This window comes from Microcaecilia unicolor, chromosome 10 (genome assembly GCF_901765095.1).
Source record: "Microcaecilia unicolor chromosome 10, aMicUni1.1, whole genome shotgun sequence".
Taxonomy (NCBI): domain Eukaryota; kingdom Metazoa; phylum Chordata; class Amphibia; order Gymnophiona; family Siphonopidae; genus Microcaecilia; species Microcaecilia unicolor.
The window spans coordinates 157,538,967-157,827,324 of record NC_044040.1 but is presented as its reverse complement, the minus strand read 5'-3'; the positions used below and the strand labels follow the sequence as shown (position 1 = coordinate 157,827,324).

The 288,358-nt window shown below is 43.0% G+C and overlaps 2 protein-coding genes across 2 annotated transcripts; one reads left to right on the top strand and one right to left on the bottom strand.

The window, feature by feature from the left end:
• The first annotated feature begins 56,065 nt into the window (after positions 1-56,065).
• COPB2 (coatomer protein complex subunit beta 2) lies at positions 56,066-145,036 on the top strand. Its single transcript, XM_030216370.1, has 22 exons — positions 56,066-56,167; positions 64,572-64,709; positions 66,618-66,704; positions 80,316-80,442; positions 85,266-85,414; positions 86,148-86,294; positions 95,453-95,552; positions 99,826-99,968; positions 100,786-100,985; positions 107,878-107,988; positions 112,194-112,282; positions 112,376-112,482; positions 115,147-115,290; positions 117,158-117,288; positions 135,293-135,500; positions 135,615-135,725; positions 137,679-137,893; positions 142,491-142,583; positions 142,683-142,863; positions 143,121-143,189; positions 143,290-143,406; positions 144,618-145,036. The coding sequence occupies exons 1-22, from the start codon at positions 56,165-56,167 to the stop codon at positions 144,711-144,713; spliced, it is 2,766 nt and encodes a 921-aa protein (XP_030072230.1). The 5' UTR covers positions 56,066-56,164; the 3' UTR covers positions 144,714-145,036.
• Positions 145,037-153,971: 8,935 nt separating this feature from the next.
• On the bottom strand, positions 153,972-196,428 carry MRPS22 (mitochondrial ribosomal protein S22). The gene is made up of 8 exons (XM_030216865.1): positions 196,290-196,428; positions 195,614-195,777; positions 190,331-190,495; positions 181,978-182,121; positions 169,839-169,922; positions 160,410-160,555; positions 156,231-156,339; positions 153,972-154,927 (listed from the first exon to the last, which is right to left on the bottom strand). The coding sequence occupies exons 1-8, from the start codon at positions 196,405-196,407 to the stop codon at positions 154,835-154,837; spliced, it is 1,023 nt and encodes a 340-aa protein (XP_030072725.1). The 5' UTR covers positions 196,408-196,428; the 3' UTR covers positions 153,972-154,834.
• Positions 196,429-288,358: the final 91,930 nt, after the last annotated feature.

The following is a 288,358-nucleotide window of genomic DNA, read 5'->3' as shown; positions in this document are numbered from 1 at the left end:
GAGCAGGTAGTTGGCCTGTGTGGTGGTGTCGACATGTCGGAGGAGGCCATTGGTGATATGGAGGGTGAGTTTGTTTTGCATATTGCAGACAATGGGGTAGGGGTAAGAACTGTGGTGAGGGGTGGGTTTGGATCAAACTTGTTTGTGTTTGTCTTTGTAGGTGAACATCTGGAAGATGACACCATATTGCCAGGTGCGACCCCAGGTTCCACAACTGAGGACAGAGAAGGTGGTGAGTAATGTGATGTGCTATGGGGTGCTGGAAGGGATCAGTAGTAGTGGGCGCAGCAGCCGGGTTTTAATTGGCTGGCCTTTTTTTTTTTTGGTAGGTGGCCATCCGGTTGTGGGCACTTCCACAAGGGTGTCAGAGCCTGCAGCACCATGTTGCAGCCAAGATGAACAAGAAGCACGTGAGTACTGAGGTGGCATTGTGTGTTGCATGAAGTTACAATAGGACATTGGCGGTGTATATGTGTGTGTGTGTATAATTTGTACCCTTTCTATTTTAAGGGCTACGGTTACTAACGTCTACACAGGGAGGAGAGGATAGGGAGCCAGAAGAAACCGTGACCCTTCAGCTGAGGCTATGTACGGCATTGAATATCCAGGATAGCTACCAACCTGGAAATTATATGAGAGCTAGTTGATTTTTAGTGCTGGCACCTGCATAGCTAAACAGGCAAAGATAAGATTGCCTTTTGTGTGATCCTTTCTGCATAGTTAGCTAGAAAAATATCTCTGTGTCATTGTGGACAATATGCTGAAATCTTCTGCTCAGTGTGTGGTGACAGCCACAAAAGCAAACAGAATGCTAGGAATAATTAAGAAAGAGATATAAACTAAAACATAGAATGCTATAATCCCTCTGTATCACTCCATGGTGCAGCCTGACCTTGAGTACCCTGTGCAATTCTAGTCGCTGTGTCTTAAAAAGATATAGCAGAATTAGAAAAGTTTCAAAGAACAGCAATCAAAATGATCAAGGGGATGGAACTCCTCTCATATGTGCAAAGGCTGCCGGCACTGATATGGCAGGTGCTTGCATAATTGCTGGATCCTCCCCAACTCTTCCCATTGACCACCAAGACAGTCAAAGGGGACATTAAAGTGACACCATGTGGTTAAGTGCCAGTGAACATTTAGGGACAGCCTGCTGAGCAGGGTTTAAGCAGGCAGGAGCCCGTTAAATATTTCTAGATTTATACCTCAGACAAATCATCTGTAAATCTCACTCTTTGGAATTGTTTGCCCTTGGCATCTCTGGTTTTTATTTGAGACAATGGAAAGAGAAAAGTACTTGCTTAGCTTTTCTGCTTTAATTACTAGGCTTGGCCACTCCACTCTAAGCATGTTTTTGCACAGTCCCCATGCTCACTTGGTTCTCAGTTCACTGTTTTAATCACTAGGCCACTCCACTTAAAGCATATGCTTGCACAGTCCCCATGCTCACTCACAACTTGTTACTGCTGCTACACTCAAAATCAGGCCCTGCAGTTTTCTAGAGAAGTGAAGTGAGGAGGCCTGCAGGGAAGACATGAACAAATATCTTGGGAGAGGGGTACATGATAGGAAAATAATTAATATGACTGTGAAAAGAAACAAAAAAATGGGAAAAACTGACTGCAGATCAAGACTATACAGTACCAGGCTGCCCATCCACACTAACTAAGCTCTACAATACTCAGGAAGTATGGCAGGGATAGGGGATATATAACAGAGATATTTAAATTCCTCCAAGGTATAGGAGGTGGGTCTTTATCAATAGAAAACAAGCTTTGAAATGAGGAGTTATAGGATGAGCGTGAAAGGAAGTAGACTTAGAAATAAGGAAGTATATCTTTACCAGAAGGGTAGTAGATGCATTGAACAGCTTCCCAGGGAAGGTGGCAGAAATGAAGACAATACTTGAACTTAAGAAAGCATGGGAAATCACAGAGGATCTCTGAAGGAGAGGAAGAGATTATAGAACTGAGTAGCTTGTGTAAATGTGCAAACTGTTGTCATTTTTAATGTTTTTATTTAAGCATATTTTGACTATAAGTTCTGCAAAAAGATAGATCATAAGTGGTTCACAAACTTTTTCCCAGTAATGCACCCTCTAGAGGTATGTGCCACCATCTTGACCACTTTCTCCCATGTCATTCTGTGCCCCCCCCCCCCCCCCCACAACAAATTTAAAAAATGTATACATTGGCTAGTGGAGATCACCAAGCCCTATGAGCTGAAGACTTGAAGACATCCTTAGCCCAAATTCTGTAGAGTTTAGCAGCTGCACTCCTAGCCGCCAATAATGGCACCCCATGCATGCTCGGTTCTCGTGCAATAGCCACATTGTCCACATAGAGCAGAGTGCATGCCATATATGTACCATTTGTCCATCCCATCTCATACTCAGTGAACCCCAAAATCCTAGCTTACTGTGCCCATAATTCTGGATGTGCTGCTTTAGGTGTGCTAGGACATGCACACAGCCTCAACTGGCAATCTAAAGCTGGAGTTACAAGTGATGTAGGTTTATTAGGGCTACATTGCAATGCAATGCATTGGTACATATCTTCTCCATAATATCACCCATAATTGAGTCCTGTATGCCCCATGGTGACTGGGACCAGACTGGAATAGCCCCTAAGGCAGTAGGTTGTGGTATCATTTGAAAAAAAGCAAAGAATAAACTTAACTTGTCTAAAGAGAAGCCACCTCTTCAGAGGACCTGACAGACTATCACTTAACACCTCTAGCAGAGCAGTGGGGGTTCACTATCTGGCCGGAGGGGGAAAAAGAATATGTACAGAATGCTGAAGATATCATAAGAACACATTAGATCTGCATGTATGGTTGGAGTCTGTTCTGGGAATAAGGAAAGGTCACAGTCCATGTAAAGGTTTTTTGATAGCTAGGCAGTGGTACAGCTAAATAAGGAGGGATTTAAATGAACACAGAAGAGTGAGAGGCAGGGGCATTACAGCAGAGGTGTGTAATCCATGCTTACAGACTGTCTCTTTAGGGCATGATGTGTCCAGCTGGCTCACCCTCTGCAAAGTGACCTCACCTAGTGCCTCTGTCAGTGTCCACCTGACAAGGCTGGGACTGCCACCACCCTTACCCTTCATGTTTCACTTCACCAGTTGCAATGGCTATGGTAAAGGAAATTTTCTATAACTTCATCATCGCACTCACTGAGGCACTAGATTCCTTCCAGGTGGTCAGTTTGAGGGCATGTGCTTAACTGATGGCTCTGTAGACAGGGAAGTTAGGGTTTGCAGATCATTGGGGAGGAATGGTGAGCCCTGTCCAGCATGCATTTGCATGCTGGCAGGCCCCCATTCCCCTCAACAGCAAACCTGCCAGCGACAGGGGGCTGGAGGTCCAGCAGACCTCCGGTCCCCCCGATGATCCCACCCCACCCCCCCAGGTTCAGGGAGGGCTGGAGATCTGGTGGGTCTCCAGCCCCCCTAACTCCCCCAGCAAAAGGTCCCTGGTGGCCTAGTGGGCGACCAAACAACCCCCCCCCCCCCCCAGCGACAGGGGGGCTGGAGGTCCGCTGGACCTCCGGTCCCCCCCGACGATCCCTCCCCCAGGTTCAGGGAGAGCTGGAGATCCAGAGGAGTGGCCTAGTGGTTAAATCACTGGTCTTGAAATCCAGAGGTGGCTGGTTCTAATCCCATTGCTGCTCCTTGTGATCTTGGGCAAGCCACTTAACCCTCCATTGCCTCAGGTACAAACTTAGATTTTGAGCTCTCCTGGGACAGAGAAATATCCAGTGTACCTGAATGTGACTCACCTTGAGCTACTACTGAAAAAGGTATGAGCAAAATCTAAATAAATAAATAAACTTGGCCGAGTTGGAATGCACTCCCACAGGAAGTTGTGAAGACAGAAATGGTGACTGGAATGGACTCCTGTGGGAGGTTGTGAAGACAGAAATGGTGATGGAATTTAAGAATGCATGGGATAAATACAGAAAAACACTATTTAGAAGCAAGATGGAATCCAATTAAAGCAAAACTTAAATGCCCTCATAACTAGAGTGAGCTTTTGAAAGCAGTAAGACCAATGCTGGGCAGATTTCTACAGTCTGGATCCAGTAAATCAAATCAGGATTGAGGTAGGAGTGCACTTCAATAGCAAATCCAGTAGTTGGGTAGTAGGACCAGTGTCAGGCAGACTTCTACAATCTCTGCCCATAATTGGCAGGGAGAGACAGAGATAAACAGCCTTATTTTCGAAAGTGTTGGGCGCCCATATTTCGACCCAAATCGGGAGATGGGCGCCCATCTCATAAAGGCGCCCAAATCGGTATAATCGAACGCCAATTTTGGGCATCTTCAACTGCAATCTGTCGCGGAAACAGGCAAAGTTGATGGGGAGTGTCGGAGGCATGGTGAAGGCGGGACTGGGGCGTGTTTATCAGCCAAGGAGAGCTGGGCGCCTTTGGCTGATAATCGAAAAAAGAAAGGCGTTTTTAGCGTGAATTTGGGTCACAAACAAGTCCCAAAAAAGTGCCCTAAATGACCAGATGACCACCGGAGGGAATCGGGGATTACCACCCCTGACTCCCCCAGTGGTCACTAACCCCCTCCCACCAAAAAAAAAGAACTTTAAAAACTTTTTTTCCCAGCCTGTATGCCAGCCTCAAATGTCATACCCAGCTCCATCACAGCAGTATGCAGGTCCCTGGAGCAGTTGTTATTGGGTGCAGTGGACTTCAGGCAGGTGGACCCAGGCCCATCCCCCCCTACCTGTTACAGTTGTGGTGGTAAATGTGAGCCCTCCAAACCGCCCCCAAAACCCACCTACCCACATCTATGTGCCCCCCTTCAGCCATAAGTGCTATGGTAATGGTATAGAGTTGTGGGCAGTGGGTTTTGGGGGGGGGGGGGATTTGAGGGGCTCAGCACCCAAGGGATGGGAACTACGGACTTGGGAGGTATTTAATTTTTTTTTTAATTGTTACAAGTGCCCCCTTGGGTGCCTGGTTGGTGTCCTGGCATGTGAGGGGGACCAGTGCACTACGAATCCTGGCCCCTCCCATGACCCAATGCCTTGGATTTGTTCGTTTTTGAGCTGGGCGCCTTCGGTTTCCATTATCGCTGAAAAACAAACTGCCCAGCTCAAATCCACACAAATCCGATGCATTTGCGGGGCACAAACCATATTATCGAAAAAATAGATGGGCGCCCATTTTTTTCGAAAATACGGTCTGTCCCGCCCCTTCACATACCCATTCTCAGACATAGACGCCCATGGAGATGGGTGTTCGCGTTCGAATATGCCCCTCAAAGTATACCAGTATTTAATCATGAAGAAGAAGAACCTGTGCCGAGTGCCTAATTCAACTCTGGCCGCCTTGAAGGGCAGATTGGATGGACCGTAAAGGTCTTTATCTACTGACATTTTCTATGTTACTGTGGGGATCATTTTCAAAAGAGAAAAACATCTAAAAAGTGGCATAAAGCACCATTTGGATGTTTTTCTTTTCAAAACGTACAAATCAGTATTTTTGAAACCTTTTTGCAGACATTTTTCTATGCAATTCGTCTGCAGTGTGTCCAAACCACAAGGGGGCATGTCAGGGGTGTTTCAAAGGTGGGATTAGGGCGTGCCTAACACTTGGACATTTTACAGCAATAAAAGAACAAAAAAAAACCTTCCAAGACTAAAACTAATATGTTTTTAGAATGAGTGGAGCGGAATGGGTAGACGTGAATCATTTGTTTTCTCTTTCCAAAAATACTAGGACTAGGGGGCATGCGATGAAGCTACAAAGTAGTAAATTTAATACGAATTGGAGAAAATGTTTTTTCACTCAACATGTAATTAAACTCTGGAATTCGTTGACAGAGAATGTGGTAAAGGTGGTTAGCATAGCGGGAATTTAAAAAGGTTTGGACGGCTTCCTAAAGAAAAGGTCCATAGACCATTATTAAATTGACTTGGGAAAATCCACTGCTTATTTATGGGACAAGCATCATAAAACGTATTGAGCTTTTCTGGGATTTTGCCAGGTATTTGTGACCTGGATTGGCCATTGTTGAAAAAAGGATACTGGGCTTGATGGACCTTTGGTCTGTCCCAATGTGGCAATACTTATGTACATATGTAATAAGGCACTAAAAGGTGACCTAAATGACCACTGGAGGGAATAAGGGGTAAGCCCCCAATACCCCACCCCCCAGTGGTTACTGACCCCCTCCCATCCCCCCAAAAATGTGCATAAAAATATGACTTGCCAGCCTCTATGACAGCCTCAGATGTTAAATTCCGGTCTATTGGAGGAGCATACAGGTCACTGGAATAATGTAGTGTCAATGCAGTACACTATGGAGTGGGGAACTCAGGTCCCTATCTCCCTCTAACTCCCATACTTGTGGTGGAAACTGTGACCCCTCCCAAAGTCACCAAAACCCTACTGTACCCATACATATGTGCCCTCATCACCCATAAGGGCTACTGTAGTGTGGTGTCCAGTGGGGACAGTGTGTTTTGGGTGGGTTTTGGAGGAGGGGAGACAAGATAAGGGAGCAAAGGTGAGATGTGTACCTGGGAGCATTGTTATGAAGTGCACAAAAGTGCCCTCTAGGGTGCCTCATTGCTCTCCTGGGATGTCTGGAGGATCAGTCTATTAATAACACTGGCTCCTCCTACATCCCAATGGCATGAATCTCTACATTTTGCATTTCTTCTTTTTTTTTTTTTTTTTTTTTGGAAAAAGGACCAAAGCATAAAACCTTGTTCGAAACAGTATTTAAAAAAAATATATAGACATTTTTATTTTTCAAAAATGACCTTCTTTCCTATTTGGATTTTTGACGTTTTGTGCAAAACGTTCAAATTCGGACTTAGACGTCATATCGAAAATTCCCCTCCACATTATGTAATTCACTCAGCTGGTCGGATTCTAGATATTATTCTTAGAACTGCACTTACTAATATCATACATGTTTCTAACACACCTGTTCCTTGTCAGACCACCACTTCCTGAACTTCTATTATCAATTGAATAGTTCTGGCCTTATTTTAATTCAATTAAAAAACTAAAATATCTCATTCATTATCATTTTATTTCTTGTGACCCTTTGCCTGAGGAATTTTCTACTTTCCCATTAGATGAGCAAGTATGTGTTTGGAATTCATCTTGTGCTCTAGATAAAGCTGCTCCTATTGAAACAGTAAAGGTGCAGTCTTGGTATCATCATGGACTCAGGTTGTTGAAGCATCAGCTTTGCCACTTAGAGTGCCAATGGCATAAATCTTGTCTCCAATCCCATCTATCTCTCTATAAGAATGCTGCCTCTCACTATAAACAAGCACTCTGGCAAAAAAATAAATATTTTTCTTCTATACTTCATAGGAATACAAACTCTTCTCATCTTTTTAAAATCTTACATCAAGAGGCCCTTTTACTAAGCCACGTAAGCGTCTACATATGCCCAACACGCACCAAAATGGAGTTACCGCACGGCTACTGTGCGCCTCTTGTGGTAATTTTGTTACAAGAAATGATTTATTTTGGGGAAAATAGCTCTAGAGCAACTCGCCTCTCTTTATAATTTAAGAGCAGGTGCTGTATTTATAAGTTTTAGGATATTAATTTCTCCACCAATCACCAAAGGTGATAATTGCAATAAATTAAATAAATTAAATATATATAGCTTCAATATACTCAGAACACAAAGAGACCGTATTTTTAGCTTCAAAAAGGTTGATTTAATATACAATTGCACACGAGAGGTAGGTTTTAAGAGATCTTTACAGGTAATCTGTGCATAAAATAGAACAAAGTAGCAGGTAGGTTAACTTACAAGTCCTTGTTACAAGCATGCTGTGGTCCAGCTGATTGATGAGCACATGTTTCAGGAGCAAGGCATCAGCAGACCCCAAAGAGAGCAGCAGGTCCCAAGAGGAGGCAGGTCCCGAGAGGAGGCAGGTCCCAAGAGAGCGAGCTGGGCAGTTTCCAGGCCTTTTATAATGTTAGCAGAGAAGCATGGTGTGTACATGTCTTGGATATTTTGCAAGGCATTATGGTTAATGTAGTCTGTTCACATGACCACATTATAAGTCCTTCCTTTCTGCACATGTCTGAAAGCTGATGGGAGGGGCAGGTATCCTGTTTATGGTTTCCCCTCTGAAGTCTTTGTCTTCAATGGGCTCTTCACACCTTTCCCACCTGTCTGTCTCCTTGCATCCTCTGGTTAGGTCCAATCTTTGTTGTGTTGATCAGAGGAATAGAGTCAATTTAAAACTTTAAAGCAGTCTTAAGTCTTTTGTTTAAGGAATGAGAAAAGGCAAGGTGAGGTCCCTGCCACTGCAGCAGTACCTTTGTCTTGTAAATATTCCCCAAAGGGAGAGGGAAGAGGGCTTTTGGAATGAAAGCCAGTTCTGCTAAAAGCTGCACAAATATATATATATGTATCTGATCCAACACAACATCATGCTACACATTTAATTCTGATGATTGGCTTATACCATAACAATTTCATTTTTGGCACGCGTCCGATACGCGCATCTGAAAAATATTTTGCATTTTTGGAAGCGCAGAATGGATGCGTGCCAAGTGGCATTTGGCGCGCGTAGGTCATTACTGCTTGGTTACCACATGAGTCTTTATCACTAGGTCAATGGTTGGCGGTAAAGTCTCAGACCCAAAATAGATGCGCAGCAATTTTCATTTTGCTGCACGTCCATTTTCAGCAACATTTTTTAAAAGGCCTTTTTTACAGGCGTGCTGAAAAATGGATCGGCACAAGCCCAAAACCCGCGCCTACACTACTGCAAGCCATCTTTCAGCACGCCTTTGTAAAAGGATGCCCAAGTGACCAATTCATCACAGAACCAACAAACTCCTTTAAGTCTTTCTTCTGATGATTTTACGTGTGCCTTTCCGAAGAAGATTTCTGATGTTAAATCATCTATTCCTCCAGTGTCCTCATCAGTTCAAGACAGTCTTTGTTTTCAACCTACTTCAGTACCATATACTTCCTTTTCTCTCTTTCAAATAGCATCTGAAACTGACATTCTTAAATTAGAGCGCCTTTCACTAAGGTGTGCTAATAGATTTAGCATGCACTAAATGCTAAGACGCCCATAGGAATACATTGGGTTGCATGGCACTTAACATATATTAATTTGTTAGCATACACTAAATCCATTAGTAAAATGAGCCCTAAGTCACTGGCTCTAACTTATCCTCTTCTCCCAGTGATCTTATCCCTAATTATTTCCTTGAGCAGATTTCCAGTTCATTCATTGTCTGTCCTTGTAGCATTATCTCTGTAAGTTTCAAATCTGGTCTCTTTTCATTGATATGGAAGTTAGCTACTGTATATTCCTATGTTAAATATACTAAAGGTAACCTGGCAGATCTATTAAACTACTGCCCAGTTTCTCAGCTTGCATGTGTATCAAACATTGTTGAGAGGGCAGTTGCAAATCAACTGGAGTTATTTCTAGAGAAGATGATTGCTTTAACATCCTTCTCAAACTGGGTTTTGTCAGAGGTTCTCAACCAAATATGATTTATTAAGGATTGCTGATTTTGACCACCATATGCTAGACAGAGGTAGGGAAGTGTTGCCCATTCCTTTAGATCTCAGTGTCACATTTGACTTAGTGGATCAGGATATTCTTATTAATTATCTGAAACATCTGGGCACTTGTGGCACTCCACTGAAATGGTTTCAATCTGATCTCCAACAGAGATAATTTTGAGTCAACTGGTCTACCTCTTTTTCTAAAACCTATGGTCTTACATGTGGTGTACCCCAAAGCTCTGTCCTGGGATCCATTCTTTTAAATATTTTTCTTTCACCCTTGGCACTCCTCCTACAGGCTTCAGAAGTTAAAATTTTCATGTATGCTGACCTGGGCCATCCTTTTCTTTCAATTTCTTTTCCCTGTTTTCTTTTTGTGCTATTTTATTTTAACTGAAGTAGTGTGGTAACCGGGTTAGTCCACTTTTAAAGGTAATAAATACAAATAAAACAAAGCAAAGAAAAGAAAAGAAAATAAGACGATACCTTTTTTATTGGACTAACTTAATAAAGTATTGTCTTCAAAAGATAATCATAAAAATATATTGTTTGTCCACTAAAAATTATATCGTCTTATATTCTTTGCTTTATGTCTATTTATTACTTTATTTTAACTGTAAACTGCTTAGCTGTCATGATTTTGTAGTATATTAAATCTGAACTGGGAAATGGGAGCAGAGGTAATCTGAGAGGGTCCTTTATTCCTACTCTTTGAATTGTGTTTTGTTTTTTATCTGTGGGGGGTGTGTGTGTAAGTTTTATTCCAGTCAAGCCACTGCCCTCTTAGAAAGAAGCATTCGCTCTTGTTTTCTCTGAGCCTCCCTCCCTTCATTTTCATATCTTTAGCCCCTTGTCCTTGAATTGCATTTTCCATAGCAAAATGTTACTATTTTAGAAGTTATCATGAAGCCTACTACATATATGAATGTTTTTATCTTACATTTTTCCCCCCAGAAAGCATATTTTGCATTCTTAAAGCCTTGTTGTTTAGAGCTTTTATTGCAGGTTTACTATCTGCTTGGTAGCTGCCCTCTGTACTTGTTCTGTAAATAGCAGAAACCAGGTTTTATGCATAAATCCTACCCATAGATCAACTATTTGTCTGAGTAATAAATGCATGCAGTACAGAAACATTTTGAGATGGGCACAAGATGGCCTCTTTTGGTTGGTAGATTGAGACTGAGACAGGCTTGAATGATTTCCTAAAGGGAAAACATTAATTCTCAAAAAACACAGATTGCAATTTGCTGCTAATGGATTCCCTGAGCGGCATTACAGCAAATTGGCTTTTTGATGACCTGAATACACAGAGAACATAAACACTTTGTTAAAATATTTGTAAACCAAAGGATACGCCAGTAATGTGACCACAGACTGTATTTTCCTGACAAGTGCTGTTTCCTTAGCATCCCAATGAGTATACCTTGATCAAAGTGAGCTTGATTCATTATTCTGATACCTTAAAGCATCATATGATTGCCATTCAGTCTTGCAAACAACACAATGTACCATGAAGGAAGTTATATTTCTTTTCTTTTAGACATTTTTATTTAGACAATGTTTAAGAATTTGAATTGTGCTCTCTTCTGTTTCGATGACTTTTTATATACAATTCTTGTAACTTTCTTAAGCCTGCAGGTTAAAGTATGAGAATAATGTAGATAGCTGGGTAGTTGGAGAATGTGAGAATCAAGTCCAAAGGGGAAACTGGAAAGTAACCTCTATGAAAGTCCAAAAAAACCAGAGAGGTAGAGGATAAAGCACTGAGTTTCATACAAGCAGTGTCATAAAAAATGTTCTTTATTAAGGAACCAGGACAGACCCAACACGGGGCCGTGTTTCGGCGGAAACATCCGCCTGCTTCAGGGGTCAAATACAACAGTATTTAAAGCTGGAAGGTGTTACAAACAGTGCCTTGATAAAATGGCTCTAAGTGTCAGCAAAGTTAAGGATGAATGCAGCTGTGTTCAAACAGACGCTGTGGTGCCAAAATTGTCACTGCAACAGTTAAAAAAAAATGTGAGGATTACCTGTCTGATGCAAAGGTGGCAGACCTCACGTGTCACCTAGATAGGATTTTAGATAGTGCTGGGAAGGAGCCATGTACATGTGGGTATAAATGACATAAGAAAATGTGGGAGGAAGGTTTTGGAATCCAAATTTAGGCTCTTAGGAAGAAAGCTGAAATCCAGAGCCTCCAGGGTAGCATTTTCGGAAATATTCCCCATTCCACACACAGCACCCAAAAGGCAGCCAGAGCTCTGAAGTCTCAATGCATGGTTCAGATGGAACAGGGATAAGGGATTTAGATTTGTTAGGAACTGGGCAACATTCTGGGAAAGGGGTAGCTTATTCTAAAAGGATGGACTCCACCTAAACCGGGATGGAATCAGGCTATTGGCACGGGGGCGGAGGATGGCGGGAGGCGGAGCAGTGGTGGGAGAAGGAGAAGAGAGAGACAGGAAAGGAGGGGGGCCGGGCGCTGCAAAAGTTTGATTTTTATTTTGAGTTTTTATTTCATACAGGGAGAAGCGGGGAGCAGCGGTGACCTCGGGTGGGGGGGGGGGGGGGCAAGGCCGTCCATACAGGACGCTCCTGATGAGCGCCTTTGCCCCCTCCCGATCCTTTTTTTTCTTTGTTTATATTTTATGCAGGAGAAAGCGGAGAGCCACGTGTTTTTTTTTTTTTTTTTTTGGTTTTGACGTTTGTGGCATGCGCAGAGCATCCAGCATAACGCTTGGCTGCTCTGCACATGCTTTAGGGGCAGATTACCGACGGGGATTACACCAATTTAACGTATCTTTAATGCATGGTACTTTACAATACCGTACTGAGCATTAAAGACTTGTTTTTTTGGTGCATTCTTCGTTCTTTAAAATTTCTCCTGCAATCATTGCTTCTCCTCAGACAAGCAGCGGACAAACACTATAACAAGAGTATTGTGATGGTTCTGTTGTCCGCTGGATGATTTTCTAGGTAGCAGAATGGATGCCAGTATTGTCAGTTTCCAAAAATAACTTTTATTTGTGGACTTTCTTTTCAAGGGCTTTCCTGTAGAGCCTCTGAATTTATAAGAAACATTGAAAACAGCAGGATCTCAACTGTCAAAACAAAATGAAGTTTACATAACCTCTAGCTACTACCATGGTCTTCTTGTTTTAGAGTTCAAAACCTGACTGTTTTCTTCCTACAGGCAAGAAACTCTCACCCTTTGGGATCCTTTCTTAGTTTGCCAGATCTTCAGAACACTTCCAGCTTTTAGCTGCAGCATTTCTTTTCCAATATCTTAGGAACTAGATCTCATTTGTTTTTGGCCCTTCCCACTTGTAGTACTGCCAACAATTATAATCATCCGAATATGTCTGGTTTGCAATGCTGCCCCTTTCTCTAGCAGGGACTCTCCCCAGGGAGCTCTTTATTGTTTTATCACTTAGTGCAATGTTACGTCCCTCACCTGAATCCTGGTCCGCGTGGCCGGTTCGCCACCGAGTCTCGGTCCCACAGCGATGGACGTCCACGCGGGCTGGCGGCAGTAGTCATGCATAGATTGGCTCCGTTGGCTGGATATGCCGAGTAGGCTGCGGAAGCGGTTCATCGGATGACTTAGCCGTCCATCCGGCGGTGGTCGGCCACATGGTCTGTCAGCATTCCGGAAGCTTGCTGACTTCCGGTGCAGGTGGACCATTCTGGAAGTTCCTACAGCTGCCCGCAGTTACCACTGATGCGGGGACTACTTAAGGCCAGCAGTTCCCCGCACTCGTTGCTTCGGCTTCTTGTGCTAAGAGGTCGTGGTGCTCTGCTGTGTTACTTAGCCGTCTTTCCTGTTCTCCTGTGTTTGACCATTGGACTGTTTCTTGACTTTCCGCTGTGTTGTTGCCTGCCTCGACCCAGGACTGTATCCTGACTATCCTGCTGTTTCTAGCCCTGGTGTTTCCTGCTCTTCTGCCTGCCTGGCCAGTGGCTGCTCAACTCCGCCGGTTCCGGAAGTCCTGGTGGCCGCCTGCACCTGGGGGCTCAACTCCTAGGGAACGGCGGTCATTGCCCAGGTGAAGCTAGGGGTTGTCCGGCTGCCTGACCAAACACGGTCTCACTCCATCTTCGCTGTGCTCAGTTGGGGCACAAGGGCTCACAACTCCAGTCCTAACATGCAAAGAATTCTGCTCAATCTACTTTCCATATACTTACTTTGTTTCTTTTAATTTGCCCTTGTTTTCAGGAAAATAGGATGCCTAATGGCCTTTGGCTAATGTTTCTGCTAATTAGGATTTTGCCACAGTAGATACAAGGCAACATAACATGATTAAATCATTATTTTGTGCAATAGAATACAATAGGCAAATGCCAACCCCAGCTCCTTGTTACACGTGGAGGGGCATAATCGAACGTGAACGCCTATCTCCATGGGCATCTATGTCCGAAAACGGGTACGTGAAGAGGCGGGACAGACCGTATTTTCGAAAAAATGGACATGCCAGAACACCAACTGGCCACCCTAGAGGTCAGTGCGGTGGACTTCAGACAACGCTCCCACATGCATAGCTCCCTTACCACGGGTGCTGAGCCCCCAACCCCCCTCCCCCAAAACCCACTACCAACAAATGTACAACACTACCATAGCTCTTAGGGGTGAAGGGGGCACCTATATGTGGGTACAGTGGGTTTTGCAGGCCTCCCATTTACCAGCACAAGTGTTACAGGTGAAGGGGGGTGGGATGGGCCTGGGTCCGCCTGGCTGAAGTGCACTGCAGTACCCACTAAAAGTGCTCCAGGGACCTGCATACACGCAGGCCTCTAGGACTGGTTGCTGCTATATAACATTGGCACACCAGTTGACACCTGAAGACTAATCTCTCTGAAAACGTCCTTTATTGGAATAAGCACGCTTACTCACAGTTAACTGCAGATCAGAGGTTGTGCCCCACTGGCAACGAGTCTCCCTGGTGCTGAGATGAGCAGTAGGTCAGAGCTGGCAGAATGCTGTGCAATGCCCTCTTTCAGCCACATTCAAGGGAAGAACTAAGTTCTGTAACGTGGCTAACACGTGAAAGGGATCTAAAACTGGCTTACAAAAATGGCCACTACCTCATGGACTACCAGAAACAAAACAGGGCACACTCTGACCCAGTAAGCAGGGGGAAAAGCACCATGGGAGTAGAGCCTATCAACTACCAACATCGTGAGCATTTGCCACAAGCTACTGGAATCACGGAGCCCAATACCCTACACCCACCACAATGCATTGCTGATGTGACTCTGCAGTGCGCATAACAGAAAAGGTGTCACACTCACCCGAGAACCACATCAGTACCAGGGAAAGGCTGTCACAGGATAGAACACATTCTGCTGTCATAGAGGTGGGTAGGGCATTTGAGGCTGGCATAGAGGCTGGAAAAAAAGTTTGTAAAGTGGGTTTTTTTTGGTGGGAGGGGGTTAGTGACCACTGGGGGAGTCCGGGGAGGTCATCCCCAATTCCCTCCAGTGGTCATCTGGTCAGTTGGGGCACTTTTTTGGGACCTGCTCATGAAAAAAAAGGGTAAAAAAAAAAGTGACCCAAAATCGCGGTAAAAACGCCTTTTTTCTCGATTATCAGCTAAAGACGCCCGTCTCTCCTCGCCCGATAACCACGCCCCAGTTCTGCCTTAACCATGCCTCCAACATGCCCCCATCAACTTTACCCGTTTCCGTGACGGATTGCAGTTGGAAACGCCCAAAATCGGCTTTCGATTATACCGATTTGGGTGCCCACGGGAGAAAGACGCCCATCTCCCGATTTGGGTCGCAATATAGGCGTTTTTCTCTTTCGATTATAAGCTGGATAGAAAACTAGGATGATTTTCTTAATAAGGGAGAAGGACAAACTTAATCTCCAAGACCCTTCAGGAAATTGTAGTGTCTTTAACCCCTCTTTTGTACAGTCATGACACTGCATACAAAATGAGTGGCTCCCCGAAACAGTCTTTTTTACTTGACTAAAATTGGCAAACAAAAATATTTACACAACAGCAGTTTCTTTACATTTCTTTTCATTGAGCTTAAAAGAAAGATTTCAATATTAGAAAATTTAATTTGGAAAGAACATCATTCCTTTTCTTCAAGCTAGATAGTTCTCACACAAAGGACTTCTGAAGATATTACTGATATAATAAAACTCATAGCTTACATCTCTTCTTCTTTCATTTCAGTTTTAGATGAGTTATACAAATTGAGGGGGCTTTTTTACTAACTGGCAGTAAGGGGTCCTTTTACCAAGCTGCAGTAAGAAGGGCCCTGCAGTAGCGGTGGGGGCCCTTTTTCTCATAGCGGGTAAAAAGCCCCTTAAAAATTGGCCATGTGGTAAGATTACTCTGACTGTAGAGTTATGCAGCAGGGTCACTTACCACCACCCATTGAGGTGGTGGTAAGGGCTCCCACAGTAACCTGGCAGTAACTGGGCAGGGTACGGTGCTGCTCGATTACTGCTGGGTTAGCGCCGTGGTAGAAATTACAAAAATATTTTTCATTGTACGTGCTTGATGTGGAACTAAAACTGGAGGCTGTGTTGGGCTGGCGGTAGTTCTTCAATAAAGGTTTTGAAATCGACACGTCTCCCTTGGTTTTGGATAAAGCCAACTTGCCCTACCCTCTTCTCCTTTATTGGTAGCTCTGGGTTGCCATGTGGCAACCCTTTAGTAAAAGGGTCCCTAAAAGTTTTAGTTACCATGGCTTAACAGGATTTTACTATGCAGTAGCTGCATCTTTTAATGCGGCACCTATTGTTTTCTATTGCAGATCATGCGTTAACTTTCAATTAATGAACAGTACCTGCTCTCAGATAATGCGGAAGCAAATACCCCCAGAATCTATATAGGTTGCCCAAAGTGGGGCACGGACCCCAGATGCACGCGTAAACTAGTTAATTAGGCACTAACCATCAATTACTGGAGCTAATTGACACTTGGTAATAATTAGGAGTTATGTACATAGCTGTCCTACACCCTATTCTATAACATGCGAGCCTAAATTTCATAGTGCACAACTCAAAAGGGGTGTGTCAATGGGAGGGGCTTGGGCAGATCAGGGGCAGTCCCAGAAATTAGGCGCAATGTTATAGAATACTTGGATTTATGCTCTCAACTGCCACCAGTTGGGCTCAAGGATTTACACTAGGTTTCAGGAGGTCTAAGTCCTCATGTCCAAAGTTGGGCATGGGACTCCGCACTAAACGCTATTCTGTAAAGATTGCTTAGCACTATGTGACTTTCATAGAACAGGTGCTTAGTGTTGATCTTAATAGCACCTAACTTTGGGTGTCATTTACTGAATCCAGCCCTTAGTGCCTCCACTAAGTGGTCCCACATTAATTCCACATAAGGCAGCATGCAGTAAGCACAGAGTATTAACTGAAAAGCACCTTCCACGCCAACTTTCCACCCATGCCATGCCCTCTGAAACAGAAAACACTTAACACACAGTTTGCCACATGCTAACCACAGAAATACCGCAAAGTCCCTTAACATGGCTCTGTGCTAGTGGTTGCCATGAGGTAATCAGTCCCCAAACTGGACACAGATCTTCTTTTCTTCACTGGATAAAGTCAAGGGCTGAACTTTCCTGAACTAGGACAAGCAAGAGCTTCTTACCAGATTCTAAGTGCTTCTATTTAAAGAGCACATATAGATTTACTTATGAAGTACTTTCTTTCTAAATCAGGAAATCCCAGACTCGGACCTCCTCTCTCCACTGCCTCAGAGGAATTTTACTTTTCCTTAGTAAGAGTCTCTTCCTATATAATAATTCTCACCTCCAACAGGATGTGCTTGGGACCCTGCCTGCCGGAAGTGGCCTGCTAGGCAGGCACGCACTGACCTCAGTGACATCAGTGACAGACAATTTGGCAAAGCAAAACAATCTGACTGCTGGCCATTAGGACACAGGGTTGATAGGAGAGTTTTAAAAGACTAAAGGAACCAAAAGTGTTAAATGGGGGGAGGGGGAAGTTCTGAAAGACTGAAAGACATGAACATTTGGGAAAAGAAAACAATCTGAATGCTGGCCATTAGGACACAGGGTACATAGGACAGTTTTAAAAGACTGAAGGAAAGAAAAAGGGTTAAACTGGAGAAGGGGGGGGGGGGGGGGAGTTGTGAATGACTGAAAGACATGCAAATTTGGGACAGGAAAATAATCTCAATGCTGGCCATTAGCACACAGGGTACATAGGACAGTTTTAAAAGACTGAAGGAATCAAAAGTGTTCAGGGTGGGGGGGCAAGTTCTGAATGAATGAAAGAAATGAAAATTTACGAGACGAACACAATCTGAATGCCGGGCATTTGTACACAGGGTAGATAGAACACTTTTTTTTAAAAAAATGAAGGACGTGAAAGTATTACATCTTGGGGGAGGGGTGAGGAGGAAAGCGGTGGGGTATCCGGATACTGGGCGTTAGGGCCATGGGGGTACACAGACTTTTGAAAGCCTTAAGGAACCCAAAGTGTGGGAAGGAGGAGGAAAAGGAGGGGAGGGAACGGGGTGAGGGGCATTAGGAACAGGGGAGGGGGCCCTGTCACACACTCTCATTCTCACACACACACCCGCACATTCACTCTGGCTCTCTCTCTCAAACATACACACTCCCAGGAAAACCTTGCTAGCGCCCTTTTCATTCATTCCAGAAACGGGCCTTTTTAACTAGTTTATAGATAAACAGCAATCCCATCTTCACTTCTAGAAGACTACCTTCCACTCTTTCTCTCACATTAGAGCTCTACTACAACTGCTTCCTTCCTCTAAAAGGTACAGCTCATAACTCAGTTCCTTTGGCCAAATTTTAGGGATGTTTTTTGTTCATTTGATTCCATTACATCATGCATGCAAAAGGTGTTTATTTTCAAAGCACATAGACTTACAAAGTTGCATAGTAAAGTCTACGTGCTTTGAAAATGAGCCTCGTCATGTTTTTACATGCATATAATCATGTTTATACATAGAAAATTAACCTTACAAAATATATTTGCATGTGTAGAGTAATAAAACATGAATGAAATTTTAAAAATTACAAAAATGAAAAATAAAATGACATTAGGAACAAACATTTTTCACTGGCACACCCTCTACTGTCTGTCTTCCCTCCACTGGCAGAAACACATTATTGTATACAAAAAAGAGAGACGTACGAATTAGAACATTCTCTGTACTAGGAGTTTACTTGCTTTTTACCAAGGTCATTTACTGTGCACTAGGGTCAAAGGTCCCCATGAAAGAAAAGAAGGCCATTGGCGGGACCAGCAAATCTCCAATAGTCAGAAGGTACAAAAGACAGTCTTGCATCCATGTTGGTCAGGGCCCAAGGCAATACAGGGAAAAGTACACACAAACACTTACATTTACTGTTCTGCAGCTTCCTTTTCCAACTGCATCAATGAGTATAGTTTAGGAATATAAATTCTTGTGTGTTGTTGCAATTCACACCTCTGTGAATGCTTTTGCTCAATGCAGATAAAATATGTATAATATGTAACAATGCATGTGCTTTTACCCACAGGGAGAGTGGACAATATTCAAATAGCTCATTTACCCAGGTAATTGAATTTTGGAAATTGCCTTCTGAAGGTACACACCAGCCGATATTCAGCCAGTGGTGGTCGGACTTTTTTAAATCGCTTACTGTTGCCATCTGAACTAGCCACCAATATTCAGTGCAGGGCCATATCCAGGATAGTACTTAATATTGGGGGTTAAATGTGGGTGGCCGGTTACCAGAGCTTACATGGACCTGGCCAATATTCAGCTGGTGCCCGTATAAGACAGTTACACAGGTCCTGGATGAATATCGGGCCAGTACCCTCATAATATTTTTTAATAAATTTGAGCCCCCAGAGCCCCATACCATCTTCAACAACAAAGCCCCCTCCGTCCCTCCCCCTCCCCAGCATGCAGCCAGAAAATCCCCCTCTCTCTGGAATGCCCCCCACCCCAACCCCCAGCCATCCAGGTAGACTCCCCCATGGGCCTACCTCTATTTCTGGTGGTCTAGTGGGAGTCATTGGGGGCAAGAGTAGTAGTACCGTGAGCTTCCATGAGAGGTCACGGCAGCCAATTTGCAAGGCAGTTGCAAGGAGCAAGGGTGAGGGGGCTGCACTCCTGCCCCAATGACACTCACTGGATTGCCAGGAATAGAGGTAGGCATGGGGGGCCTACCTGGACAGTTGGGGGGGGTCCTTCACGAGGAGGGGGAACGCTTTCTGGTTGGCGGTGGGAAGGAGGTGGCTTTGTCATGGAAGGTAGGAGGGGCTCAGGGGCTCAAATTTGTTTAAAAAAGTTATGTAGGTGCCGGCACTGAATACTACCAGCACCCATATAACCCTGGGTTCCTCCCTAATGCCACCCCCTGTACTGCCCCTGACCTGCCCACATTTTATGTGAGCAATCAGAGGCAACATTCTGCAGCACTGCCCACTTTAGTGCCACTGAATATCGAGGGTTAGGTGGCCCCAGGGGATTTAAGCGGGCAGGAGCCTCTCCTGCCCACTTAAATTGCTTTAAATATCAGGGGGGGGGGGGGGTGGATTGTACCTAAATTCCAGGGAAACACATCCTCTCTATTTACCTGAGCAACTATAACTAGAATGTTAACAAAATCTTTTCTTCATTCTTTATATAGAAAATACATGGTCTTTCATGGATATGATAAAGTTGCTGCTTTTGAACATATGGGTGCAGTATTTTCAGTCAGCTGATACACAAGTGGATATACCCAGAACAAGTCTTTACCCAGCATATGGTTTTAACAAATAACGCCAATAAAAGTCACTCAACAGTATGTTTTAAGTATCTTATCATCCTGAGTTTCCCAACTTTTGACTACCTCTTTAACATACGCCCTGTGCTTTTTTTTTTTCTAGAAACAAAGGATGGAGTGTACTGAGGACGCAGTGTCACTGAAATCAAATTAACCATCCAGTGCCCTGTACCCCACAGTAGCTCCACCTCTGCATCTTATTGCAATGCCATCCTTCTCCCTTCTCAGCCTCTCTCCTGCTGGCAGAAGCCACATCCTTTTGGTACCTCTGCACTCCAAGATTCGACTTGACATAAGGATGCAAAATTTGAACAGTGAAGAAGCAAGACAGGAAGAAAATTAATGCCTTTGAATTGTGGTGCTGAAGAATACTGTGCATACCATGGACTGTCTGAAGAAGAAATCAATCGGTATTGGAGGATATGAAACCTAAGCTTTCCTTTTGAAGCTCAAATAGCAAGGGTTTGACTTTAATACTTTGGACATATCATGCAAAGCGAAAGATCACCAGAGAAAGACACCATGCTTGGCAAGGCTGAAGATCAACGCAAAAAAGGCAATGGAATGAATTGATACAATAATAGCAGCTATGGATGCCACTCTTGAAGAATTAGCTACCTAACTGATTACTGAACACATTAAGGGCAACTATCTAGAGGGTCAGCATGAATTGACACTGACTTGATGGCACTTAACAACAACCTCTTCCACCACTGTCATGATATGGGAAAAACAACAAGTCAGGGGGAGGTTGAGAAAGAGAGGGGGCACCATTGGGCCTTTCTATCTCTCTGCCATCCCTCCTCTACTGATTCTATCCTTTCTCATCTCCCTCTTGTCCTAGTGGTTTTCTCAGATTCAAGAAACTGTTTTTGGCATAACAGAATTTGTATCTGCATTGCCTGAGTAATACGTAAAATGGTTACAAGAAAAAATATATAATAATAGTGCTAAGCATAGTAATTAAAATTACAGAGGAGAGAATGGCTAATAGCTTGTTCAGAGGGCATTCAAGGTTGGTGCCCCAGCTTCATTAGCCTATTCCATCTAGTCCCCCCCACCAGTAGCCTATAGAGATTAGGGAGGTGGGGAGAGGAGAATAGAAAAGTCAGAATAGAACAGCCTCTAACGGGCCCCTCCTTTCCTGTTATTTCCCAGAAACTGAGGCAGAGAGAAAATACATGTATTGGTACTTACTATGTTCAAGTACCTGCAGAAAAAAATGTCCATTTTAACAGTCAGTACTTTTATTGGAGTTCAGGACCCTGACCTTTGGTATTCAGAGTGTTTAAAGTACTGTAACTAAGATCATCTCTTACATTATGTTATTTAATCTATGCCTCTGCTCTTTCACTTTTATAAACCTGCCTCTTGCTCATTGTTTCTTATATGCTAAACCATCTCCTGGATTCTATATATGGCACTTTTAAGTTGTGTATGGAAATTTGGATGCACATCCAATTTGTGTGTGCAACTTAATTGATTAATGAGCCAATCAAGGTTGTTGAGCAATAATAAGCAATTACTGACACTAATTGGCAATAATTAGAATGTACGCTTGCATTTTAGGCAAATTCTATAAAGAGGTGCGCATACATTTTCGTGCATGGATCTGAAAAGAGGAATGGTTATGGGAGTGGCATGGGTGGGTCAGGACGTTACTAAAATTTATATGCGCATTGTTATAGAATTAACGGGATCCACGCCTAATTTACGTGTGGAGATTTACACCAGGTTTTCATTGGTGTAAATGTTTGTGCCTAAAAGTGGTTGCAGTTCCCGGCGCTATTCTGTATACCATGCCTAACTTTAAGCGTGGTTTATAGAATAGTGCTAAGCACTATTTTTGACGGGGTTGATGTTTTTTAGGTGCCTTTTATAGAATCTAATCCTATATGCTTAAATTTAACAAAATATTTTGAACAAAAAAAAAAAACCCCAACATCCTGTTTGATGATCACTGGACCTGACATGGCCACCCATCAGAATATTAGAAATATTTTCACCATTTTGAAGTACCAGGTCAAGGATCAGCCGCTATTCTTTTGTGGTTTCCGTTAACATTGGTCTGAGGATTTCCACAGGTGGGATACTCCAGTCACCAATGATCCCAAGATATCAATATCAATATATTGTTTATATACCGCTGTATCCCCAGAAAGGGATCACCATGATTTACAGTAAATCGGTAGGCAATTTTCATAGAGTTAGATCAGCATGCCAGTATATGATATACATGAGACTGTGACCACTTTACAAACTGTTTACAGAAGATCAGTAAATCAGTAAGCAATTTCCTAGGAGTTACAACAGCAATATGTGAACTGAGGAATTATGACCAGTTTACAAACGCCATCAATCATTAGCATCAGGGAGGTTATACCAAGTTTACCTAGGGTATCAATTGTCATATAAGAAAGTTTTCAGTTTCTTTCTAAGAGAGATAGGAGAGTTTGAGGCATATTAGAGTAGGTAAAGAATTCCAGAATGGAATGACTATAAAAGAAAATAGGACATTAAAGAATTTGAAAAAGCGGACATTCTTGATGCTTGGGGAGCCTTTTGTAATTCTGTTACCCAGAAATGGCAACCGCCATTACGGCAAATGTAAGCCACATTGAGCCTGCAAATCGGTGGGAAAATGTGGGATACAAATAAATAAATAAAATCAGAGAGTGATGCAGCCATGCAGAGTGTCCAAATAAAAAATCTTTAAAGATGTTGATCAGCATTTCCGAGGTTAGTACTCCATATAGAACTTGGAATAGTACACAAGCAGCTTTATACAGAATTCTCTTCTGAATAGGGAGCCAGTGTAGCAGTTTCAAGCAAGTCAAGACTCTATCATATTTCTTATGACTAAAAATCAGGAGAGCAGATGTAATTTGGATGATTTGGAGCTTGCACATTAATTTAGCTGAGAAACCCAGCTAAAGAGCATTGCAATAGCCAGTGTGATAGAGAACAAGCGTTTGAACGAGTAAAGCGAAGGATGACTGATCGAAGCAGGATCTGGTTAGTCTTAGCTGTTTAAGTTTGTAGAATGTTTTTTTTGCCACAGTTGATTGACTTGTGATTCAAAAGACATAGAGAAGTCTAGGATCACTCCTAGTACCTTTGATTTTTTCTTCCACCGGTATAGATAAATCAGGGTGCTGTATTTGGGGGCAGAATCATTTGGAGTGTGAAACCATAAGAGTTTGATTTTGCTTGTCTTTAGATTTAGCATGCTCTCAGTGGCCCAATTTTAAATACCATCTATGAATGTAGATATCCTGGAAATGGTTTCTGATAGGTTGGTGAAAACTAGTATTAGCATGAAGATGCCATCTATGTACGAAAGTAAAAATTCATCTTTTAGCAGATTAATGTTCCCAAGAGACAACATGAATACATTGTTGAAAAGCAGCGGTGAGAGAGGGGAGCCCTGTGACATGCCGCAAGATGGTTTCCAAAATTATGACATCTTTATTCATACAGACACAATAGCTTCTGTTAACCAAGAAATCGTGGAACCAGTTAAGCACTGATCGCGACATCCCGATCTCGCTCAACGTTTCCTGTAGATCGTGATCTACTGCATCAAAAGCAGCAGAGATGTCAAATAGTAGTAATATTGTTTGCTTGCCTAGTGATAATTGTGATTTCACATAGGAGGTCAGAACCAGCTATGGGCTTTCCTGAGTACAAATTGAATAGGGAGTAAGCAGGAGTGGTCGTAAAGGTATTTCAAGAGTTGTTGACTGACATATGTCTCAATTAGCTTAGTGAAGATCGATATACTTGCAACCGGGTGCTAACTGGCAGGTATCGTTAGATCAAGGCCTCCTGCCTTTGGAATGGGAGCCAGAGTTATTTGGCCCATCTCTGTGGGTAGCATGCCCTTGTTTAACAAATCATATCTGTTATCCAGTAGGTAATAGGGGGAGAGATTGAATAGAAAAGGTGAGAGGGGCATGTATCCAGTGTGCAGTGGGAGCAGGCCAGTTATTTTTAGTAAGGAGTTAACTTCTTCCCAATAGATGGGTGTAAAAGTACTCCAGTGTTGGTCAGCTATGACATTGTTTTGTGTCCAGGGAGCATTTGTCTTTGATGATTTAGCTTGGAGGACTTTGGCCTGACCACCAAGTTCTGATTAGATTTGAATGAGTTTATTTGTGAAAAAGTCAGCTAGTGTTTGTGGTGTTGGGTTTGATGTTCAGTTTATAGATTCAGGTGCTGGGGAAGAAGTCAGGCCCTTGACTATGCCAAATAGTCTTTTGGTATTCAAACAGTTATTGTTTTTAAGTTTGGAGTAGAAAGTTCTCCTGGCATCAGTAGTTTTCTCTTTATATATTTTGAACTGAAGTTTCCAAGCTTGTTTATCAGCAGGTTCCTTGCTTCTCCTGCAAAGTTTTTCTAGATGACGGCATTTAGTTTTCAGTGTAGACAGCTCAGGTGTATACCAGGGAGTGAGTTTCCTCATAAGAAGATTCCTGTTCTGTTTAGTGCAATTCAATAGTCTATGCCCCCTTCCCATTATACACTGCTTGGTTACTGACCATTGCTTGTTAGTACTTTTCTAACAGTAAATTTTGGTATATAGCAGAATGATATAAAAAGTCTTTGTTTGTACTTATCTAATAATGTTCTTATATACCATTTATTTAATGAGTATAGCTCATGTAAAGAAAATCAGATTTCTATGCCTTTGCCCCCCCTCCCTTCTCCTTCCATTCACCCTTTACTACTGACAGCAATGAACTCTGCCTACACAGCTAATTGCAGTATTCTAAAAAGATGTAATTGTTAATTGCCAGTGCATGACATTAATGTCATTTGGAATTCATGACAGTTATTAGTAATCATACCCTATTGAAAGTAATTAAGGGTTATAGGACTATTCATGTTTTGTAGCTATCAAAAACCATGAGATCACCTGGCACTTGTATCGCTAGAGCAGAACCTTGGAAATCGAGTTCAATAGCTCATATAAACCTTTTTGTATTCAGGAATTTGCTTATGTGATCACTTTCATTAATAATAATTTCTTAAAGCCCTTAACAATTTTTTCTATAGACAGAAAACAAGATTTTGACATTAAAACCAATACTTTTATACTCAGGCATTTCTTTCTGCGTGAGCTTTGGGTCGATCAGCTTGTTGGCGGTGCTGCCTGTACCAAACTTTATATTGTGGTTTGTAGTCTCAGCCTTGTAATTCTACCCCTTCGTCTTGTAATTCTACCCCTTCCTCTTGCATCTTCCCTACTTCTTTAATATGTTGATACAAGCAACAAAGCCCATTTCGTGAAAAATGAAATGGGCCATAGGAAGGCTCTCGCCTAAGCGATTTCTCCTCTCTCCCCTGCCCTCCCCTCCATGTCCAGCGATTCTCCCCTCCCATCCAATCCATGTCCAGCGATTCTCCTCTGCCCTGCCCTCCCATCGGTGTCCTGCGAATCTCCCCTCCCATCGCATCCAATCCATGTCCAGCGATTCTCCTCTGCCCTGTCCTCCCCTCCCATCCATGTCCAGCGATTCTCCTCTGCCCTGCCCTCCGTGTTCTGTGATTCTCCCCTTCCCTCCCCTCCATGTCCAGTGATTCTCCTCTGCCCTGCCCTCCCATCACATCCTTGTCCAGCGACTCTCCCCTCCCCTCCATGTCCAGCGATTCTCCCCTGCCCTCTTCTGCTTCCTGCCGCCCTGCCTTTAAGCCATTCATGTTACCTCAGGTCGCAGCGGCGGCAGGCTTGGCTCGCGTTGCCTCCAGCCTTCCCTCTCAGTGTCCCGCCCTCCTCTGATGTTATTTCATCTTTTTGTGAGGGCGGGACACTGAGAGGGAAGGGAACGCTGGAGGCGAGCTGACGTTAGCTCATTTGCATGATGTTATGAACACAGCCAGCCAGCCATCCAGGGAGGCAGAGTGACCAATTATTATAAAGATGCTTTTAATGTTTAACACTGAATTGCCATTTTATCCTTTTGTAACCATTGTGGTGTTTGTCTATTTTTACTACTTTAAATATGTTAACCAGCTTAGATATTATTTTCATTGAGCGGTATATCAAACAAAGTTGTTGATGATGATGATGATGATGATGATGAAGTAATGAACTACTGTTGATTTAGGAAAATGTTTATTGTATATGACATTATTTTTAAATCATGAACTTTCATTTCAAATTTCTTTGTAGAAATATAGGGGCCCTTTTACTAAGGTGCGCTGAAAAATGACCTGCAGTAGTGTAGACGTGTTTTGGGCGCGCACAGAATTATTTTTCAGCGCACCTGTAAAAAATGCCTTTTAAAATGTTTGACGAGAATTGACGTGCGGCAAAATGAAAATTGCTGTGCATTCATTTTGGATCCGAGACCGTACTGCCAGCCATTGACCCTGTGGTAAAGTCTCACATGGTAACCAGGCGGTAATGATCTACGTGGGTAAAATTCTGATTACCACCCACGCACCAGAAAATAAAAATATTTTCTGGGGCACATATTGGACGTGTGTCAAAAATTAAATTACTAGAAGGGCCACGTGGTAGCTGAACGGTAACTCAAAATTGACGCGCATTGGGCACAAGTAGATGCCCACACAGCTTAGTAAAAGGGCCCTATAATCTTGGTAATGATAAGAAAAATTGGCAGATGAAATGCTAAAAATGACCAGTCGCATTTAAAGTAGAGACAAAATGAGTATATGCAACAAAAACAAGCTCTACCTTCTAGACAGCAAATGTCAACTGTTTCCTGCAGAGTTTTCTTCTTTGCCTCTAGAGCTAAAATTAGCTCTTTGGAATTTTGAACTGGGGGAGATGGTAGGGGCTAAAGAAGCTGCCTCTATTGAAAGAATATGGGGGGAAGTTATCAAGATGTGTTAGGGCTTTAAGTTATTTGCCCCTTAATGAAACTTAAAGGGCAGTGTCATACTACCTTCCAGTCACTGATTGCTCACCCAGGGCATTCCAGCATAGCTAGGACATTCTCATGACCATAGCCAGACAACCCTCTCAGGGGACAAACAGCCCTATCATTGCCTCCAGGGTCCATGCTATGTCATCTTATTGGTGCCACACCTTAGACATGTTCCCCAGGCAACAACTGCCCCCATTTGTGCCTGTCCCTATCTCCTGATAGCCAGCTGCACCACTATGCAAGCCATGTAGGATGTATTGATTTCAACTGCAAACCTTTTACACACACAGGGCACCCTCCATCTGTCAACCAGGCTGCCCCAGATTAGCTTGCTCTGGACCTGCCCATCCAGGATCAGGCCACCCCAGACCATCCTGCCCAGATTCAGGCCACCACGGACCAGCCTGCCTGCCCAGGACCTGCTTGCCTAGGACTTGCCCACCCAGAATCAGGCTGCCCTGGACCAGCCCACCCCTGGCACCCCCACGGTGCTACAAGAGAGCAAAGGATGAAGTGCTCATGGACCCTAGAATGTGCTAATCATACCACAGCATGCCCATACTCTGCAACCTCTGGAGGCTGAGAAGGTGAGAGGACCCCTGGAGGGACTTCCTTGGAGGGGGAAGAAGGGGCACTGGAAAAGTCCCCCGAAGGGTATAGCAGCAGAGGGCTGCCCTGAAATGGCTGCCATGCCTGCTGGTGGGCTCACCCAAAGAAACACCCTAGTCCAGCTCCTGCTGCAAGTCTAAGCTATGCACAGAGACTTGTAGCAGGAGCTAGTGGCTCAACAACACATACAGGGCCAGATTTTGGCAGAACTCAGGATGCTACACGAGGAGCATTGGCAGACTCAATGAGGCCAGTGGCCCAGCAACACTGTCAATAGTTTATAGTCAGATTATAATTACAAACACAGTGTTTACTGTTTTTGGCATACAAAGATCTATGTCTCCATTCTGTGAAAAAGTGTTGATTTTCTGATATGCAAGGCTGACAGGTGCTGTGGTACCAACATTACTAGCCAAGCCCTGGGAAAGGCAGAATGCAGAACCAGGAAGGGGAGGGGTGAAATATGGGAGAGAAGCATCCAAAGGGCCCTCATTTTCCACAATTAGAGCAGCTTCTCCAGAATGTCAAGTGCTCTACTGAGGGTTGCGTTAATACAGAGAGATCTAATGGATCCTTCAGCAGAAGAAGGCCCTGTGGGACTCGAGCCTGGACCCTTACCAGTCTTCCATCTTGCTTCTCTCCCTCCCTCTCTCAATTATCCATCATCTATCATACAACTCTGCAATCTCAGTCTTTCCCTTCATTATCCCATCCCATCCCCATCTCTCCTTTCTCTCCAGTTTTTCCTATCCTCAAATCCCAACTCTCTTTATTATTCTCCCAGCTCTTTTTTTTTCATACCTTGCTCTTCCCATTCTCCTTCTACCACTAACTCATGCTTCTCTCCTACCTCCCCGTTTCCCCTTATGATTGCATGAGCAAGTGTTGGGACTTTGAGCCTTTAACCACAGTTTGCAGGCAGCAAAGCAAATCCTTTGTGTTGTTAGGTTCAACACACACTATATGTAGTTTATTTGCTAATCTGTTACTCTCAGACACTCATCATACTACTTCATTATTGTTGAAATTCGAACTCTGCATTTTTAATCTAAATTGTAAGCCACATTGAACTCAAGCTTGTTTTCAGGATAATATAGGATATAAATGTCATAACTTACTAACTAAATAAATAAATGCTCGGCAATATGGGAATCTGCAGAGCAGTGGCAATATGGTTCTATGGGTTCCTAAGGACCAGATCTTACATTGTAAAAATGAATAACCAGCTACCAGCATCCTGGACCTCAAAATATGGGGTAACACAGGGCTCGCCATTATCACCTATACTGTTCAATATAATAATGGCCCTACTCAGAAAAAAACTAGAACAAATGGGTTTCAACCCATTCATTATACAGGCCTAGACCTTATGGAAAACTGGGCCACACCCTTCACACTCAAACTGAACAGTGACAAAACTATATTCCTGGTGCTATCCAGCCTGCACAACCCCACATCATATCAAAAATTTACAATCAACCACCAAACCCAAATCGAAACACAACTAAAAATACTGGGAATCATCCTTGATAAGCATCTATCTCTGGACAGCCAAGTATCAGCAGTTACATCAAATTACTTCAAAACATTATGGAAACTGAGAAGGATCAGAGACTATTCCCCAAGACAATCATTCTGGCTAATAGTACAATCGATGATATTGTCAAAACTAGACTACTGTAACTCAGCATATGCAGGATACAAAGAAAGCATACTAAAGTTGTTGCAAACTGTCCAAAACACAGCAGCAAGGCTGATAATTTAAAAAATCAAAATACGAAAGAGCAATCCCACTACTTGAAATATTACACTGGTTACCAATCAAGGCAAGACTATTCTTCAAAATAAGCACTCTCATTTACAAAACACTATTTGGAATGTCTCCAGAATATATGCTAGACCTGATCGAACTATCCCTGAGAAATGCAAGCCCAGAAACCAGAGTCTACCTACTTCTCCACTTACCAAACTGCAGAAATATAATCTACAAAACCATCTACATTGCCGGATTTAGCTACCTAGGTTCCAAATAGTGGAACTTAATACCCAAGGCCATAAGAAGCATCAATAATTATCTGCAGTTCAGAAAAGAACTGAAAACCTACGTTTTCAAAAAATTCTACTACTAACTACATAAACTAGAAATACTCTGAAACACCTTGTAATAGAATAACACTACTTTAACTCAATCTAACTGTAAAACTGTAATCCACTTTGAACTGAAACTGGTCTTCGGAAACTGGTGGGATACAAGAATGTATAAATAAATAAATAAAAACCTGACTTCCTTCTTGGGCTGGCAGTTTGGAGGGCTGGTCCATAATAGACCTACCAGTTCATTCTCAAAAGATTTTCCATCATATACATAAGCATGTTCAACCTTGCAGGCTGTAATGCTTCAAACTTCTTAGCAGTCCATCACCTATTACTATCAGGGTTTGACGGCTTCTCTCAGCTATCACTAGCAGAGTCTTAGCATCTTTCTTCAGCTACTCCCTGGGCCTCTCTGACTTTCCCTTACTAAGAAATTGTATCCTTCCTGATCTGGGCCACACCCTCCTACCTAAGCTTCCTAGTCTTAGCTCTGTAAGGTGACCTGGGGAGGATTTGCCCTAAAGGAAATTAAGATTCCTCACTCCCTTCCTTATGACCCACTAACTCTCCCCCTACAACTCCCACATCTCACTTTCCTTCTCAGCCCTTTCTCCTCTCTATAGCTGCAACAACTCAGGATTGTATGGACCGCATGGCGTGGTATTTGCCTCTGGTTCTGTCTTCACAGTGCACAGGTACTGCAGAAACTAAAGGAGAAAGCAACTGCCACCGAGATAAGACATGATGAATTTTTACAGTCCCCTCAGTGACTATCTCTCACTGCTATTCCTGCACACCTTATCTGTAGGTCTAATGAAAAGAGGCAAAATAGCTTACAAGGTGAACCAAAATGGGTCCTGGGCCAGAGAAACCAGGAGGAGAATTGGTACAAAAATCAAAGTCCCAGTATGGTAAAAAAATGTTTTATTTAGATAATGTAAACACCAGTGACTTGATGCAGCCACCTGATGCAATCACCTGCATCAGGAGTATGGTATAGACGTGAGTGGTGCCAGATTGAACCAAAAACTGGAAATAAAGTGCTTCAACTGAATTTCATAATGAAAGCTGAAATATGCAAACTGCTTAGTCTGCCAGTAGCTTCAAGCACTGTTCAAGTCTTCGGACCAGGACCCTTTGTTGGCTTACCTCATCTGTGGAGCTGAAGGCTCTTCAATTGTTTCCTAGCTGCTACAGGACTAGGAGAACAGGCCAAGGAAATGGGAACTGGTGAGATGGTAACCAGCTAGACAACGAAGAGGGAAGGTAAAAGAATTTAAAAAATATTTAATCTAGATAGTGCATGCGTGGCACACTTTTAAAGCCCTATGAATGGTGGTACACAGCATATGCTGTTTTTCCCTTGTTGGGACAATGATCTTGCAGTGACATTGGAATACTGCCAATGCAGTGCTGTTGGACTCAGAAGTACTACATTAAAAATAGATGCTGCTTCCAAAATCAATAACGAAACAAATGCATAGCTGTCCCTCTTTGAGATGGAGAGTGCAAGGTTAACTGGCTATGAGACCTGGGAATCAAGAAAACAATGGAACAAAAATAGATGGACACAGGACAGAAAAGGAGCAGAAAAGAGTCAAAGTAATTAAAAGACAGAGCTTTCAGTCCCTTTAGGACTGTAAACAGGTCTGGTTTCAGAAGAGCCAGAATATGCAAATGAACCTGGTGTTCAGATCAGGTGTGTTCAAATCCATTTCACAAATATTCATGATGGATATCCTGAAACCTACATCAGCTTGTCATCCTTGAGCGCTGGAGTTAAACATCATGGATTTCATGATGTTTTTCCTTCTGCATCTTGGAATAAAACACTTGGTAGAGAAGGCTCATTAGCATTTGAGATCTGACTGGCTAGTGAATAAATTGTCCATTTTATATACTGAAATAGTGAAAAAGGGTGTTTCTCAGCCCATCTTCAACACAATGAATATGCAGGAGATTTATTTGCAGAATATGCACATTTAATTCATGAACATTTACTGTGGACAATCTAGAAAAATAGACTGGCTGGTGGGATGGGGGGTGGGGGACCAGGCTGAAAACCAAAAACCACTAGTATAAGACAAAAATGCAAGCTGAAATTTAGAACAACTTCCAATTTTCTTTGGGGAGAAATCCTACAAAATTATTTTAATTCTGTTTTCCTTGCCTTTGTATAAAATTGCAATGGGTTTAGGCCTTGGGTCCTGGGATAAGTGGGGTGTTCAGAGAAAGTGAAATGATCACTGCTGCAGGGGCAATGTCTCTGGTTGCATGAACAGCACTGACAGGTTCAGTTTAAGAGGCAATTTCTCTTCCAGTCCTCAGCCTACAAGAAGATGCCCCAGGCAATCATCCTCAGAGGAGAGAGCCTGAAAAAACTGCAAGGGAAAAGAAGATGACAAAGAAAATCAAGGATATTATGATAAATTCTCGAGCCTAGAAGCAGGGCTTCTTCAACTTGTCCTGGGTACCGCAAAGCCAGGAGGATTTTCAGGATATACACAATAAATATGTATAAGATAAATTTGCTTATGGTGGGTCTTCAGTATACACAGATTTGTCTCATGGGTATCCACTTTGGATATCCTGAAAAACAGACTGGCTGTGTGGTCCCAGAGATTTTGGAGAGAAGTCTTTTTTTAAAACAAATTATTCTAAAGGAAAGGTTAAAGCATTTGTGCAAATACAACTCTGTAGCTTGTGATACCCTTTGTTGGATCAACATAAAAATTATCCAAAGTTGATGGTGCATACATGAGCTTTTGAAATTGAGATCTCCGTTAGAGGTATCAATATTTGAAATTATACTACACCCTGAAAAAGGGATCCTTGTGATCTTGAGATTTAATGTATGCTGTCATATTTATCTTGCCTTATTTCAGGGCTATGGAACTCGTTCGAAAAACAAAAGAAGAAAGAATGTAACTCTTCAGCTTAGCAGCAAGCAAGCAAGAAGTTGAGACTGCCAACCTTTATTAAGCTTCTTGGTTGCTTCCCATGGAACTCACTCCCAGAAATCTTCACTTAACTGCAAATAATGGGTTATTTTTTTGCTGCCTATCAAAGCCATAGCTTTTTACTAAAACATTTAACTGTTAGTCTTATTTTACTCCCCTTTGGATTCTTAGCTGCACTTGTTTTATGAATTTATTTTGATGTGTCTTTCAAGTAGTCATTTTTTAATGCTTTACTGAATTATTCTAATTGTTTGTCCTATGCATTTTGTTTTCTTATGTATTGATTTTGTGTTTGGTCTGTATTCTGCGTTGTGCATTGTATTGAAAAGGAGTGTCATAAACAATTATGTTTTATCATATTTAGATCATTCTTATACTAGTACAAAAATATATCATAATCAGCTGAAAATCCAGGTTTCTGCAGGAGGATCAACACAGCTAATACAACTCTGCACTGTGGTTACAGCTGAACTTTATTTGAAGCAGGGAGAACTAAAATTGGAGTAGTCAATCATGTAAGCAGTTAAGCACCACTGAAGTACAGAACAAATGATGGCATTAGCTATACTTAGACAGGCTGAAAAATTGGCAAAAAAGTGTTAAACTTTCCACTAAAAGTCAGATAGCAAGAGTTCAAGAAATACTCTGAAATATATTACACAGCCCTAGATTTTTCTTGAGCACATAGAATTAAGGTGCCCTCTAGTGTCCATCTATATGAATAACATGCCAGACATGTTTACCAGAGAGCTTCCAGTTTCTTACATGGAAGAATTGGAAGCACAAAGAGAAATATAGGCGGATACTTTCAAGCTCATTTTCAAAGCACTTAGCCTCCCAAAGTTCCATAGAAACCTATGGAACTTAGCCTCCCAAAGTGCTTTGAAAATATGCCTCTTTGTGGCCTTTTTACTAAAGCTTAGTGCATGCTAACGGATGTTAATGTGCACTAAGTGCCACATGGCTCATAGGTATAAAATAGGACATGCAGCATTCAGAGCTGCCAAGGGATCCCAATTTTTGAGAGGGAGATTTTAATACATGCCCCCCCCAGCCCCGCCCCACTCTGCCTTGCTCCACCTACTCCGCATGGCTCCACCCCCTGAAACACTTCAATCCCATGGCCATTTCAGAAAAGTTTATTTAATAGCCTAATACCCTTTTCAATTAGCTATCAGAGGCCAAAACCTGCTGCCTCAGGTCAGGTCAGGACAGTATAGCGCTGTTACGGTATCCTCTCTTGACCTGAGGAAGGAAGTGCTGGTCTCTGAAGGCTAATCAAAATGTTTTAAAAATCAGTGACGGCATCACCTTATTTTGTGTTTTATTTGCATTTATTAACCTTCATTAACACAGCTACCACATTACTTTATCCTAAATTAAAAATAAAATTATTTTCTATACATTTGTTGTCTGGCCATTTACTTTTTCTAATTCTGTTGGTCCCAGTCTCTTGATTCTGCTTTCCTCTGTCTTCTCATAACTCTCTTGACAGGGTTTTCTGTCCATTTGTAATTTTTCTCTCCTTTTTCTGTTTTCTTCAATTTATTTTTCTGCCTCTCTCTCTGCCCAGATTTAATTCATTCTTACTATTCATTCTTTAATTTCCCTCTTTTTACTTCATCTACCTATGGCTTTTCATCTTTTCCTCACTTTTGTTCTCCCCATGCCCCTTCCTCTTATTCTCCAGTCTTTCACCAACTCTATCCTCTCCCCCTTTCCATCCAGCATTTCTCCTCTCTCTCCCCATTTTCCAGTGTCTCCCCTCTTTCTCTCTGCATCTTTCCATCTAGCAACTCCTCTTTCTCTCCCTATCCTTCTATCCAGTGTCATCCCTCTTTCTCTCCCCATCCTTCTACCCATTACCCTCTCCCAATCCTTCCATCCATAGTCTCCCTCTATCTCCCTTTCCTTCTAGCCAGTTCTCTCTCTCTCTACCCTTTTCCATTCAGCATGTCCTCTCTCTCTCCCCATCCTTCCAGTGTCTTTCCTCTTTCTCTCCCTACCTGTCCATCTGGTGTCTTCCCTCTTTCTGCCCCCTCCTTCTAGCATTTTCCTTCTCTCTCCTTCTGACCAGCTAGGGTCTCCCCCAGTTTCTCCCCAGCAGCTTCTCTCTCTCTCCTGCCCTTTTCCATGTCCCCTCTTTCTTTCCCCATCTTTCTACTCATCTCTCTCTCTCTGTACCCCTCTTCCATCCAGTGTCTTCCCTCTTTCTGCCCCCTCCTTCTAGCATTTTTCCTCTTTCTCTCCCTCCTTTCATCTAGGATTTCTCCTTTTAATCTCTCCATCTGACCAGCCAGAATATCCCCCTTTCTCCCATTCCTTCTCCCTAGCAGCCTGTCTCTCCCCTGCCCTTTTCCATGTCCCCTCTTTCTCTCCTCATCTCTCTCTCTGTACCCTCCAGCATCCTCACTCTTTTTTCTCTCTCTCCCCTCTGCTCTCTCCATCTATTCCTGCCTCCCTATGGACACCCTTTCCCCCTTCCTTTACCCTTTCCAGCCTCTCCCTTTGGCCCTATGTTACAGCAGCAGCAGCACTGGCAAAAGAAGAAAAAGAAGCGCAGGGCCACAGCAGCCTTCAGGCATGCATTGTCGGCTCTGCCCCCGCTGATGTCAATTTCCCTTTCCGGGAGCAGAGGACCAGCAGAGCCGACAGTGCATGCCTAAAGGCTGCTGTGGCCCCGTGCTTCTTTTTCTTCTTTTGCTACGGCTGCTCAAGAAAGAAGCAGTGGTGGCAGCAGCAGATCATTTCAGCAGGAGACTTTCCTGCTTTGTCGGGAGTGGGGGAGATAACCCGGCAAAGTGGGAGTCTCCCGCTGAATGCGGGACACTTGGCAGGTATGAGCATTAGTCAAGTAGCAAGGCATCAAAGGCTCTTGAAAAGGGCAATAAGCAGTACTGAAAGGAAATTCTGTAAGGAATGTGTTAGGCTTCATTAAAACTTAATCTGGAATTTGTGTAGCATTTTGGTTGTCTCAGTACCAGGGCTGGTTTTCGATATACTAAAGCCCATTATTGGGACTGGATCCCTTCCTGAGTCTTCTTCCCAGCTCTTCTCCTTACCACTTTCTCTCCCTTCCCTGCTCCACTCCCTCCCTCCCCCATATTCCTGTCTTTCATTACTCTCTTCCAAAAACACGAGGGAGTCAAAGATATGTCATACACAGATTTTATTCTTGGAATACACCTTGTAGACTCGACACCGAGCTGTGTTTTTGCGCTAACCACACTTGTCTCAGAAGTCTGGGTTGGTGAAAGTGGTAGAAATGCTGTGTATGAAGACAAAGTAAGCAACATTCCAAAAAGCAGTGCAGTCTCTTTGTGGTTCCTCTCCATCCTACTGTAACCCCTAAGGGGTTAAGAAAAAAAAAGTTAAAAAGTACCTTGTAGGTGCGGGACTGAGCAGCGATTTCGGTGGGGGCGGCGAGTTTCAGCCACATCTGTTGCAGCAGCATGTTTTTTTAGTGCTGCAGGGGTGCCTCAAGGAGGGAGAGACAGCTGACAGCACGAGCCAGATGTTAGTTCGTGGCAGAGCCGTGCAGCGGGCACGTGCTGGAAAGAAAACTGAAACACTTCAGAGGATTAAAAGGTATGGAAAATATGTTTAAATATTATTTAAATGCTGGGTAATGCTAGAATGTTATAATTTATTGTAAAATTTGTGTTTTGGAGCTGTTTAGTGGATTTTGTGGTAGTGCAGGGGCTCGTGGGTGAGCTTGAAGCAGCTGTGACACGGTTAGGGTTCTAAATGTTCGTTTTAGTCAGTTGGGAGGTGAGTGAGTTACTGAACGGACCTATGTTACTGGTCTCTGTTCAGGAAAGTTAAAAAAAATCTGTTTAGAACAGATTAAAGTGTTGATTAATTTTAAGTAAGAGTGAAAGAGTGTTTGGGCTTAGATAAAAAAATTAAAGAAGCCTCGCGTGTTAATTTTGGCTTCTAGTGGAGAGTTTGAGAATTTTTGTGAGACTCTTGAATTAAATGATATTAAAATTATTTTAAATTAAATCAAGCAAAGTACCTCATTGCTTAAGAAGATATATATTTAAACAGCTGATTAATTTGACAGCTTAGCATTGTTTGTTACAGAAGCTGTCAGAGAGAGTAAAAAACCTCTAATATACTGCCAATATACTTCTTACAGATAATAGCTGTGAGGGAGTTTCTTTTGAAATAATAATTTACCCCTAAAAAAAATAAAAATAAAAATTCCTTGAGAGAAGTCATTTAATTAATATTGGGGTATAGAACAGCTATAACCTGGCTACCTTTAGAGGATTTTAGCTTCTTTGAATTAATAAAGCCCTAATATTTTATTTGAAAATAAACACTCTGAATTGGAAACTTCCCCTTCAATTTTTTCATGTGGGTGGATTAAAGCATAGGGAGTCCTAATTATCCGTTTATTTATCTGGGATAGTTAGTTTAAAAATACATATATAAATAAATTATAAATTTATAAACAGGGAATATGTTTTTTTTCATTTAAGTTAGTGTAGTAGGTACCCCGGAGCTAGTTCCTGATTCCTGTCTTCATTTCGTCTATGGTACCCAACGTGAAAGAAAAGAGAAGAGCTGAAGAAAGTCAAGAAAGCTTGAAAATCAGCTAAGTTCAACCAAAAATAAGAAAAAGAACTGAGAAATTAAAAGAAATAGAGTGCAGAAAATTAGATCAATACTTACCTCTGTAGTAGTGATGAACCTGAAATAGAAAGAAAAATACACACAAAGCATCAATTTCTTTTAAAATTTTATTACTCTGGATTAACCTAAATATATTAAATTGTAATGGTATCAGTTTATTATTGAAATATGTAGCATGATATTTGCTGGATCATATATAGCAATACAAAAATACAGCTTTAAGATGCAACTGGCTTTCATTCCAAAGCCCTCTTCCCCCTCCCTTTGGGGAACATTTAAAAGACATTTAAAAGACAAAGGTACTGCTGACCTCACCTCCCCCTTTTAACAAAAGACTTCTCAAGTAAGAGACTGCCTCAAGGTTAAATTGACTCTCTTCCTCTGATCAGCACAACAAATAAGGCTGATCAACACAACAAACATCAAAGGTAACCAGTAGAGGCAAGGAGACAGGCAGGTGGGAAAGGTGTGAAATACAGCTACTAAAAACAAAGGACACCTGCTGGACGCCCCAGACAAATCTTATCACAGAAATTCAAGCAGGGAAAACCCTGCACTACAATAAACCATTTGTCAGCAAAATCCAGACAGCAAGTCTTGTGATGTCATAAGATATGAGACCAAGATACCACAATGCTTTGCAAATGCCCAAGGGTCGTATGCAAACCAGGAAACCAAGACAGAGATTCACATGGCATATCCTCCTGCAGCTTGCAAGATATAAAAGCAAAAGCTGTTTCCCCAAGAAGCAGATTCTCTCTTCAGCTGCAAGCAACTCAGATCCACTCACTGCAGAAGCCCTGCTCCTGTCCTGACCATGTGCTCATCAATCAGCTGGACCACAGCATGCTTGTAACAAGGACTGTAAGTTAACCTACCTGTTACTTTGTTCTATTTTATGCACAAATTCTCTGATCTAAGATCCTTTTAAAAGCTCTCTCTCATTTGCAATATTATTTGTATATTAAATGAACCCTTTTGAAGCTAAATATATAGTCTCTTTGTGTTCTTGTATATGGTATCTGTTAAGGTTAATCTTGCAGTACAGAATACTGCATTTCAACAGAGATAATATTTAATTTATTGCAATTATCACCTTTGGTGATTGGTGGAGAAATTAATATCCTAAAACTTATAAATACAGCGCCTGCTCTTAAATTATAAACAGTAGCGAGTGCTCTAGAGCTCTTTCCCCCAAGTAAATCATTTCTTGTAACAAAATATGTTCTATAACAAACTTTTGTCATATATAAAAAAAATTATACTTATCTGATAGAGACTGCAGCAGAAATCTCTTGATTTGATTGGGTAGTAAACTGTTAAACAAGAATACAAAATATTGATTAATATATTTAGAAGTAAATGTTATAATTAAAAAAATAAATTTATTAGATTTCATTATCATAACTCACTTGTGTTCCTGAGTTACTTATTTTTTTTTAGATTTTATTTCCCCTTCTATTTTAGAAATAGAAAGGTGAGGCTAGTTTCAATAATTGTACTTCACCTCCGTTTTGATGAGGGTTTGCCTGAGGTATTCAACCGGGTATTGCAAGGTAAACAATCATTCTTGAAGGTGAGGTCACACTATCCTCCCATGACTGCTTCCTTCTATTCTTTGATGTGGTCCCTATGACTCTCCACACCATGGCCCCTAACAAGCTGTTCTTCCTTCTCCCCTCCTCTCCCACCATGCTCCTCCCCTGTTCCTTCCCCATATCCAACATATCTCTTTCCCAGTTTCTCTTTCCTGTTTCCCCTATCACAATTTATACCCAGCTTTCCTGCAGCCCTTCACTACACTTCATTTGATTGGCTGGTTCCAGGCCAGCAGAGATTTTCATGGTGCTCTAATGGAAAGTCAATACAGGGCCTGTGAGCTACAGGAAATTTCAAACATTTCTGCAGACCTTGTATACTGTCGGACGCTGCTGCCTAGAAACGAACATCGCGCGCACCAACCTCCACCCTCCCTCCCATCCCCACCGCTCCCGCCCTCCTCCGTATCGGGCCCCCTGCACTGACCTGACAGCGCCTCTCACCTCCATGTGGAAGCGCTGCAGGCAACAGCAGAGCAATCTGCTGCTGCCTGCAGCGCTTTCACACGGAGGTGAGAGGCGCTGTCAGGTCAGTGCAGGGGGCCCGGCACGACGAGGGGAGGGGAGTGAGTGGTGGCGAGGAGGGTAGCTGGAAATCTCACCCGTTTTAACGGGCTTAACGGCTAGTATATATATAGCCTATCTGAAGTCATTACACCTGCTTTTGTATGGGTAAAATGTCAGTTGATATTTACATGCATCAATTAGCAATCCAATCTATATACGTTTCTTTTTCATTTTCTCCAAACACACCCAAAGAAATGCTTCACCTAAATGTGGCTAAAACTGTACTTCTAGCTGATTTTAAGGGGGAGAAGAAAATTTTCGGACAGCCAGTTTACTCAGGTAAATCACTTTTTTACAGAGCTCTTACCAGCTTCTGCTCCACTTTGAGAAACACTCTTTTTTTTTTTTATTTCTAACCTAAAGGAAGTTGGAAAGAATTATACAAAGGGGTTGAGAATGCCTTTCTGTCTGTCTATCTGGGAGCAAAATAACTCTCCACAAATTTAAAAGAATAGGATCAAACTTGGCATCAAAAACCAGTAAAAAGACACAATCCAGCCAATACTTAGCCTGTGGTGGCTAGTGTTTTTTTGAAACGCTGACCACCACAAGCAGAATTAGCCCCATATATTCAGTGCTGATCGCACATGCATTGGCTGCCGGGCCTTATGCGGGTTCCAGCTAATATTCAGCTGGGATCTGCTTAAGACAAATACAAACGAGGAATTTGACTATTCATTAGCATTATGACCTTTGACACACGTATTCTACGTTTTAGTCCGACATAGTAGGTAGCCTACGAACCACTACAGTGTCATGAAGATGTATGACGTTTCTTTGTTTGTAAATTTTAGTACCTTTCTTTTTATTGATTGCGACCCTTTGCACATCCCCCTTTTTTGCACTCCTTTTTGTAAGATTGGATCTCTTTTGCTAGACAGTGTATTATCCAATGACGGATGTTCTTCGTTTATATATATTAGGGCATACGTAATGTTTTAAATTTATTTTCCTTGTTTTTATATATCTTTATACATTTGTTTCCCTTGTATAAAGTTTGCAGATATCGTTGATTGATGTATTGCATAATCACCATTTTAACAGTTTTTTGGATTACCTTGGAGCGCGTTTGGGTCTTTTATATGCACACAGAACGTCTTTTTACTCTTTGCTGAGTTATGAAGATATACAATGGTGTCGATATAGACATTGAGATCTACTCCCTTCATTCGTAGTAAGTCTATGATTATAGTATATATGTAGTGAGGCTTGTGTTACTTGTTATGAATAATAAATAGATGTAGGAGTTTCTTAGTCGTGTCGGTTATTCTTTTCTGTTTGTTAGTTACTTTTTCAGTTTGAGTGGACTGATACCTTTATGATTGGCTGTGGAAAGCTGAACTTCATGCATCAGTGTAGCTGAAAAGCAGTGGACTTCAAATTAGTAGCTGTTGCTCTTTTTATGAACCAAGATCCCCGTAATCTGTTTGCTGAGATGGGTCCGAAAAACTGAAATACAGGGAGCAAGACCGGTGTTTGACCATTCCAGACTAATGGGTTACGTCTATCCACCAGCAGAAGGAGACAAGACTAAAGGAAAAAAAATTTATCACGTGTTAGATGACTATCAAGAAGTATAATGAAGTGTGTACCACAGGCAGCTGTAGAGTTAGACCCCTGAAGCAGGCGCTGTTTAGCGCCGAAACACGGCCCGTGTCGGGTTATTAATAAAGAACTTTATTTGTCCCAGTCTTGAAGGCCCAGTGTTACTTTTTTGTCTGTATACAGTCTTCTTTATTAAGGTCATCAACCGCTAGAATCATTTAGCTTGTGCTGTTTTTTTACCTTATGTTTGAGAAGATATTAATTTTCATTGTCCTGTACATGTGAGTTCATCTTCTTATATATATATATTTTTTTTTACATATTTTATTTTATTTTTATTCACTTATATATTTGTTCTTTTCAATCATATTTTTACTGGTACACATAATCATAGACATGGACAATAAGGAGCATTGAGTAGGTGGGTGTCCTATCTGTTACTATTTCAAATTTACATGTTTTTATAACATATGCTTGTTTTTGAGACTTTAATTACATTTTGTATGACAATATATCAGTTATATATTTGGTATGCTTTTGCTATACAAATTCTGTGTATATGTCATTTATTATTATAATTTCCTTTATATATTTTATATTCTTTAATATCTTCTATATAAATATTTTTGTGTGGTTATTATTCATTATAATCAAATTATAATAATTCTATATGTGGATGTTATATATTTTTTATTTGGGTGTTTTATTTGCTACAATTTAAAGACAATTTTAACATGAAAAATTATTTTGAAATTTTTGATATAGGTATGTTTTTATATTTATTAAAAAAATTTTATATAAATTTTTTTATATTAGCCAAAGCCATGGTGTATTATGTTTCAAGCCGAGTTTTGATACATGTTATTTATGTTTATGTTTTTGATGTATATATATCTGTTATTTGTTTGATTTAGTTATGTTTCTAGTATACTGATACTTATTTATATATTCATTCATTTGTTGTTTTATTTATTCTCTATAGCCCCTGACGCAGCCCTGCTGGGCGAAACACGGCCTGTGTCAGGCTTAGTCTTAATTAAAGATGTTTATCTAATAAAGTTTATGTTTAATTTCCACTGATCTGCTTCATTGTTTTCCATACAGATCATCCTATACAAAATAGAAGCATGGCACATTTTCCACTTACACCTGCCAAAAGCTGGTGTAAATATTCACACTCAACTGATGGCAGTTGGGCACGTAAATCCAAGTATTCTATAACATTGCGCCTAATTTCTGGAAACGCCCCTGACCCACCCATGGCCATGCCCCCTTTTGAGTTGTGCGCTATGAAATTTAGGTACGCATGTTACACAATAGGGCATAGGCAAGATGCACACATAACTCCTAATTACTGCCAAATAATGCCATTGAGTGTTAGAGTCTAACTGACTAATTAGTTTACACACGTACATCTGTGATCCATGGCCATATCTACCTATACAAATGCTTTGAAACTTTTTCACCTATCTGGCCCTATATTTTGTCATGTAGATAATGAAAAAAGCTTAAATGTTTGAAATGTTTGACTGCAAAAGTATTTGTTGAAAACGAGTGCAAACGGAGACATACTGTGCATTGTGAGAGATTTCTCTCTCCATTTCTCTTAGTGATAAGAAGGAATGGTTCAATATGCTATAAAACAGCACCCCTCTAGCTCTATTGCTTCATAAAAGGGATTAGGCTACCATAGGTGCCCTGGGAAAGAGCAGGATAGCTATTCTGAAGGTGAGTTGAGCATGACTGAGAATGTAAAACAAAACAGGGTATACAGAAAATACCACAAAGATTTATTTGAAAAGCTACATAAAGTCTACTGTACAAATAGAAAAAATAAATTCTTCTATTAATAACTTTGGGCCCGTTATTAAAAGGGGTTTAACCAGGCAGGAGTGGTCACTGCCCAGTTAAACACCACTGAGCTGGCTGGTCAACAATATTCAGCAGCATATAAGTGGGTAGTGCCTCTGAATATCAGTTCTAATCAGCCATTTGCAAAACAGCTAACCAAGGGGTTGTGGGCAGAGTCCATGAGCAGAGTTTGGGCGGAACCACTACTTAACCCAGTTAGTGGTGATATTTATCCTAATGACTTTATACCACTCATCTTGTCCTATATATGTCAACTGCACTTGCCTTTTCGGCTGCCTATTAAGATATTTCATTGTATTGTACAAACAGCATTGGCATCATATCTAGATTATTTGAATGTTCTAATACATTGCCTATTAAGGTGATCCGTTTGTATTGTGTACAGACATAATGAGTATCATATCTGTGTTACATGAATAATCTTCCATGCTGCCTACTATGGTATCTTTCATTTTCTGCTGACATCATATTTCTGTAATATGATTGTTTTACATTGCTGTTAAATGTTTATATTTCAGATACTGTAACAGTCCTATTACTAGGTTTCAATTTGTCATGTCCAGGCTTACCTCATTGATTATATTTATGCTGTTCTGGTTATTTTACCTTTTTTATACTGCTAACAAAATTGTAGGTTTTATGTAACGGTTTACCTACTGTATATCACCTTGGGTGAATCTCTTCATAAAGGTAAACCCCAATAAATAAATATCTACTGTACTGAAAAGTGTAATTTATTGTAAGACCACCAGACTATATCGATCTGCTCCTTTCAATGTCAGATCAGTGCAGGTACATTTTCTCATAGATCTTTCACTGAGGAGATGCTACTCACAGCCTATGTCAAGCTATAACAAGACAAAAAAAACCAAACGAACAAAAAAACCCAACCCTCTCCATATTAAATAAAGTTCTGTTTTCTGATTGCTGAATCCTTTTATAACCTTGCATTCCTTGGTCCTTTATCTGGTCACTAGATGCCACCCTCACACAATGACCAACATTTTCTTCACCCCCAAGGGCTTTTGAATGGACTGATTCAGTGATCGAAAAGGGGATCTAAGGACTACCACTGAGCTGTTCCTAATCAAAACTCTTAAATTAGAATAGACTAACCTTGTTGGTACAGTTATATAAGGCTAGATTCTATATATGCTGCCTAAAAAATCTGCACTGAAAAAAAATATGTCTAGGCGTATTCAAAAATGTAGGCCTAAATTTAGGTGTACTTTAAAAAATAAGCCTAAATTTCTGTGCAGATTATAGAATATGTTGAGCACTCATCTGTGTTACTAAATTTAGTCACGGGCAGTTACACCAAGTAAAACTTGGTGTAAATCTCGACACCTAAATTAGGCACAGACCGGGTGTATTCTATAACAACACACATAGATTTGAGAAACGCCCATGACTTGACCATGGTCACTCCCCCTTTTCAACTATGCAATTTAGAATTTACATGCATCATGCTGCAGAATACACTTAGAACCCTGTTTACTAAGCCGTGCTATACGCGCACTAGCATTTTTAGCGTATACTAACGCAAGAGATGTCCATAGGAATATATGGGTGTCTCTAGTGTTTAGCGCATGCTAATTTTAGCATGCTTTAAAAAAATGCAAGAGCACCTTACTAAACAGGGCCCTTAGACAGTTGTGCGCATAAATTCTAATTAACACCAATTAGTGTCAATAATTGCTTGTTAAGTGGCAATTATTGGCGTTGACTGGCTTGTTAAGTTGCACCCGCAAATCCAAAATATGACCAGATTTGCACACGTAACTTAAGTCACACTATATAGAATCCGGGGGATAATACCTAATAATACTTCTTATAAAAAATAAAGATAAATTGTAGAATTCATTATAAAGACATTATTTTGTTTATTGGCTAATGTAATCCCTATATTAAAAAATAATCTCCTTCATGTCATGCTAACTTGTGTTTAGCCCTCTGCATTTTATGCAAGCCTTTTCATTAATTGCACATTTAATATTTAGGTGGGACTTTAACCTTTTATTATTGAACTTTTACCATAATGGCTGAGGTGGTATATAAATATCAGTATGTTTTATTTTACATTACTAGGATTAGATCTAAGAGACAGCAATACAGTTGGCTTGAAAGAGGGGAGGGAGGAAAGGGTGGAATCAGATTTGAGGGAGACAGAGTGATGGAGATGGGTTGAAGGGTAGAGGTAGGGGAGACAGAAAAAGTGTGGAGAGTGTGATGTGGATGTACTGGAGGGTCCACAAAATATTTGGAAGATGAATTTGTTAATTAGACTGGAAATGTTTTGTTCGTCTCTGTTAGTCTTGTAATATTCATTTAATTGTATGTTACGCTGCAAACTATTCTGTTCTTCTAGCATCAGATTTTCCAGAATATCTTAATTAGAAAGCTACGAATAAAGCACTCAAAACATCCAGCAGCTCTGTACAATTTCCAGCTGTTTAAATAACAGTATGTGGCTATAATACCACACAAATACACAGCTCCAAACTGTGATGAATAAGAAGTGTTTTCTTTTAATATTTTTTAAGCAAATGTTAATAAGCTATTAGGCTTTCTGAATGCAGTCGAGAAATTCATACAAAATACCATTGCTGAGAGATCCACTTATCACCTTGATAATTTGTGCCAACATCAATGTTTAATGGAAGTCCTGTCTAGTGATCATTCACCATGGTTAATAGTCACATTTGGAGTTTCTGACTGTCCCGCCTTCTGACACACTGTGCAGTCAGATTTAACATGGGTCTTTGGCATATGAACATTTCAAGCACCCAGCTTGATCAAATTGTCAACGAAACAAACACCATCGAGTTGCACACAAAAGAACCTTCTGCTCTAAGGACTGCCTCACATTTTCTCCCATGCTGTGGGCAATGGCTTCATGTCACCCAAATGCTGAAAAGTTATCAAAAAACAATAATTCTCCAGGTGGGCGGAAGGTGGAAGACTGTCAATAAAATAATGCACTTGCCAATCAACTTCAGACAGCTCAAATTAAACAGAATTTAAAGAAGTCAGAACTGAAATAACCCTCCTAAGATTTCATAAAACATATGGAAGCCGCTATTTAAATACACTTATGCAGTTGACAGCAGGTGCCAACTATATAAATGGGTTTTTGAAAAATTTGCAGGCTGCTGGATGGATAAATTTTGGCTGTATAAACTACTATACTCTCAAAAGTTATTCAGATAGAGATAGAAGGGACTAAGAGCCCTGTTTACTAAGGTGCGTCAGTGTTTTTAGTGTGCCTACACTTAGCGCACAAGCTAACCATGTAGGTGCCTATAGGGATATTGTAGGCACATACACGGTTAATGCGCATACATGGTTAATGCATGTTAAAAACGTTAACACGCCTATAACGCTGCTTAGTAAACAGGGCCCTAAGGATGTTGTGTAGTAGAGCTGTAAGTTATATGGAGAGTGGCAAAATTTAGCTAAGTGGATGGTAAGGAAAAATTATGTTCTTACCTGATAATTTTCTTTCCTTTAATCATACCAGACCAGTCCAGACTAATGGGTTGTGTCCATCTACCAGCGGAAGGAGACAGAGAAAATAGTTCCAAGTAAACCGCCCCTTAAGGGTATCATGCAGCCTGGAATGTTCAGTATTTCAAATAGCCAAGCAATGGTGCTCTGAAGCCTAGAAGAAAACACAGTTAATACCAAACAGGCAAACTCTTGGAGCCAATATGCAGAACCTCACTGTTCCTGCTTGGCCAAAGGCAACTGCAACCTCCCCTCGCAGTAAAGTAAGCGGGAGGGAATGGTCCATACTGAGCTTGCCCAAGCACATAGAGATCTACCCCTGAATCCGGGGAAAGAATTCCGTGATCCCAAGTAACAGGAGTCATACAGAGCTGGCACAACAAGTGGCAGGAGATTGAATAGAGAAGATGAAGTAGGCAGTGCTGTAGGACATCCCATCATATTGAAGAGTCGTGGAACAGCCAGGGATACCTAAAAGAAACAACACTCTGACAGACTTTAGCCAGGGAGGGCATCTGGACTGGTCTGGTATGATTAAAGGAAAGAAAATTATCAGGTAAGAACATAATTTTTCCTTCCTTGTCATCTATACCAGACCAGTCCAGACTAATGGGATGTGGCAAAGCAGTTTCCCAAAGATGGGGGGGAGGGGGGGCAGAAAAGAAGAATGCAGAAGGTTGAAAAATCAACAAAGCTATACACACAGCAAAAAACTGATCAGCAGAAAAGGATTTGAATATCCGAACCACCAGGCTACCAAAATGGAACAGAGTTAGACACTAGAAAAGGAACTGAAGCCGTAGGACGTAAAACAAACATCCTGAGCAAAAGACAAATTACGTACCCCTGTCTCAAGAGTAGCAAAAGAAGCAGCAAAAGATACTCATGCCAAAGGACCCCCCCCCCCCCCCCCTTGGAAGGAAGGCAACAGTCATATCCGAGCAACAAGGAGAAGAACTGTCTCTCCTAGACCAGGATCCACTTCTCCGAACCCTAGAAGGACAAAAACTAACTCCCAAACCTGCCGGTCTGCCTTAAGTCCAAGATGGTCGGATGAAGTGGCCCTAACAAGTACTAGGAGTACGCAACCCCAAACAGTGTGCCACATTTCATAGAAGTAAGGAAGCAAGGCCCAGGTACCACTCAGACTCGCGCTTAGTGAGAGAATTAAACTCCACAGAACAAGAAGAGACTCTAGATTCGCGAGAACCAACTAACTGCAGCACTAGTCTCTCCATGAGAACCATGAAGAAAAGGGCAGCAGCATACCAGGGTACAACCGTAGAAAGAGAGTATTCCTCAACCAGCTCTCTCTGGACTTAGGGATGAAAGAACAGAGCCAAGAGAACAAAAGGAGACAAAAAGAAAGAGAGTCGAGAGCCACACTGTGGGGAAAAGACCCCCAAGGTGCCAAGTAGCCACAAAAGGAGCAGAGACGAATTCAAACTCCAGCGATGGAGAAGCTTCTCGCTAGCCACCAAGAGGCTACGGCAAAAAAAGGTGCCACAGAAATGGTAGCTAAAAGGAGACAAGACAACCTTGTCTAGAAATCTAAACTGCGGTATGCCACAGCTGCCGAGAAGTTACTGTATCCAACCCATAGAAAAGAGCTGGGGTTGACTGAGAAGGTGAAACAGTGCCCAACAGGCAAAGGAGAAAATACGCTCCACAGTCAGAGACTGAACTGTGCTCAAGGGACAGAAACGAAGCTGTGCTCATCAGAGTAGGATCCATGCTCAACAATAACAAACGGATTTGCACTCAAAGCACACAAACTGAGCCACGCACCATGGGCAGAGAAAGAATTGCACACCTCTGGCAAAGATAGAAATGCACTGAACAAGCAGAGAAGAAGCTGAGTAACAGACAGAGGATGAGCAGTGCCCCACTGCTGGATGTTAGAGATACCTGCAGAACTGAAGCTGCAGTAGCGATGGAACTGTGTATAAAATGCAGACAAGATGCTGCTTTCCACATGCAAACAAGGAGCTGAGCTCCGGATGCCGGCAAGGAGCTGTGCTCCAGACGCCGGCAAGGAACTGCACTCCAGATGCCGGCAAGGAGCTATGCTTCCTATGCAGACATGAAGCTGTGTAGCACCTGCAGTCACAGAGCTGTGCTCCACATACCACCCTGGAACGTCACCCAATTTGCAGAGAAGAGTTGTGCTAAACACACAGAGATAGAGTTACATTCAACAGGCTGTGGAGTTGCGCTCTGCACGCAAACAGGGAGCTGCGTGCCATACACAGACAAGGAGCTGCATTCCACAGGCAGACACAGAGCCGTGCTCTACATGCATGCACAGGACTGCGCCCTACACTGAGATCTGCAGAGAAAGAACTACACTCAACATGTGACAATGGAGCTGCGTTCAACATGCAGAGATGAAAGGTTGCAGAATAAGCAGCGAAGGAACTTCACTCAACATGCCATGACAGAGCTGTCCTCAACATACAGCGATGGAGCTAAAGCCAACCTGGAACTGTGGAACCGTGCCCAACATGCAGCGATGGAGCCGTGCCCAACATGGAATGGTGGAACTGCATGGAATAATGAAGCTGTGCTCAACATGCAACGATGGAGCCGCGCTCAACATGCAGCGATGGAGCCGCGCTCAACATGCGGCGATTGAGCCGTGCTCAACATGCGGCGATGGAGCTGTGCTCAACATGCGGCGATGGAACTGTGTTCAACATGCGGCGATGAAACTGTGTTCAACATACAGCGATGAAGCTGTGCTCAACATGCAGCAATGGAGCTGTGCCCAACAAGCAAAATGCATAGATGGAGCCCCGAGGAACAGCCAGAGAAGAAAGTGCTGCCAGGAGGCCAACAGGAAAGGAGCACAACTTGTGAAAATGCAGACCTGGCGCTGCACTCCCCTGGCCCAGAGGGACTAAAACTACAAGAAGAGAAAGCCCCGTGCTCCAAGAGACACTCTCAGACCTCAAGTGGTCTTTGAGCCACAATGACCGCCCTCCTAGGCAACCGATATGGAGCAGCAGTCAACGTAGAGAAAGAACTCCCGCCAAGAGGAAGGTAAGCATCACAGATCTGGAATCCTCAGACCACAGGGAGCAAAATGCAGCCGTAAGGCAATGAGAAAGAAACAACTCTCGCCAGGCCAGGAACAAAGAGGAAGCTGGCCACTAACACCAAACTGAGGAAAAACCAGCTAAGAGAGAGTCAAACTCCAGATCTAGAACACAGCCACTTCCCTGCAGAAAAGTAGAGAAAAGCGCAGAGCTAAGAGGCAATAATCCAGATGCACAGCAATAGATCTACTCAGCAGGAAAGAATTGCGCCCCTTACAGAAAAAGGAAGGAGTGCCAAATGTGCCAGGAGAGAGGCACCTGAAACTAGAAAAGGCAAAATCCGCCTGTGCCGGGCTAAAACTCCCGCCCGAAAGCAAGGGAAGCAAGGAAGAGCTGTGGCAAACTAGTCCTAAAAAGGCATTGATATCAGCACTTAAGCAATAATGAGCACTAATTGACACTGATTAGAATTTAAGCGCACAACTCGCTAAGCATATTCAATAAAGATGTGTGCCAAACTTCTAATGTGCGCAGGCAAAAAGCGGCATGATTATGGGCAGGGGAAATGGGCGTTCCAAAATGTACATGTCTAGTTATAGAATATGGTCTAGTGCGTCTAAATCTATGAACTAAAATTTACACCAAGTTTTCATTAGTGTAAATGGATGCGCGCAGATTTAGGTGCTGAAATATCATCTAAGCATATTCTATAATCGGCACCTAAATCTAGGTGCCGATTACAGAATACACTTAGTCGGCACTGATTTCAGCGCCGATTTTTTAAAATCTCCTCCAAAGTGTCCAAAGTCTGACTTAGATGTCATATCAAAAATGCCCCTCCACGCCTAGATTTTGGTGCTAGGAAAGTGCTTATTTGAAGCCTGTTCTATAAAGAAAAGTAGCCACTTTTCTTTATAGAGTACTAGTGTAAGCCACCTTACATGTACCTGCATTACAAGCATGGACATTTGTACAGCCTAGATTGCAAAAGACTGAACATAGATTATAACACTTTATAATTCTAAACATTGGCCATGTGAACACCCACTTGCAAAGTATGCACTATTGCATCTTGGCACTTATTTACAGAATACCACGTAACCAGAAAATGGTTCTTTATGTGTATATGTGCCCACATATGTACATTAATGTCTAGAATACTGGCATATATATGCATTCTTGCTGCCTAAAATTAGGTGGCTCCTTATAGAAGTTATCTGTATAACTTGTACATTTAACTCTTGCCACAATAACAGCAGATATTTTAAGTGCATTTCACTCAGAAGAATGGATCTTCTTCAATATCATGAGGACAATATTAAGCTGGCTACAAAACACAGAACGTTACACAGATGTGCATATCAGTTGGCTGTCTTAAACTTCTAAGCCAGTTGAATATAAAATATCACTCTATACGGATAACATTTGCCCACCAGATTCCATAAATGGTGCACAAATTTCCACACACCAAATTGCATATGATCCTGAAATGCGCGCACAACTAAATTGGCTAATAAGCCAATTAGCACCAATACTTGGGTGATATCAATTATTGGCACTAATTTGCAACAATTTGGATTTGCATACATATCTTGCAATATACTGTTCTGTAAAGATCTACGTGCAAATGTTTTAGCATGCAACTCAAAAGGGGGCATGGCCAAGGGAGGGGCACGGGTGAGTCAAGAGCATTCATTACAGATGTGTGCAGTACAACAGAATATCATGGATCCGTGCCTAACTTATGCGCCAGGATTTTCACCATATTTTCAGTTGGTGTAAATCCTTACTCCCAAACTGTGGCGTGGAAATCAGCTCCAAGCGCTATTCAATAAATAGTGTGCAACTTGGAGCGCCGTTTATAGAATAGTGCTCCATGAGGATTTTTTTCGGTGTCCAAATTTGGGCGCCATTTTCTGAATCTAATCCTTTGTGACCGGCTGAATATTGCCCCATGATATTCAAGGGGCTCCTAGCTGAAATGTATTTAAATTAAATTAAATTTTGCATAGAGAAAAAAAGAGGATTAATGGATCATTTTTAGAAATGACAAGGATGGCTGACTGGCTGCACTTGGAAAGACAGTTAACTGTTGTCATTTTCTATACAAACAAGGACATTATAAATGAGAATCACTTTGTCCCAGTGTTGCTTTTACTGGTGTTGCCATAGAGCTAAAGAGATATAAAACAAATAAATGGAGGAAACATGTAGCCTCTACAGGAAAAGTATGTTACAAGGGAGTAGGTGTTTGGAGTGGAGAAGTAGCCTAATGGTTAGTGCAGTGGCTTGCAACCCTGAGGGGAACTGGGTTCAATTCCTACTGAAGCTCCTTGTGATCCTGGACAAATCTTTTAGGGGTCCTTTTACTATGCTGTGTTAGGCACCAACACATAGAAACAGGCAAAAGTGGGATGTCTTGACCAAGGAAATACAAATCCTGGAAACAATGTCTTAAAAACCTCTTTATTGATGAAAAGACTCGACACAACTGTTGTGTTTCGGCCCACAGGCCTGCATCAGGAGTCTATAAAAACATACATAATCAAATAAATCATTCAGACAAATAAAAGAAAAAATGTAGAATAAAATGTCAACATATGTTACAATACAATGAGAAAAATACTAATAAAAAATGATAAACATAAAATCTTTTGAAACACGTAGTGTGCATATATGCAATGTTGTAATATCACAATAACATTACATGGAAATCATTTAAAAGAAGGCTAAAACATTCAAAAACGTAGAAGTAAATCATTCTATCTTAAAATTACATGCATATATAAAGGACGATAAATAAATAAAAACCATTGGGCATTATATAAAAACGGTATTGTGCTGAGATGTATGAAAACCCAAAGAATAAATAATAAAACCAACATATGTTTTTTTGAAAAAAAGAGCATTTAAAAGTAAATAACGCGATCTTGAAATAACATGCACATATAAAGGACAATCATTGAGGGTTCATGAGACATTACATGAAACCGTTTATAAACTCAATATATATATATATATATATTATATATAAATATAAAACCAACATCATACAGACCATATGTAAAAAAGGATCAGCTAGAGTACTATACTCAACTTATATATGAAAAAATTATTATGAAAATGTTAATGAAAAAATATATAATCAAAAAGATAAAAATTATAATCAAAAATAAACAATAAAAATTATGAAGGAACAAATAATATGATATGCACAAACAGGAGGAACGTGGTGTCATCTGATGTGTATATATAAAACTGTAGTGGTGCCTATGTCTATGCGTGCCATACATAGCTATTTTAAAAAAATATATACTCTTACAATGGCTATTTAAGAGCCTAGGATATAAGTAGATACTTAGAAAAAATATGCGGAAGATTATATATATGAAAATAAATGAATGAAGAGAAAAAAATTCGATGTATGTATATAAACCAAAAAAATTGGAAAAAAAATATGAAAAAAAGATGAAGAAACAATGAAAAAAGGAAAAAAGAAAAAAGTAAAAAAATTAATTAAGAAGTAAAAAATAAAATAAAAAAGAGGGAGGAGAAGGAATAGGAGCAGGAAGAGAGAAAAAGAAGGAAAGAAAGGAGAAAAGGAGAAAAAAGAAAGAAAAGGAAAGCGAGGTAAAGAAACAAGGGGGAGAAAAGGGAGGGGGAAGAGAGGGAATGAAAAAGAGAACAGAGTGAAAAGGAAAAGATGGAATGGGCTAAGAATAAAACAACAGCGCTTACACAAAATATGTACAATATACTCATGAAATACCTTAAACCAGTGATGAAGCAAGGGTAGCGTAAGATATTTAAAATAGAAAAAGCAAGTGCCAACATGCCTCATGGCATAACATAGTGTGGTAAGGACATGAAGAATTATATATAGATAAAGCATTAAGCAGCAAAGCTTACTCATATTGTACATTACGGCTGTGATGGGGCAAAGATTGCATAAAATATTTTAAATTGAGTACCATCCTGCCACTGTGGCGTAACGTGTAGAACTCTGTAAAAACGACACCCCCCCCCCCCCAAAAAAAAAAAATATATAAGAAGGTATAGAACAGAACGCAGTATGAGAACCAACACATGCCTAATGAAGCTAAAAATGGAGTACCATGCTCACTCAGGCATCCTGCAGTAACTTCCAAATGTGTGCATGCTAAAAATGTTTTGAGGGATCATGTTAGGGGTGGAGCGTGGGCACTCATGAGCTAACTAGTTAGTACATCTACATTACTGTGCACTAACTGGTTTGCACAGGGATACCGCATGAGCCCTTGCTACCTACAAAATGAGTGGCAGTAAGTGCTCATGTGCTAATTTTTTTAAATTGCCATGGGTTACTGATAACATTAGTGCATTGAAATTAATACAAACATAAATAATAGACCAGTTTGCAGCTCTGGTAAAAATGGCCTTAGTACACAGGAAAGACCCGCGTAAGGGCATGCTAAGGACGCTTTTTGTTGCAGCTTAGTAAAAGGACCCCTTAACCCTCCATTGCCCCACTAGTGACAGAAACAGCACCTGTATATAATATATAAACTGCTTTGGCTGTAATACAGAAAGGTGGTATATCAAATGCATTACCTTTACTAAAAAGGTAGTATTTCTAACCAGAAAAGGTAAGAAACAGGTTACAGTACCGCAACTTTTCTAATAATATGCATGTAACCTTTAAATACATGAACTTATGCCAGAAAGCAAACGTCAGCCTTTCTGCAAGGCTATGAATTAAAATGCAATGTGTTGAACAAGTTTGCCAGGGTAGTCTGTAAGAATTTTCAATAGCACTAACCCCCGGATTCTATATATGGCGCCCAGATTTACACGCCCCAATTTGTGCAAGTGCCCAAGATGTGCACACAATTTAATTGAGTAGCAAGCCCTTACCCATTAAAAATTGGGTGCTAACAACCAATTATTGAAGTTAATTGGCACTCATTAATCTTTGCGCGTGCATCTGGCTGCATGCTATTCCATAAAGCATAGTGTGTAACTCAAAAGGGGGCATGGCCATGGGAGTATCAGGGTCCAAAAATTTGCACACATAATATTGAATATGGCTTCAGTGTGCCTAACTTAGGTGCCAGCATTTACACCAGGTCTGGCGACTAAAGTTAGGCACAGGAATCAGCACTAACTGTGATTCTATAAAGGGTGTGCACCATTTATAGAATTGCACTTAGTGCTGATTTTTTTTCAGCGTCCAATTCTGCTGCTGTACCAGTCCAGGTCTGTACCATCTGCTGGAGGCAGAGAATACTTGAGCTTTGAGGACTGCACCAGTGCTCATACAGTAGTGGTGAAGTCACTGAAAGTCTGTGTTCTACGTCTCCATCTGCAAGGTGGAACACACAATCCACTGGTCTGAACTTGCCTTGCAGGAGACTAAGGAAACACTAATACCACAACCTGTATACTTACCATTTCCTAAACAGACTGAAATGTCAACCCATTCCATAGCACCGCCCCTGTCCACCCCCACCTACATCCCGTCCAATTCCCCTAGTTACAGGATGCCCAAAACCAAATAATACAAATTGTTCTAAATCCATTCTTAAACAGTCCTATATAGGTGTGCACTGAGGGGTGTGCCCTTTGGCAAGTCCTTTCAGCCAGATGCCTCCAGGCTTTGGTGTTTCTTATGGGTTCTGCTGGTGACATCATTCACCAAGGTGGAGCCAGCCTAGTAATCTTCAACTACTGCATGATCTAAAAAGAGTTTCAATAAAATGCTTGATTGCCAAGTAGCAATAAGCAGACTGTTAGGTATGTCAGTAGACCTTGCTTCTTAACACCTCCAGGCTTTGGCTTTTCAAATGAACCCTTGCTGATGACATCATTCACCATCATTATGCACCAGGCCACCTACTATCAAATTTTAAATTATGCACTTATTAATATAATCCACTCAAAATAATGTCACTGTACAACTTTAATCAATGTAACCATTCACAAACTTTAGTTTAACGGACCACAGAGGTTATCTTCCACTAGGGGCGGACGAATCAGTCATCAGTCCAATCTTCTTTTTCGGTAAGAATATATAACTTTTATAATTCTGAAATTTAAATTACTTATCTTGAAGGAACTGTGCGTGCACTCGGGGCGGACCGGTCCTCCCGCCTGCCCGCCCCTTTTCCTTTTTCCTATGGTAGTGGTAAAAATGCGCGCCGAGGGGGGGGGGAGGTGCGCAGCGGCGACCCGCCCCGGGTGTCAGCCGCCCTCACTATGGCACTGACTGCTCTCGTATAGCTGTTCTCTTTGGCGGTCGAGGAAAACGCTTTATAAACTACTTACCAACCACAACATGTCCGCCGCTGTGACGTTGCCTGATCATAGAAATCCATTTCCCTGTAGCAAGCGCGCCTCTTCGCGTAACTCTCGCAACTCGAAAGAACTCTCGCGAGTCGTCACTCACCCGGAAGCTCCACGTCAGTAGAGTCCAACTGAGAAGAGGCCACTGCTGTAGAGATCCTTCTGAAGAGCCGGCAGGACTGGAGAACGCCAGAACGGGACAGCGAAATGGTCTGTACTTGTGCGGGTTGGGCCTTCTTCCTTAGGGCTGCATTGCAGCTTGTTTTGTGGATATAATAGGAGCTCCAGATTCGGTGAAATGAAGTGGATGGGTGCATGCAGCTTTTCCACGTAGACTTTTGGTGCCTCAGAGAGACTGATGCGGCCTTCCACATAGATACAGTCAGGCCATGTTTCTTCCAGGGTGATAAGCCTCCCTTGCAGGCAGGCTACCGGTGTTTGACTATGTTAAGAGGTTCTTCATGGAACACTGCAGTTTATTTACTGCATAGAATCTATTTGCGAGTCAGGCGTGTCAGAGGGTACCTGCCTTATTTTTTCTTTATATTGGACAGACGAGTTTTATGATCTGACATTAATGTTGCATGGTTCTATCAATGGATGATGTGTTCTTTTTTTTTTTTTTTCAGGCACTCTAGAAAATATTTTTAAACCCAGTAGTTTAACTTTGAAAACAAGCTGTAGGATTTCTGACTTGAGTATTCTGGTTTATGGAGCTATCATGAAGTGCGGTCAGGTTTCTTTTCCTCTCATCTGATGATTACCTGAACTTGATTTTTATTGTGCTTGGTGTCATACCAGTGGCGTAGCCAAGGTTGGGCCTAGGCCCACCCACTTTGGGTTCAGGCCCACCCAGTAGCAGCAAACCTATGATGTGGCTGGCAAGGATCCCCAAGCCCCACCAGCTGAAAACTCCCAACATCTGATCCTCCTGCATACATTGTAAACAGCAGATCTTTGCCTGCAGCGAGCAGCGGCTCATACATACTGTCTGCACCGGCCCCACAGCCTTCCCTCTGATGTATTCCCGTCTATGCGCAAACAGGATGTTGAATCAGAGGGCAGGCTGTGGGGCCAACATGAGCAGTGTATATTAGTTGCTGCTCGCTGCCGGTGAAAATCTGCTATTTAAAAGGTATGCAGGGGAGAGGGGGAAGTTCGACAGACCACATGGCATGCAGGCGAGAGAGGGAGGGAGAGATGAAATCACTTGTGGGACAGGGCGGAGTTCTTCTGCCCACCTATCTTGTCTGGCTACACCTCTGTGTCATACTTGTCTCCAATTCCATTCCCAAGATCACAATAGCTTGAAGGTGGCAGACATTCGTGGCCCAATATTCAGGTCAGTTAGTTGCCATACAAAGTTATGCACAAGCCCTGGTGGAGTGGAGAAGCAGCCTAATGGTTAGGCGGTAGTTCCGGAATGGCGAGCAGTAAACCCGCGTTGGGCTTACCGCTGCTTAGTAAAAGGGCCCCTGAATGCGGTTATGCTAGGACTAGGTGAGTGGATGTTTTCATATGCAGATGATATCTTTATGCTGCTATAAATGTGAACTTTAATTTGTTAATGGGAAATCTGATGTTTGATATTGATAACATTAAACGCAGGTCTGTACAATATCATTTAAAATTGAATGCTGGTAAAACTAAGTTCCTGTTCTTTGCTATTAATCAGTTGTATACTAGATCAGGTTATATTGTTGGATGGATCGTGTCTTTCAGTGGTTAAGAACTCCAGGGTCTTGGGTGTGCTTTTAGACTCATCTTTAATGAATGAACCGCAAATATATGCTGTAGTTAAAATTTAAATCAGTTACGTTTAATTCAATCTTTATCTTTTCCTCAGAGTACTGGTTGAGGTTGTTATTTTGTCATCTCTGGACTATTGTAATTCACTGTATTTAGGTATTTCACAGAAATTAATGAAGAAGCTAAGGTTGGTTCAGAACACAACTGCTAGGCTAATTTGTAGGAAAAGGTAGGTTTGATCATTTGTGACTCCATTATTTCTTAGTCTTCATTGGCTCCCCATAGAAACACAAATTGTTCTTAAACTTGTTTTAAAACATTATGAGGCATATTTTCAAAGCACTTAGCCTCCCAAAGTTCCATAGAAACCTATGGAACTTAGCCTCCCAAAGTGCTTTGAAAATATGCCTCTATGTGGTGATGATCCGGATGATTATCTTTTTTTTTTTTTTTTTTTTTGACAGGTACTTCTTTTAAGGGTTGAAGTGTGGATTGACTTATTTTGTAGCTACCATCTTTGAAAGGTGTAAAATATAGATAGCTAAATGGTCAGTCTTTAGTTTTCCATTCTATTAGAATTGGGAGCTTTCCTCCACATGCTATTCATTCTTCTCTTATCTGTTTCGGAGAAAACTGAAAACATATCTTTTTGCGAAGTATATTTTGTGAATTTAGGAGGTTTATTCGTATAGTTATACATACGTTATACTTTTTCCTTTTGTACTTATATGATTATTGTGCTTGGGTCTTTTTGTTTCCCGCCTTGCACTCTCTTTTTTTTTTTTTTTTAAGGAATTTAAATTTTGAATTTGAATTTTATTACTTCTAGTCTGCCCTTATCCACGGTGGGGTACAGAAAAAACACACATAATAAAAGAAATAAAACTTAGACATAAAGTACAATAAAATTACATTTGGCAGGATACAAGCCTCTAGTACATAAGTATTGCCATACTGGGACAGAGCAAAGGTCCATCAATTCCAGCATCCTTTTTCCAACAGTGGCCAATCCAGGTCACAAATAACCTGGCAAGATCCCAAAAAGTACAAAACATTTCAGGCTACTTATCCCAGAAATAATGGTCTATAGACTTTTCCTTTAGGAAGCAGCCAAACCTTTTTAAAACTCTGCTAAGCTAACTGCCTTTACCACATTATCTGCAACGAATTCCAGAGTTTAATTACAGGTTGAGTGAAGAAAAACTTTCTCTGATTCGTTTTAAATTTACTACTTTGTAGCTTCATTGCATGCTCCCTAGTCCTAGTATTTTTGGAAAGAGTAAACAGATGCTTCACGTCTGCCCGTTCTACTCCACTCATCTATCTATATAATTCACAACCCAACGTTCTAAATGAAGCCACCACCGGAAGTTGAGGCGTCGAGATAGCCGCTTTCCCCATCAGTGTGTGCCCCGCCCTCGCGTCACTACGTAATGACGATGAGAGCGGAGCACTGACACTGGATGAAACGGAGCGCCAGCAGCAATGAAGACATAACCGCTCACTTACACTGCAGCACCGGCAACACGAACAGCGCTGACAGAAGAAATCCATTTGTATGGCCATGCTCCTGCTCTCCATATGCGAGTGCCCCCTCCCCCCCCCCAAAACAAGCTAGCGCCCATTTCATTGCTCTGAGAAACGGGCCTTCTTTACTAGTTATTCTGTAAACCTCTATCATATCTCCCCTCAGCAGTCTTTTCTCCAAGCTGAAGAGCCCTAGCCGCTTTAGCCTTTCCTCATATGGAAGTCGTCCCATCTCCTTTATCATTTGGTGAGCCTGTTCTATAAGTACACTTTCTTCAGCATATATAATTGAAATATAATTGCAAACATTTATGACAGCTCTTTGGCTCGCATAAATGATTGTTCCTAAATATGACTTTTACACATGTAACTAAGAGAATGATTAGACATGATGCTCATATTTACTTGCATAAGTGTACACTTACCTGTGTGGCCGTATTCTATAAATTTACATGTGCAAGTGGTGCATAAATTTAAGCAGTCGGCTATGGAATGAGGAATTAGTAGTTGAATATTGCATCTAAATGAATAGGGGTAGAAATTCAGGCTACAGTGGTAACTGGCATGTAGCTGCTCACAGCTGCAGTCTGAGTTAGCCCTGGATAGTCAGTGCTGGCACATGTCCAGCCTCCAGCATTGACTACTCATGTTAGCGTGGCAATCCAGCTAATTTCGTACCGGTCTCTATTCAGGTCGGTGCATGGTTAGCTTGTCAGAGAGGTAGGACATCCTTTCAGCTGTTCTAACTTTATTTGCTCACTTAGCCCAGTTACCATTAGTATATAAGTATTTCCATACTGGGACAGACCGACGGTCCATCAAGCCCAGCATCCTGTTTCCAACAGTGACCAATCCAGGTTACAAGTACCTGTCAAGATCCCAAAACAGTACAATACATTTTACGTTGCTTATACTAGAAATAAGCAGTGGATTTTCCCTAGGTCCATTTTAATAATGGTCTATGGACTTTTCCTTTAAGAAGCCATCCAAAACTTTTTAAAACCCCACTAAACTAACTCATGCATCCAGCTTTTCCTACATAAGCACACAACTATGGAATGCATTACCAAAAGCCGTGAAAACAACGTATAACCACCTAAACTTCCGGAAATCACTAAAAACTTACCTGTTCAAAAAGGCATACCCTACCGACCCAACTTAAATGCCTGAACCCTGCAACACTACAAAACCAAAGCACGTAATGGACATAATGTAACTCTTCCTCTATACGATTCCCTAATATGTCTGTTCCACATGAACCTCATTCTACCACAACATCACTGTGTAACTGTTTATACCGGAATTGGCGAACGCCTTTACGGTACTATGTAAGCCACATTGAGCCTGCAAATAGGTGAGAAAATGTGGGATACAAATGTAACAAATAAATAAACTGCTTTTACTACATTCTATATAGCATGTCAAATGTGCATAAATCTAGGCGTATTCTAAAACTACACACTTAGATTAATTGTTTTTGTTTTAACAAGCTGTTACGAGTTGTTGGCTCTTAACAAGCAATAACGAGCACTAATTGGCAAAAATTAAAATTTACACGTGTACATTGCTAAGCGTATTTTCCCCTCCATCCTTTTACCATTTCCCTTCCAATCTCCTTCCCTTTCACCTATCCTATCCTTGTCTACCTTCCCTATTCCAACTCATACATTCCTGGGCACTGTTGCCAATGTGTTTTTCTCAGCTCAAAATATTCTTTTCGCATGTCCTTTGTAATACTTTTCATAATGTAAGTAGTTATGATCATCACAGCTTATAATACTCTTCCTACATTTTCTTGTTTTGCTTTATTTTCTACCATGGAAGATGCTTTCTTTTACTACCGTGTTTCCCTGAAAATAAGACACTGTCTTATATTAATTTTTGCCCCCCAAAATGTGCTAGGTCTTATTTTCAGGGGCTGTCTTATTTTTCGAGGAAACATCGGGGTTGGATCGGGGTTGGCCCGCCTGCCCTCCCTCTGTCGCTCCCGGAACTAACCTTAAACGTCTCCTTTCATCTTTGCAGCAGCAGGGCAGGCCACTCCTTCCTTCCGTGTCCCGCCCTTGCCTGACGTAATGTCCGCGAGGGCGGGACACGGAAGGAAGGAGAGGTCTGCCCTGCTTGCTGCGAAGGTGAAAGGAGCTGTTTAAGGTTAGTTCCGGGAGCGACGGAGGGTGGGTGGAGGGGGGCCCGGTGACCTCGGGTGGGGGGGGGGGGCGGCCTTGTCTGGCTCTCGGCAGCCCTGCTTTCAAACAAAAATTTGCTAGGTCTTACTTTCGGGGGAGGCCTTATATCTACCAATTCAGGAAAACCTCTACTAGGTCTTATTTTGGTGGGGATGTCTTACTAGGTCTTATTTTGGTGGGGATGTCTTACTTTCGGGGAAACAGGGTATGTAAGCTGCACTGAACCTGCTGTATGTGGGAAAGAGCGGGGTACAAATATATAATAAATAAATATAGTGCACCTAAATTCTAATGCATGCAGGCAAAAAGAGACGTGCATAGGGGTGTGTAAATGGGCGTTTTGTGAGCATTCCAAAATCTGCGCTCAGGAATTTACAGCAGCGTTTCGTTGGTGGAAATGGGTGTGCGTAGATTTAGCTGCATGAACTACACCTAAGCATATTCTAAATAGCGCACATAGATTTACGCACGGTATTTAGAATAACATAAAAGTTCATACTGGACATAACCTAACTTTTCCTCCTTATGACCCCCAATGTGTTTATCACACTTGATCATTACTTTACCATAACCCCACTTTGTATTTGTTCATACCGGTATTGACAATCGCCTCTACTGTACTATGTGAGCCACATTGAGCCTGCAAATAGGTGGGGAAATGTGCGATACAAATGTAACAAATAAATAAATACACTTAGGTGTAATTGCCTAACACACTTTACATTTTAGGCGCCATATATAAAATTGGGAGCTTAACAGACTGAACTTCGCCGCTATCCAGTTACGTGCTGGCTGTGCTCCCAGACCACCCCTAACCTAACCAGTTAGTGCTTTGGAGGTTAGAGGGGATATTCAGTAGCTTTGTGCAGTTACATGCAGCTGAATTTCCAGAAATGGTCAGTTGTGGGGTTTAACAGAGAAAGAGTCTCCTGCCCATTAAACCCTTTTGAATGTTGATCCCATAGTTTCCAGCACCACCTCTGCCCTTCCCTTAACCTGGCCCCTTCTTATGCGGGTATTGTTTAGTCATTAAGGGTCCTTTTATTAAGCTGCGGTATTAAAGCAGCCTTAGCGGGCACTTATGCGGATTTTCCCCGTGTGCTAAAGCCATTTTTATCTCAGCCTGAAAATGGCCAATTTTCCATCTTCCCTATTAATTGCCATGCACTAATATGGCTATTAGTATGCGACCATTTAAAAAAAATTAGCTTGTGAGTGCTTACTGATACCTATGTTTGCTACCTGTTATGTGTTTACTGGTGAAAAAACATAACTTGCTGTGAATACTTAAATGCCTTTGTTGTGTTTGGTGTTTTTTTTTTGTTGTTCCTTAATAGCACTTGTGGGGACGTGTAAAAAGTTTTGCTGATTGATGTGGTAAATATTCAATATTTAGGAATACATTTTAGAAGCTGTAGGTGCAGTTTGTATGTTTAAGTAGTACTGTGTTAACATAATAGATGAGTGAAGATATATATATATATATATATATATATACACATACACACACACACACACACACACATATAACTATATATCATTTTAGCAAAGGCTTTACTTATATGTATAGACTAGGGGTGGGCAAAGTATGGCCCACAGACAGAACTGGTACAAAATGTTCATTCCATGAAGCCCTTCCTCATTCAGATTGGTCTCGGAGACGTTTGCTTTAATGACATGTGAAAATCCTGTATGGATACATGCAATGGTAGTTTTATACTGATAGACTTAGATGTCCTTTACGTCATCTAGTGACCCTTTACTGTTTTTTTTTCTGTATTATACAGATTATAGGCTTTAAAATGCACTTTTACAGTGTTTGTGAACTTCTTGTGAAAACATGATTGCTAAAGCATGATTGTTAAAGCTGGACAAATTTCGGTTTCTTCATAGTGCATAGAATATGCCCTTATTTTTCTGTCTTGTAGTGGCTGTACTGCAGACACTGTGAACAAGAGGGTAATTAGCAGAACCCATCTTAATTTTACATTTCTGGGACAACTTTGCCATCCTGATACTTTTGATGGGGTGCCTGGCAATTTCCCCTCCCAACTCACCTAGCCCAGTCAGCACAGCAAAAGTTGTGGCCATAGGCCATGCACCAGGGCTCCTTTTGGAACCCTTCAATTATAGGCCTCAAATCTGGCCTCTAGATATCAGTGTTATATGATTGATTCCTTTCCCTTCCCAACTCCCAGGACCTGTGACAGTGCCTCTGTAGCTTCCCTAGTTCTGACTGACACATGGAGTTATTCTAGAATTCAACTGGCTCATTTGATATAGGAGTTAAACATTAGAAAAGTGGGTGAAGACTGAAACAAAAAGTTTACTTTACTTTCATCAAATTCTTGAGGCACATAGTGTGTGGAGGTATTCATTGCTTGAAATTTCTCATGATAATCACATTATTATTATTATATTTGATGCTAGTGCACAAAAATGGGCCGCCTAATAAAAATACTTTCAGTAGCTATGGTGTGTATATACTCGCCACAGCCCTGTCTTGTAGTTGAGAATTTGAGTGATTCTGCCAAACTCTGGGATAAATTCTTAGCAGTGAGGACAGGAATAACTGGACAGAATGACTGACTGGGTCGTCTGCTTTGTTACAATAGTATTAATGTCAAGAGATGCTATGCATTCTGTTTCCCAACTTATTTAATTTGTGTGCTGTATATGATTTTCAATATGCTCTGTAATTTTGTTCTTTATAATAGTGTCTACCATTTTGCTGTGCACCAACATCAGGCTCATCAGTCTACTGTTTCTCAAATTGTTTAGAGTGGACAGTAGCCATGCTTTTTTATTAATAAATTTTATTTTGTAGCCAGAAAACTGAATTCATAATTTGTACATTAACTTATATTTAGATTGTAAGCTCCTTGAGCAGGGACTGTCCTTCCATGTTAAATTGTACAGCGCTGCGTAACCCTAGTAGCGCTTTAGAAATGTTAAGTAGTAGTAGTTCATTTGTATATGTTACCTGTATTTAGTATATTTTACTAACAGCAACAGTAATGCAGCTAAAACAGATATTGATAAAATTAGTGGTTTGTGTTCTAAATGAGTAAATAAAAATATGGAATTATTGATGGCAATAAGTTGATATTTCTGATTTCTTTCTTCCTCCCCCCCCCCCCCCCCCCCCCCAGCCTCTGCGACTTGACATCAAGCGAAAACTGACCGCTCGGTCTGACCGAGTGAAGAGTGTAGATCTGCACCCAACTGAACCATGGATGTTGGCTAGTCTTTACAATGGTAGTGTTTGTGTCTGGAATCATGAGACACAGGTGAGGTATTTCAAAGAAGTAATAGGAAGTGTCAAATACAGGCCTGATGTATTTAAGTTTGTCTTGTGTGTCTGTGTGCAGGTTTCAATTTTACTTCTGTTTGGGACAACAGTTCTTCCATATACCTTCTACAGCAAGAGTGGGTAACTATGGCCCTCGAGGGCCACAACCCAGTTGGATTTTCAAGATTTCCGCAATGAATATGCATGAGATCTCTTTGCTGGTCACCTTTGATGTTATCCAATAAAGTCTTTTATCATCCATACGTCTCCTTCTCTGATTGGAAAGAGCCTACCTTCCCTACTCCCTTTCTGCTCTACATTGAACTGTTGTCTGTAGGGATCCAGTGCACCTCCACCTCTGTGTGGCTCTTCCCATATATCTCTTTGCTGGACTTCAGGTGGTGTCACGTCTCTGGGACTTACAGGGAGCATCATCGTCCTCTTTGTTTAGAGTTTAAGCCCCCGATACAGCCCTTAAGAGGGCAAAACATGGCCATGTTGGGTAGTTAGAGGAGGTTGTTTGTAGTTTTATTTCATCTGTGTTGAATAAATATTGTTTTACTTCATCACGTTGGTCTGTTCTTCTTTTTTGCTACAGTGGAAGTAGTACATTCAAATCATTCTTGTGCATATTCATTATGAAAACTTAGAAAACCCAAGTGGGTTGTGGCCCTCCCTTGTTAACGTCATCCTGTGACCTTGCACCAGTGGCAGAGCTGGAACTACCCAGAAATAACCCCCAAAGTGCATGTATATGTATTTGACATAAATTGAGTCCAATTAGCATAGGTTTAAAACTTGGGAGCAGTCTTGCCAGCCTTTAAGGCTTTAACCAAAAGCAACTCAGAATCTTATATTTTCTGTCATAATTGTGACAGCTAACCTTACAGTTGTGCTTCCTAAAGGTTTTAGACTGTAACGCCACTGTGGTTAATTATTTCTTCTTATCCTGTCCCTAACAACCTGGGATGTAATAGAAAATAATTATCTGTACTCATGAACAACTTTTCACAAATTAAGTCAGATATATGGAAAAAAGAATATGTGAAAATATTTTTACACAGAGAAATGTGTGCATGCATTAGACATATTCCTCGAAATTCTATAAATGGTGCTAAATATTGCACTCACCCAATTTGCGTGTGCATTTAATTGATTAATGAGCCAGTTAGCACTGATTGAGTGCTAATAATTGGCTCTAATTGGCCTTAATTGAAATATGCATGTGCATTTTTAGTCACACGGATCCACACATAGATTTTATGTGCTGCTCCAAAAAGGGGGCACAACCATGGGATGGTAATGGGTAGATCAGGGGCGTTCCTAGAATTTAAGTGCACTGTTATAAAATAAGGGGGATCCGCACCTAATTTAGATGCGAGGATTTACACCAGCGTTTACTTGATATAAATCCTCACATCTAAAGTTAGGTGTAATATGTATTCTATAAACGACGCCTAACTTTCAATGCTGTGTAAGAATAGCTTTTCAGCGCCATTTATAAAATTTGGTCCATAGTGACAGAGAAGATAAATTAACACAAGCTTACAACTTGCGAGTAGTACCTCTTGATTGGAACTACAGCTCGGCTTCAAACTTGTGCTAATTTATCCTCTTTTTTTGTGTCTATTTAAAAGTACACATTGGATTATGATTGGGTCAGAAATATCTAAAATATATTAGGCTGTTGTCCATCTGTGTACAAAATTGAATCCTCAAGCAATGGGGATGGGTGCATGGAATCCTCAGAGCATTATGCTGGGGGTGCCCCTACATTTCCTTTGCTTATTATTTAATAGCAAATGCACTCCATTCAGTATAATGTAGCCAAATAAGCTGCATGACGAGATCTCAAAGGTTTGTTGAGGGAAGAGTGTCTTGGTAATGTGATTGTTCTTGTTTATAGACACTCGTGAAGACCTTTGAAGTCTGTGACTTGCCAGTCAGAGCTGCAAAGTTTGTGGCAAGAAAAAATTGGGTAGTTACTGGAGCCGTAAGTATCCATTCTACTGCTTCTCGCTCAGAACCTTGCATCTTGCCCATCCTTCTGCATTCTTTCTTTGAATTTATGTGGTGTTCTTCCTGCTCGTGTTTTTCAGTTGTCCGTGCTCTGTCCCAACATTGCCTGTGTATGTTCTGCTTATTTTATTGCTTTATAAGTTTGGGTGTACCTGTGTTGCACTCAGTGTAGAGATTAGCCCAGCATTTGCATGAGCAGCGTAAGGGAAAGTTTTAAGAAAATGAAAATGCCATTGCAACCTTCTTTGAAGAAGCCAGCCATGGCAAAAAGTACAGTCTATATTAGTTATTAATCAATCAAGATTTTGGGGCATTAGCTGCATAAGGAAAGTGTAGTGGCTTCCGTTTATTTTACTGGAGAGGCTGGTGTGTTAATGCAGTGCTTCAAAAGCTGTCCCCTAGTTAGTCTAGTTTTCAGGATAGTTGCAATTAATATGGTGGCAACAGGCTTGCATATACTGCTTCTGTTATGTGGATACTTTATCTTGTACTTATACATTGTGATTATTTTGAGAACTACACTTGGCAGGGTGGAATTCCAAGACTAGTAGAAAACTGCATTAATGGATATTGAGAATTGTGAACTGCAGGTGTTTTGTGGGATATCACTTGAAAATGGGAAACTTGTATAAGCACGCCATGGGATAGAGGAATTTTGGTGACATTTGAGTGGAAAATAAAAATCTGTAATTAAAATGATAGCAAATTGACTTTGAATTATTATAGCTAACAAAAAACATTTGACATAGGGCTTCTTTGCATTCAGCGCACGCTGATCGGTAGGGCCACCTTGTAAAAGAAGCCCATGGTGAGTAAGGCAGCAGAATGAGAACCAGAGAGCTTAGGGTACAAATTCTGATGGCGGTACTTATGATCTTGAGCAAGTCGCTACACCTTCCATTGCCTCGGGTACAAACGTAGGAGTCCTTTTACTAAGCTACAGTAAGTTTTAGTGCATGCTTACTACAGCTTAAAGGGCTTACTATGGGGTACAGTCGGGTGTGCTGCAGTAATTTCCTGATCTGCACATACAAACCATTTCTGCTCTAATCAGCGCATCACATGCTAAATGATTATAACACAGGATTACCGCGGGAACATTAAGTGCCCTGCAGTAACTCTTTTTTTAATGGCCCTGCACTAATGGCAAAAATAGAAAATTGGCCTTTTTCTGACTGGTAAAAATGGCATTAGCGTTCAGGAAAAACTCGCCTAAAGGCGTACTAAGGTCAACTTTTACTGCAGCTTAATAAAAGGGCCCTTTAGATTGTAAGTCCTTTGGGGACAGGAAAGTACCATTGTCCCTGAATGTAAATCACCTTGAGCTATCAGTGAAATAGTGTGAGCTAAACTTGAACAATACATTCTTAATTTTTTTTCTTAAAGCAGTGAAATTGGGCAAGTAATGGTTATGCAATAATTCATATCCCGTATACGTTTCACATTAAAAATATTTTGCTTTGATGCACCTGCTTTTTCCATTTTTTTGTCACTTCTGCTGTTATTGTATTAGATTCCTAGTCCCAAATTTATTCACCCCCCCACCCCCCTCAGGTTTTGGTCAAGAAAGTCTCACGTCATTCTTGTCCAAACACATAATCTTGTGGTACCAGTATCTTGTCTCACTGCAGAATAGTTTGAAATCAGCAGGAAATTACAATAGTGTGACTAGATTGTGATTTTTCTGTGAATTTAGTTTGTGCATTGTTTTATCTTTTTGTCATGCACAGCCAAACCATTTTTCCCTGTAGCTTCCTCTGTTCCTTAACTGTAAGAAAAATGAGACTACTGGGAGGATTTAATAAGACCTTATGTGGGGGGATTTTTCTGGTGTTTACTGTTTTTGAAGGTCCTTGGCTGGCTCATTCTTTAACCAGAGTTTGCGTATTTAAGCCTTTGAAGAATGTGATGCCTCAATCAGGGCAGACTGTGTAGCATTAAAGGGAGAATTTCTTTGGCGTACATAGTTCATTTGAAAAGATAAGTCTGTTATCTGAATACAGTGAGTTCATTTTTGTTTTGGGGCCTATGGGCCCTTTGTGCTCTTTTGGGCTTACAGGTCAGTCAGAACCCCATGATCTGGTTTAATGAACCTTCATTTACTGCTATTGTGGATTTTTCTTCTGGAATAGAGGAGTAGCCTAATGGTTAGTGCAGTGAGCTGAAATCCTGGGTAACTGAATTTGATTCCCACTGCAACTCCTTGTGACCATGGACATGGACAAGTCACTTAACCTTCCATTGTCCCAGGTCCAAAAAGCACCTTAGATTGTGAGCCCACTAGGGACAGAGAAAGTAACTGCTATAATGTGTACAGCTCTGTGTATGTCTAGTAGTGTTATAGAAATGATTAATAGTAGTTATTTATACCAGCTTCCAACTTAACCAGCCTAGTCATTGCAGCGCATAGACTGAATGCTGTAAGGCTTAGTGGGTTATTTTTCTCCCCTTTCACTGCTGGAGACTTACAGTACAGTGCAGAATTAATGTTTCATGCAGAACTTGAGCTGTAGTTTCTCTGCTTGTGGGCAACATTGATAGCTGCTGCTGCTTGTCTGCTCGCTTTGCGCTGTTTATTTTTTTTCCTCCGGCAGCAGTCCATATGTGCTGTTCTTGTTGTGCTAGAATGGGTCTCCAGCAGCAGTCCAGGAGGGCACTACCAGCTCCTGGAGCTGGGACTCTTGGTGGTAGAGCTGGCAAAAGTACCATGGTCCCAGGAGTACTTCCAGGTCTGTGGACTGCTCCAGTTAAAACTGCTGGAGCCAGTGAAGGGCCACAGCTGTAAGCTGTTGTCCAATCCAATATTTAAATGTATATGTGAAGAAAGAAGTATATATTGGGCTTGGCAAGTGGAAGTACTCTTATAGAGATTGTTTATTAGCTGTACAAGTAAATATAAAGTATATATGTACATTCCTTGTCATCAAGCAGATGAAGCCATTACGTATGGGTTGTGTCCATTAACCAGCAGGGGGAGATAGAGAGCACTCAACGTTTCTCAGTGCCTCATGGCCAGCTAGCTCCACTGCCTCTTCAGTATTCTCTATCTCCCCAAGCAGGGTGGCTGCAGCTTCTTTGAGCTCCATCACAAATCTGCCTGGGGGTGGCTCCTGGCTTGCCAGTTGTTAGCCGGGGTGTTAGAGGCTATAGCAGCTTCACTTTGAAGGCACATAGGTCAGCCCTTTCCCCGCCTTACCCATGCCCCCGTGGATGTGGACATATTAGCTTGCTTTTCCCTGTCCTTTCCCACTCAGTGGATGCAGGCACATTGGTTCGCCTTTCCCTGCCTTTCCCACTTATCTGATTCTCCGGAGTGTTTTTATTTACCTCTTTTGCCTCTGCTTTCCTCACAGCGTTAAAATAAATAAATAAAGTCGCGTCGCGCTTTAGCGCAACGATCTTGGAAAAGAGGTTTTTTTCTTGAGATTCTTCTGCAGGACCGGAGCTGTGATACTCGGTGCAGTGAGGTAAGAGTGTTTTCTGACTCCTCCGGGGTGTGCCCGTGATCGGGAAGTGTTTGGCGTAAACTGTCATTTTTGAATTTTACCGCCGTTTTCGGCGATGGCCGCGGAGACTGTAAAGCGTTGTTCTAAATGTGGCAAGCGCAAATCAGCAGCGGGGCTCTGTAATTCGTGCTGTACAGACGGTAGAGCCGGCCCGAGTATGGCGAGCGGCGATCTTTCGTGCTCTGAGCTGGCAGCGGACGCCATTTTGGATTTTACACATGGTGCGGCCTCCGTTGCGTCGGAGAGCCCTGAATCCGGGGGGGGGGGGGGGTCCTCTGAGTGAGGCTAATAATAGAGCTGATAGCCCTGGGCAGGATCCGGCCGGTCAGGGAGCGGTTCTCTCCCCTGATTTTGTTTTAATGCTGCATAGGGCATACATGCTTAAAAGAGCTCTTCCACAGGGATCTTCGGACCCTCTGCCTGCCCCCCCCCCCCCCCCCCCCCCCCCCCCCCCCCGGTGGATCCTGGCCTTTTGGAGTTGGATTTGCCTGTTTCTTATCCTCCTGATAAACGCAGAAGGGCTAATTCCCCTTCTGGGTGTGGCGCACCCCCCTTTTCCCCCCAGTGGTCGGGCTATGAGGATTCTGAGGGGTCTGGCAGAACTTCTTGGGCTGAGGAGCCAGAGTCGGGTGCAGAATTGCCACAGGAGCTTGATGATCCGTCTGCGGTGAGGATTTTCCACCGCGAGGAGCTGCCAGGGCTTATTTCAGATGCCTTACAAGCCCTCTTGATTGAAGATCCTGGGAGTGGCTAGTACCAGAAAGCCTGCTCGAGCCTTTCCTTTGCATGACTCCATCCAAGAGCTTATTTCGGCTCAATGGGCTGACCCCGAGGGACCTTTGAAGGTTGCCAGGGCTATGGGGCAATTATACCCTCTGAGTGAGGAACATTTGGCTCGCTTTGCAATGCCTAAAGTGGATGCTCTGGTCACGGCTGTGACAAAGAGAACTACCCTCCCTGTTGAAGGAGGTGTTGCCCTGAAGGATATTCAAGACCGCAGGCTTGATTCAGCTCTGAAGCGGTCCTTTGATTTGGCAGGTCTCACTGTTCGGGCATCTGCATGCAGTTGTTATGCTGCTAGATCCTGCCTGGCTTGGTTACAGCAGGCAGTGGAATAGCCCGGTGATGGAGCGGAGACCTTGTCTGAAGTGGCTCCGCGGATGGAGTCTGTCTTGTCCTTTTTGGCTGACGCCCTTTATGATATGGTCAGAGCTTCGGCTAAGCAAATGGCTATAGCAGTGGCGGTTTGCTGCACTCTTTGGCTACGACATTGGGCGGCGGACATGGCCTCTAAGCAAAGGTTGGTGAAGTTGCCCTTTCAAGGCCTTCTCCTGTTTGGTGAGGAGCTGGAAAACATTGTTAAAGGCCTGGGGGATTCCAAACCTCAGCGCTTGGCCAAAGATAGGCCAAAGCCTTCCTCTAAGGGTCAGGCGGTCCGCTCCTCTTACAGACCTCGCTTCCGTGAAGCTAGAAGGTACCACCCGGGGCGTGCTGCTGGGTTCACTTCGCGTGTCCGCTTTCAGCAGAGAAACTCCTTTCGCTCGGACAAACGTTCCGCAGCTGCCGGTTCAAGGCCTGGAGTTCAGGGGCGACCCTCTCAATGATGGTGCGCCTGCCCCCTCCTCGTTTCCTGTCATCGGAGGAAGACTTTCCCTCTTTTTCGAGGAGTGGGCCAAAATCTCCGCAGATCAGTGGGTCTTGGACCTGATCAGAGATGGATACTGAAAAGAATTCGATGCCCCGGTGAGAGACGTGTTTCTGGAGTCACGATGCGGTTCAGTCGCCAAACGGGCGGCGGTGGAGGAGACTCTGCACAGTCTGTGCCAGATAGGGGCTGTGACTCCGGTGCCTCCCGCCGAACAAGGTCTAGGCTGCTACTCCATTTACTTTGTGGTGCCACGAAAAGGTGGGTCTTTTCGCCCGATCCTGGACTTAAAAGAGCTAAACAAGTCCTTAAGAGTGCGGCATTTTCACATGGAAACCCTGCGCTCCGTCATTGCGGCGGTACAGCCAGGAGAGTTTCTCACGTCTCTGGACCTGAAAGAAACTTACTTGCACATACCAATTTGGCCCCTGCACCAGAAGTTTCTGCGGTTTGCGGTGTTGGGAAAACATTTCCAGTTTTGGGCCTTGCCTTTTGGCCTCGTCACAGCTCCCCGAACCTTCTCCAAGGTAATGGTGGTAGTAGCTGCCTTTCTCAGGCGAGAGGGTATCCGGGTTCACTCGTACCTAGACGACTGGCTCATCAGAGCAGACTCAGAAAAAGAGAGTCATCTAGCTACAGCCAGAGTGGTTTCAGTCCTTCAATCTCTAGGCTGGGTCGTCAATATGGCCAAAAGTTACCTGACCCCCTTGCAATCTCTAGAATATTTGGGGGCCAGGTTCGACACAGCCTCGGGCTATGTGTTTCTTCCCAAGCAAAGGCGGTGCAAGCTTCAGAATCAGGTCCATCTGCTCCTGAGGATGCCCCGCCCGTGAGCTTGGGACATTGTCCAGCTGTTGGGATCGATGACGGCCACCTTGGAAGTGGTGCCATGGGCGAGAGCGCACCTGAGACCTCTACAGTATTCTCTACTTCAACGATGGTCTCCAGTATCTCAGGATTATCAGTGCAGACTTTCTTGGCTCCCTGCAGCCCGCCTCAGTATGGAGTGGTGGCTCTCGGACAGCATGTTGCGGCGGGGAATGCCGCTGGCGCTCTCCGATTGGTGCCTAGTGGTGACAGATGCCAGCCTGAAGGGCTGGGGCGCACATTGCCAGGGGAAGCATGCCCAGGGTCTGTGGACGCCCGACGAGTCAGAGTGGTCTATCAACCGCCTGGAGTTGAAAGCGGTGTTTCTGGCTCTTCTGGCCTTTCAAGTGACCCTGGAAGGATTGGCTGTCCGAGTGATGTCGGACAACACGACAGCAGTGGCCTACATAAATCAACAAGGCGGCACTCAGTGCAGAGCTATAGCCGTGCAGGCCGAACAAATTTGCCACTGGGCCGAGCTGCATCTACAGTCCCTGTCAGCAGCTCACATTGCAGGTCAGAACAACGTGCAAGCCGACTATCTAAGCAGGCATCAGATCGATCCAGCGGAGTGGGAACTAGCAGACGATGTATTCCTGCAGATATGTGCCAAATGGGGCAAGCCAGTGATGGATCTTATGGCGAGCAGTTCCAATGCCAAAGTCCCGTGCTTCTTCAGCAGACAGAGGGATCCTCGCTCTGCCGGGTTGGATGCCTTGGCTCAACCCTGGCCCCAGGGCTTGCCTTATGTCTTCCTTCTGTGGCTCTTGATAGGGCGAGTGCTCCTGCGGATTCGGCTGCATCCAGGAGAAGTGGTGCTCATCGCCCTGGATTGGCCCAGGAGGCCTTGGTATGCGGACCTCCGACAGATGCTGTTGGAGGCTCCCTTTCCGTTACCTCTGGTTCCGCACCTGTTGTCACAGAGTCCGGTGGCCATGGAGGACGCCTGCCGCTTTGGTCTTATGGCATGGCGATTGAGAGGGCGCAATTGAGAGATAAAGGCTGCTCAAATAAGGTAATTTCCACTCTCCTGCAGGCCCGTAAGCGCTCCACTTCCGTGGCTTATGCCGGGATTTGGCGCCAGTTTGAAGTCTGGTGTGTTTCAAGAGCGCTTTAGCCGTTGCGGGCTCCTGTCTCGCCAATTCTGGACTTTTTGCAGGATGGTGTACACAAAGGCTTGGCCTATAATTCCCTGCGGGTGCAAGTGGCAGCATTGGCCTCCCTGCGTGGCAAGGTTGAAGGCGTGTCCTTAGCTGCTCATCCAGATGTGGCACAGTTTCTTAGAGGGGTGCTTCGGCTCCGTCCTCCCGTGCGGGCACCTTGTCCAGCTTGGAACCTGGGGTTATTATTGAAGGCCCTTCAGGGGGCTCCCTTTGAACCGCTTCGGCGTGCTTCAGAGAAAGATGTGACACTGAAGGCCGTCTTTTTAGTGGCTATTACCTCGGCGAGACGGGTGTCAGAGCTCCAGGCGCTGTCCTGTAGAGACCCTTTTCTGCAATTCTCAGAGTCAGGGGTCACGGTTCGGACCGTGCCTTCCTTCATGCCTAAAGTGGTTTCAGCGTTTCACCTAAACCAGTCCGTTTTTCTTTCCTCCTTTGTTGAGGAGGAGTTTCCAGGTTCATTTGGGCAGTTGCACCTTTTGGATGTGCGCAGGACTGTGTTGCAGTATCTGCGAATTACAAATTCTTTCAGGACCTCTGATCATCTTTTTGTGCTGTTTGCAGGTCCTCGCAGAGGGTCTTCAGCGTCTAAAGCCACTATTGCCCGTTGGCTCAAAGAAGCTATCTTTTCAGCATATCTGCTGTCTGGCCGGGCTCCGCCTGAAGCCTTTAAGGCACATTCCACAAGAGCGATTTCCTCTTCCTGGGCGGAAACTGGAGCACTATCTCTTCATGAGATTTGCAGTGCTGCAACATGGGCTTCTAAGCTCTCTTTCACCTGACATTACAGGCTGGATGTGGCTGCCAGGAGGGATGCGCGTTTTGGAGCACAGGTGCAAGCACTGGTCCCACCCTATTTAGGGATTGCTTTGTTACATCCCATACGTAATGGCTTCATCTGCTTGATGACAAGGAAGGGAAAATTAGGTTCTTACCATGATAATTTTCTTTCCTTTAGTCATAGCAGATGAAGCCATAAGCCCTTCCTGTATGATTGTCTGTATTGCAGTGATTCTGATTTTAGGTGCTGTTCTTGTTTCCTGAAGTTATATTCCTTCCTTGGGGAGTCGGAAAACAGTCTTCAGGATTCTTGTTACAGTTATAGGAGGATGAGTTCATTCCCTCCAGTTCATGTTTTGGGAGGATGAGTTTATTCCCTCCAGGAGGATGCAAGTATTTCCTCCGTTTATACAAAGTGGAGGACAAATTTATTCCCTCCAGGAGGATGAGTTCATTCCCTCCTTTTTTGAGTTTATGCCCTTGTTAAGGGGCCATCGTTCGCTGTGAGGAAAGTTCATGTTATTCCCATTGCGGTTTGCTATACTGCTTTGGAAGCTTCAAATACTGAAGAGGCAGTGGAGCTAGCTGGCCATGAGGCACTGAGAAAAGTTGAGTGCTCTCTATCTCCCCCTGCTGGTTGATGGACACAACCCATATGTAATGGCTTCATCTGCTAAGACTAAAGGAAAGAAAATTATCATGGTAAGAACCTAATTTTCCCTTTTTACCATAAATGTATAATCCAGAAACGGGGCTTATGTCCAAAACTAGGTTATAAAAATGAGGGAATGATCACATCAGCATTATTCTGTTGAGATGCTTTGCAGCAATAGAGACGGGGAAGGAGGTTGGTGAAGATAATGGGAAAGATGGATGGCACAAAGTACTTGCATATCTTGGAGGAAAATCTATTCTAGTTTGCTATAGAATTGGGACTGGGGAGAAGGTCATGTTTTCAGTATGTGGTGATCCTAAGAACAAAGCAAAAACGATGGGCTCAGAAGAAAGAAGGTGGATGTATTCAGGTGGCCCAGTCAAAGTCCAAACGTGAATACACTAGAAACTTATGACTGGAGTCATGGAGTCTTGAAACAGACGATCTTCACCAGTTTGAAAGAGCTTGTATTATTCTACCAAGAAGAATAGGCAAAAACTGGTCAGCAGTTATTGTAAATCAGTCATGGCTGTTGTTGGTTGTGAGTGTGTGTAGACTTTTTCCAGTTGAGTGTTTCTTATTAATTACTGTTCTTTTTTGTATATTTTGACAGTGTAGAATCTGTAGTTTCGGGGAAACAAACTCCTACTTTGTTGTATGTTTAGTCAGCAGAATATGAAAAAATATACAAGGTTATGAATACTATTACAAGGCATTATAAGAGACCAGTGCTGCTTCATGGAGATTACATTCTAGTCAAGAAACCCTGACAAAATAAAGAAGAGAAGCTTAATTTATTATAGAAGTGGTTAAATCTGAAGGCCATGAGTGAGGAGAGTCGGGGATTAAGTTTTAAAAGCTGACTGAATAAAAGTGTTTTTTTAGATGAACTTTGAAAGTGGTAATCATAGTGCACTTGCACAGAAAAGGTATTCTAGACATCTGGAGCAGTGAGGTGGAAAGCTTAAAACTGAGCTTTATCAGTTGAAGAAAGAAAAGCTTTTTTTTCTGATGCTAGAGGAGGAAGTATGTTAAACAAGAGAATAATCTAAATCCAAGTTGAAGCCAATGAAAGCTTGAAAATCCACTTTTCTTAACATATCATAAAGGTTTGCAGCATGTGATGCCAATGGAGGTTGGAGATGGTACAAAACATCACAAGCAGAAATCACTAGTCATGTGGGAGGGGTGGCCAATTTCATAATAGGGTACCTATGTGAAATGACTAAAAGCGCCACATAATAGAAATACTTATAAAGTAGGGTCAACCATGACCCCTAGTAGTGCACAAACGTACGCCAACTCTAAGGAAGGTGTAAATGTAGATGCAGAGTATATCACAGCGCTGACCCTGCTCTGCCCAGGCTTTCTCCAGGAACGCCTATATGAAAAACATTTAAAATTCAGCAGTGTGCCTACGTTGTATACAGGTATACCCTGATGCACCTTTTACATGTGAAAAAAGCTTAATAAATGCCATTACATGCTTACTTTCAAATGTATTATGACAGTGTGCATTGAGTATGAACGAAGGAATAACTTGTCCTAAACTACTACTACTACTATTTAGCATTTCTATAGTGCTACAAGGCGTATGCAGCGCTGCACAAACATAGAAGAAAGACAGTCCCTGCTCAAAGAGCTTACAATCTAATAGACAAAAAATAAAGTAATCAAATCAATTAATGTGTACAGGAAGGAGGAGAGGAGGGTAGGTGGAGGCGAGTGGTTACAAGTGGTTACGAGTCAAAAGCAATGTTAAAGAGGTGGACTTTCAGTCTAGATTTAAAGGTGGCCAAGGATGGGGCAAGACGTAGGGGCTCAGGAAGTTTATTCCAGGGGTAGGGTGCAGCGAGACAGAAGGCGCGAAGTCTGGAGTTGGCAGTAGTGGAGAAGGGAACAGATAAGAAGGATTTATTCATGGAGCGGAGTGCACGGGAAGGGGTGTAGGGAAGGACGAGTGTGGAGAGATACTGGGGAGCAGCAGAGTGAGTACATTTATAGGTTAGTAGAAGAAGTTTGAACAGGATGCGAAAACGGATAGGGAGCCAGTGGAGCGACTTGAGGAGAGGGGTAGTATGAGCAAAGAGACCCTGGCGGAAGACAAGACGGGCAGCAGAGTTTTGAACCGATTGGAGAGGGGAAGAGGTGACTAAGTGGGAGGCCAGCAAGAAGCAGATTGCAGTAGTCTAAACGAGAGGTGACAAGGGTATGGATGAGGGTTTTGGTAGAGTGCTCGGAAAGAAAGGGGCGGATTTTACGGATGTTGTAAAGAAAGAGATGACAGGTCTTGGCGATCTGCTGGATATGAGCAGAGAAGGAGAGAGAAGAGTCAAAGATGACCCCAAGGTTTCGAGCTGAGAAGACAGGAAGAATGAGAGAGCCATCAACAGAAATAGAAAATGGGGGGAGTGGGGAGGTGGGTTTGGGGGGAAAAATGAGAAGCTCGGTTTTGGTCATGTTTAATTTCAGGTGGCGTTGAGACATCCAGACAGCAATGTCAGACAAGCACGCTGAAACTTTGGTTTGGATGCAAGGTGAGATATCAGGGGTAGAAAGGTAGATTTGGGAGTCATCAGCATAGAGATGGTAGGAAAGGCCATGGGATGAGATTTAATGAACCAAGGGAAGAAGTGTAGATAGAAATGAGGAGGGGACCAAGAACAGAACCTTGAGGTACGCTGACAGGCAGAGGGATAGAAGTAGAAGAGGATCCACCAGAGTGAACACTGAAGGTGCGGAGGGAGAGGTAGGAAGAGAACCAGGAAAGGACAGAGCCCTGAAATCCAAGTGAGGACAGGGTATCGAGGAGTATGCTGTGATCGACAGTGTCAAAAGCGGCGGAAAGATCAAGAAGAATGAGGATGGAATAGAGACCTCTGGATTTAGCCAGTAATAGGTCATTGGAGACTTTAGTAAGCGCAGTTTCGGTTGAGTGGAGAGGGCGAAAACCAGATTGTAGTGGGTCAAGAATAGCATGTGAGGAGAGAAAATCAAGGCAGCGGTGGTGAACAGCACGCTCAAGTAATTTGGAGAGAAAAGGGAGGAGGGAGATGGGTCGGTAATTAGAGGGACAAGTAGAGTCGAGTGAAGGCTTCTTAAGGAGAGGTGTGACCACAGCATGTTTAAATGCAGTAGGGACAGTTGCAGTGGAAAGTGAGAGGTTGAGAATGTGACAGATAAAAGGAATAAGAGCAGGTGAGATGGCATTAAGAAGGTGGGTGGGAATGGGATCAGAGGAACAGGTGGTACATTTTGAGGAAGAAAGGAGAAGTGTAGTTTCCTCTATAGTAACTTCAGGAAAGGAGGAAAAGGAATGAGGTGAAGGAGAGAGAGGGGAACGGACTAGTGGAAGGAGAGGTGGTGAGGTAGAGAATTCAAGGTTTATCTTTTGAACCTTGTCATGAAAGAATTCAGCAAGGGTCTGAGGAGATAATGAAGGGGGAGTTGGGGGAGGGGGCACCTTGAGGAGAGAGTTCAATGTGGTGAAGAGAAGTCGAGGATTAGAGCCAAGTGATTCGGTCAGTTGGATATAATAATCCTGTTTGGCACGTAAAAGAGCAGATTGGAAGGAGGTCAGCATGAACTTAAAGTGTAAGAAATCAGCAAGGGCCCGAGATTTCCGCCAGAGGCGTTCGGCGGAGCGGGTACAGGAATGTAGGTAGTGGATATTAGAAGTCAGCCAAGGTTGGGGTTTTGTACGCCTTATAGGGCGGGTCATCAAAGGTGCAAGAGTGTCTAAGGCAGAGGATAGAGTATTGTTGTAAGAAGAAACAGCCTCGTTGACAGACGTGGATGGTGCCACAGTAGAGAGGAGGTTTGAAACATGGGAGGATAGAGATGAAGGGTCAATATCGTGAAGATTCCTAGATAAATTAGATAAGATAGGACGAGACTGGGAGGGAGGAGATTTAAGTGTGAAAGTTATAAGATGGTGATCAGAGAGGGGAAGAAGACTTTTCTGCAGCAGAACGGTCGGAGAGGACGTCGGCTGGCGGGGAGTGGGGTCTTCCGCCAGCAAAACCGAAGGTAGGCGGGGCGGGTTTGCCGGGAGGGGGGTCCCAACTGAAACCTACGGGGGCCCAGGCCCCCTCAGGCCCCACGTAGCTACGCCACTGCTCCAGACTAGTCTGCCTGTAGTAGCGTCACATCCTACCCCTCCATTGACCTTAGTCGCCATGTAGCAGGCTGATGGCTTTTACTGACTGCTAGTCATTTACTGTGTTACAGCTGCCTATTCCCACTGCTTGCAAGTCCTCCAGGTGGCTCTGACCAGCTTCCTTCTGTGGTGCTCTGCTGTCTGCCCTTACATACATGCAATTTTATTGAATTATGTGTGCGCTTATTAAATATTTATAAAATTTTGCACACTCTTAATCTTTTCTTTCCCTGGGATGTAATCATGGCCTTGCTGCGTTAAGTTAGTGTTTTACTTGTTTTCAGTCTTGTATTTTCAACTGAAGGAGAGCTCTGGAACGAGGGGGCTAGGCTTAGGAGTAATCTAAGAAAGTATTATTTCACAGAAAGGGTGGAGGGTGGCATGGAATGGCCTCCCAGTGGAGGTTGTGGAGTCAAAGACTGTGTTAGATTTTAAAAAGGCATGGGATAAGCATGTGTGATCACTTAGGGAAGAGAGAGTTAGGGGTTACAGACTGGATGGGCCATATGGCCTTTATCTGCCATCATGTTTCTTTGTTTGTATGTCTTTCTTGACTAGATCATAAACTCCAAGAAGCTGTCCATAAAGTGTCCTGGAGCAGTCATGTTAAAATGTTATGTATGTTTGCACTATGTTTAGTTTGTAGAGGAGAATCTGCAAAGCTTATATGACTCAGTTTTTTGCAAAGCCTCTGCCTTAGAAACACTTCATGCTGTTCTTTATGCTTTAATGGGTTTTTTTTTAACGTGATTTGATATTCAGAACTTTAGAATGATGCAAGATTTTGTATCATTGTTCTTTTTTTGTCTGTAGGATGATATGCAAATCAGAGTTTTCAATTACAACACTTTGGAAAGAGTTAACATGTTTGAAGCACACTCGGATTATATTCGCTGTATTGCTGTACATCCAACACAACCTTTCATTCTCACTAGTAGTGGTAAGAAACTTTTCTAAACATCAACTGCGGCACTATTGGATCATAGATCTATTGCATTGTTTTTTTTTAAATAGCAAGTACCCTCAAATTCCTGATAATTTGTCAAAGTACCCCCAATAGGAAGGGTGATACCAGTACTATATGATTTTGTTTGTTCCTGTCCACACTATTCCTTTCTGTCTATCACCCCTCTACCAATAAGCTTAACCACGTGATATTCTCCCTTTTACTTTTTGGCCGTCTTGAATCTTTTGCTTACCATGCTTGCACACCTGTCCTTCCACCACCACCCTTCTTTCTGCCCTTCCTCTCTTCTTCCTCTTCCTTACACCCCTTCCTTATGTCTATTCTCTTTTTATTCTCCCTTCTCATTTCTTTCCCTATCCTCTGTTAATCTCATCCATGATTTCTCCTCATCCCTCTCTCTCTCTTCTCCCTTGTCATTCCCACTTCCCTTTTCTCAATTCTCTTATACATCTTTTCAGGTCATGGGGTCTCTGAGCATTCACAGTACTGCCAATCCTCCTCGCTTTGTGTGCTTCAACTTTAAAACATGACATTTGACAATAGAGGGAGGAAATGGCCATGGTGACAAGCACCACTGTGCGTGCTCTGAGTCCTTGAGGCCCTTGCTGTTGACTGGAAGAACTGGAAAGGAACGAGCACTACATGTCTGTTAGTGATGCAGCAGATGCTCCCAGGGGAGGGGAAGTGGCTGTGGTCTTTTAGGCACAACATACTCCCTAGCACTAATTCAACTAACACTGTCCATCCCATTCGCAAACAACAACACCATTACCATCCTGCTAACATACTCCCTATCACGGCGCCACCTAACACTATTTACCCCATTCGCAGACAACAACACCACATCCACCCTACAAAACCACAAAACGATGATCAGGCAATCCACACCCCACCAAACAAACAATCACCAAATCCAAAGAAAAAACACCTACATACAGACAGCATCTTCAACACAGAAGGAAGAACCACAACAAACAGACACTAATTAAGGAACGACAACTAACAGAAATTCACACATCACCAAATGTAATAACCCCATACCAAAACATTCAAGTGGGCTACATCAACGCCAGATCCGCAGTTAATAAGACAACAACAATTACAGACTGGATCACGTCAGAAAACCTCGATCTTACTTTCATTCACGAAACCTGGATCCACAATCAAAAAGATCCCATAATCCTAGATTTATGCCCCCCAGGATACAAAATCACTCACCGTACCAGGAAGGGAAAGAGAGGTGGAGGTTTAGCACTAATCTATTGCTCCCACTTCACCACCGAAATCACAGCCGAATCTATAACAACCCAACTTGAAATAGCCTCAGTCAGAATCTCCAATAAATCCCTGTTTGATCACTTGAACTGCATCCTGTTCTACTGACCACCCGGTAACTGGAACGAATGCCAATCTCACTTTATGGACTTCATCTCAAACTCTTGCGTAACCAGCACAAACATACTAATACTAGGGGACATAAACTTGCACCTAGAAGACCCAAATTCTACCAACGCACGAGAATGTAAAGAATTCTTCCACTCTTGGGATCTCATATGACAACACATGCATGCTACCCACATCAAAGGACATACATTAGACCTGTTCTCACACAAACTGTCCGCAGACCACAACATACTAGTAACAGACATCAAATGGTCAGCAACACCTTGGACCGATCACTACAAACTAAACCTATCGCTAACTTGGCGGAAGAAGGAACCATACCGCACCCAAAAACCCACAACTTACAGCACAAGAGGCCAAATAGACCCAGCAGCATTCTGGCAAAAAATATACGAAAATGAATGGACAGCACGAACGAACTCCACACACTACCTCCCTGACTGGGAAGAAAAATGCAGAAGTGTACTAGACGATATAGCGCCCTTAAGAACAAGAACGACAAAAAGACAAAACTTGATCCCATGGTTCAATGACGAACTAAAAGAGCTTAAAACACAAACTAGAAGACTCGAAAGAGCATGGAGGAAAGTGAAAGATGAATACACACTCAACGCATGGAAACTAATACAGAGAAAATACAAATACACAATAACACAAACCAAAAGATCATACTATAAAACCAAAATAGGGCCAGACTACAAAGACGCGCATAAACTTTTTCAACTCATGAATAAACTACTAGACACCATACCAGTCACCACAACTAACACAGACAGTCCATCAGCAGAAAACCTTGCTAAATACTTCAATGAAAAAATTATAAAGCTCCTAACCACACTACCAACCAATACCACTGACCATGAAAATTTCATTGATTGTCTGGACCCAATCTCTGATGAATATCCAGTAGACCAAACCTGGACAAACTTCATGCTACTCACGGATGAAACCATCACCCAAGCGATCAACAGGTTCACCAAATCCCACTGCAAACTGGACATATGCCCTACCACCCTAATAAAATCTGCCCCCAACGCTTCATAACAGACCTCACAATGCACCTAAACTTTATGCTTCAACGTGGACTCTTCCCTAAAGATAAAGGAAATATACTACTCACCCCAATACCCAAGGATTCAAAGAAAAAAACAGATGACATAACCAACTACCGCCTGGTAGCATCGATTCCCCTAGCAACCAAACTAATGGAAAGCTTGGTAACCAAGCAACTCACCGACTACCAAAACAAATTCTCTGTACTACACGAATCACAATCAGGATTCTGTTCCAACCACAGCACCGAAACCATACTAATCACCCTCCTAGTCAAATTCAAACAAGCAATAGCAACCAGCAACAATGTACTCCTCCTACAATTCGACATGTCGAGCGTGTTCGATATGGTTAACCATAAAATACTATTAAACATCCTAGAATACTTCGGGATTGGAGGAAATGTACTTAACTGGTTCAAAAGCTTCCTGACCACAAGAACATACCAAGTAATATCCAAGTTGAACATATCTTCACCATGGAAACCAGAATGTGGAGTACCCCAAGGATCACCGCTCTCACCAACCTTGTTCAACCTAATGATGACACCTCTAGCCAAATCACTATCCAACCAAGGCCTAAATCCTTACATCTACGCAGATGATGTTACGATCTACATCCCATTCAAACATGATCTAACAGAAATCACAGAGGAAATCAACCACAGTTTCCAAATTATGAATTCATGGGCAGATGCATTTAAATTAAAACTCAACGGAGAAAAAAAACACAATGTCTCATCCTCTCATCACAATATAACATGAACAAACCCACCACTATAAACACCTCAGACTTCTCCCTTCCTGTCTCAGACAACCTGAAAATTCTCGGAGTAACAATTGACCGAAATCTCACACTAGAAAACCATGTGAAAAATACAACAAAGAAAATGTTCCACTCAATGTGGAAACTCAAAAGAATAAAACCTTTCTTCCCAAGAGAAGTATTCCACAGCTTGGTACAATCTATGGTGTTAAGCCACCTAGACTACTGCAACGCAATATATGCCAGATGCAAAGAGCAAATCATCAAAAAACTCCAGACTGCCCAAAACACAACAGCCAGACTCATATTCGCAAAAACAAAATTCGAAGGCGCCAAACCCCTAAGAGAGAAATTACACTGGCTCCCACTCAGGGAACGTATTGCATTTAAGATATGTACTATAGTTCACAAGATTATTCACGGCGAGGCCCCGGCCTACATGTCTGACCTCATAGACTTACCACCCAGGAATACAAAAAACTCATCATGCACATTCCTGAATCTCCACTACCCCAGCTGCAAAGGACTAAAATATAAATCAACAAATGCGTCAAGCTTCTCATACATATGTACACAACTATGGAATGTGCTACCATTTGCCACAAAAACAATGCATAACTTAACTAACTTCTGAAAATTACTAAAAATCAACCTGTTCAATAAGGCATACCACAATGACTTATCCTAAATTCCAGTCAACGAAACCTATACCAGAATGGGACATAACCTAACTTCCTACACCTGATTGCCTTAACAATGGTTACGAATGAACTTTAATGCTACAGCACTATATCTCTGATCCCTTGTAACGAACTGTTTATAATCTGCTTTCCTCTTACGGAATAATGTAAGCCACATTGAGCCCTCAAATAGGTGGAAAAATGTGGGATACAAATGCAATAAATAATTTTACCCGTTGTGGGCTAGATTCTATATACAGCGCCTGAAGATTCTGTTCGGAAAAAAATATTCCTAGGCTTCTGTATTCTGTAAAGTACACCTAAATTTTATAAAATAGGTTTAAATTTCCCCACATGGTATATAGAACAATGCCGAGTGCCTGTCCACGTGACCAAATGTAGTTGTGGCCATTTATGCTATGTTTTACGTGGCGTAAATACTGACACCTAAATTAGACGCAGAGTGAATGTGTTCTATAACCATGTGCATAGATTTTAGAAATCTCCATGCCCCGCCCGTGGCCATGCCCCCTTTTCAACTATGTGACTTAGAATTTAGGCGCACCACGTTACAGAATGCGCTTAGTGAGTTATTTGTGTAAATCTTAATGCCAATTAGTGCTGATAATTTCTTGTTAACATCCAATGAACAGCTCTGATTAGCTAGTTAACCAATTAAAGTTACGCACATTGTTATAGAAATTAAGGCACCATATATAGAATCCCGGGGGTGTATTTCCAACTGCTTTTTTTATTCCATGACACAGGTTTTTATTGTAGATTAAGATTTATTTATCATGCTGGAAGGGCATGTTTAACTGCATTAAAATAAATATAAATATCAAGGAAAGCAGGATAATATAATCAACTTTAAAATAATTGTCAATTTTTCAGATGACATGCTTATCAAGCTGTGGGACTGGGATAAGAAGTGGGCTTGTTCTCAGGTGTTTGAGGGACACACCCATTATGTTATGCAGATTGTCATAAACCCCAAGGATAACAACCAGTTCGCCAGTGCATCTCTGGACAGGACTATCAAGGTAGTGTACAAAACTTGACTTTTATTAGATATCAGTGGCATTTCAATTCATAGAATTTATTCTGTTATACTCCTTGAATATCTACAAGATCATGTCTATACATTTGCTGTTATGTTATTTTTTTAAGTCCCCCCCCCCCCAATATGGATAAAGGTTCACATCCAAGATGTGACATTTTCATCTTTTGGTGTTGGTGAGGGGGGGGGAGGGGAGAAGAGGAGTGTTGTATGAGCAATAATCTCAATACATCATCTGGATCCTTCTTCAAGCCCTCATCTATGTGTGGAAATCTCCTGGATATAGCCTCTGATCTGATTACCCAGCAGGTAGAATAAAAGCATTTTCTCATGTGCTTTCACAAAAGGTAGAATGCATTCAAGATGTTTGGGGAAAACTGGAAGCTTTTTTAGTACTTACACCTGTACTGTCTGTCTGTCTGTCAGTTACGTATGTACAGGGTGTAATTAGTGCTCTGTAGTGAAAATTTATAGTTTTGCAATGATTTGGCACTTTCAGGTCTTTGCCTCACAGGGTAAGATAATTACTGCTAGACTTTTTTATATTGAGCCCAAAAAATACATTGTTTTTAAGCATCCTAGGACTAAAACAGTATCCCTGGTATTGCAAATGTGTTTAAATCCAGTGGGAAATTGCAGAGTAAATACTGTTGTCAGTTTGCATACAAGATCAAGGTACTATATATATTTACAATTGAATGTGGATCCTCTTTCAGGTGTGGCAGCTTGGATCTTCTTCCCCCAACTTCACCTTAGAAGGCCATGAAAAAGGAGTGAACTGCATTGATTACTATAGTGGAGGTGACAAACCTTACCTCATTTCTGGAGCAGATGATCGCCTGGTTAAAATATGGGACTATCAGGTACAATCTGAACTCATTATATTCCTTGGAAGAAGTAGTTTGGCTGCATCTGCCTGAATAGTCTTTCCCAAAGAACCTGTAAATTAATTACTCATTTTTTCCAAATCCAAGCTCAAGCTGAGTTACAATCTCACAATCTCTTGTATTTATTTATTAATTAGGATTTATTTACCGCCTTGTTGAAGGAATTCACTTAAGGCGGTGTACAGTAAGAATAGATCAAACATGAGCAATAGGCAATTACAGCAATAAAAATATTCAAGTAACAATACAAAATATGGCATGGTATACTACTTGCAATGACAACACAATACGTAATAGAACATTATAATTGGTAGTGAAGGGTAAGGCAAAGTTGTAACATATAGAGGAGTAAGAAAATAGGAAGAATTTGACAGTAAAGTGACTTTTGTCTTCTCCCTTCTTTTTAGCTCTCAACCTGCAACATTTCCTTCCTTTCATTCAACTATCTCCATTCTGTCTGAGTACATCTCGCTGTCATCATGCCTCTCCTACTCTTCTCTGTACTCTCTTGCTCTTTCTCCTGCGCTCTGCTGGAGATATCAATCCCAATCCTGGTCCTCCACATCATCTCTCATCCTATTCATGCAGGTCACGCTGTGATCAATTTAATTTCTGTTCCTCTCCTCTCCCCTTCTTCTCTGCCTTTCTCATGTTCTCTGTGGCATGCCGACTCTGTTTTCACAACCTCTTTATCTCTCGTACTCTCCGTCTGCTTACCCTAACTGAGACTTGGCTTTGCCATGAAGACTTTGCTTCAGCTGCTGCCCTATGTCATGGAGGTTACCTTTCTCCCATACTCCTTGCCTGGTTGGCCGCGGAGGTGGTATTGGACCACTATTCTCAACCTTTTGTAGATTTCAACCTCTTCATCCACCTCAGTCTCACTGCTTTTCTTCCTTTGAAGTCCACTCCATTAGTTTATTCACTCCTTTACCTCTCTGAGTAGCCATCATTTATTGATCCCCTGATAAGTCCCTTTCTCACTGACTTTGACACTTTCTTGAACCTTCATCTCCTTCCCTCATTCATGGGGTTTTTAACATTAATGCTAATGATCCCTCTGACTCTTATGCTTCCCAGTTTCTCAATTTAACATCCTCTTTCAATCTTCAACAGTGCTCCACTACCCCTACTCACCAGAATGGCCACTGTCTTGATTTTATCTTCTTCTCCAACTGCTCACTCTCCTAGTATTGTGCCTCAGCTCTTTCCCTCTCTGACCATCATCTGATAACTTTCACATTTAAACATCCTCCTCCCCTGCCCCATCCAATCTCCACCAATACATTTAGGAATCTTCAGGCTATTGGCTCTTCTACTCTGCCCTCCAGTGTTTCAAACCTCTTCCCAACCACTACGTTATCCAAATCTGTCAATTAGGCTGTCTGTCCCTATAATACTATTCTCTCCTCTGCTCTGGATACTCTCGCTCCTCCCATTCCTCGTTTAGTAAGGCGTACCAAACTCCAGCCTTGGATGGCCTCTAGAACCCGCTACTTACGTTCCTGTGCTTGATCTGCCAAACGCCTTTGGCTGAAATCCAAGTCATGCGGACTTCATACATTTCAAATTCTTGCTGGCCTCCTTCCAGTCTGCTGTTTCACTTGCCAAACAGGACTTCTACATCCAGTTGTCAAACTCTCTTGGGTCAAACCCTCAGCGTCTCTTTGCCACACTGAACTCTCTCCTCAAAGTGCCTTCCTCTCCAACACCCTCTTCACTTTCTCCCCAGACTCTGGCTGAGTACTTTTATGATAAGGCTCACAAGATTAACCTTGAATTCTCAGCCAAGTCACCTCCACCTCTCCTTCCCTCACTCCATTCTCTTATTCCTCCTTAAAACGCCGTCCTCCTTTTCTTCCTTTTCTGAAATCACTAATGAAGAAACTGCACATTTTCTTTCCTACTCGAAACTAACCACCTGTTCCTTTTATTCTATTCCCACCCATCTACTTAGCACTATCTCTTCTACTGTCATCCCTTCTATCTGTCATATCCTCAGTCTTTCACTTTCCACTGCGACTGTTCCTGATGCCTTTAAACATGCCGTAGTTACACCACTCCTCAAAACACCTTCACTGGACCCAACCTTTCCTTCCAACTATCACCCCATCTCCCTCTTCAAATCCTATCCAAGATAATTGAACGAGCTGTTCACCGCCGTTGTCTGTACTTTCTTTCATCTCAAGCTATTCTTGATCCACTTCAATCTGGCTTTCCCTCTTTTCATTCAATTGAAACAATGCTAACTAAAGCCTATTCCTGGCCAGATCCGAAGGTCTCTATTCTATCCTCATTCTTCTCGATCTATCTGCTGCTTTTGACACTGTTGATCACCACCTGCTCCTTGATACGCTGTCCTCACTTGCAATTCAGGGATCTGTTCTTTCCTGGTTTTCTTCTTATCTCTCTCATCACACTTTTTAGTGTATACTCTGGTGTATCCTCCTCCACTTCTATTCCATTATCGGTTGGTGTACCTCATGGCTCTGACTTTGGACCTCTTCTCCATCTATACTTCTTTCCTTGGTGCTCCTCTCCACACCAGAACTTTTAGCAGGAATCCAGGCCCAAATATCAACCTGCCTGTCTGACATTGCTGCCTGGATGTCTCACCACCACCTGAAACTAAACATGACCACAACTGAGTTTCTTATCTTCCCCCTAAACCAACCTCTCCTCTTCCCCCATTCTGTATCTCCCTGTCTCATTAGCTCGTAACCTTGGGGTCATCTTTGAGTCCTCTCTCTTTCTCTGCACATATTCAACAGACTGCTAAAGCCTGTAGTTTCTTTCTCTATATTATCACCATAATTCGTCATTTTCTTTCTGAGCATACTACCAAAGCCCTTATCCACACACTTATCACCTCTCACTTAGACTACTGCAACTAGCTTCTCACAGGTCTCCCACTTAACTATCTCTCTCCCCTTCAATCTGTTCAAAATTCTGCTGCACAGCTTATGTTCCGCCAGTATCGCTATGCTCATATTAACCCTCTCTTCAAGTCACTTAATTGGCTCCCTATCCGTTTCCGCATACAATTCAAACTCCTCTTACTGACTTACAAGTTCATTCACTGTGCAGCTCCTCGGTTCCTCTCCATCCTTATCGCTCCCTACACTCCTCTCCAGGAACTCCGTTCTTTTGGGTAAATCTCTCTTATCTGTACCCTTCTCCACTACCAACTCCAGACTCCGTTCCTTTTATTTTGCTGGAATATGCCTAGAATAGACTTCCTGAGCTAGTACGTCAAGCTCCATCTCTGGCTGTCTTCATATCTAAGCTAAAAACCCACCTTTTTGATGCTGCTTTGAACTCCTAACCCCTATTCACTTGTTCAGTACCCATGTCTGTTTTATCTTTCCCACCTTAGTATTTCCCTTATCTCTTATTTGTCCAGTTTGTTTGTTCTGATTAGATTGTAAGCTCTGTCGAGCAGGGATTGTCTCTTCATATTCAAGCTTACAGCTGGTAGCACTATAAAAATGATGATTAGTAGTAGTTACAAGTAGGCACACAACTTATTTCTCATTCTATGGGCTTAAGTCTAAGTTGTACTTAAAGCAGTGTAAAGTAAAAATCATACTTGTATAGAAGCTTAAATGGAGCAAGTATCTTGAGTTATATTTTTGGTGTCATAAGGGTGTAGTTATTAATGCAGACTACCGTTAAAAAATGCTATTTTACTGTTAACCCTTATTATTAGTAAGTAGATCTTGTTGCGTAAAATAGCACGAGTTGGTGATAAAATAATGTGCCTTAATAGTAGCACTTGTTAATAACTATGCCCTTTAGTGGTCTCCAAGAGGATGTATGTTACTTTCCCAGCAATACTGTTCAGATTGCATATTTCCAAAAAGGTTCCTTAATAGACCCCACAAGTGTTAGAGGGCATTTAAGCTTGGGACACTTAGATGCATGCCTCAAGATGTAGGCAAATGATTTAGATTATATGAAAAACATCATTGAATTATTGAGAGAGAAATTGTGAAATTACAATGTGTAGGCTTAATGGGGGGTCCAGAAACTAAGGTTTTGAAATAATTTTTAGAGCACTACTTTTGCCTTACTATTTTATGACTATAGGACATTAAAATACTTTAAATATATTCCCAGGGCAGCTTGGATTGAGATTCTCACGTAATGGAGTTTTTTTTTTTACATTGTGGCTTTTTGCCTGAAATTTAGAAGGTGCTGATAGAAATATTTTATGATGCTGAACATTATTTCCTGCCTTACTTTAAACTCGAATGAAGCTCTTCAACTAGAATACAATAAGTGTGTGTGGTTTTTTTTTTTTTGTGTGTGTGTGGGTTTTTTTTTTTAACATTTACTGCTCTCTTAACAGCAAACTAACTTGTGTTAAGTACAAAGGCTGTGTAGTATGGGGGTGTGCTGAGAATGTCCTCTTCCATTACCTAGCTTCCCACTATTCCAGAACCTACGGGATAGTTGTGTCCATCAACCAGCAGGTGGAGATAGAGAACTAACAACTGAGCTGTAACTTATCTCTCTTGGCATCCAGTCCAGCTCCTCTGTATTTTCTATCTACAGCAGGTGGATGGACACACTTTTTTAGCCTCTGGTTTTGAGTGCCTTACTACTAGACCAGTTGGTGAACAGGCTTGAGTCTGCAGAGTCACATCTGGAGGTCTTAAGATCATCCTGACTCACTGCTTGGGACACATTGTGCTGTGCTTGTGACAGGATGAATAACTACTCCCATAGAGGTGATTAAGCAGTGTGCCCGTTGTGGGGCCTGCCGGCTGGTGTCTGGGCATTGCAGTGCGTGCAACCAGGAATCCTGTGGGACATGGAGGAAATGGTTGATGGCAGCATATCTTCAGATTTGAGGCAGTACATCTTCATATTCAAGGCAGTATCTGAATATGCCATAGTCATTGGGCTCTGCAGGAGGGCCGGTGCACAGTTCGATGCAGGTGTTGTGAGTGCAGACTTTCTCCCTTCTCTGCTTAGATCTCGCACATCCTAGTGTTTCTCCAGGCAGAAAGGATTGGCATTGTGTTTTCTGAAAGTTCAGGTTGCGGCTTTGGCCTGTTTCAGGAGCTGACTTCAGAAGACGTCTCTTGTAGCTCACCCAGATATCGTTTGGTTCTTGTGGGCGTGGGCCACTTGTAGCCTCCCTTTTCTTACGCCATGTCCAGAGTAAAACCTTAATTAGTCCTTGGGGCTCCTCAGAAGCCTCCCTTTGAGCCACTCCGAAAGGCTTCGTTGAAAGATCTTACGCTAAAGACAGCGTTTTTGGAGACTGTTTGAGCATGTAGGGTTTCAGAGCTTCAGGCTCTCTTGCTGGGATCCCTTTCTTTGCATTTCGGAGGCAGGGGTCTCCCTGTGCACTGTTCCTTCCTTTCTTCTGAAAGTGGTTTTAGCATTTTATTGCAGCCAATTTGTAGAACTTCTGTCCTTTTCGCAGAGAGGACAAAGAGTCTCTGTATTCTTCTTTAAAACTTCTCGATGTGCATAGAGTCCTCATTAGATATCTGGAAGTCATGAATAAGTTCTGCAAATCAGACAGACTGCTTTTGTTTTTTTGGTAAACAAAGGCTTTGCCTCATGGCTTCCAAGCCTACTGTTGCTAAATGGCTGAAGGAGACTATTATGTCAACTTATTTGCTTGCAGGGAAGCAGGCTTCTCAGGGCTTGCGGGCTTATTCTACAAGTCGTACAGCGCCATCCTGGGTGGAGACTACTGTACTGTCTCTGGCAGATATTTGCAAATCGATACTGCATACCCTTGCCAAGCACGACAGGGTAGACATTGCGGCACACTCAGAAGCCAGTTATGGAGCTTTGGCCCTTAGGGTGGCAGCATCAGGATCTCGCCCACTCTAGGGATTGGAATAGTGGGAAGCTATGAAATGGAAGGAGAAATTAGGTCTTGCCTAATAATTTTCTTTCCATTAGTCTTTATCACTATTCCAGCGGGCCCACCTGAGGTTTCTGAGATTTTTAGCCGGTGCGAAGTATTGGGTCAAATAATGACCGTCACCTTGCATAGTGCTTCCTACATATCTCTTGTTCTCTACAAGTTGTCTAGAGATGAGAGAGGTCCACACATGTTTGCTCATCTGGTTAGTTTTAGGTTTATTTATTTATTTATAGCATTTATATCCCACATTTTCCCACCCGCGGGCAGGCCCAATGTGGCTTACAACAGTAAAGGGCTGAAAAGGCATACATTAATTTGGCATAAACAATCAAGTGCATGGAAGTAGGAGTGATCAGTAAGTAGTTACAGAGAAGGGGAAGGGGTAAGAAAGTGGAGGATGTCATTAAGATAGATACAGTTCAACAGTTAGGGATGCAACGGCGGGACTTTAGCGTAAGCTATTCTAAATAAGGTGGTCTTGAGTGCTTTTCTGAAGGTCAGATGATCGGGAGTAGTTTTTACAGATTTAGGTAATCCATTCCACAAATGAGCACCAACATAGGGGAAGGTGGATGCATAACTGGCTTTATACTTGAGGACAGAACACGTAGGGTAATGGAGAGTTAAGTACGAATGAGATGATCTGTCAGAGTTCCTAGGTGGTAAGTTGATAAGGTTATCCATATAAGCTGGAGCTTCTCCGTAGAGGATTTTATGTACCAGGGTGCAAACTTTAAAAGTGACCTGGTCTTTAACGGGTAGCCAATGTAGGCTAGCAGGTTGTTTAAGGTTGTTGTGTTTATTTTGAATTTCTCTTTACTGCTTGTCTACATAAATGCTGAGGAGCTGACCGGATGTCAAGAGAGGTATATAACAGCTCAGTTTTCTATCTCCACCTGCTGGTTGATGGACGCAATTATCCCACAGGTTCTGGAATAGTGGGAAAGACTAATGGAAAGAAAATTATCAGGTAAGACCTAATTTCTCTTGATGTTACCCAGGACTGTCCCGAATGCTGTGCGAGCAGTGCGGCCACACAGGACGTAAGGGAGACAGGGTGTAAAAATTGTTGCCTGTCCATTGTCTCTCATGCAGTGAGCAAAGTGGGGGCTGTAGGGGGCATCTCACAAGGTGCAGTGCTGGCTTGAGACACTTCTGCAATTACAGCATAAAAGTTCTTTACTTAGCATTATGATTATTCTCAATCAGCACAGATGCACTTACTGTCTCCTTTTGCTAACTGTATATGTGGCAGTTTGCAGTAAATAACTTGCTGAGTTCCCACCCCAAAGATATCATGTAGTTAACACAGGAATTAGAGTGCACTGTCAAGCCAGTATGGTAACAGCTAATCATTTTTGTGTGCTAATTTGCACATTAATTGCGTGGCACACTTTTTAGTAGAAGGGCCCATGAAACCTTTGTTGTTTCTGCTTACTTTCATTTCCTCCAGAACACTTTTTAAATCAGTTTTAACTTACCAGACTCTGAAAGTTTTAACATTGATTTCAATATGAAGAAAAACTAGGAAACTATAGATTCGTAGTATTATATAAAACATGTTAGAAATAAATCTTATATAATAATTTGCACCTCCGTCTGGATGTCTGGGTTTGTAACACACTTCCCATTGGTTCGCCCTGGCGATGACGTCAGAGGGCGGATCAGTGAAAGGGAAGCCAGCACCAGCCAGCCACAGAACGTTGGAGGTGAGTAGAGAATCGCCCCCCTCCCTCCTCCCCTGTCCTCCCTCTGAGTTCCATGTCCCCCTACCTCTCTCCCTCTCCTTCCCTTCGAGTTGCAGGACGTCCCCCTCCCCTTCGAGTTGCAGGCCCCCCTCCTTCCCTCTCCTCCCCTCCAAGTTACATGCCCCCGTGCCTCCCTAACCTCTCTCTCCCCTCCGAGTGCAAGCACGACCTGTCCTCCGCCTGGCCCTCACCTTCCTACGTGCCGGCTGTAATTTAAAAATTCTTACCTCGTGGTCCGGCGTCAGCAGTGAAAGCGAGCGGCGCTTCAGCCTGCCTTCCCATCTGTCTCAGCTCTGCCTCTGGTCCTGCCCTCATTTCCTGTTTCTGGAAGGGCGGGACCAGAGGCAGAGCTGAGACAGATGGTAAGGCAGGCTGAAGCGCCGCTCGCCTTCACTACTGACACCGGATCCCGAGGTAAGAATTTTTAAATTACAGCCGACACTTAGGAAGGCGAGGGCCAGGCGGAGGAGAGGTTGTGCTTGCACTCGGAGAGGTGAGAGAGAGAGGGAGGAAGGCGCGGGGTCTGGAACTCGCAGGAGAGGGGGGGCATGGAACTCGGAGGGGAGGAGAAGGAGGGAGGGGGCCGGTCCTGGAATTTGAAAGGGAGGGGGTCGGTCCTGGAACTCGAAGGGAAGAGTGAGGGAGGGGGCCGGTCCTGGAACTCGAAGGGGAGGGGGGGGCGGTCCTGGAACTCAAAGGGGAGGGAGGGAGGGGGCTGGAACTCGGAAGAGAGGGAGGGAGGGGGGTGTGGAACCTTCCTAGCACCTGTTCATTTGTCAGAATCGGGCCTCTTTTACTAGTTACATATAATACTAAATTACAGTGTATTGGAAAATATGCTAATCTATATCAGGTTGAACATTTCTGGGTGCAAATCGCCCAAATGTTTAAAAATTGGTGCCTGTTGCAGGTCTAGGTTCGAACTAGAAGAGAAATGCATTTTTTAGCCCTTGTTCCTAAACATGTTTGACTACTGCCTACGTTTTCTAAATATTTTTCCACCTCTATATATCATGACCAGATCCCTTTGTCTTCAAAATATAGTTTGCTGAGATGGGTAAAATTTTGCATTCCTTTAGCGTCTCCTCTGTTTGTTTAGAATCCAAATATGGTTTAATCCGTAGTTTTAAGCAAGGAATCGTCACCTACTAAAGAAATGAAATATTGCTGAAGACTTTCTAGGGCTTGTTATTTCAAATTGTGTTCATATTGATTTTTGTGGCACAATAAGGTCAAATGCCTAGTTGAATTTCATGTGAAATATGATTATATGGTGGGGAAAAAAACAGTATAGCAATGTGTCTTCTCCATGACGCCTTGAGATAGCTAGGTTTTTGACATTAGATACGTTTTGCCACAGGTCAGGTACCTGAGCATGTGTAGTCATTGGGATGTGTGATGCTGCATCAATACAACTTATTTCTGATTTTTATCATCCGTTTTTAATTTTTGTGTGAAAGGGTTATTTGTAAAAGCAGTTCCTTTCTTTTCAGAATAAAACTTGTGTTCAGACCCTGGAAGGACATGCACAGAATGTATCCTGTGTCAGTTTCCATCCCGAGTTGCCTATCATTATTACAGGCTCTGAAGATGGTAATGTTCCTTTCTTATGCATAATGTATTATGTGGGAGGCAGCCAGTATGTGGAGTTAGTCTTTCACACTAGAATCAACCAGAACAGTATATTGTATTTATTATTGCATCCATAGCAATTTTAGAGTACAAGCATACGTTTCCCCTCTTTTCGCTAACATCATTGCAACATAGGAGGGCCAGAAAGCAAGTAGGTTGATATTCTGAGGTATCCAGCTGGCACAGCTGCATCATTGTTCAACTATAAATAGAGTTACACATTGCAGACTAATTACAAAATTAGTAAGGGACCCTTTTTCTAAAGTACCATAAACTTTGCAGTTACCACATTGTAACTGCTCAAAGTACCACACGATAACTGCAGAGCCTCTGCATTAACTGTTAGGGGTAGGCCCAGCATCTTCTCATGCAGTTAAAACAGAGAAAATATATTTAGGGGGCAGTTCTATAACTGAGTGCCACAATTTAGACACCTGGATGCCACATGCTGAGTGCTAATTCTATAACAGCAGCTGAGCACCAAGATTCCATTGTAGAATAAATCCGCATCAATACTTCTACATTTAGGCGGACCCATTTATATCTTGTCAGTAGCTTGTAAATTTTGACACCGACCATGCTGCTCCCTGTGAAGACCCCCCCCCCCCCCCCCTCCGCGTTTACTTGCTAAGTGAATTTTGTTAGTCATTTATAGAGTAGCCGTCAGGAATCACTTAAGTGCATAAGTGTACATTTAAGTGTATAAGTGCTAGTATTCTATAAATTTATGCATGCAATTGGCACTAGAGAGCTGCTTGTGAATGGGAATTATGGGAATGTATGGAAGAAGTTGCCACAGGGTTCCTGCAGGGATAGAAGAAGTTGCCATGGGATTCCAGTCAAAATGTCTTGGGACTCCAGAATGAGGCAGTTGGAGCTCTAGAATGCGGCTTGGAATGCTAAGAGAGGCAGCTGGAACACCAGACTGAGGCTTGGAACACCCATTGGTTAACTACATAACATAGTAACATAGTAGATGACGGCAGAAAAAGACCTGCTACTACTATTACTACTACTACTTAACATTTCTAGAGCGCTACTAGGGTTACGCAGCGCTGTACAATTTAACAAAGAGAGACAGTCCCTGCTCAAAGAGCTTACAATCTAATAGACAAGTGAACGGTCGGTCCGATAGGGGCAGTCAAATTGGGGCAGTCTGGATTCACTGAACGGTAAGGGTTAGGTGCCGAACGCAGCATTGAAGAGGTGGGCTTTAAGCAAAGACTTGAAGACGGGCAGGGAGGGGGCTTGGCGTAAGGCTTCAGGAAGGTTGTTCCAAGCATAGGGTGAGGCGAGGCAGAATGAGCGGAGCCTGGAGTTGGCGGTGGTGGAGAAGGGTACTGAGAGGAGGGATTTATCCTGTGAACGGAGGTTACGGGCGGGAACGTAAGGGGAAATGAGGGTAGAGAGGTAGTGAGGGGCAGCAGACTGAGTGCATTTGTAGGTAAGAAGGAGAAGCTTGAATTGAATGCGGTATCCGATCGGAAGCCAGTGAAGTGACCGAGGAGAGGGGTGATATGAGTATATCGGTTCTGGCGGAATATGAGACGTGCAGCAGAGTTCTGAACAGACTGAAGGGGGGATAGATGGCTAAGTGGGAGGCCGGTGAGGAGTAAGTTGCAGTAGTCCAGGCGAGAGGTAATGAGAGCGTGGACGAGAGTTCGGGTGGTGTGTTCAGAGAGGAAAGGGCGAATTTTGCTGATGTTAAAGAGGAAGAAGCGACAGGTCTTGGCTATCTGCTGGATATGCGCAGAGAAGGAGAGAGAGGAGTCAAAGATGACTCCGAGGTTGCGGGCAGATGAGACGGGGAGGATGAGGGTGTTATCAACTGAGATAGAAAGTGGAGGAAGAGGAGAATACTGTCCAAAAAACAATGAGAGGCTGTTGGGGTTCGGAAGAAACAGAGGGCTGCGAATGAGCAAATAATGCTGTTGACTCGTGCAGATATGGATTGGGATGGAGAAAATTAATTGTGGGGATGGAATGGATCTTAGCGGATGCAGGTGGGTATGGCTTACATTCCACTGGGGATGGGTAAAAATTTCTGTCCCCATGCAACTCTCTAATCATGTAAATGTATGTACCATATTATAGAATGAGGGGGTTTGGGGGCAATTCTATAACAGGGTGCCTACTGTCACTTTGAGATAAGTGGCAGCAAAACACCTAAATGCTATTCCATAAGGGCGTACATAAGTGGCATAGAACGTATATTCCAAAGTGAGGCATATACATGGGTGGGTCCATGGGAGGGGCATGGGCAGGGCTGCCACTTATGTACTTGCTACTTTCAGAATACTGTAGGTTACGTGTACCCTTGCTGTATTTGTGTGTCCACAGCTGCATCGTCTATGGCTAGCTTAACTTATGAGTGCCTAAATGTAAGGTGCATCAATACCAGAATATGCTAGTATTCTGTAACGGCATCTGGGTACCCAGTTACCGTTATAAAATAGGCTCTCACCATGCGGCATCGGGGCACCTATAACGAGGCGTCCACTTATAGAATTGCCCCATCAGCACACATTACATGCATCATTAATAACATGGATACACTTGTTGCCCCCCTGTGAAGTGGCATTAAGTGATAACCATTATCTGCTGTGGTAACAGTATGCTACAATTTACTATGCAAGGTGCAGTTCCTGCTCATTCCACATTATGCAGTTAACATAGAAATTAGAACACACTAAGCGTCAAGGCACTGTGGTAACTGTGACATGCTAATTTTATTTATTAGTCTGTTAGCTGCTTCTCCCAATAACGCTTCAAAGTGGTTCACAGCTTGTGATGGGGGTGCTTAGCTATGTTTTTCAAAATTTGGCGGCACTATGTTGTTATTGCTCAGCTTGCTCTATACTTGTTCTGATGGTTTAATAAACAAAATTTAAAAAACAAATTGTGGTTTAATAAACAAGTAAAATTTAAAAAACAAATTGTGGTTCACAGCACCATTTAAAAACATGAAATTAAAATAACAGGTAACAATATGAGCAATCAGTATATAAGTACCGTAAACTGGACTTACAAAGCTTTCAGAAAGGAAGTAGCATCTCAGACAGCTTGATTTTTCAAAGGAAGACTATTCCAAACATTAAGGCCTATTCAAGAAAACTCGTTATGAGATTGCTGTCAGCCTCACACTACTAGGAACTACCAAACAGTCTTGCTGTGCAGGGCCTAATGCCCTACTAGGGACATACTGACATACCAGTCAGCAAGATATAACAGTACCCTATCCTGGATAATCTTATAAATTCAGTTTCCAAATATAGTCCTAGGTAATGAATATTCCATAAATATTTAAAGAAGCTTGTGCAGGTCAAGGAAAGGAGACCAACCAGACTCCCCAACTCTTTGGCTTAGCGCATAGTTTGGAAATAATTTTATTTCCTTGTTTGTCAGGTTTATGCATTAATAGTCGTTGTCTTCTTTTTTTTTTTTTTTTTAATTACCCTATATACTCTAATATAAGCGTACACGAATATAAGCTGATATAACATCTTTCCCCTAAAAAAAGAAGGAAACGTGTTAATTCAGATATAGGGGTGTATATTAAAGTATTCCTCTCCCATAGTGAAAGCATTTCTGTCCCTCTTCCCTGTCCCCCCTCCTCCTCCCATAGTGACTGGCATTTCTCTCCCTCTTCTAGTTTCTTCCCTCCCGCATTGACTGATCTATTTTCCTTCCCCCATGGCCCCCACGCATTTCTTTTACTTGAAGTAAGCTTGGATTCTGACCACTGACATGGAAGTAACTGCAAACAGGGCTGGTCCGGGAACTTGAGCACCTGCACATGCTCAAGGCTCCTTACCGGCTCTGCTTGCAGTTAACTTCCATGTCAGCATCAGTGTCGGCATCAGCAGTCTGGGTCTAGGCTTACTGGTAAGAGCAAATGCTGGTCACCACATGTTTGGGGGGGGGGGGGGGGAGTGAGAGACGTTCCGACTCGACTGTAAGCCAAGACCCCAATTTTTGGTCGTCTTTTTTTTTTTTGGGGGGGGGGGGGGGGTCAAAATCTCAGCTTATGGTCGAGTATATACGGTAGTCTCTTGCATCTTTTTACTATTCAAATTTATGGCTTCATTACTATTAAATCATTTTTTGGGTCATTTGCTAACAGCACAAGCTAATGCTTTATGGACCATATCTTGTTGATAAACAATTCATTCCAGTATTTAAAGGTTTATAACATTTGAATGTCAGTGTGATCATAAGGACATTTTATTTTCAGGTACTGTCCGTATTTGGCATTCCAGTACGTATCGACTGGAAAGTACACTGAATTACGGCATGGAACGAGTATGGTGTGTGGCCAGTTTGAGGGGATCCAATAATGTGGCTCTGGGATATGATGAAGGCAGCATCATTGTTAAGGTGTGTAGTTCTTTTCTCAAACCTGTTATCAGATGGGCAGGTGCTCTGCAGACCAATTTTTCAAGGACATGATTTTCTGTCCTAGTCCCTAAAGGTTTAGGTACCTAAAGTTCAGCGACATTTCAGCCTAAATAAGATGCCTGAGTTAGTGTGAAAATGTGTCTTAACTTTTGTGTCTAATTTTAGACCTGCTACTGGGTGTGCTGAGTGCCTAGCTTTCCCTTACGTGCCCCTGACACCTTTATCTGCCCAGGTGCTCAGCAGAGAAAAAGTATTCATTTTATGCTGATCATTGTATTTAGGCACCTAGATCTTTTGAACATCGACAATTAGAGTTGCTGGGACCTGACTGTGATCCTTAGGCAGTAAGTCACAGCTCTATGGGAAGAGGGAGAAAGGAAAATGGTGTAGGATTATGAATTGAAATATGCCCTTGGAGTTTTAATTTACATCTAGGTACATAAAGAGACAATATGGGAAACTTTGTCATGTGGATGAGGACAGGGTTAGTTTATTGAGACAGAAATCTAGCATGCAGTATTTACTATTGGACATGGAGCATTCTATGTATGTAAAAAAAAATTCCGAAGGAGAATTTATTTTGATTTACTCGTCCAATCTTGTGTCTTCCTGAATAAAATGGTAGGGAACAAATTAAAACATCATCTTTCATAGAAGTGGTGTGATCTTGCTTCGCAGTTTTAATATTAATTGACAAGGTAGATGGTGGTTATTCAGGATTCTTCTATGTAATGTAATGCATTAGTTTTCTGACCTTTTGTTCTGCAGCTGACAGATTTATGTGTCTGTTTCATAGCTTGGTCGAGAAGAACCTGCTATGTCCATGGATAGTAATGGAAAGATAATTTGGGCTAAACATTCTGAAGTTCAGCAGGCAAACCTAAAAGCAATGGGAGATGCCGAAATCAAGGATGGAGAAAGACTGCCTTTGGCTGTGAAGGATATGGGAAGCTGTGAGATATATCCTCAGACCATTCAGCACAACCCAAATGGACGGTAATAAGATGTTAGAAAATCCAAGTTGTACTTGGACAGTTACTGTCATATAATTTCTAGATATAGTGAACTGTGAGAAAAGGACACTAATGATAAAAAATTTGTTGGCTAAGAGTTTGTCCAAATTAACAGTAATTGCTGCATGCATATAATAGTGTGGAAATCCTATATCGCAGTAGTAAATTCATTATTATTCACTGTTATATTGTGGTTTGCCTTTTCCCCAAAGGCTACAAAGGGAAGAATTATAAATAGATAAATAATTACAAAATGTTTAAAACTTAAATAACGATCATCATAAAAATTCTCTAAAGGTGACATCAGACAGCCATTCTTTACCTTGTTTCCCAAATGTGGTGATGTTTGTGGTCTGCGATCAGTTGGGCCTTGTCTTATGTCCGAACTCCTCTGTCTTTGATTCTGGATATACCTACTATCGTTGCTTGCATGCTTTTCATCTTTGGAACATTTTGCTATCCAGATATGAAACCTGAAATCCATAGATCCATATTCCTATTTTTACTGTGAAATGTTTAAAAAAAAAAAAAAGATACATAAGTACCCTGAGAATATCAGCTAATTTTTCTCTCTAAGTTGTTGAAGCTCTGTTTCTAGAGATAGAAGCTAAAAGAAATTCAGTAACAGTAACTTTTTGATTTAGGGGTGTAGTTGTCATTGTGGGCTACCATTAGAGAATGACACGGGGACAAAGTTTTTATCCCTGTCCCCACCCCATCTCCATGGACTGTTTCCTTATTTGCAGAAGCCTCAAACACATGATTTTATATTTACATCTTTTTATTAAAGTATGAAAAGGAACAATATGCTGTTGTTTAGAAATCACAAATAGAAAACAATGAGAAACTATAATAACACCCCCCCCCTCTCTCTCTACCCTTCCAACCCCAACAATACAACTACTACCCCAAGGAATCCTGATCCATCCTGTTAAAATGTACAAGGGTAGCAAATACAACCTGTTCTGTATGCCCTAGTGGGGGAGAAATATGCCATATGAAGCACTGTTATGATTTTTAAATCTGTGAATGAATAAGTTATCAACAATCTCAAGATTCAGTCTAGCTCTCCTGTCTTCCACAGTCCTTCCTGCAATAGATGTCTTCTTAGAAAATGTACTGTTAGCAGGAATGTACAGGACCCCCCTCCCCCGTGCAGATTTTGCTAGTTATGGCCAGCATTTTTGCTTGTTTTTCCAATAAATCAAAATATTGTCATCTGCATCACTCAAATATTTATGTCCAGTTTATTAACAGGCTTCAAAGTAGAAAATGATACAGGGGCAAAGTTTGTTCTCGTCCCTGTGGTTATCGCGGGTCCTTGTCCATGTGTCAATCTCTAGCTACCATTAAGATGTGTTATTTTTACAACTAACTTGTGCTATTTTAGCACAGGTCCTATTTTATGACACCTAGTTACTAATAACTGGAGTTTACAATAACATAATGAGGAGCATTTTCAAAAAAAGTCCAGTCCAAAAGAAGTCATGCTCGTAACGTCCCAAAAAAAAAAAAAACCCTACTACTAATCATTTCTATAGTGCTGCTAGACATACGCAGCGCTGTATAGTTGATCACGAAGAGATAATCCCCGCTCAACAGAGCTTACAATCTAATTAGGACAGACAAAACAGGACAAATAAGGGATAAGAGAATTACTAAAGTGGGAATGATAAAACATGGATACTAAACAAGTGAATAGGAGTTAAAAGCAACCTCAAGAAGTTGGGCTATTAGCCTAGATTTGAAGACAGCCAGAGATGAAGCTTGACATACTACCTCAGGAAGTCTTTCCAGGCATATTCCAGCAAGATAAAAGGAACGGAGTCTGGAATTAGCAGTGGAAGAGAAGGGTACAGATAAGAGAGATTTACACAATGAACAGAGTTCCCGGGGAGGAGTGCAGGGAGAAATAAGAGTGGAGAGGTACTGAGGAGCTGCAGAGTTAATGCACTCGTGAGTCAGTAAGAGAAGTTTGAACTGTATGCAGAAACTGATAGGGAGCCAATTAAGTGACTTGAGGAGAGGGCTAATATGAGCATAGTGACACTGGTTGAATATAAGTTGTGCAGCAGAATTTTGAACAGATGAAGGGAAAGCGATTGTTTAGTGGGTGACCTGTGAGAAGCTAGTTGCAGTAGTCTAAGTGAGAGGTGATAATAGTGTGGATAATGGTTTTGGTAGTGTGCTCAGAAAGGAAAGGACACATTTTGGTGATAATAATAGAGAAACAACAGGTTTTAGCAGTATGTTGAATATGTGCAGAGAAAGAGAGAGGAGTCAAAGATGACCCCAAGGTTACAAGCTGATGAGAAAGGGAGGAATAGAGTGTTACCTACAGAGATAGACAATGGGGGAAGAGGAGAGGTTGATTTAGGGGAAAAGATAAGAAACTCCGTTTTGGTCATGTTTAGTTTCAGGTGGTGTTAAAGGAGGACTGAGAGAATGGAGTGAGGGAAGGAGAGGTGGAGGTGACTTGGCTGAGAATTCAAGGTTAATCTTGTGAGCCTTATCATAAAAGTACTCAGCTAGAGTCTGGGGAGATAGTGAAGAGGGCGTTGGAGAGGAAGGCACTTTGAGGAGAGAGTTCAGTGTGGCAAAGAGACATTGAGGGTTTGACCCAAGAGAGTTTGTCAAATGGATGTAGTATTCCTGTTTGGCAAGTGAAACAGCAGATTGGAAGGAAGTTAGGAAGAATTTGAAATGTATGAAGTCGGCATGAGCACAGGATTTCAGCCAAAGGCGTTTGGCAGAATCGGGCACAGGAATGTAAGTAGCAGACTGTAGAGGTCAGCCAAGGCTAGGGTTTGGTATGTCTTACAGAACGAGGAATGGAAGGAGCGAGAGTATTCAGAGCAGAGGAGAGAATATTGTTATAGGAGGAGACAGCCTCATTGACAGACTTTGATAACATAGTGGTTGAGAAGAGGTTTGAAACCCTGGAGGACAGAGTAGAAGATTCTCTAGCCTGAAGATTCTTATGTATTGGTGGAGATTGGATGGGACTAGGGGGAGGGGTTTTTTAAGTGTGAAAGTTTTATCAGATGATGGTCAGAGAAGGGAAGAGCTGAGGCAGAGAAACTAGAGAGTGAGCAATTGGAGACGAAGATGAGGGTCAAGATTGTGGCCATTCTGGTGAGTAGGGGTATTGGAGCACAGTTGAAGATTGAAAGAGGATGTTAAATTGAGAAACTGGGAAGCATAAGAGTCAGAGGGATCATTGGCATGAATGTTAAAATCCCCAAGAATGGGGGAATGAGATGAAGGTTCAAGAAAGAAGGAAAGCCATGAGTCAAAGTCAGTGAAAAAGGAAGAAAGGGACTTATCAGGGGGTCAATAAATGATGGCTACTCGGAGAGGTAAAGGAGTGAATAGATGGATAGAATGGACTTCGAAGTAAAAAAAAGCAGCAAGACTGAGGTGGAAGAAGAGGTTGAAATCTACAAGAGGGTGAGAGTAGTAGCCTGACACCACCTCTGCGGCCAACCAGGCGAGGAGTATGGGAGAATAAGTAACCTCCGTGACACAGGGCTGCAGCTGAAGCAGAGTCTTCATGGCAAAGCCAAGTCTCAGGGCAAACAGGTGGAGAGTACAAGAGAGAAAGTGTTTGTGAATGTAGGAAAGTTTGTTGCAGACAAAGTGGGCATTCCACAGAGCACATGAGAAAGGCAGAGAAGGAGAGAGGAGGAGAGGAACAGAAATTAGATTGGAGATATCATGGTGTGACCTGCATTAATAGGATGAGAGTTGATGTAAACGGACAAGGATTGGGATTGATATCCCCAGTGGAGAGCAGGAGAAAGGAGCAAGAGGCAATGGAGAAGAATAGAAGAGGCATTGAGACAGCGACACAGGTGAGATGTAATCAGACAGAATGGAGATGGTTGAATGAAAGGAAGGGAATGAAAGCCAGCAGATCAATATCACAACAAAAAGATTTTATTGAAGATACCGTGTATGAACAAATCAGGGCTGCGTCGGGTTAATTTGAAACCTTCGTAAAGGGACAAATATGGTGCATAAAAGTCAAGAAATTAGATTTGAGATATCATGGTGTGGCCTGCATTAATAGGATGAGAGTTGATGTAAATGGACAAGGATTGGGATTGATATCCCCAGTGGAGAGCAGGAGAAGGAGCAAGAGACAATGGAGAAGAATAGAAGAGGCATTGAGACAGCGACACAGGTGAGATGTAATCAGACAGAAAGGAGATGGTTGAATGAAAGGAAGGAAATGTTGAAGGTTAACAGCTGAGAAAAAGGGAGAAGACAAAAGGGATGGTGAGATGATGGAAGCAGAAGGAGGGCAATATGTTCCCTCGGTATACATGGTTTCAGATTGAGAAAGTGATTGGGAAGGCACAGTGCCAAGAAGAGAAACTGTACAGGAGCCATAATAAATAGGAGAGAAAATGCAAAGTGTATACATGCAATGTTTTTCGGCACCTGGAGCTAAGGACCTGAGTGGATTGGGGTGGACCTGGGAGTCACCCTGGAGAAGGCTGTGAGGATATGCAGATGGGCTGCCAGTCCTCCATAGCACCTGGAAGGCAGCTGGTGGTAGCGTTAGGCACCTGGAGCGAAGGACCTGAGTGGATCGAGGTGGACCTGGGAGTCACCCCGGAGAAGACTGTAAGGATATGCAGCCATATGAAGTCCTCCACAGTACCTGGAAGGTAACTGGTGGTAGCACTGGGCACCTGGAGCGAAGGCCCTGAGTGGATCAGGGTGGACCTGGGAGTCACCTCGGAGAAGGCTGTGAGGATATGCAGATGGGCTGCAAGTCCTCCACAGCACAGGGCCATCTTATAGCCATAATCAAAAGGAAAAACACCTCTAGATTCATGTTTGATTATGGCTTAGATGGACGTTTTTGCACTGAAAATGTCCAAAATGAATAGCCATTTTCCAAACTGAAACGTCCAACTTTTGAATGACACAAGCCAGGTACATGAATATCTTTCAGGTACCGTTTTCAAAAATATGGCCACAGGCATCTCTGCAGAACAGAGGAGTATCCTACTGGTTAGTTCTGGTTGTCTTGTGCCTTATTGACAAAGTAGAAAAAGACATTTAAAAAAATTGTCTCATTTAGGAGCCAGGGATGAATACAAGATGGAGATTCTAGCCTATTGAGCCCTTTTTTTTTTTAAAACATAGATTAGTGTGACCAAGAAAATAAGTACCTTTGTTGGAACATGGTTCTAGAGCAATTGGGAACAGGGCAATTTGGCACGGACATTTCGGAGCAAGCAATTAGTGGTGGACAAATTGGTGCAGACATTTTAGTGTGAATTGTAAGAGAAACAGTGATTAAATGAAACTTTGTAAAGGCTTTATTAAGAAAACACACAATAAAAATCAGTCTTACAAATCGATTGTTGACAAGCAAATATTTTTTTAAAAAGCCAATGTTGATGTTCTCTAAAGGATGGACTATCGCTATAGAATCAATTAAAGCAAATTTGTTTTCAAAAAGATGTGTGAAGGATTCAGCAATGTAATCATTCAAGTTAATGTTGTAGCTGCATTCAGGCAAATAATTCGTAGTTGAACGATTAGCGTAATCCGTCAACTATCGAGATTCTGGTATTTCTTCTTCTGCAAAGAAAGCTGTTCTCCAGCAGCGAGATGTTTCATAGGCGGTTCAAAAAACATGATTTCACCTCTTAGTAGAGTGATTAATGAGACATCAAAAGCTACTAATTGTTCTGTGCCGAATTAGCCGCTATTTTCCATCAACATAGCCGCTCCAAATTATCCTATGATGAATTGTACACACCAAGTTATCCACTCTAATTGCTCAGCACCAAATTTACCAGTTACGTTTCACATCCAGAAGATGTAGGAAGGCGTAGTCCTCACCATAATCTTCCTTCTGAAAGGACGCAAGGAAAATTTTCTTATTGAGGTGAAATGACAAAACCTCTTTTGGAAGGAACCGTGCGCATAGACACACCTGTCTTCGAAAACTGCAGAAAGGGGGTCCCTGCAAGACCATGCCTGTAACTCAGAAACCCTTCTAGCGGAAGAAACAGCCACCAGGAAAGAGTTTGCTCCCAATTGCCCTGACACCTCAATGCTCCGGTACCAATTTGTCCGGCACCAATTGCCTGCTCCAAAATGTCCACTCCCAGTTGTCCTGCCACCTGGGAACATATTTCTAATGGCATATTCCTTGTTTGCTTTTGGAGGCTTTTTTAAGCAATCTGATTTAGAAAAGGAGACAATTTAGCAGGACTTCACAAGCCTTCCAAAGTATATATATGATGGTACAGTATGTGAGAAGACCATTATTATATCATACATGTTAAAGCACCAGTACCTACTAAAGATGTTTCCAAAAGAAATTGCTAGTGCTTTTCCTTTTTCATTTGACTTATTTTTCCTTTTCAATAGTGAGCAGTTTCCTTTTCCTGATCAGCTCCTTTAAGGTGTAGAACTGTTGTGCTTCTTTCTCTCTTCCAGATTGCAAATCCTGCAATATTCCTCCTCATTTCTCCTTTTTCTCACCTTTTTAGCCTAAGCCAAAAAAATAGCCATATCTCCATAATACACAAAGAAAGTGCTTGCCCACAGTGAAGTAACTGGACATGCTCTGGCAGACATATTTTAAAATGGTATTTCTAATAATTCTGGAAAACCTAGCAGTGGAAGATTTAGCTGGAGGATTTCTGTTTGCCTCGGCTGGTTTCTTTTACAGTTGTGTTGCATGCTTCCTGTTACTTTAAGGAACCTGTAGATTACAGAGAGAGTGCATTGAAGGTTTCTTTTGTTCCGTTTTATGTATTTTTGTTTTTGATTTTCTGTTGTACGTATTTGATCCTGTATGTATTTTTGTTTTTGATTTGTATTGAGGTTTTTTTTCCCCTTAGATTTGTCGTGGTGTGTGGAGATGGAGAATACATTATCTACACAGCTATGGCTTTGAGAAACAAGAGCTTCGGTTCTGCGCAGGAGTTTGTGTGGGCCCATGATTCATCAGAGTAAGTGCTGCAGAATATCTAAGTGGTGGGTTTTGCCAGCTGCTTTCTTCACTGTTGATCTTCGTAGCTAGATTCAGACTTTAATTTCTATATATTAAGTCTTTGGCCTCTTTGCTTAGAATAAGCTCAGTAATGCCTGCATGCAGTTTTAAACAGAATGATAGTGTTGTACATGACTAATCTGTGTAAGTGTTACTTATTTCTGGTAAGTGTTTTGTGTACTGTACTTATGTACTTAGGGCCTCTTTTACCAACCTGCAGCAAAAGGGGACCTGCACTGGCATCGGCGTTTGTTTTTGACGCTCACCGAGGCCCCCTTTTACCGCATTGGGTAGAAGGTAAGTATTGCTTTTCTGCATTGGGGGGGGGGGGGGGAGGCCTTACCGCCACACATTGAGGTGGCAGTAAGGTCTTCCGCACTATCCCGGCGGTACCTGTTCAATGGCTGGTGAGGTAGCTCAAGCCCCACCAGCCGAAGAAATCATCTGCCTGAGTCACTCCCTTCCTCCTCATACTGCCTCGGGAATGAGGAAGTCAGCGAGGTGCCTCCTGCCACCAACGCTTGCACTCCCCAAGCATGCCAATTTTGTGCATGTGACTTTATTGCTCCTGAGGCAGCACAAGGAGGAAGGGGACTGCTTTGACAGTGAATTTCTTCGACTGGTGGGGCTTTGGCATTCTCACCAGCAAAGGTATGATATCCAGTGAGGTAGAGGGGGAGAAAATGTGTGCCCCCCCCCAAGTCCTTTCTTCCCCCCCCCCCCCCCCCCCAATGGACTGCTGTCTATGCCCTGCTTTTAATCACACGATTAATTGCGATTAAAATTTTTATTAAGCTTCAGCCCTAGTTCTTACCGCCTCTTGTCGACAAGCAATGCAGACATGGACTTGGGCAGCTTCTTGAAACATCTCTATAAGAGCTGTTTATCTAACTAGCAAACATGCCTGTGGCACGTCAAATATTCCAGCAGTAGTGGACCCCAGTAATAGACCTGTTTGCTTTGCCTCAGAACAAGCAGCTTCCCTGCTTTTGTTCCAGAATCTGCTCCCAACTGCATAGGCTCTGATGTCTTCCTGCTCCATTGGGGAACAGATCTTTTATATGTCTTGACCCCAGTGTCTATACGCCTTTTCCCCACTGCTTCTCTTTGGAGAAAATTCTTCTCAAACTATGTTGAGACCAAGGGATCATGATCCTAATTGCTCCCTACTGGCCACATCAAATTTGGTTCCCTCTTCTTCTAGAGTTATCGTTCAGGGAACCATTGAAGTTAGATCCTTTTCCAACCCTAACAATAGAGAACATGGGGTCCCTCCTCCATCCAGACCCTTGCTCTCTGTCCCTGATGTCTTGGTTTGTGACCACATAGACGTAAATTCTTTAAACCTTCCAGATGGAGTCTCTAGAATACTCTTAGTATCTAGGAAACCTAAACAGAAATGTTATCATTTCAAGTGGAGAAGTCTTTCCCTCTGACGTACAGCCAGAGCACTCAACCCTGCTCAGTGTTCTCTCCCTACCCTTGTGGAGTACCTCCTCCATCTTTCAGATTCAGGACTCAAAACTAACTTGGTCACATTAGTGCTTTTCACTCTAGGGTCAATAATAAGCCAGTTTCCATTGATCCCTTGATAAGTCATGAGAACATAAGAATAGCCGTACTGGTCAGAGCAAAGGTCAATCTAGCCCAGTAGCCTGCATCTAACAGTGGCCAGTCCAGGTCCACAAGCACCTGGCAGAAACCCAAATAGTAGCAACATTCCATGCTACCAATCCCGGGGCAAGCAGTGGCTGCCCCCATATCCATCTCAATAACAGACTATGGACTTTTCCTCCAGGATCATGTCCAAACCTTTTTTAAATCTGGATACACTAACCACTGTTACCACATCTTCTGGCAGCGAGTTCCAGAGCTCAGTATTGTTTGAGTGAAAAAAATATTTCCTCCTATTAGTTTTAAAAGTATTTCCATGGAATTTCATTGAGTGTCCCCTTGTCTTTGTATTTTTTGAAAGAGTGAAAAATAGATTCACTTTTACCCGTTTTACACCATTCAGGATTTTATAGACTTCAATCATATCCCTCCTCAGCCGTCTCTGTTCCAAGCTGAAGAGCCATAACCTCTTTAGCCTTTCCTCTGATGGGGAGGAGTTTCATCCCTTTTATCATTTGGTTGCTCTTTTTTTAACCTTTTCCAATTCCTCTACTACTACTACTACTATTTAGCATCTATTCTTGATCTTATTTTGCATTCCTTTCTTTAAAATGCCTAGCATCCTGTTTGCTTTTTTGGCTGCTGCTGCTGCACACTGGACAGATAATTCAGCATATTGTCTACAATGACACCTAGATCTTTTTCTTGAGTGCTGACTCCTAAGGTGGACCCCAGCATTAGGTAACAATGATTCGGATTATTCTTTCCAGTGTGCATCACTTTGCAATTGTCCACATTAAATTTCATCTACCAGATTCATGAAAGGTATATTTCATACCAGACTTCCTATCAAGCCACCTCCAGTGACATGGAATCTCAATGTCATCCTCACAGCTCTCGTGAAACCTCCAATTGAACCTCTCCATTCCTGTTCGCTAAAGTTCCTCACGTATAAGGTATTGTTTTTAATAGCACTTCTGCCAGACGATTAAGCAAATTTCAAACCCTTGTGGCAGACCCACCTTACATCAGGTTCTACCACGACAGGGTTGTTCTCCAAGCCCACCTCAAATTCTTCCCTAAAGTGGTATCTTAGTTCCACCTCAATCAGTCCATTATACTTCCTGTCTTTTTCCCTAAGCCACATTCTCATACTGGAGAAGTAGTACTGCATACCTTAGACTGCAAGCGTGCTCTAGCTTATTATCTGGATAGTACAAAACCTCATAAGTCCTCCCAGCTTTTTTGTTTTTCGAACCGAACAGATTAGGGATTCCCGTCATCAAATGTACTATCTCGTCTTGGCTGGCTGGTTGTCTGTATCTTATACACATATGCTCAGGCTGGGCTGACTCTTCATGGTTGTGTCACTGCTCACAATGCAAGGGCCATGGCAACTTCAGTAGCCCATATCTGCTCTGCCTCCATTGATTGCTGCCTTGCAAATTTCAATGTGGCCTTCATCCACACCTTTACTGCTCAGTACTGACTGGAGCAGCATTCTAGGCGGGATAGCTGGTTTGGACGAACAGTCCCATAAAATCTTTGCCTCAACTCCACCCCCCTGCCCTTTTTTTCCCAGCAGGCTCACTTTCTCCTTAGTTCTCAAGATTATTATTATGTTTGTGAGCCTAGCAGCTTAAACTGGCTTACTATACTACAAGAAAGGCAGTATATAAAATTAAATAAGTCATAGTGAGTCCCGCATGTGAGAATATCATGCCTGCTTGTCCTCTGAGAAAGCAAAGTTATTTACCTATAGCGGGTGTTCTCCGAGGACAGCAGGCATATATTCTCACATCTCTCCCGCCTCCCCTTAGAATTATCTTAGCTTTAGTATTATACTACTGGCCCCATGCTCAAGCATAGGGCAGGAAGGCACCCTGCGCGTGTATGTTGGGGTCACTACCTCAAAGTTTTAAAGTGACAGTGTATTATGGCAGTGTCTGCACCAGGCTCAGTGGATGACACCACCCACAAACTTGTGGGAATATATGCCTGCTGTCCTCAGAGAACACCTGCTACTGTTAAGTAACTTTGTTGTCCCACTCACAATACACCCCCTTACAAACTGCATAGTAAGAGACTGTGTGTAAATAGTACATTTCTAAAATAGCTGTGTTCACATCATGGTCATTTACATATGTAAATGCTTCATATGTCTTTTACAATTTGTCTCCACTGTCTGCGAAGAGGGATTCAAAATGGTGATAAATGAGGAGAAGACAAAAATAAGTGTTAAGAATGAAATATACAAGCTGTATTTATAACAGGATTCTCTGAGGATAAGCAGGCATGATATTTTCACAATTGGGTGATGTCACCTGATGGAGCCCAGTGCGGACACTGGCAAAATGTATTGCCACTAAGGCAGTGCCCCAACCGCGGATGACAGCCATTTGTGAGAATATATGCCTGCTGTCCTTGGAGAACATCTGCTACAAGTGACTAACTTAACTTTGTCAGGAGATCTCTAAAAATACAGCACAGCGTAGGTGGCTTCTTGTTAAGACAACTTAGGAATAATACTCGTATATCTCTGTCCCTTAGGTATGCAATCAGAGAGAGCAACAGCGCTGTCAAGATATTTAAGAACTTTAAGGAAAAGAAGTCTTTTAAACCTGATTTTGGAGCTGAGAGTAAGACAAGGTTTTTTCGGACTTCTTGTTGTTTTAGTTTTATTTTCCATTTTCAGGCAGGGAGTTGACCTTCTCCTTTGACATGTTTTGCAGGTATTTATGGTGGTTTCCTGCTTGGTGTTAGATCTGTAAATGGCCTGGCTTTTTACGATTGGGAGAACACAGAGCTGATACGCAGAATTGAAATTCAGCCAAAGCATGTAAGTTTTCTGCTTATTTCAAATGATATTACTGGATATCAGGACTCGGGAGAAGTGTTGTAAAAATTTCTTCACAACAACAGTGGTAAATGCATAGAATAGCCGCCCAGTAAAGGTACTCAAGGCAAAAAAAAAAACTCTAGCAGACGGTCACGAAATGTCTAGCGGTTTCCCTGCAGCAACTTAGAGTCTATCCCCAGCACAGTTCAGGTCTGCCTTCATCTGCTGCTTGTGCTCTACACTAGCACCTTCCTCCCACTGTCTGGGTCACAAACGCCTCTGGGTGAGTCTCCTGCTCTCAAATTATCCCCAGTGCTCCCACAGTTCCCAGAAAGCACCCACAGACCCAACACACAAACCACCAGGATTCTTTTATCAGTCCAGACAGGTAGAGGCAATAAACTGAAAAGGAATGTCTATTGTCTTTAAAAATTGAACAATGAACCAAAAGAAGTGCAATCAGCAAACAACAACAGGTAACTGAAATATAGATCAATTATAACACTAAACATTTGTTTACTTCCTGCAATGTATCTGGGGAGATCAGGGCATATATCTGCTCACCAGTTACTACTACTACTATTTAGTATTTCTCTAGCACTACAAGGCGTACGCAGCGCTGCACAAACATATCAAATGTAACTGTTTTACAGGGTTTCAGCAAAGAGCTTTCACACGCTCTTCTCCCGGGCTGAAATTGAAACAACAGCCAGCCATTGCTGGGTAATTTCAAAACTCCAGGCCAATCAGAGCCCAGATCAGTCAAGTTTCAAATAAAAACTGGTTACATCACTGCAAGGCACTTCCTATTATCTGTGTTAACTAAGGAAAAAAATCATTCAATTATCTATAACAGCTTTAAACATAAACATGCACCACCTGCTGGCCAAACTAGAGAAATACACTTCAGAACTAATTTAGGCAGGAAAATATCCAATACATTTTGTTGCCTTAAAACACACTGTTTCTTCACACAGACCAAGAAAGTATAGCATAAGCATAGAGGATCCTTAATTACTAAGAAAAGCCAGAAATCCATTGTAATAGGAAAGAGTAACTGTTTGCATATTCTATCTTTCAGTAACTTTTTGTAGTTTTTCACTTTTCAGCTTTTGAAGAAGGTATTGATTGGCACTGTTTACGGCATGGTTCTTAGATAGTTCTAAGTTTGGATAAAAAGTTATCAGCTTTGTACTGATAATGATGAGAGACATTTGAAGCGCAGGAACTTTATGAAAGAAGAATGGATAGGTATGTGAACATAGGCATCTGTGAGATCCACAGTGACCTACCAGTCATTTTGGCGAAGGACAGGAAGAATTGTAGACATGGTGTTCATTTTTAAATTTTCTTTTAGAATGTAACAGTTTACTTCTCTGAGATCTAAGATAGGGACATAGTCCTCCTTTTTTCTTGGGAATGAGAAAATAATTTGAATAGAACCCTCAACCTTTCTGGCTTGGGAGAACTTCCTCGATACATTTAGCTTGAAGAAGGGAGTTGACTTTGTTTTGTAGAGTAATTAATGGAAGAGGTGGTGGCTGGAAAGATGGAGGGCTTGATGGTGAAGACTGGTTAGCTGAAGTCCCTATCCATTGCACTTGATTGAAAGAACCCATGTGTCCATAATGATCTTTGCCCACTGATGGTAAAAAAGCAGTCAATCTCCCTGCCATTGATTGATTGGGATGGTGTGGGATTGAAGGAAATGGACAGTCAAAAGCTAGGCAAAGGTTTTTGCTGTGTTTGAGGAGTTGGTTTTTTTTTAGGTTTACACTCTCTAGTACATTGCCTAGGTATTTGATTAGAGAATTGCTTGTAATGAGACTTGCTGTAAGGAGTAATACAAGAAAATATTTCTTTGCTCAAATGGTGGTAAATCATGGAACAGCCTCTCTACTATTAAATTGATTCAAGACAAGTATTGCTGTTGCTGTTGAGAATTTTTGAAATATTGCCTGGGACACAGAAGGTGGATGTTTTAAGTATCCAACAGAGCAAGTAACCAGCTGTTATCCTGTTTGAGAAGGTTCTGCTTTGACTGCCATTTCGGGATAATTCCTCTCATTGTTAAGCAAGATAGCACCACTTAATTGGCTTGGTTCCCAAGAACGGCCTTGAAGAAAACATTCAATGAAAAAGTACAAGATAGCATCTTCTGAGTAATGTACAAAGCTCCTCAGTTACAATTCAGATTTAGAAGAATTTTGTTTTGGGGGGCGGGGGTGGCAGGGTGCAAGTGGAGATGGAGGGAGGCCTGGATGGTAAGGATGCAATTGATAGAAAACATGCAGCCCATCTTAAATGAGCCCATGTTTATTTTTATTTTTTTTATTTATTTTTGTTACATTTGTACCCTGCGCTTTCCCACTCATGGCAGGCTCAATGCGGCTTACATATTATATACATGTACTTATTTGTACCTGGGGCAATGGAGGGTTAAGTGACTTGCCCAGAGTCACAAGGAGCTGCCTGTGCCTGAAGTGGGAATCGAACTCAGTTCCCTAGAACCAAAGACCACCACCCTAACCACTAGGCCACTCCTGATTATAGTTGGTCCTCCATCTTGATTATAATCTGTAGCTTCAGCTAACATAATCTGTTTCTTTCACATTTCCTGAAATTAAAGTATTATTTGCTAAAATGTGTCTTGCTTTGTTTTAGATTTTCTGGTCAGACTCTGGTGAGCTTGTTTGTATTGCCACAGAGGAATCATTCTTCATTCTAAAGTATCTGTCTGAGAAAGTGGCAACTGCACAGGAAACACACGAAGGAATGAATGAGGATGGCATTGAGGATGCATTTGAGGTAAGACAGATCAATAATCCAGAAATGATAGAGTGACTGAAGAATACCAAACAAGAACAGGGCTGTCACATTTGCCAGTCAAGACATGCACTTAAAGTGTCTGTGGAAAATGCTTGCATAAATCTACCCAGCTTTCTTCTACCTATCCCTTGCTAGATATTCAAGCATTCTGTTATAACATTCAAAAACATCTAAAGACCCAATGGAGCATGAAATCTAAATTATGAATTATAATGAATATCTTGTATATTTTCTTCCAAATGTTTTAAACTTTTTTTTTTCCTCAAATGTAGCAACTGCAGTGGAATGATCTCATTGTTAGATAATGACAAGAATTTCTAGTTCCTGCTATAAAATGCTAAGCATGTGCCATTTTTGTCCATTCTTTTATCATTCTTTCATGGACTCCTAGCCTCCCTTCTGGTTAGGCCCTGTAAATAACATGACTGTGTGAGATCCTTCAATTCTCCTTACTCATTCACTTAATTATTATCACTGTTTTACATTTATATACTCACTGAAAATATTTAGAACCTTGTTTTGCACAGAATGTAGAGATTTCAATTGAGACGTCTGAGTTGGGACTTTTTCTCAGTTCAGGTGGTATTTTAGATGCAAAGCTTTTTCTAAAATACTTGCAAGAGTGCACGTGTATTTGCTGGCAGTTGGAGTAGCCATTGTACAAATATACCTGTTGAAAAAGTGAATGGCATGAACACAGTGCCTTCCAAATGCAGGTGTCTGCACTTAACACAAGAAAGTAGCACCACCTCCACATGTAATTGCCCCATTTACAAACCTACCCATGGGTAAGTGCTGACCAAATGAACTCTAACAGGCTATTTACAAAATATACATCACTAAAGGAAGAACACTGAAAGGATCATCAAAAAGAACTTCCAAGCACACCTGGATAAGTTACCTATACATGTTACATCTTATGAACTCTAGAAAGAATCTCTCTGGCACAATGTGAGTGTTGGCAGTAGTAAATTTTAGAGACTGAGATCATGGACACTGGATTAGGAATGAGGTTCATTCCTGTCATGGTATGTGCAAAACTAACCCATTTAATGCCCCCCCCCCCAAAGGAATATCAAGTAATGCTGAGAGAAACAAAAGGAGAAATCGGAACGGCAGAAGTAAAAAAAAGCCAAAGATGTAAAATGAGGTGACAAGACTCTTTAGGTATATCCAAGAAAAGGAGACAGACCATGGTGGAATTCTAAAACTGAAGGATGCTGAAGACAGATATATGGACTAGATGGACCATGCAGGTCTTTTTCTGCCGTCATCTACTATGTTACTATGTATGTGGGCATTAGGTGAGAGGAGAGAGATGTGGTATTTTAGTGACCGTGTGTGGGCATGAGTGCAGTACATTATATGGGTTGTGTGTTGAAATGTTTGTGGATGTGTGACTTTGGAATCGTGGGGGAGGAGGCTTTAAAAGGACATTTTGGAATCATCCACTGCCAGCTGCCCTACCTGGCTACTCATGGTGTGTTTGGCAAAGTGCTGGAAGGGTTGGGTGGAGGAAGGACTTTTGGATTCAAGCATCAGTCAGTATTGTAACAAATCTAACAGCTTCTATCAGTTTCCTGTAGAAAACTATAGGAATTTATTTTCTTTATTATTGTTATTTGTAAGGTTTAGTTGTCTGAAAATATAACCTAATATTTCTGGTTTTCCAATTGATTTGAGATTCAGATTTTCCTCCCGCATACCAGATTTGGTAAATTTTTCTATTCTTTAGAAGTTTACTGTATATACCAATGAGTGGACAGACAGGTATTGATATCTTTTTATGTAATTCTTTCTAATCTTCTGTATGTTGAAAAGTGCAAAAATCTCATTTTTTTTGCAGGTTCTTGGTGAAATTCAAGAGATTGTAAAGACAGGATTGTGGGTAGGCGACTGCTTTATCTACACCAGTTCTGTGAACAGATTGAACTACTATGTTGGAGGAGAAATAGTCACTATTGCACACTTGGACAGGTAACAGGTTCAAATAATATTTCCTTGGTATAGTAAACTTTAAGCAAATTTGGCGAAGTATAGTTCCTATTGGAATAGAGTAAAGGTCCAAATGCATTCTTTGTGGGCACTTTGAGAGTAATTCTATAAACAGACACCTATGCTATAAAGGAAAGTTGGTGCCTACTTTCCTTATATAGAATATTAGCATAGCCAGGTACAGATGCATGATTGTGTTCAGTCATAGAGCTGATGTGAATGATCATGCCTAGATGCTGGAAATATAACAATAATTTATAGAATATTATGCACACAAGTGTGAGCCTGCTCAGACTTCTCCCATGTGTACACCCACCTGTCAAATATGTGCTATGTATATATTTACAGAATAGCGCATAAATGGATTTTCAGCATTTATGTGCATATGTATCGATTTTTATTCTAGTCATTTATGCACATATTTCTCACATATCCCTTGAATGTCTTCTTTTCGAACCTAGACCTAGCCTTTTCTGGTTCCTTTTCACATATTGAACAGAAGTCGGGGCCACTTTGGATCCAAAAGAGCTGAAGGAGAGCCTCCAAATATCTCCTCACGTGGGGCTGCAACACTGTTGACCAGTGTGTGTCAATGACATCCATCCGTACCAGTCCACCTTCAAACTTTGCAATCCCTTTGACTATTGAGAATTGTCCTGCCTTCAACCATGTACTTTTTTCCCCCATCCACTTCTTCTAACTGTCTGGAGCTTACTTAGGCAGATATATCAGAACCACACCAAAAAAAAAAAAATCCCAGAAAGATGATGGGGGCCACTCCAGAGGTCTCCAGGTGCCGCCGTTGTTCCCCAGGCCTTGCATTGAAAAGCACTGCCCTTTAGGACCAGCCTGTGTTCATTTCTCAGAGGAAGCAGAAAACACAAGCTGTCAGCTGAGAAGGATGTTGTGGAGACACTGTTCACAGCTCCAGGAGGGGAGTTAGTCATAGTTGTAGTGTAATGGAAACACATAGGGCAAGATGCTCAAATGTTGCCGTTAAATACTGCTTGCATCTATATCTGCAGTTGGTGCTCAAAGACATTTGCATGCAAATGAGATGCTTGGAAATTCTGTAAGCAGCTCGGTAGGGATAGTGCCTAGCACATGTTTAGAACCATCTTGAGGTAAGTGCCCGGGGGAAAAAAGTCGACAATCGTATCATGGGCATGCGTCCTAGGTATACATACTACTACTACTACTAAACATTTCTAGAGCGCTACTAGGGTTACGCAGCGCTGTACAGATTAAGAAAAAGGACAGTCCCTGCTCCAAGGAGCTTACAATCTGATGGGTGAAGTGTCAAGTAGGGGCAGTCCAGATTTCCTGAATAGAGGTATGGTGGTTAGGTGCCGAAGGCGACATTGAAGAGGTGGGCTTTTAGCAAGGTTTTGAAGATGGGCAGGGAGGGGGCCTGGCGTATGGGCTCAGGGAGTTTGTTCCAGGCATGGGTGAGGCGAGGCAGAAAGGGCGGAGCCTGGAGTTGGCGGTGGTGGAGAAGGGTACCGACAGGAGGGATTTATCTTGAGAACGGAGGTTACGGGTAGGAATGTAAGGGGAGATGAGGGTAGAGAGGTAGGGAGGGGCTGTAGATTGAGTACATTTGTAGGTTAAAAGGAGAAGCTTAAACTGTATGCGGTACGTGATCGGAAGCCAGTGAAGTGACTTGAGGAGAGGGGTGATATGAGTGTACCAGTTCAGGCGGAAGATAAGACGTGCAGCAGAGTTTTGAACGGACTGAAGTGGGGATAGATGGCAAAGTGGGAGGCCAGTGAGGAGTAGGTTGCAGTAGTCAAGGCGAGAGATAATGAGAGATTGGATGAAAGTTCGGGTGGTGTGCTCAGACAGGAAGGGGCGAATTTTGCTAATGTTATAGAGGAAGAAGCGACAGGTCTTGGCTATCTCCATTGTAACAGTGCTGTGGGACATACACATATGTAATACATGCACACAGTACATTTCACACATAAGTGCAGATGTTAGCACATGTTCCACAACAACATTTTAATCTACTGTTACACATGGAATACACACATTATATAGTGGAGGAGTGGCCTAATGGTTAGAGCAACGGTCTTGAAATCCAGAGGTGGCCGGTTCAAATCCCATGGCTGCTCCTTGTGATCTTGGGCAAGTCACTTAACCCTCCATTGCCTCAGGTACAAACTTAGATTGTGAGCCCTCCTGGGACAGAGAAATATCCAGTGTACCTGAATGTAACGCATCTTGAGCTACTACTGAAAAAGGTGTGAGCAAAAATCCAAATAAATAAAATAAATAAATATGCACATTACATATTTAACACACATGTGCAGATGCTATTAAAAAATGCAAGCAGACTGCTCCACCAAGAAGTCACCCTCATGCAACACCAACTCCAGACTGCCAGAACAGTTCGAACATTAAAGGTAGGCACTCCTTTCTGTGCATCATACGGAATGCTCATTTTAATACTAATGAGCTCGTGATACATTTTCGTTGGACTATTGGTAACTGCTACCGTGAACGGTAAAAGCGACGCAGAACCCCTTTGTGCATTTAGATGCTAAATAATGTTTGCACTAGTTCAGCTACTACCAGCCTAAATCAAGCGTTGCAAGCACACTAAGCTTTGAAAATTCCAAGGACATGAAATGGAGGAAAATTACAAGGTAATTATAAATGAAAGCTTATTACACCAGACCACAGCCCTGATTCTGATTGAACTGGAAGCCCAGGAAGCGTGAATTAATTGTCAACACCAAAGAAAGGACAGAGTACTATAACAGCTCAGTGAATCAAGGGAATATTAATTATGAAGAACAGGCATATACAGTCATTGAATTGCTTCAGACACCATTATGGCCATTGCTGTAAGAAACCTTACCTAACCCTGTACAGATTAGTTTTGATGATTCTGTATAAATGTATATGTGCCAGAGGTGTAAAATTTGAGATGTGGAACCCTGTGCAATTTTTTAAATAGATTAACTACAACATTTGTATCAATTTAACTTGTTTTTACAATATTTTACCTTAATTGGAAGTTTAGTAGTAATAGACTTAATTGTGCAAAATACGTGCTAAGCATTATTCTGTAAACAGTGCTCCAAATTTATAGAATAGTGCTTACTGCCGGGATTTGGGCATGAGGATTTATACCAACTGAACCCTGGTGTAAATTCCCACACCGAAATTATGCACGGATCCCACAAATTGTATAACACTGTTTTGAAATCCTAGAAACGTACTTCATTCGCCTGTGCCCCTCTCATGGCCATGCCCCCTTTTCAGGTCCGCACAGAAAAATTTATGTACACATCTTTTTAAAATAGCAACTAAAGATATGCATGTAAATTCAAATTACCACCAGTTAACACCAAAAATGGTTAGTAATCAATTATCAGCGCTAATTAGCTTATTAAGCAATTAAATTGTGTACAATTTTGATATCGGGGTAGGCTATCCACCTAAGTGGATGAAAACAAAATCCCATGAGGTAAAGATACAGATTTAAAAAAGTGGGAAGTGCACCAATGACTCCAGGACGCTGAAACTGTGGTGGTATATAAAGGAGCAAACTTTATTGTAGACTCGACACAGTACTGTGTTTCGGCCACAGGCCTGCCTCCGCTATACTTCAGTTTTTAAATCGCAAAGGTCTTTGACAAGACCAGCCTGTATTGGGAACATTTTTTCACATTACTCAAGACTCCTGGAGCAGGCCTGTGGCCGAAACACAGTACTGTGTCGAGTGTACAATAAAGTTTGCTCCTTCATATACCATCACAGTCTCAGCATCCTGGATTCATTGGTCCACTTCCCACTCCAATTTTTTATCTGTACAAGTTTGATTAAAATACAGATAGACACACACACACACACACACACACACAGGGCCGGTGCTAGGGTTTCTGGCGCCCTCCTGCAGCCTATTAGTCGGTGCCCCTACCCATCCAGGGGCGTGATCACTATGGCTCCACCCCTGCAGTAGCCACACCCCTTTTACCAGCCATAGCACATATAAACAGGCATCATTGAAAATATTACACCATTATAGGATTCTGCTGCTCTCTATCTGCCCTCTTAACTTCTTTTCCAGGGCTTCCTTTCCATTTATATCTTTACTTTCCTCCTTTCTTCTTCATTTCTTGCCCTGCATCCATAAGTAAAAGCTGGGTCCTCCGCAGACTTGACTGGAGGAGGTATAGAGTGGATCCTGCTTCTGCCTATTTTCTCCATTCATGCGCAGTTCTTCTCCTCTCTTCCTTTTCCCTCATCTCATCTTCTTCCTCTCTCTTCCCTCCCCCTCCTCCATGTCCAGTATTTTTCCTCTCCCCCCCATCTATGTCCAGCATTTTTCCTCTCCCCCATCTATGTCCAGCATTTCTCCTCTCTCCCCTCCCCTCCATCCATGTCCAGCATTTCTCCTCTGTCTTCCCTCCCTTCCATACATGTGCATCTCCTTCCTCTGTCTTCCCTCCCCTCCATCCATGTCCAGAATTTCTTCTCTCTCCCCTCCATCCATGTGCATCTCCTCTGTCTTCCCTCCCCTCCATCCATGTGCATCTACTTCCTGTCTTCTTTACCCTCCATCCATGTCCAGCATTTCTTCTCTCTCCCTTCCCCTCCATCCGTGTGCATCTCCTTCCTCTCTTTCCTTCCCTCCATTCCTGTCCAGCATTTCTTCTCTCTTCTCTGTCTTCCACTCCATCCATGTCCAGCATTTCTCCTTTCTCCCCTCCCCTCCATGTGCATCTCTTTCCTGACTTCCCTCCATCCATGTCCAGAATTTCTCCTGCCCTCCCCTCCATCCATGTCCAGCAACTCTCCTCTCTCCCCTGTTCTTCCCTACATCCATGTCCAGCAACTCTCCTCTCTCCCCTGTTCTTCCCTACATCCATGTCCAGCAACTCTCCTCTCTCCCCTGTTCTTCCCTATATCCATGTCCAGCAACTCTCCTCTCTCCCCTGTTCTTCCCTACATCCATGTCCAGCAATTCTCCTTTGCCCCCTATCCTCACCATCCATATCCAGTGACTCGCCCCAGCCCCCACCTGCCCTCCCTCTTCTCCCCTAACATCCCCCTTTTTGTTCCTGCCGCCCTGCGGGGTTTAAATCTTTTATTTTACTTCAGTCGTATCGGCAGCGTCCGCATCAGTGAAAACAGCGGGCTTGTCTCTAGCTTTCCCTTCCTTCTCAGTGTCCCGCCCTCGCGGAAAGAGAAAATTACTTCAGAAGAAGGCGGGATACTGAGAGGTAAGGGAAGGCTAAAGACGAGCTTGCTGCTTTCACTGATGCAGCCGCCGCCGCTGCAACTGAGGTAAAATAAAACATTTAAACCCCCAGGGCGGCAGGAATGAAAGGACTACTACTACTACTATTTAGCATTTCTATAGCGCTACAAGGCGTACGCAGCGCTGCACAAACATAGAAGAAAGACAGTCCCTGCTCAAAGAGCTTACAATCTAATAGACAAAAAATAAAGTAATCAAATCAATTAATGTGTACAGGAAGGAGGAGAGGAGGGTAGGTGGAGGCGAGTGGTTACGAGTCAAAAGCAATGTTAAAGAGGTGGGCTTTCAGTCTAGATTTAAAGGTGGCCAAGGATGGGGCAAGACGTAGGGGCTCAGGAAGTTTATTCCAGGCGTAGGGTGCAGCGAGACAGAAGGCGCGAAGTCTGGAGTTGGCAGTAGTGGAGAAGGGAACAGATAAGAAGGATTTATCCATGGAGCGGAGTGCACGGGAAGGGGTGTAGGGAAGGACGAGTGTGGAGAGATACTGGGGAGCAGCAGAGTGAGTACATTTATAGGTTAGTAGAAGAAGTTTGAACAGGATACGAAGGAGGGCTGTCGGGGGAGCTGAGGGCAGATGGACTGGTAGGATTTGAGAGCTGCCTGCTGGTGAGCGCCTGGGCGGCGGTAAGTATGGCTTGTGGCACCCTCCAGAGGTTGGCGCCCCCCTGCCATGCTTACATATCTTACTGGGTTCCGCCAGCCCTGTATATATTAGGGCAGTTTATTTAACATGATTAATCGAGATAACATTTTTAACTTTCACTAATAATTTTACCTCGATTAATCTCATCATGCTGATCTCTCCTATAAGGAGGAAGAAAAATGGCAGAAAGTTGAATGTGATAGATGTTGTTATGGGGAAGAAGTGTAGGAGAGAACAGTGGCGTAGCCAGACAGCCAATTTTGGGTGGGCCTGAACCCAAATTGGGCAGGCACAAAATTTTCTCTCTAACCCCCTCCCCCAGCATTTCCCAACTCAAAAGATAAATACTTTAGCTGATGAAGATCCCCAAGCTCTGTCACCTGAAAACTTCCACCAAAGATGGCCAGAATTTACTTTTACCAAGCTTGGTCGGAAGCAACAACTCCTTGAGCCACCGATAGCGGCACCCCATGCATGCTTAGTTGTCAGTGGCTCAAGGATGCTGCCCCCATCTGCCAAGCTCAGCAGAAGGGATTTCTGCCCACCTTCAGTGGAAGTCCTCAGCTAGCAGGACTTGGGGATCCCCACCAGCTACAGCAAGGGTAAGGGCTGCTGTTAGCCATGCTGTGGCCCAGGGCAGAAAATAAAGAAGCCTTCTCCTCTTTAATCTCCCCATCTGCCATTACAGTCTCATACTGACAGATCATCACCAAATACAGAACAAGGGTAACAAATTAGAAATAAAAATATGTAGACAAAAATTGAACTGAGAACCTCAACATTTAGTGCAACACTGGAGAAATAAAAACAAAAATGCATTTCCTTTTCTACTGAACACAACAAAAATGAACATATTCCATTTAAAACATTCAAAATAAAATTATTTTTCTCCCTTCTGTCCCTGGATCCAATATCTCCCTCTTCCCCCTCTCTTGTGCAGCATCTCTCCTTCCCTTTGCTCCACCTCTATGTCCAACATCTCTCCCATATTGTCCACTATCTTTCTTTCTTTCTTTCTTTCTTTCTTTCTTTCTTTCTCTCTCTCTCTCTCTCTCTCTCTCTCTGCCTTGAGCCCATGGTATAACATCTTTTTCTCTCCCCTCCAGCCATGTTCAATATTTCCCTCTCTCACTCCCTTCCCTCCACTGTTATGTCCAACACTTTTTTCCTCTATCGTCTGCAGCTTTTCCCTTCCTCTCCCCACCACACCCATATCAAACAATTCTCCCTCTTTTCCTCCTGCATCTCTCCCCCCCCCCCCATGTCAAACAATTATTTCTCTACCCCACCGTCTCACTCACTCTCTCCACCCCACCCTCTCTCATGGGGCAGGCCCAGGGCAAGGACACTGATGCCCAACCACTAGTTTCTTCTCCTGGCCACTGATCTAGTGTGGCGGCCTTGAGGAATTGCTGTAAGGCAGGTTTCATGCCCTTCCCTGCCTCTCTCTCCACCCCTGCGTCCCACCGCACCTGCAACGAAAATGCTTGTCCTCCCCGCCGGCGCTGCCTCGGTCCCTGCACGCTACCCTGCCTCTGTCCCTGCCTGCATTCTTTTTTTCGATCGTCGCGTCGCCAGCAGCGCTGCCATTCACTCAGGCAGCTCCGCTCCCCTCTGCCGCGTCCATCTGGCCTTACGTAAACAGGAAGTGCGTCAGAAAGAGCCGGATGGACATGGCAGAGGGGAGCAGAGCTGCCTGAGTGAATGGCAGTGCTGCTGGCGATGCGACGATCGAAGAAAAGAATGCAGGCAGGGACAGAGGCAGGGTAGCGTGCAGGGACCGAGGCAGCGCCGGCGGGGAGGACAAGCATTTCGTTACAGGTAAAGCTGTTGATGGCCGGAGAAAAGGCAGCGCGCGACATGCGAGGGATGTTGGGTGGGCCTGGAGGGAAAGTGGGTGGGCCTGGGCCCGTCCAGGCCCACCCCGTGGCTACGCCCCTGGGAGAGAAAAGAAATAGGAGACAGAAGACCCTGAAAATAGAGTTCAGAGCACAGACAGAGGAAAAGAACCAGAGACAGGGAATAAGATGATTAGAAAAATAAAATCACCGGACAACAAAGGTAAGGAAAATTATTTTATTTTATTTTTAGTAACTGAAGTACAGTATGTCAGTTTTGAGAATTGACATCTGCAGTCTATATTTTGAACTAATTGATATTCACACTGATGGTGTGCATGAGCTCCACATTGTATGACATTCGGAGGATGCCAAGCTCCGCATTGTATGACATTCGGAGGAATATATCATAGACAACTTTTGAAAACATCAGACGTTTGAATTTTGTGTGTAGAAACCTCTCTTGTCATTGGTGTGACCCCCTGACGCAGGTGCGGTAGCACCGAAACACGACCTGTGTCGGGTCTTTCTTCAATCAAAGTTCATTATTAAAGGATTTTAAAATAGAGTGACCTCCCAACTCAACGAATTCACTCAAAAATTCTCTATTTTACATGAATCACAATTGAGTTTCCGACCTGCACACATCACAGAAACAGTACTGTTCACCCTGATATCCAGGTTCAAACAGGAAATTTCAATTGGCAACAAAATACTTCTTCTGCATTTCGACTTATCTAGTGCATTCGACATGGTAGACCATACTATTCTCACAAAATTACTGGACAAACTAGGGATTGGCGGAAACATCATTAAGTGGATAAAATGTTTTATCACTACCAGATCATATCAGGTCAAATCAACCTCATCAATATCGCCTGCGTGGTCATTAAAATGCGGAGTCCCCCAAGGCTCACCTCTATCCCCGATCCTCTTCAACCTTATGATGATTCCTCTGGCCAAATCCCTATCCAAATCAGACCTTAATCCTTTCATCTACGTTGATGACGTCACAATATTCATCCCTTTCCAATCCAACCTTACTGAAATTTCGGAGAAAATAACCTCTACCATGAACATCCTATCATCCTGGGCCAACGCTTTCAAGATGAAAATGAACAAAGAAAAGACCCAATGCCTGATCCTCTCATCACAACACGCTACTCTGCTCCCAACCACCCTGAACACCCCAGACATTACAATCCCAATATCTAACAATCTAAAAATCCTAGGAGTAACACTAGACAGCCACCTAACCTTGGAAACTCATGTAAAAGCCACGACAAAGAAGATGTTCAACATGATGTGGGTATTGAAAGGAGTAAAACCATTCCTCCCACAGAAAACTTTCCGCAGTCTAGTACAATCCACAGTACTCACCCATGCCGACTACTGCAACAGTATCTTCATCGGCTGCAAAGCCCAAATCCTGAAAAAACTCCAAACCACCCAAAACACAGCAGCCAGACTCATCTTTGGCAAACCACGATTTGAAAGTGCACCACCACTTCGTGCAAAACTTCACTGGCTCCCTATCAAGGAACACATAAACTTCAAAGCCCACACAGTGATCCACAAGATCCTCCATGGCGAATCTCCAAGCTACATGAACAACTTGATCGATCTTCCAGCCAGGAACGGGTCCAAATCTTCTCGTACCTACCTTAATCTCCATCTTCCCAATTGCAAAAACCTCAAATACAAAACCTACTATGCATCCAACTTCTCTGTTATAGACAGCCAACTCTGGAATGCAATATTTCGACACATCCGAACAACTAGTGAACACCTACCCTTCCGAAAGCTGCTGAAAACTTACCTCTTCAGACAAGCTTACCCAAATCACCCAACTTAATTCTCGAACTTAACCATGCTACCCATACTCCAGTCCTGTCCCCCACATCTCTCCCAATTGTCCTACTCCTTACAACTGGATCATCTCTGTTATACTTCGTACCATACTCTGTGTACCTTGTACCTTACTTTGTGTTATCTCTATGATACTCTGTACCATATCCTGTAAGCCGCACTGAGCCTGCTATCGAGCGGGAAAGAGCGGGGTATAAATGCCATAAATAAATAAAAGAACTGTGTTCCCTTCGTTTTTAAAGGCCCTTTGCGCTGTTTTTTTCTGCTTGGACTCTTTTTGTACTTAGTTCCCTCTCTTTGTTACACTATACTACACAAGTGAAAATGTGAAGGGGCCACTTGTATGGGACCAAGGACACGATTAAAAAATGTAATTGCGACCGTCCGTGCGGTTAAACCCTTTCATCAATAAACAGCCCTAAAATAAAAATGTAATTGCGACCGTCCGTGCGGTTAAACCCTTTCATCAATAAACAGCCCTAAAATAAAAATGTAATTGCGACCGTCCATGCGGTTAAACCCTTTCATCGATAAACTGCCCTAAAATAAATATATATATAATGTGTGTAAAATAGCCTATAGGTTTAAATCTAATATGAGAATGTTAATCCTACCCCACTGAGGTGGGAGGCTTATAAATTTCATCCCTTCGCTTAAGTCAATTTTCTTGTGTGAAATTCTAATTTAAATACACTCTGTTTTAAAGACTTTTCATGCCTTCCATCTGGGCTAATGAACTTCATACCAGTAATGATAGATAAATAGCATATGGCATCGCTTTACTTCAGTAGCGGATAATATGTTTGTTCTAGTATGAGTTATTTGTATTGCCCTATTGTATAGAATGATTTTATTGTTTTTATTTGTTTTCATGAGTTTTCTCATTTTTAACTTTCTTTTTAAATTTTTGTTTACACTGTTTATCTTGATCTGTTATCCACCTAGACTAATAGTGCGGAATATAAATTCTGATAAAATAATTCTACTACTAAATGCTTCTTTAACATTACTAGACATACACAACTGCCTGATCATTTCTGCTTCATAGTCTTCTCTGGTGAGGACCACAACCGCTGCCCCCCTTATCGGCCTTCTTAATAATAATAGAAGTATCCAATTTTATTTATTTATTGGGAACAGCTACCTCAATTTCAGGAAGAAGCTAAAAACCTTTGTCTTCCCAAAGACTGCTTCATAATAATCCATCATGACTTCTACTGCCTAGTATCATCCATTATCCTTTCCTTTAAAGTTTTTAGTCTCGTGCAAACTGACTGTCTGCTTTTGTCTCACCTAGGGGTCCTTTTACTAAGGTGTGATGAAAAATGTCCAGCGGTAGTGTAGATGCGTGTTTTGGGCGTGCACAGAATTATTTTTCAGCGCACATACAAAAAATGCCTTTTTTTTTGTTGTTGCCGAAAATGGTCGTGCGGCAGAATCAAAATTGCCGCGCGTTCATTTTGGGTCTGAGACCTTACCGCCAACCATTACCTAGCTGTAAAGAATCCAGGCGGTAATGACCTACGCGTGCGAAATGCCACTTGGTGCATGTCTGTTAACACTTGCCTGAAAATAAAAAAATATTTTTCAGATGTGCGTATCAGACGCGCGCCAAAAATGAAATTACCGCAAGAGCCACACAGTAGTCAGGTGCTAACTCTAATTTGGCTCACATTGAGCGTACGTAGATGCTTAGTAAAAGGGCCCCCTAGAATGTAAACTGCACTGAACCCTGGAAAGGAGATATTAGCAGTATACAAGAATTGAATTGAATTTATTTATTTTTTTTTTTATATTTCAAGAAGTCTTTATTGAATGTTAAATTCAACACAAAAAGCAACACAGCCTTCCATCCTAACAAAATGTTTTCAATAAGAATAAAATAATACAGTTCCTTTCTGCATTATACATGATACTATCATTTTGCATACAACAATATTGAACAGTTGAACTTCAACATTTTTAAAGTTTTAGAGGTATTAATTCCCCTTGCCTCCCCCCCTCCCATCCCTCCCCCCACCCCCTGCATGAGTATGGCTCAATGTTCTCCTGTCCACAGGATCTAGATATCCTTCTCCTTCCATTATGGATATTGTTCCAAGAAGGTACCCCAAACAGCTTGCCATTGATTCAGCTTGCGTTTTCGTTCTGCTAGTAACCTTTCCATTTCACAAACATATTTTAACTTTGAAATCCATCTCTCAATGGAGGGTACACCCTTCTGCTTCCAATATGCAGCCAAGACCTGTCTAGCTACTCCGGTCGCCAGTCTCACCAGAATCTGTTGGCTATGTGTTAACCCTCCTACTTTAACAGAGAACAGAAAAATTTCTGGAGTCCACCTAAAGGTATTTCCTACCCATCTCTGCAGTCTACCATGTACTGTTTTCCAATACGCTTTAATTTTGCCACATGTCCACCACATATGTCCCATTGTTCCTTTTTGACCACATCCTCTCCAACACATTCCTGAGCCTGCTGGATATATTCTTTGGAGGCGTGCCGGAGTGAGGTACCAGCGGAACAATACTTTTATTGCATTCTCTTTTAACGGTACATGTACCGACACGCCTCCTGCCCCCTTTTCAATCCTTTCCCAGTCCTTTTCCCCCAGGGCCATTCCCAGCTCGCTATTCCAGCTCTTTCTATGGAGGCAATATCGAGGAACCTGTGCACTAATGCATTTATATAATCGGCTGATCAATCCACCAGAGGACTCAGTCCCCTCACAGATATCCTCCAGACTAGACCTTTCCCGTTTTATGACCTCTCTCACTGCCTTTGTTTTGAGAAAGTGGGTCAGCTGGAGGTATGCGTAAGTGTCTTCCTCCAATTCTGGATATTGTGATTGCAAACTTTGGAATGAGAGTATTTGCTCTGCTTCAAACATTTGGCCCCACTTCCTTAGACCTATGGCATACCATCGAGTAAATATCCCCGGTGTAGTTCCAGGCATAAAAAGTGGATTATATGCTATTGGAGATAAACTAGTGAGAATGCATTTCTTCTGAGGGAAGAGACTATCCCAATAGTAGAGGGTTACCCCAATGGAAGGACATTCACCCACCCCCAATACCCTAAAAGGTTTAGGGGTCCACATTAACGCTCCCAGAGGTGTATGTCCCAAAGAGTATTGCTCCAGTTGGACCCATTGCCTGTCTGGGTATTCTTGGTACCACTCAATCGCTACTTTCCCTTGGGCCGCCCTATAGTACCACATGAGGTTAGGGACCCCCAGCCCCCCCTTTCATTTATCTTGATATAGTAAAGTACGCGATAAGCATGGTCGCTTTCCTGCCCAGACGAACCGCATTATTTTATCCTGCAGCGTTGTTAAATATCGTCTGGGCATTAATACAGGCAGCGCTTGAAAGAGGTAGAGCAAACGAGGCAACACGTTCATTTTAACTATTGCTACCCGTCCAAACCATGAAAACACCATGTCCCCCCAGCGTTCTAGGTCTGCCACAATGTCCCGTCCTAGTCTTTTGTAGTTAGCTTGAAAAAGTTCCGATGTTTCTGAGGTCAAATTAACCCCCAGGTATCGTATATACTTAGAAGCCCACCGAAATGGAAAAGAAGTCTTTAAAGATTCCAAGTCCAGAGCCGGCAGTGTAATGTTAAGGGCTTCCGATTTGTTCATATTGACCTTAAACCCAGACACCGCTGAATATTCTTCAATAGTGCGCAGAAGGTTAGGAAACGATGTCAGTGGTCGTGTAATGAACAGCAAAACGTCGTCCGCAAACAGCGCCAACTTGTGTGCCCTACCTTCTATGGCCAACCCAAATATACCCGGTTCTGACCGTATCCGAGATGCAAGAGGCTCCATTACCATTGCGAATAATAAGGGAGACAAAGGGCAGCCCTGCCGAGTTCCTCTGTGAAGAGCAAATAGCCCCGAATTGCCCCCATTGACTCTCACACATGCCCTTGGAGATTCATAAAATGCTTGTATCCAGCCTCTGAACCGATTCCCAAACCCCAACACCTCTAGTGTCTTATACATAAATGGCCAATGTACCCTATCAAAAGCCTTTTCGGCATCTAAACTGAGAAGACATAATGGCCGCTGGCTTCGCTTAGCCAAATAGATACGGTCTAATACTCTTCTAATATTATCCATAGCCTTACGGTGCGCAACAAAGCCCACCTGATCAGGGTGAATTAGTACTGGAAGCACCGGGGCCAACCTATTGGCCAAAACTTTGGCCAAAATTTTGACATCAGAGTTCAATACTGAAATAGGCCTGTAGGAGCCACATTCAGAGTGGTCTTTGTCCGGCTTAGGCAAGACCGCTATCCATGCCTCTTTCATAGATTGAGGCAGTATCTCCCCCCTTCCTACCAGATTGAATAAGTCTGCTAATAGTGGTGCCAATTCTTTAGCAAACATCTTGTAGAATTCATTTGGGAGCCCATCCAAACCTGGGGACTTACAAGATGGCAAGCCATGAATAGCTTCCTGTATTTCTAAGGGTGTAACAGGACTGTCTAGTTGGGCCTGCTGTTGGAAAGTCAATGGTGAGAGGTCACTGTCCGCCAGGTACTCCTCCACAGAGTCCTCGGCAGGGTGTATCTCCTGATCATACAAAGCTTGGTAAAAATCCCTAAAACGTTTACGAATTTCCTCTGAAGTACGTATCAGGCCTCCCTCCCCATCGCATATCTGTGTGATTGTACGATCTACCTTCTGCCTTCGTAGCTTTATGGCCAGAAGGCGACCAGCCTTATTTGTGTGTTCATAGGACCCCAACCGCTGTCTATTGTGCAAGTGGCTCAGCTGTTCCGAGTAAATGGAATCCAGCAACATTCTCTGATCTTTCAGTTCTTGTAAGATCTGTCGGGAACCATTTGCTTTGTGTTGTGCCTCCAGATTGTGTATACGGCCCATACACCCCCTAATCTGAGCTTTGCACATTCTAGATCTCTTACTAGCTAATTTCAAAGAATATCCCCTAGTGACAGCTTTCATCGCGTCCCATACCACATTGAGATCAGGCCCAGATTCCTTATTAAACTCCAAGTATTCGTGTAATACCGCTCTATACCCCTCTGCCACCTCCCCTTCCTGTAACAAACTGGTATTAAGTGTCCATCTCTTATCCTTATATTCTACCTTTATTTTCGGAAGTACCACCCAGACTGGAGCATGATCAGATAGAGTTTTACTGCCTATTGCTGCTGTAGGGCCCCACTCCACTAGAGTTGTGTCTAAGAAAATGTAGTCAATACGTGAATACGTTCCATGTGGTGATGAATAGAATGTATAGTCTCTATCCTTCATGTGTGTCAGTCTCCAAATGTCCAGAGTGCCCAGGGAGTATGTGAAAGAACCCAACGCCTGTGAATCTTTAATACCCTCTAACTTATGTTGCCCTGAACGATCGAGACTAGGGTTCATCACTGTGTTGAAATCCCCCCCCCCACAATCAATGTGCCCCTAGTAAATGCTGCCAATGCCAGTTTCAGCTTCGCAAAAAACTCCACCTGTCCAACATTTGGGGCATATATCGATGCCAAAGTTAGGTCCACCTGGTCTATTTTGATATGTAAAAATATATATCTCCCCCCCTGGATCTTTTTTTACCTCTAGAACCTGTATAGCCAGGGATGAATGCATCAGTATTGCAACCCCCCCTGCCCTTGAGCCCTCGGAGGATGCACAGTGGACCACTGGAAACACCGGATGAGTGAGAAGTCTCTCATGTTTTCGTCTTAAATGTGTTTCTTGCAGGAGGACTATATGGGGACTATGGTGTTGTAGCTCCTTAAATAGTTTCTGTCTCTTCTGTGGCATATTCAGACCTTTAACATTATAGGATAGTATCTTTAGGTCTGTGGTCATGTCTTAATCATACAGTTATAAACATAGCATTCCAACCTTACAGGCTTAGTTGCATACACTTTCCATATGGACTCCCTTCCTTTCAAGCCATTCCCTCCGCCCACCCCCCTCCCACCTCCCTTTGTTCTCCCCCCCCCTGCCCACATTATATCACCCCTTCCCCTTATTTGTTACACCACCCAGAGACTAATTCCTCCAAGTGGGATTAGAAAGAAATGACCCACCTCCCGGTTAAGTCCCCCGCCCGCCCCTCCCCCCATGGTGTCCTAAGCAGCTCTAAATCTTCGCTTACATTTAGAGTTCCTGCACAAATCATACTTTCTTACACCTCCTACCCCAAACCTTCAAACATGTCCCTAGTAGACAATACACATACTTTCTTAAGTCATGTCCTTACAGTCCGTGGACTCGCTAGACCAGTCCGGTGAAATAAGGACCAGTCCCTTGCACTATTCCTAGTGCAGCACAGATATTTCGTTACCAGATCGTATCTCGAATGCCCCTTCAGCGCTTAGAGGCTGCGCGCTTAGTGGGTTCTGGCACTCTCTTCCATTTTTGCAGCTTGGCTCTGGTTACTGGTGCTACTGTCCCAGGTGGTATCTGCTGCGTCACCAGTCCCCCTTTGAATAACGCTTCCCATGCTTCTGCCAGATTTAACGCTCTGCACTTTATGCCCTGTAGCTCAAAATTCAAAGAGAAGGGGAATCCCCATCTATACTGCCTTTGATTTTTAATCAATATGTCCAGGGCGGGTTTCATCAGCCGTCTCTGCTGGAGAGTGTACTGAGAAAGATCCTGATAAACAGAAACCTTAGCCCCTCCATATTCCAGGTCTTTTGAGTTCCTTGCTCGGGCCAATATTCTTTCTTTAGCTTCATATTTCTGGAAGCGAACTATTATGTCTCTGGTTTGCTGTGCTTTCCGTGGGCCCAAGGCGCGATGCGCCCGTTCTAATTCTTCCGGTGCCGCACCGGCTTCAGCTCCCATCAGCATACTGCATATGGATTGGATAATCCGGGGCACATCTTCAGTCTCGCCTCCTTCAGGTATTCCACGAAAGCGTAAATTATTCCTGCGGCCTCTATTTTCTAAGTCATCCAATTTATATTCGAGGTCTGCATTGCGTGTTTCTAGCCCCTGAATCAGTTCTGCATGCCTGTTCAGATGTTCCGCGTGCTCGTCCAACTTAACCTCGGCCTCCTCCACCCTGCCCCCCAGCTCCTTCAGTTCTGAGCTCAAGGTATCCATCCGCTCCAATATCTCATCTTTTGAGTTCTTAATCTCATGTTGTATATTAGACAAACAATTGCGGAGCTCGCCGGAGATACCTTTTTTTGATGGTGGAGAGCGGGTTTCTGCCATAGATAGGGCCGAATCTGAATCAGATGGTGAGGCCCGTTCAGGAGATTCATGGCGGTGTGCGCTTTTTCCACCCACGCTTTTCTCCCGCTTTTCAAGGTCCTTTTTACGGGTGGAAGCCGCTTTGCTCATGACGATTTCGCTGCTTGGGGTGCAGGAGTCACTGAACTCCCCTTTTTTTTTTTTGATTCGGAGCTGCTTAAGATCGCTTTTGATCGCTGCAAACGGACTTTGGGAGACAGAGCAACGTGGCTAAGCGACCATCCCGGACGATGACGTCACTTCCTCTCTGAATTGAATTTATTAAACTTTAAAAAAAATGTTTCCTTTGTCAAGTTTGAATGAAAATCGGCATTTTGTTAAGAGATTACTATAATGTTTAAGTGATGACTAAGAATTATTTGTCTTGTCTCTGTGTCTCAACTAGCTCCATGGAATAGGTACTCTTTTTTTTTTTTTTTTTTTTTTTTTTTTTATGTGTCTATATGTACACTGCTTTCAACAAATTAGAGGTTTATTAGTAAAATGGGATTGTGTACGGCACTGTGTAGGTCTAGTAATGTTAAAGAAATATTTAGTAATAGTATTATTTTATCAGAATTTATATTCCACACTATCAGTCTAGTCAAATAACAGATGGACATACACAGTGCAACCGAAAACAAAAAGGTTAAAAATTAGAAAACTACATGAAAACATAAATAAAAGCAATAAAATCATTCCATACAATAGGACAATACAAATCATTCATAGTAGAACAAACATATCAGATCTACAATCATTGTCCATCACTGGAATAAAGTGATGCCACATGTTATTAATCTATCATTACTTTCACAAAGTCCTGTAGTCCAGATGGAAGGCATATTGAAACAGGAAAGTCTTTAAAACAGTAGTAAAAGTAGAAAACACTGAGGGCTCTGTTTACAAAGTCGTGCTAGCATTTTTAGCACAAGCTAAAAATTAGCACGCACTAGTTGTGTAGATGCCCATAATATTCCTATGGGCGTCTGCACAGTTAGTGCGTGCTAATTTCTAGCGTGCACTAAAAATGGTAGCGTGCCTTTGTAAACAGGGCCCTGAGCTTGATATTACTGAAGTACCAATATTGTGTTCTGTTTCTTTGTGAATTAAGTGTTGTTTCTCTTTTGTTTCAGGACGATGTATTTATTAGGGTATATTCCTAAGGACAACCGTCTTTATCTGGGTGACAAGGAATTGAACATAGTGAGTTATTCCTTGTTGGTCTCTGTGCTAGAATACCAGACAGCAGTGATGCGGAGAGACTTCAGTATGGCTGACAAAGTCCTTCCCACCATCCCCAAGGAGCAGAGAACCAGGGTGGCACATTTTCTTGAGAAACAGGCAAGATAAATTCCTTCACACTTTTCAGCAAGTTCATTCTTTGTGACAAAAAGTGTACTTATGAACATTCTACAAGATAACTTGAATTTTTTGCACTGTCTTTTTTAAATATAGGGTTTCAAACAACAAGCACTTGCAGTTTCTACAGACTCTGAACATCGTTTCGAGTTGGCTCTTCAACTTGGAGAGCTGAAGATTGCATACCAGCTGGCCGTGGAAGCAGAGGTGAGCCATAAGAAAAATGCTGACTGAAAATGTTTGTATATATGACCAATATGCACATTAAATTAACATTTACATTGGCAAGCAGCCTAGAAGCAACTTTCCAAAATTGTTCAGGGCTTGAAGTGAATTGTTGATGCTGTGTACTAACTTTTATAGGCTGTCCTTCTTGAGCATTTTTAAATCAGGAACACATGATACACTATAATCAAATCTTCACTAATTTACCACTAAGTAGTAAATGGTCTAGGTTTAATTCAGGAAGGTAGCCTACCTTTTTATTCCAAACAAAATTGTTTGGAGAGTTATGATTGTGTGCATAATGGACATAGGAATGGAGGAAAGGAGAAACAGGTGATATGATACAGACATTCAACTATTTGAAAGGTATTAATCCGCAAACGAACCTTTTCCGTAGATGGGAAGGCGGTAGAACTAAAGGACATGAAATGAGGTTGAAGGGGGGCAGACTCAAGAAAAATGTCAGGAAGTATGTTTTCACGGAGAGAGTGGTGGATGCTTGGAATGCCCTCCCGCGGGAGGTGGTGGAGATGAAAACGGTAACGGAATTCAAAAATGCGTGGGATAAACATTAAGGAATCCTGTTCAGAAGGAATGGATCCTCAGAAGCTTAGCGGAGATTGGGTGGCAGAGCCAGTGGTGGGGGGCGGGGCTGTCGGTTAGGGGGCAGGGCTAATGCTGGGCAGACTTCTAAGGTCTGTGCCCTGAAATGGCAGATACAAATCAAGGCCAGGTATACACATAAAGTAGCACATATGAGTTTATCTTGTTGGGCAGACTGGATGGACCATGCCGGTCTTTCTCTGCCGTCATCTACTATACTACTACTACTTAACGTTTCTAGAGCGCTACTAGGGTTACGCAGCGCTATGTTACTATGTATGTGGTGGAAAGCAAATGAGTGAAGGTATGGTAGAGGAGTGAGGATATATGGGAAGCTGAAGTGGTTGTGTGAATGCAGGCGCAGGTAAAAATGTGGATGATGTATTTAGGTGGGGAGAGGGGTAACGGAGCATGAAAACTCTTCCCACTTCCATGGGGGGTTTCTTCCAGTCTACCTCTTTCTTTACTTTGAGGAGTGCATTTTTGCATAGGTTTGTTAAGGATTAATAACGATTCATCAGGTGTGACCAATCATGAGCATTATCAGCACAGTGCAAGATAGGATGTTTCCCATATTAACAAAAGAACTCAAACTACAGCCACCTAGAGCTACCCTATCGCCGCAGTTACTTGCTCAAGTTTTGACTAAGCTTTGGCAAATCTTCCGACTTCTCATCTGCTAGTGCTGAAACTTCCTTCTAAACCATGTGGCCAAGACAGCTCCACATTCCTTACAGTCTCAGGGATGCCACCAGATGCTATATTTTGGAGCGAAGTGCATTCTGTCTGTATAGTTGCCTAGTACTATAGCTAATACTGACTTCTACGGTCTGTGCCCTGAAAATGACAGATACAAATCAAGGTAAGGTATACACAAGAAGTAGCACATATGAGTTTATCTTGTTGGGCAGACTAGATGGACCGTGCAGGTCTTTTTCTGCCGTCATCTACTATGTTACTATGTTGAATTTTGTAATTTTTATATATTTTACAATTTGTACATTGCTCCTATTTGTAGCAATCAACTTATTTTATTTGATTTACAATATATTCCTTGTAGCACAGGAAAGAGCAAACCAACTTAACCCACTGCTGTTGCAATACATGTTTTGGATGTACTTTTTGCAATCAGTAAAGCTGAACAACTCATTTTGCTCCAGTGATGTAATAGAGTTTCTTTCTGAAACATGAAAGAGATGGGATCTGTTTCTTCTTCCATCTCATTGTTCATGGTTCAGAAAATATAGAGTTGTCACATGAGAAAGGGTCAGCACTGTGTGGTGTATTCTGTGTTTTTACTTTATATAAATGTGGAATATATGTCTCTTCCAGTCAGAACAGAAGTGGAAGCAGCTTGCTGAACTCGCTATCAGTAAATGCCAGTTTGGATTAGCCCAGGAGTGTCTTCACCATGCACAAGACTATGGAGGCTTGTTACTTTTGGCTACTGCCTCAGGAAATTCTACCATGGTCAATAAATTGGCAGAGGGAGCAGAAAAAGATGGCAAGAATAATGTGGCATTTCTAAGCTACTTCTTACAGGGAAAGTAAGTAAGGACTTCCATAAAGTTTGTTTTATTTTATTTAACTCACATTCCCCCCGGATTCTATGTAGTGCAAATTGAGTAGTGCGCTCAAATCCGGTTGTATTCTGGATATGCAAACGCAATTTAATTATCTTAACAAGCCAATCAGCGCTGGTAATTGAACTTAAGTAATTATTGACACTAATTGGCATTAATTAGAATTTACACGCACAAATGTCTAAGTGTATTCTATAAAATGATGCGTGTAAATTCTTAGATGCGGATCTGAAAGGGGGCATTCCTAGAATTTACGTGCACTGTTATAAATTATGCCCATTCTGAGTATAATTTAGGCATCGACATTTACACCAAATTTTCATTGGCGTAAATAGCCGTGATTAAATATAGTCACAGAAAACAGGTGTTGGGCATATTCTATAACTACTATACATTTAGGCACAATTTATAGAATATGCCTAAGTGTATTTTTTTTTTCCATTTTTTTCAGGCATGATATATAGAATCTAGCCCTTCGTGCTTTATTTCATATTTATGAGGTTTGATTATAGGGCTAGGCCTGGTGGCACCATTGATATTAACAGCTGGGTAAAAATACTAAGACACACTCAAGGCTGACTAGAGGGGTGTAGGCTCCCTTAACATTTTATATAATTTTATAAAGAAGTTCATGTAATTAGAAATAACTCGGCCATCATCTCTTTTCAAGTGTCTCCTTATGTTTCTCTTCCCCCTCCCCCAGCTTGTACATAGTTCTATGCACGTTCCTTAGTACACTTCATCTGCTTTCTGCTCTGCCAGCTCTCATCTGAATATGCAGTTATCAGCAGGTTCTGCATATACAGACTTCAGAAGTGCCGCTCTCCTGGTAAGAAGGTGGAAGGTTTAAACAGAGGGTCCAGGAGTTGGGGTGGGGGCAACCGAACAGAGGAATAGGAAGATCAAGCTTGGGTTGCCATTAATATGGCATAGCAAGGACTTCACCACAGGCAGTACACTAGTTGAGAAGCGCTGGGTTAGTGGGGACCATAGCTGCTGTAGTTTTGTATCACATCCCTCTTCACAAAACAACTATGGGGCCCAAAACAGTTGTCCTCATTTTTATGCTTACAGTATTTTTTTTAGATTTTTTATTTTATTTTATTTTTTTACTGCCAACCAGCCTCTTTAACAGGGTCATGTGGGAAGGAAACATTCTTGTATTTATTTTGTTTACATGTCAACTCATTACTGAGTGATTAAAAATATACTTATATTTTGAATGAGTAAATGTTGATCTGCCTTCCATTGTACTACTTCTGCTGATACTTATCATTTCTATAGTGGTACTAGACATATGCAGTGCTGTACACCTGAACATGAAGAGACAGCCACTACTTGACAGAGCTTACAATCTAATCAGGACAGACAAGCAGGACAAATAAGGGACTTACTTAAGCTGGGAATGATAAAACAGAAATGGGTACTGATCAAGTGAATAGGGGTCAGGAGTTAAAAACAGCCTCAAAAAAGGTGGGCTTTTAGCCTAAATTTGAAGACATCCAGAGATGGAGCTTGACATAATGATCACACCATACTGCTCCCTTCCGGTCTCACAAAACTTGAAAATTCTTGGAGTCACCATTGATCGTAACTTCACTCTTGACACCCACGTGAAAAACACGACGAAAAAGATGTTCTACACCATGTGGAAACTTAAGAGTAAAACCTTTCTTCCCGAGATACATCTTCCGTACCCTGGTACAGTCGATGGTAATAAGTCATCTGGACTACTGCAATGCACTATACGCCGGGTACAAAGAACAGACAATCAAAAAACTCCAAACTGCCCAGAATACGGCCGCCAGACTCATATTTGGAAAAACTAAATTTTTTTTTGTTACATTTGTACCCCGCGCTTTCCCACTCATGGCAGGCTCAATGCAAAAAAATATGAAAAAGTGCAAAACCACTAAGAGCGAAACTTCACTGGCTCCCACTTAAGGAACACATTGCGTTCAAGATCTGCACAATTGTACACAAAATCATTCATGCAGACACCCCAATCTGCATGCTAAACCTCGTGGACCTACCTCCCAGAAACGCCACAAGATCATCCCGCAAATTTCTCAACCTGCACTACCCCAGCTGCAAAGGACTTAAATACAAACTGATGCACACCACCACCACCTTCTCTTACATGAGCACGCAGTTATGGAATGCATTACCCACAGACTTGAAAGCAATCAATGAAACAACCATCTTTCGAAAATCTCTGAAAACATTCTTCTTCAACAAGGCCTACAATGAGAACATATAACCTCACTGAGTCACATCACCAGCCCAATCAATTATGAAAGCCCACCTGCTATAACCACTCTCTTCTTTCTTCCCTTCCTTGATCGCCACACATTACCATCTATATCTGTTATCCTGATATGATAATGTTAACAAATCTATGTAAGCCACATTGAGCCTGCAAATAGGTGGGGGAATGTGGGATACAAATGCAATAAATAAATTCCAGTCATATGGTGCAGCAACATAAAAGGAATGGAGTCTGGAGTTGGCAGTGGAGGAAAAGGATACAGATAAGAGATTTACCCAAAGAACAGAGTTTCTAGGGAGGAATGTAGGGAGAGATAAGGGTGGAGAGGTACCGAGGAGCTGCAGAGTGCACTTGTAAGTCAATAAGAGGAGTTTGAACTGTATGTGGAAACAGATAGGGAGCCAATGAAGTGACTTGAGGAGGGGGCTAATATGAGCGTAGCAACACTGGTGGAATATAAGTTGTGCAGTAGAGTTTTGAACAGATTGAAGGGGAGAGAGATAATTTAGTGGGAGACCTGTGAGAAGCAAGTTGCTGCACGCAGACCCCTCAAAGACTCCAGACTGCATGTCTGCCCTGTGGTAGAGAAGACCAGTCGAGTCACCAAACACTAGTGGTAACCAGTAAGGACACCACAAGGGGGAAGGGTGAGAGGGACCTAGCCACCCGAGATTGCCATTCCTGGGGCTAGAGAGACCCCACGGTCCTCAACCCCAGTCTGCTAAACAGGAGGAAAGCACAGCTCTTACTTAGTATGCTATAGTGTAGTGCTTGCTTTTTTCTTTTTTTTTTTTTTTAATTAAGAATGGGAAAATGCCAAATCCCTCTTGCTTGGGTCTTTTTTTTTTAAATACTTTTAAAGCAAACTCCTAACAATTAGTGGGACTGCAGACTTACCACTGCTACCATCTACTGAGACCAGACTGACTTTTCAGGGGTCTGCACAGCCCACTTATACAGTTACTTGAAGCTCAGTGTGTTCTCAGTCTCTATTTGCTGGTAGGACTGCATATGCATAACCCATCTAGAGGGATGTTAAGGAAGTATGAAATATAAATACCATCCAATCTACAAATGGAAAACTTTGAAGACTATGGAGGCTCATTTTCAAAGCACTTAGCCTCCCAAAGTTCCATAGAAACGTATGGAACTTAGCCTCCCAAAGTGCTTTGAAAATGTGCCTCTTAGTGACTCTACCTAGGAGCAAGTTGTTCTGCCAAGATGCTTTATATTTAAGGACAAACTGGAAAATCATCCATGAAGTTGCAAAGAACCTCAGACTTACATTTAAAAGATCTGTAGGCCTTTCACACTAATATGAGGGTTCATGGGTGAGAATCATCAGAATAACCCAAATAGGAATGGTGTTTATGGAAGCATAACTAAAAAGAACATTGCCGCCCACTTCCAGTTCACCAGAGAACATCTGAATGACTGACAAGACTTCTGAGATATTGTTCTTTGGATAAAGCGAGTCAAAAATTTAACTTTTGGGTAACAAGTGAAGTGAGCTGTTAATGCTAAGAAGTCTTCAAATGTCAGAGTTGAAGCAATAACTTTAGCTGAAGTTATTGCTGCTTAAAGGAGGTGCCACCAGTTACTGAATGCAAGGTTGACATACATTTTCACAGAAGGATACTTATTGTTGAATAGATAATCAAAACTATTTCCTTTTTTGTCTCAGTTGTTTATTCAGTAGGGTTAACTTTGTACAGTGTGTAGATTAGAACTTAATCATGTTTTGACTATAAATTTGTAAGATTTATGGTTTGAATGATCTTGTTATGAATGAGAGAGGCTTTTCTATTTGATAATGGAGTTCTTTTTATTTTGTTACTTATTTGATGTTATTTTAGTTTTAATTATTTGTTAGTTGATGTATTTTATTGTGAACAACTTATGTTTATATAAGTGAAGCACCATATCAAATGTAATGTATAAATCATGTAAAATTCGGACTATCCTAAGGCGTTCACATACTTTTCTCAACACTGTTATAACAGATTGTGATGGCAGGTGGGGACTGTAAGATCCATCTAGTTTGGCATTACTGCATCAGGAATGAAATTGGGCACAGACCTCAGCTGATCTTTCTTACTCTTTATATCGCAGATACCCTCTTTAGATCCATTCTAAATATACTCATTGACCTTTTGGCTTACTTAACATTTTTAGTCTTATTTCACAGCGATTGCAGGACAATTAATAAAATGCATTTTTAAATGAATAGATGCAAATATATGTTCATTGTAACAGGATAAATTATCTGATCTTTAATCTTCAATCTTTTAGGCTTGACAGTTGCCTGGAGCTTTTGATTAAGACCGATCGTTTGCCAGAAGCTGCCTTCCTGGCTCGCACATATTTGCCTCATCAGGTTTCAAGGTAAAAGGGAGATGAGGTTGCTTTTTAAAATTTAAGAAGAATATTATAGAATTAAAAAAAAAAAATGTTCAGCTTAGTACAGTTTTGTTAATTTTGCAGGGTGGTTAAACTATGGCGAGAAAATCTTTCCAAAACCAACCAGAAAGCTGCCGACTCCTTGGCAGATCCTACAGAGTATGAAAATCTGTTCCCAGGGTTAAGAGAGGCATTTGTGGCTGAGCAGTATGTAAGCCAAACCTGTAATACCTTGCGACCAGCGAGGGAATACCCACTTGTCACTGTAAGTAATCTGAAGAAATAGCTTAGGCACCAAGCAATCTTTATCAATGTTTTTGTTATGTAAAATCTAATAGAAGTAATACTACTTTGATTTGTATTGGAATCTTAATCAACATAGTATAGTATACTTTTGAAAACTAACCTACTTGAACGTAAAACAAATTCACCTTAATATTGTACATCAAATGTAGCCATTTTTTTGAACACAGATTGGTAATTCACAGAACTGTTACCCTAAATGAGCTTATTTTCTTGTAGCCAAATGAAGAAAGAAATGTGTTAGAAGAAGCTAAAGGATTTGATCCCGTACAAGTTAAAGTGGCGCAGGTCAGTGTGGTGATACCACTGCAAAGCTTAGTCTGTACAGTATTGAGTTCCACAATTGGGGATCATGGCATTCACATTTCACATTTTTCCTTTTCTTAAGCATTTTGAGGAAGAAGCAGAAGAAGAAGAAGCAGTGCCACCAGCAGCAGCTACTACCCCTTCCCCTACAACAGTCCAGTCAAGGCCAGTGTTTCCTCTAGAGACCAAAGATGAAAAGGTGAAACTTTTTTTTTTTCAGCTCTTACATCTAGGTTAATAAATGCATGTCTGATATTTAAAGTTTTTAATGGCATGTTTGATATATGAATTGATTATCATCAGATTTCTAAACCACTGTGTTTGGACAGTACTAGATAACACTAAACTAGATCCTTGCTTCCTGGTCACGATCAATTGGCTATGGCTCAGGGCAATTAAAAGACTGGAATTTTAACTTTGTGTTTTACAGCATCGTAGCATTCACACCTTGACACATACTAAAAGGAGAAATTAGACCTTACCTGCTAATTTGCTTTCCTTTAGTCCCTTCAAACCGGCCTAGAGAGATGGGTTATGTTTTCCCACCAGCAGGTAGGTGGAAACTGAGAACTACAGAATTCTGGTGGAGCCTATAGCTACTCAGTCCCTCCCAGAGTCAGTATTTCTTAGTTTCCCAATAGATGGTGGAGGTGTGAGCCTGTGCAGTCTCGACTGGTCTGATAGGCCTGCTGGTAGGAGCTCATAACATATCCGTCTAGGTTGGTCTGGAGGGACGCTAAGGAAATCTGTTGAATTTTTGCCCTGACACCCTCACTATCTATAACTGAATTTTATTCTTTAAAGCAGGGGTTCTCAAACTGTCTTCAGGACACACCAAGCCTGTCTAGTTTTCAAGATATCAACTATGAATGTATGTGAAATAAATTTGCATGCACTGCCTATATTGTATGCAAATCTATCTCATGCATATTCATCGCAGGTATCTTGAAATCCTGACTGGCTGGGTGTTCCCCAGGGACTGCTGTGAGAACCCCTGCTTTAAAGCAATATTTCAACTTAGCCTGTGAGAAGCCAACTTAGTTGACTGTTTTCCTAGTAGACATACAGAACTATACTGTCTTGAAAGATGCAAATAACTGATAAAGTGCTGTATGATATTTAGGTCAGATAGATATGAGCTGCACCTATAACTGACTTCTCCCCCATTACAGGAGCCTCTCAACAAGCTTCTCCTCAGAGAGGGTTCCATGCCAAGCGCAATGGAATATCCAGCGTGCTGTGAAGGCACAACTTATGTTGGTGTACCCCAGCTTGTAGTTTGTTGCTTTTAACCTTTTGTAGAGTATGTAATTCCTTTTGCAGAGTATTTAATTCTACAGATCTGTGGAGAAAACCTTTTTGTCTGTATTTATCTGTTTAACTGAAAGGGAAATGAATTCTATGTTTCAGGCTTTCCTAGAATTGGAGGAAGATTTGGATAACATGGATCTGGAAGATATTGATACTTCAGACATCAATCTTGATGAAGAACTTTCAGACGAGTGAACTTTTTAAAAATTTATGTGACCAAACTTTCTATTGAATTCAGATTAATATGTTCTTAATTGTTATATCTCCCACCATGGACATTGCATCAGTATGGACTGTTTACAAGCTACATTGCTGGCTTTATTTTTAAAATATTGGAAGATGCAATATATGTGTGAGGAGACATGCAAATGGGATCCACTACCTGTACATACTTGTTTTGTCTTTCAGCAGATGACAGCATTTTCAGTTCATTATGTATAGCCAGATCATTGCTGTCAACATACAAATAAACCGTTATGGCTGTAATAAACTTCTGTCACAACTTGTTTACTAACAGGTCATCGTATTCAAGTGTTGTAAAACTCTGAAAGTGTATAGAGACATTACATGATGGGCCAGTATGTGGTATTTGTTGATCTTCAAGCTTCATTAATGAAGAAGTTAACACTTTCTTTCATTATTGAATGGAGATTGAAACAATGTAGATCAGGCAATAGGTGTAAATTGATTGTAAGTTTCTTTAACCACAGGAAAAGTGTAGCAATAAGCATACATAATGGCAATGTAATAATAGATCATCAGAATTAGTGTTGCATTGATTAGATATTACTAAATACTAATTATCAAGTCAAATTTTACCTACATATGTATTGTCAGTGAGGCGTGAATATGGCTGCACTACAATTTAAATTAAAAACTGAAACCTCAACTGCCCGGAGGGGTGCTAAATTGCTCCTTAACCCCCAATATAGGCTACTATCATTGGTTTTCTAACATCAGGAAAAAATAAGTGGTAAGAGACAACTCCAATTATGGAGAAAAAAAATTACCTCTTCAAAAAACCTGGTATTATACTAAAGTGCTAGCCCCATCACAACCCACTAAACCCATGAGTATTTTTCAAATAAGAAGGCATTAACAAAGCAAAAAGTCTAATGCAAGTTCAAAAATACTGTGCACAGCTTAGAAAATAAATCCCAAAAAACTTAACTTTCATTTGTCCTGGAGTCCATAGAAATATGAAGAGTGTCTTTAAATCCCTTCAGGAACATCAATTTCACCAAGCTGAAGCACAGATGGCTGTGGCATTGGTTGGCAGATGTGGCCTCCTAAGTCTCATTTGATGTTGCTTGTTTGGCAATTATTATTTGGAAAAGGTTTATTAAGGACCTGCATGAGATTTGGCCACAATGCCTTCTCAAGATCAGGACCAAATGTGGATCTTGGAGGCTGCCTTTTTGGGTTCATTCTAAAGATTGGGCTTCATATTAGCGGAATAGGAAAGCTTTCTCTGCCTTGGCATCATAAGAGGCCTGAACAGCAAGAAATAAATCCTTCTTTGCAGCCACTTCTAGGGGCCCCCAGTGAGATTTTGTAGGCCTCCAAAAGGGAAGTTCAGTTTGGAGGTCATCTCATCCTGTTCTATCAGGTGTGGGCCCTTATCACCTCAGACCAGTGGCTTCTGGAGATTGTCTGCGAAATGCCTCAGAACTTGCAGAGCTGGTTGGTTTCCCACTGTGATTCTCTCCGCAAGGTGTGAATAGTTGACTTCAGGCTACAGTTGCTCCAGTTAAGGGGAAAGGGGATGAGATTTGTTATACTGCCTTTCTGTGGTTACAATCAAAGTGGTTTTACATATTATATACAAGTACTTATTTTCTACTTTGGGCAATGGAAAGTTGAGTGACTTGCCCAGAGACACAAGGATCTGCAGTGGGAATTGAACCCATTTCCCCTGGTTCTCAGACCACTGCATTAACCATTAGGCTACTCCAATCTGCCTATACACACCAACTGTTCACATCTACAATCCCTTCCTCAGATCTTCTATGCATTCTTGAATTAGCTACTGGCCTTGTCTCAACCAGCTCCACCACTTTTTTCTATAAAGAAATGTGCCACAAGATTTACCTCTGAAATGGTTATACTCACAGGTAGATTACAAGACACTTGAGGAGAATTAGATAGTGGTATGCTGTACAAGAACTACTACTGTTGTGGCCCCTTGCCTTTGATTGAGAATAACCAGGAAGGAGGGAGATGCATTAGCAACTAGCCAATCTCATTGGTGGTTAGTCTTGGGTGTTAATATGGCTCTACCCAACTACTAGAACATAAGAACAGCCATACTTAGACCAATAGTAAATGTAGCCCAGTATCCTGTTTCCAACAGTGGCCAATCCAGGTCACAAGTACCTAGCAGAAACTCACATAAGTATAAATGCTACTGGAGTGGACTGGAAGAGAAACAGGGCTTGCATGTTGGCACCTAATGTTTTCTAACAGAAAGCAAATCCTGTTGATTGAAAATTTCCATAATATTATTCCTTCCTGTATCTTCCAGCCACCAACCCAAAATTCTATGCCTTGACTGTAACGATGAAAGTCATTATAAAACTCTAAACACACACTGCAAAAGAGAGGATTACATTAAAAAGTGTACCAAGCAAAAGGAAAGAACCAATACTTATGGGATGTTTACATCGAGTCTACACACCTTTATATGGACAAAAACCATCCCCATTCTTTTTAGTCATGTACTGAAAATTGGATAGAATGAGGAGGAAGTGAAGTCACTGCTAGAGTATGGCTGCTTAGTTCAATCTCCGTGGGAGTAGTGCATATTAAGCTGGTTTCACCCCTTCCCAGCCTCCTCTACGAGGGCTTTTCGGTACCATTGTTCAGGTGATAATAGCGATGAACATCTGAAAATGCCTAGAAAACTTTAAATACTTGCCTAACGGTGTGGAGCCTCAAAGACCTTTGAGCTGGAGACAATGTGTCTAACATGGCAGCGGTTGGTGGTTAGTCGGAGGATGAGGACTCCGCGAGCTACCCGGGGCCTAATGAGGAGATCACGAAGAACGAGGTGGTAAGCTGGTTTTAAAGCCTTAAAAATGGAAATGCATACAATGCATGGTGATCTTCAAAAGGCCCTTACGGAGCACCAGAGGGATGTGAACGAGATTGGGACCATGGTGGAGCACATAGAGGAGTGGGAGGAGGTGGTTGAGGGGCGCAGCTATCGAGAAATCAGGATCCCGGGGCCATCAGGTGCATAGAGAATTATTGGATATAATAGAAGACTTGGAAAATTGATCCTGTAGACTCAATCTGAGGTTCTGGGGGATTCCAGAAGTGGAGCAGTATCAGGACTGTGTTAAAACTGTTACTACAATCTGCAGAGTTTTATCACAGTCTGTGGATCAAGGGGTGGACATCATGAAAGCCCTGCAGATTTATCTGGACAGAGCGTATTGGAGTGTGGATCCGCACAGGGATTCGGGGTCCTGGGACATTTTGGTTTGCTTTCATGACTACACTCTAAAGGAAGAGATCTTGCAAAAAGCTAGTTTGAAATAACTGCAGAGTCTCTCTTTATCAAGAGCTGGCACATGTCACATTGCAACGCCGCTGACAGTTGGCACCAGTGACACAATATTTACAGACTGCTAAGTGTGGATATCGGTGGCTGTTCCCATTTGGGCTCTTGTTTACAGTGGAGGGCAAGTGTAGATAATCGGTGGCTGTTCCCATTTGGGTTCTTGTTTACAGTGCTGTGACTTTTGCCGAGATGGATTTTGTTGTTTTTCTTGAACTGCCTTTGAGTACACATGGAATTGGTTAATGTGCTTAGGAGTGCTTGAGCATTTGAGTGCTCAAAGTGTGTTTTCCGGGGGGGGGGGGGGGGGGGGAGAAATCTTCCTTCTAGGTGTGGGCTGGCAGAGGAGGGTTGAAGCCAGCTTGGTTCATTGGGATGGGGGGGGGGGGTTCTGTGGTGGGGGATAGGAGGGATTTGGGGACATAGTAACATAGTAGATAACGGCAGAAAAAGACCTGCACGGTCCATCCAGTCTGCCCAACAAGATAACTCATATTTGCTGCTTTTTTGTGTATACCCTACTTTGATTTGTACCTGTGCTCTTCAGGGCACAGACCGTATAAGTCTGCCCAGCACTATCCCCGCCTCCCAACCACCGGCTCTGGCACAGACCGTATAAGTCTGCCCAGCACTTAATTGCTCGCATGATGCGGGAAAGAGGAGTATTGTGTACAAGTTAAAACATTTGTAGTGGGATGATATTCTTTTGCAAGAGACTTACCTTAGGGCTAGAGATCAACATCTTGAACACTGATCACTCAAGATATGTGGGATCCATGGCAGGGAAGGGGGTAGTTATATTAAATAAATGTACTTGTCCTTTTGAAGTGGTGGATTGTTGTAAAGATCCATTGAGGCAGTGTTTGGTAGGATGCTGTTACCATCATAAATTTATATGCTCCCAATCAGAATCAGGGCTCTTTTTCCATGCTTTTAACACCTTTACAGATGTTTGTGAGGGAGCAAATTATCCTGGGAGGGGATTTTAACTTGGCTTCAGATGGAGTATGAGGTAATTCTAGGGGTAGGGGAAATTGGAGACATAGGAAGGCTTTTTCACCTAATAAATGACTGGATTTACTAGATGTGTGGCGTTTACACTAGAGAATGGCACGGGGACAGAGCGTGAGGGGACGGGACAGGGATAAACTTTGTCCCTGTGTCATTTTCTACTTTGAAGCCTGTTAATGAACTGGACTGTTATTTATGTTTGAGTGATGCAGACAATGATATTTTGATTTTTTGGAAAAACAAGCAAACATGCTGACCACAGCTAGTAAACTTTGCTGCTACCAGCACATCTTCTAAGAAGACATCTTCTATTGCAGGAAGTACTGTGGAAGACAGGAGAGCTAGACTGAATCCTGAGATTGTTGATGACTTCTTATTCATCCACAGATTTAAAAATCTTAGTGCTTCATAGGGCATATTTCTCCCCTCTAGGGCACACAGAACGGGTTGTATTTTGTACCCCTGGACATTTTAGCAGGGTGGATTACGATTCCTTGGGGTAATAGAAATCATCTATTAGTGAGGTTGAAAGGGAAGAGGGTGGTGGTGATGAGGGTTATTAAAGCTGCTGGCTGTTGTTATTGTTTTCTATTTGTAACTTGTACACAATAGTTGCACAGCATAGTGTTCCTTATATTTTAATAAAATGATGTAAATATAAAATCATAATTTAAGGCTTCTGCAGATGAGGACAGAGCCCATGTGGATGGGGAGGGGATGGAGACAGAACCCCCGGGGACAAACCTTGTCTCCATGTCATTCTCTAGTTTACACCACCCCTCTACTGAGAGTTATACTTTTTACTCTCACTCAACTGGAAGGTATACTAGGATTGATCTAATATGGTGTCAGCGAGGTTATGGGGACAAGTTAAGGATGCTAATATAGAGCTGATGCATGTTTCTGATCACTCACTAGTGTAGGTGGAATTGGTTCTTGAGGGTTACACATCTCTCAGGGGAGTTTGGAGGCTTAATTAACATTTGCTTGGAGATCATAAGGTTTGTGAAGATATACAGTTATTTGTTATATTCTGATTAATGATAACGGGGCAGTGTCCGCTCGTATTCTATTCTTAAGGCAGTGGTTCGGGGACACTTGGTGATTGGGGGGGGGGGGGGGGGGCTCGTCGGAAAAAAAAGAGAGCGCAGGCACATCTTAGGCTTCATGAGTGGCTTGTTCAATTGGAACAGAGGGATCCGAATGTCAGGGTGTGGAGGGAGTTGAATTTTGTTAGGGCGGAATTGGGGTGATGACAGTTGGAACAGATGGATTTTATGTGGTGATGCTTGAAACGGCATCACTTTGAATTTGATGATAAATCCGAGATGCAGTTGGCTAGATTGAGGGAGCATAGAACTTCTGACTTGATACAGAAGATTAGGGGCCGGGTGGGAATTTGTTATACTGATGATTCTATTCAGGCACAAGTTTTACAATTTTATACGAAGTTGTATGAGCAGTCCGACCCTGTGAAGAGGCGGATTTGGTAGATTATTTGCAGGAGATTTACCAGTTCAGAGGAGGATAGGGAATGATTGAATGCACCTTTGTGGGTAGAGGAGGTGGGGAAAGCTATCGAGCATTACAGCCTGGGAAGGCTACAGGACTAGATGGCCTATTTGGAGGTGGATGTTGGGTTTTTTTTGACTCAGGTGGGCAATCAATTGTTGAAGGGGAATTTGTTGCCCCCTCCCCCCTAATATGAGAAAGGTGGGAATCACAGATCTCTTAAAACCTGGAAAGGACTTGGCGAATTATAGTTATCATCCAGTGTCATTGCTCAATGACAATGTTAAACTGTTAGTTAAGGTGATGGTGGACACATTGGGATTGGTTTTACCAGGGTTGATCCATCAAGATCAGGCAGGTTTTGTTTCAAAAAGGCAGGTGGGAGACAATATTCACCGAACTTTAAATGTAGTTTAGGAGGCACAGCGGGCCTGGTCTAAACAGTTGCTTTTGGCTCTAGCTGCAGAGACGGCTTTTGATGGCATCTGCAGGGCATTTTTATGGCAAAGGTTGGTTCGGGTGATAATTTTTGTACTTGGATTTGTAGTCTTTACACTAGCCCTATGGCTCAGGTGCAGGTTAATGGGGGGGATATACTATCCCATTTGCAATAGAGCAAGGGATGTGTCAGGGGTGTTCCCTCTCGCCTCTTTTGCCTTATCTGTTGAGCCTTTAGCCCAGCAGATCTGCTCTAAGCTGAAGATTCAGGGTTTCCAGTTGGGTGAGAAACACAATCATAAATTGGCATTATTTGCAGATGACATTTTGATGTATGTGGGGTGCGTATATCTTTCTCTTCCTATTATATTAAAGGAATTACAGGTGTTTGGGAGAATAGCAGGTTTTAGCAAACCTGGATAAAAGATTTTAGGGATTGTCCTTGACCCTCAGGAAGTGGCTTTATTACAGAGTAATTTTCCTTTCAAATGGGTGACAACTCATATTATGTATTTAGTTGCCTAAGGATCTTCAGTAACTTTATTCCCTTGATTATGATCCTTTGCTTTGGACCCTTACAGAAAATTCGCAAAGAGGGCTGCCTCTTTGGTTATCTTGGTGCAGACAGATTGCTGCTTTAAAAATGAATGTACTTTCCCAACCTTTTTTTTTTTTTTCTTCAAACTGTTCCTGATAGGGTTTTACAGATGCTGCAAAGGGATTTTTCTAGGTTTATATAGGGAGGATAGATCACCTAGATTGGATTTAAAAAGGTGTGGTGGTAGGGCTTGGAAAGGGTTGGGGGGGCCAAATTAGACAAATATGAGACTGGAAGGGGTCCCCAGCTAAGGGGGTAATTAGGATCACTTTTCCCCTTTAAAATCTGCTTTGAATGTCCCAGCTACCCTTACAGTGTATGAGGTGCATTAATAATCCCTTTATGAAGCATCGTTGGGGCTGTGGAGATAGGTGAATGGGAGATTAGGGATTCAGAATTGGAGTTTCTCCGCCAGCTCTGCTTTGCTTTGAGACCTGTTTCCAAGTGGAGCATTTTGGGGGGGGAGAAGGGGCTTATTTGTTTTTGGATGTTGGAGAGTTTATTCCCTTTGAGGATTTGAAGAGGACTTTTGGTTTAAATACAGGTGATGTTTTTTAAAATATATATATTTACTGGTTAAGCATTATATGCTGGGACCATGGTGGCTTAAATCTGACCCAGATGACACCAACCACTGTGAATATTTATGGAGGTCACTGGCTAAGTGGCCTAGACTCCTCTCATTGGTGTATAGGTTTTTTTTTTTTTTTAGGTGTTTATGGCTCATTGGGTGACTGATTTGAGCAGGGAGATTACCCAGAGTGAATGGAAACGTGTTTTAAAGAGGTACAAAAGGCCTCTGTGTGTTGATTAAAGAGAATGCTTGAAAGGTGGTTACTTGTTGGTATTGTACACCTGTGAAATTGAAGGCGGTGTTTCCTAATGTGAATACTGACAAGTGATGGAGGTGTTTCCTAATGTGAATACTGACAAGTGATGGAGGTGTTTAGCTGCTAAAGGTACTTTTTCATGTCTGGCGAGAATGCAAGATAATTCAATATTATTGAACTTGAGTGGTTCAGGGCCTGTTCAAGATTTTGGGTAAACAGTTTCCACTGACTGCTCAGGCCTGTTCGTTGGGTCTAATGCAGCAGGTCATCATCGATGGCAGGTCTGCCTTAATTGGCTTGGCTGCAGCAAAGGGTGTGAGCACTGCCCATTGGAAACAAACAACTGGACCTACAGTCAGATTGGTTGGTGAAGTGGCTTATTTATGAGAACCGGATATACTTGCTGATTGCTTACATGGACATTATAAGCCAGCCATAAAGTGGACAATCTTACCCTTTTATTTTCTACTGTTGAGTGGGAGGGTTAAGGTGGTTGGGGGGATGGTTTTGCTGAAGATGACAGGGGCACAGTGTGTTCCTCATTAGGGAGTTTATGGTAGGTATGTCAGTGTACTTTGTTGGGGTTTGTATATGCATGATTTATTATTAATAAAAATATTAATACAAAAGAAAATTGGATAAAATCAAAAATGGTGTTATCACACACATTTCATACAATTTATAAAAGGCAGCTTATATCATTGCTCTTGAAAAGGCAGAAAACTGGCTATTACATATTTAAAAAGGTACTGTGTAAAGAGCTACATTTTACAAAAGGAGGATCTAAACCATTTAGTACTTACATTGTTATTACCTCTTCTTCGCTACCCCCCCCCCCCCCAAAAAAAAAAAAAAAAAAATTAAATAGTGAAAACCTTTAGGCCAGATGCATGTTAATATACCGACACCTGCTCTAGACTAGAGTATTTTAATAGTTTTGATTATATCTAATCCCTCACCAGGGGGCTCCTTTTAAAATGTAGTTGTTATGCGATATTAATTCACTGGTGGGGGGAGGTTACTGCATGAGATTTCCTTTTCTGTCTATAGCACAAAAAGCTGGCATAAGCCCATCTATGGCAAGTCTATTTTCTTTTCCTAATTAGAGGATGGGGGGAGTAGTACAGCACAAAAAGCTGTTGCCTTACTTTTTCTCCATAGGTTTCTGCACTTGATTTATGAAAACTAAGGCATTTGCAAGATTCTCTCATATCCCATAGACCTGTTATCTTAACAGTTATTGATACTAATATTACAAATACTCAGTGAATGGGTCATTTAAGAACTAGTATTAGGAAAGCAATGTGCTGGTGTATACAAGGACGCTCCACAGAATGACAAAAGCCCAGCTGAAAGTTAGAAGGTATACCGCTGCTCACCTGTAAAATCCAACATCTTTTGCAGGAGTGTGGAGGAGTTTTTTTTTTTTTTTGCACTTTGTCTGAAACATTTGCTGACTCCTGTTAACTATTGCGGTTAACATTAAGTGAGAAGACAGCTAGTTACAGAACACTATTTAAACATTTATTTTCAGTAAGAGAACAGAATTGGTCTCACTACCACTTTTGCATTCAACAGAAAGCGCCCACATATTCTTGTATGTTGGTACAATATTTTATTACAAAACTAAAAGTGTTTCTAATGCCAGCTCTTGATTATTCTAAACAAGTCTGTCAGGATAATTAAGATGCAAATACCACCTCTGAGTACTCCTGAAAAGAAGGCTTGTGGTATTCAAGAACAGCATTTCCCTTCCCTGTCCTATGTAATAATTAAGCTCCTAACATCACCAAATGCATTAAAAAGGTAAAATTCTGTAAACTGCCACTGTCAGTCTTCAAGATCTTGATGAGGGAGTCTGCACTATATTTTTATTTACCAAAACAGAATGAGGTGTACTTGGGAATTCATCCAGGATGTCTGTATACAACCAAGTCCAGTTTCTGCTCCTTAAGCCAGCCAAGACCGGACATGCTACAGAAGCAGTGTTCATATCTCTGGGAAGAAGGTTATCAGTTGTTGTACAACAGTAACACCTAGTGCTCTGGTACCTGCATCCAGGTTCCAAAGATACTGTGAGTTTGCCAAAGACTGTAGCTGCCACTGATCATCTAGATAAGGAAGGCAAGTTTATAAGGTTAATTGCTGCTTTCCTTCCCCCATACAAAAACCAGACCGTTGTCAAGGAAGATTCCTAGCATTGCAGTCTAGTGGAAGCCCAGATAGAAATTACACTGGGTTGTTTTTAATTCAGTCAGAATCATTTTTGAAGAAAAACAGGATTTTGTTCTCGTTTCTTCTCTAAATGACACAAAACAAGATTGATGAATGTAAGGTTATGACAAGTTGACTCAGACATCTGATTTCAGGAGGAAGCAGCAGTGCTGTATGCATTTTGATAAGCCTGGACTGCCAGCTCAATGTATCCTGCCTTTTGTGCTTCAGTCTTCACAAAAATCTGCAGGTAGAGGAAAAATACTGAGCTTAAGTTATCAACAGTGATGCTTACAACAACAAACAAAATGGAAAAGAGAAAGTAAATCAAAGTCTTTTTGCCAGTGTTGATACCCACACTAATTCTGAGATATTACCTGTATATTTAATGATTCCAGTGGAAAGTGGTTACAGTAAATAGTTTTGACTAGAGTACTCTGTAGGGCTAAGGGGGAACTGTCTGGTGAAGACAGTAAATTTCAAAGACATGACTGCAAAACCTTAAAAGAATAGAGCGGTGGCTCTGTCCACACTAAAACAAGCATAGCTGTATGACAAAATCATTTTACAGCAAATCTAATAGCACAATACATCAATGTGGATTAAAGTGCAGACAATTTGTCATTAGCAGCCACCCACGGCTTATGAAAATCAGCAACGCTATTATTGAAATACAAATACAATATTAAAAGGCAGCCACAGCATGCTATCTAATTTTACTGTGTCTACTGCAACAGCTGACCTGCCTTTTTCCAGTTTTGTATCCAGTACCCTTGTCTTTAATGCTTTCAGTCTTAACCAGCATTCAAAAGGAGAATTTATAACTGTGTGCCATTTTATAGTATCCAAAATGCTCACAAATTTATACCTGCTCCAAGGCGGGCATAAATGTGTGTGCGTAAGTATGCATGTATGTCGCAACCCTACCCAGGAGCACTTTCATCCAGTATACATAAGTACACATTATCATTACTTACGTGTATACAGCTGTGCTTACCACAGGGAAAAAAAAATGACTCGCCACTGGGTGCACTGGGGATGTGCGCTGGGGGCAGAGTGGGCATATTCTGCGATAATCAGCACGTCACCATTGCTGCCCACTAATTGATTAGCACAGGTTTAGAATGCGAGTCGCTACTGCCTACAAAATAGGTGGCAGTAGCAGCCCACATGCTAATGGGAGAATCAGCACGTGGCAATTAATATGAAAAATACGAAAATTGGCCATTTGACCCTAGCCGTAAAAGCGGCCTTAGCATGTGGGCAACACCCATGTAAGGGTGTGCTAAGGCCACTTTTTACTGCTGTTTGGTAAAAGGCCCCCTCATCTGGAAAAAATCATATATTTGGATTAATAATAAAATGTAAACAAAAACCACCCTTTTATTAGAGATACACACAATCTCATAAGTTTTTCTCTTTGCAAAGTAAGCTAGCAGTAGTTTTGTGAGAAATCTGCAGATATCCCCTATTTGCATAACATATGACATACTCAGTAACACCAATCCAGTTTGTTAATCTAGAATATTAAGGGAAAGGTAGCATACCTTAATAAGGTCTAAACCACAAGCTGCCTGCTCTTTGGCTTCTTTAGCAGACTGAGTCTCAGGATGCAACATGTGATAGAGATTAATCAAACATTCAGCATCATCCAGCCTAGAAATAACATAAAGGTTAGATTTGGAAACCATTAATTACTCACTGAATGTAGTATATATTGGTAAATCAAGGCTTTGGAAGAAGAGGGGAAAGACCTCAGAAAGGTGACACAAAGCAAGACTACTGAAATTGTTTCAAAAAGAGTCACCATACCTTCTTCAATCATTGGTCTTAAAACCGCCTACCTTTGTGTAGAAATATTTTTTTTTTATTTTTTTATAGCAGCGTCTTGAACGGGCATCCCCACCCGACTGACCCGTTTCACCGAGGGGCTTCTTCAGGGGATAAGGACGCCGAGCTAGAAGTCACTGCTCCAGTGGATATTTGTTTAATCGGCCCGACTGGCAGCTCGAACCACAGCTGCTGCACAATCAGGCATTGAATGACTTAACAAATATCCACTGGAGCAGTGACTTCTAGCTCGGCGTCCTTATCCCCTGAAGAAGTCCCTCGGTGAAACGGGTCAGTCAGGTGGGGATGCCCGTTCAAGACGCTGCTATTCAGCTAAGTGTTTTTTCCTTTTTCTGAGTCTCTACAAGTTTTTCACAATATATTGAGCATATCTTTTTAAAAAAAATTTTGAAAAAATATTTCTACACAAAGGTAGGCAGGGGGTTTTAAGACCAATGATTGAAGAAGATATGGCGACTCTTTTTGAAACAATTTCAGCAGTCTTGCTGTGTGTCACCTTTCTGAGGTCTTTCCCCTCTTCTTCCTAATTCTTGTACTCTGCACAATATTTTGTGTGAACAGATTCGCCTCCTCATTACTATTGTATTGCACAAGTTGAAGCAAATCTCCCCCTCTTCTGTTTGTTACCTAAATCAAGGCTTTACCATATCTATTTAACTTATTGCTGGAACAATGAAAAGTACATTCTAATTCATTTCCACTGACACTTGTTTTAGCATGGGATGATTCCTTCATGTTTTTTTTTTAATATATATATCCCTGATCAGGCTCATCTATCAAGAGATAAGGTCAGTGCTGGCTCAAATCATCTCAGAAAACAAAGAAATGATTTTTGTACCTTCAGGGCAAATCCTAAGACTAAGCAAAAGAAAAAAACCTCAGAACTTTTAAAGCTCTAGTAATTATTTCATAACCTCATGGGCTGTAAGTTATAATCACAGGTCATAAAAACTCTTCACTATAACATTAATATTTCACTAATAAGAGACGGTGAAAAATCAACTGACAATTTAACAAGATATAACTATTTCTTAATATTGAAATGATTAAGGTTAGTGAGGATTTGTTATGGCCTATGATTGATCTCCCCCCCCCCCCCCCCCTTTTATTTAATGGTGTTCTTTTCCTTGCTTTTTTGAATTGTTTTACAAAACTATTTTATATACCGCCTTTCCTCGGTGAGTAGCAACGTCAAGTAAACCATACACCATAAATTTATATAGCCCATGAGGTTATAAAGAAAAAGTCCTAAAGAAAAAGTCCATAGACCATTATTAAATGGACTTGGGGAGAATCCACTATTTCTGGGAGTAGCAGTATAGAATGTTTTGTACTTTTTTGGGATCTTGCCAGGTATTTGTGACCTGGATTGGCTACTATTGGAAACAGGATGCTGGGCTTGATGGACCTTTGGTCTTTCCCAGTATGGCAATGCTTATGTACTTATCTACTATAATAAAACGCACCCTCAACGTTCTGAGGACACTGACGTCACTGCAGGCACTCACACACCAGTTCGTAACTTCATGGTGGTGAAGTCACAACACTCACCATGTCTGCATGCCCCGCCCTCGCGTCACACGTGATGACGTCGAGGGCGGAACACGAAAACAAGGCAAATCAACGCACTCCTCCCCTTCCAACAAATCCCAGCCGCAAACGACGACGTCTACATCACCCCGGCCCCTTTCACCACATCGTCCCGCTCCTTTCAAGGTAATGGCCCGCCCCCGGTACCACACTCTTCCCCTCATCGCCTTCCCTCCCCCCGTCACCTCCCATCCCCTTACGCCACTATCCCTGGTGGTCTAGCAGTACCGGTTCGCTCAGGAAGGAACGAAGGAACCCCCGCTTTCCTCCCCGGAGCGCTGCTGCTAGCTGCCCGGCTGCATCGTGTCTGAGTCCGGCTCTCAGCGAATCAAAATGGCCGCCGAGAGTTGACGCTGCCTCGCGAGACCTCAACTCTCGGCGGCCATTTTGAAACGCCGAGAGCCGGACTCCCACACGATGTAGCAAGGAAGCTAGCAGCACCGCTACGGACAGGAAAGACGGGACTCTTTCTTTCCTGCTCCAACCGAACAGGTACCTCTAGACCACCAGGGAGACAAGCGTAAGGGGAGGGGAAGGGAGTCCGGTGCCGGCTAGGGCCCATTTCATCAGCGGCAGAAACGGGCCTTTTTTACTAGTGTAAAATATTTACCTTAGCTATAGAGGCTCTGCAATGTTTTCTCCGTGCTAATTTTGTGATTGTGAAATCTTATGATTGCTGTACCTTCAGGGCAAATTACTACTTTACTTTTTGTAGCAACTTGCTATTAATTTGTCTTATGTTCTGTATTTCTGCTTTCAGTAAACACGTGCCTCAAAATCATAAAAGAGTAGGGGCTGTTTTAGCCAAGTGAAAGGCCCTACCATTTTTGTTTTGTTACATACATTTTAGCTGAGCATTTAACAATGTGTCACCTTTCCCCTGCAATTTTCTCCATTTCACTGCTCCTTTTTGACCTAACTTATATGTGGTAAGCATTTGCTGTGCATTTATTCTAGAACAGGGTTGTCCAACCTCAGTCATCGAGGGCTGCAATCCAGCCGGGTTTTCAGGAATACACTAATGAATATGCATGAGATCTATTTGCATGCCATATTTCCACTGTATACAAATAGATTTCATGCATATTCACTGGGGAAATCCTGAAAACCCGACCTGGCAAGGGCTGAGGTTGGACACCTCTGCTCTAGAAAGTCCTGTGAAAGAGGAGTAGTGTTTCTCAGCAGGCAAATGTTCCAGCAGCTTCTTGCATAATCATCTTCTAAAACAGCACTGCTTCAATATTGTCTTTCTCAGTAGGTTATCAGTAGTCGGGGGAGTAGGAGGGGGTGGTTCTTGTACTTTGTTTTATGCTGGATTTTTAAAAATATATATATTTATGCATTACTTAGGCATCTGGTATGAAGAGTGGTATTTCAAATTAATAAAGTAAAGTATATCCGTTTTCAAGATTTTCTAGATAAAATGTCACATCAAAACTGGAATTGCTAATTGTCTTTCTATTCCTGTTATTCAATTAAGTCTTTCAGCTACTGGTAAAGTGATATCACCGACATTGAACAGTTAAGTCTGAAGACCTCAAAATAAGGTGGCCAAGCTTCTCTCTGCATTCCCTTACCTTTCATAACAATAAAAGTGAAACAGAACAAGCAATAGATGAGAGAGGAACACAAAAGTACAAGGATTTCTACAGTCATGCTCTGTAGATTGAGAGATCTACCACTTAGAAGCGTTACTCTATAAAACTATTTTCCCTGCAAAAAAGGAAGCTCCATATTATTGGAAGGCCGGAATCTGTACTGCACAAAGTCCAGATGGGCTCAAGTGTCTCTCCAAGTAATTTCTATTACATGTTGTAAACCCAATCCCTCAGGATTGGTAAAATGGAATATAAACAGAGGAAAAAAATAAAAATTAAAGAAAAAAAAATCACTAGATTTATCAAGTTTTATTTCAGTAATATTTGGGGGTGCACAGGTCTTATATTAAACAATGGCCCTGTCTTCAGGAAGCCTTTCCAAAGTTGCCTACTGAGTATATCACACTTTACCCGATTCTGAACCAAACTGATATAACACAGCTAGGAGGTCGTTTATAAAACCAGCACATAAACCTCTACCTGCTACATGTATAGTCTACCAGAACAAAGAGCTAAATTAAAAAAGAACATCAAAGTTTTCACTACTAGTATTTTCTCTGCAGGGTTTCAAAATAATTATGCTCATATGATATTGACCATTAGGATTTCTCAAATGGATGAGCTATCCAGTGCATATTTCTATAAAAATATATGTTCTAATAAAAAGTATGGGTTATCAGCGCTTACATGTTTCTCTGGAGCATGTCAATTAGTAATCCATCAATTCTCTTCCTGTTTGCCAGGTACCACACCATTCCTCCAAAGTGTCTGGTAGAATACAGGACATCATATTTACCATGCTTCTCAATGTCCTCATATGTCTGATGGTGAACCTACACATTACAAAAGACATTATATGCCAGCACAGGAAATCCCTTTCCACATTGAGCCTGCAAATAGGTGGGAAAATGTGGGATACAATGTATAGAAATGATAAGTAGTAGTAGTAACAAAATAAATAAATAGATACAATTGAAGCAGTATTTTAAACAGTTACCTGTACAGCAATAAAAGGGAACTGGTATACACTAGGGCAGTGATGGCGAACCTTTCAGAGACCAAGTGCCCAAACAGCAACCCAAAATCTAATTATTTATCGCAAAGTGCCGGTACTCATTATGGGCGGGGTCACCACATATGACTCCACTCCTATGATAGCCACACCCCTCTCATTCTCCCTGTCTCCTCAGCTCGAAACCTTGGGGTCATCTTTGACTCTTCTCTTTCCTTCTCTGCTCATATCCAGCAGATCGCCAAGACCTGTCATTTCTTTCTTTACAACATCCGTAAAATCCGCCCCTTTTTTTCTGAGCACTCTACCAAAACCCTTATCCACACCCTTGTCACCTCTCGTTTAGACTACTGCAATCTGCTTCTTGCTGGCCTCCCACTTAGTCACCTCTCCCCTCTCCAATCGGTTCAAAACTCTGCTGCCCATCTTGTCTTCCGCCAGGGTCGCTTTACTCATACTACCCCTCTCCTCAAGTCGCTTCACTGGCTCCCTATCCGTTTTCGCATCCTGTTCAAACTTCTTCTACTAACCTATAAATGTACTCACTCTGCTGCTCCCCAGTATCTCTCCACACTCGTCCTTCCCTACACCCCTTCCCCTGCACTCCGCTCCATGGATAAATCCTTCTTATCTGTTCCCTTCTCCACTACTGCCAACTCCAGACTTCGCTCCTTCTGTCTTGCTGCACCCTACGCCTGGAATAAACTTCCTGAGCCCCTACGTCTTGCCCCATCTTTGGCTACCTTTAAATCTAGACTGAAAGCCCACCTCTTTAACATTGCTTTTGACTCGTAACCACTCGCCTCCACCTACCCTCCTCTCCTCCTTCCTGTACACATTAATTGATTTGATTTGCTTATTTTATTTTTTGTCTATTAGATTGTAAGCTCTTTGAGCAGGGACTGTCTTTCTTCTATGTTTGTGCAGCGCTGCGTACGCCTTGTAGCGCTATAAAATTGCTAAATAGTAGTAGTAGTAGTACACCAGCCATGGCGCATATAAACAGACATCATTGAAAATATTATACTAGTATAGGAGAAAAAATAACGATTTTTTTTTCATTATAAATCATTTCTGTAAGCTATTACAGCTCCAGTATACCCAGGGCAAAATAAGACAGCAGATGTAAATTCTCAAATTAGACATATTCCAAACACTAAAATGAAAATAAAATGATTTTTTCTACCTTTGTTGTCTGGTGATTTTGTTTTTCCATCCATATTGGTCCTAGTCTCTGATTCTGCTGCTCTCTATCTGTTCTCTTAACTCCGTTTCCAGGGCTTCCTTTCCATTTATTTCTTTACTTTCCTCCTTTCTTCTTCATTTCTTGCCCTCTATCCATGTCCAGCAACCCTCCTCTCCCCTCCAGCCACAAATGTCCAGCCACCCTACTCTCCCCTCCAGCCACCCATGTCCAGCCACCCTCCTCTCCCCCCTGCCCTATCCTCCAGCCACCCTCCTCTCCCCCTGCCCTCCCCTCCAGCCACCCATGTCCAGCCACCCTCCTCTCCCCCCTGCCCTCCCTCCCAGCACCAGGCCTGCCTCCCTACCTCCCACCGAGCATCAGGCCTCCCTCCCACCCAGCAGCACCCAGCACCAGGCCTCCCTCCCACCCAGCACCAGGCCGCCCACCCACCCTCCAACCAACCAAGCATCAGGCCGCCCACTCGCCCTCCCAGCACCAGGGCCCCCCCTCCTCCTCTGAAATTTAAAGGGCGTACCTCGGGGTTAAGGTGGCGTCGGCAGCGAAAAGCGTGTTTCTTTGCTCGGCGCACCTTCGGCCTTCCCTTCTGTCTTTCAAGCTCTGGTCCCGCCTATGAGGGCGGGACCAGAGCTTGAGAGACAGAAGAGAAGGCCGAAGGCGCGCCGAGCAAAGAACACGCTTTACGCTGCTGACGCCACCTTAACCCCGAGGTATGCCTTTTAAATTTCGGAGGGGGGGCCATGATGCTGGGAGGGAGGGCGGGTGGACGGCCTGGTGCTCGGAGGGAGGGAGAGTGGGCGGACCAGCGACGGCGCATGTGCCAAAGGAGAGGGCTCTGCGTGCCCTCTCTGGCACGAGTGCCATAGGTTCGCCATCACTGCACTAGGGCAATGGTTCTGTAATCCACTTCCAAGTATTGCCAGCAGGTCTAGTGTTTAAGCTAAGTGCCACTTGTTGATTACATGCATGAAAATATATCTTGTGTATATTCATTCATTCATATCTAGAAGGACGGAGATAGGCGGAAGCTGAAGACTGGATTCAGGAGTCATGAGAGGCTAGAATTAGATTATGATTTTTCTGGGCAAGAGTTTACCTCTGCAAGATGTTGGCCAATTCAAACAATTGCCATAATTTGTCCTTCCCACACAAACAGATATTTATATAAATAGCAACACAATTGGTTAATGACAAATTTGATATGCTGTGTGTTGAATTTGTTCAATGCAGGATATACAAATTTAAGAAACTTATATGTATTATACACACAAGTGATTTTCTGTCCATTTAGAGCAATGTGTTCTTCTAATATACATGTTCATGTGATCAATCGCATAGGTCTTTCTTTCTGTCAGAATTTCTCTACTTATAGACAAAAATCAGGATGGCAAGATACAACAAACATAAGGGGTCTTTCACAAAGCAGTGGTAAGTCCAACATGGGCTTATCACTTGTTAATCCGGAACTACCGCCGGCCCGATGCGGCCGCTGGCAGTAGTTCCAGCTGGAGCACATGCCATTTGTGGAATTGATTTTTTCTATAGTGCATTATCAAGGTGGTAATTGAGCACTGCTGCACGTTGCCCGTTTACCGCAAAAGCCCTTAACATCCACCTCAATGAGTGGCGGTAAGCGCTCCTCACCGCATGGCCATTTTTTGGATATGATAAAAAGGGCCCTGGTGTATGGGGAAAAGGGCCCCTGCCGCAGGGCCCTTTTTCCAACAACTTAGTAAAAGGGCCCATAATATTTAATTAAATGAATTGTGCTCAGTTATTTTACAAAGTTTTGTCACTGTATTTTCAGATGCAAGTGTAAGTGGTACCTGTTTAACTACTGTTCCAGTATCAAAGGTAAAATTATGTATCATACCTGATAATTTTCTTTCCATTAATCATAGCTGATCAATCCATAGACTGGTGGTTGTGTCCATCTACCAGCAGGTGGAGATAGAGAGCAATCCATTTGCCTCCCTATATGTGGTCATGTGCTGCCGGAAACTCCTTAGTATGTCGATATCAAAGCTCCATCCGCAGGACTCAGCACTTAGAGAATTACACCCACAAAGGGACACTCTGCCCAGCTCACCACTGCCGAAACGGGGGAGGGGAATCCGTCCAGCTCATCCCCGCGGAGCGGGGGAAGGACACCACCCCGCCGATGCGGGGGGATCTGGCTTATCCTGCAACCGCAACCGCGGGAGGAGCTGACTGACCCTAACACCGCCGAAGCGGGAGGGGTACAAAGCTGTCCTACAGCCGCACGAAGCGGGAGGGAGCACCGGCAGAATTTAGGTCTCAATCCAGCCCCGTAAAACGGAGGGAAGAGGAATGCAGCAGCTCACTGTAACACAAAATCGTCTCAACTCCTGAAGAATCCAATTGAAAAAACTTGAACACGAAGTCCTCCTGAACAGGAACTGAAGACTAAACTTGAACCTGAAATGCAACCAGAATATAAACAGTACAGATATCTGGGAGGGGCTATGGATTGATCAGCTATGATTAATGGAAAGAAAATTATCAGGTATGATACATAATTTTACCTTCCATATCATCATGCTGATCAATCCATAGACTGGTGGGATGTACCGAAGCAGTACTCACCCAGGGTGGGACACAGAAATCCCTGACCGCAACACTGAAGCTCCAAACCGGGCCTCCGCCCGAGCAGCCAGTCAAGCGGTAATGTCTGGAGAAGGTATGAGCCGATGCCCAAGTTGCCGCCCTACAAATCTCTTCCAAGGAGACGGACTCGGCCTCTGCCATCGAGGCCGCCTGTGCTCTAGAGGAGTGAGCCTTCAGCTGGATAGGCGGCAGCTTCCCTGCGGCCACATAAGCCGCTGCAACGGCTTGACCCATCGTGCCACTGTAGGCTTGGCAGCCTGCAGACCCTTACGAGGACCTGCGAACAGCACAAACAAATGATCCGACTTCCGGAATCATTGGTCACTTCCAAGTATCTGATGATGACTCGTCTCACATCTAAATATCTGAGAGCAGAGTACTCCTCTGGGGGGTCCTCCCTACGAAAGGAGGGTAGACAGAGCTGCTGATTCACATGGAAGCGAGGACCAATCTTGGGCAGGAAGGAAGGCACTGTGCAAATAGACACTCCTGCCTCAGTGAACTGCAGAAAGGGCTCTCGACATGATAGCGCCTGGAGCTCGGAAACTCTTCTGGCTGAATTGATAGCCACCAAAAGACTGCTTTCAACGTCAATCCTTTCAGAGATGCCCTCGACAAGGGTTCACAAGGCGGCTTCTGCAAGGCTCTTAGCACCAGATTGAGATTCCACGCAGGTACCACTGCGTGCAGAGGGGGGCGCAGGAGAATAACTCTTTTGAGAAAGCGCACCACATCTGGCTGAAATGCCAGGGAAACACCCTTCAGGTGACCCCTGAAGCAAACAAGAGCCGCTACCTGGACCTTAAGGGAACTGAGCGACAGGCCTTTTTCCAGACCTTCTTGCAGGAACGCCAACACTGATGAAATTGGAGCACTGAAGGGAGAAAGTGAGCCTGCCTCACACCACGATGCAAAGGTACGCCAAACCCTGGCGTAATCAGTAGAAGTAGAGCGCTTCCTCGCTCTCAGCATAGTGGCGATGACCTTGTCTGAGAAGCTCTGCTTGCTCCGACGCTGCCGCTCAATAGCCAGGCCGTAAGACCAAAGGGGGAGGGATCCTCCATCACCACGGGACCCTGATGCAACAGGCCCCGCTCTGCTGGCATCTGCAGAGGTCCGTCCACTGAGAGCCTGATCAAGTCCGCATACCAGGGACGTCTAGGCCAATCCGGACTCACCAGGATTATCCGGCCCGGATGCTTTGCCACCCGGCCTAGCACCCTGCCTAAAATGGGCCAAGGCGGGAACACAAAGAGGAGCTCCTGTGTCGGCCACTGTGGGAGAAGAGCATCTACTCCCAGAGATCGAGGGTCCCGTCCTCTGCTGAAAAAGCGCGGCACTTGACAATTGGCTGAAGACGCCATCAGATCTAGGCTCGGCTGGCCCCAGCGCTTCGTGATGTCCAAGAACGCCTGAGCAATATTCATGACTCCCGCAATGTGGGCCGCCGACAGCTGTTCCAGGTTTGCTTCCGCCCACAGGCATAGCTTCATGGCCTCCTTGGCTAGAGGGACGCTCCTGGTACCTCCCCGGTGATTGACATAGGCCACAGCCGAGGCATTGTCCGACAGGACCCGTACTGGCTTCAGCGCCAGGCCCGGGAGAAACTCCAAAGGCGCCAACCGAATGGCTCTGAGTTCCGGGAGGTTGATAGACCACTCTGCCTCTGCAGGGGACCAAAGCCCCTGCGCTGTCCTTCCCAAGCAGTGGGCTCCCCAGTCCCACAAAGAGGCGTCCGCCGTGACGAAAACCCACTCCGGGGTCACAAGAGGCATTCCTGCGGACGGCTTGTCTGACCTCAGCCACCAGCTCAGCACCTTGCGCACCGCTGGATCCAAGGGAAGGCGCACAGCATAATCCTCCGAAGCTAGAGTCCATCACTGCAGCAGAGAGAGAGCTGTATAGGTCTCATATGGGCCCTGACCCAGGGCACTACTTCCATCGTGGCCGTCATAGAGCCCAACAGCTGCCCATAGTCCCGAGCCCAAACAGAAGAGGCTGCTAGGAACTTGTCCACCTGAGCCTGAAGCTTGACAATCCGATTGTCTGGCAGGAATACTCTGCCCACTTGGGGGTTGAATTGAACTCCCAGATACTCCAGGGACTGAGTCGGGCGCAGCTGGCTTTTCTCCCAGTTGATGATCCACCTCAGGGAGCTCAAAAGAGCAATCACCCGGTCTGAAGCCCTGCCGCACTCTGTATAAGAGGGGGCTCGGATCAACCAGTTGTCCAGATAAGGATGGACTTGTACTCCTTTCTTGCGTAGGAAGGCCGCGATGACCACCATAACTTGGAGAAGGTCCGTGAAGCAGTAGCCAACCCGAAAGGGAGGGCTCTGAACTGGGAGAGTCCTCAGAACTGCAAAACGCGGAAAGCGTTGATGAGGAGGCCAGATGGGAATATGCAAGTAAGCTTCCTTGATGTCCAAGGATGCCAGGAAGTCCCCTGCCTGCACTGCCGCTATAACAGAGCGGAGAGTCTCCATCCGGAAGTGCCGAACTTCCAAGGCCCGATGGACCCCTTTGAGGTCGAGGATAGGCCGGACAAAACCTCCTTTCTTAGGTACCACAAAGTAAATGGAGTAACGTCCCTTGCCAGGGTGATCTTCTGGCACCGGAACGACCGCACCCAGGTGGATCAGATTGTCCAAAGTCTGCTGCACTGCCACAGCTTGACCGGAGACTTGCAGGGAGAGTGCACAAACCCGATTCTTAAGGGTCGGCAGAACTCTAGCTTGTAGCCGTCTCTGATGACTTCCAGCACTCAAGCGTCTGAAGTTACCCTGGTCCACTCGCCCAGAAACGAGGATAGGCGTCCTCCAATCTGCTCTGGGCCATGGACCAGCGCCCCGTCATTGGGTACGAGACCCTGGGGGAGGACCGGAGGAGGCACCTCCGGGACGGCGGTCTCTGCGAAAGGAATGCTGCTTGGGGGAGAAATTCCTTTTGATGGAAGAGGGGGCAGAGGAGCTCAACTTGCCCGGGCAATACCGACGGGCTTCCTGAAATCGTCCTTTGGAGGAACCGGGGCGGGCATCACTGGCCTGAGCCCTGAGCTCCGGTAACCTCTTGCCCTTATGCGTGCCGAGATCGGTCACAATCTTGTCCAGCTCGACCCCAAAGAGCAGCTTGCCTTTAAAAGGCAACTTAGCCAGGCGAGACTTAAGAGGCGTGGTCAGCAGACCAATGCTTCAGCCAAAGCCACCGCCGTGCAGAGACTGTCTGAGCCATACCTTTAGCCAAAGCTCTCAAGACATCATACAGCCAGCCTGCCAAGTAGGCCAAGCCCGATTCCAGGGCTGGCCAATCAGCCCTCAAGGAAGGATCCGAGGGGGAAGCCCGCTGCACAAGCGTCAGGCACGCCCTCGCCACATAGGAGCCACAAATTGAGGCCTGTAAACTTAAAGCAGCCGCCTCGAAGGACGACTTTAAAGCCACCTCCAAACTCCTGTCTTGGGCGTCCTTTCGGGCCGTGCCACCTTCCACCGGCAACGCCGTTTTCTTAGTCACCGCAGTGATTAAAGAATCCACGGTAGGCCAAAGAAAGGCCTCCCGTTCACCTTCAGGCAGAGGATAGAGGCGGGACATAGCCCTAGCCACTTTAAGGCTCGCTTCTGGGAAATCCCATTGAGCCGAAATCAAGGTGTGCATTCATGCACGTGGAAGGTTCTAGGCGGGCGCTTAGTCCCCCGCATAATGGCAGAGCCAACAGAGGTTGAGGGAGAGACGTCCTCCGGAGAGGAACTCTTCAAAATGCTCATGGCCTGCACTAACAGGTTGGGCAAATCCTCTGAGCTAAAGATCCGTGCTGCAGAGGGGTCATCCGCTCCAACCGAGCGGTAATCCGTCTCCTCCAAGGAATCCCCAAAGGACCATTGGGAGAACTCAGATACGCTGCCCTCATCTACATCAAAGGAGACCGAGTCCTCTAGGGCCCGGAAGTCCACCCGAGGGCGTTTGCTTCCGGAGGCCTCAGCCCCTTGATCAGAGGGGGGACCCGGGGCAGCGTTTATCATAAGAAAAGCCTGATGCAACAGCAAAATGAACTCAGGGGAGAAACCCCCTAGACTGTGCACTTCTGCTGCCTGGGCCACGGCCCTAGACGCACCCTCAACCGGCGCTCGCAAGAGCGGGGGAGGAACATGCTGCGCATCCAAAATGGCGTCCGGTGCGAAACGAACGGCGCTTAACTTTGGCCGCTTTCTTGCCGTCGCCCGAATCAAGGGCGACCATAGCATTAACGTCTCCCAGCTCGAGGGCGGCCCAAGAAGAAGCCGTCCGAGCAGAGTGGCCGGCCAACATAGAGTAGGTGAGCAGCGGGGGATGGGCGCTTATGGCGGGAAAAACCGCTGCACCGGAGGAAGACCCGGGACACTGACCAGACTCCAAACTGATGCCCAACAAAGGCGATTCAGGCTTTGAAAACCCCCGCATCCCCGCTAGACGCACACACGCGGTCCGGGGAGCTAATCTTCGCGCCCTCGCCCTCAGACGCCATAAGCCACGTGGAGACCAAACGGGGAACCCCCTGCCCGCTATAAAAAGGTAAAATTACCTGCTTCTCGCTCCGACCTGTAACGAACTGGTGTCCCAGTGAGCAGCTGCAATAAACGCTGATATAAACGTTGAAATAAACGCCCTTAAAGGACGTTCAATTTTTTTTTTTTTTTTAACGGAGCCAGCGGGAGGGGGGAGAAAAGGAGGGACCTGGCACCACCAGGTTTGCACTTGCTCAAGAAGAGCCCTCAACCCCAGGTACTCAACAAAACCTAAGAATTAGGCTTGGAGACCTAGCCAGAGCTGCTGCTGTGTGTGACCACCACCTGCTGAGATAGAGAACATACTAAGGAGTTTCCGGCAGCACATGACCACATATAGGGAGGCAAAAGGATTGCTCTCTATCTCCACCTGCTGGTAGATGGACACAACCCACCAGTCTATGGATTGATCAGCATGATGATATGGAATAACCCTTTACCACAATGTGATCAGATATCCTGTGGTCCCAGCAAGAAAACACAATAAGTGCGTTGCCATTTTTATCAAATAAAATCTACAGAGCTACTGGAGAACTACTGCAAACTGAAAAGCTTTTCTGTACATATCATGTTTTCCATATTTGCAAATATATCATTTAGCTTAGCAAAATGTTTTCCTACAAAATCTAAGTAATCAGTAGCTTGACAGAACAAACACATATACTAACAAACACATACATATATATTTTTTTTGTGGAGCGTATAAATGAAATACAATAAAAAAAAAATACTTACTCTGATATATTCAGCAGAATCTGGCTCAAACTGTATAATACATAGATTAAGGACATCTTCATGACGATCCTGCTGAAATACAATCTAAAACAATACAATAAATTGCAATTAAGAACCCAGCACTGGAACACAAGTAAAACCAATTCTGGTACAGGATGCAAAAGTCAAGTGCACACAGTTGGGAACCTGGTTCCTTTATTTAAATCACTTACATTTAAGATCCTGAGCAATTTGCAAGTTACCTATCTAAACCCATACGACTATATTTACTACAGTACAATATCACATTAATATGCATTATTAGGAAATAGATCCCACTGCACAAAATAGGTCCTGTGGTAAATAAGGCATATTAATGTATGTTAGTGCACTGTAATTCCTTTTAGTAAAATGTAGTCCTCTGGGTTATAAGCTCCTGTCTGCAAATAAACTTCCAAAAAAAAAAAAAACAAATGGCACAAAAGTGGGTAAGTGAAGACAATTTCAAAACAAAACTTCAAAAGTAATATTAATTAAACTGAAATTTTAAAGAGATAAGTGATAGATCAAAGTGAAGCCACAAAAGTTCTGAACTCAGTAGCAAGGATCCAATATAATCAAATACTTAATAAACATTCATGCATCTATAATCAGAAATATCCAGAGCACTCATGAAACTTCACAAAACATCTCTCAAAAAAATTCAGCATTATCAACAACCTTCTATCTGCTGTAAATATGAACTCTGTAGTTTTGCAGAGAACTGCTTGATACAAACTTTGATTCAAGCAAAACCGTCTGCCAGATCTAAAATACCCACTCAAAATGGGTCATTATCCCTAATGGGGTTGCAAAATTCACAACTAGTTTTTAAACTGAGGTGAGTGTAGGTAGCCCCAAAGATTTCCAGATAAGAGTACAATATGTTAAGGGTTCTGTCATATAAGACAACCAAACAAACGAGAACATCTTTATATCACTGCAACATGACCAATAGATATTACTTTCCTCTGAAATGAATTTGGCCTTCCAAACAGGACTAATAAAAACATAGTGAATTTGCAGGAAAGGAGAGACTAACCTAAATATAAGACTTCCCAGTAGCTGTGCCTGAGAATTCATAGCTGAGAATCAGGATTAAATCCCAGAGTGTGAGAGACCAAGAGTAAAGAAACGAGCAGAGTAATTAACTGCTCAGCATGAAGAGTGGATGACACAGTATAGTGCATCCTTTTTTTTTTTTTTTAAGAAGTGCAGCTAACACATCTGTAAGGTAGTATTAACCTTCTAGGAGAGACGATTTAGAAGCTACAGAGAAGATAGGCGATCAATAGCGGTTGTCTGGACATGTGAAAAAAAAATAAATATATATATATATATTTTTAAATATATACACACTTTCTTTTCTCTGCAGCATCCCACCCATGCTGAACAGGAAGTTGCTGCACAGAAAAGGCTTCCGGGCAAGCCGAAGGCAACATGCTTACATAACTAACACTGCTGGCAGCCCAGACAACCTGCAGTGCCAGAAGAGAGGGAGGACAGTGATCCCGGACTGGGGGGGGGGGGGGGGGGGGGGGGGGGGAGAGGGGTGAGAGCGATTCTGGACCTCGTTGGGGGGGTGGGAAGAGGAGGGATCGTAATCCCACATGGGGTGAGGGGGAGGAAGATGAGGAGGGAGGGAGATGACACTGGACCTTGAGGGGTGAAGGAGGGAGAAGGAGACCTGACACTGGACCTTGTGGGGGGGGGGGGTGACGGGGAGGAGGGAGGGAGAGTAACACTGGACTTCATGAGGGAGGGGATGGAAGGAGTGAGGGGAGGGGGTGGAAGGAGTGAGGGAGAGTGACATTGAACCTCATGACTGGGGGGGGGGGGGGGGAAAGAGACAGTGACACTGGACCGCACCACTACTACTACTTAACATTTCTAAAGCGCTACTAGGGTTACGCAGCGCTGTACAATTTAACATAGAAGGACAGTCCCTGCTCAAGCAGCTTACAATATAAAGGACAAATGTACAGTCAGTCAAATAGGGGCAGTCAAATTGGGCAGTCTAGATTTCCTGAATAGAGGTACAAAGGTTAGGTGCCGAAGGCGACATTGAAGAGGTGGGCTTTGAGCAAGGATTTGAAGATGGGCAGGGAGGGGGCTTGGCGTAAGGGCTCAGGAAGTTTATTCCAAGCATAGGGTGAAGTGAGGCGAGGCAGAAAGGGCGGAGCCTGGAGTTGGCGGTGGTGAAGGGTACTGAGAGGAGGGATTTGTCTTGTGAGCGGAGGTTTCGGGTGAGAAAGTAAGGGGAGATGAGGGTAGAGAGGTAATGAGGAGCTGCAGATCGAGTGCATTTGTAGGTTAGAAGGAAGAGCCTGAACTGTATGCAGTACCTGATCGGAAGCCAGTGAAGTGACTTGAGAGGGGTGATATGAGCGTATCGGTCCAGGCGGAATATAAGACGTGCAGCAGAGTTCTGAACGGATTGAAGGGGGGACAGATGGTTAAGTGGGAGGCCAATGAGGAGTAGGTTACAGTAGTCAAGGCGAGAGGTAATGAGAGAGTGGATGAGAGTTCAGGTGGTGTGCTCAGAAAGGAAAGGGCAAATTTTGCTGATGTTAAAGAGAAAGAAGCGACAGGTCTTGGCTATCTGCTGGATATGCGCAGAGGAGAGGGAGGAGTCAAAGATGACTCTGAGGTTGCGGGCAGATGAGACGGGAGGATGAGGGTGTTATCGACCGAGATAGAGAGTGAAGGAAGAGGAGAAGTGGGTTTTGGTGGAAAGACGATAAGCTCGGTCTTGGCCATGTTCAGTTTCAGGTGGCAGTTGGACATCCAGGCTGCAATGTCGGATAAGCAGGCCAATACTTTGGCCTGGGTTTCGGCAGTGATGTCTGGTGTGGAGAGATAAAGCTGGGTGTCGTCAGCATAAAGATGATATCAGCAAGCCCAGGGAAGAGATGTAGATTGAAAAAAGAAGGGGTCCAAGGACAGATCCCTGGGGAACTCCAACAGAGAGCGGGATGGGGGTGGAGGAAGATCCATGAGAATGTACTCTGAAGGTACGGTGGGAGAGATAAGAGGAGAACCAGGAGAGGACAGAGCCCTGGAACCCAAATGAGGACAGTGTGGCAAGAAGTAAATCATGATTGACAGTGTCAAAAGCGGCGGATAGGTCGAGGAGGATGAGGATGGAGTAGTGACCTTTGGATTTGGCAAGGAAAATGTCATTATAGACTTTAGTGAGTGCCGTTTTTGTCGAGTGTAGAGGGCGAAAACCGGATTGAAGCAGATCGAGGATGGCATGAGAGGAGAGAAAATCAAGGCAGCGGCTGTGAACGGCGCGTTCGAGTATCTTGGAGGAAGGGTAGGAGAGAAATGGGGCGGTAGTTGGAGGGACAGGTAGGGTCTAGTGATGGTTTTTTGAGGAGTGGTGTGACTACGGCGTGCTTGAAGGTGTCAGAGACAGTTGCAGTGGAGAAAGAGAGAGATTGAGGCTATGACAGATGGGGGAGGGGGGGTAACAGTAGAAGAGATGGTGTTAAGTAAGTTGGTGGGGATGGGATCAGAGGAACAAGTTGTGCATTTCGAGGAGGAAAGAAGGTGGGCGGTTTCCTCTTCGGTGATATCAGGAAAAGAGGAGCAGGAGGCATGGGTTGGTTGGTTGAGGGAGTGGGTTGAAGGGTGAAGAGGAGGAGGTGGCTTGCTAGTGAACTCAAGATCGATCTTCTGCACCTTGTCGCGGAAGTAGTCAGCCAGTGATTGAGGAGAGAGTGAAGGGGGGGGGGGGTGTGGGAGCAGAGGGCACTTTGAGGAGGGAGTTAAGGGTGGCACTAGGGAGAAGAGGAGAGGGAGGGTGACACTGGACCGCAATCGGGGAGGGGGTAGGAGGGAGGGCAACACTGGACTGCATGGGAGGGAGAGAGGGAGGGTAACATAAGGGAGAAGAAGAGAGGGATGCTGACACTAGACCGCACCAGGGGGAGAAGAAAGTGAAACACTGGACCACGCCTCCCACTCTTGGTCATTATTTCAGTTGGATGAGTTCTCATTAGACCATGAGTTGGAGCACCTCTTCTCCATTGCTTGCATCTCCAATTTGGACCATTATTGTGCTACATAGTGGTTGTGACCCCTAAGGCAGGCGGGTCCATCCGCCAAAACACAGTCCCGTGTTGTACAATCCTTACTGAAGACACATATCCTATTAATTGTTTTGCTGGAACAAATCTCTGTGGGTATCCAGCCCCACAGAGAATTATAGCTCCAAAGGCCTCCAAGGGCCTAAAATTCCTGTAAGGCATAGAAGGAGAAGCCCAAGAATTCAAAGAAATATTAGTTAGTAAAGCGATATACTCTTTTCCCATCTGAAACTGTCATCTCCCTTCCCCCTCCCCCCCCCCCCCCCCCCCCCCCCCCCCCCCCCCCCAAGTAGAGAGAGACCCAGTTACTGGAAGCAGCACTTAGAAAGACAGCCAGCTATTAGCAAGACTCCTAACCATGTAGGGAAGAGGGAAAGCCCCTGGGATAACATCTTCCAAGTGCACACAGAAAGTGGCAGGAAGAAAAAACAAAAGTGGCCAGTGTTAGAATGGCAATTTCGTGGGGTTGGACCCACTGAGGTGGAGATAAGGACTGCTGCGCTAACCTGGCGGTACAAAAATTGAGAAATTATGTCTTACCTGATAATTTTCTTTCCTTTAGACGCAGCAGATGAATCCAGAGACTAATAGGTTGTGTCCACCTACCAGCAGGTGGAGATAGAGAGCACTGAACTGAAGTGCTATATAGGATGTAATGCTCCTAGCCCAGTCAGTATTCGCATAAGAAAGCAGAAGGAAACTTCAACAAGGGAACAACATTAAAGAACATTTCTCCTCCCCCATGAAAATGGACCCAACATTTGACTGAAGAACTTCCCGAAGCAATCTGCAACCATCATGAAAAACCAACAACAACAGACCCCGAACCTAACGGCCAGATAGAAGAAACCAGAGCAAAGAAGGGCAGGCCACTGGATTCATCTGCTGCATCTAAAGGAAGAAAATTATCATGTAAGACATAATTTCTTGTTCCTTAGTAACAGCAGCAGATGAATCCAGAGACTAACGGAACATAGCAAAGCAGTCCTTAAGTAGGGTGGGAACCTGAAGATCCCTCAGCTAGAACTGTCACCCCAAAGGCAGCCTCAGAGCACATTGCAATGTCCACCTGATAATGTCACGAAAATGTATGAACAGACGACCAGGTCGCTGCCCTGCAAATGTCCTCCAAGGAGAGGAGTGGTGCCTCTGTCCAGAAAGTAGCCACCGCCCGAGTTGAATGAGCTCAAAAACAGTCCGGCACTGACTTACCCTCTTAGCAAATAGGCCGAGGCAACCGCCTCTTTCACCCAGCGAGCAATAGTCGCCTTTGAAGCCATCGTCCCCTTGCAGGGCCCCGAAAGGAGAACAAACAAGTGATCTGACCGACGGAACTCATTTGTTACTTCCAAATATCGAAACAGAATCCGAACATCTAGAAGATGTAGAGAACGGAACTCCCGAAGGTATGCTTCCTCCTGAAAAGCAGGTAAAAACAACAGTTGGTTCAGGCGGAAGGCTGAAACCACTTTCGGCAAGAAGAAGGGAACAGTGCACAAAGTCACACCTTTAGTCGAAAAGCAGAGAAAAGGCTCCCAACAGGACAATGCCTGAAGCTCAGAAAACCTGCGTGCCAATGCCACAGCGATTGGGAGACTGGCCTTCAGGGTGAGATCTTTTAAGGAAGCTCTCCGCAATGGTTCAAAGGGTACCTTTTGAAGAGCCTGCAGCACCAGATTAAGATTCCATTCCGAGCACAAGAGACAAACTGGAGGCCAATGGCGATTCACAGCCTTGAGGAAACGGACAACATCCGGATGGGATGCCAATGATGAATGAAGAAGACTGCCTCTATAATAGGCTAAGGCTGCGACTTGCACCTTCAGGGAATTGCACGCAAGACCCTTTGATAAGCCATCTTGAAGAAAAGCCACAATGTGCGGCAGCGACACCCGAAAGAGAGCAAACTGCCCGAGCCGCACACCAGGATTCAAAGATTTGCCAAATTCGGGCATAAGCGGCGGAAGTCGAACATTCCCTAGCTTGAAGAAGAGTAGCAATTACTTCCAAAGAATACCCTTTCTTTCTCAACTTGACCCGCTCAATAGCCAGGCCGTAAGACCAAAGTGGGAGGGATCCTCCATTGCAACTAGCCCTTGAACCAGAAGGTCGGGCAGAGGCAGTGGATGCCCTTCTGCCGATACTAACAGCCAAATCAAATCCACATACCATGGCTGACGCGGTCAATCTGGAACCACAAGAATCACCCGCCCCGGATGTCTCAGAATGCGGTGAAGAACCCTGCCTATCACTGGCCACGGAGGAAACACATGAAGGCCATGGTTGTATGAGTGCATCGATTCCCTCGGAACCAAACTCTTTCTACTGAAAAACTGGGGCACCTTCGCAATTCGCTGAGTCACCATGAGATCCATGATCGGCGTTCCCCACTTGTGAACAGTTGAAAGTTCGCCTCCGCCAGCTCCCACTCCCCCTGGTCCAAGGCATTCCTGCTCAGAAAATCTGCCTGGACATTTTGAACTCTCGCAATATGCGCTGCCAACAGTTGTTGCAAATGGGCTTCCGCCCACTGAATGAGCAGTCAAGCTTCGGCCACCAGCATCGCACTCTGTATGCCTCCCTGCTGGTTCATGTATGCTACAGGAGGAGTGGCCTAGTGGTTAGGGTGGTGGACTTTGGTCCTGGGGAACTGAGGAACTGAGTTCGATTCCCGGCACAGGCAGCTCCTTGTGACTCTGGGCAAGTCACTTAACCCTCCATTGCCCCATGTAAGCCGCACTGAGCCTGCCATGAGTGGGAAAGCGCGGGGTACAAATGTAACAATTTATTTTTTTTACAGTCACCATGTTGTCAGACAGCACCCAGACAAGCTTGCCCAGGACCAGGGAAAGGCCAGAGAAGCGAACTGGACTGCCTGTAGCCTCTGGATTCATCTGCTGATATCATTAAGGAAAGAAAATATTTTTGTAGCACCAGAAATGGAACACACTGGGGGGTGGGAACTACCACCGGGCTCCTGTGGTAGCCCAGCAGTAGTTGCGGATTGGCGAGCAGCAAGCCTGTTACCGTGCGTCAACCCTTTAGTAAAAGGGTCCTTAAGTCTCCACAATTAAAACAAACCTCATAAAATCCAAAATCAGTATTGTACCTCCTAATTGACTGATGTTGGTTGGCACCCACCATAACGCTAGACCCTGAAAAAAGAATGGAAAATGGAAGTAATAGTGAACCAAACAATGCATATAAATAGAAAATACCCTCAACAGTGGAGAAAATAAGCTTTTACTTTATAATGCAGATATCAAGCTTTTAATAAACTTGAAATCTGAAAATGGGGTGCAGTTAGTGTCATCTAGATGAGTGCTAACTGTATCATGTTATATGTAATGCGGTTAACACACAGGAAGAACAGTGCCTCCACGTTAACTGTATGAAAAGATGAGAATGTTCCCAACAGTTAACACAGAAGTTCAGCAATTACCATGTGGTAGCTGCAAATCCTTATAGCACTTTAATAAATAGGTCTCTAAGAGGACCACTGACTAATGTGAGCTAAGGTTTTGCGACTAAGTTAACTGCCAAAGCTAAGTCACATGAGGTGAAAAACCTCTGCAGTAACTGTCGTGGGGGGGGGGGGGGGGGGGAATATTCTGGCACTTTGAGGAAGACAATCCTGCACTAAATGCAAAGAAATGATTACTTCGATATCGGCACTAAATAAGATAACACTATTAAGAGACTGGATAGAAACGGAACAACTCGGACTACTGCTCATAACTGAAACATGGCTGCACCTTGAAGATGACCTTGCAATACTAGACCTATGCCCACCAGGATACAAAATAATACATATCAATAGAACCAAAAGGAGAGGAGGATGCATTGCAATAATATCCTCCTTCACAGCAGAACCTGTCGCACACATCCTCAACAATCGAAATCCTGGCATGCAAAATCACCGACAAAACACTGACCAACTATGCATCACATTATTCTACCGTCCTCCAGGCAGCCGGACAAATGCCCAAGCTGATTCCACAGACTTCATATCAAACATCTGCACCAATCACCCAAATGTCCTATTAATAGGTGACATAAACCTGCACCAAGAAAAACAAAATGACACAACCACCAGAATACTAATGAACTTCATAAACCAATGGAACTTCACAACAGCACAAGGAGTCTCCTTGCAAACAAAATGACACCTAGACATACTAACTCACAGATTCTCAACGAGTAACAACCACATATTAACAAACCACTCATGGGAAGAGGTACCTTGGTCAGACCACAGCAAGCTCACTTTCACACTACAATGGAAAGAAATCAGCAAGAAGAGAGAGCCAAGAACCCAACACACATTCACAGCCACAGGAAAAGCAGACAACCACACATTCTGGACAACAACAATAAATTAACTCAATAACATACCACCAGAGGATAAACACTTCATGAGAAAACTGGGAAGAAACAATTGCGGGTTATTTGACAAAGGCGGAATCTCGCTTTTTAAAACCAGCGAGTGTAAGAACGCCTGTATTCTACACTGTGCCAAAGATCCACAAAAATCATTCTAATCCTCTGGGGCGTCCCACAGTGTCGCTGAGCGGCACTATTTTAGAACCATTATCCAAATTTTTGGACCACTTTTTGCAACCATTTGTTAAAAAAAGCTAAATCATACATTCAGGATACCGCCCATTTTTTGAGACATCTGTCGGGGATTGTGGATGTGACACCAGAGGCATGGCTTGTTACTCTGGACATTGAATCGTTATATTCAAATATTCCCCAAGAAGCAGTTTAACTATCGTCGAACAAACATTAGTTACAAGACCAGAAGGTGAGAGAATTCCATCAACATTTTTTTATCTTTGGCAAAGCTGGTATTGAAGAAGAATTATTTCATGTTTGATTCTCAATTTTTCCTCCAAACAAAGGGTGTCACCATGAGCACAGCAGCTGCCCCTAGTGTGGCAAATTTATACGTCAGTGATTTTGAAGAACGTCATCTTTACAACACCGATTGGTTTACTAACATTTCCCATTGGTACCATGGTACATTTGGCAATCCACAGAGCATCATTTATCTCTATTTTTCAGTTGGATAAACAGTATAGATCCTTGTTTAAAATTTACTATGACTAAACATGTGACAAACATTTCTTTTCTTGATACCTGGATTTATAAAGTACATGGAGAATTACATACCACAGTTTACCATAAACCTACAGACCGTAGCACTTTGTTATCATTCACCAGTCATCATCCATATAGATTGAAATGGTCCCTGCCTGTTGGACGATTTTTACGATTACGCAGAATATGCACCACAGATGTTGCATTTAAACAACAGGCCATGGAGCTGTCAGCTAAACTTCAGGAACAAGGTTACTCTATAGCCTGTATTCATCAGGCGTACAAGAGAGCTTGGTACGCACAACAGTCCTTATTATTGTTAGACAGACCCAAAGAACAGATGGACAAATTGGTTTGTGTGTTGGGATTTTCCACCTTGGCTCCTCAAGTAGCCCAACTCTTGCATAAACACTGGCAAGTTCTTACATTTCATTCTATTTTTTCACAGTGCCCCTGTGTAGTGAAAAACCACTACGTTTGCGGGGACGCAATTTAAGAGATAATCTCGTGCATACCACTCTTGTTCATGACAATCAGTCTACCAAAGAAGGTTTACACCAACCCTGTGGTGAGTGTCAGTTTTGTCCTCAAACCACAGTCATGCAGGAATGGACTTATCCTGTAACACAGAAAACATATAAACTGAGTCACATCACTACGTGTCAATCTTCGTTTCTGGTGTATATAATTAAAAGTCCTTGCCATTTATATTATGTAGGGCGTACCATCAGGAGGATAAAAATTCGACTGACAGAGCATAAGAGTCGTCTTGCAACAAGAACTTTGTTGGCTCCACTTGTAGCTCATTGTTTCCAATTCCATCATAAGTTTACTGACCTACAGTGGTTCATTATACATCAAGTTTCTGAATCCTCTGCCGGCGGTGACTGGGTCTCAGTTTTACCCGTCGGGAACAGTGGTGGATTTATAAATTACAGACCATCAGTCCTAAAGGCTTGAATGAGAATATAGAGTGGAATACCATCATTTGAGACTGCAATTCCCCCGGGGATGCCAGTAATAGATATATTCATCAAATGTGTTGTGAAGTAGTGTCTGTGTTTATATATAAAGTTTTGCATACACAAAAAACGTTTCATTTTCTAGTGACGTCAATAGAGTGATTTCCGGTTCCTGCTTCAAAGATGGGCGCCTATATAAGCTACTGCAGTGAACATTAGGAGCGTCTAGCAGCTTGTTCCACAAGAGATGACAGCTTTAACCCGAGTTCCCGAGGAAAGAAGTTTGAAACCCATGGTGTCGGGCACTTCCAGGGGAAGGCAGTCGGATATTCATATTAGTTTCCCCTCTTTGACTCATTGCAGCATGGAGTCAGTGAGAACGCTGATATAAAGATAAGTTCAGTTTCTATGAATGACTATGCCATTTTAAAGTATTTGTGAATGATCATAGTTGGTGCAGGTGCAGCAAATGTATCACTAAAAGACACTAATACCACGTACACGGTGTTAAAAAGAAAAGTTTGGTATTGAGAAATTACCAGCTATTTGTCTAGGTAGCAGTTGTCCTGGATCTTTATCTGCTGTCATTTACTATGTTACAACAACAACAATGGAAAGGGAGAAGTCAAGTGTCCCCAACAGCAGGCCAGCACAGTCTCTCATAAATGTGAGCACCAGCATAATAACATTTACCTATGATTTACAGTAATATTCTTAAAAACGCACGGTGGTCATCCTTTAATACAACACCTGGTCTCAGGACAGGAGCACTGTGGTCAGAGGCTCTCATATGCTGTCATTAATATCTATAGTGAATGATCTATAGCAGGGGTTCTCAACCCAGTCCTCAGGACACACCTAGCCAATCAGGTTTTCAGGATACCCACCAATTAATATGCATGAAATAGGCTTGCATACAATCAAAATAGTGTATGCAAATTTATCCATGCATATTCATGGTGGGTACCCTGAAAACCTGATTGACTAGGAGTGTCCTGAGGACTGGGATGAGAACCCCTGATCTACTATGAATGTTAGTGTTTCCATCTAAAAACACTTCTAAAATGTATTTTTGGTTTTAACTGTTTTCTGAAAGCTTTATGGCTCTGATTTTCTTAGGTCTCACTACACAAAGTGCTCCAGACTCCAGAAGAAGCATTCTTCTGGCAATGAGAGAGATGCCTTCTATTGCACAAACAAACCTGTAATGCAAAGTGTAGAACTTTTACCCTTCTATATAACTGAATAGGCTACGTTGCCTCAGCTTAAAATACTAAAATACTAGTATTTTAAGTTATGTCCCCTATGCAAAACTTCTTTCTGCATCACTGAATTTTAGAGAGTGCAGAGGAGAGGCCCTGCTGATTTTTGTTTAAAACTTATGTTCTCCCGTTACAGCAACGTTCTTCACTGCAATGCCAAGGAGCCAGCGGTGGCCCCCATGTGGTTTCTTGAGTCTCTCCCCAGTAGGCAAATCTCTCCCCTCCCCTAGCTGTTTATCAGACTTGTTCCTAACACATCTCCATAACAGTTATTCTGTTTAATAAACCTGTACCACACAGTTCTTGAGGAGTTTAGGCAATGCGCTACCCAAAATCCTACTCTATTCTCACCAGTTTCAACTCACTGCAAGCTGGGTGGTGCTGAAAAAAAACAGAATAGCTGTTCAAAAGATGGAACTACAAACAAGACTAATGAGAACAAATAGGAAGAGATGAAAAACAGAAGGGAAAGCCAGCCTGAAGGAAATAGAGGTGAAGACAGGATGGTTGAGGTTGATATGAGTGTTTGCTGCTTTGGCCTATCATGGTTTTGGCTCTCACACTGAGGATTTTTTGATCACACAAAATAGCAAAGACCTCTGCACTGCAGGGACAGACTTGCATTAAGGAACTGAAGTTATCATGACATAAACATTGTTTAAGACAAGACAAACAAGAACATAGAATCAAACCTTCTTACTGGCAAGTTTTCAGTCCTGAATAAGAGGAGAGGTATAATTTTGCGCCCCTCACGTGGGAAGTAAACTTGTATCATCCTGTCCCGCTCTTCCCAGGAAGCTTTGCGCAATCTGCCATCGGGTTCCCTCACTACAATAAAACGTTCCTGAAACGGAAAATTATTAAAGTTTTAGGAACTATAGTTCAATACTGTTTTAAATGCCCCCCTTTTAGACCTCTTCTTGACTCCTCTGGGAGGCATCAGAAGGCGGAGTTCACACCTTATTCCCATGACCACAGCTTTCTGTCTAATAGGGTTTAAGGAGATCTTTGGCCAATTATGTTCCCACATATAAAGATCTATCTTAGTTAGTTCAAGGAGTGAGGATCTCTTGTGTATGGTTTTCTTTGTAGAATAAATGACAGATAAAGAATAAGTAGAAATAAAGACAAGGATAGTTTTCAGAAATAGGATTTTGTTTATTCTTACCAAAATAAAGTCTTCTATTCAATACATTCATCAGACAGGTTCTGGGTTCAATGGAACAGAGCTTCTGTTCTCCAAGACAAGTTGGGGAATGTTCCAACTATCTGGCAAAATCTTCTCTCTTTTATAGGCACAGGTCTTAATACAAGTTAATGGCAAGAGCTTTTTTTTTCTTAATATTTCACAACCTCTGAATCATTTTTTTCCCTTTTCCGGCAGATGTCCATCTGTACCTTCTTCTTTCCGGTTTTAGCTATTACAAGATTTCCGCTATTGTCAATAACATGTTTTTTTCTTATTACAAAAATATCTGCACCTGTTTCCGCTTTTGTCAACATCTTATTTTTCTCTTCTTGATAAAAATATCCTATTATTGACATCTCAGTTTCATATCTACTTTCATATGCTCTTATGATCTGAGTACCACAAACTTCATTTTAAAAACCAGATTTTATCCATTTTAGTCCATTATTCAATCATCATATGTGCTATATTCAATTTGTAAGGTGTACCAAGTTTTATTAAGACTCATCATATAGTCCTGCTTTTGCAGGTTCTCAACTGTAATGCCATTAGTGGGTTATCAGGCCTAGTCAAGGCTTCTCAGCTGACCAAAGTCCTGTAACTTGGCCCACCACCATTCCAGTGGATAGGCCTTAAGCTACAACACATATTAACAATACCTCTGCAGTGTATGCTGTAAGCATGTGCTGTACATAACACACAAAGTGTAGCACCGGTGTCAATTCACTCTATTTCACATCTATCATTTTTGACTAAGGAATACTTCCTTCATAAGGTTCTGTACAAAGGACATCTAGCGCTCTGCTATAAACTGCATTCCTTGCCAGCTTCAGTTTTTGTTGGAGGGGTGTGTCTGGGGGGGGGGGGGGAGCGGAGAGTAGACGTTCCTTTTCTAATCAGTTAGAGTATCCACATTACAATGCACTAACTGGTTAGCACAGGAGTACACAGCTGGGCAACAGAAGAACAGTAACTCTTGAAGTCACACAGACAAAACAGTCACAACAAGGGTAATAAAAGAGAGGGCAGCAGACGATGTACAAACTAACACCTTTATTAAACATCCAGGACTTGACACGAGTCATGTTTCGGACTACAAGGGTCTTCCTCAGGAGTCTTTGGTGGATGTACGTTGATGTAAAGCTAAGCCCAATGTGATGCAAGTAATGTTCTAAATCTTGCTGTTTTCTTTCAATTAGCCTTGTAGAGCGCTTGAATTCTCTGGAGTACAAACTTAGAAAAAGAAGTACCACACGAGCCCTTACTGCCTTCAAAATAGGTGTTGGTAAGTGCTCATGTGCTAATTTTTTTTAAATGGCCATTAGCTAATGGCAACATTAGCACACGGTCGTTAATTCAACAAATGGAAAATTGACCATTTTACTGCTACAGTAAATATGGCCTTAGCATATGGAAAAACCCACGTAAGGGTGTGCTAAGGCCACATTTCATACTTAAATCTTTTTTTATTAAACTGCGCAAACATATATAAGAAAGAATAATAATACAACTCCAGAAAAGCAGCCTGGCTGCACCTACAAAAACAGAACTCAAACAGCAAATAGAATGGGTGAACGTACTTAAACATTTTCAACAAAATACCCCCTCCAACCTCCCTCCCAGGCGCACACCAGTACCAAAAGCCACCCTGTGGCTGTGTCACAGGAAGAGGGGTCCAGGATTAAAAGTTCAAGATCCTACTCCGAGTGGTGGGAGTTAACATGGCCCAAAAGGGTTCCCAAATGGCCTGGAACTGGCATCCCACTGGCGAGTCCAGAATTTGTATGCGTCAGTGCTCCATAGTAAAGACATGCATGGATCATGGCCGCCTGCCATGATTGGACAGTCAGTATTTCCCTAGAGAGCCATGCAACAAGAACTATCTTCAATACCATCAGAGCAGTCCAGCTGAGAAATTTCACTGCACCCCAAAGATGGGAGGCCAGCGATGGAACCACCCCCAATATAAAATAGGGTTGAAAAGGCATAGATAAATAATCGCCAGATCCTGGATGCAAAGGATAGGACGTGCCATCAAAAGGATTGAGTCTGAGGACAGAACCAAAGCACATGACCCAACGAAGCATCCAGGTTTCCACACCTGGGGCAAGCAGAGGTGGGACAAAGCTTCATGTCAAAAGCCCAGCGGGAAGGATAAGAGTCGCATGTTCATTTTGCACTGCAGCTCCCGGTGGGGAATATGCTCCATCAGACTCCGAACGCGGGTGAGGCCAGAAAGAATGCTACCATCCGGAGACTCAACACCCAAGTCAGCTGCCCATGCACATTCCAATTAGGCCAGGCGTGAGCACATCGCCTCATCCTTGAGGTGGTGATGATGAAAAGCTAAAGGTACCTTGTGCTAGGACTCCAGGGTCAGTGCCTCGTCCAACTTCTCATGAATTGCTGCTGTGAGATGGGAGTGGTTCAGAGTGGCCATGATAGTGCTGAAGCTACAGGTACGAGAACACAGCCTGGTGTGGCAGAGGATATACAGTTTGCAGAGAATCGAAGGGCTCGAGGGTATGTGATGCAATAGATGAATGCCCTTAGATACCCAAATGGCAAAAAAGTTTAGAGTAGGTGCCTGGTGGGAAAGCAGGATTGTGGCAAAGTGGCATCAAGGGGGTTGTAGTGGGCTCAACACCATGAAAGTGGAAGAGCCAGCGCCAGACAGCCCACAAGTGCAGATAGTAAACAGAAACTTGTGGAACCAAGGGTACAGCAGACAGTAACTGGGATGAATGGGACCTAAGATCTGCAATTCCAAAGCTGTACAAGTAAAATACTCTGTGTTCTTGAACCAGTCATTATTAATATGTCTCATTCCACAACTAATAGTCAGAAAGTGTAGGCATAAGAAACCCAGGCCACCCTCTCCTGCGGCAACACGGCCGTCCAAAGGGAAAGCTGGGGACCTAGCCCCACCACAAAAATGTCTGGATCAGTGAATTCACCTGTCTTTCTTCTTTGACTCGAAAGTATAAAGGCAACATTTGAAATATGTGTAACCAGTGGGGAACAAGGAACATATTAAACAGACTTATCTTCCCGAATAAAGAAAGAGGATAGTCCCACCAGCTATGTAATTTGGACCTGGCATCCTCCAGCAGCAGGCCCACATTGAGGGAATGTAATCAGGACAGGTCAGCAGGGAGATGCACCCCCAAGTACTTGAGGTCCCCCATTGCCCAGAATAAAGGGAAGGACCCCATCCATGATGACTGAACTGACTGGAGGACCAGTAGCCCAAAAGATTTGTCCAAATTTAGCTGGAAGCCAGAAAGAAAGCCAAATTCCTCCATCAGCTCAATCACCACTGCAAGAGAGCATTGTGGATCAGTTACAATTAAGAGTAGGTCATCTGTGAACGCTAAGGTCTTCAAGGTAACAGATCCCACCTCCAGGCCACGGACCTTCACAGCTCCCCTCAAGGTACAAAGGGAGGGCTCTAGGGGAAGAACAGAGAGAAGAGGGGGCAGCCCTGTCTTGTACCTCTAGTAATAGAGTGTCCGTGGGATTGAATACCATTTATTAGGGATGCTAAGGAGTTTGAATAAAGCGCTTGTACCACACGATGAAACCACCCAGAGATTTCCACAGGATCCAGTTTCCTAAAAAAAAAAAAAGGACCAAGCTACACAGTCAAAAGCTTTAGAGGTATCAAGACTAATGCCCCTGCACCATACTAGTGCAGGGGCATTAGTATGACAGCAATGCGCCAGCAACACCTTGTGGACATTATGAACAGATTGGTCCCCTCCCCAATCACCAAGGGCAAGTAAGCAGAAAGACGGTGTGCCAGCAATTTCACAAAAATGTTTAAAAGGGAGATAGGCTGGTAGGAGCTAGGATCGCCACATATTTTCTAGGCTTCAAGAGGACAGAGATCAGAGCTACATTAGCGTAATGGGGCATTGCCCCCTCCTCAATTACTGCCTGAAAATATTCTAGAAGGGGGCACTATCAGATCAACACCCAGCATTTTGTAAAACTCGTTGGATCTACCCCCAGGCCCGTCCCATTTTTTGCTAAGGCTACATTTTACCACAGCATAGTAGAAGAACCACTAAGTTTGTACCTTCCATTCTGAGCACACTACCAAAACCCTTTCCCACACTCTTCCCACCTCTCACTTATACTACTGCAAATTGCTTCTCACAGGTCTCCCACTAAGTCATCTTTCTCCCCTTCAATCTGTTTAGAACTCTGCTGCACAACTTATATTCCGCCAGTGTCACTATGCTCATATCAGCCCCCTCCTTTTTTCACATACAATTCAAACTCCACTTACTGACTTACAAGTGCATTCACTCTGCAGCTCCTCAGTACCTCTCCACTCTTATCTCCCCCTACACTTCTCCCCAGGAACTCTGTTCACCAAGTAAATCTCTCTTATCTGTACCCTTCTCCTCCACTGCCAACTCCAGACTGCGTTCCTTTTATCTTGCTGCACCATATGTCTGGAATAGACTTCCTGAATCAGTATGTCAAGCTCCATCTCTGGCCATCTTCAAATCTAGGCTAAAAGCCCACCTTTTTGGGGCTGCTTTTAACACCTAACTCCTCTTTAATTGTTCATTACCCATGCTTGTTTTATCATTCCCACTTTAAGTAATTTCCTTATTTGTCCTGTTTGTCTGTCTTGATTAGATTGTAAGCTCTGTTAAGCACGGACTGTCTCTTACATGTTCAGTGTACAAGAGTTGCGTATGTCTAGTAGTACTATGGAAATCATAAGTAGTAGTAGTAGTAGCATTTAAGTTACTTGCACAAGATAAGGTGCAGCAGTGGAATTTGATAACAGCTCCCAAATGTTTCTTGCAGCCAACTAAGATTCATTCTAGTCTTACTTTTGGAATTTGTCCCCGTCACTCTTCCTTGCAGAATTCTTCTAGCTCAGAAATATTCTTAGATCTTCTAGTAGGCACCCGTATGCTTGAGATCTCCCCACAGATTATCAATTATAAGCAAGTCTTGGGGGGGGGGGGGGGGGGAGGCTATGAAGACTGATTCTGAGGTATACTTCAGATCGCCGTCTTACTGAAAAATCTAACCTCAAATTCTTCATAGACTATGAGACACTGTTTCTCAGATATGTTAGTATTTAGGTGAATCCAATCTTCCTTTAACCTGCACAATATTCCTTTTGCCACTGGTTGCCACATAACCCTAGAGCATAAAAAGGGCTTTTATTTGTTGGTGTTCATAAATTGCACATTTAGATTTTTATTTTCCAGCTAATTAGGGATTATTGGATAGTACAATAAGTACAATAGTACAATAAGTACAATAGTATTTTTTATACTATTGCATAGTACCTTTTCCAGTGGAATCAAATGGAGAAATTAGGTCGGTCTTGATAATTTTCTTTCCATTAGCCTTCCCACTATTCTAGAACCTGTGGGATAGTTGTGTCCATCAACCAGCAGGTGAAAACAGACATAAAAACTGAACTGAGTCTCTCTTGGCATTCAGTCTAGCTCCTCAGTATTTACGTAGACAAGCATAAGGAGGAACTCAGAATAAACACACCTTAAACAACTCCCTAACCCAGGGGTAGGCAACTCCGGTCCTCAAGAGCCACAGGCAGGTCAGGTTTTCAGGATATCCACAATGAATATGCATGAACTTGATTTGCATACACTGCCTCCATGGTATGCAAATCTATCTCCTGCATATTCATTGTGGATATCCTGAAAACCTGACCTGCCTGCGGTTCTTGAGGACCGGAGTTGCCTACCCTGCCCTAACCTAATACTAACCAGACGAGCAAACGTGTGGACCTCTCATCTCTAGACAACTTGTAAAGAACAAGAGATATGCAGGAAGTACCATGCAAGGTGACAGTCATTATTTGACCCATTACTTTGAACCGACTATTATTATTATTACATTTGTACCCCGCGCTTTCCCACACAATGCAGGCTCAATGCGGCTTACATAGTAATTTGAAATACAAAGTTAATAGAATTTTAATAAAACAGTAGTAAAACAATGTAAAGTTGGGCTTAGTAGTGTATGATAAGTTCAGCTAGATAATATAAGACTAGGATAAAAGAGGGTGGATAGGATAGTGTAATTTGGGAGAAAGGGTAAGGAAGGATAAAATTAAGGAGAGATGGAAAGAGAAGGATGGGAGGCTGGTATTTAAGTCAGAACAGAATTGGGGGTGGAAGTTGGCAAGATTAGGTTGGGGCATTTGGGTAGGCTTGCTTAAAGAGATGAGCTTTCAGCATTTTTCTAAAGGGCAAGAAGTCATTTACTAATCGGATTGGTCTGGGTATAGCGTTCCAAAGCTGGCTGACCAAAAAGGAGAAACTGGATGCGTAGTAGGTCTTGTATTTAATTCCTCTGCAATTGGGAAGGTGTAGGTTAAGATAAGATTGTGAAGAAATAGATCTGTTTCTAGCAGAGAGGTCTATCAATTCATTCACGTAGCCAGGGTGGGCCTCTGTAATATTGGGAAGGGCTAATGGAAAGAAAAGACCCAATTCTCTTTCCATTATGTAGCTTCCCACTATTCCAGAACCTGTGGGATGACCAAAAGCAATCTCTAGAGTGGGTGGGATCCCGGTGCCACAGCCCTGAGGGCTCAAGCCCCAAAACTGGCTTCCGAGCGTACCGCAACATCCACCCTGTAGTGCCTCAATGCCGGCTGGCAGGTCCCACAATGAGACCACCACTTAACTGCCTCCGCGGGAGTCACCATTCACCCCATCACAAGTGCAACACAACACGTCCCAAGCAGTGAGTCAGGATCCCAACCCTGCACCAAGTAAAACTTGCAGCCCTCCATCCGTTTCTGAGTCAAACTTTAGTCGGACTTAACACCGCCGTCTGCTCCCCCCAAGCTCACAGTCTCCACAAGTCTTATCACACATGAGAAAGGCATAATACTCTGTCCTACTCTCTCCAGCACACCTCTTTCAATCTCATTTCTTTTTTTTTCTTTAAGGTTGTTGTGCTGGAAAAGGAGAGCTCCATAGGAAACAGGGGAGAGGTGAAGGGAGAGATGAAGTAAATTATCTGGGCACCAGAGACAGGGAAATGAAGACCTCCAGACTCTAGCCACCCACAAAGCTCTACTATGGAGCAAATAACTCAGAACCAGGGGCAGAAAAGTGTGTCCATCCACCTGCTGGAGATAGAAAATACTGAGGAGCTGGACTGGATGCCAAGAGAGACATGTCTCACCTCAGTTTTCGGCTCTCTATCTCCCCATCTGTTGGTTGATGGACACAACTATCCCACAGATTCTGGAATCGTGGGAAGATACGCAATAGAAACTTAGGTCCCTGTTTACTAAGCTGCACTATAGGCACACTAGTGTTTTTAGCACACGCTAACACTACAAACGCCCATAGGAATATATGGGCGTCTCTAGCATTTAGCGCATCTTAGTAAACAGGGCCCTTAGAATTAAAAGCAGCAAGATTTTCCTATGTTCAGCTTTGCTCAAATCAAAAGACATACATAACATTTGGCTACTCTGGATAAATATTCCAGCTACTTCTTTTGCTCCAGCTGTGCTTGGAATTAGTACAAAAGCTTAGAAATTCTAGAATATCAAACTTGGTGTAAGTACTTTCTATATCTCGTTTGGATGTGAGCTTCTACTGACAGAACAAGCCTGAGATTTAAGGAGAGAACAAATGCAAGAGCAGAAACCCTAATACACTGGATACACAAAAGGTATGAACTAAAAAAAAAAAAGGGGGGGGGGGGAAGAAATACAGAAAACTGCAACAGGAGGGGAGGAATCATATTTTAAGAACAGTTTTTTGGGATGCATCTCTAAGAGACACTGCTGCTAAATAATTAAAGGACATCTGGAATTTTTGTAGATTCACAATTTACTGACCCGATGTGGAGTGCTAAAGTTTATGTCAGTGAACACAATTTTAGAAGTTTCCATCCCATCAAGGATCTTGTCAACTGACAGCACATCATCAATTGGTTCCCGTTCGTTTAGTACGAGGGGCATCTTTAAACGCTCCTTAGCCACCACAGTGGCCTTCTCTATCGCCTAAAAAAACAAAAAAACAAAATTATATTTATATTTCTGAAGTACTAGTTTCCTCTCTTTTACTCTCCCCTTTTCTCCTTCCCACACAGGTCTCCTTTACTTTGGACATTTATCCCGCAAATACTATGAATAGTTCCAAGCAGGTCACAGAGAAACAAGAATCAACTAAATGTTCAGGAAGTACACATTAACTACATTGTAAGTACAAAAAATTATAAAAAGAAATAAAACCTAAAATTATACATTAAAATATTTCTGAAAATAAAAAAAAAGTCTTAAGTGACTTCCTAAAAAAAAGGAGATAATTATTTATTATTCGAAATTCTGACAATAATAGAGTTCCAAAATGAAACTCCCTTATTGGAAAATAGAAGAATCCAACAATCTTTTAATCCTAACACTGGGGCCCTTTTACTAAGCCACATAAGCGTCTATGCACGCCCAACGCGCACCAACATGGAGCTACCACCCAGCTACCGTGTGGCTCTTATGGTAATTTCATTTTTGGCACGCGTCCGATACATGCGTCAAAAAAATAATTTTTATTTTCGGATGTGCGTATCGGACACAGGCAGGTCATTACCGCCCAATTACTGTGCGAGTCTTTGCCGCTAGCTCAATGGCTAGCAGTAAGGTCTCCGACCCAAAATGGATGCACAGCAATTTTGATTTTGCCGCACATCCATTTTCGGCAAAAATAAAACAAAAAGACCTTTTTACAGGCTGAAAAATGGATCGGCGCACGCCCAAAACCCGCACATCATTACCGCAAGCCATTTTTCAGCATACCTTAGTAAAAGGACCCCATTATGTACAGACAGGAAATGTAACAAACACTGTCTTCTTAGATAACCAGACTTACTGCTAGAAGAAATATTAAACATTTTTATTAGATAATATGGGACCTCACCATGCAACATCCTAAAGACAGTAGTCCCCAATCTGAACTGTAACCGTGACTCAACCAGTAGCCAGTGCAAAGTGAACAAGTATGGTGTTATTAAATCAAATTGACTAACAAATCAATATGGCTGCCGTGTTCTGTATTATCTGTAAACTTTGCAAGGAAGCTATGGTACAGCCTGAAAAAAACACTAGTATAATTGTCAATACTAGAAATATTTAGAGACTGAACCACTACTCTGAAAATAGAAGTATCAAAATATTTAACATAAGTCATTTTTCTTTTTGGAAAAAGTTAACAAGATTAATAGGAGATCACATATTAAGCATCTAGCTCAATGCCAAGCACCCTGGACTTGTCAAAACTAAAACAATCTATCCCTACATTAAATTGTAGACAGCTAAAAGGATGATCAATCGGTCCCAACCAAAGAAATGTAATCTTTTCCTTATTTAACTTAAGTCTACTGAAGCCACCTACTGCAGCCTTCCCTCAGAGACACATTTTGTGGTATGAAGCAGGTGTCCTACCCCTTCAAGTGGAAAATCAATCATGGATCATTTTTAAACTACAGCATACAATCAGGCCTATGTGCTAAAAGATTCTTCTATTTAGTTTTTGTGAAAAAGAAGACGACAGAAGTGGTGGCCCAGAAAGGTCAGAAGCACCAACTGCAAGACAGGAGATGATGCTGGTTAACTTGAGGCAAACAGTTACCTCACATCAGTACTTATCAACCTAGTCCACAGGACACCTGAGCCAGCCAGATTTGCAGGGTATTCACATACATACAGTGGAAGCAGCACATGCAAATGTGGATACCTTCAAAACCAGACTGGCTAGGTATACCCAGCAACTGAGCTAAGAATTCCTGGCTCATACCCATTAACAGGCAGTAGATGGCCAACTCAGGAAGTGAGGCATGGGGGGGCTAATTTTCTATTTATAAAACATGCATATTCTTCCAACCACTAGTGGTTCTAGGCAGACTGATTTTTCTTCCAGTCTATACACATACTGTCACTCAGCTCCTTCCCCTTAATCAGACTCGATTCAAGGGTCCCAATGGTGCTCCTTTTCTGCCCAGTGTGTGGCAGCGGCCAGAAAAGCAAACAGGATGCTAGGAATTATTAGAAAAAGGATGGTAAATATGACCAAGAATATTAATAATGCCTCTGTATCGCTCCACGGTGCGACCACACCTTGAGTATTGCATTCAATTCTGGTCGCGGAATTAGAAAAGGTTCAAAGAAGAGTGACCAAAATGATAAAGGGGATGGTACTTCTCTCATATGAGGAAAGACTGAATAAGTTAGGGATCTTCAGTTTAGAAAAGAGACAGCTGAGGAGGGAATACGATTGTAAAAAAAAAATGTTTGGCCAAGTTCCTGGAGGAAAAATCCATAGTCTATTATTGAGATAGACATGGGGAAAGCTACTACTTGCCCTGGGATTGGTAGCATTGAATGCTGCTACTATTTGGGTTTCTGTCAGGTACTTGTGACCTGGATTGGCCATTGTCAGAAACAGGATACTGGGCTAGATGGACCACTGGTCTGACCCAGTATGGTTATTCTTATGTTCTTATGCATGGCATCCTGGATGACTGCCCTTCTTACCCGTCCCTAAATCCGGCCCAGATGAGAAAACCGCTTGGTATACAGGAAAGTAGATAGGGAGTAGGGGGGAGAGAAGAGCAATGAGCAACCTTGCCAATGAATACAAGGCCCCAGAATCCCTGCCCTCAGCCACCAAACATTAGCAGGGTCCAGCTTTAAAAGTTGTAGCCTGGGTAGAGATGAAGAACCCAGACAGCATGTTGTAGCCTCTAAGGAGGGGCTGTTCCCATTGTTTTCCTCACTAAAATCTATTTCTGAGGCTTGTTGCCTTGCCTGAACCACTGTGGGTCCATACCACTCACCAAAGCCATCAGGTACCGACTTTAGAGTCAAAGTTGACTGCAGCAGTGGGTCACCCCTTTAGGAGTAACTGGACCTAATAGAGTACGTGCAGAGGTTAGAGATTCTGGTGGTTGAGGAATTACAATTTAATATTTTTAGTTTTGATACTTTTTTTTAAGTCAAGGCTTTTGCTGGCTACAGGCTTTTACTACAGTGATATATGATTGTACACATTTTTCATTTCCTAAATTCTGTAATCTGTTAGAAAGAAAAGTATTCATACCAGCAGAATAGCAATCTTTTAAAAAAATAAAACCATGTTGTATTTATTTTGCAAATGCTATGGGTTTTTTTTTATTGAGAAGTGATCTTTAATTTTGATTTTTAGTTTATGTGAACAGCCAGTTCATTCACTGGTAAGAACGAAAGATGGGATAAGTTCCTATAAAAGTACATTTTATTTTGATGAGTGAAAAAAAAAGGAAAACTACCAGAAATTGGTTGTTTTAATTTACCTTTGTAAAGATTAATTTTTGAAGGAATAAGAGAGGGTACTGGGAGGTTGAGTGGGTTGATTTCTCATCGCTGTTTTGAATTACCAGGAAATGCTTTTTAATATTTTGCTTATTTACCCACGTTTACTAAGCTGCACTAGCGCTGATGATGCTGACACTGCCCATTCACTTTGAATAGGTTGCGTCAGCATTGCCTCGCGGCTTAGTAAACTTGGGGGGGGGGGGGGGGGTTAATCACTGTAAACCACCAATGTCTTGTTGTATAAGGCAGTATAAGTAAATAAATTAAAACAAATCTGTAGTGATGCAATCGTCAACAACTACTTCTGTAAAAGATAGTCTTTCCATCCATTTGCAAATTGAAAGGATTGAAAATATAACTAGAGATGCAAATTTAAGATTGTTAAATTTTCCTATCACTTACTATGTATCCCCCCAGGAGTTGTTTATGATGTATGATAAGAAAGTGTCACAGTTTTCCTCATGAGAGAAAGTGGTGGTTCTTAATGCCTAGTCTTCTCAGTTTTGGAGTCATAAGATATCACTAGGAAAAGGGCTACTTTAATAGTTACCTTGCAATCACCAGTGTTTAAAATGGAGACTTTAAAAGCATATTTTCCAAAAGACAAATTCTTTTTTTGTGGACAAGTAAATCATGTGTTTGCTGATGTTGCAGGTTCGACCCAGTTCCTTCAATTAAAAAATAAGGTTTTGGCTACTGGTGCAACTTTTTTATTATTATTATTTAATTTCCTTGCAAGTGTTTAATCACCTAACAAAACAATCAATATGGGCTCTGTTTACTAAACAGCGCTATCATTTTTAGTGCATGCTAAACGCTAGAGTCATCCATATGTTTCTATGGGCGACTTAGCATTTAGCGCATGCTAAAAATGCTAACGCCTTTAGAATGGCTTAGTAAACAGGGCCCTATGTGTTTCTCAATGCAATGAAGTTAAACGTTTTTTTTTTACAGGATAAGGAACCAATACACACTAGTTAGATTGTGCTTTTCTCCTCTTTTTCAGAAAGTTAGTAATATGGGTTTAATAAAATTTGTGATTGCCTGTTGATAGGGTTACTCTTTTTGAATTTGTAAATTTTCTTTGGTATATGCTTGTATTTTGATTGTAATACAAAATGTAATAACTTTAATGTAAAAAACTGTTTTTCATAGGCAGTGGAATGCGACAGGCCACAGCTCAACCAGTTTTTTGCACAACATAAAATCAGCAACTTGGGAAGCTTGTTTGGCCCCTGCTGCTTTTTACCCATGTTTGGGGGAAAAGGTGATCTATAAATAACACAAAATGAAAAATAGGCTCTGAAATATACTAATACCCCTAGGTCTAAGATAGAACACTTATAAACTCATTGTTTATAATAACATTTAAATTCTACTTTTCATATATCTCTTCTTTCCATCCCAACAAATAACAGCACAAATAGCTCCTATAGCCAAAATTGTTCATATCCAACTACAGCATACAAATTGGGCAGCAGCTATACAAACCCACATCCCAAACACTCATTTTTTTAGCCAATAAAAACATCACCCTTCAGAGCACCATCCCACCATCTGTCTCTTCTGGCCAACAAAGTCACAGCCAAACAAACAGCACATGAGAAAGACAACTAGATTATACAGGGCCTTGTAGTTCATATGACCTATAGTTTCAATTTCAGGAGAAGGTAAAATAGTTATTACAATTGAATTAAGAGATGTGAAAAGTGATCTAGTTTTCAAAACACATACACACATTCGTAGAAAATAAAAACTGGTCTGTGCAATCCATACTTGCTGAAGCTGCTCCTCCGTCATTAACTTGTACGATGGGGGTTTCAGCTCCTGTTTGACAGGCCTAAAAATCTTCTGTAAATTTAATCCCGTCATTTTAGACAGTAAATTCTGAACAGCTTCATCTGTGAAAGAAGGCTTTTTAGCTTCCATAGGTTCTGCATCTGCAACAAAAGCTCTCATTGGTTAATAAAACCTCATTTCTTGATCTAAATTGGAATTACACATATCCGAGATGAAGAAGAGCAAGCAGGACGCAAACAAAATGCATTTTGCATGTCACGACGTGAACCGTAAAACAGAGCAGCACGCAGACTACGAAAGGTGAATAATCAGAATTATACATGCTCACTTAAAACGTTCCCAGTTTTAAACAGCAAACTATCCACGGGGCTTGTGATCAACAATAAATACAGAGCATACGAAATAAGCGATGCCGGCTGGAAGGCAGGGAACTGCACAGCGAAACAGATTTAGCGGTGGAATCTCTGTAATATACGGACATGCAGAGGAGAGAGACAGCATCAGACCTGACCCTGGTGTACCGTCTTTTCGCCTTGTATACTAAACATTTTTCTCCCAACGATGCACAACAGGAAAATCTTTCATCCATTCGACACTATGACAGAAGGTCGGCTGAACACTTATCCCTCCATTGGCCATCGTTCCGCCCTACCTGAACTCGGTCCTCGCTCTGCACAAAAATTTCGACTCCCAGCACGCATAAACCGCGGCAGCAACCCAGAAGCCGCCGGGCGCCACCACGCGCGCCCTAATACTCCGAAGGCAGCCATCTTTCCTCTCGGAAGTCACGACTTCTGCTTCCGGGTTACTTACTGAAGCCTACTGGGAACGAAAGGCAATTCAGTATAGTTGCGCAGCCCTTCAAAGCAGACCGACCAAGTAGTTTTATTATTATTGCATAGTGTATTAGTGTTCCTTTCATTTTTAGTTTTGTAGTCTGTGTCTCTGGTATGACTATCAAGCTCATTTTCAAAGCACTTAGCCTCCCAAAGTTCCATAGAAACCTATGGAACTTAGCCTGCCAAAGTGCTTTGAAAATATGCCTCTATGGGGCTCATTTTCAAAGCACTTAGCCTTCCAAAGTTCCATAGGTTTCTATGGAACTTTGGAAGGCTAAGTGCTTTGAAAATATGCCTCTATGTGTTGCAGCTCCAGGGACGTACAGATAGATGGAATTTTTATAAAGTCATTTTCACACGTGTGGCCTTTTACAAAATTATGTTGATCACTATAAAAAAACTACGTATATTAGCCTAAAGTACATATTTTGGTATACAGTGGCAGAGTTTGCAAGTATGCACATAGTTTGTAAAATACACCAATTATTTACATATGTAGTTACATATGTGATGGACATGTCATACATAGTAATATATGTTACTATGTATGACATATTTGATGGGACAGACCAGGGGTCCCCTCAAACAGGAAAGAGGTGTCACCCAGAGGTGGCTCGAGTCCAGGATCCTTCAAACTGGAAAGAAAGGTATCCCTGAAATCAACCCTGAGCATGAACACAATTAGAAAAAAATAAAATAAAATCCCAGCTGTGAGATGGAAGTAACAAAAGTGCAAGCAGAAGTATTGGCCAAATTATTCAGTTAAAATTTTTATTTTAGATTGTGCTTATAGCTTTTTCAGTAGTAGCTCAAGGTGAGTTACATTCAGGTACACTGGGTATTTCTCTGTCCCAGGAGGGCTCATAATCTAAGTTTGTACCTGAGGCAATAGAAGGTTAGGTGACTTGCCCAAGATCACAAGGCACAGTAGTGGGATTTGAACTGGCCACCTCGGGATGTCAAAACCAGTACTCTAACCACTAGGCCACTCCTCCACTTCAAAGTTTCTTTAATGCTATATTGGCTTTTACTATCAGGAGGAAAGTACATAAGTACATAAGTACATAAGTAGTGCCATACTGGGAAAGACCAAAGGTCCATCTAGCCCAGCATCCTGTCACCGACAGTGGCCAATCCAGGTCAAGGGCACCTGGCACGCTCCCCAAACGTAAAAACATTCCAGACAAGTTGTACCTAAAAATGAGGAATTTTTCCAGTCCATTTAATAGCGGTCTATGGACTTGTCCTTTAGGAATCTATCTAACCCCTTTTTAAACTCCGTCAAGCTAACCGCCCGTACCACGTTCTCCGGCAATGAATTCCAGAGTCTAATTACACGTTGGGTGAAGAAAAATTTTCTCCGATTCGTTTTAAATTTACCACACTGTAGCTTCAACTCATGCCCTCTAGTCCTAGTATTTTTGGATAGCGTGAACAGTCGCTTCACCTCCACCCGATCCATTCCACTCATTATTTTATACACTTCTATCATATCTCCCCTCAGCCGTCTCTTCTCCAAGCTGAAAAGCCCTAGCCTTCTCAGCCTCTCTTCATAGGAAAGTCGTCCCATCCCCACTATCATTTTCGTCGCCCTTCGCTGTACCTTTTCCAATTCTACTATATCTTTTTTGAGATACGGAGACCAGTACTGAACACAATACTCCAGGTGCGGTCGCACCATGGAGCGATACAACGGCATTATAACATCCGCACACCTGGACTCCATACCCTTCTTAATAACACCCAACATTCTATTCGCTTTCCTAGCCGCAGCAGCACACTGAGCAGAAGGTTTCAGCGTATCATCGACGACGACACCCAGATCCCTTTCTTGATCCGTAACTCCTAACGCGGAACCTTGCAAGACGTAGCTATAATTCGGGTTCCTCTTACCCACATGCATCACTTTGCACTTGTCAACATTGAACTTCATCTGCCACTTGCACGCCCATTCTCCCAGTCTCGCAAGGTCCTCCTGTAATCGTTCACATTCCTCCTGCGACTTGACGACCCTGAATAATTTTGTGTCATCGGCGAATTTAATTACCTCACTAGTTATTCCCATCTCTAGGTCATTTATAAATACATTAAAAAGCAACGGACCCAGCACAGACCCCTGCGGGACCCCACTAACTACCCTCCTCCACTGAGAATACTGGCCACGCAATCCTACTCTCTGCTTCCTATCTTTCAACCAGTTCTTAATCCATAATAATACCCTACCTCCGATTCCATGACTCTGCAATTTCTTCAGGAGTCTTTCGTGCGGCACTTTGTCAAACGCCTTCTGAAAATCCAGATATACAATATCAACCGGCTCCCCATTGTCCACATGTTTGCTTACCCCCTCAAAAAAATGCATTAGATTGGTGAGGCAAGACTTCCCTTCACTAAATCCGTGCTGACTTTGTCTCATCAGTCCATGTTTTTGTATATGCTCTGCAATTTTATTCTTAATAATAGCCTCCACCATCTTGCCCGGCACCGACGTCAGACTCACCGGTCTATAATTTCCCGGATCTCCTCTGGAACCCTTCTTAAAAATCGGAGTAACATTGGCTACCCTCCAGTCTTCCGGTATTACACTCGATTTTAGGGACAGATTGCATATTTCTAACAGTAGCTCCGCAAGTTCATTTTTTAGTTCTATTAATACTCTGGGATGAATACCATCAGGTCCCGGTGATTTACTACTCTTCAGCTTGCTGAACTGACCCATTACATCCTCCAAGGTTACAGAGAATTTGTTTAGTTTCTCCGATTCCCCCGCTTCAAATATTCTTTCCGGCACCGGTGTCCCCCCCAAATCCTCCTCGGTGAAGACCGAAGCAAAGAATTCGTTTAATTTCTCCGCTACGGCTTTGTCCTCCTTGATCGCCCCTTTAACACCATTTTCGTCCAGCGGCCCAACCGACTCTTTGGCCGGTTTCCTGCTTTTAATGTATCTAAAAAAGTTTTTACTATGTATTTTTGCTTCCAACGCTAATTTCTTCTCAAAGTCCTTTTTTGCCCTCCTTATCTCCGCTTTGCATTTGGCTTGGCATTCCTTATGATCTATCCTGTTACTTTCAGTTGGTTCTCTTCTCCACTTTCTGAAGGATTGTTTTTTGGCTCTAATGATTTCCTTTATCTTACTGTTTAGCCACGCCGGCTGACGTTTAGTCTTTTTTCCCTTTTTTCTAATACGTGGAATATATTTGTCCTGAACCTCCAGGATGGCGTTTTTAAACAGCATCCACGCCTGATGCAAGTTTTTTACTCTGCGAGCTGCTCCTTTCAGTCTTTTTTTCACCACGTGAAAGCTCAAGAGACAGGCATGCCAAGTCTCCTGCATTGAGTGGGAGACTCTCGCTTTGGCGGGTCATCTCCCGCACTCCTTCCAAAGCGGGAAATTCTCCTGCATAGGCGGTCAGTGGCCCAACTGTTTGGGGAGGCTAAAGGGGCGGGGTTAGAGGTGGGCCAGGGGTGGAGCTTAAATCCATAATTGTCTGATAACACACAGAAAAAATAAATAAATAAAAATAAAAGTCACAATTAATACCTTTTATTAAATTTAGATATTAGATATATATCATATGTCAAAGAATAAAGTGGTTGCTCAAAGCATATACCAACCACAATCGCTCAACTGCAAAACACTATGCACAACTTTGTGCAAAAACACACTCAGAACCTTACTGTACCATAAATATTACACTGGGCAGAGCCTAATACACCAATATACCACCCATACGGAAAATGCAGACCGTCAACAATATGAAACAAGGGATCATATCATCACAATTCTCATGTAGAGTCACAAAACACCCTAATTCATGATTAATGTCGGATAAAATGCCATAAATAAGTAAATAAATAAATATAAACTTTTAATGTTGAGCACCTGATTCTCAAAGTGGACATATTCCAAACACTATAATGAAAATAAAATGATCTTTTCTACCTTTGTTGTCTGGTGACTTTGTTTTTCTGATCATGCTGGCCCAGTATCCGATTCTGCTGCTATCTGTCCTCTTAACTCCATTTCCAGGGCTTCCTTTCCATTTATTTCTTTACTTTCCGCCTTTCTTCATCATTTCTTGTCCTACATCTGTAAGTAAAAGCTGGGTCCTCCGCAGACTTGACTGTCCAGTGGATCCAGCTTCTGCCTATTTTCTTCATCCATATGCAGTTTTTCTCTTCCTTTTCCCTCATCTCATCTCCTTCCTCACTCTTCCATCCCCTCCATCCATGTCCAGCATTTCTTCTCTCTCCCTTCCCTCTCCTCCATCCATGTCCAGCAACTCTCCTCTCCCCTGCCCCCCTCCAGCCATCCATACCCCCCAGCGATTCTCTCTTCTCCCCTGTGCCCTCCAGCCATCCACACCCACCCAGCGATTCTCTTCGCTCCCCTGCCCCCCTCCAGCCATCTATACCCACCCTCAACAGTTCTCCTCGCTCCCCTGCCTGTCGCAGCAGCCGCAATGAAAGCCCGTCTCTAGCCTTGCAAGCCTTCCCTTCATTTCCATCAGTGTCCCGCCCTCGCAGAAAGAGGAAATGATGTCAGAAGAAGGCGGGACACTGACGGGGACGAAGGGAAGGCTTACAAGTGAAATATTCAGATCCTTTTCTCAATAGAGAAACCTCAAACTTGTACATTTCCACCAATCTCTTTTCACTCATATTTTCTCATTTACCACATAATCAGGCACTCTTTTATAATTTCAATTCTTTCTATCTATCAATCCTTACACATGGAGCTCAAAGCTGCATGTCCTCTCAGTCCAAATCTTCAGTTGCTCTCTTCTCTCTGTTCCCGGGCAGATTTCTAACAGGAGCTGCTCATCCAATCAGAGAGCTCTATTTGAATGCAGATTAACATACAGACACTCTAATGGGAATTTTTAGTCAAAAACACTAGACCCTTCATTTTTGGATCAAACTTCATGTTTTTGATCAGAGCCATGCCCTAACATTAAGGCTGTAAACATTTCCAACAATTTTTACCAATAAATATGCAAATGAGAACCTCCCAAAAATGGACTAATTGGCATATGGCTTGAGCAAATTTGAGTACATAGCATACCAATCCCACTTCCTAGCACCTAAATTCTGCAATTAGATTTAATACAAATACTTTTAAAACTTATTTTTAGCACTTTTAAAATCTCAGGTGTCAGTGCAAGTCTCTTTGGTATGAACTGCTCATGCAGGAAGTCATCCTCGTTAAATATCTCCCTGGCAACCCAGGACACCTCCAGCCAACCCCCCTGCTCTCCCAGCAGTAAGGTAAACAAATTAAACCATAAACCAATTTCTACAACTGGTTACACAAGGCTAGAGACGGGCTTTCACTGCAGCAGCTGCTGAGAGGATGGAGGTAAATCAACAATTTAAACCCCCCAGAGCAGCGGCACTCCCGGGAGAAACAGCTGATCGATCCTGCTGCAGCAGGGGAGGCTTAGCCTCCCCAAGCCTCTTATACCGGGCACCTATGTTCTCCTGCTGGTGCTGAGACAGACTGCCACCATCATTCCACCACTGCTGCTTCTCCCCATGAATAGCAGCAGTGGCAAAACAACAGAAAGCAAGCGCGGAGCTGCAGCCTTCAAGCACGCATTGTCAGCTCTGCTGGTCCCTTCCTCCTGCTGACATCAACTTCCCATTCTGGGGCAGAGGACAATAGAACTGTTGATGTCAAAAGAAGCCTAATTGGGCGTAAATGCTCTCTCCTTGTAGGCAGCAAAATTATGAATCCAGGTCCACTGCAGGCAGAAGCTACTCTTTTCCAGCACATATCTGCTACTCAGAGCAGCCAAATTACCCAGTTCCAGGAGGGAGATGTTAGATGGCGCTTGGTGTTTTGACAACTCCATCCTGATGCATTGTGGAACCTGCAGCACTGATTTCAATAGGTAGGATGAGGGACTATAAATATCACACTGCTTTATGTAAGTTCAAAGTTAGGACAGGCCAAAAATGTCTCCCTCCTGGAACTAGATAACATAGCAGCTCTGGCCACAGGAAGTGGCTGCTTACTTCTACCCAGGTTTATCACTCATAGGGGCCCATTTACTAAAGTGCTTGTACTTAACATGTATTAAGTGCAAAAACTAATGTATGGTAAGCGCAAAGCCTGCGCAGTAAATCAAGGGGCGTGCCCAACATTTGCCTTGCATTTATTGCACATGGCAGACACTAAATGCACGGGCATCTCATTACAGGCAGTGGCAGATAACATGGAAGCAATCCATGTAATGTGGTGCACCTCACTCCAAAATAAATAAATAAATACAGAACTGCCTTGGCTATACAACCACCTCTGACGTGTTCCCCTTTCTGGCCACTTGTTGGGTAGACTGGATGGACCTTGCAGTTCTTTATCTGCCGACATTTACTGTGTTACTTACTATCTTTTGATCTCCCCAGCATCATCCCCTTTTTCGACCTACCCCCAACAGTCACATATCCCTGATTCTCCTCCCTTCCAATACCCCTGACATCTCCCTTCTTCCAATCCTCCCCCAAGTCACATACTCTGTCCTTCGTCCGATCCTCATCCCCATCCACAAATCTTGTATCCTAAAAAACAAGTCCTGCCCCCACTTAACCCTCCTTCATCCCTGTGACTCCCCCTCTCCCCCAGGACCTACAATGGCATATACTAGGAGTAGTTCCCACCTGCAACTGCTCAAGACTGCACTGGGATCCAATGGTGGTAATGATCCCCAGTGGTAATCTTGTGGTGCTACCACTAGGGACATCCTTCCATATAAATGTTCTTGCCATATGCCACTGGATCACCATAGAGACCCCTTGATAGGTCCTAGGGGAACAGACAGATGGGGAAAGCTGGGCGCAGGATTTTTGGATGGAAAGGCTATCGGACAGGAGACAAGGTATGTGACTGTTGGAGGGGATCAGAAGGAGGAAATGGGATCAGAATGTTGAGGGGGTATGTTGAGGGGGGTCAGAATGTGTTGGATAGGGAATATGTAACTTGTGGAGGAATCAGAAGGAGAGAGATGACAGAGGTTGCTTCATCAGGGCATAACTGTAGAGTGGTCACCCTACCCAACTGCCGATAGCAGAACTAGACTTAGAGGGGCATAATTGAACGAAAACGTCTATCTCCATGGGCGTTTATCTCCGAGAACGGGTCCGTGAATGGGCGGACCGAACCGTATTTTCGAAAAAAAAATAGACGTCCATGTTTTATTCGACAATTTGTGAGCTGGGCGTTTTTGTTTTTCAGCGATAATGGAAAATGAAAGTGCCCAGCTCAAAAACGAATAAATCCAAGGCATTTGTTCGTGGGAGGGGCCAGGAGTCGTAGTGCACTGGTCCCCCTCACATGCCAGGACACCAACCGGCCACCCTAGGGGGCACTTTTACAAAAACAAAAACAAAGGTAAAAGAGCTCCCAGGTGCATAGCACCCTTCCCTTGTGTGTTGAGCCCCCCCAAATCCCCCTCAAAACCCACTGCCCACAAGTCCACACCATTACTATAGCCCTAAGGGGTGAAGGGGGGCACCTACATGTGGGTACAGTGGGTTTGGGGGGGGGGGGTTGGACGACTAAGCATTAAGCATCACAATTGTAACAGGTAGGGGGGGGGATGGGCCTGGGTCCACCTGCCTGAAGACCACTGCACCCCATAACAACTGCTCCAGGGACCTGCATACTGCTGCCAGGGAGGTGGGTATGACATTTGAGGGTGAAAATAAAAAGTTGTGAAACATCATTTTTTTTGTGATGGGAGGGGGTTAGTGACCACTGGGGGAGTCAGGGGAGGTCATCCCCGATTCCCTCTGGTGGTAATCTGGTCATTTAGGGCACTTTTTGGGGCCTTATTCGTGAAAAAACAGGGTCCAGGAAAAGTGCCCTAAATTCTAGCTACAAACGCATACTTTTTTTCCATTTCGGCGAAAGGCGCCCATCTCTCCTTGGCCGATAACCACGCCCCAGTTCCACCTTCGCCACGCCTCTGACATGCCCCTGTCAACTTTGTACGCTTCCGCGATGGAGTGCAGTTGAAAACGTCCAAAATCGGCTTTCCATTATACCGATTTATTCGTTTTTGTGAGATAAACGTCTATCTCCCGATTTGGGTCGAAATCTAGGCATTTTTCTCTTTCAATTATAAGGTAGTTAATGCCACATCTTGAGGTGGTGTTAAATGCAGCTCCCCTATTGGCAGTCCTGACAGCTAGCATGCAGTACCAGTTTGCATGCTATCTGTCATTGCCAACCACTCCTCTGTTCTGCCCCCTGACATACCTGCATGCTGCTCCTATCTGTGTTAAGTAGTTAATTTTTTTTTTTTTACCATGCTGGCTGGTTTAACACATGTTAGCTGCTTAATGCAGCTTAGTAAAGGGCCTCAAAGTGGCAGCACCTTTTTGATCAGGCTCCTGTCTTCTGCTTTGGACCCATTGCTTAGTGTTACCTGGCCCAAAGCAGGCTTCCTTGGAATCAACCAGATATCGCACATTGTTCTTCGCTGCTCCATCATTTTGGAATTCTCTGCCTCTGGCAATATAAGCCAAAGTATCACTAGCTAAATTCAGATTTGCTTTGAAAACTTGGCTCTTTCACTGTGCATTTGATTCAACTTAAGTCTGAGTATGGTATGTCGGTTATCAGGTTGACCTCTTCCCTCTTCAATCTCTACACCTTGCCTAGTACTTTCTCTCCCCACCTTATCTCATTTTGTGTGTATGGTTGTCTTCCTTTACTATCCAGTTTTGTAGTCCTTTTCCTTTTTAGATTGTAAACTGCTTTGATCTGCATGTTAGCAAAGGCGGTATAGCAAATACAAATTAATAAATAAAATTCATAGTGGGTTTTCCCAAGCCAGCAGCAGGCACTGGATGTCAGTTTTTAAGTGCCCAAATGACCTTGTGCCTGGAAATTTTGCACCTTTGCACAAGGCATAATGACTGATAAATAAAAGACACCAATCCCATCTCAGTTAAAGATTTCAAATAGAACTCCTCAAGGTAAGACACAAACTTCAGGCAATGCCCTCTCCCTCAGAAATTACTACTCTTACATACAGTAATGATAACTTTTTGGAAAGTTCTCAATCATGAATTGAAGACAGTCCCTTTTTGGCTGAGATAATCTGTTTAACTTGATTGTTTAGGAAGTTAGGGGCCCTTTTACTAAGCCACGTAAGCGCCTACACGTGCCAAAATGGAGTTAGTGCACGGCTACCGCATGGCTCTTGCGGTAATTTCATTTTTGGTGCACGTCCGATACGTACGTCTGAAAAATATTTTTTATTTTGGTGCACGGAATGGACACGCTTCAAGTGAAATTTGGTGCACATAGGTCATTACCGCCCAGTTACCGCGTGAGGTCAACGGCTGGCGGTAAAGTCTCAGACCCAAAATGGATGTACGGCAATTTTAATTTTGCCGCACGTCCATTTTCATCAAAAATGTAAAAAAAAGGCATTTTTTACAGGCTCGCTGAAAAATGGATCAGCGCACACCAAAACCCATGCCTACACTACCGCAAGCCATTTTTCAGTGCACCTTTGTAAGGTGTAAAAGGACCCCTTAATGTTCTGCTTGATTCCACTAGGGAAACAAAGAGTATTTGAACCCTGACCTAGCTGGGAGGATTTAAACTCCTTTAAAAAAAGAGAGTAATAGTAACAATTATTCTTTGTAATACAGACTGAAGACCAATGTTTCTACATTGTATTCCATTAGAATATGGTGTTTCTACATTTTCTGTTAGAATTATTACTTATTTTAACTGAACATCTATGAGCATCACATATAGTAAGCATAGATAACAGCATACAGAATATAGACCCCCTTTTACTAAGGCGCTCTTAGTGGGACCTTCTCATTGGTTTAATGTAATTATTATAAGGTCTTTTACTAAGGTGCGCTCACGTTTTTAGCGCGTGCTAAAATTTGGCACGCGCTAAACGTTAAAGATGTCAATTCATTCCTATGGGCATCTCTAACGTTTAGCACGCCCAATTTTAGCACGCCCCTTAGTAAAAGACCCACATAATAATTACATTAAACCAATGAGAAGGTCCCAACTCAAAGAGCTTCTCCTCCCACTCCTTCAGTGAGTACCTTGACAAGCATAGGTCATTACTGCCCAGATTCTTTACTGCTAAGGTCTCAGACCCAAGATGGACACGCAGCAATTTAGATTTTGCCGCACATCCATTTTCGGCAAAAAAAGAGGCCCTTTTTTACAGGTGCGCTAAAAAATGGCTCGGCGCGCACCCAAAACCCACACCTACTCTACTGCAAGCTATTTTTCAGCGAACCTTTGTCAAAGGACCCATGAATTTGCACGTCAGTTTGTAGAAGGGTAGCATTTTAAGACTTCTCAGTCCAAGAGAGAGCATATAGAAAATATCATTAACAAATAAGTTTAGAATACAAATCAGTAGGCCAAGCTTGATATTTATAGAAAATATCAAGCTTGGCCTACTGATTTGTACCTGAATATCAGTCAGAGCTCATGACAGCAGTACTTCATCAGTCACAGGCCACCATTAAACCAACATAATGAAGGGCATTAGCACAATTATACAAATATTTGGTTTAAGAACCCTTGTATTTATTTATTTGTTGCATTTATATCCCACATTTTCCCACCTCTTTGAATAGCCACTTGTTGATAGGCCCTTTTTTATAGTAGCATCTGAGAGCCATTTTTTTTAGAAATGATTATGCAAGTAGGAAAGTGGTTAATAAGTCTATTAAATAATTCCTAAATTGCATGACATTTTAATAGGTTGTTGCAGGACCTATGGGACTAGGCATTGTCGGTCTCTGCTACAGCCTGCTCTGGATTACAATTTAATGAGTCTAGTCATCTCTCCTTTCTGCACTGTCCTATCAGCACCACAGAACACAGAGAACAGATGCACAGATCCAGCACTGATGCACAACTCATGTTTCAAAAAACAAATGTCAATTACTTTTACTGTCAGAAATGTGTACTAATGCACTGCATATTATGTTCAAAAGAGGCTGTAAACCACTATATATTTGTTTAAATGAGACCTGTTGTTTCATCAGTAGCATGGCACCTAAAAGCAAGATACTGCCCTCTAACACCCAGCTAAGACCATTGTTCAGTGCAGGCTGAAAGGGAAGAATGATATCAACAGCACTTCCTATAGCAGCTAGTTTGATCCTGCTTAGATTGTAATATCATATTGGGTCAAAGTAGCAGGTCTAGAGTAGATATGAGATGCTTCAGTTGTCTGGATAGCTCAATAATGTGTGCCAACATTTTCCTTTTATTTACATTAGTGAAAGGGTGGAACAGCTTGCTGATGCCAGTAAACTTGGTAATATCAAACTGAGACGTTTTTAAGGTATAGGCAAAGGAGAAGGTTTTCTTGTACTTGTTCTTTCCAAGAAAGTTATTTTAACATATTAATACAGTATGAATCATAATAAATAATTCCATGGTAGTAAGTTTTGAGCTGCACTTCCATGTGTTCTGATGTCAACAGAGATCCTCAATGGAGCCCGTAAAGCAACAGAAATTTTAAACTAATACTACTAATAGCAGCCTTGACTTCACTTGGTACACTGTTATCCTCTGCATTGCACTACAATGTTCATAATTCACAGAGAACACTAGATGGCAATCTCTGGCTTTGTTTTCATGGCAAGATTTCTTATGAATTGTAAAAAATAAGTTTTCTTTTTTTTCCAGAAATATTTGTAGTGTGTTCAGTGTTTGCATTATTAAAACAGCAAAAAGTATTCCATATTTCCCATTTTATATACATTCTGGTAAGGGACGGGCAAGCTGGTTTAATTCAAGCAAATGAACTAACACTAAAGTAGAGTTATTTGATGTGATCTGGATTTTCGAGAAACATCTGATTCTTGTATGACTTGAGTGAAATCGGATCCAGTTTTATTCAGCTCACCAGAATCCAAGGCAACCCTGACTTGGCTTTGATTCCCATTTCTGACCTGGCTTGATGAGCTGGGGGCAAAGGTGGTTTGGAGTTGAATGCTTACTTGAGCTGCTGTATGATTGCTGCCAAAAACTGACAAAAGCTTTGCGACCACCCTCCCGAGCTCTAAGATGATTTGCTTAAGAATTATGAACTAAAAACGAGCTGGGGAAATCAAAGCCAGTCCAGATCACTTACATTTTCATCAAACTAAGGCAGCCTAATCTGAATCAGTGCCCAAGCCCAGGTCATGGTCAACTTACTCATTCTTAGCTCAAATGCCAAGATTTCAGAAATGATCAATTCAGAAACCATGGGTAAAATGAACCCTCGAGAGCTGGTATAAATGAATATGTATATAATACACATATTTAAAAAAGTGTATGTTGTAGTATAAGTCCCTGGGGCACTGTACTGTTTATCTCTCATCATCAGGAAAACTGGGCATTTAATACTATGCTTTGGTAACTGGTTAAAAGACAGAAAACAATCTAGAGTGCAAACATCACACAAACAGCCATGCTGGGGGCAATTCTATAACAGTGCATTTATGTGGCACCTGTTCTAGGAAGGAAAGTAGACACCTACATCTAGAATGCTAGTGTAACAGGTGAAATACACACCTATAATTTAGATGCTAGCAAGTAACCAGCCATAGCTGGTGTAAGTGCTCGCACTTAAACGCCAGACATACATGTGTAACTTATAGTAGTTTTATGGTTTTATGGGTACCTGTATGTAATATGTAAACCGCTTTGGTTGTACCACAGAAAGGCAGTATATCAAGAATCTAATATATGTTTATGTTTATTACGACTTGATATATCACTTTTCAGCAAAAAAGCAAAGCAGTTTATAAATAATTAAAATTAAAAGCTAAAAATATTTTACAGGAAAGGAAACACAATTTAAACAAGAAAAAAGAACTAAATTAAAACAAACACATACGGATTAAAAAAAAAAGCAGCAAAGGTTTAGTCCCTTTGCTGGTTACTGTTTTTCTTTTTTTTTCTCCTGTTCACATGTGATCAGCCTGGGGGAATCTCTCTCTGTAGTGAAAGAGGGAGGAGGAAGGACTAGTAGTTGGTAAGAGGTGGTGGTTGTATGTTGGATTGTACTGTGTGTATTTTTGGTGGGGTTTGCTATTGAGTTGGGCTAATGCAGGAGTTTTTGGGAGGGGGAGGGGGATTTTTGTTTGCTGGTGGCCTTTTTGGTTGGGACTGTTGGGTGTGGTTTTTAATTCTTTGCTCTGTCTCTCTCTCTCTAACTTTTGTATTAGATTCATGTTTTTTTTCTGTGTATCTTTCAGATAAGGCTCGTGTATGCACCAGGGGACCTAGCTGGGTAGTCCACGTGGTGCATGGGTAAATATGGCATTACTTAGTTTATTGTGTTCCCGCTGCCAATAGGGGATGGCTGAACTGAAAGTAGTGTCTGTTAATGTGGATGGGATACACTCTGCAGTTAAGCGGACCAGGTTATTTCACATAGATGAGCATGATTATTTTTTCTCACATTACACAAGGAGTAGAGGCTGACCACAGACTAAGCCAACTCGGCAGATGATGATGATGAAAACTTTTTATTAGCTGCTCAAGGGACCCAACACAGCCCGTGTTTCGATGCACCAAGGCACGCCTCAGCTCTTCCTCTCTCTGATCATCACCTGATCACCTTCACACTTCTTCACCCCCCCCTCAGCCCCGCCCAACATTAACCACTACTTCCAGGAATCTCCAGGCTATTGACCCTCCCACCTTATCCTCTAGTACTTCTAATCTCCTCCCCTCCATCATGTCCTCCGAGTCTGTCAACAAGGCTGTCTCCGCTTACAATGCCACTCTCTTCTCTGCTCTGGACACCCTTGCACCATCCATCCCCCGTCCCACAAAGTGTACTAATCCCCAGCCCTGGTTGACCCCTTGCATCCGTTACCTTCGCTCCTGCGCCCATTCTGCTGAACACCTCTGGAGGAAATCTAGCACCCATTCAGATTTCCTTCACTACAAATTCATGCTATCCTCCTTCCAGTCCTCCCTATTCCTTGCCAAACAGGACTACTACACCCAATTGACCAATTCTCTCAGCTCCAGCCCTCGTCGTCTCTTTGCCACCCTTAACTCGCTCCTTAAAATCCCCTCCGCTCCCACCCCCCCCCCCCCCTCACTCTCTCCTCAATCACTGGCTGACTACTTCCGCGACAAGGTGCAAAAGATCAACCTTGAGTTCACTACCAAGCCACCTCCTTCAACCATCTCCCTCAACCAACCTACCCTGGCCTCTTTCTCCTCCTTTCCTGATATCACCGAGGACGAAACTGCCCACCTTATTTCCTCCTTGAAATGCACCACTTGTTCCTCTGATCCCATCCCCACCAACTTACTTAACACCATCTCTCATACTGTCACCCCCTCCATCTGTCATATCCTCAACCTCTCTCTCTCTCTCCACTGCAACTGTCCCTGACACCTTCAAGCACGCCGTAGTCACACCTCTCCTCAAAAAACCATCACTTGACCCTACCTGTCCCTCCAACTACCGCCCCATCTCCCTTCTACTCTTCCTCTCCAAAATACTTGAGCGCACCGTTCACAGCCGCTGCCTTGATTTTCTCTCCTCTCAGGCCATCCTCGATCCGCTTCAATCCGGTTTTAGCCCTCTACACTCGACAGAAGCGGCACTCTCTAAAGTCTGTAATGACCTGTTCCTTGCAAAATCCAGAGGCCACTACTCCATCCTCATCCTCCTCGATCTATCCGCCGCTTTTGACACTGTCAATCATGATTTACTTCTTGCCACACTGTCCTCACTTGGGTTCCAGGGCTCTGTCCTCTCCTGGTTCTCCTCCTATCTCTCCAACCGTACCTTCAGAGTACACTCTCATGGATCTTGCTCCACCCCCATCCCCCTCTCTGTTGGAGTTCCCCAGGGATCTGTCCTTGGACCCCTTCTTTTTTCAATCTGCACCTCTTCCCTGGGCTCACTGATCTCATCTCATGGTTTCCAGTATCATCTTTATGCTGATGACACCCAGCTGCATCTCTCCACATCAGACATCACCGCGGAGACCCAGGCCAAGATATAGGCCTGCCTATCCGACATTGCTGCATGAATGTCCAACCGCCACCTGAAACTGAACATGGCCAAGACCGAGCTTATCGTCTTTCCACCAAAACCCACTTCTCCTCTTCCTCCACTCTCGATCTCAGTTGATAACACCCTCATCCTCCTCGTCTCATCCGCCCGCAACCTCGGAGTCATCTTCGACTCCTCCTTCTCCTTCTCTACGCATATCCAGCAGACAGCCAAGACCTGTCGCTTCTTCCTCCTTAACATCAGCAAAATTCGCCCTTTCCTCTCTGAGCATACTACCCGAACATAGGCGCCCCGTATAAGAGGCTTGGGGAGGCTAAGCCTCCCCAGCCCAGCTGTCCCCGCGCAGCGCGCCTCCTTCCCGCCCTCGGCTCGCCCGACCGGCAGCCCTCCTCCGCTCCTCCCTCCCTCCCCCTCCGTTCCGCACCCCCCCACGCAAGAGTGTTGAACCTGTCCTTTTTCTTTCAGTAGCAGTGAGCGACATGAAGGCACTGCGAGCTCGCCAGCTTCAAGTTCTCCCTTTCCTCTTCACACAGTGCCGTCCCGCCGGCGCCTTTACGATGACGTATTTCCTGTTTCCGCGAAGGCGGGACGGACACTGTGTGAAGACGAAAGGGAGAACTTGAAGCTGGCGAGCTCGCAGTGCCTTCACGTCGCTCGCTGCTACTGAAAGAAAAAGGACAGGTTCAACACACTCATGTGCATGGGGGGGGGGGGGGGGAACGGTGAGGACTCGGAGGGCTGTTGGGGAGCTGAGGGAGGGCAGGGAGAATCGCGGCCATGGATGAGATGGGAGGGAAGGGAGAGGGAGAGAACAGATCGCTAGAGGGGAGGGGAGAGAGGAAATTGCTGGACATCAGGACATAGTGAAAGGGCCCCTAGTTCATGTACATAAGCATTGGTTTTGCCTAAAGTCCTTGCAGTTCATGACCAAAGCCATCTCACGTTTTTGGACAATTTAACATATTTTTAAAATCTCACAGTTTGATTTAGCATGAAGATATTGGTGTGGGATTTTATCTTATTTAAAATGGCAACAGGATGGGAATAAAAAGGCTTTAAAACAGAAGGAAAGGCTCAGGATCATCTTTAAAATACTCCCAGGTTCTTAATCCATTTTCACACAGTGGTTTAGTGCTGTGAATAGGTCAGCTTTGGGAATCTGAATGGGCAGCATATCTAATACTTTTGTATTCTGCACAACACAGGAGGAAGTGTATGTCTGCTTCTGTTTCTCCTGTGTTTTACTGTAGGCAGAATCTGGCTTCTTGGGGTTTCCAATTTATGATTTTGCCTGCACATTTCTTTGTCTACTTTGGGGTCATTGATTCTGTTTTTGATGAGACTTTATTCACATTTTCCACATGACCAAGATGAGGTGTTTTGTTAGAATATGCTTTCTGTGTAGGCTTTTGTAGCAGTCCAGCTTGTTCTCTTTTCTCTATGTGTTCGAAGGACTGGTGAAATATTTACGTTTACCACAAATTGTATATTCTTCTTATGACTTGTAATTTTTTTATATCGTTACTATGTAAGCCGCATTGAGCCTGCCATGTGTGGGAAAGCACAGGGTACAAATGTAATAAATAAATAAAATGGATGGATGGAGGGGAGAGAGGAAATTGCTGGACATGGATGAGGGGAAGGCAGGGGGAGAGAACATAAGGACACAGGAGGATGGTGGACATGGTGAGTGAAAAAATATCAAATGTAAAGAAGACACTGCATAAAACAGAAGACACTGGGACCAAAGCGAATAGAAAAACTAAATGATCAGACAACAAAGGTAGAAAAAATGTATTTTATTCAGAATTTATTAACTGGAATATGTCAGCTTTTGGAAATGTGCATCTGTGATGTTTTGCATGTAAGTTTCAATTTTTCTAGTATTGCTGCAGCTAAGTCTGACTTCCTGAGGTAACTTTCCAGTTCAGTATTTTGCCTTCATATCTGTTGTGTCATGTGTTTTTCATGTGTGATCAAGGTGCAGCATTCTGCTAGCGTGTAGTATTTGCAGCCCTTTTGGGGTTTTTTTTTGTTTCATTAGGTTGTGCACTGGTGTTTTAGAGCCTGGTGTAATTACAGTGCTGCCTTTCCACGCATAAGGTTGTAGCTCGTCCTGTCCTTGGAATTAGTACTGTTATGGTTTGGTAAGGTTATGAGTGTGTTTTTGCACAAGTTTGTGTATAGTGTTTTGCAGTGGAGAGATTGTGTATTAGCCTTACTGAGGTGGCACCAAATCATCAGAAAGGGTATTAGAGTCTAAATCATGACACACTACCTCTTGAAGGATCTACATATAGTTGTTCATAAAAGGAGCTCCCTAAAAGGGTGTTTTGTGGCTCTACATGAGAATTGTGATATTATGATCCCTTGTTTCATATTGTTGACGGTCTGCATTTTCCATATGGGTGGTATATTGGTTTATTAGGGTCTGCCCAGTGTTATGGTACAGTAAGGTTTATGAGTGTGTTTTTGCACAAATTTGTGCATAGTGTTTTGCAGTTGAGCAATTGTGGTTAGTATATGCTTTGAGCAACCACTTTATTCTTTGACATATGATACATATTTAATATCTAAATTTAATAAAAGGTATTAATTGTGACTTATTTTTACTTATTTTTTTTCTGTGTTGTCAGACAATTATGGATGTAAGCTCCGCCCCTGGCCCTGCCTCTAACCCCGCCCCCTTTAGCCTCCCCAAACAGTTGGGCCACCGACTGCTTATGCACCCGAACTCTCATCCATGCTCTCATTACCTCTCGCCTTGACTACTGCAACCTACTCCTCACTGGCCTCCCACTTAACCATCTATCCCCCCTTCAATCCATTCAGAACTCTGCTGCACGTCTTATATTCCGCCTGAACCGATATACTCATATCACCCCTCTCCTCAGGTCACTTCACTGGCTTCCGATCAGATACCGTATACAGTTCAAGCTTCTCCTTCTTACCTACAAATGCACTCAGTCTGCAGCCCCTCACTACCTCTCTACCCTCATCGCCCCTTACGTTCCCGCCCGAAACCTCCGTTCACAAGACAAATCCCTCCTCTCAGTACCCTTCTCCACCACCGCCAACTCCAGGCTCTGCCCATTCTGCCTCGCCTCACCCTATGCTTGGAATAAACTTCCTGAGCCCTTACGCCAAGCCCCCTCCCTACCCATCTTCAAATCCTTGCTCAAAGCCCACCTCTTCAATGTCGCCTTCGGCACCTAACCTTTATACCTCTATTCAGGAAATCTAGACTGCCCATTTTGACTGCCCCTACTTGACTGACTGTACATTTGTCCTTTAGATTGTAAGCTCTTTGAGCAGGGACTGTCCTTCTATGTTAAATTGTACAGCGCTGTGTAACCCTAGTAGCGCTTTAGAAATGTTAAGTAGTAGTAGTATTGTGAAAAAAAATATATATATATGTATATATACATAAATATTATACATGCAAAAATAGACAATTCAAAAAACTAATGTATATAAAAAAAAGTAAATAAAAAGAATTAAAACATGTATATTTCAATTAAAACACAGTAAAAAAGATATATAACATTAATATCAGACCACGTATTTCTTTTATGTTTAGCAGCGGACATATTAACAAAGAAAATGTTTATCATATTTATGAACCAACAACAATGTTCAGCGGCAGACATATTAATAAAGCATATATATATATTATATGTATCAGTCAGGTGTTAATGGATTATGGAAGAACATCTCATGCTACAGGTTAAAACAATCAGTTTCTTGAACTCATGTAAAAGAGGTAAAACTTACCACAGAATGTAAACAAAAATGCAACCAAATGTTAACTCTTTAAAATTCAAATCAGGTTTCCTCCACACACTAGCTGTAAAAAATAAATAAAAGATTAAAAAAATAAAAGAATAATAAAAAAATAATAGAAATGCTTGTGAATACAAGCATTGCCTAGATAATTAAGATAGCTCCTAAGGCTAATGTGATTATATGAAAAATGATTAAACATGTATGACATGAGAAAAGCTAGTAGAAAGAACCGTCGTACGTATCCACGATGGTATCTATAATCAGTGAAAAAAATAAAGTGTATTATAAAAAAAGATGTGCATATGCATCACATAAAAGCACATATATTTGGAAAACACGGGCCGTGTTGGGTCCCTTGAGCAACTAATAAAGAGTTTTCATCATCATCATCTCCCGAGTTGGTTTAGTCTGTTGTCAGCCTCTACTCGTTGTGTACTGTGTGGACTCATCGTAGAGGTTTTTCCTGTTTTGCTGTTCCTATACTTTTTTCTCACCCACACGGGGTCCATGCACACCTTCTTATACATTCTTATATTACAGGGGCTGATTTGTCGGGTGCTGGCCTCCTCCATAGAAGTGGATACCCTTTCAGACCATCTTCTGTTATCGATTCTATGCAATGGGGGTAAGTCCCCACACTGGCCGAGATGGAGAATGAACCTTGCGCTATATCAGGACAGGAATTTTCACATGAATCTCAGGCAGGCCTAGCTAGATTATGTGTATGACAATTCAGTAGTGGACGTGGGACCTCGGGTATACTGGGAAGCCACCAATGCAGTTGTCAGAGGTAAAATTATATCATACTAGTGCAACCAAGCCCGTTTCGTCAAAAATGAAACAGGCCCTATGAAGGCTCTCATCTAAGCGATTTCTCCTCTCTTCCCTGCCCTCCCCTCCATGTCCCGTGATTCTTCCCTGCCCCTCCCATCCCCTCCATGTCCCGCGATTCTGTCCTCCCCTCCATTTCCAGCAATTCTCCTCTTCCCTGCCCTCCCCTCCATATCCCAGGATTCTGGCCTCCCCTCCATGTCCAGCGATTCTTCTCTACCCTCCCCTCCCCTCCATGTCCTAGGATTCAGGCCTCCCCTCCATGTCTAGCGATTCTCCTCTGCCCTGCACTCCCCTCCGTGTCCCGCAATTCTGGCCTCCCCTCCATGTCCAGCGATTCTCCTCTGCCCTGCCCTCCCCTCCGTGTCCCACGATTCTGTGCTCCTCTCCAAAGTCTCCCTTCAAGCCAAGAGCCCTAAGATCCATGTCCACCTTCAGCTGCTGAACCTCTTCTCCTGCATGTTCCTCTCCAATGCCCATAACCTCCCAATAAAACTTTTTCACCACTTGTGCATGATCTCTATCTGTAGTCATCTGTTTCTGTCATCCCCATATTTGAACATTATTATGTCCCGATCTGTTCTCCAAATCCTGCACTCGAGTTACTAGATCTAGCTGGCCAGAGTAAATATTTTCTGTCCTCCCACTTTCATCTCCATCTCTTCTATTCGCTCCACGAGCTCAGCAATTTCTGCCTTAATTTGTTTTACTGCCTCTTTGAGCTTTCCTCAAATTGTCTGAAATTCACCTTTAATATCTGCAGTCCCCATTCAGAGGTCTTCCTTACTAAGGACCTTACTGTCATCCCCTCCTTTCTGGTTCTGTGAACTCTGCAACCGCTGTTCATTCTCCTGTCTCCGGCTGTTTTGCCATCATCAGGCAATATGTGCTTCACACTGGCACTCATTTGGTGGCACAACTCACTGCATGAACATCTTCTCCTTACTTCTTGCCCAGTGTGCGTTCGTAACATCCTGACGTCAGTTCGCCTCCAGCGTTCCCTTCCCTCTCACTGTTCCGCCCTCCTCTGAAGTCATTTCATCTTTACGTGAGGGCGGGACAGTGAGAGGGAAGGGAACGCTGGAGGCTTGCTGACATCAGGATGTTATGAACCCAGACAGCTAGCCAGCCATAGAATGCCGAGGTACAAATTATTATATTAGATACTGCTAATCTCAATTTAAAAAATGAGAGAAGAAATTGCTCTCTTTAATGTTGCAGCTTCGTGAACTTCAACAGCAAATACAAACATTTGGACCAACAGGCACTGTATCACATTAAACTGTACAAGTATAAGCTTTACCAGTGGGGAAATAAGACAGGGAAGTTGTTGGCTTCCCTGGTGCGGCAGCGCTCCTCTAAAAGTTATATTAGCAAGAGGCGAGCTCCAGATGGGGTGCTCCACACCAGGATGGCCGACCTACAGCATGATTTCATGCAGTTTTATAAAACAAAATAAAACATGGAAAAGAAAATAAGATGATACCTTTTTTATTGGACATAATATATTTCTTGATTAGCTTTCGAAGGTTGCCCTTCTTCGTCAGATTGGAAATAAGCAAATGTTGGTAGACGACAGTATATATAATGAAACATCAAAGCATTTCAGTGACAGTCTAACAGGATGGGGGTGGACAGGTGAGAGACAGGAAGAGTTGGGTGGATGAGGGAAAGGGAGATATGCGTGGAGACAGGAGGGTGACAAAGCAGTACAATTTTATGTTTTATAATGGGCTAGAAAACCCAGATCTTTGTTAAGTCCTTAATGTTGAATATTTTTCCTTTGTGAATGGCCATGGGGTCCTGTGAAATGTTTTGGCATAGTTTACAGCTGGACCCCATGGTCATTCACAAAGGAAAAATGTTCAACATTAAGGAATCTTTCACGTGCTCATCTTCCAATGTGGTATATATCATTCAGTGTAAAAAATGCAACGAAGGCTGGTACATTGGAGAAACAAATCAGATGCTAAAGAAGAGATTTAAATTACATAGACACCATATGAAAAATGCTAGTACCAATAAGGATGTCGTGCCTGTGGGGCAGCACTTTACAAAACCAGAACACTGTACCAGTGATTTCATGGTAAGAATCCTGAAAGGGAACTTTAAAACAATACAGGAATGTAAGACCTTTGAAGTCAGAATGATTAAATATTTTGACACCCACCAGACAGGACTTAACAAAGATCTGGGGTTTCTAGCCCATTTTAAACCATAAAATTGTACTGCTTTGTCACCCTCCTGTCTCCATGCATATCTCCCTGTCCCTCATCCACCTCAGATTGGCCAAAGCTCCTGGACCAGATGGTCTGAGCACTGAATTCTATAACATCCTTCAGAACATCCTAGTATTCCCTTTCATCCAAATGTGTAATTCAATTCAAGACACTCAGATTATGGACTCATCCTTAAATCATGTATATATCACTGTACTACCTAAACCAGGGAAGTATGCAGAATTGGTGGGATCTTACAGGCCTATATCCCTACTCAATCAGGATATTAAGATTATGGCAGTAGTTTTGGCGTCCAGACTGGGCCATTTTCTCCCCCACCTTAAACATCCAAATCAGGTGGGGTTTATACCTGGCAGATTTGCCTCGGCTAATAAACTTAAAGTTAGTCACATATTAAAGGAGGGGAGGATGACCCCGGGGGATGCAATTCTGGGCAGTCTAGATGCTGAAAAAGCATTAGACAAGGTGGTGTGGGAGTATTTGTTTACAACATTTTGGCATAAGGGGGCATTGTTAGATTGAATAAAGACATTGTACAATAACCTGTCTGCGTAAATCCTCATCAATGATACCCTTACAGACTCTTTATGCTTGGGAGTGGGTTTGAGACAGGGATGTCCCCTTTCCCGCTTCTATTTTGTGTTAACGCTGGAACCTTTTGCTGCGAGGATACGCCAAGATGCAAATTTGGAGGGCATATTGGTGGGCGATAAGGAATACCGCATTAATCTTTTCGCAGATGACATGTTGTTGCTTATTAACAGGGCTTCCGTCGCTCTTAAATTCATTATGGATATCATTCAGGACGTTGGTTCCTTTGCAGGATTACGAATTAACTTCAGGAAATCTGAGGCGCTGTCCATTACTCAACCCTGTACACTTAGGAATTTTAGTGACTTCCCTTTATCCAGGGCAGTGACAAAGATCAAATACTTGGGGATGTTTCTGAGAGCAGACTATGACTGGGTTCACCGGAAAAATGTAATGGAGAAATTGGAAGGTGTGAGAAAGCTCTGTGCTAAGTGGATTGATCTTCCGGTTAACTTCCTGGGACGAGTTGCATTAGTCAAGGTGATCCTCTTACCCGGAAAAATGTAACGGAGAAATTGGAAAGTGTGAGAAAGCTCTGTGCTAAGTGGATTGATCTTCCGGTTAACTTCCTGGGACGAGTTGCTTTAGTCAAGGTGATCCTCTTACCCGGAAAAATGTAACGGAGAAATTGGAAGGTGTGAGAAAGCTCTGTGCTAAGTGGAAGAGTTGCTTTAGTCAAGATGATCCTCTTACCCAAATTAACCTACCTGCTACAGATGTTACCCTTGTGGGTGCAACCAAAGAAAGAGAGATTGTATAGGAGTGTTAACTCATTCATCTGGCATTCATGAAGACCTAGGATTACTTTCTCTAAGCTCACTCACAGCAGGGCACAAGGGGGTATGAGGTTGCCAGATATGAGATTATATAATGTGGCAGCACTCATGAAGTGGATTCATGAAATACATTCTCAGGCTAGCACTTTTGCTCCCCAAGATTTCTGGCAAAGTTGGTGTGCACCATTTGATGTCTTCACTGTTTTGGAGCCTGCATGCCACCGACAGATAGGAGACAAGGGAAAGAACAGATTTTTGTTGTACCTTGGTAAAGTTTGGACTTAATGGTGATGCACTATTGGTGACGCTAGAGGGATGAACCCTTTTCTATCCTTGGTGGACAGTCCAGGTTTCCTGACAGGGAATCAGGCCACTTGTGGACCTTGGGCGGGGATAATTTTCCCTTTTTTGATCAGAACTGGAATGCATGGGCTATTCCAAGTGCAGGATTATCTTTTTTTCTTTGGAACAGAGGTTGGCTTCTAAACCCCAATTCACCCAGTTGTACCAGCTTTTTCTGGCCATCCTACCCCCTTTCAGTAAACTGTCCCAATGGCATCAAATAGCCAGGGATCACAGGAAAATGACACATTTAGAATCCCTTGCTAATCTGTGAGAGGTGAACCTGGCCGAGGACCTCCTTAGTGCACACTTACAACAGGTATTTGAGGAACTACCCATGATCACTACCAATGCAACCCTAAAGGATATACAATATAAAATATTGCATCAACTGTATGTCATCAGACAGAGCAATAAGAAGATGGGGGCTTGGGAGAATGATACATATATTAAGTGCAAGGCATTTATAGGCTCTTTTTTTACATTCATTTTTGGAATGCCCAGTATTAACCACCTTATAGTCTACAACCCTAGAGGTTTGTCTGGTCTTATTCAGTATTATTATTATTGAGCAGTGGAGCACCATTGTAAAGGGCAGGATTCTCTGATGCTCAGTGCAGATTTGTATTGCTGTCAATCTTGCTGGTTAGGAAGTGTATCTTGAAGTTGTGGACTAACCAAGCGGCCCCTACAGTAGCTGTATGGCACGTGGACATGCATGAAATGGTGGCGTGGATCCTTATCCAGTACTGGTCCACCATTTTATTGAGGAGATGTCAGTATCGGGATCTTTGGCAGTGATACCTCATGATGGCTACAGCTGTCCACAAAGTAAAGGTGACTCCTGCTTAATTCTGAGGCACCTGTCTCATCTGAGTGTTGTGAAGAGCGACAAATGGAGGGGGTGGGGGTGTCGGTTTTGGTTTGGAGGGTTTATGTTGTTTAGGGTTTTTTTGTTTTTATTTGCTGGGGTATTACTATAAATTGTTCAGGAGGGGGTGGTCAATGTTTTCTACACTGCAATCTTTGTTGGCAGGGCTTTGCCTTAGATTTGTTTGAACCCATGGACCAATAAATATATTCTCAAAAAAAAAATACAGAAGGGGATAGGTAACTAATGATGCTGCTTAAACAGAGGACCGAGATGATCAAACTTGTGTGCACATGAAAAAAATCTGAATGGCAGTGTTTTGAACTATCTGGAGTTTCTGCAGAAAAGAAGAAGGTAACCCTGTATAATTCAATTTGGTGGCAATTAAGGAATAAGTTGCAGCTCCACTCAGAATCTGCCCCAGCACACACCTGCACAAGTATGCAGGCTCTTCTTGTCATCATCATACAATAGTTTTATAAGAGTCATTTTATGTGCTTATAGTGGCTTATCTCCAATGCTTTAAAAAAACTGCTCAGATAAGTATCATTTTAAAACTAATATCTCACATTTTAGACAGACACAGAGGAATCAGAACTGGTATGTCCAGATCAGGACATGAAAAAATCCCGGTATTATTTTAGAAAAGGTTCTGCTGATAAGAACACAATTATTGCCATACTGGGACAGACGAAAGGTCCATCAAGCCCAGCATCCTGTTTCCAACAGTGGCCAATTCAGGTTACAAGTGCCTGGCAAGATCACAAAACAGTACAATACATTTTATGCTGCTTATCCTAGAAATAAGCAGTGGATTTTCCCCAAGTCCATTTTAATAATGGCTTATGGACTTTTCTTTTAGGAAGCTATCCAAACCTTTTTAAAACCCTGCTAAGCTAACTTCTTGTACTACATTCTCTGGCAGTGAACTCCAGAGTTTAATTACATGCTGAGTGGAGGAATATTTTCTCTGATTCATTTTAAATTTACTACTTTGAACCTTCATTGTGTGCCCCCTAGTCCTAGTATTTTTGGAAAGAGTAAACAAGTGATTCATGCCTACCCATTCCACTCCACTCATTATTTTATAGACCTCTATCATATCTCCCCTCAGCTGTCTTTTCTCCAAGCTGAAGAGCCTTAGCTGCTTTAGCCTTTCCTCATAAGGAAGTCATCCCATTCCCTTTATCATTTTCGTTGCCCTTCTCTGTACTTTTTCTAATTCTACGAAACATGAATAATGGGCATTAAGCTTTAACATAACAAATTATAAAAGAAGCAACATGAAATCAGAGATCGGGTGTTTATTTCAGTACAGTTTAGCATATTATTCATATTCAAATTTAAATCACTATTCGGCTGAATACGAATAATGTATTCGGGGCTGAATTGAATCAAAATCAAATATTTAGTATAGCCCTAGTTGTTATGTGGAATTCCACGAACAGTTGAGCCATAATTTGAGCAATCTTCTCCCCAGTGTGGAAATGTTTAAACCTTCGAACTGCCAAAGCATGGAAATGGTGCAATATTGTCTCCTTATTTATGTAATGAATGGTCATTCCAAGAAAACTGCATATAATGTGTACAGCACTGTGTTCATCTAGTAGCAATATAGAAATGATTAGTAGTAGTAGTAGCATAAATAGTGTGCAAAATTGTACAATATCCTGAGATGTGCACGCAACTAAATTGGCTAAAAAGCCAATTTGCATCAATAATTGGGTGATAATCAATTATTGGTGTTAATTGGCAATGATTTGGATTTGCACACACATCTTTCTAAACACTGTTCTATAATGATCCATGTGCAAATCTTATAGTGTGTAACAGGGGCGTAGCTATGTGGGGCCACGGGGGCATGGGCTCCCATAGATTTGGCCCTGGCCCCCATGTCGCCAATCCCTTTGACACCCCTCCCACTGCCAACCTTCCCCCGTTGCCATCGGGTACCTTTGCTGGGGGGGGGGTCCCCAACTCCTGCCAGCCGAAGTCCTCTTCTCTGGTGCGGCCACGTTGCTGATCTGCAAAGCTTCTGTTTTTGTGAGTCTGACGTCCTGCACATTGTGCAGATCAGCAACGCAGCCACACCAGAGAAGAGGACTTCGGCTGGCAGGGGTTGAGGACCCCCGCTAGCAAAGGCACCCAACGGCGTCGGCGGGGGAGGGTTGGCGTCAGCGGGAAGGGGTGTTTAAAGGGTTGGCGGTGGTGGCGGTGGGGGATCAAAATAGTGTGGGGGGGGGGTCGGTGGCACCGGGGGGGGGGGGCAGCTAAAATGTGCCCTCTCATCTCGGGCTCTGGACCACCCTGCTGCCGAAGTCTGGCTACGCCCCTGGTGTGCTACTGAAAAGGGGGTGTGGCCATGGAAGAGGCATGGGTGGGTCAGGGGCATTCACTAAAAATGCATGTAGTATTACTGAATACCAGGGATCCACACCTAAATTACACACCAGTATTTATACCAGATTTCAATCGGTGTAAGTCCTCACACTCAAAGTTTGGTGCGGAAATCGGCTCTAAGTGCAATTCCATAAATGGTGCCCAGATCAGAGTGCTGTTTATAGCATAGCGCTCTGTGCTGATTTTTTTCAGTTCCATTTTTAAGCACCATTTACTGAATCTAGTCCTATATACATAACACACTGAGAAAATTCAAAGCAAATAAATAGAAAAATATTGTTTCACATTACATTGCATTTAACCCACATCATGGGAACCAACTGAACTAGCTGGAAAAAATGCAATCATTCAAAACAGAAACAAATATAAGCAGGAAAATTAGATCACATACTTAGAACCTCTTCTAGTATCCTCTGTTACAAAAAGCAACAGAATCCTGCAACACAGATTCCTGCCATGGATTTAATGAGAGAGAAATTTTTCTAGTTGAATATGTTCTAACCCCCCCCCCCCCCCCCCCCCCCCCCACACACACACATATCGATTGTTTTCATACGTAAGAAGACATTTGTAGGGAAATTTAAGGAAAAACAAAACACCTACAGCCAAATCCATAGACTTCAGCTGTAGAAAAGCATTTCATCTTGAGTTGGTCTGGCTACGTCGGGAAACATACTTACCACTTGACCACAGAAAGGCACATGCGTCTTGGCAAAATATAACTTCAATATGGATTTCTTCTGAGCTTCTGATTGAAGAGGCAATATTAATGTAGCATACTTTGCAATGCGATCCTGAAATGATTATAAAAATTGAGAATATCTAAATTATCATGAGAAGCTATTTGATATAGAGCTCCCTCCTCATTTTCTACGCTAGTCCTTCTTGGCAAATAGAAAATATTAACCACAACCAACAAATTTAGCTGAGGATACTGCAAAAAATATCTTTCAAGTACTTAAAAAGCTCAAGGAAAGCTAAATAGTATGTTACAGGAAAATTTAATAATCTTAAATTCCTAGCCCTAGAGAGATTCTCCATAGCTTCCAATTGAGCATGTATCAACAAACTATCTTAAATATGAGAAGTAACAACAGAAGGAAACGCAATGCGTTTCTACTTTACAAAAAACTTGTATCAATTTCAAACAGTTTCTTCTCATGTTCTCAAATCTTTGCTGTGGCTTCCTCAGCAAATTTACAAAGCTGGAACAGAGTTCCTTGCAAAGTGCTCTCAGTCTGAGATACTACATGCTACATTCCATATATCTTGCAAAGCAATTTCGTTATTCTGAGAAGCAGCTTCAATCTTTAGCTTAGAATTTAAACAAGCAGAGTCAGACATCTGTACTGCAACTGGTAAAGGAACAGAGTCACTAATGTTGACTCCACACAGTCATTAATTTGGAAAATGGAAAATCGGCCATTCTCCGGCTGCACTAAAAATGGCCATAGCATGCGGGAAAGACCCACCTAAGGGCAAGATAAGGTCACTTTTTGATGCAACTTAGTAAAAGGACTCCTTAACCTGGACACCCTGTTATAAAATGAACCTCATAAAGGACTTGTTATGTGCTAGATTGCCCACATCTTCTGCCTTCTTTGGATTTTTGTCATTGGCTTCCTGATTTTATGCATTTGTAATATGCCTCTCTCATGTTGGACTATTTGAGGCTGTGGATGTTTATGTTGTATGAAGCAGATGCACTATCCTTTCACAATGCCCCATATACTTCCTGTTCTAGATTGCCATGTATAGTGCAGTTCTGAGGTCTCAAGAGAAGTGGAGCTGAGAATGAATAAAGCTCCAGCACTGTATAAAGGAGTGATGTGGTGCATGTGCATTCTATCGGTAAAAATAGCGCACTATGTGAAAATAGCACACACGCTTTAAGAAGAATGCACACTATGGGGGCAATTCTAAATAGTGTGCCATAGGTTAAGTGCCAATTAGGCACCTAAATATAGGTTAAGTTACGGCAGATAATGATAGTTAAGCTCTTAAATGGAAAATTAAACTAGTATTCTTTAACAGATTTGGCGCAAAAAGGGACCATTATAGAATACTAGCTGAGCACCCAAATTTTTGGCACCTGTTTTAAAACCCTTTATTGAACTGACCCTTATGTGCACATAGTACGTGCTCTTATTGGTGGATGGCATTCGTTTCAAATGACAGACAATCCCTATTACATAACTGGAGTGTTTTTCATCAGATCACCTTTTATCTCTCTATATTTTTTCTCCATAGGGCACTGTAATATGTGAAGATGAAGTGGCAAAGCTGCAAACTAAAAAGTACAAGCTTAAATGGAGTAAATGTGAAGGTTGTTACACCAGGTGGTTATCAAATTATAAGACAGCAGCAGAGCAGTAGGGCAAGTAATCTCCTGGAAAAGATAATGTTAACTAGAATGTGCTTTGGAACAAGGACATTCTGTTTTGATACATCTTACAGTTGATGAGAAAAGCAATCCTACTTGTCAGCCTCAAGAAGAATCTTTAATATGAGGCTAGTAATTCAGCAAATTAATTTCTGAATCAGATTACTACAGTGTAATGGACTTTGTATGCTCCAAAAGCAGATAATAGAATATTGTGCAAAAATGATAATTCCTCTGGAATATTGTACATAGGGGTACATATGTTTATCTGCTCTCTGACTTTTGGATCATGTTTATTTAGTTTACAAATTCTGTATTAATTATTGGTTGAAATGGTGAAGTCCAGTGAGCAGAAAAAGACCCGTGGTAACAAAACAAAACAAAAAAACCCAAGTGGTCTCCAATGTGTTCTCATATGCATGAAAATAAATGTAAAGCCCCCTGCTTTAAAACAAATATTTTCTAGCATTTGTTGTTGTACAATAGTAACTTTCTCCCTAGGTGTAGAGACAAGAACATTTTAGGGGGAAGGGGCTGGAATGAAAAGGGAGCATTGTAGTTGTTTCAGTACCTCAGGTGGTTTGCAAAACTAGAAAAAATTGGCACATAGTAATCAACTCCATTTTACCATATAGCAGATACAGGGCCAGCCATGGCATTAGGTAGACTAGGATCCAACCAGGGTGGCAGAATTTCAGTACATTTGACAACAGAGCTAAAACAAATCCTTCGTTCTGGATGCAGCATAGAGTCATAGGAAGTTCATGTCAGAGGGGGCAGGATTACTAGGCCTCCAGGAAGTTCATGTCAGAGGGGGCAGGATTACTAGGCCTCCAGGAAGTTCATGTCAAAGGGGGCAGGATTATTGGGCCTCCAGGAAGTTCATGTTAGAGGGGGCAGGATTACTAGGCCTTCAGCATGTTCATGTGCTCCAAAGTCCTGCCTAGCTTTTACTGTTACAGTACATCCCAGACATATATTGGGGGTACTGAGTACCGGCACCTTTTCTATTGTCTGCTAAAATTGAACCATGGTCCCCAAGTTTTAATGAAAGATCTCAGGCCCTACACACCAATTCTGCCTTGTCATTGATTTTGGACTGGTTGCAGGGGGCCTGGGTATTGTGGGGTGAGTCCCTCGGTGATCACTCCACCCCTGAAGGATGGCCTGGCATTTGAGTACCAGCACCTTTTTCATTAGAAAAAACGCACTGAGTAGCAGCATGGGTTGGGGGGGAGGAACTGCAAGGGAAGGTAATAAAAGGAGCGATGCTAGATAAAAGGTGGGGAGGGGAGAAGAAATCCTGCATTATTAGGAGTAAGGAAGGGAGGGGGAGATGCCAGACATGGAGGGAAGAAGAAAAAGGGAGATGCTCAATATGGTAAGAGGATAGGATCAGGGACACAGTGGAAATACTAGACAGGGTGAATAGTGACACAGAGGGAAGATGGATGGTGGACATGGAGTGAAGACATGCCAAATGGACAAAGAGATCCTGGCAGAGAGTTATAAGAAGGCAGAGGAAAGCAAAACCAGAGTCTGGGACCAATACAATTAGAAAAATAAAATGGCCAGGCAACAAAGGGAAAAAAGATATTTTATTTTCTATTTTTTGATTAGAATATGCCAGTTTTTGGAATGTACATCTGCCAGAGCAGCATTCTCCAGCATAGCGGTGGTAAAATCATCAGCTTTAGGATGAGCCGCCCTCGGCATCTCTGAGAACAGAACTGCAGTATACAGAAAGCACGATAAACTGGTAGTTTGCATTACAACTGTAGTATAAATATTAGCAACCTAACCCACATGCAAAAGTGCAAAGTGGGGGAAGAACAAACTATATGACTTAAATAGTCAGCAAAATTAAAAATATTCTCAAAAGACATTTGGTGTTAAATTTACCAAATGGAAGGGATCAGGAATTTAGTATATGCTTTTTTTTTTCCAAGTGTAGGTGAACTACATTAGGTGCATGCCATTTCTGGGGTAAAAAGAAAACCCCCTGGAAATGGTTTGCATGGTGGTAATCAGGCATCACTGTGTGCTGCCCCATTACCGCTGGGTTAGTGCAGAAGCCCTTATCACCACTTCAGTGGGTGGCGGTAAGGGCTCCCCGCCACATGGCCATGCGGTAAGAGTTCTCTTACCTCATGATCATGTGTGTCTGGGGGCTTTTTAGCTGCTGCGGTTGTCAGCCCTTGACCCTCAGAAAGTGAGCCCCTGTGCCGAACGGAGTTAGGCAGCCGGACAATCCTGATCTTACCTGGAGAGTGAGGCAACAACTCCTCAGGAAGTCAGGGGAGTGTAGACACAGGTGAGACTTCCAGGGCAGATGAGAAGCAGGAACAAAGTCCAAGACCAGGCAAGCCTCAGAGCAGGGGACGAACAAGAGCACAGTCCAGGTCCAGGCAAACACAAGGCAGGTGGCAACAGAAGCAAAGTCCAGGTCCAGGCAAGTTTCAGGGCAGGCGGCAAACAAAAGCAAAGTCCAGGTCCAGGTCCAGGCAAGGTTCAAGTTAGGCTGCAAACGAAAGCAAAGTCCAGGTCCAGGCAAGGTTCAAGACAGGCTGCAAACAAAAGCAAAGTCCTGGTCCAGGCAAGTTTCAGGGCAGGCTGCAAACAAAAGCAAAGTCCAGGTCCAGGCAAGTTTCAAGGCAGGCTGCAAACAAAAGCAAAGTCCAGGTCCAGGCAAGTTTCAAGGCAGGAGCAGTCCGAGAAAAACCCAACGCCACAGAATCCACACAGGTAGAAGCCGAAGCAATGAGAGTTCTGCCTTGCTGCTCTTAAATAGCCCTCCCCATCAGGAGGACCGGTAACAGCTGAAAAGGGGCGGAGCTCCCCACAACCGTGACTCAACAGCCCCGGATTGGCCAGCCAGAAGCAGGAGGCGGAGTCAGCCGCGATCGGCCAATCCGGGCGTTGTGGGGAGTGACATTGTTCCTCTGAGGCTCCGCGCCTGCAAGGGATCCCTTTCTCGGGGAACGCCGGCCCTGTCCACCTGGCCGGCATCTCCCCGCCGCCACCGAAGCGGACCGGAGGGCCGGAGCAGCCCAGACCGCCGACAGCACTCCAGTGGTGCGACGCAGGAGCCCGGTGCCCGACCGCCTCTCCTGATCAACACTCCCTGCGGCACCCTGACAGCACGGCCCGACCGACGGAGAAGCGGCACAGGTGAGGGACGCGACAGCGGTAGAAAGGGGAAAGGGAAATGGGACTTGATATACTGCCTTTCTGAGGTTTTTGCAACTACATTCAAAGCGGTTTACATATATTCGGGTACTTATTTTGTACCAGGGTCAATGGAGGATTGAGTGACTTGCCCAGAGTCACAAGGAGCTGCAGTGGGAATCAAACTCAGTTCCTCAGAATCAAAGTCCACTGCACTAACCACTAGGCTACTCCTCCACTAGCAACATTCCATGTAGAAGCCCGCCCTTGCAGATCAGCAATGCGGCCGCGTTGCTGATCTGCAAGGGCAGGCTTCTACATGGAATGTTGCTAGTGGAATAGCAACATTCCATTTAGAATCTCCAATAGTAGCAACAGAATCTCAATAGTAGCAACATTCCATGTTGAATCTCCAATAATAGCAAAATTCATGTAGAATCTCAAATAGGGAAAGGGAAATGGGACTTGATATACCACCTTTCTGAGGTTTTTGCAACTACATTCAAAGTGGTTTACATATATTCAGGTACTTATTTTGTACCAGGGGCAATGGAGGGTTAAGTGACTTGCCCAGAGTCACAAGGGGCTGCAGTGGGAATTGAACTCAGTTCCGCAGGATCAAAGTCCACTGCAGTAACCACTAGGCTACTCCTCCACTGGAGTGTGGGAAGAACAGCCCCTGTGGCTAGCACAGGTCCCTTTTTCCCCGTAGCTTGGTAAAAGGACCCCATAATAAGGAGCCACAGTGGAATTTAAAACAGTTTTCTCTGGTAATCACTGTGCTAGTTTAACCATTAGGCCAGTTCTCCACTCCACTAAAGTGAGTTACTGCATTAGCTGCTAACAAATAAAATGGGGCATGTCACAAACAACTTGTGTTAATTCATCTACCCTGAGGTAATATGGTAGCATCTTTTAGTAATTCTAGCCCTCAAAGGTATATGCTACTTTAAACACTGATTACAGAATTAGAAGACTCCATGATAGCAGCAGGATTCATCTGGAGAACTGTTCAGCTCTGCTTCTTTTTGCACATTATTAAAGTGCTCACTGCCATCTCTTCATCTCATTTAATTGCTTTCTACTTAATTACAGCAACCAAGTTTGCTCACAATTTAATTTTCCATTCAGGTAAGTTTTTTAAAACATAGAAACAGAGACATCTCACAAATGAGAACCATAAGGCACATATGAAGACCCCTTTTGCATTGGACGTCTAGGTCTGGAAAACATTTAAGTTAGAATGTTCACAAGTTCCCTGGTATTTTACAAAAGGCTAATAACAAGTCCAAATGAAGAGCAACATCATGTGGGGTGTTATATGTGTAAATGTTGATTTTTAAAAACAAACTTATGCATGTAAGTGCTGGCAATTACATGTGTAGGAGACACAAACAATCCCACAAAAAGTCAGCAAAAGCAAACAAAGGGATGGGAAAGACCAAAACAATGAGTCAAGAAAATATGATACATCTTTATTTTTGGAGTCTGCACTATCAAAATGATGGACAAGCAGTCATTGTAGCATGAGCTCTACACAGTCCATGTTTCAGCCTATGCCTTCTTCAAGAGTCCAGGCAAATGGTCACAGAAAAGAACTGCAGTAAATCTTGATATTTAACCAACATAAACGTAGTGCTTGTAACAATTAAACTTGTATACTAGTGAAAGAGACTAAGCCAAACCACAGCTCCCAGAACAGGCATAGCCGCAATCACTATACGCCCCGATTGCCATGATTGACAGCTATTGCCTCCAATCATGCCCCCAACCTACACAGGGGCATAGGCCTTAACATGGACCGTGTAGAATCCACGCTACAGTGACTGGCTGTCCATCATTTTGATAGTGCTGACTCCACGAATAAAGTTTTATTAATTATGTGTGTAGGACCTGGATTTTGCCAAACTACACATACACATACACAAGAAGATCCACTATATATAAAAAGGATGGAATCCAAATAAAGCAAAACTTAAATGATCTCATAACTGAAGTCTGCTTTGACACCAGCTTCAGAGGTTGGAAAGTAAGAGCAATGGCGACTAGATTTCTGTGGTCTGAGTCCTGTAAATGGCAAAAACAGATCTGGATTAAGGTTGTAGTAAGCTTCAACGGCAACTCCGGTAACTGGGAAGTAGGATGGGTGCCAGGCAGACTTTTTCAGTCTGTATCCCAAAATTGGCAGGGAGAGACAGAGATTAATTATACCAGTGCTTAATCATGAAGAGGTGGAACCTGTGCAGAGTGCCAGATTCAACCCTGGCCACTTTATTGGGCAGACTGGATGGACCATGTAGGTCTTTATCTGCCTGGAGCCAAGGAACAGGCACAGCGAACAGGAAGAACCTCTACATGTACAGTACAAGAGCAAAGGAGTAGAGGCTGGCCGAAGGACAATCCAACACAGAAGATGATGCTTTAAAAGATGTTTTATTTGCTGCTTGGACACAAAGGACCCGACACGCTCCGTGTGTTGGCGTCAAAGAATGGCTGCCTCAAGGGTCACAATAGTGTCCTAAAAGTCATATATATATATATATATATATATATATATATATATATATATATATATATATATATATATATATATATATAAATGTGTGTGTGTATCATACATAAACAAATATATAATGCTACAAAATATTAATAAAATAAATATAAAGGGCTGGCGAATAAACTCAGCTGGGGATATAAAATCCATTGAAATTACATTAAAATAATACACTCTTGCCACCACCCTGCCTTTCAAGAAAAATCGGCAAAGCAGCGTCGCAGGCAGCGCCTCGCGTCTGCCCTACTTGTAAAAAAAAAAGCAAATCTCCTTCTCCTCATCTTGACGTCTTCGTCGGGCCTTCCCTTACTATGTTCTGCCCTCGCGGAAATAGGAAGTTACCTCAGAGGAGGGCCGGACATAGTAAGGGAAGGCCCGACGAAGACGTCAAGACTAGGAGAAGGAGATTTGCTTTTTTTTTTTACAAGTAGGGCAGATGCAAGGCGCTGCCTGCGAATCTGCTTCGCCGATTTTTCTTGAAAGGCAGGGTGGTGGCAGGAGAAGAGGGCTGTCTTCTCTCGACAGAGCTGGTGGTCGGGGGGGGGGGGTTCAGATGGGAGAAGGGGAGTGTCAGATGGGAGAATGGGACTGAGGGGTGTCTCAGAGGGGAGAAGGGGACTGGGGTGGGGGTCTCAGAGGGGAGAAGGGAAGGAGAAGGGAGGGGGTGTTCAGAGGGGAGAAGAGGACTGGGGTGGGGTGTTCAGAGGGGAGAAGGGGGCTGGAACTGGGGTCTGAGAAGGGGCCATGCAAGAAAATGGGGGCCATGCCTGGGGCTGGTGAGAAAATGGGGCTGGGGCTGAAAAGGGGCATGTGGATGAAGGGGGCTGGAACTGGGGGCTGAAAAGAAGGGTAGGGGTGATAAGAAGGCTAGTACTAGAACTGGGGGCTGAAAAGGGGCAGGGGCTGAAACTGTGGGGACTGGGGGCTGAAAAAGGGACAGGGAGAAGTGGCTGGGGCTGAAGCTCGGGACTGGTGAGAGAAAAGGGCTGGGGCTGAAACTGCGGACTGGTGGGATAGTGGGGGTGAAAAGGGGGGGCATGTGGGAGATGTGGGCTGGGGCTAGAACTATGGGCAGGTGGGATAAGGGGGCTGGAACTGGGGGCTGAAAAAAGGGGCAGAGAGAGAGAGGGGACAGATCCTGGATGAATGGGGTAGCGAGAGGGAGGGCAGACCCTGGATGGATGGGAGAGGGAGGGCAAATGGTGGATTGAAGGGGCAGAGAGAAAGGGCAGACAGTTGAGTGGATGGAAGGGATAGAAAGGGCAGACAGTGAATGAAGGGGGGGAGAGGGGGCAGACGGGCAGATGGTGGATGGAAGGGACAGAGATAGAGGGAAGATGTGGATGGAAGGCGCAGGGAGAAAGGGCAGTCATTGGATGGGGGGGGGGGGGGGGGGAACAGCAGAGAGGGCAGACACCGGATGGCAGAGAGAGAATGAAGACAGATGCTGGATGGAAGGAAGACAGTGAAAAGAAGATGAGGAAAGCAGAAACCAGAGATAACAAACTGTAAATATAATATATATTTTTGTTTTTTTGCTTTAGGATAAAGTAGTATTGTAGCTGTGTTAATAAATGTTTATAATAGAACATGTAAACAAGGTAATCTTTTTATTGGACTAATTTTAATACATTTTGACTAACTTTCGGAGAACAAAACCCCCTTCCTCAGGTCAGGATAGGATACTGTAACAGCACTATACTGTACTGACCTGAGGACGGAGGTTTTGGCCTCTGAAAGCTAAATGTGTTAGTCCAATAAAATGGTATTATTTTATTTTCTATATTTGTTTTATTTCTATTTGTTAATTTGTAAACTGGTGATTGGTACTTGCTAGTTTTTTCAAATTTACATCTGCTGTCTTTATATTTTGCACAGTACCAGGGGACATTTTCTGTTTCTGTGGTGTTGCATTGTATGCAGAGTCTGGCATCTTGGGGGTTCAGTTTAATTTTTGTCTAAATAGAAAGTTTATTATTACTTATTCTATAGTGGATTAGGTGTATCTGTGTTTGTGAAAAAGACATGGCTTTCAGTTGGCATTGACTGTGCAGGATCTACGATCTGTACTATTCTGTCTGGTTTCGTTTTACAATAGGTGAATTGATGTTCTAGTGCTCACTGTAGTGTTTAAGATGCTTTCCTTTTCCTTTGTGACTCGTAGAAATGACTGCTTATGGTATAGTAGAATTGCTCTATAGGTCCTGAGTGTTTTGTATTCTCGGCATGCCTAGTACTGGATTTTGGAGGGGGGTGTTAAAAAATGACTGGCCCCGGGTGTCAACTACCCTAGGTACGCCACTGGGCCCACTCCACCTGATCTCCTCTCTCAATGGAGATTACGTCTGGGATCCAACCACCTCAGACAGCCAAGACCTTGGTGGGAGTTCCTTGGTTCACCATAAACTTGACTGTAGCCTGTGTGATGAGTACCTTGTGTAGACTCTCTCCAACTGAAGGTACACTTTCAATGCCTCCTCTCCCTAGTGCAGATCAGTGGGAGTGATCTTGAAACAACTGCGGAGGCCTCAGTCATCCTGGGACTTCTGCCCTTTAATCAAAGCCTCTGAACCCACTTAGGATGTTCACAGATGTATTACAAAATCTTTACTTCCAAGAAAGATCCCAGCAACAGTTTGTAACTATAGTATCTCATACCTCCAGACTTAGGTATAGGGGTCCTCCTCCACTCAGGGTGACTCTTCCTCAGTTATCAGCCCTCCTGTTCCTGATCCCCCTCCTTTTGAGGTTTCCCTTGGTAATAGGTTGCAAGTTCTGTACACTTGTAGCATGCCTTCAAGGCGCCTTTTCTGGGAGACACAACATTGTACTAACAGGCATAACTAAGCTATGCAAATTAGCCACTTCTTAGGCAAATTATTCTTCTCTTAATATTCCTGAATCATTCCAGCAGAGAATTCTTTCAGTAAACAGTTCAGCAAATCACTCTTCAACTGAGCCCACTTTATAGAGTACCTGGGTCTCAGTTTAGAACAGCCACCACCCCTTGGACGGGACTTTTATTTTCACTCTAACTTTACAGTCCTGTCCTCCAACCCTGGCTGTTAGTCCAGTTCTTAATTCATATCCTCCAATTCTTAATTCACAACAGTTATTTGCTTCATCATCACAATTTCAAGGTAAGTACCTTCTTTGTTCCTTAGAGATCCTTTTCTTCATGGACCGTGCTCCGGGGTTTTTAGCCTGACTGGATGCTTTCTTTCTCTCTCTCTGGCATCCTTTTCTCTCATTCCTCATGGACCTTCTCTTTTGGGATCAGATCCCTGGGGTTTTCAGCCTGCCTTGGTCCATCTCGTGGGAGACTGCTTACGAGTCATTCGGTATCTATCTATCTATCTATCTATCTATCTATCTATCTATCTATCTATCTATCCTTCCTTCCTTCTCCTTAGCTCCTGGAGGTCCCCTTTCCTTTTTCTTCAGCTCCTCCTGGATGTGTTCTTTATAGGACTGTTAATAGGCCACCACTCCCCTTCTGAGCCCTTCCTCCTAGCTCTGGAAGGGTCCAGAACCTTCTCCTGGGTGCCTTTTCTCTTAAAGGGAAATTTCCTGCTATGAGTTCTCCCTGACTCCTATATGCCTGGCTTTTACTGGAGCGCCCCCTAGTGACTCCTTCCTAGTATTTCACTGGTGTCCCCCTTGGAGCTCCCTCTAGTGACATTTCCTTGCATTTTACAGGGTTTTCACTACGAGAGCACCCTCTAGTGACCTCTTCAGGGTAGGACAGGTTCTGTGATTATCACAGCATCAATAGTTCAAGAGATTGGTAATTTAGGGGTCCTTTTACTAAGCTGTGGTAAGCACTAGTGTGTGCTTGCTGCAGCTTAAAATGGCTTACCACAGGATGCGCTCAAGTGTCTTGTGGTAATTTTGTGATCTGCATGTACAAACTGCTTGCTAAAAAATATTTTTATTTTTATCACAGAGAGGTTATGTCAGGGTGGAAAGTAGACATTTCTGTGCTTATCAGTTAGCACAACTATATTATTGTGTGCTAATTAATTAGTGCAGGATTAGCATGTGAACCCTTACCACCTACAAAATAGGTGTCGCTGAATGCTCAAGCGCTAATTATTTTTAATGGCTGCACACTAATGACACTTAATCATTATGTGGCTGATATTCAGCTAATGGAAACAGGAAAGGGGGGGGGGGGGGGTCCACACCTTCCATAGAACATTAAGCAAAGTACACCAAGGGTGGAAGTAAGACCAAATCCAAATGACCAGCACAAATGAAGGGGTAAGATCTTCAAAACAAGTTTATTGAGACCCAACACATCAACAAGCTTTCCTCAGGGGTCTTCTCTGACTTCTGATAAATTCCTCTTTTATCTGAGCTGTGATTTATTTGGGGTGTCTCCTTCCTCCTCAGCTGAGTAGGTAGAAAGACTAGGGGGACATTCAATGACGTTACATGAAAACACGTTTAAAACAAATAGGATGAAATATTTTTTCATTCAAAGAATAGTTAAGCTCTGGAACTCTTTTGTGGAGAATGTAGGAACAGCGGTTAGCATATCTGGGTTACAAAAGGTTTGGACAAGTTCCTGGAGGCAAAGTCAATAGTCTGCTATTGAGATGGATGTGGGGGAAGCAACTTCTTGCCCTGGGTTTAGTCGCATGGAATGTTGCTTCTAATTGGGTTACTGTCAGATACTTGTGATCTGGATTGGCCACTGCTGGAAACAGGACACTGGGTTAGATGTTGGTCTGATCCAGTATGGCTATTCTTATGTTCTTAAGCAGTGCTTAGTTTGAATGACAATGTCCCATCAGACCAACCAATTCAAAAGACAGGGGCTTGTAAGTCTGTGATATTCAGAACCAGGGCTTCTGAGGGGGGCAGTGGGGGCAAGATTCCCCTGGGCCCGGTCTCCAAGGGGGTCCCGGAGCCGGGGTCTCTCTCTCCTGCTCCTGATGGGACCTGGGTAATCGTATCCCAACAGGAGTAGGAGAGAGAAAACTCCGGCGCTGGGCCCCCCTTAGAGGCTGGGGAGGAGCAGACACAGGGCTTCGGGAACTCTGGTTTGGCTGGCGAGGTTCCTCAGGCCCCGCCAGCAGAAGAAGCCTTCCTCTAGTCAGCGCATTGCCTGCCCTGTGGCTGCTTTTCCCCTCATGTTGCACATGCTCAGTTTTGATGAAACTGAGCATGTGCGACGTGAGGGGAAAAGCAGTCGCAGGGGCGGGGCAGGGCAGACAATGTGGCGGAGTGAATAACAGCGCTGGAGGAAGGCTTCTTTTGCTGGCAGGGCCTGGGGACCCCCGCCAGCCAAGGTATGTGGAATTGTGGCCCAGGGAGGGGGGCGGCAGGCGGCAGTGGCGATTCTGGGGGGGGGGGGGGGGCGCAGCCCATTAACAGAAGGCTCCAATCAACTTCCTTATTGAGGCTACCCGGTATTAATGTGTTTATTCCTATATACAACATTGCAAAATTACATTTGATCTAGCACTGAAGGTGGGATGCTTTTCATCTGGATACCATAATATCCCAGGGTGGAGTTATAGGGATGCACTGAGCACCTTAAAAATCATTCAAAATATATTTATTAAAGATTAATAATTAATTTTTTTTAATGTATTATATAATGTATTAAGAGTGATTTAGGAAGGAATAGCGAACATTGAGATTTAAAAATAGATAGAAGTTAACATCTGATATTTATTATAGTTATACATATTCATTAGGGATATCCCAAAAATCTGACCCCCTTGCCCTCAAGGACCATCAGTGAATCCCATTGCTCTTAACATATCATATATAAACTCTGCCTATTTAATTGAATTTAATAAAACAAATATATCACCATCTGCCTCATTTGCTGCATATCATTTTTTTCATAACATACACTGGATGAGAAACAGAAAATGATATCTTCCTCTGAACATGCACCATGTTGAAAGAATCACTTCTACCTCTATCCCAGTGATACTTCCTCACAAATGCTACTCAGCCTGAGAAGCAGTACCCTATCAGATCCCCCTCCCTTTCAACAAATAAGGGAAGGCCATTACTGACTAGTTAGTATTGTTCTGAACAGGGCCGCCAAGAGACTGAGCCGGGCACAAATCGGGAGATGGGCGTCCTTCTCTCAGGGTCGCCCAAATCGGCATAAGGTGTCCTCAACTGCAGTCCGTCGTGGGGACGACCAATGTTCACGGGGGGCATGTTGGAGGTGTAGCAAAGGCAGGACCTGGGCGTGCTTAAGAGATGGGTGTCCTCGTCCGATAATGGAAAAAAGAAGGGCATTCCTGACGAGCATTTGGTCAACTTTACTTGGTCCTGTTTTTTTTCATGACCAAGCTTCAAAAAGGTGCCCAAACTGACCAGATGACCACCGGAGGGAATCGGGGATCACCTCCCCTTACTCCCCCAGTGGTCACCAACCTCCTCCCACCCTAAAAATTTTTTTTTTTTGCCAGCCTCTATGCCAGCCTCAAATGTCATACCCAGCTCCATGACAGCAGTATGCAGGTCTCTGGAGCAGTTTTAGTGGGTGCAGTGCACTTCAGGCAGGCGGATTCAGGCCCATCCCCCCTACCTGTTACACTTGTGGTGGTAAATGTAGGCCTTCAAAACCCACCTGAAGCCCACTGTACCCACATGTAGGTGCCTCCCTTCACCCCTTAGGGCTATGATAGTGCTGTATAGTTGTGGGGAGTGGGTTTGGGGGGGGGGGGGGTTGGGGGGCTCAGCACTCAAGGTAAGGGAGGTATGCACCTGGGAGCAATTTGTGAAGTCCACTGCAGTGCCCCCTAGGGTGCCCGGTTGCTGTCCTGGCATGTCAGGGGGACCAGTGCACTACGAATGCTGGCTCCTCTCACAACCAAAATGCCTTGGATTTGGTCGTTTTTGAGATGGGCGTCCTCGGTTTCCATTATCATCGAAAACCGGGGATGACCATCACTAAGGTCGACCATCTCAACATTTAGGTCAACCATCTCTAAGGTCAACCTAAATGTTGAGATTTGGGTGTCCCCGACCATATTATCGAAATGAAAGATGTATGCCCATCTTGTTTCGATAATACGAGTTTGCCCGCCCCTTTCCCGGGACATCCTTAGAGATGGGCGTCATTAGAGATGGTCGTCCCCGTTCGATTATGCCCCTCCACATATTCTATCACCTGTTTTACATAAGTATATTTTATGCCTCTACATGTTTGTAAAATTTCTTTTCATTATAATTTTTGTACATGGAAAAACAATATAATAAATGTGATTGCATACTATTCACTATGTCAGTGGTTCCCAAACCTGGTCCTGGAGGCAGCCCAGCCAGTCAGATTTTCAGCATATCCACAATAAATATTCATGAACGAGATTTGCATGCAGTGGAGGCAGTGCATGGAAATATCTCTCTAGGACTAGGTTTGGGAATCACTACACTATGTTGTTACTCAAGTACAATTATTTATTACTTCCTAATTTTCTCATTTTTCCCCTCAATTCAAAATTTCTAGGAAATGTATATGTTTAATTAGATTTCCAGGAAGTAGTCATACTTTGAACAGCTGTAGAGGGCAGTCATAGAAAAAGTGAAGGTTGAGAAAAAGACATGGGAGAAAGTTGGCATTTGATTCAAATATGGGCATTTTGAGGCTTACTTACTCAACTGGTAGAAAGCCAGGGAGGAAGGCAACTGGTATTTATCTGATGCCTGTTACTAGGTTACTGTCTCTTAGGTTAAGTCAGAAGAATGATGCATCCTACATCCTAATGTCTTGTTTAGGCAGTTCTATATGTAATCCCCTGTTAAATTTGGGATTACTATAAAAGTGAGTTGCTGGTAGAGAGGCACTGAGGGGAGTGACTGGTAGGTCCCTGGATGGGAGGTGTCACATTTGTGACTGCTTTCCATGTGGGTGCTCTCCTCGCCCGCTGGTGGCCAGAACTGGTGGCTGCTATGGACTGTTTTCTGCTGTCTTCCATGTTCCAGACTTTAGAGAGTCCGGTCCAGATTTTCCAGGTGGCCAGATTTGCTCTGCTGGTTTGTCCTTGAACAGCAACCTTACTTGGCTGATGATTGCTGCAGCTGAGTGTCAGCTGCTGAGGGGCTTATTAGCTTCTGTGAGCCTTGCTTGCTTGGCCTTGGTATCAAAGGTCATCCATGAGTTCCTGTTGGTTTGTTGGAGTTCCTGCTCTGAAAGTTTCCTGTGTGTTTGACTCTGCCTGTCCCTGGACCTGGACTTTGCTTGCTGCCTGCCTTTGACCCTTTGCCTGGACCTGGACTTTGACTTTGCCTTCCGCCTGCCTATAAGATTCTGGTTAGTTTATGGATTACCCGTGTTTGCTGCCTGCCCTTTTGACCTTGCTGTGCTACTGGATAATGTTTACTGTCTACTATTAAAGCCTCTTCTAGTTATATTCTGTGGTTCCTGCCTGTTGTGTTCAGCACTGCTTTCTGCTTGGGTGATTTGCCTGCTGCTGCCACTCCTCGGCAGTGGCCCAAGGGCTCACAAACCTAGTTCCTGCTTTGTAAATGTGACAGGAGGAAGCTCAGCCCAAGAAGTGTATTCAGGGAATAAAATGGAGAAAGTTAGTGCATGAGTTGGGATGAGTGACAGCAGTGGTGTACCGGGGGGGGGGGGGTGCGATCCGCCCCGGGTGCACGCCGCTGGGGAGGTGCCGCGCGCCTGTCTGCTACGTTCGTTCTGTGTTCCCTCTGCCCCGAAACAGGTTACTTCCTATTCCGCGGCAGAGGGAGCATGGAAACGAATGAAGCAGACAGGCGCGCGGAACCCCCCCCAGTGGCGTGCACCCAGAGGGGGGTTTCTTTCGTCGGGGGGTGGGGGGGTCGTGCTGCACCCGGGGGCGGGGCGCATCAGCCCCCCCTAGGAACACCACTGAGTGACAGTCCTGGGAGGACTTTGGAGAAAAGTTACCTGTGAAAACACAGGGTCTTTGGTTTGCCTCTGGTAATGAGATCACCTGCAAGCCCCTGCCAAGAGACCAGTAAGGAGGAAGGGGGTTCTGGAGTGCAAAGTCAAGCCTGGACTGAAAATCAGGAGCAGTTATTGTCCCATTAACAATAGCTGGAGAAGGAGAACGAGCTTCAGGAGGATGGGGGGGAGTCCTGCCCTCAGGCAGGGTTTAGGGCAGGAATGTGCCTGCCCAAGGCCAGGGTGTAGCCCTGTGAGGTGCACTCGTGGCAGATGGACAGCCAGAAAGGTTTGTCCCTGGTGAATGTGAAGAGAATCGGGGAAGGAGCAATAAAGTCTTGGCAGGCCAACTGGCGTCCAGAATAGGCATGGACAGTGGTGCCTGTAGATATGTGAATAGCCTTGTAAATACCCCCAAGAAGGACAGTGGTAGAGGGTCTCCCTCGAGGGAGTAACCAGAGTCTGGAACTAATTTATTTGAGCATTGACAATTGACTGGTTGAAGATAAATTGAAATTTCACCTGCTTGCTGCAGAAAATGTTAATAAAAGTTGAGTTATTGTTTAAGTTACCGAGTGCATCGTGGTTCCTGGACTACAGAGCTGAGTGGAACCAAGAGTGGTGGAAATTGTCTCTCAACCTCCCAGATCACTATTCTGAACCATCTATCCACTCCCAGCTCAACTGGAGACTGATTGCAGGCCTGAATGAGCGGTGTATGTTTATGTGCTCAGGTCCAGAGCTAGAACCGGGCGAGACCCGGGTTGCATATATTTATTGTCCCATTATCAGTTGGGTGAAATCAGAGGCAGTGGAACACCTTTTTGTTTGGGGGGCGAGGCCAAGCTCTAGCCACAGTCACACTCCCAGCCCCACCTTAACTTGCTCCTCTATCTTCACCTTTCCCTGCATATAGCCTTGCTACTCCATGACTCCAGTATCTGTCTTTCTCTTCCTTTTCCCACCACAGTCCCTGCATCAGCCTCCAGCCACCTCCTCTAATCCATAAGCCAGGTCTCCCACCTGTCCACTTGTCTGCCCCCAGCTTCCTTCTCCCAGGTCCAACAGTAGATCCTTTGTCTAATCCCTTTCCCCAATCTCTGTGTTATCTCTGAGCCCCCTTCTCCCTACCCCAATATCACACCCTTATCCCAGCTCTAGCTTCAACCCCCTTCTGCCACCTGCCCCCAGCATTAGTTCCCTTCTGCCAGCCCATCCATCTACAAGCATAAGTCCTCCTTTGCCATCCCTTGCCTCACATCAGTCCCCCTTTCCCTAGCATCAGCACCTACATCTCTAAGCCCAGCTTCCTTCTTCCACCTGCCTCCTTGTCAGCCCCTAGCCTCCTCCCTTTCTCATTCTCAGTGTACCAAAGTCATCACCCTTAAATCCCAGCAGAGTGATGGAAGCTTGTGTACAGTGCTGCGTAACCCTGGCAGCGCTATAGAAATGCTAAGTAGTAGTAGTGTATATAGCCCCGCCACTCTGCTATTGTTGGCACCACATGCTAGTTAAAATCAGAGAGCAACTACTTCCTATTTCTCATGAGAAACAGGACGTAGTTGTTCTCTGATTTTAACAAGCAAGTGCCGGCCAATGATAGCAGAATGAGGGCAGTGAAAACAAAAGCTTCCATCACTCTGCAATTAAGAGAAGGTGGCAACTCTCCCAAAACTTTTGGTGGGGTCAGGGCCCATGTGGCCCGCTCCCTAGTTCTGATGCCCATGGGTGAGATGGTCTAAGGCCCCTGAAATTAATCTGCTGTGGCACCTTTACAGTTGTAAAAGTTTATGTAAAGAAAAAAGAGTTGTATGCACGTCATAATTGACATTCTGGCTTTTAGGTTATGTCAAAGCAGTTTTTAAACTCAAGTATCATGATCCCTGCCAAGAAAACTGGCACTGGCTCAACAAAAGATACTTTGCCAGGGAAAATTTTGCCAGTGTAAAAAAAAATTGAATTTTACTGCCAGTAACTGCGGCAGCACTGTCTTTGGATAAGACCAAGAAATGTGAAAACTGCCCTGCAGCTGCAACAACTGGCAGCAAAAGGAAGCTGGAACTGCCAGTAGTCTGAAACCCCACTGGCTCAGAGCCTTGCAAAATAAATACCCCCAAAATTCTCTGTGAAGGAAGTTTGAGGTAAGTCATTATAGGATGAAGTTAAAATTGTAAACTTATTGCTTTTTCTGTCTATTAATTCTAGTATGAGCTAATCAGAAAATATATGAAACTCCAATTACACAGACAGTATTAGAATCACATCCCTACATCAAACATAAGGAAAGTAATTTCCATAACAAGATGCCTACTAAAGGTGCTGTTTGACACTTATTCCAGCCTAGTCTATAAAGAAAGGAAGCATCTACTTTTCTTTTATTGAAAACTAGCGCAAGTGGCAAATATACTGCTAATCATTTCTATAGTGCTACTAGATGTATGCAGAGCTGTATATCTTGTATGCAGTACTTTCTCTGTCCTAGACAGCTCACGATCTAAGCTTTGTTTTTGAAACCTGGAGCAAGGGAGGGTTAAGTGACTTGCCCAAAGTCACAAGAAGCTACAGTAGGAACCAAAACCAGGTTTCCAAGATCAAGGCCTGCTGCCCTAACCATTAGGCCACTCCATTTAAAGATGTGCTTAAATGTAAAATGTGAGCACTTACACTAGCCCTGTAGCTTGTGTGTGCCTACACCTAGGTGTGTGATAGAAGACATATACATTATAATATTCTGTAATTTACATATGTACCAGTATGCCTGCCCTTACTCTGCCCATATGCATGCCCATTGACAAAGTGCACATCATCAAATCATAGCATGTATTTTTCCACTAGTCTAGTCTAGTCTATAAGAGGCCACTTACACACATAAATGACAAGAATACCACCATTTAGGCATCTTCATGTCACCTATAACTTGACGGGTCCTTATAGAATTAACTTCAAAGGGTGCATAGAAACATTTGCTACATTAGTTTACAACATTATGAAATCCTGCGTTTGTTTTATCATTACTTGGAAAGGAAAACAAACTCTTGGTAAGAGGTGAGATTTTCTCAGGATTTGCATATACAGAAGAAAAAAAAAGAAAAACCTAAAGGGGTCTTTTACAAAGGTGCACTAGCATTTTTAGCACGCGCTAAACACTAGAAACGCCCATAGGAATATATGGGTGTTTCTACCATTTAGCGCATGCTTATTTTTATCGTGTGCTAAAAACGGCAGCGCGCATTTGCAAAAGGACCCTCAAGTTAGCAAAACATTATAACTAGTCTAAGGTCTGCAAATGATACTCCCTGCATTGGTAGTGAAAGTCTTATATAGGTTCAATGAAAGAGAATATATAGGGGGTTAGCAAGTGTATCTGAATGTTTTTACCTATTTTGCTGTATGCAAAAGACAATTTTCCCGCTCTATTTTTTTTTTTTGTTTGTTTGTTTGGGGAATGAAATAATAGGGAGCTCTGTAGTCAACCACCAGCCAAACTATGGAACTACTACATCTTTTCTAGTATTGAAATATTATTCAGCTTCGTATAAATTACTGAGTTTCTGGGAAAGTTATGTGGTTATGCATACAAATAAAGGTCAGTAGCTAACTGTGGCTTGTTTGCTTTTTTTTGGTTAATAGTGAATCCATGGCAGTCAGCATTTTTTAATCTCTTGCTACCACGGGCTTCTCTATATCTGGATATTGAGCTCTGGGCCAGACTTGGAGGCCCTTTTACCAAGCTGCGGTAGGGCTACCGTGCCAATGGGTCATGGCAAATCGGCCTTACCATCAGGCTACTGCAGGAGCCCAGCGGTAGTGCCAGTAAGTGCCGCACACCATTTCTGGTGCTCAAATTTTTTTTTAGCACAAGAGGTTTACACAGAGATAAACAGGCAGTGCTGGTTAGCACCAGCTTGATGCAGGAGCCCCCCCCCAGGAAATGGCTGTGCGGCAAGTGCTTAACTTACCGCATGGCCATTTCTGTTTAAAAAAAAAAACCTTTTACCTGTAGTGGTAAAAGGAAGCCTCAGCGCACAGCAAGCCTACACACCAAAGCCACCTCAGGGGTCCTTTTCCTGCAGCTTGGTAAAAGGACCCCTTGGTTACTGGTGCTGAATATCTGGGTATGAGGTGGCTGTCAGGAGTTACCCAGGTACCAGTGAAAAAGGCTGTCCTAAGTAACTAGGTATCTGCCTCTCACTGACAGTTTCCACAGAATTCCCCTCAGAGCAGAGAAACACTTACTGATATTTTCCATCCTATGAAAATTCTTCCCCCTTCTCCATAGCACCAGCTGTCATAGAGGAAGGAAACTGATAAATTCTAATCACACACATATGTCATGTCATCATCAAAAACTGACATTAAAAAAAATCTCACAGATCAAACTGCCAATCTGAATAACACAAAATAATATCCTATCAAAACTCAGTTTTTAGACAAGTTTCATTAAGTACCAAGCTAAAATACGACTGTGAGGACTATTTACAAATGTGTAATGCACATGTTCTATACCATGGGCTGCTTTCCGTCACACACATAACCCATCTTAATATTAGCATGGGCTTTTCCATGTTCATGAATAGCCCTTTAAGAGGATATTTTTATAACAGAACATCTAGGGCCCTTTTTACAAAGGCATGCTAACGTTTTTAGTGCTCGCTAAAAATAAGAATGCACTAAACATTAGAGATGCCCATATATTGCTATGGGCGTCTCTAGCGTTTAGCACACACTAATCATTAGTGCACACTAAAAATACTAGCGTGCCTTTCTAAAGGACCACCCTAATTTTGTATGGCACCTGAAAAATCCACAGAGAAAAAAATACACCTAGGCTTATTCTCGAAAGTATGCCTAAATTTTATAGAATAGGCTTAAATTTCCACACGGTATATAGAATAAGCTGAGTGCCATTCCACGCTACCAAATTTGATCACATCCATTTAGGACATGTTTTACTTGGCATAAATCTTGATGACTATATTAGGCATAGAGCGGGTAAATCCTATAATAATGCATATAGAGTTTAGAAATGCCCATTCCACACCCATAACCATGCTCCCTTTTCAACTATGCAACTTAGAATTTACAAGCACTGTTACAGAATACACTTAGAGGCCCTTTTACTAAGCTGCGTAAGCGTCTACGTGCCCAAAGTGTGCCAAAATGGAGTTACTGCCCAGTTACCGTGTGGTGGTAACTAAGCTCACTCTTGTCATGTGTCCGATATGCACAGCCGAAAAATAATTTTTATTTTTGGACACGCACCAAGTGGCATTTGATGCGCGTAGGTCATTACCGCCTGGTTACCATGTGAAACTTTACCGCTAGGTCAATGACTGGTGGTAAAGTCGCAGACCCAAAATGGACATGCGACAATTTTGATTTTGCCACACGTACATTTTGGGTGAAAAATTTTTAAAAAGGCCTTTTTTTACAGGCGCGCTGAAAAATGGATCAGCACACGCCCAAAACCCATGCCTACACTACCGCAAGCCATTTTTCAGCACATCTTAGTAAAAGGACCCCATAGTGAGTGGTGTGCATAAATCATAATTAATGCCAATTAGTGTTGATAATTGTTAACATCCAATTGACAGAGCTGATTAGCTAGTTAATCAATTAAGTTATGTGCATTGTTATACACTTTGATTTCTGCACAGAAATTAAGGCACTAAATATATAGAATTTGGGGGATAACTTGCATCATTTCTTGTAAGGGAATGTAAGCAGATACTTGCCCTTTGAAAATTACCTCACAGAAAGTACCTGCACTTACTTACACCAGCTGCTTAGTAGGCAGAAATTTCCTGGTTTATTTTATGTGCATATTTTATGAAATAGTAATTACACTAGTAAAATCAAAAACTCAGCATGGGGTCAAAATAAATCTTTTACTGACTAGTGCCTGTCAGGTTCTCAGGTTCAGAGCCCGCGGGGCCGGGCTCTGGAGGAAACGTAAGCCCTTGGGCTGCTGACGAGGAGTGACAGCAGCAGGCAAAACCCACCAACCAACGCTGGGCAAGCACACCAGCACCAGCAGGGACTGCAGGCACTGCCCAGCGAGCCAGAACACACAGACTGGAATCCCTCAGACTGGAGGACACAGGACTGGAACACTGGACTGCAATCCCCCGGACTGGAGGACACAGGACTGGAACACACACCGGACCGGAACACACTGGACTGGAGCGCACCAGACTGGAACACACACCGGACCGGAACACACTGGACTGCAGCACACTGGACTGGTCCATACAGCTTCACCTGCGCTTGGCCACCACCCCCTCAAGTGTTGAGTTTGAGTGGCCGGCAGGACTTACTGGATACCGGATGACACAGGGACCAGGACTGGAAACAGAAGTACTCCTAAACCTAAACTGATCTAAGCGCTCCCAAGCCCTAACCCAGCAGGAGTGTTCCTAACAGAAAACTGAAAAAAGGACTTCCTAAGCCCTATACTAAACAGGAGCTCCTAAGCCCTGCTCAACAAACGGACTTCCTAAGCCCTAAACTAACAGAGCAAGGAACTAAACACAAAGCTAACACAGGTGCTACTAAGCACCAAGCTACAAGCAGAGCTCTACACTAACAAGCTAAACACAAAACTAACAAGCTACCTAAGCACTGCTCTAGCTAGCTAGATACAAAACTAACAAGGAGTTCCCTAAGCACTACCCTAGCAAGCTAGACACAAAACTAACAAGGTGCTTCCTAAGCACTACTCTGGCAAGCTAGACACCAAACTAACAAGGTGCTTCCTACAGCACCAAAACTCAAACAGCAAAGACTGCAATGCGCCCAATAGCACAAACACCAGAAGTACTTCTAACAGCAAAATCTGTAGTGTTCCTAACAACACCAAACCCTGAAGTACTTCTAACAGTAACAGAGCTTCCCAAAGCCCTACACACAGCAATGCTTCCAAAACCAAGAGGGAAAAGCAGGGGAACCACAAGGGAAAAGCAGGAAAGCTAAACACACAAACACCAGTGCACACTGCACTAACACTAACCTGGACCTTAGCAAAAGCAAGCAGGGAAACTAGACACAAAGTCAGAAGTGCACACTGCACCACCCTACCTAAAGCAAACACAACCGTTGCAAAGGCACTGAAGGAAATAACACCACTTCCTTATCAAGGCCCTCCCAGATGATGTCACACTCCCTAGACCCAGGCAACAGCACACTGACCCAGAGAACACACTGAAACCCATAGAGGCCCAACCCACACCAATGCAGCACCGTGAAGCACTAGAAGCCAGTACACCCAAAGAGAGGTAGAGCTAACTCAGTCCACCCACACAGCTGTGGTAAAGTGAAACAGTTAGAGTCATGCTGCTGGAAGCTGCCAGCACAGAGAGAGAGAGAGCCAGCTGCTCAGAAAGGACAGACAAAAGAAACAGAAGCCAGCTAAGCTGACCACCAGGAAAAAGGTAAGTTTGAGAGGGGTTATGACCCCAATCATAACAGTGCCTATACCATATTTCAACCTAATAAGATAGCACTTCAAACACTCTATATTTGAAGGTATCTATTGGGCAGGAAACAGAAGCTGTTAAAAGAGGTGGTTTTAAGGAGAATGTGGTTTTTGGTTGCCCACCCCTGCTGAGAACCAAGCACAGAGGGGGAGGTCCTGGACACAAAAGGGAGGACTTCTGCAGTATCCATTGGATGAAGCCCCTGCCACAGGGCAGAGGGTGCCTACAGGGTGTTCCCAACTTAGGAACACGAAGAAGTGCCCAGGAGAAAAGACACCTCTATTAGGAGAAGTAGAAGTGGGTGAGCCTCACTTCTTGCAGGACATTCAATGGGTGTTTGGAGGGGAATCCTGAAGCGTGATGGAACAGAAATAAAAGAGAAACCATGCTGCTGATGTACAACGACTGTTCATGTTATTTTTGGCAATTAAAGGAGACTGTGTCTGAAAGTGATCTGGAACTGTTATATGCCCTGACTGTACATATCAATTTGTGGGTTTGGACTATTTTCAAGTTGTTGTTAAGCAAAAATCAGGTTGAAGTTTAATCTAATGACCGCTTGTTATTTTTGAATGAGAGTGGACTTGAGAGTACCCAGAGAAAGTTTACTTATCGGCTTTCTGGTATTTAGCATGGCCACGGCCTGCGCACAGCTTGCTTGAAGTACCAATCTATTTTATGACCCCTGGACCCAGGCACCTAGCCCAGGGAGCTTAGCCAGTGGCCCTAATTGAGGGGTGAGCCAGGGCTTACATGTATATCTATCTATCTATCTATCTATCTATCTATCTATCTATCTATCTATCTATCTATCTATCTATCTATCTATCTATCTATCTATCTAGGATCATCAGTCTTGTAGCCTTTCAAAACATTCTCCTTTTCAGAGCATTAACTTATAATCTTCATTGATCCTTTTTCCTTTTAAATATCAAATCATTCATTATTCAAAAAGAATTCAACTTATCTTGTGCAGATATTCATTTTCAAAAGGAAGCTGTGGCAAAAAAAATCCAGGAACCCATCAGGTCATCTACAAATGATTAATCACTGGGTTCCCCACAATTGTGCAGTGCGATATGGGAGAGAGGTGCCCCCCTTCTATCCACGCTACCATCCCCAGGCTTATGAAAATGCAAAAACCTGCCCTCCAAAGTGCATCCACTCAAGTCTGCTACCTGTGTGCATGCAGGATATATGCACATATGTTTATCATCTGGATAGTTTAATAAAAGGTTATTTCTACATAAAATAGTGTTATACTCACTGAAATAACTTTTAAAATGAACCCCTAAAAGCAGTGACAATTGATCTAGATCCTGGAAACCCAGGAGAACCAGACAGTAAGGAGGAAGGAGGGTGAATCAATTTCAATCAGAACACACAAGCTTGAAAGAGTAAAGACAGGAGAAAAGTCTTAACAGTAAGGGTCAGCAGGTGTGAGGAGGAGAAGATGATGTTAAATAGGTTTTCAAAACCATTTCTTCTACTGTGGAAAAAAAGTCTCTGGGCTTTGTAGATGACCAAACTATGGAGTAGTGGTGGGGGGTGGGGGGGGTTGGAGGGGAGACATTAATAGCATGTCCTACGGAGAAATTCTGTTTATCACGGAGTGTACAGAGTTCAACCTAGTGTCAGGCCACAAAGCTTTGGCCAGCCCTTTTTTCTGCATATTTCAAAGGCCCTTGAAAAGCAGCAATAACCTTGTCTCCCACATTAAAGTTTAATCATGGATGCTATGTAAAAAAGGAAGAAAAAACTGGCAGGACAGTAAAGCAAAGGGTAAGGTGCACTTTAAGTAGGTCAAGGTGCTCCAAGTTCCTCTTTTGCAGCAATGAAAGAACAGCACATTTGGCACGAGAACATCTGCAGCTTCAGCCTTCACTGAAGCACATCTGTTCACAGTTATGGGTCACTGCCCATAGAGGAATTACTGTTTCATGCTGCTTAAAAAGGGACTGATATTGCAACAAAGCTCAAGAAAGTTAGTAAGTGAATCATATTGTAAAACAGATTTGAATTCAGTACATGAAAAGAGCCAGGGTTGGGCCAAGAGTATTGATGCCTAGGCAAACAGTAAGCTGTGCAATCACCCACCCCACCCCAGATGTGGCTTAAGGCCTTACCCCTCCCCCATCCAGCATCTTCTCTTCTCTTCCCTTCCCTTCTCTACCCGCCCCCCCCCCCCAAATCATTCAACATCTCCCTTTGCCCTCCATCCACCCCATGGTCTAGCATCTCCCCTTGCCCATAATCCCCTCACTCGTCCACCAACTCCCATTGCCCTCCTTAACCCCAAATAATCCAGCATCTCCCCTTCTCTCAGTGGAGAACACAGATGGCTATGGCCTACCTCCAGCCATGTTCTGTGCAGCTCGCTGCCACAAGTTTATGCAGACCCAGATGAACTACAAGACCTAAGGTTCTAAGTGAGACATTGCTCTCAAGGTTCAGGCTTTTCCTCTAGCCCGAACCAGCTGGTTAACTGAGGATAAAGCTAGGGTGTAACTGGTGACCTCCAGCTGCCTCATCGAGGTTGTCGGCAGCAAGTGGGCAGGACAGTGTGATTTTCCTTTTCTTGTTGGCATCAGGAAAAAGGTATACTTAAGCACAATGACCTGGAAATAAAACAGAATACACGGAGACATACGTGAGCATACTTACTCAGTCACCATCTTGGGCCTCACACTTCTCAGCTGATGTCAAAAAGAATAATGTGGTCAAGCTTGTATGACTGACAACTGCCTACCTATGTTCTTACAATAAGTTCAAGAAGCAAATTAATACATGTTTAGTAAGTAATCAGGGATTTAGACTATCTCAAGGACAAACAAATAATTAAAGGTGGATAGGTGAGAGCATAATAAAGCAGGACTAGATGGAAAATGAGATTAAGAAAAGGGTGTGGGTATTCAAATAGAGTTCTTTGTATTCAGAAAGGCCAGACTGAAGAAATGTGTTTAGAAGATTTCTAAAAGTTAGGTAATCATCTGTAAACTTGATTGATTTAGACAGAGAGTTCTAAATTTTGGTGCCTTGATAGGAGAAATTAGCAGAGCGAATTGTTGTATATATCATATTCTTACAGATAGGGAAATGTAAGACAAGATATTCTCTAGATGATGAAACAGCATTATGAGGGGGTAATTCAATAAGATCTATATATATAAAAGGCACCGCTGAAGCCTCCAGCCGGAAGTGTGAAGCGCCAGAGATATCCGGTTTCCCCATGAGTGAAGGAAAACAGCACAGCACGAAATCCCACGAAACTGTGAAGGACTCAGAGGGGGGAGGGGAGAGAGATGCCCTCACTCTCTCTGTAACAAAAACACAGAACAGCAGGAAACAACACTGAAGGACTGGACTCGGAGGGGGAGGGGGAGGGGGAGGGAGAGAGGGCAGAGGGCAGGGACACATACACTCCCACATGCACACTCTAAAGAAAACCTTCTAGCCCCCGTTTCATTTGCATCAGAAACGGGTTTTTTTTTTACTAGTTATTCATATATGATGGGGCTTGACCAAACAGAATTTGGTGAATGAAAATGCCTAATTTGAAAGATATTCTATCTCTTATTGGTAACCGATGTAGCTCATATAAAAGAGGAGTGGCTTTGGTGAAGCGAGGAGATCTACATATAAGAGGAGCAGCAGCATTTTGAACTGTTTGTAATTTTTTGAGAAGACCACCTTTAAGTCCAGCATAGATGAAATTGCAACAGTCGAATCTGGTGAGGACAAGGGACTGAACCAAAGTATGAAAGACAGATTTAAAGAAAAATGGCCTCAATCTCTTTAGCTTCCAAAGTGAATGAAAAACACTCGAGGTCAACTTAGAGATTTGGTTTTCAAGTGTGAGGAAATGATCTATTGTGACTCCCAAGATTTTCATTGATGACTCAAGCGAATAGGTTTTGTTCTTAACAGTAAAGTTACTAAGATTCATAGAATGGTGAGGGTAAGTTATAATTATAAACTTAGTTTTATCCATATTAAGTTTTAGTTTGAAATTAGAAGCCCATGATTCCATACGTTTTATCCCTAGACTAATCATGTGGTATGTCAAGTAATTCCTTAGAGAATGGGATAGAAATGGTGACATCATCAGCATATATGTATGTCAAAAGACCATGTTTTTTTTAAAAGATGACCAAGAGGTATCATCATAATGTTAAACAAGATGGGGGAAAGAGGGGAACCCTGAGGGACCCCACAGCCAGGAGACCAAGTGGAAGAAAGTATACCTGATTGTTTGACTTGATACGACCTAGATCTTAAGAAGCCAGTAAACCATTTCATGACAGCTCCACAGATTCTGTAATGGTCAAGAATATTTAAAAGACTATTATAATCAACAGTATCAAAGGTACTGGATAGATCAAATTGAAGTATCAATATTTTGTTGCCAAAACTTAATTTTCTCCTAAATTTAAATAAGAGGGTGGTAAGCACAGTTTCTGTACCATAAGAGGGCCTAATACCAGATTGTGAATTATGCAAAATGGCATGAAGCTGGAGATACTCCATAGTTGGCGCATGACAAGTCCTTCCATTCAGTGGCGTAGGAAGGGGGGGCTAGAGGGGCGGTCCGCCCCGGGTGCACGCTGCTGGGGGTGTTGGCTCTGCTGGTTCCCTGCTCCCTCTGCCCCGGAACAGGTTACTTCCTGTTCCGGGGCAGAGAGAGCAGGGAACCAGCGGAGCCGACGCAGCTCCCAGCGGCGTGCACTCGGGGCGGACCGGTCCTCCCGCCCCCCCTTTCCTACGCCACTGGCACGAAAAGCTCGTAAACTCAGGTACTCCGCCAAGGATAACTCCGCCTCCTCGGGGGAAGGGGAGCGAATAGAGAAGTCACTTTGAGTTCTGGGAAAGGTGGATTGGCTGAAGTGGCTGTCCGTTTGGCTGTCGGAGGTGGGGCCTTGGGAGCTGGGAGTGCAGCTCTCAGCGTCACTCTTCGGGAGTACAGCGCTCTGCCAACTGTTCTGACAGCGAGAGTGTCGAAGCGCCGAGGGGGGGGTGTCATGCTGCACCCCGGGGGGGGGGGGGGTGCAGCGGCAAGCCGCTCCTGCTACGCCACTGCTTCCATTACTTTAACAAGAAGAGGAATTGAGGCTACTGGTCTATAGTTGGAAACTAAATTTAGGCTAGTTCATGTAGTTTTAGGTATAGGAGTCAAAATAATATTGCCATTGTCAGAGGGAAAGAAACTTTGAGACAACATCAAAGTAAGATGCGAATGCAAATGATATAAGAATAAATAAGGAGTTGACTTGAGCAGATAAGTAGGGCACGTATCAAGCAGGCAATATGAATTTGCTTATTTGTGTAATGCGTGATTGAACTGATCAGTAGTGATTGGATGAAAAATGGACCAGATTCTATCTGCTTGAGAATGAGGCAATAAAGGATCATGTAAATAGAGGAAATAGTCTATAGATGAAGGTGTATTGTTAAGTTATAGTCTGATTCTAGCTATTTTCTGTTTAAAATAAGTAGCCAAGTGGTCAGCAGTAGGTGTGGGATCAGTTGTATTGGTTATTAGTTGTTACACTCTGTTCCACACCTCCAGAGGTGCAGCCTGCTTGCGCAGAGTATGGGCATTCGAGGATGTGGTGGCCATCTTGGATGTGGTATCGCCAGGATAGGACGGCCATCTTGGAGATGGGCGTCTCAGGTGGTGGCAGCCATCTTGGAGATGGGCAGCTTCAGGAAGGAAGCCCATATTTGGGCATAGGGCATCCCTTCTGATGGAGGCAGCCATCTTGGATCAGCTGTACATGTTTGAACCTAATTCCTACACTATTTAAAGCCCTGCCTCCAGTCCTTCCTTGCTTCGGCTTCTAGTGCTTAGAGGTCGTGGTCTACGTCTGTGTTCTACAGCCGGCTATCTTTGTTTCTGTGATTCCTGTGTACCAGACCCTGGATTGTTGCCTGACTACGCGCTGTGTTGCTGCCTGCCTAGACCTTGGACTGTTTCTCTGACTATTCGCTGTGCTGCTGATTCCTTGGCTCCTGGACGGTGTCTGCTCTCCCTGCCTGTCGGGTCAGTGGCCGTGCAACCCCGCCGGTTCCGGAAGTCCTGGTGGCCGCCTGCACCTGGGGGCTCAACTCTCGGGGAACGGCGGTCACTTCCTAGGTGAAGCTAGGGGTTCTCTGGCTGCCTGACCGAGTGCGGTGTCACTCCATCTTCGCCGTGCTCAGTCGGGGCACAAGGGCTCACATTCCCAGACATAACATTAGTTGAGTGTTCAATAAACTATTAAATAATGAGTAAAGTTTCCTTGGGTTGACTACTGTATCACCAATGAATTTGGAATAGTAGGAGGTTTTCTCTTTGGAGACCATACCTTTGTAGATTTTCAAAATTTTTTCCGAGTGATCCATTGTTCAGTGGATTTGTCCTGAGCCCAAATTCTCTCCTGTCTCCTGCATTTATGTTTCATTTGTAAAAGATTATCATTGAACCACGGAAATAATCTTTTCAGACAGGACTTGACAGTCACAGGTGCAATAACATCAAGGACTGCTTTACAAGTATCATTCCATTGCTGAATGAAATTCAGGGAAGGGTTTGAAGTAAGTAATGTACTGAATGACTCATTGGACCAGAATTTTAAAAGGTCAATTTTACCTCTAGTTTTAAAGGAATGTAACAAATTTTGGGATTTGGAATGACAATTAATTTTCTTGTTCTACCACATCTTGAGTTCAGAGCAGGAAACAGTGTGCAGTCTGAATAAATTATTATTATTTTTATTAGCCATGTCTTCTACCATCAATTATCATCAGCCTACTCCTCCAGAATTACTACAGGTGAGAATGAGCGGCTCCTCAGATAAAGAGATTCTGTTTCTCTGAACAGGATCAAACTGAAGTACTCTGTTGCTATCTTTTGCCTGTTTTACAGTAAGAAACATTGAAACAAAAATGGTTCACTCTTTTCTTGAACCTTGAATCCCTTCATCCAATGTTCATTTTCCCAGGGAAAACCTCTGAAATGTTTTTATATGACTGATAAATAAAAGTTCAAGCCTCACTAGCCTCCCTCACAAATTATTTTTTCTTTTTATTGACCAACTCATATCATTACAGATGCAGCTGTGAAAGCCATAGCAATTAAACACTATCTCCCTGATGCACCAAGCCAGTGGGGGTGTACCTAAAGTGCTGAGAATGGGTTGTTAAAGATAATCCACTAGAAAAACATTATCCTCTTGTAACATTCTCAACAGCTGCTGGATCTGTAGCATTCTTCCATCTGTTGGGGAATGTTCATGTAATCAATTTATTTGATTTGAAATTGTGAATGGGTCACAGGGTGAATGAGATTGACCTGTAACTCCTAGATTAATAATATCCATGTTTATGAATGTATGTGTATCACCCTCACTGGAAATTTAATAGTGTATCCAAGGCATTTGGTCGTGGGAGGGGCCAGCATTTGTAGTGCACTGGCCCCCCTGACATGCCAGGACACCAACCGGGCACCTTAGGGGGCACTGCAGTGGACTTCAAAAATTGCTCCCAGGTACATAGCTCCCTTACCTTGGGTGCTGAGCCCCCCAAATCCCCCCCCAAAACCCACTCCCCACAACTGTACACCACTACCATAGCCCTTAGGGGTGAAAGGGGGCACCTACATGTGGGTAGAGTGGGTTTTGGGGGGGGGGTTTGGAGGGCTCAACACTTACCACCACAAGTGTAACAGGTAGGGGGGTGGACCTGGGTCCACCTGCCTGAAGTGTACTGCACCCACAAAAAAACTGCTCCAGGGACCTGCATACTGCTGTCATGGAGCTGGGTATGACATTTCAGCCTGGCATAGAGGCTGGCAAAAAATGATTTTAAAGTTTTTTGGGGGGTGGGAGGGGGTTGGTGACCACTGGGGGAGTAAGGGGAGGTGATCCCCGATTCCCTCCGGTGGTCATCTGCTTAGTTGGGGCACTTTTTTGAGACTTGGTCCTAAAAATAAATGCTTCTCAGAGCCGGCCTTCTTTTTTCCATTATCGGCCGAAGCCGGCCATCTCGTAACCATGCCCCTGTCCCGCCTTCCATACCCTGCATAAATGCCCCCTTGAACTTTGGCCGGCCCTGCGACGGAAAGCAGTTGAAGCCGGCGAAAATTGGCTTTCGATTATACCAATTTGGCCGGCTACAGGAGATGGCCGGCCATCTCCCGATTTGTGTCGGAAGATGGCCGGCCTTCTCGTTCGAAAATAAGCTGGATAGTTATTGCTTGTTAACCGTTAACACAACAGATAGCACAGAGCAGTTAATGTCACCTCATAAGGTATAGCTAAATGCAATGTTCATTATCAGCCATGCTGTTAATGCATAGTACACACTAATAATTAACAAGAAGGGAGTGAAATACCCAACACAATATATAATTCAAACAAACATCCTCTCACTTAGACTTCAGAGTAGTGAAACTATATCACAAAAAGTGAAAAGATGGAGGAAAAAACCTCAGTGTGCCCAGACCCTTTAGATAAAAAATAGAGGTCTAAATGGGCTATGATCCAATCATTGGCATAAAAATCTTCCTTGATATTCACTTCAAGTATATCTTTAATATTTAACAATATTTGTTCACTTTAGTCCATTTGTAAAGAGCACAGAAATTTTTGTACTTAGCTTTAAAACTGAATAGCCCTACTGCTGAACTCCATCGCATATGTCCGACAGTGGCCAGCATTTCGCTCCACTGCATCAGGGACTTTCGGAACAATCTTTGTGAAGTTAAGTTAGCATGGCAGAGATCCCTGCTCAGTGCTCTGAGCATAGTAACAATTTTTTTCTGCATTAACTGTATGGCAGCCATCTCAAAAATAGTAAAGGTAAAGGATTTTGATATACCACTTTTCTGTGGTACAACTATTTTTTTTTATGAGAGACTGATATAAGTACATAAGTACAGAATCTAGCTTGCTATGTTTTAACAGTTACACCAGCCAGGCTATTTTTGGAATTTTATATCAGCTGGTGACCCACTGCCCCTGATGAAGCCATTTTATACTGGCGAAACATGGCCATGTTGGCAACTTTATGTTAAGTTTCTGGGAGCTTTTAATCTATTAATAAAAACTATGTTTTTTACAAGGTCTGCCTTTGTTGTTTTATCTTCTGTATCTATTATATGCACACTAGGAAAAAAGGCCCGTTTCTGACACAAATGAAACGGGCGCTAGCAAGGTTTTCCTTGGAGTGTGTATGTTTAACAGAGTGTGTGTGAGAGTGAGTGTGTGATAGAGAGAGAGAGTGAATGTGTGAGTGTGTGTGTGACAGAGAGAGTGAGACTGGGTGGGAGTGTGTGTGTGAGAGAGAGTGTGTGTGTGAGAATGAGAGTGTGTGCCAGGGGCCCCCCTCCCTCCCAGTTCCAGAGTTTTTCCCCCCTCCCTCCCAGTTCCAGAGTTTTTCCCCCCTCCCTCCCAGTTCCAGGGTGGCCCTCTCCCCCTCTCCCCCTCTCTCCCCCCTCCCTCCCAGTTCCAGGGTCACCCCCTTCCAGTTCCAGGGTGACCCTCCTCCCTCCCTCCCTCCCAGTTGCACCCTCTCCCTCCCAGTTCCAGGGTCTCTCCCCCTCCCAGTTTCAGGGTCGCCCCTCCCTCCCTCCCAGTTCCAGGGTGCCCCCCTCCTTCCCTCCCTCCCAGTTCCAGGGTAGCCCCCCTCCCTCCCAGTTCCAGGGTTGTTGCCCCCCTCCCTCCCAGTTCCAAGGTGCCCCGTCCCCCTCCCAGTTCCAGGGTCGCCCCTCCCTCCCAGTTCCAGGGTGGCCCTCCATCCATCCGAGTTCTAGGGCCTCCCTCCCTTCATTCCTCCCTCCCAGTTCCAGGGTCTCCCTCCCTCCCTCCCTCCCTCCATCGGGCACTGAGAGCCAGCGTGCTGTAGCAGCAAAGGCCACCTGGGAAATGCTCCCTTTTCTCCTTCAACAGTTACCTTATTACATTTGTAAAGGTGAACAATCCATATTATTTATTTATTGCATTTGTATCCCACATTATCCCAACTTTTTTGCGGGCTCAATGTGGCTTACAATTCATCATGGATATGGGAAATAGAAGGGAACATACATTTATTATTAACAGAGTTTTGGGTTAAATGATAGTATTAAAGCAAAAGATAGTAAGAAACATTTCTGGATAAGTCAAAGATTATACAGTTACATGTGTTGATCTTTGTTGTATATTATTGAAACGGAGCTCGTTTTCGAAAGGCGTTTTTTTTCCTCCGACTCTTTTAAGATGCCGTCTGAACCCATCAGTGAAGCCACAGTCAGCTTCAGAACATTGGAGGTGTCCACTTCTGCCGTCTGATTACCCGCCCTCGACGTCATGATGTATAGACGCGAGGGCATGGGCAGAGAGAGGTGGCTACACAGTTACGAACTTACAAACCCTTCAGTGAAGCCACGGAGTCAGCTTCAGAACGTTGGAGGTGCTTTTTATTATAGTAGATACTTTGTCCCTAGTAGGCTCACAATCAAAGTTTTTCTACATGGGGCAATTGAGAGTTAAGTGGCTTGCTCAGGGTCACAAGGAGCTGCAGTGGAAATAAAACCAGGTTCCCTGAGTTTGCAGCCCACTGCACTAACCATGAAGCTACTTATTCACTCCATATGGGAACTGCCTTCACTTAGAAAAGGTTTTACAGTTACTGCACAATAATTATGTCTAATATCATGTGGTAAATGCAAAGACTTAGTGCACTTTAGTAAATAGGAATCTTTTTATGAATGGTTGACTGTACCATTTAGGCACATGCAAATGAATATATAGGGGTTGATATTAACTACTACTACTATTACTACTACTTATCATTTCTATAGCACTACTAGATATATGCAGCACTGTACACTAAACATGTAAGAGATAGTCCCTGCTCGACAGAGCTTACAATCTAATCAAAACAGACAAACAGGACAAATAAGGGATAAGGTAATTACTTAAGTTGGGAATGATAAAATAGACATGGGTACTGAACAAGTGAATAGGAGTTAGGAGTTAAAAGCATCCTCAAAAAGGTGGGTTTTTAGCCTAGGTTTGAAGATGGCCACAGCTGGACCTTAATGTACTGACTCAGGAGGTCTATTCCACCCATACGGTGCAGCAAGATGAAAGGAATGGAGTCTGGAGTTGGCAGTGGAAAAGAAGGGTAGATAAGAGAGATTTACCTGATTGTGAGGGGGTTTATAGAACTCTGCCCAATAGTCCCATAGACAGCCTGAGCCACCTTAAGAACAATAGTCCTGCCCAAGGAGAAGTGAGCCAGGAGGAGTGAAGTCAAAACCAGGAAGTATATAAGACAGGACCTGACTGAGGTTAAGGAGGCCCAGAGAGAAGAAGGAATCGAAGCCCCAGTGTATGCCACCACCTATGATTAAGAATTGTGACCTGGCTCAGGTAAGCCACTTTCACTTCTTAAGACTGACAAGCCTTGCTCTGAGGGTTGGCTAGGGCCAGAGCCTAGTACTCAGAGAAGAACCGAGAAAGACTCCCAGTCTGCGTTTGGGGCAGGGTGTTTGGAGTGGAGGAGTGGCCTAGTGGTTAGGGTGGTGGACTTTGGTCCTGGGGACCTGAGGAACTGAGTTCAATTCCCACTTCAGGCACAGGCAGCTCCTTGTGACTCTGGGCAAGTCACTTAACCCTCCATTGCCCCATGTAAGCTGCATTGAGCCTGCCATGAGTGGGAAAGCACAGGGTACAAATGTAACAAAAATAAAATAAATACTAGCCACAGACTGTGTTCAGGCCTGGCTAGCCTGAGCAGGCCTGCTTAAGACTGCTTATTGGACTACAGAGGTGTCCTGTCTTTTGGTCCTGTGACTTAACAAACCTCAGGATTAAACTAAACAAACTCTTATTTTCACTTATATCCCTTCTCTGGCTATGTTATTCCACAGGCCCACCCTCGCCCCTCGCTCAGCGTGTCACACGGATAAACAGAATTCTCGATTAGGAGTGTAGGGAGAGATAAGAGTAGAGAGGAACGGAGGAGCTGTAGAGTGAATGCACTTGTAAGTCAATAAGAGAAGTTTGAACTGTATGCAGAACGGATAGGGAGCCAATGATGTGACTTGAGGAGAGGGATAATAAGACCGTAGCAACACTGGCGGAATATAAATCTTGCAGCAGTGACATAATCAGACAATGCTGCTGACTATTAGCTCTGTCCTCAGTGGCAGGCTCTGGTTAGTATGGGGTGGTTCTGAGATGGAGTCGGGGTGGAGCTGGAAATTATACAGCCATTAGTGATATTCAGTGGCAGTGTTCCCACAGCTAATTCAGCAAGTTGGACCCCACAAAAGGCATTCCATACTTTCCCTGGTTAGCTATTCAGGTACAGTATTGACTATCAGCTGTTCCCACAAAACCTCTAGGCACTATTCACGATTCAGATATTCAGTGCCCGGATGTAGCTTGGCACTTAAAATCTAGGTTTAATTTAGCTGGCAGTAATCAGTGTTTAAAGAAATGCTGACTGCCAACAGCTGAATATTGAACCAATAATGATTTTGTTGAATTTGTCACCTTAACCATTAAGCTGCATACTGTTTATCAACCACACGCTAAAGCCAAAAATTTATTGCTCATTCCAGACCACACATGATTGCATGTGCCATAAAAGTCGACAGAAGGCAATTTGTGGAGGAATCTAGACATGATTTATATGCTGCAGCAATAAGGAAAGCATGAATAGAGAGGAAAAGAAGCAGGACTGAGAAGAAATGAGTAGGAACAAGAAGAAAGGAAGGAAGGAAGGAAGGAAGGAAGGAGAAAGAGTAGAGGAAGTGAGTAAGGAATTCAAAAGGAAAGGGGAGAAGAAGAGGAGAGCTAGAAGGTACACATAAATTCTCAGGCCAAGCACAACCTTCTAACAACAATGCTGACTGTGCAAATCTCATTGTACAGCCATTACAACCATGCCATTGTTATCATAGACCTGCCAAGTCTCCTGTTTTTGCAAGTCATCTCCTGCACCCTTGCTGGGGAGTGAAGCACTCCTGCTCAGCAGCCTCGCAAATGGCTGTTTTTTAATGGCCAGGCCAGTCACTCTTTCTGCCCTGGGTGCAGCCAGCATCTCTCTCTTCCACCCCCACCCCCCCACAAGTCCAGTCTGCACCTCACTCCCCCCTCCCCTGGGTTCTCCCATCACTATCAGACGGAGCATTGGGAGTCCGGCTGCTGTTTCTGCAGTGCACCATCTATGCTGGTACTGCAAGCAATTTTCAAAACTCATTATCTGGCACTTCCTAGCTGTGAATCTCATGTATCACAAGATTAGCAGCCAGGAAGTGCTGGCCCAATGAGTTTTGGATATACTCTTCTTATGGTGACAGCACTGACTATGCAGAGTGGTAAGGGTTGTACCGTGCAATTCAGCTGATGAAAGTAGGTGGGTAGATACAGAGGAAGGAGGGAAACGACAGAGGAGATGTGGAGGTTGGAGAAGAAACAAGTAATGAAAAAGAAGTAGGGTCAAATTCTGGATAAGAAGGAAAAAGCAGGTGGCAGATGCTAAGGAAAAGGAGGAAAGAGAAAGAGGCAGATTGAGAGAAAAAGGGAAAGAGGGCTTCGGGAAATGCTGAGGAAGTAGAGTATTAGGCAGGGGGCAGATGTTTGAATGGGGGGTAGGAAAGAAGGGGCATATTCTGAAGAAGAGGGAAAGGGGCATATGGGAAAAAAAATGGTGCCACAAAAATATGCCTAGACATACCTTATAGAATATACCTAAATTTCTATGCAGTTTATATGTGACTAATTTTAGCTATGGGCAGTTATGCCAATGCCTAAATTAGGTGCGGACCGGATGTATTCTATAACAAAGTGAATAGATTGTAAAAACGGCCATGCCCCACCCATTCCACGCCCATGGCCATGCCCCCTTTTCAACTATCCTGCTTATTTTCAAAGGAGATTGCCGACCATCTTCTGACACAAATCGGGAGATGGCCAACCATCTCCTGAACTCGGCCAAATTGGTATAATCGAAAGCTGATTTTGGCCGACTCCAACTGCTTTCTGTCGCAGAGCTGGCCAAAGTTAAAGGGGGCGTTTACGCAGGGTATGGAAGGTGGGATGGGGGCGTGGTTATGAGTTGACCGGCTTCGGCCGATAATGGAAAAAAGAAGGCCAGCTCCGACGAGCACTTCGCCAGCTTCACTTGGTCCATTTATTTTTAGGACCAAGTCTCAAAAAAGTGCTCCAACTGAGCAGATGACCACTGGAGGGAATTGGGGATCACCTCTCCTTACTCCCCCAGTGGTCACCAACTCCCTCCCACCCAAAAAATAAAAATCATTTTTTTTGCCAGCCTATATGCCTGCCTGAAATGTCATACTCAGCTCCATGACAGCAGTATGCAGGTCCATGGAGCAGTTTTTAGTGGGAGCAGTGCACTTCAGGCAGGTGGACCCAGGCCCATCCCCCCCTACCTGTTACACTTGTGGTGGTAATTGGGAGCCCTCCAAACCCCCCCCCAAAACCCACTGTACCCACATGTAGGTGCCCCCCTTCACCCCTTAGGGCTATTGTAGTGTTGTACAGTTGTGGGGAGGGGGGATTTGGGGGGCTCAGCAAACAAGGTAAGGGAGGTATACACCTAGGAGCTATTTTTTGAAGTCCACTGCAGTGCCCCCTAGGGAGCCCGGTTGGTGTCCTGGCATGTCAGAGGGACCAGTGCAGTACAAATGCTGGCTCCTCCCACGACCAAATGCCTTGGATTTGGCAGGGTTTGAGATGGCCGGCATCGGTTTCCATTATCGGCGAAAACCGATGCCGGCCATCTCAAACCTGACCATCTCTGACATTTGGCCGGCCCAAACCGTATTATCGAAACGAAAGATGGCCGGCCATATTTTTTGATAATACGGTTCGGGACCACTGTATGCAGCACCGGCCATATAGATGGCCGGCGCCGTACGATTATGCCCCTCAATATCACTAGATGGAAACATGGAAAAGATCCTTTTTAGTGGCTGGTCCAGCTGAATGGAATAACTTAGAAGCTTGGATTAGACTGGCAGGAATTTTTTTAGCATTTTTAAAAAGATACAAAAAATAGCATTTATTTGCGTAGGCATTCAATATATGAATGGGAATAAGCTGTTTTATTATTGATGGAAGAACGTCTGTATGCTATTTTGTTTATAGGTGTATGTGTTTGTTCTGAATTGTATTATACATGTTTTGATGTTCACCACCTAGAACTGGGGATACATGAGCTATAAATATTTTAAATAAGTAAATATTGCTAATCTTCTTAATACTTGAATTGTGCAAAAGTGAGAAGTGAGTTACCTTCTGGAGCTCATAGGGTGTAACAACTTCAGGTGAATCTGGAAGGTCTTTGTAATCAAGCTGGTGGTGCCCTGTAAAAACTAGGAGGATTTCAGCATCTTTCTGTCCCAGTGTTCTTGGTCTCTGCATTTCTTGGTGCTTGATGATTTTCTGTCTCCCCATATTCTCTGTGTTGTCATGTTTTCCTATGCTTGTTGTGAACTATTTTGCTCATAGTTCATGGTCCTGTGCTGCAATGATCAGTCTCACCACTCATCCTCATTTTACCACTTGACCTTCTGGGCATACTTCTCACCAGTCATACTCCTAACATCCCGTGCACCTCTGCTGTTGCTCGGCCCTTGCCATGATCTATGTCCTCCTTTATCACTTCTGTGTTGTAAACCTTAGTACATGCACTGCCAAAATTTGACACTGAGATGAAAAGTCAGACACTAACTCTCCTAAGCACATGAGATGATGGAACAAACAATATGAAGGAAAATAGAAATTTCAAGACAGAACACAACAGTCAAGAAAGTCAAAATAATCTCCTCACCTCAGTTAATCCTTCATACCTACGTCAGTGGATCTCCTCTTTTTCACACAATGTTGATAATGAGAGCATTTGTTTACTGTCATATTTTGGATGGAAGAGGATGTGCTAACAGAGGTTAGCGTATCTGGGTTTAAAAAAGTTTTGGACAAGTTCCCGGAGGAAAAGTCCATAGTCTGCTATTGAGACAGACATGGGGAAGCAACTGCTTGCCCTGGGATTGGTAGCATGGAATGTTGCTACTATTTGGATTTCTGCCAGGTACTTGTGACCTGGATTGGCCACTGTTGGAAACAGGATACTGGGCTAGATGGACTATTGGTCTGACCCAGTATGGCTATTTTTATGTTCATATGTGCATACACACATTAGCACACAGGTGTAAATGCCATCACAACTTGGCAGTATTAATGCTTAATCATTAATTTCCACTAGCATGCAGATAAACAATTTATTGTGCATGTTTAAGAAATTTCAGCTCATTTCTTTTTTAGCAGTTGCACACTCTGCATCGCAATCCGATGTAAACTAAATATTAGCATGCACTTTTGTGACTCAGCCCCTAGGTATTGCTGACAATTGCAGTACTGTTTGGATCTGAAGCTTTTCAAGAATCATCTTCTTGTCTGGGGGACACAAAACCTGCAGAGAGTGTACTTTCTTTGTAAATCCAGCAGGGTAAAGAAAGTGCCAGATTTATACAAGGTGCATTCCAGACTTGAAACTATGACCTTGTAGCTGGGTTCTGAATGTAAGCACATTGTAATGTCTGACTAATAGGATCCGACAACCTCTCAGGCATGCTTAAGGAGTGGGTTGGCTGTGTTGTAACGGGACAGCCTAATCAGAACGAATGGATCCTGATTACATCTCTGGGAGCTTCAGTTACTTGGACCTCTACTGAGTTTCTAATTTTTCTTAGGCATCGGGAACTGCTGAACTTATTTTAGAACTGGCTTGGCACTAGTCCATTTCATTCAGGATTACCTTAATCACATATCGTGTTGCTTTTCAAGGGAAGACATATGATATACATATATTTTTTAAAAAAGAAGACAGCTTATTTAAAAAAAATGTAACATTAAATATTTTATTCATTTTGTGCAAGGGAACTTTTAATTCAGCTGACACCTTTTTTGGTAGTAGCTCAAAGCGAGTTGCAATCAGGTTCAGTAGGTGCTTTTCTTGTCTTCAGAGTTTACAATCCAAGGGGCCCTTTTACTAAGCTGTGCTAAAAGGGCCATGCGCCAGGGGCGTAGCTACATAGGGCCACGGGGGCTTGGGCCCCTGTAAATTACATCCGGGCCCCGGGTTTGGCTGGCGGGGGTCCCCAACCCCTGCCAGCCGAAGCCTTCTTCAGCGCCGGTCTCCGGCGCAGCCGCGTTTGCTGCCCTGCTCTTCTTTCTTCTTGCTCCTCTTGTGCACGCTGACACTCCTTTACATGAAACTGAGAAGGAGCATCAGCGTGCACAGGAGGAGCAAGAATTAGAGCAGGGCAGCAAACGTGGTTGCGCCAGAGTACGGCGCTGAAGAAGGCTTCGGCTGGCGGGGGTTGGGGACCCCCGCCAGCAAAGGTATTTGTTTTTGCAGGGGAAGCGGTAAGGAGGCGAGGTGAGGAGGTGGGGGGAGGTGAGGCAGTGGTGGGGCGAGGAAGCGAGGCGTGGCAGTGGGGGGGCACTCAAAATGAGCCCCCAACCTGAAGCTCTGGCCCCTCCCACTGTGAGATCTGGCTACGCCCCTGCCATGCGCTCTGATAGGTTTCCTGCATGCTGAGGCCACTTTTAGCATGGCTGTAAAATGGCTGCATTTCCATATTTTCTATTAATGGCCAGGTGCTAATTTTCAAATTAGCACATGGCCATTAGCATGTGAGCCCTTACAACACCTATTTAGTAGACAGAAAGTGCTTATGCGTGCGGCAATGTACCTATGCTAACCAATTAGCGCTGGGCATTATTTGGATAATACTATTAAAAATCATTGGCTGGCCTGTTGAGCAGCAGTTATCCAGGTAGAAGGTGCTGCTACCCAGATAAGTACATTTAGACGAGCATTTTCGATATGACATCTAAGTCTGACTTTGCTCAAAACGTCCAGAATCCGAATAAGAAATATAGCTATTTTCGAAACAGCAAAATGTCTATCTGTTTTTTTTTTTGGGGGGGGGGGGGGGATAGTGCTGGGCAGACTTGTACGGTCTGTGCCAGAGCCGGTGGCGGGAGGCGGGGCTGGTGGTTGGGAGGCGGGGATAGTGCTGGGCAGACTTATACAGTCTGTGCCCTGAAGAGCACAGGTACAAATCAAAGTAGGGTATACACAAAAAGTAGCACATATGAGTTATCTTGTTGGGCAGACTGGATGGACCGTGCAGGTCTTTTTCTGCCGTCATCTACTATGTTACCATGTTACTTGCTAGATATTTTTGTGCTCTGTGCATTTATCTTTTTGGTCCATTAAAAATGTACAAAATCAAACCCTTGAGAGCCAGCATTCTTAGTAGACTGGCCACACAGACATCCCAGCAGAGCAGTGGGGCACCCTAGGGGGCACTGCAGTGGACTTCATCTAAAGCTCCAAGATACACATCTCACTGTTACCCTCATATGTTGTATGGTGCGCCCTCCAAAAACCACTAAAAACCTACTATACCTAACTACAATACCCTTTATGGTTGCAGGTGCCACCTATGTGTGGGTACAGTAGATATATGGTGGGTTTTGGGGGGTTGACACTTTCCACCGCAAATGTAAGACTTAGTGTGGATTATGTGCCTTGGGTCCTCTTCTCCACAGTGCACTGCACCAACCGCTAGGCTACTCCAAGGACCTGCTTACTGCTCTAATATGACTGTTCATAACATCTGAAGCTGTCATGTACTGTTTCTTTCACATCTGTGGGAGATGGGAGGGGATCAGTGATCACCGGGGGAGTAAGGGGGCATCATTCCTTTATTCCTCCAGTGGTCATCTGCCCAGGAGGGAAGGTTTAGGACAGCTGTTGTAGTTGGTGATTCGATCATTAGGCATATAGACAGCTGGGTGGCTGGTGGACGTGAGGATCACCTTGTGACTTGCCTGCCTGGTGCGAAGGTGGTGAACCTCACGCGTCTCCTAGATAGAATTTTAGATAGTGCTGGGGAGGAGTCGGCTGTCTTGGTACATGTGGGTACCAATGACATAGGAAAATGTGGGAGAGAGGTTCTGGAAGTGAATTTTAGACTCTTAGGTAGAAAGTTCAAATCCAGTTATGAAATGCTACCTGTTCCACGTGCAGGGCCCAAGAGACAGGCAGAGCTCCGGAGTCTCAATGCGTGGATGAGACGATGGTGCAGGGAGGATTGTTTTAGATTTGTTAGGAACTGGGCAACATTCTGGGGAAGGGGGAGCCTATTCTGAAAGGATGGGCTCCACCTTAACCAGGGTGGGACCAGGCTGCTGGCATCGGCATTTAAAAAGGAGATAGAGCAGCTTTTAAACTAGAAACGGTTTAAACTAGAAACGGTGTGGGGGGGGGGAAGCCGACAGTCATTGCAAAAGAGACCATAGTAGATCAGGTGTCCTTAAATGAAAATAAAAAACAGACAAAAGATTGCAAATTAATACTGTCAAGTACTGAACATGATGTAAATAGAAACAACAAACATAGTTTGAAATGTCTATAAGCGAATGCCAGGAGCCTAAGAAATAAGATGGGAGAGTTAGAATATATTGCACTAAATGAAAAATTAGATATAATAGACATCTCTGAGACCTGATGGAAGAAGGCTAACCAGTGGGACACTGTCATATCGGGGTACAAATTATATCGTAGTGATAGGGTGGATCGAATTGGTGGAGGCATAGCATTGTATATTAACGGGAGCCTTGAATCAAATAGATTGAAAATTCTGCAGGAAACAAAACACTTCTTGGAATCACTATGGATTGAAATTCCATGTGTAAACAGGAAAAGGATAGTGATAGGAGTGTACTACTGTCCGCCTGGCCAGGATGAACAGACGGATGCAGAAATGTTAAAGGAAATTAGGGATGCAAACAAACTGGGCAACACAATAATAATGGGTGATTTCAATTACCCCGATATTAACTGGGCAAATGTAACATTGGGGCACACTAGGGAGGTAAAATTCCTTGATGAAATCAAGGACTGCTTTATGGAGCATCTGGTACAGGAGCCGACGAGAGAAGGAAAAATTGTAGACCTAATCCTTAGTGGAACCCATGATCTGGTGCGGGAAGTAATGGTGCTGGGGCCGCATGATAACAGTGATCATAATATGATCGGATTTGATATTAACTTTCAAGTAAGTATACATAGGAAATCAAATATTTTAGCGTTTAACTTTAAAAAAGAAGACTATGATAAAATCTCCTGGACCGGATGGCATTCATCCCAGAGTACTGATAGAACTGAAAAATGAACTTGCGGAGTTATTGTTAGTAATATGTAATTTATCCTTAAAATCGAGCTTGGTACCGGAAGATTGGAGGGTGGTCAATGTAACGCCGATTTTTTTAAAAAGGTTCCAGTGGAGATCCGGGAAATTATAGATCGGTGAGTCTGACGTTGGTGCCAGGCAAAATGGTAGAGACTATTATAAAGAACAAAATTACGGTGCATATTCAAAAGCATGGATTAATGAGACAAAATCAACATGCATTTAGTGAAGGGAAATCTTGCCTCACCAATCTATTACATTTCTTTGAAGGGGTGAACAAACATGTGGATAAAGGTGAGCCGGTTGATATTGTGTATCTGGATTTTCAGAAGGCGTTTGACAAAGTACCTCATGAAAGACTCCAGAGGAAACTGGAGAGTCATGGGATAGGAGGTAGTGTTCTATTGTGGAATAAAAACCGGTTAAAAATAGAAAACAGAGAGTAGGGTTAAATGGTCAGTATTCTCAATGGAGAGGGGTAGTTAGTGGGGTTCCCCAGGGGTCTGTGCTGGGACCACTGCTTTTTAACATATTTATAAATGATCTAGAGATGGGAGTAACTAGTGAGGTAATTAAATTTGCTGATGACACAAAGTTATTCAAAGTCGTTAAATCGTGGAGGATTGTGAAAAATTACAAGAGGACTTTATGAGACTGGGAGACTGGGCATCTAAATGACAGATGACATTTAATGTGAGCAAGTGCAAAGTGATGCACGTGGGAAGTAGGAACCCGAATTATAGCTACGTCATGCAAGCTTCCACGTTAGGTGTCACAGACCAAGAAAGGGATCTAGGGGTCGTCATTGATGATACGTTGAAACCTTCTGCTCAGTGTGCTGCTGCGGCTAAGAAAGCAAATAGAATGTTAGGTATTATTAGGAAAGGAATGGAAAACAAAAATGAGGATGTTATAATGCCTTGTATCGCACCATGGTGCGACCGCACCTACAATATTGTGTTCAATTCTGGTCGCCATATCTCAATAAAGATATAGTGGAATTAGAAAAAGTGCAGAGAAGGGCGACGAAAATGTTAAAGGGGATGGGACGACTTCCCTATGAGGAAAGGCTAAAGTGGCTAGGGCTCTTCAGCTTGGAGAAAAGGCAGCTGAGGGGAGATATTATAGAGGTCTATAAAATAATGAGTGGAGTTGAACGGGTAGATGTGAAGCATCTGTTTACGCTTTCCAAAAATACTAGTACTAGGGGGCATGCGATGAAGCTACAATGTAGTAAATTTAAAATGAATCGGAGAAACGTTTTCTTCACTCAACGTGTAACTAAACTCTGGAATTCGTTGCCAGAGAATGTGGTAAATGCAGTTAGTTTAGCGGAGTTTAAAAAAGGTTTGGACGGCTTCCTAAAGAAAAAGTCCATAGACCATTATTAAATGGACTTGGGAAAAATCCACTATATCTGGGATAAGCAGTATAGAATGTTTTGTACTTTTGGGGATCTTGCCAGGTATTTGTGACCAGGATTGGCCACTGTTGGAAACAGGATGCTGGGCTTGATGGACTATTGGTCTTTCCCAGTATGGCAATACTTATGTACTTATGGTCCTTTAGGGCACTTTTTTTTGTGGCTTAGTTATTTTTAAAACAGGTCTAGTTTAAAACATCTTAGTTTTAGTCCTGAACGTTTTGGTTTTGTTCCATTATGGCAGCAAAAAGTCCAAGGGTTAGGAATGCCCTAATCCTGCTCCCAACACACCCCTTGTGATTTGGATGCACTGCAGATGAATTGCATAGATAAATATCCTAAGGAAGCAAAAGCGAAACAGGAGCTCACTGTAGAGCGAACCCGCTAGAACACGCCCAGTTAAGATAAGTGCTTATTCTAATATACGAATAGAGTATACTCAAAAGGTTAATATAAAAATAGCACTTATGAGAGGTTTTTTACAAATTTATGAGGATGCCCGCCAGCAGCAGTACAGAAATATAGATAAATGTCTGCAAAATAGGTTTCGAAAATACAGATGTGGACATTTTGAGTGTCACGTCTATGGCCATGACCACCTCAGACTTACCTTTCTGGTGGCCTTTGTTTGCTTCTGTGTTAGTTCTGTCTCTGCCGTATGTGCTGATTGCTTTACTAGAGGCTTTGCCTCTCTGGGGTGCCAGCATCTAAGATGGCTCTCGCCTGCTCTGTTCCAGCTGCCAAGATGGCTCCTGCCTGTCCTTCCTATGTGTTCCAAGCCTCTCTTTGGTGTGAGTGTGTTTCCTGCTTCTGTCCTGCTGTAGGTGACATTATCAGTGAGAGCCTTCATAAGGAAGTGCTGTACTGGCTTCCATGGCCTTTGCATTGTGTGTTATGCAAAAGGTCGTCAGGTTAGTGAGTGTTCTTTTGCGCTGCTACAAGCCTGTCTTTCCATGTGGGCTCTAGCCCTTCTGTTCTTTGTGTCTGTGGACTGCTAGTCCTTCTGTTGCCTTGCTCTGTGTTTGGAGCTTGAAGCTTCAGCCATTCTGTACTCCCTGTCTGTGTTTGGAGCTGCTGAAGCTTCAGCCTTGACTCTGTTATCCCTGGTTTATTCCTCTGTCTGCTGCCTGCCTCTGCCGCTCCTCGGCAGCGGTCCAAGGGCTCACTAATTCCGGTCCTGCCTCGAGGACCTGACATTGAGAAGAAATTCATCCAAATGCTGTATTATGACACTTTTTGGATGTTGTTCTCTTTCGAAAATGAGCCCCTTAGAAGGGCATTTCAAAAGGATTGATGACATTCAGTCACTCACTGGGTAACCTTTCTGTCCAAGTTGGAATTTACAAATAGGAGATATTTCTTTTATTGGATACGTTTTTCTTTTCGGCCTCATTCAATAATAGGGTGCCTAAATGAAAGTGCATCTTGTATGCTTGAATTTAGAGAATGTAGCACTTATGCGGTTGAATGCCAACTTATGTGTGTAAGTGTTAGAAGAGTGCAAATTGCTCTTTTATTAATTACTTGCACAACTACCTTAGCGTGTTACTGCATGAGAGACGTACATGTGGGCAGACCATGGGAGGAGCATTGGTGGGACTTCCAGTTATGCATGTAATTTACAGAGGGGCCATTTTACTAAGACATGTAAGTACCTACGCAAATACAACACATGTTAATCATGACACGTGTCCAAAACGCGCAGCAGAAAATAATTTCTATTTTCTACCATGTGGTGCTAACCGAGCGGTAATCTGTAGTATATTACTACCCAGCTAACGTGTGAGACCTTACTGCTAAGTCAGTGGGTGGCGGTAAGGTCTCAGGCCCAAAATGGACGTGCGCTGATTTTTTATTTTGCCCCACATCCATTTTTGGAAAAAAAAGGCCTTTTTTGCAGGTGTGCTGAAAAATGGACCTGCGCATGTCCAATACACACATCTACATCAGCGCAGGCCATTTTTCAGCGTACCTTAATAAAAGGTCCCCACAATACTGTAAGTTACATGCAAAAGTGCTACATTTATGCCTGCCATAGACCTGATGTAAATATTCAGCCCTAAATTAAGGTGCACTAATGCTGACTTACGCTAGTATTGTAAAACAGCATCTTGGTTCACAGATGCCGCGATAGAATTGGTGCTCGTTGCGCGGTATTGGTTCACCTAATCGGAGGTACCAAGTTAAAGAATTGTCTCCCTGCTCCTTGTGCATATGGCATTCTACCTGGGTGTTCCTTTTTATTTGTCTTCTTTGCTTAGTCTTCACTCTTTGCCACATTCTTTGCATTCTTCTAACACTAACCTTCTTGTTCCATCAGCTACTCAATTGAGATCGGTTAGTACTTTGTTCAATGGCCTTTTCCTTACATTATGGAATCTTGTACCTGCGGAACTCTGGATGGAAGCATTCTTTGTGAGATTTAAGAAAGGACTTTAAAAAAACCCCGTTCTTTACATGAGCCTATTCTTGCTCCCTGTTTCTGCAGCTACTTGGGCCTTTGCCTGCTCTGGTCCATTGTGTACAGCCCTTTTGTGTTCTGATTATTTGTTCTGCTGTAATACAGTTGCTATCGCTGTCCTATGCTGCCCATGTCCTTCTGTGTCTCATTATGTCTCTACTGAAATGACAGCCTTTGTCCTTTCCTGCATTTAGGTTTTGCGCTGTAAACTGTTTTGATGTTTTTATGAAAGGCAGTATATCACATGACACAAATAAATAACTATGTGTATTTTCAGCAGTCCTTCTTGGATAAATACACTTGCTAAAATACAGATGTTATTATTCTAACTTTATGTGGTCTTTGCAAGGCTGAGCATCTGTATCACAGATATTGCATGGAATTAGTTTTATTTTTTATGAATCATCACAGTTGGCATTAATTATCAAAAGATGTCTCAGTAACAACTCCTGTCGCTCCTGAGTCTTTAGAGCCTTCCTAATCTGTCTGATGGCATTCAACAATCTACAGCACTCTTTTGTAAACCACTTCGATGTGGCCTTTGCAAGAGGTGGTAAAGCAAGTGTCAATAAACATAAACATATTGCTCTGATTTTGTTGTAGTTTTTGCTGTCCTGGATTCTTCTTCTTCATTTTTTTAAAATTAGTTTTAGGGCTGATTGATAGGGGTTTGCAGAGGAAAACATTTTCTCCTCCTTTTACAAAACCATGCATTACCGCACAGGCAGCTGCTAGCATGGCTTTGTAAAAAAGGGGAGGGGGTTGTTTCCTCTTGTTTAGTTTTTCTCTTTTCTTGTTTTCTGTCATGGCTTTCTTTTCCCATTTGATTTCATTACTCTACATGCGTCAACGCTTTTATACGCATGCAGAGAAACAAAATAAAGATAAAACAACTGCACACCTCTCTTGATTCTTTTTCTTTATTCTTCTCTTCAGTCATAGGACCTGGATTCTTCCTGCAATTGTGGAGTGGTCTTTTTAAATGTCTTCAGCACGATTATGTTTTACTTTCTTCGCATGGGGGTTTCCCTGTGCACTGGAGCCACTTTTTGGGCAGCTGCAAAATGGCTGCATTTCCATTTTTCCTATTAATGGCCAGGTGCTAATTTTTAAATTAGCGCTTAGCCATTAGTGCGTGAGCCCTTACCGACCCCTATTTAGTAGGTGAAAAAGTCATGTTATAATCGGTTGGCGTGTGGCAATGTAGTTGTGCTAACCAATTAGCACTGCATATGTTTTATTTATTTAAAATGTTTTATGCCACTTTGATCCATCGTTCTCAGCAGATTACATAATTACATACACAATCTAAAAATAAATGATAAAAACAACAACAAACAAAAGACACTTCAAAGTCCTTAAGCAAATATTAACATGTCATGCATTACCCTAGCTGTAGGCTTTCATGAACAATAATGTTTTAAGTTCTCTTTTAAATTCTTCAAAGTCTATAATATTCCATAATTGCAAAGGAAGTTTATTCCAATAAATTGGTCCAGCAATATAGAAAATTTTCTGTGTTCACTAGAGCATATCATATGATGAGATGGAATATCCAACAATTTCTGAGTTGCTGATTTTAATGCTCGATTTGGTTGATACACATGAATTCTCATTGCTAATATCTCTGAAACTTGTTGTGTAAATACCTTAAACACCAAGCAGGCCATTTTAAATTGAATCCTATATTCTATAGCTAACCAGTGTAGGCCTTTCAGAACTGGTGTTATATGTTCAAATTTAGTCATTCAAACCAAAACCCTGGCCACGGAGTTCTGGGCTGTCTGTAAAGTTCTCAATTGGGTCTTCTGAAGTCCCACCAGCAATATGTTTGCGTAAATCAAAACATGGTATGATTAAACTCTGCATCACTGTTCTAAAATATTGTGGTTTCAGTAAAATGTTCATCTTTCTTATCAATCTCAGTTTAAAATACACATCTTTAATAATCTTTAGTACATGTGCTTTCATTGTCAAAATAACACCTAGATCTCTCAATGTTCTAACAATAGGAATAGATATTGTTGATTTACCTGGTGAATCATACTTTGTCAATAACATAATCTGAGTTTTGTTAATATTTAATTCCAGACTATTTTCAGACATCCAATAATTAATTGATTGCAAATTTAGGGTCCTGTTTACTAAGGTGCACTAGTGGGTTTATCGTGCACTAAAAATTAGCATGCGCTAACACTAGAGACACCCAAAGGAATATATGGGTGTCTCTAGCGTTAGCATGTGCTAAAAATGTTAGTGCACCTACAGCACAGCTTAGTAAACAAGGCCTTTAATTGCAATCTCGTGAATGAATCGTTCACACTTTTTTCCAAAGGAATCACAAATTGTACATCATCTCTATATAATCTGAATTGTATACCAAAAAAGCTGAGTAACCAACAAAGAGGTATCAAAAAATATTGAAGAGAATAGCAGATAAAGAGGAACCTTGAAGGACACGTGTCTCTCATAACTTATACTCTGATAAGTCAATTCCCTGAATGACATGAAAGCCTCTATTTTTTAGAAAAGATTCAAACCATGTCTATTCTTCGCCTGACCTACGGCAGGGTGCCTCAGTGTACTCCAAGGTAGTGCATTTTGGTGCACGGGAAACTCATGACAGTGCTTACCGCTGCATAGTAAAAGGACCCCTTAACTTGCTTGGTGCAAACAGCAAAACTTATAAATATAAAAATAGACCCTTCCCTAGCAGAAGTCCTAAGTGTTTAAGGCAGTAAGTTTTTCCTCATATTATTTGCTTTATTTATCCTAATTACGTTGCAATTACATACTTAGGGACCCTTTTACTAAGGTGTGTAGGTGCCTACGCACGTACAAAACGCATCAAATTGGAACTATCGCCTGGCTACCGTGTGCCCCAGGTGGTAATTCCATTTTTGATGTGCGTTCAAAACATGGTAGAAAATATTTTCAATTTTCTACCGTGTGGCGCTTAACCGGCGGTAATCGGCAGTTTACGTGTGCTGACAATTACCACCCAGTTAGTGCATTAGACCTTACCACTAACTCAATGGGTCTCAGGCTGAAAATGGATGTGCGCTGGTTTTAATTTTGCCGCATGTCTATTTTTGGCCACAAAAAAGGCCTTTTTTCCAGGTGTGCTGAAAAACAGACCTGCGCGCATCCAAAACATGCACCTACACCAGCGCAGGCCATTTTCGATGCACCTTAGTAAAAGGGCCCCTTAGTTTTAAAATTAGAAACCATATAATTCCTTTGTCTTTTTTTCCAGCTACACTTGCCAGTAGCGCATAAGGAACACAACTATTCTTCTATTTCCTTTCAAGGTCAATTCTGCATGTAACCATAGCCAGTCCCTCATTATAAATCAATCTGTATGCTGGTTACTTGGGACAAGTCCACCCTGCACTATCCTTGGCCCATCCTTGTTGTTCTGCAATATAGAATCACGGGGGATCTTGTTAGGTACTATCTCGAAGCAAAAGAAGACTCTTGTTTTGCTTTCAACGAAATCAGCAGCCTTGTTTTCAGAACAGAATGTTATCTATGCAGCTAACAGTTCCCCTTTTCGGTGAGAACTGATCCAGTTTGTACTGTTAACGGCTGTGATAAATGTCTCCTGCTCGGTTGGACTGAACCAAAACAAGATAGTGTTTATATGCAATTGAAATGTAACTGAGATAAGTGACTGGCAGCTGGGGCAGGTCAGATTCTCAGTATCAGACGTGAACCTCAGCCTCCCATGTGAGTCTAAGGTGGGATGCACCCACAGCTGCATGTATGCACACTGTCATCTTTCATTCATGTTTAGGATATGTAGATACAAATGACGTGTCATGCATGAAATATCAGTTTTTCTAATTGAAAAAAAGGTATGCTGTTACTTAATGGGTATAATTCTATAAAGTAATCGTTTATATGCGTAAATCATTGCATTTGTGTGCAATTCTGCCTACGTGCTATTCTGTAAATATGCACATACCTTACATATAAACAGAAGAAACAATCTTAGCAAAGGACGTAAATAGCAAACAAAACACAGTGAAGATGACGATGAAACACACATATAAGTAGATATTGATATAGAAGCTTTAATTCAGAACAAGGTGTGACTTGCCACGGGCCTGTGTTTCAGCCACCTGGCCTGCATCAGGAGTCCATAAAACATAAAATATATGCATACATATATATTGGCAAAACAAAGATAAAACATCAAAAATAGTGGAGCTTATTTGCAAAGAATATATAAAGCACTATGCTGTGCAAATAAAACTGTATTTAAGAGACCACAAGATGAACAATATTAACAAATATGTCTAGTGTGCATGAAGGTCAAATATATCCCATATTTTACCAGTAGGCGTACAAATAGGTGGAGTCTGGGCGGAGCATAGGCATAACTCACACTTGCATAACATATAGAACACTATACGTTATGCAGGTGTCTTCAGCAATTAGGCCCAGGCACTTACACAAGCTCTATGGCTCTCATAAGTGCTTGCACCTAAATTATAGGCACATAGTACATAACCAGTTACACTATTATTCTATAAAGGAAAGTAGGCACCTACTTTCCTTTATATAATAGGCATCTCATAGGCACCCTGTTATAAAAATGACCACCAATGTATTTCCAATGTCACAGAAAGTCTGTTCTAACTAATTTTGCTCAGTTTTAGAAGGCCAGATACATAAACAGCCTTGCATGAAAAAATATCCCTCAGATTCTATATAGGTCACTCACATTTGGGCATGCAAATCTGGGTGTGCAGAGCAGATGTGTTTGCAAAAGTTTTGAGTTAAAGAGGTATCAACAATCAATAATTGGCATCAATTTGAATTTGCCCTTACATTTGGCCTAGTCATTATTCTATAACATCTGTACCTCAATTTCATAGTGTACAACTCAAAAGGGTGCATGGCCATGGGAGAAGCATGGGTGGGTCAGAGACGTTCTTGGAAATTAGGCATGATGTTATAGAATAACAGTTGGTCATGAGGATTTGCACCAGGTTTCAGCCAAAGTAAGTCTTTGCACCTAAAGTATGGTGTGGGAATCCATTCTAAGCGCTATTGTGTACAGGGCCAATTTTCAATTGCGAGAGGCATATTTTCAAAGCACTTAGCCTTCCAAAGTTCCATAGTTAGTCAGCTAACTAAGGAGATGGATCCCATAGGATGAAAAATTTTCCTTACTACAGTAAGTAGCTAAATCAAAATACTCAAAAAATGAGTGTTCCAGGGGATGAACTTTGGTTAGAGGAACAACTTAACCCCCTGGGATATAAATGCCTGCTAGCACTAATTTAATTTAGTGCTAGCAGGCTAACCCTCCCCCCCCCCTTTTTACAAAACCATACTAGCAGCTGCCATGCGGCAATCCCGACGCAGCCCATTCATTTTGAATGAGCTGTGTCAACATTACCGCACCAGCAGCCGCTAGCATGACTTTTTAAAAGGGGGGGGGGGGGGGAGGGTTAGCCTGCTAGCACTAAATTAAATTAGTGCTAGCAGGCATTTATATCCCAATAAACACTCAAGTTCAAAGTGGGTTACATCAAAACTGTAATTACAATATAACACAACTGAAATATTACATCATCAATAAAACAATGCATCTACAAATATTGCTGCAACAACCATGATAAATGATAAATGATAAATGTTGCCTGCTTGATTAGCGCTAGTTAATTCCAGGGCTGTTGCAAGAGTATTGGCCACCCTAGACAAACTTTCAGACTTACACCCCATGCTCAATTAAGTTTCATGCCCTAGCCCATCTACCCCTCCCTTCCCAAGATTTTGATAATTTGAAAATTGCCTAGCACCTTTCCTGCAGCTAAAAGAATATGCTGATGGTTCTTTGAATTTGTGGGGGTGTCAGGACTCCTTGGTTTGGTTTGAATATAGCTGCTGTTTGCTGCCTCTCCCCCCCCCCCCCCCAAAAAAAGTTGCTGCTCTAGATGACCATCTCATCTCATAGAATCAAAAAGTTTTTATCTGCAGAAAATTTTTGAAGTGCAGTACATTGTGCCTATTGTTTAATGGGCAGTTTTTATGGGCAGGGTTCCTTTAAAGTGTTCCTTCAAGACCTGCACCTTGATTCACAAAATTATCTATGGCATTGTTCCAGATTATATGCTAGATTTAGTTGATTTACCACCCAGGAACAAATCTAATACCACCCAATCTTATTTGAACCTACACTATCCGGACTGTTTTGGCCTCAAATACAAATCCACATATGCCTCCAACTTCCCTTTCCTGGGTACTCGACTGTGGAATGCTTTACCTAAACTAGTTAAATCAACCCAAAATTATCTAAAGTTTAGAAAATTATTAAAGTCCGTACTATTCAAAAAGGTTTACCCTCCAAATTCAACATAATCAGCTTAATCTCTTTGGTTTCAAATAATCCAGAAACACTTGAATCTACTTTCTTTGCCATTCTACTGCTGTATAATATACCAAACTTTAATTTACTGTTTGTACTGTTTAATATGCCATTAATACTGTATTCCTGATTTAGCTTATGTAAGCCACATTGAACCTACATCCAGTGGGAAAATGTGGGATATAAATGCTTTTAAATAAATAAATAAATTTAAAGAAAAATGGCTACATTGCACAAGTGTCGGCGTCTTCAATAAATTGAGTGCCATTTTGCCCTTTAGATCTCTGTTGAGCTTTAAGTAATGAGTGCATTGTCACCTGAATACTCTTTATGCATGGACTCGATTATTCATTTGTTGTTTTATAGAGCTAGAGACTGTTCCACGATTTTCCCTGATGAAGCAGATGTGAAACAGGCTCCCCATTGGGATTACCCATTTATAAGTTAAGTCTTTCTCAGTCTCTCGAATTCTCGCTCCATGTATTGAATTTTTTTATTTTTGTTACATTTGTACCCCACACTTTCCCACTCATGGCAGGCTCAATGTGGCTTACATATTCAGGTACTTATTTGTACCTGGGGCAATGGAGGGTTAAATGACTTGGCCAGAGTCACAAGGAGCTGCCCGTGCCTGAAGTGGGAATCGAACTGAGTTCCCCAGGACCAGAGTCCACCTCCCTAACCACTAGGCCTCATGACATCTGCCAGCAGTATTCAGGTTGTTGTTAATATATTTATTTATTTGTTACATTTGTATCCCACATTTTCCCACCTTTTTGCAGGCTCAATGTGGCTTCCATTGTGCCGTAATGATGATCACCATTTCTGGCATGAGAAATACAAAAACAGTTTAATATTAAAGTTCTTAAATGTTGAAGTAGGTTGTAAAGAACAATGGATAGACAACTCAATTCAAGCATAAGAGGTAGGGGGTGATGTGTTAAAGTTCATTATAAAGATATAAAGTAATAAATGTAAGTAAAAATATTATTTGAAAAAAAAAAAAAAAACCACACATACAGAAGACAAATCCCTGATAACTAGAGAATCTGGGGGGGGGGGGGGGGGGGGGGGAGGGTTATGAGCCAATGGTTGAATATAGCTGATTGAAGGAAGTTTTCAGCATTTTGTTCTTTGGAACATACTCCTGATTTCGGCACTTACTGAGGCTCTTTTTCTTCCTTGAAAAAGATATTAATAAAATGGGATTTTTCCTGACTACAACAGTAGCAGATTATGTTTGATCACTATTTTTCTTGCTTTGAGTGTGAAACTACTTGCCAGTGATCTTTTTCCTCATATTGTTTTGAGATATTGTTTAACAACTGTAATGGGCTATTTATTGGCATTTCAAAAAATCTTGTCAAAGCATTGCAAGTGGCACAAAACGCTACAGACATAATGATTACTGGATGTTCTTGGTTTTCTCATATTACCTTGGTTTACCATATGGCTCCAGCAAAAGGAGGACAGATTACGTGGTAACATAGAGGGGCTTAATCGAACGGTGCCGACCAAATCAATGGCTGGCCATCTTCGGGGCCGGCGCCGTAAGCGGGCGGAGCCAAGCGTATTTTCGAAATACGCTTGGCGCCAGCCAAATCACTCGCCAGGTTTACAACAGGATCGCCTGCGGATCGCTGGGTTTATATGTGATGGCCGGCTTCGGTTTTCAGCCATAATGGAAACTGGGCCCAGCCATCTCAAACCCAGCGAAATGGAAGCCTTTTGGTTGTGGGAGGAGCCAGCATTTGTAGTGCACTGGCCCCCCTGACATGCCAGGACACCAACCGGGCACTCTAAGGGGCACTTACAAAAATTTAAAATAAAAACAAAAATAGCTTCCAGGTGCATAGCACCCTTACCTTGTGTGCTTAGCCCCCCAAATCCCCCCCAAAACCCACTCGCCACAACTCTACACCATTACCATAGCCCTAACGGGTGAAGGGGGGCACCTACATGTGGGTACAGTGGATTTTGTTTTTTTTTTTAGGGCTCTACATTAACCACCACAAGTGTAACAGGTGGGGGGATGGGCCTGGGTCCACCTGCCTGAAGTGCACTGCACCCACTAAAAACTGCTCCATGGACCTGCATACTGCTGTCAAGGAGCTGGGTATGACATTTCAGGCTGGCATACATGCTGGCAAAAAAAGTTTTATTTTATTTTATTTTTTTGGGTGGGAGGGGGTTGGTGACCACTGGGGGAGTAAGGGGAGGTGATCCCCGCTTCCCTCTGGTGGTCATCTGGTCAGTTGGGGCACTTTTTCTAAACTTGGTCCTAAAAATAAATGGACCAAGTCCTGCCGGTGAAATGCTCGTTCGAGCCGGCCTCTTTTTTTCCATTATAAGGCGAAGTCAGCCATCTCGTACCCACGCCCCTGTCCCGCCTTCGCTACCCTCCCAACACGTCCCCTTGAAGGTTGGCCGGCACTGCGATGAAACAGCAGTTGAAGCCGGCCAAAATCGGCTTTCGATAATACCGATTTGGCCGGGATCAGGAGATCGCCAGCCATCTCCCAATTTATGTCGGAAGATTGCCGGCGATCCCTTTCGAAAATAAGTCTGATAGTAACATAGTAGATTATGGCAGAGAAAGACCTGCACGGTCCATCCAGTCTGCCCAACAAGATAACTCATACGTGCTACTTTTTGTGTATACCTGACCTTGATTAGTATCTGCCATTTTCTGGAGCCATGTGGTAACCCTAATATTACCTCAGTTTTAAAGGGATTACACTGGCTATCAATTGAACAACGGGTACGTTTCAAAATACTCTTGTTGATTTTTAAAGTTTTAGTAGATAGTGAGGCATATTTTCAAAGCACTTAGACTTACAAAGTTCCATAGGTTACTATGAAACTTTTTAAAGTAAGTGCTTTGAAAATTAGCCCCACTGTATCAGTAATGGTGTCTTCTAGTCTCAAAGGTTATCAATTGCCTAGAGTTTTGAGGTCTGCACAAGAACGATTATTAGATGTCCACTGGAGTACAGATCATCTATCTTTTATATTATTGGGTCAAAATTATGGAAAGCTTTGCCCTTTGAATTATGGAGAATACAAATTGTGGGATATTTTAAAAGAGAATTGCAAACGTTCCTTTTGAAACAGTACTACAGAACAGACTGATGATTGTTAGTCTGATCTGGATTTATCTTGGATTATATAGACTGCTGACCGCCAATCTGAACTGCAGTTATATTTGATTAAGAATGACTGACTATAACCTGTGGTAACATCTGAGAAGTTAATTATAGAGATGCAATGTAGATTTTTATGATATATGTATTATGTTATTGTTTTAATATTGTTTGTTTTGATTTTTATTATGAGTGTACATTGTTCTCTATTTACACTGTCCAGATAAGACACAATATAAATAACTGAATAAATAATTACATAATGGTTCAGCTGGCCCTATATCTGGCTTAAATATAGCCAGATAGAGCCAGATATATAATAGCTAGCTATTTTCAGTCACAACTTAGAGGACTGTGTTCTAGCCAGTTAGAGCATAGCTGACCATCCCAAGCACTCTGCTTGAATAAAAGGACAGTTTTTAATTGAATTTTCAACTTCACCTAATCAGCTATGTTTGTGGCTGAAAATTTACCTAAATCTAGCTTGACAAAATGTATCTAGATAGATTTAGGACAGCTCTTTGTTTGTACAGAGTTCTTAGCAAAATTAAACCTGTTAGCACTGAGAATCCACATTGATTGGCTAAATTGAAAAGCCATCCCAGAAATTTCTTTAGAACCACCCCTTTTCTGTCCAGTTAAATTTGTGCACACTGTGAGTCTATGAAGACAGATTTATCCAGTGAGTGAAAGTTAGCCAGGCAAATCTTTTGGAAATTGACCTGATAATAGATTAGAGCAAATAAAAATCAGCTAGGCCTCCTCAGCTGCCCAGTTGTCTTCCTTTATTGTTCTCTGCCATTTTGGGGTGATGAGCATACACGTTCTCATATTTAAACTAACACCAGTTGAGTACCCTCATCAAGATTTTCTACACAGTTTCTCAACTCTATCCTGATTAATGTGCCTCAAGCATTTTACAACACTGGTTTTTACCACCTCTTCTAGCAAGTCACTCTAGGCATCATCTTTTGTCACCAGAAAAGTATAACTTATTCATGTTTCCTCAGAACCTGACCCATAGTAAATGAAGATGACTGCAGATAAGGATCGATTGGACTACCTACTCTACCTGTCTGTTCCTGCTATACTGTACTAAAGATATATCCCAGTTATAAGCCATAGACGTTTGAAAATCTGCAGAATATCACTCCATATTCAAATCATCTTTTGTCATCTTTCCTTTTGTTTTTTAAGTAGAGGAGTGTGGTAGCCGTGTTAGTCCACTCTTAAGGTTATCAATAGAAATCAAACAAAATAAAACATGGAAAAGAAAATAAGATGATACCTTTTTTATTGGACATAACTTAATACATTTCTTGATTAGCTTTCGAAGGTTGCCCTTCTTCGTCAGATCGGAAATAAGCAAATGTGCTAGCTGACAGTGTATATAAGTGAAAACATTCAAGCATTACTATGACAGTCTGACAGGGTGGGAGGATGGGGGTGGGTCGGAGGTATGCATGGGGACATCAAAGCATATCATTGATATTCTAACAGGATGGGTGTGGATAGGTGAGGGGTGGGGTGATCAACAGAGACATACAGCTTTATGGTTTATAATGGGCTAGGAACCCCAGGTCCTTGTTAAGTCCTTTCTGTTGGGTGTTAAAATATTCAATCATTCTGACTTCAAAGTTCTTACGTTCTTGTATGGTTTTAAAGTTACCTTTCAGTATTCTCACTGTGAAATCACTGGTACAGTGTCCTGGTTCTGTGAAGTACTGTCCCACCGGAGTGGGGGCCCTACTGGCTGTATTGTTCATGTGATGTCTATGTAAATTGAATCTTGTCTTAAGCATCTGGCCTGTTTCTCCAATATAGCATCCTTCGTTACATTTTTTACACTGAATGATATATACCACATTGGAAGATGAGCAAGTGAAAGATCCCTTTATGTTGAATATCTTTCCTTTGTGGGTAACTGTGGGGTCCTGTGAAATATTTTGGCATAGTTTGCAACTGGATAAATTACAGGGACGTGTGCCCTTCTGTTCCTTTTCAGTCTGTGATGGAAGTTTACTTCTGATTAGCTTGTGTTTTAAGTTGGGTGGTTGTCAGAAGGCCAGTACTGGTGGGGATGGGAATATCTCGTTCAGTAATTCATCCTCCTGGAGTATAGGTTGTAGATCTCTTATGATTTTCCTCAGTTTTTCCAGCTCTGGATTGTATGTCACTACAAGGGGAATTCTGTCTGTGGATTTTTTTCTCCTTGTACTGTAGCAGATTCTTCCTGGGTGTTTTGAGGGAGGAGGCAATATTCTTGGAGATTATTTTGCGGTTGTAGCCTTTCTGTTTGAAGGATGCACTCAGGCTTTTAAGGTGTCTGTCTCTGTCCCCTGGGTCAGAGCAGATACGGTGGTATCTTGTGGCTTGGCTGTAAATGATGGATCTTTTTGTATGTGAAGGATGGAAGCTGGAGTTGTGGAGGTCGCTGCATCTGTCTGTGGGTTTCTTGTATATAGATGTTTGTATACAGCCATCACTGATTGAGACCGTGGTGTCCAAAATATTGACTTTTTCTGGGGAGTAGTCAATTTTGAATCTGATTGTAGGATGGTATGTATTGAAGGCAGAATAAAATTGTTTTCAGTGTAAGATTCAAAATTGACTACTCCCCAGAAAAAGTCAATTTTTTGGACACCACGGTCTCAATCAGTGATGGCTGTATACAAACATCTATATACAAGAAACCCACAGACAGATGCAGCTACCGCCACAACTCCAGCTTCCATCCTTCACATACAAAAAGATCCATCATTTACAGCCAAGCCACAAAATACCACCGTATCTGCTCTGACCCAGGGGACAGAGACAGACACCTTAAAAGCCTGACTGAATCCTTCAATCAGAAGGGCTACAACCCCAAAATAATCTCCAAGAATATTGCCTCCTTCCTCAAAACACCCAGGAAGAATCTGCTACAGTACAAGGAGAAAAAAATCCACAGACAGAATTCCCCTTGTAGTGACATACAATCCAGAGCTGGAAAAACTGAGGAAAATCATAAGAGATCTACAACCTATACTCCAGGAGGATGAATTACTGAAAGAGATATTCCCTTCCCCACCAGTACTGGCCTTCCGACAGCCACCCAACTTAAAACACAAGCTAATCAGAAGTAAACTTCCATCACAGACTGAAAAGGAACAGAAGGGCACACGTCCCTGTAATTTATCCAGTTGCAAACTATGCCAAAATATTTCACAGGACCCCACAGTTACCCACAAAGGAAAGATATTCAACATAAAGGGATCTTTCACTTGCTCATCTTCCAATGTGGTATATATCATTCAGTGTAAAAAATGTAACGAAGGATGCTATATTGGAGAAACAGGCCAGATGCTTAAGACAAGGTTCAATTTACATAGATATCACATGAACAATACAGCCAGTAGGGCCCCTACCCCGGTGGGACAGCACTTCACAGAACCAGGACACTGTACCAGTGATTTCACTGTGAGAATACTGAAAGGTAACTTTAAAACCATACAAGAACGTAAGACCTTTGAAGTCAGAATGATTGAATATTTTAACACCCAACAGAAAGGACTTAACAAGGACCTGGGGTTCCTAGCCCATTATAAACCATAAAGCTGTATGTCTCTGTTGATCACCCCACCCCTCACCTATCCACACCCATCCTGTTAGAATATCAATGATATGCTTTGATGTCCCCATGCATACCTCCGACCCACCCCCATCCTCCCACCCTGTCAGACTGTCATAGTAATGCTTGAATGTTTTCACTTATATACACTGTCAGCTAGCACATTTGCTTATTTCCGATCTGACGAAGAAGGGCAACCTTCGAAAACTAATCAAGAAATGTATTAAAATATGTCCAATAAAAAAGGTATCATCTTATTTTCTTTTCCATGTTTTATTTTGTTTGATTTCTTTTGTTTTTTAAAAGTCTCATACAATTCACCCAGGCCTCCTCTTATGTCTTACTTTCACATTTTGTGATAATCCAAACAGCTATTAAAACTAGTGAAGATGGTTCCTTTACATCTAGATGGCCCATTCTCATCGATTAAGATTGCAACCATGCTATTTGCTGAAGGTTACCTCAGGTTTCCTGGAAGCCTGATGCAGCTGTAGCACAGCTCAGTGTTTATCCAATTTGACCTAGGGAAATCAACATATCCATAATAACTACATTCAGAATGTATTGCATACTGTAGCTTCAGTATATGTCAATCATCTTCTTGTGTCCATCCAAACTCAAATTTCTTTACACTGACAGGCACATTTGATTGGTCATATGTTGGCCTCATGAAGATGCTGCAATGTGCAGGTCCATTCCTGACAAAGGAAAGAGAAGATCAAAAAATGTTTCAAGATCAGCCTTTTTCCACAGTTGCATGTTTCAGGTTTAATAGAATATCCTCATTTTGTCATGTTGGCTCTTAATGTACCAAATGAGATGATTTAGGTCATTGCAGGTGCTCCATTCCTCTTCTGCTCAGTCACTCTACTACTTATGATAATCTCAGCAACATTGTTTCCAAATCATACCTATCACATCTCTTCTTGGACCATCACAGGTGAGGTATTAATTACCTGTTAGGTTGCTAGTCAAAATACTTGAGCACAACTCAGTTTCGGCTCAACTCAAGGTTTATTCCCACATAGCAGAGATACCATAAGAATGGTAGAGTTTCTACAACCTTTTTAACTAAACATAAGCTCCCCCTTGTCTGGGATGCATAAGATGATTCATGGCTGTCATGTTTCTGAGAGTAAAGCATTGCTTCCAGCACTCTACTTGTGTGAGAGCCAATCCAGGTCCTCCGATGGGTTGGATCACAGCGCTGAGCTACAGGCAGCAAGCAAACTACTTCTGGGTTGCTCTGCATTAATATATCTAGGATGTTTAGTGATTCAGAGGAGAAGCACTAACCTCTTGTTATAGTAATCAGCTGGTTCATAACCAGGGAGAGTGGTTTTACCCTGACCTCAGTTTGTCATAAGGAAGTTCCTGTGAAACTTAGCTAGGTTTTTTTTGCTTTGATGTGGCAGTATTCATGCTATCTAGATTCTCATTTGCTGCTTCCTCTCTGGTTGATCATGACTCTTGGGAAGTCTGTTGGTATTATTCCAGCAAGGATATACAAGCTGTTGAGATTAGCTGGTTTAAGGAAGCTATGATAATTGGGCAGCTGCCATTCAACATTTGGGTGATTTTGCTGCAAGATCAAAGCACTTCCATAACAGACAAGCATACTTGGCATTAGACTAATGTAGGACAAGCACAACAATTCTTTCCATAGCTGGCTGTATTTCTCATCTAGAGTTTGCAAGTTTATAGATTATGTTGTTTCAAGTGCAGCTCTTCACAAGGAATCTGGCCCTGTTAATTGTGTTTCTAGGACTGACTTGGGGAACACTTAAACATGGTTTTTATTTTGAAGCATGCTAGTTATTAGGATGTTAAAGTATGCATATTAATTTTTGTGACTGGGATCTTGTATATTTTCCATGAATCAAACTAAGAGGGCTTTAGCAGATTCCAGATGAGATAGAAAAATAGAAGGATAATATAATTCAACATTGAAGAAGAAAACTCTGAGATTCCAGTTGTATGGGGCACAGGAGATAAAAAAATGCTTGATATAAAGGGCTTCTCTGAGACAAAGGAGAGTTGGTATGGCTAGTGGCATAGCCAGACAACCAATTTTAGGTGGGCCTGAGCACAAAGTGGGTGGGCACAAATTTTTTTCTCTCCCTCCACTCTCTAATCCTCCCCCTTGCACCTCCCAACTCAAAATATAAAAACTTTAGCTAATGAGAATCTCCAAGGTCTGTCAGCTGAAGACTTCCTCCAAAGGCGGCCAGAACTCCATTTTATCAAGCTTGGCAGACATCAGAAATATCCATGAGCCACTGATGCCAGTTCCTCACACATGCTTAGTTGGTGGTGGTTCAAGGATGCTGCCGCCGACTGCAGAGCTTGATGGAAGGGAGTTCTGGCCACCTTTGGAGGCGGTCCTCAGCTAGTGATGCTTGGGGATCCCCACCATTTTTCTTCTATTTGTCTTTTCTCATGTCTCCTGTCTTGTTCCATTCCCTCACTACACCTGTCTATGACATATTGAGCTATCTTTTTGGCTCTTTCTTCTCTTATTTTTTCCCCTGTCTCTCTGTCCACTCAAATTTCACCTTCTTTCTCACCCTTCTCCTTTTTTTTTTTTTTTTACTTTTCAGCTACCTATCAAATCTCTATCTCCTTCTCTCTTACCCACTAGCTTTCCCATTCCCCATATCATTCCTTCCCCAGCCTTTCATTCCCTTTCATCTTTAATCTACTTCCCATTGCCATATTTCTACTCCCTGTAATCACTATCCTCTTCTCATTCAGTCTTCTCCCCCAGCCTTTCCCATATGATTCCACCATTCCCAGCATCTTCCTCCCTCCACCCCTTCTAGCTCAGAATCTGCTCCCTCTTTCTTCCCTCCCCACCCTCATAGCCTTCCACTCCTCTCCCTGCATATTCCTGTCCCTCTTATCTTCCCTTCTGATCCATCTCCCATGTAGTCCAGCATGTATCCTTCCCTCTTCCCTCCCTCCCATTGTCCAGCATCTCTCCCTAAATTCCTTCTGGCTCTGGATCCAATATCTCCTTCCTTCTTTCTCCCTTCTTCCTGTGCATCTCTCCCTCCCACTCCACCTCATGTCCATCTGTCCCTTCCTCTCCTTCACCCATGTCCAACACCTCTCTCTCTCTCTCTCTTCCCTTCTCCCTCTCTCCCAATCTCCACCATCTTCTTCTCTTCCCCTCTCCCTTTCACTCTGGGTTCAACATTTCTCCACCCCCCCCCATGCAGTATCTCTCCCTTTGTCCCCTCCACT

Bases quoted from the DNA above. Each gene is read 5' to 3' on its own strand.
- COPB2 (XM_030216370.1), top strand. The intron at 115,291-117,157 runs GTAAGACAGATC...TTTTTTTTGCAG, and splicing joins GCATTGAGGATGCATTTGAG to GTTCTTGGTGAAATTCAAGA. The intron at 135,726-137,678 runs GTGAGCCATAAG...TGTCTCTTCCAG, and splicing joins AGCTGGCCGTGGAAGCAGAG to TCAGAACAGAAGTGGAAGCA.
- MRPS22 (XM_030216865.1), bottom strand. From the start codon at position 196,407: ATGGCTGCCTTCGGAGTATTAGGGCGCGCGTGGTGGCGCCCGGCGGCT. The intron at 195,778-196,289 runs GTAGGGCGGAAC...CTTTTGTTGCAG, and splicing joins AGAGCGAGGACCGAGTTCAG to ATGCAGAACCTATGGAAGCT. The intron at 160,556-169,838 runs GTAAGTATTTTT...TGTAATGTGTAG, and splicing joins ATTCTGCTGAATATATCAGA to GTTCACCATCAGACATATGA.